Here is a 288,358-nt window from a genome sequence, read left to right on the forward strand (position 1 = left end):
TCTTCCCTCTGTGAAACAAGGTCACTTTGCACCTAAATTCGACCTCACGACTTGGTATGGAGTCTGGTAGATGTGACAGAGGGAATTGTATAATTGCATATCTAGGAGTTCATATCTCATCACTTTGTTAAAATTATTTCTCAACACCAGCAACATGTTTCACTTTAAAGGGGCGATATGAATATATTTTCTTAGTTGTGTGACTAATTTTCATATCTCTATTGTCTTACAGGAGACATTGGAATCTTTGTAACATGGCCCAAGAGCCCAGGCCTGCACTGTCCCTTTGAGAGAAGGATTATCGCCATGTAGTTGGTTTATAAGGTGAGTGCCCAGTGCCATGGATTACAGCGATAAGAGTCTTTGGGAGAAAAGACAGAAGTTGAAAGATTAGAAAAGACGTAGGAGGACTAAATATTCATTCCACTTTCTCTTTGCTAAGCATGGCCTGCTTGCTAGACTATGTAATTCCTTTAAGCTTGGCATGTAGCCAGGCAAGAGTGTACCTGAAAGGGAATGTTGCTTATGTGCAGCCTGAGCAGTATGATCCAGGTTCCTGCACAGCCATGCATCTATACAGTTTGGAGAGAACATGGATATGGTCCCTTTAAGTGCTTGCCTGTGGTATGCAGTATACATTTAGCAAGACCTTCTGGTATTTGTTGACAATCTTTTTTTTGCTTTTCTAAGCACATCAGAAGTTGAATAAACAGCAGCACAATATAATGGGCTATAATTTGCTGTAGCTGGACATCTAACAATGTCTGCTGTTCGTTGGACTTGTCCTTGCATGTTTAGATTTTTGCTTTTTTTCCATGACAAGTTGCTGATGTACAAGCTGATAAAATTGCAGTGAGGAAAATAGGGGCATTTAAGTCCTGAGTAGATAGGGATCATCTAAGTATCTCCTTTATTAATCAGATTGAAGGAATGTGAATTGAAGTGTGCAATGTCTGAACAAGGAAGTTGAAATTAAAGTGAGGTATAGGAAGATAAATGAGAGGAAATTAGGAACGAGATTACAGAGACAGGAAAATTGAAAGCAATTTAATACTATATTCCACACTTCTAAAATCCCAACAGTTAAACATAATGGTTTGACGCTCCATAATCTTAACAGTTCCATTTTAATGCTAGAGAGCTTGACCGGCAATATGAAGCACATGTCATGGCGTTAATGTAAATCAGCTAATGATGCTACTGAAGCTGTAATCATACATGAGCAGAACATTCAAAGAGGAAAGTGTAAGGTAGAACTTTTAGGGAGTTTCTTTTGGGAGAAACAACCTTCTCTACTGGACTTCAGTCATTTATATAGTATGAATAAAGAGTGGAATTATTTCATCATGGTTACACTGAGATAATTGGGAGTGTAGGGCAGACAAGGACAAGTAACCAGTCCAACACTAACAGGACTGGGACAAGGCAAGCCTTAGGATAAGGGCAGACTGGACCATGGTAGACTTTCATTCCATGGTCACCCCCATCCCAAATCACTTATCACATTATTGAAAGAGCCATTCACCTTGTTCATAAGAATTAATTTTCTGTGTTTTATATTTACCACGCAAATGAAACAAATTTACTCCATTCAATGCATTTCAGTTTTGAGGCAGAAAGTTTCAGGATGGTAAAGGAGAAACAGTACAACTTGGACATCAAATTTTGGATTTCTGCATTTACTATGCATTTGCTGTCACATTTCACCATTATTTTGACAGCAAATTAAGAGGTCAATGAATTCTTTTTTTAAGTGAATAGGAAAAAACACAGGAGAAATGTAAATCAATGTTGGAACAAACAGATTTTTACAAACTTTGCTTGATAAAACTAACTGATCTTTGACTAGTACTTTGTAGAAACTGTTTTACACATGGTTTAAACTTGTAAATGCTAGAGGATTGAATGTTCTCTGAATGAAAGATGGGAAAATAATGTGATTAGTAATTAATTACTAAATATCTGGTTATAGTTAACAAAACTTAGTTAAGAATGTGACATCTAAGAAAGTGAGATTTGCAGATTCCATGGCCTCATGATTTGTTAGTAGAGTATTAATTTTGTAAAACAGTGGAAGGATTCGCAGACCGATAGGCAGAAATATGAACACTCCTTCAATGATCATAGGCAGCTCTTTTAAACCAGCAGATGGGGTGGTTATCAGCTACAATAAACTTTGTTGAGGCTTCCACAATCCTGATGTAACTACACTGCTGGATGTTAGCCCAGAATGTGACCAGATGTTGGTTGAGGTACAAATGTTAGCCTATTCCTCTTTGAAATAGTGCCATGGGATTTTTAAAATATATTTTACCTTTGAGGGTAGAAAGATCCTCAGTTTAACTTATCTTCTGCGAAATAAAACCTCAAACAGTGCAGGGCTCCCTCGGTACTGTACTGAAATGTCACCAGAGATTTAGTGCTGGATTCTTACTTGAACCATTTTTGACCCAGAGCCAGGAGAATGATCAAATAGAATGTTGTGTGGCTTGGAGGGGAACGTGCATGTAATGGTATTCCATGTGTATGCAACTCTTGTTCTTTGAGAATATTTTGCAAAAATATGCATTATTCATAAAAAAAACTTTATGTACATACACAGCATACTAAAACAGTTCTGTACAGTCTTTGCATGCAAAAAAAAACATTTGAAGGTTTCTGAAGGTTTGTAGCTCAGGTTGAGGTTTAGGGTGTAGGTTTGCTCGCTGAGCTGTAGGTTTGATATCCAGACGTTTCATTATCTGGCTAGGTAACATCATCAGTGGCGACCTCCAAGTGAAGCGAAGCTGTTGTCTCCTGCTTTCTCTTTATATCTTTCTCCTGGATGGGGTTCCTGGGGTTTGTGGTGATGTCATTTCCTGTTCATTTACTGAGGGGTTGATAGATGGCATCTAGATCTATGTGTTTGTTTATGGCCATGATTTGGCGATGCCGGTGTTGGACTGGGGTGTACAAAGTTAAAAATCACACAACACCAGGTTATAGTCCAACAGGTTTAATTGGAAGCACTAGCTTTCGGAGGGACGCTCCTTCATCAGGTGATCGTGGAGGGCTCAATCGTAACACAGAATTTATAGCAAAAATTTGCAGTGTGATGTAACTGAAATTATACATTGAAGAATTGATTGTCTGTTAAGCCTTTCATCTGTTAGAATACGGTGATAGTTTCACTTCTTTCATGTGTAAATCACAAAACCCTTTTTTTTTAAAGTTGCATTCTCAGGTTAGCTGTTAACAATGGTGATAGCTAGACAATATGTTGAAGGTGTTAGCCCCCTGTGTTCTCTGTCTATGACCTGATGTTTAGATTGATTCTAATCTAAAAAGTAAGATAACAGAGTTTTACATAAATTCATGCAGTCTTTGAGCTCAGTGTTCTACATGAATGTATGCAATTTTTGAGCAAAGTGCAATGTAACTCTGCAAGTACAAATTCACCCCACAAAATATATGTGTGCATGTGAGTCTTTGTCTGTGTGTGTGTGTGTGTCTGTCTGTCTGTCTGGTGTGGGGGTTGTAAGTGTGAGAATGTGTGTGTGTGTGTAGTGAGTGCAGAGTGTCTTAAGTTTGTGAGGGGGTGCATGTGAGTGTGGGAGTGTGTGTGTCTATAAGGGGGTGTGTGGGTGTCTGTGTGCGCGTCTGTGTGTACCTGTGTCCGTGTGTATGTGAGAGTGTGTGTGTGTAGGAATATCTGTCTGTGTGTTTTTGTTCTGTACATCCTTGCTTACTGTGACCTGCCGGTACTGCTCGTAAACAAAGCTTTTCACTGGACTTCGGTACAAGTGACAATCAATCAATCAATCAATTGTTGTGGGCTCAAGAGGGATCAACATAGTAACAATCATTTGATTGGCTCCTGGACATGTGGCTACAGCTGGGTGTGGACAATGGAGCGGAAACATCCAGCTTGGAGAATGAAAGCATCTCTTTCTCTATCTATCTCTTCTATGTGAAGAAATAAAAGAAAATCAGAAACAGCTTCCATGCCTTTTCTTGTGAGTGGCTCTCTCTGCAAACCGCCCTTGAAAAGAAAAAGGAAAAAAACCACCATCCGAAGCACTGAAAGGGAGAATCAACCACGAGCGAGTGAAAGACTGAGAAATGGTATAATCTCATGTCGTTAACGGAGAATTAGAAGAAATTGAAAGGAAAACAATTCATCCCAAATCTGTCATCAGGACTGGTGCCAGAACTGTTCTTCTCTGACTTTTTTTCTCCCTTCTCCATCCATAACATTTGTATCTTGTGTGACTGTTCATCTGTCCATTTGTGTGTGTAAAGGAATGTTTTAAAAAAAGGTAAAGTTTAAGACACAGAGTTATAAGTTAGCAATTCATGTTTCCTTTTAAGTGTAGTATTTATTGTTTTAAAAAAAAATCTTTTCTTGTAAATGGTAAAAGCCTAGTGTGCATTTTTGTGTGACAAGAAATGGGCAATTTGGTGGTTTAATCAACCCAGTGAACTTCCTCTACACCCTCTCCAGTGCCTGTACATTCGTTCTCAAGTAAGGAGACCAAGACTGTGTGCAGTACTCCAGATGTGGCCTCACCAGCACCCTGTACAGCTGCAACATAACCTCCCTGCTTTTAAACTCAATCCCATTTGCCTTCCTAATCATTTGTTGTACCTGCAGACCAACCCTCAGTGATTCATGCACAAGGACACCCAGGTCCTTCTGCATAGCAGCATGCTGCAACTTTTTACCATTCAAGTAATAATCCTTTTTGCTGTTACACCTACCAAAATGGATGACTTCACATTTATTAATATTGTATTCCATCTGGGTAAAAACGAGGACTGCAGATACTGGACACCCGAGTCTGGATTAGAGTGGTGCTGGAAAAAAAACAGCAGGTCAGGCAGCATCCAAGGAGCAGGAAAATCAATGTTTCGGGCAAACGTCCTTCATCAGGAATAGAGCTCCATTCCTGATGAAGGGCTTTTGCCCGAAATGTCGATTCTCCTGCTCCTTGGACACATTGTATTCCATCTGCCAGACCTTTGCTTACTCTCTTAAAGTATCTGTGTTCCTCTGCAAACTTTCACAGTTCTCTGCATACTCTGCTTTGCCACTCATCTTAGTGCCATCTGCAAACTTTGACACTACATATGGTCCCCAACTCCAAACTATCGATATAAATTGTGAACAATTGTGGTCCCAACATTTATCCCTGAGGCATGCCACTACTTACTGATTGCCAACCAGAATAGCACACATGTATCCCTACACTTTGCTTCATGTTAGTCTAGGAGGAGAAAGTGAGGACTGCAGATGCTGGAGATCAGAGCTGAAAATGTGTTGCTGGAAAAGCGCAGCAGGTCAGGCAGCATCCAAGGAGCAGGAGAATCGATGTTTCGGGCATGAGCCCTTCTTCAGGAATGTTAGTCTATCCGTGCTAATACTTTGCCCATAACACCATGCATCCTTATCTTATGCAGCAGCTTCTTTGCAGTACCTTGCTGAAGGCCTTTTGGAAATCTAGGTACACCACATCCACTAGATCCCCAGTGTCCACCTTGCTTATAATATCTTCATAGAATTCCAAAAGATTTGTTAAGCATGACCTGCCCTTCGTGAACCCATGCTGCTTCTGCCCAACGGGACAATTTCTATCTAGATACCTTGCTATTTCTTCCTTGATAATAGACTCACATATCTTCCCCACTACAGAGGTTAAGCTAACCCATCTGTAATTCCACACCTTTTGTCTACCTCCCTTTTTAAACAGTTGCATCACGTTTACTGTTTTCCAATTTGCTGGAAGTGCCTCAGAGACCAGCGAATTTTGGAAAATTACCACAAATGCACTTGCTATTTCTCCTGCCATCTCTTTTCATACCCTGGGGTAGGACATTGTCTATCCTTAGCTCCATTAGCTTGCCCATCACTACCTTTTCCATAATAATGCTTGTTTCTAGGTCCTCACCTACCTTTGTCTCTTTGTCAATTACTGGCATATTATTAGTGTCCTCCACTGTGAAGACCGATACAAAATGTCTGTTCAATGCCTCGACCATTTCATCATTTTCCATTCCTAAATGCCCCTTCTCATCCTTTAAAGGACCAAGGTTTACTTTAGCCATTCTTTGTTTTTTTACATATTTATAGAAACTTTTGCTATCTGTCTTTATATTCTATGCTAAATTTTTCTCATGTTTTATCTTACTTTTCTTTATAGTGCGTTTTGTGGCTTTCTGTTGACCTTTAAAGTTTTCCCAATCTTCTTGTTTCATGCCGTTTTTGACCATATTGTATGCCTTCTCTTTCAATTTGATAGTCTCCTTTATTTCCTTAGACACCCATGGAAGATTACGCCTTTTCTCACAATCCTTCTTTTTCACTGGGATATACTTTTGCTGAGAACTTTGAAAAATTGCTTTGAAAGTCCTTCAGTGCTAATCCACTGTCCCACCATAAAATCTTTGTTTCCAGTCTACTTTAGTCAAGTTCTCCCTCATTCTATTGTAGTCTCCCTTGCTTAAGCACAGAACACTGGTATTGGATTTTATCTTGTCACTCTCCATCTGTATTCTAAATTCAACCATACTGTGATTGCTCCTTCCAAGAGGACCCCTAACTATGAGGTCATTAATTATCCATGTCACAATTCATAGAACCATATCTAGGATAGCTTGCTCCCTCACTGGTTCCATTACGTATTGCTCAAGAAAACTATCGTGGGTACATTCAACAAACTCCTCCTCAAGGCTGCTGTGCTCTTCCAGCACCACTAATCCAGAATCTGGTCTCCAGCATCTGCAGTCATTGTTCTTACCTCGTTGATTTTAACCCTACTGCGAATCCTCTTGCAAGGATGCCTGCCTTGAAGAGGTTTTCCTCCTCTCTCTACAAGAATCTCAGGGAGATCCTCTCCCACTGCAACTCCCAGGTCATTTCCTCTGCCCTGAAGCTCCTCAACCATGTTGTGTCCTCATTTCCCCTTCCCTCACCTCACCCTAGTTCTAAACTTCTAGCTCAGTAACTGTCCCCATGACTTGTCCGGACTTGTCCTACCTGTCTATCTCCTTTTCCACCTATCCACTCCACCTTCTCCTCCCTGACCTATCACCTTCATCCCCTCCCCCACTCACCCATTGTACTCTATGCTACTCTCTCCCCACCCCCACCCTCCTCTAGCTTATCTCTCCATGCTTCAGGCTCACTGCCTTTATTCCTGATGAAGGGCTTTTGCCCAAAACGTCGATTTCGAAGCTACTTGGATGCTGCCTGAACTGCTGTGCTCTTCCAGCACCGCTAATCCAGAATCAAGGCTACCCTGACCAAGCTGGTTCAACCAATCGACATTTAGATTAAAATCACCCAGGGTAATTGCCATATCATTTTTACAGGCATTAGGTATTTCTTTGTTAATTGCCCACCACAATGTGATATTATTATTTGGTGGCCTATACACTACGCCTACCAGTGACTTTTTCTTCTTAGAATTTCTAATTTCCGCCCAAATGGATTCAAACTTATTCTCCATAGAATCGAGATCATCTCTCAGCACCACCCTGATGTCATCCTTGAATATCAGAGCTATACCACCTCCCTTACCATCCTGTCCTCCCGAATAGTCTGATGCCCCTGGATATTTAACTCCCAGTTGTGACCATCCTGTAACCATGTTTCTGTCATGGCTGCTAAATCAGTCATTTGTGATGATTTGTACTGTTAACTCATTGACCTTGTTATGAATACTACGAGCATTCAGGTAAAGTGCGTTTATGCTAGTTTTCTTCTCCTCATGATTTCCAACATCCCTAATAATATCGCCTGAGTTATGCTTCCTTTTTATTTCTTTCATAGTCTGCCTTGTTGAACTTAAAATCCTGCACGCATGCTAACCTGCTGCTTACCTTTTTATTAACCATCATACGTCTTATCGTTTTCCCTTTCCCTTCCCTCTGACTTACTAGTTTAAGTCCAAGTGATGTCAGATGTGCAAAGAGAAGGAAGGGAAAATTTGGATTGATTTTAATATTTCAAAATAACTCAATGAAGTGACAACATCTTAAGGAATTTGATTTGACAGTTATTCCATTAAAACTTGACACAATTCTGAATGTCTTCTGCAATAATATGTCTCACCCTGATGCATTATTTACATGAACATCAGTTGTTTTTCAGTCTTTATCTTTCTTTTGCTGGGTTATGGTTCCACAGACACCAATGGCTACCTCCTATTTGCCCTACCAGTATATTTCTTTGCAAATCTGACTCTAAGTAAGACTGTCAATAGGTTGCACAGCCATCAAGGGAAACATGGCTGAATCTTTCTTCTTACATTCTGATCGTGCTCTTTTAACAGTGATGAGGAGCAGAGGCAATGTCCCAAATCCTGTCTTGGCTGGAATTAGCTAAATCAATTTGTGGTCTGTTTTCCTCAGCACCATTCTGGAATATAGATTCTACAGTGAATCCTAGCAGAGGAGCTCAGAACGTATCTGACTAAAAGGTCATTGCTGCGAAGTTTTTAAAACTTCTCTATTCAAAAGTCGCAATCTTGAGTTACCTCCTGCCAGGTTAATTTTTTCAAGGTTACGCTTGAAATACCACATGGAAAGTATTACTTAACAATGATTGAACAGAGAAGAGCTGGCTAAGGACTGGGCTGAAACTTGTGAAGATTTGGTGATGACTTTGCGTCTCTTTGGTTGTAAATATAGGAATATCACCTTTGGAATGCAGTTAGTCATGGATGAATAATGGTAGATCATAACCTGAACTGATTACACTGGGTTATTACTCAATTTTGATGCAAGAAACTTGTTGACTTGTGGTTATACATCTCCCTCAGGTGATTAGTGCTGTCTCACCAGAATCTTCACTCCAAAATAACTTCACAGCAGCAGATTCAGGTGAAACAACTATTCCTGTATTAATTGTCCAACACATTCAATTTCAACTGTGCTGACTGTACCGAGACGTATTCGAAGGGAGGGGACTGAGTATGAGAAAGGTATTTGGCGTGAAGGATATCATGATTCTGACTGAACTATTTCCCTGTTTTAAGCAATGTGCTTTTTATTTTGTTCTGATATTGATAGCAAAGAGATTCCTCCAATGGTTTAAGATACACTGCTAAGAATCTGAGTGATAGCAACCAGAAACCTAAGCCTGTGTCATCCTGAGTTAACTGATCTTGTGCTAGAAGAAAGTCAGTCAGTCAAGATTCTACTCCTAGATGCTATTAAATGATTCATTCAAATGTTTTATTTGGTATCCGGTGTACACTGTGTGAGGAACTAAATTTAGAGGTTGATGGCAAGATGTGGTTAATACAGAGGACAGCCAGAAAATACAGCGAAATTACTATAAACTTGCAGGTGAATATGCAATTGGAGAATTGACTTCTCTGTGCAGAGTTTTATAGGACAGTTAAAGAGGACTTATATTCCTTTTGAAAAATAAATATTTAAATCAAGTAGGAGACCAGAAGGATCTGAGGTGGTATTACATAAATCACTAAAGAAGCAACACATTTTGATAACATACTTTTAAGTTACAGAAACAAATAGGGTGAGTTAATTTCTTGAGGGTTAGAATTGAAAAGCAGGGAAGTTATCATAAATTTGCATGGACCCTTGGTTGGACAATAATTGGAGGATCATGAACTGTTCTGACCTCAGTGACATAAAGAGGATATCACAGTTCTGGAAAATAAGCACAAAAATAATAAACTTAGCAGAACTAAGAGGTTATCAAGAAACATTAAACAGTTTGGGGTTTTTCTCTGTGGAAAAGAGATTAAGGGATGACCCGATCAATATCTTTATGATTATAAAATGGTTTCATAGTTAGAGAAAGATGTTTTCATTTCTGTATAAAGCCAGAGCTAGGGGACATCAATATAATATAGTCACAATAAACTCAATAGGAATGCAGGAGAATCTTTTTGACCCATGGAGTGGTTAGAATAGAGCATTTGTCACCACAGGGAAAAGATCTGGTGAATCATTTCAATGCATTCAAGGGGAAGTTAGATAATTAGATAAGAGAGAAAGGGATTTGATGCAGGGAGTGGGGAGAAAGCTTTCATGGAGAGTAAATGCCAATATAGACTGAATAACCTGTTTCTGTGCTGTTAAATAATTTGTACATTTGTGATTCCTACAAGGGACTGTAAATGTGGATGGTGAATGAGGGATGGCTTGGTCTCAGCTGTGGCAATCCCCAATAGTAAATTTTCACTGTCAGCACTCAGATGTGAAGACTGTTGTGTCATAGCAAAGTTGGCACCTTGAAAAGACAAGATGATAGTCTGAAGAGGTAGAAAATCAGAGTTGTAAAAGCATCCTTACAACACAAACACCTAACTGCAGATAGTTGTTCTGATGTTGATGTGAATAACTGTTTCATAAGAGAGGAGTCTCACATTCAAAGTTATTCTGGATAGGTAAATATTTTGGCTGGCTTTGTGAACACTAGGCCCATAGCAAAGCTCAACTCATCATAATTCACTTGGCAAATTTCAAAAGATAGGCAAATGGATTACTTATATTGTCGCTGGACAACTCAATGAAAACTGTGTCTGTGTCTGGCTATATTCTCATTTCCAAAGAGCAAACAATTAACACAACTTCAACAAGTTGAAATGGAGCCACACCTGGTTTTCTGTGGTGTAGCCATGTAGACAGTATGATGCAGACATTGAGGTAATTCTCATTTTCTTGATCATAGCCCTTTGGATTCTGATTGTAGTTGTGCAATCTGTTTTATCCAGCCTTATGTTTTCCTTTTCATTTATTACAAAATTGGAGGTATGCAGAATACTTGAACAATAGAAGGAAGAGATGAGGCTGCAGAATAAGGGCAAGAAGAGCTTTGAAATCAACATTGAAAATATTAATATTTATAAATGTGCTCTATATACTCATTATTCCATGTATCCACACTGACTGGAATGTCTCACATGCAAACCGTAGTATAAAAGCAACTTGGATAGTACCTTTCAAAAGGAATTGCCTCAGACAGTTCTTTGCCTGGTTTTCAATAGCAAACAGGCACTTGAAAAGTGGATGTTATTGGATATAGTCAATGAAGTAATCTAAAACCTCGTTTGAACTAGAAGTAGGCCAGCAAAAGTTCATTACAACAAGGGACAATTGTTCAGTGTAATGAATGTCCCACAGAAAGAACAATATTCTAGATGATACTTCCATTTGTTCATTGTACTTTCCTTCTTTTTATGTTTATGCTAAAGTGGAGGAGTTAATAACATAATAGTTTTAGGTTCACTGAATATACTCAGAAGGGAAACAGATATGCAGTGATAGTGACTTGACAGCAATTTTCACTTCTCATATTGCCTCAATTCCTGGGATCGCTCTCATGCCTGGTTCTACTTCACCTCTATTTATTTCCTTTTAGTTCTGTCACATTTTAGCTTGATAATTTTCCATTTAGGTCTCCCTTTTTCTCTTGCTTCCTTGTGATTGCAAAAGATACGAAATAAATGTCGTCTTCTTGGACTATATATGTGGTACACCTCAGAGAAATAACAAATAAATCAAATGCTTTGAGGATGGGAGGATCCAAAAAAGATGCTATTTTTGAATGTATTATGGGAAATGAATGTTTCAGATGTTGTACAAATGTTATCTAGCTGTAATAGCTTGTAATTTGTAATGCAAAAAATTCAGGAGCATCAACACAACATTTTTACATGTGCTCAGACATGAACAGCAGTTTACACTTGTTCAAGTTTATTTAGAGTCATAGAGTCATAGAGATGTACAGCATGGAAACAGACCCTTTGGTCCAACCCGTCCATGGCGACCAGATATCCCAACCCAATCTAGTCCCACCTGCCAGCACCCGGTCCATATCCCTCCAAACTCATCCTATTCATATATCCATCCAAATGCCTCTTAAATGTTGCAATTGTACCAGCCTCCACCACATCCTCTGGCAGCTCATTCCATACACATACCACCATCTGCGTGAAAATGTTGCCCCTTTGGTCTCTTTTAGATCTTTCCTCACTCACCCTAAACCTATGCCCTCTAGTTCTGGACTCCCCAACCCAGAGAAAAAACTTTGTCTATTTATCCTATTCATGCCCCTCATAATTTTGTAAACCTCTATAAGGTCACCCCCCCAGCCTCCAATGCTCCAGGGAAAACAGCCCCAGCCTGTTCAGCCTCTCCCTATAGCTCAGATCCTCCAACCCTGGCAACATCCTTGCAAATCTTTTCTGAACCCTTTCAAGTTTTACAACATCTTTCCGATAGGAAAGAGACCAGAATTGCACGCAATATTCCAACAGTGGCCTAACCAATGTCCTGTATAGCCGCAACATGACCTCCCAACTCCTGTACTCAATACTCTGACCAAGAAAGGAAGGCACACCAAATGCCTTCTTCACTATCCTATCGACCTGCGACTCCACTTTCAAGGAGCTATGAACCTGCACTCCAAGGTCTCTTTGTTCAGCAACACTCCCTAGGATCTTACCATTAAGTGTATAAGTCCTGCTAAGGTTTGCTTTCCCAAAATGCAGCACCTCGCATTTATCTGAATTAAACTCCATCTGCCACTTCTCAGCCCATTGGCCCATCTGGTCCAGATCCTGTTGTAAACTGAGGTACTCCTCTTCGCTGTCCACTACACCTACAATTTTGGTGTCATCTGCAAACTTACTAACTGTACCTCTTATGCTCGCATCCAAATCATTTATGTAAATGACAAAAAGTAGAGGGCCCAGCACCGATCCTTGTGGCACTCCACTGGTCACAGGCCTCCAGTCTGAAAACCAACGCTCCACCACCACCCTCTGTCTTCTACCTTTGAGCCAATTCTGTATCCACATGGCTAGTTCTCCCTGTATTCCATGAGATCTAACCTTGCTAATCAGTCTCCCATGGGGAACCATGTCGAACACCTTACTGAAGTCCATATAGATCACATCTACTGCTCTGCCCTCATCAATCTTCTTTGTTACTTCTTCAAAAAACCCAATCAAGTTTGTGAGACATGATTTCCTATGCACAAAGCCATGTTGACTATCCCTAATAAGTTCTTGACTTTCCAAATACATGTCAGCCTGTCCCTCAGGATTCCCTCCAACAACTTGCCCACCACTGAGGTCAGGCTCACCAGTCTATAGTTCCCTGGCTTGTTTTTACTGCCCTTCTTAAACATTGGCACCACGTTCACCAACCTTCAGTCTTCCGGCACCTCACCTGTGACTATCGATGATGCAAACATCTCAGCAAGAGCCCAGCAATCACTTCTCTAGCTTCCCACAGAGTTCTCAGGTACACCTGATCAGGTCCTGGGGATTTATCCACTTTTAACCGTTTCAAGACATCCAGCACTTCATCCTCTGCAATCTGGACATTTTGCAAGATGTCACCATCTATTTCCCTACAGTCTATATCTTCCTTTTCCTTTTCCACAGTAAATACCGATGCAAAATATTCGTTTAGTATCTTCCCCATTTTCTGTGGCTCCACACAAAGGCCGCCTTGAGGGGCCCTATTCTCTCCCTAGTTACCCTTTTGTCCTTAATATATTTGTAAAACCCCTTTGGATTCTCCTTAATTGTATTTGCCAAAGCTATCTCATGTCCCCGTTTTGCCCTCCTGATTTCCCTCTTTAGTATACTCCTACTTTCTTTATTCTCTTCTAAGGATTCACTCGACCAATCCTGTCTGTACTTAACATGTGCTTCCTTCTTTTACTTAACCAAACCCTCAATTTCTTTAGTCATCCAGCATTCCCTATACCTACCAGCTTTCCCATTCACCTTGACAGGAATATGCTTTCTCTGGATTCTTGTTATCTCATTTCTGAAGGCTTCCCATTTTCCAGCCATCCCTTTACCTGCGAACATCTGCCTCCAATCAGCTTTTGAAAGTTCTTGCCTAATACCATCAAAATTGGCCTTTCTCCAATTTAGAACTTCAACTTTTAGATCTAGTCTATCCTTTTCCATCACTTTTTTAAAACCAATAGAATTATGGTCGCTGGCCCCAAAGTACTCCCCCACTGACACCTCAGTCACTTGCCCTGCCTTATTTTGCACCTTCTCTAGTAGGTACATCCACATACTGAATCAGAAAATTGTCTTGTACACACTTAAGAAATTCCTCTCCATCTAAACCTTTAACACTTCGGCAGTCCCAGTCGATGTTTGGAAAGTTAAAATCCCCTACCATAACTACACTATTATTCTTACAGATAGCTGAGATCTCTTTACAAGTTTGTTTCTCAATTTCCCTCTGACTATTGGGGGATGTATAATACAATCCCAATAAGGTGATCATCCCTTTCTTATTTCTCAGTTCCACCCAAATAACTTCCCTAGATGTATTTCCGGGAATATCCTCCCTCAGCACAGCTATAATGTTATCCCTTATCAAAAATGTCACTCCCCCTCCTCTTTTGCCTCCTTTTCTATCCTTCCTGTAGCATTTGTATCCTGGAACATTCAGCTGTCAGTCCTGCACATCCCTGAGCCATGTTTCTGTAATTGCTATGATCTCCCAGTCCCATGTTCCTAACCATACCCTGAGTTCATCTGCCTTCCCTGTTAGGCCCCTTGCATTGAAATAAATACAGTTTAATTTACTAGTCATACCTTGTCCCTGCCTGCCCTGACTGTTTGACTCACGTCTGTTCTCAGCTGTACCCGTCTCAGATCGATCTCTTTCCTCACTATCTCCCTGGGTGCCCCCCCCCCCACCTTACTAGTTTAAATCCTCCCAAGCAGTTCTCGCAAATTTCCCTGCCAGTATATTAGTCCCCTTCCAATTTAGGTGCAATCTGTCCTTCTTGTACAGCTCACTTCTACCCCAAAAGTGATTCCAATGATCCAGAAATGTGAATCCTTCTCCCATACACCAGCTCCTGAGCCATGCTCTATCCTCCTATTCCTGCCCTCACTAGCTCGTAGCACTGGGAGTAATCCAGATATTACCACCCTTGAGGACCTCCTTTTTAAATTTCTACCTAACTCTCTGTATTCTCCCTTCAGAGTCTCAACCTTTTCCCTTCCAATGTCGTTGGTTCCAATGTGGACAATAACCTCCTGCTGGCCCCTCTTCCCCCGTGAGAACATTCTGCACCCTCTCTGAGACATCCTTGATCCTGGCACCAGGGAAACAACACACCATTCTGCTTTTTCTCTGGTGGCCACAGAAACGTCTGTCTGTACCTCTGACTACAGAATCCCCTAATACAATTGATCTTTTGGAAGCCGACGTACCCCTCGTTGCATTAGAGCCAGTCTCAATACCAGAAACTTGGCTGTTTGTGCTACGTTCCCCTGAGAATCCATCACCTCCTACAAATTTAGACCAATTATACATTGTTAACATTGTAAATGGAAGGTCAGGTTACTGGTGAAGAAAGAAAATACCTGGTAACTTATGAGAGAGAAATTTTACTTCATCATTTGGGAGGGAATAGGTCATCTAATGGAATATATCCCTCCCAAAACTTTATATCAGTCTTTCTCCTTAAGACACTGTCTTGTGCAAAAGTTGAAAATAGTATACCGAGGGACTAGAACCCACATAATACCCCTTAAACTTTATGTTTCTGACAGTTTTTGACACAAAATGCAAAGTACACTAAGTATAATCAATAATGGTGATTGTGGGGGTTGGTTAACTCAGTAGACTGGATGGCTAGTTTGTAATACGGTGTGATCCTGATAGTGAGCATTCAATTCCTGCACTGACTAAGGTTATCATAAAGGACTCTCTTCTTCAACCTCTTCCCTTGCCTCAGGCTTGGTGACCCTCAGGTTAAACCACCACTAGTTGTCTCTCACAAATGAGAGAGCAGCCCTATCGTCTGCTCATTCTATTGCGACTTCAATTCATTTGGTGACTATCTCTGGCTAGTCCAGCATTTATTGCCCATCCCTAATTACCCAGAGGGCAGTTAAGATTCAAACACATTGCTGTGGTTCTGGAGTCACGTGTAGGCCAAACCAGGAAAGGATGATGGATTTCCTTCCCTAAAGGACATTAGTGAACCAAATAGTTTTTTTTTCATTAGATTAGATTAGATTACTTACAGTGTGGAAACAGGCCCTTCGGCCCAACAAGTCCACACCGCCCCGCCGAAGCGTAACCCACCCATACCCCTACATCCACATCTACCCCTTACCTAACACTACGGGCAATTTAGCATGGCCAATTCACCTGGCCTGCACATCTTTGGACTTTATTAATTGACAAGGGTTTTATGGTCATCATTGGACTTTTAATTGCAGATTCTTTATTGAATTCAAATTTCACTATTAGTATTAACAGAAACATACACAGTGTCTTTGAAGAAATATATATTTGTATTTTGGCTTTTTGACCATTCAAATCAACTCCACAGGGGTTTTTAGTGGGGAGGAAGTGGATAGATGCAGAGATAGTGTCACAAAGCTGGTCCCTTTTTTCGAAAAGCTGTTCCTTTTCTCAAGGATACTGTGTCCTTGATTTTTTTTCAGAGAGGTCGTAAACGGGCCGAGCTCTGATTAGACCGGTTTGGTACAGAGATGAAAAGAATTTTGAGAGGTCATTTGTTGATATGTAAACAGATGAGACTTGAGGCCAAAGTGATCATGTTTTAGAAGTGACCTGTATAATGAAAGGGGAGTGGTCAGCTCTCTAGCTGAGCAGTTCAGTCCAGAACTAGTTAGGAGTTCAGCAGTGGTTAGTGTGAACAGGCTCTCTCTCTCTCTCTTTCGGTGCCCTTCTAACTTCAACCTGTAAGCATCTGTTCCATTCATTTTGACTATTCTTTAAGGGAGCTTGCTTATTGGGACTCTTGTGCATATTCAGAACTGCATAATTAAAGTTCAGTTTGAATAGACTGAGTTCTGTAGCAATTCTTTACTCTGTTCTTCGTGTTTCATTGTGTAATTTTGTGAATACATTTCTGTCTGTTTTAAACCTGGTAGTCAACCTCGCTAACTTATTCCGGGTAATTTTCACTGTACACTTACCAACACAAATTGCAAAGTTATGGTGTGGGTTACCTGCTCAAGAATGTTTTGAATTGTCTGGCCTAGACTTTGCCCCAACAGAGGGTGGCAGTGTGGCTCAGTGGTTAGCACTGCTGCCTCACAGTGCCAGGGACCCGCGTTCAATTCCAGTTTCGGTGACTCTGTGGAGTTTGCACATTCAACATGTGTCTGCGTGGGTTTCCTCCAGGTGCTCTGGTTTCCTCCCACAGTCCAAAGATGTGCAGGTCAGGTGAATTGGTCATACTATGTTGCCCATAGTGTTCAGGGATGTATAGGTTAGATGCATTAGTCAGGTGGAAATGCAGTGTAATCGGGGAATAGGTCTGGGTGGGTTACTTTTCAGAGGGTCAGTGTGGACTTGCTGGGCTGAAGGGCCTGTTTCCATACTGTAGGAATTCTAATTCTAAAAGAGGTCTGCAGATTTTCTTCTGCCAGCATCACAAATATAGATTATTTATATCTGGCATGAGATCTGTATTTTATTACATTTTATTCAAATTTCCGGTCAATATAATAATCAGCCTTTGTATTTTGATTCTAAAACAGCTGACTGCCCATTTATTTTTAACGTTCCAATTTGGCTCTCATTTACTTCATGCCAAACATGATACCCTTTGAACTTGCAGCACTCCGTTAGACCATAAGACATAGGAGCAGAAGCAGGCTGTTCAGCCCATTGAGTCTGTTCTGCCATTCGATGAGATCATAACTGATCTAATAATTCTCAACTCTGTTTTCCTGCCTATTCTGTATTGTGGTGATTGTAATGAGGCCGGCCAAATGGACCTCATGGAATATTAGTTCCCTAATTGGGCTTATTCATCTGGTCCAATCAGGGAGCTCTAATTGACAGATATGAACAGGAGTGTCAGAAGTTCTCTTCGCTTGGAGATCTTGCTCTGAGGAAGCTGGAGCAGTGTCAAGCACTATGCACGTATAAATAAAGGGTGATTGGATACCAGCCTCGATGAAGTTATTTCAGAGGCGACAAGAGAAAAAAAAAACACCTGAAGAAATTCGCTCGCAACAGTCGTCTTTGAGTTGGGGTAAGCATTTCTGGCATCGTGCCTTTATTTGGGGAGCTTGACTCATTCAATTCTGGGCCCAGTATGTGGAAAGAATGTGTTATGTCGTCCAGGTAAATGACATTGGGGCAGATGAAAATTTCTCCTGATAGTTTGTGGACCCGCAGCTTTTTGGGTTTTTATGAACTTAATGTTTCCTGAGGTACCAGATACTAAAGCTTTCAAGAGTTGATGGATTTGGTTAATTACAATCCCAAGCATCCTGTAATTCTGTGACGCTATTGGTTTTACTTGATAGTTCAAGAACCAGGGGAATCCATGTTGGGATTGATGACAAAGTTTAGATGACTGGCAGAGGCGTGTGACTTTGGTTTAACCCTCAATGAGATGCTGAGTGACATTTTGGTTTGTGGAATGAATGATGTGACCATGCAAAAGCACCTACCAGCTGAAGCCCAACTGGACTTCAAAGAGGCACTACAACTGGCGTTGTCATTAGAAAATGTAGCAAGTGGAACAGATGAGTTAGAGAATATGTTGATGGAAGTAGACATTCTCACTAGTTTGATTGAGCTTGGGGGATACCACTTTAGTGAAGGCAATTGTATAGCCTCACACAGGACATATCCTGCTCAGAAGGGAAAGATGTGTGTTCCAGGCACCCCAAGTGACTTATTTGGCTACAAAGTTGGGCTACACCCACTGCAAGATAAAATGAGGTCGATCAAAGGTGTCCAGCTCCCACATATGTACTGTAGCTTAAGTCTTTCCTTGGATTGGTGAATTATTAATTAAAGTTCATGTGTAACATGGTTTCCATCCTGACACCCTTACATCTGCTGTTGAAAAAGGGTCAGCCTTGGAAAAGGTTTCATATCCAAGATGTAGCCTCTAGGGAAGTGAAGAAGCAGCTATCATCTCTAAAGTGATGGTATACTATGATCCCCTGTGAGATCTGGTGCTGACATACTCTACTGGAGTAGTGTTGGCTCACAGATGGCCCAAATGGACACGAAGGCCCAATAGCATTTGCTACCCGGACTTTAGATGATACAGGGCGTGAATGTACGCAGATAGGGAAGGAAGATTTGGCAATCATCTTTGGTGTGAGGAAATTCTACCAATATTTTTACAGACGTAAATTTGTAGTAATAACAAATAACAAACCACAAACCCCTGCTATGGCTACTCAAAGAGGATAAGGGCATGCTACCCATGCCTTCAGGTCAAATTCAGCAGTGGGCTCTCATTCTAAGTGCATAGAATTACAAGTTGGAGCTCTGTCCAGGAGGCCAAGTAGCAGATGCGTTGATCCTCCTCCTGCTGGCAGATATACCATCAGTGATGCCATCACTGGATGAATCCTTTCTGGTTTTAAACCTTCTGGACACCCTTCCAGTCACCACTGACAATATCAGATTGTGGATGCAAAAAACAATCCAGTCCTGGCAAAACTAAAACAGCTGATGATGATGGGGGAAACAAAAGGGCTATCACATCCAGAATTGAAACCTTTCTGGACCCAGCAAGACCAGATTATTATTATTTTATTACCATTAGTATTACCATTTTATTTCAGGGAGCAAGAGTGATTGACCAAGCAGAAGTCGCCGCCAAATACTGGCTGAACTGCGCAAGAATCAACCGGAGTGTCCAAAATGATGCTGGTGAGAAGTTACATCTGTTGGCCAGGATTGCATGCAGACATGGCTGCATTGGTGGAGCAGTGCCCAGAGTGCCAACAAGGCCAAAGATTACGAGCAGCAGTTCCCTCACATTTGTGGGAATGGCTGGGTAAACCCTGGACTCAGTTACATGTCGACTGTGCAGGACTTTATTGGTCAGATTATTGAGTACAGGAGTTGGGAGGTCATGTTGCGGCTGTACAGGACATTAGTTAGGCCACTGTTGGAATATTGCGTGCAATTCTGGTCTCCTTCCTAACAGAAAGATGTTGTGAAACTTGAAAGGGTTCAGAAAAGATTTACAAGGATGTTGCCAGGGTTGGAGGATTTGAGCTACAGGGAGAGGCTGAACAGGCTGGGACTGTTTTCCCTGGAGCGTTGGAGGCTGAGGGGTGACCTTATAGAGGTTTACAAAATTATGAGGGGCATGGATAGGATAAATAGACAAAGTCTTTTCTCTGGGTTGGGGAGTCCAGAACTAGAGGGCATAGGTTTAGGGTGAGTGGGGAAAAATATAAGAGACCTACGGGGCAACTTTTTCACGCAGATGGTGGTACGTGTATGAAATGTGTTGTGAGAGGAAGTGGTGGAGGCTGGTACAATTGCAACATTTAAAAGGCATTTGGATAGGTATATGAATAGGAAGAGTTTGGAGGGATGTGGGCCGGGTGCTGGCAGGTGGGACTAGATTGGTGTGTGATATCTGATCGGCATGGACAGGTTGGACCGAAGGGTCTGTTCCATGCTGTACATCTCTATGACCTTTCATGGTCTAGATGTTCTCGGTCATTGTTGACACCCACTCAAAGTGGTTGGACGTGCATGGAGTTCATTTGTCAAATATGGGGACAACAATAGAAAGCTGCAAGCATTCTTTGCAATCCACAGACTCCCAGACGTGTTGGTCACTGACAACAGACCATCATTTACCAGTAGGGAGTTGGCATATTTCTTAAAGTTGAATTACTTTCAGCTATAAGGACTATCGGATCACCCCTTGTGCAACTATGGGTATAGCTCCAGGAAAGTTGCTAATGGGGAGAAGACTCCGCACCAGATTAAACCTAATCTTCCTAAACTTGTGGGGAGAGGGTAAAATGGCTTCAGGAATCCAAATGCTGGACAAAAGACTCCTCCAAGCAAGAGACCCAGTTTACTTGAGGGGACAAAGTTTGGTGCCGAAACCACAGAAGTGGCCCTGCATGGGTAAGAGGCATGGTTAATACAAGGTTAGGCCCCACGATGTACAAAGTTTGGGTAGGTAAGGTGCTGGAGCAAGCACGTAGATCACATGAAAGGTGCAAACTCACAAATGGGGCAGGGATAAAACATACCTGACACCTCACAACACCCAGAAAGGCTGTCAGAACACATAGGTTCTCCCCTTCTGTCTTGCATCACAGAAACCTCGGAGTGTGAAATGGACATGTCGGACGTCATAGCCTCGATGCCTTTACTGCCTGAAGAAGAGAATGAATTTCTTATGAGACGCTCCAGGCGCAAGAGGCAAATGATGGTCTGGTACACGATGCCCGTATCTGAAGCTGAGTTGGAAGATCAAGGCCTCGTGTGAAAACACCCCAGCAGAGGCTATACAAGAAAGAGCAGGTCTAGGTCCCCAGACATAGAGGAGGAAGGATGTAACAAGGTGTCCCTCATAGAAAATGAGTTCGCTGATCGGGACTGTTAACCCGGTCCTATCAGGGAGCCCTGGCTGACAGATATAAACAAGAGTGTCAGACATCCTGTTCACTATGAAACAGCCAGACCAGTGTCAAGTATTATGCATGTGTAAATACAGGGTGACTTTGTGACAAGGTACTAGCCTCTGTGGAGCTATTCCACCTATATCCTTTGGTTTCCTTACTAATTAAAATTTTATGTATCTCCGTCTCGAATATACTTAATGTCACAATCTTGCCAAACATCTGTGAGATTCGTTATCCTTTGAAGAAGAAATTTTTCTTCATCTTTGTAGCCCCTTATCTTGAGATTTTGTCATCTGGTACTAGGGTTTCCCATAACAGGGAGCAACCACTCTGCATCTACCTTGTCAAGTCTGAAGAATCTTGTATGTTTCAATAAAGTTGTCTCTCAGTCTTCAAAACACCAATGAATACAGGCCCATCCTACTCAATGTCTCCTCATAAGACAGTCCTTATATTCCTGAAACAAAAACAAATCACTGGAGAAACTCAGCAGATATGGCAGCATCTGTGGAGAAAAAGCAAAAGTTAACATTTTGGAACCTGTGACCTTCTTCAGAACTGGAGTAATTATTAGTGTGAGTAACTATTAGTGTCTTCTACCGTGAAGACTGATGCAAAGTATTTATTCAACTCCTCTGCCAATTCCTTGTTCCCCATTATTATTTTGCAGCCTCTTTTTCTAATGGGCCTTTGTTCACTTTGGCTTCTCTCTTCCTTTTTATATCTTTAAAGAAACTCTTGCTGTCCATTTTGACATTACTTGCACGTTTACTCTCAAAGTTAATTTTCTCCCCCTTTATTAATTTTGTAATCATCTTTTGTTGTTTTTAAATTGACCAATACTCTGGCTTACCACTAAACTTTGCCACTCTCAGGTCCAACTTGAGCCTTATAATTAAACCTGCTGGCAAGGCTGCCACTGTTGTTGTTTGGTGAATTATTCTCTACGTTGTAGAGACACAACACCAACATTATACAATCATTTCCCAAGTTGCCACTGACCTCACCTCCCTTGCGTATCACCCCAAAGGCCCATTCTACCCCTATCTACCTTCTTCCCATGATATATAAACAGAACTGACCTGGTGGATACACCATTTCAACTTGTTCTTGTCTGATGGAACTTATTTTCTTCTGTCTCAACTCAATTATTTTCACTTCATCCAATCGCTTCCTCCTTTTGTCTCTGCCTCTTCCAAGACTGAATGCCACTTTAATGGTTTCCAGTTTCTTGGCCATATTCAACTGCTTTACATCATCAACACCCATCCCTTCTATACCTGGCATGCCTAACCAAGAGGCTGTGAGTTCTCTGTTTCTTCCTTGAACAGAAGTCCAGCCAATCCCTATCCTCTACCATCCTCCTGTACCTGACTGAACCTTTCCTTTGACCCCAATTACCTCCTCTAAACATATGGTCCAGCTACAGCAGGCTGCCTGGATGGCTGTGGTTACCTTTTTGTTAGGTATATGAATTTTTCTTTGCTTTTCCAAATCAGACCCTCTCCCTCAGTCCCTCAGATTGATAGCAGCATTTGTGCTATTCTGTTCTTGTATTCTTCTCTTAGCCCAAACCTGAAAGTTTCATCTATTTTGTTTGTAAATTCCATACCTCTGCCATTCATATCATCAATCTCTGATTCTTCCCAAAACTTCCTCAACTTCTCCCTTTCCATTTATAGTGACAGTGTCTCAGCAGTATAGGTACTCACTGTAAGTTTATTTAGTGCAACAGCTCTCTGCAATGTACTTCCCTTCACCCTCAATTCCATTTTCCCAGTTTCTGTTCTCTGATATATCTGTTCTGATATTACAATCTCCCATATTAGAGCTTCCAGTAGGTCTTTGGCTTCCTTCAACCAAACATTCCCTTCCATTGTGACTGGCCATCTTCTCAACCATGTCCATCCTATTTCTTGCACTCCTGTTCTCACTGATTCTACTTCACCCCAACCCAATAATAGCATTCTCATCATCCTCACTTTCCACTCACAGCCTTCACAAGCAATAGACCATCCTCCACCATTTCTGCCATCTCCAATGTGATGCCATTACCAAAGTCATTTATCCCTCCCCTTTCAACATTCCAAAGGAATCATTCCCTCCATGTTATCCTGCTCCATTCCTCAATCAGACCCAGCCACCCCTTCCCAGTTGCCTTTCCATGCAATTGCAGGAGAAGCAGCACCTACCCTTTCCACTGTGTCTCACTTGAAACACTCTGTCCAAAGGAAGCTTCATTTTACTTTTACTTCTCTCAATTTGTACTTGCTGCTCACAGTACGGTCTCCACTGCACTGGGGATTAAATACAGATTGCGACTTTTTTTTCCCAAGCATACCTCTATGTTTATGGTCACTTTTCATTTTAAATCTCGAGTTTACTTCTGCTCTATCTTCATTTCTCAATGAGACACTTTCACACTTTGCGGTCTCAACATTGAGTTCAGATCATAATCTCTGCCTGTACATTTTCTTTCCCCAGAAATCCACTTTTAAAGATGATGATCCTGCTATTTCCCATTTACACCTTCTCTTAACCTGATTTTTGTTTCTATGTATTTGATTACCATCTCCTTTTGCCTTGCACCATCATCGATTTTAGTCATTCCAGAGGATCACAGACTTTTGTTCTTGCCTCAGAAGTCTCACAACTTGTCAAGGGCAATCAGGGATCAATAAGAAACAACTTTCTTGCCAATGATGAAAATTATTGACTAAACTAAATGACATTTAAAATAGGATCTTCATCTGTTTTAACCATTCAATTCATTGATTGATTTATTGTTGTTACAAGGACCAAGATATAGTGATAAGTGTTGTCTTGCGTGCTATACAGGCAGATCCTCTACAGATGTTAATAAATCCTTCAATGAGGTGCCCAAGAATAATGCATTATGTCAGAGCCTGTGGAATCAGAAGACAATAGCACAACAGCTTGATAGTGGCTTCAAGACAGAAAGCAGGGAGGAAAAGTGAAAGGTTGTTTTTCACAGGAACAGAAGGTGGTGTGTGATGTCATACAATGGTCAGTCCTGGAACCATCGCTGCTGTTCACAATATACATTAGCAATTTGGACTCTGGAATCAAAACCACGTTCTAATTTATGAATAACACCAATTTGGGAGGGTAGCAATACTAAGGAGGACCACAACAAATTACGAGAGGACAATAATAAACTTAGTGTTTCCACATAAAAAATGGCAAATAAAGTTCATTGTGCAGTTCACTTCAGTAGAAAGAATAGGGAGGTCATCTGATAAGTGACCAGATGTCAAAAATTATGTAAGGTTTTATGAGTGGCTACAGGGAGGGGTTTCCGTTGTGGAGAGGATCATAAGATTGAGAAGACATCAATATATATTGGTCACAAAGTAACTAGTAGGGAATTTGAACGAAACTTTTTTTTAATCCAAAAAGGGCTTAATGTGAAATGAACAAAAGGTGGAACTCAATATCAGAGTGAATAGTGAATAGTGTAGATATAATTATAGAGAAGCTAAAGAAACTTGACAGCGAAATGAATACCTGGTTACAATGATTGATTTAGAGATGAAGAAGGGTGTGAGCAGCATAAACCCCCGTTTGGACTGCTTGGGCTCAAATGGTTTGTTTCTATGCCATGTATTCAATGTGAACCTGTGTGATTGCCACTCTAATGATACAGCACATGACAGGGATCTAATGTTGGATCTTCCTGAACTGCAATTACTCAGTAAAGCCCTTCCCCCACCCCATTAATCTCGCTTTTAAAAAGTAATTACCAATGCAAGGGAACCGTGAAGTTTGGTGCACTCGTGTATTTGATGATCTGTGATTTCCAGCTCCACAGTGATGCAATCTGAGTAACTGACTAACATTGACACGAAGGATAGTAGGTGTACAAGAGGGGTGAGGTGATTTGTAGCAGTAAGCTTCAGTTCCCGGAGGTGAATTTGTTATTTTGTTTTAAAAAAACACACATCATACTATGCAAATTAAATTATGACATACTTTGGGGCGGGGTGCTGTAGTGTTTCAGAACACTAGCCGCAACACAAACTTCATTAGTCTCAGAGGGAATTTCTGCTCCCCTCCTTTCACTCACTCGCTGACTGGATTCGCTTCGCTAAATCTTCGTTCAATCTAAACGCATTTGACAAGTTTAAAGAGTTGCAAAAAATCGGCGCCTCAAAACTGACCGGCACTTGAAGGCAGTGAATAAACAAAGTCACCTAGGTGTTAGATTTGTTGTGATAAAAGCAAAATATTGCTCAGTCGTTCTGCTCCTGTGATTCCCCCTTTAATTGTGAGTGAGTTTTGCAGGTATTTAAATACAGGCAACAGATTAGTGCCGTGTTGGTCTACCGGTGGCAGGTTTGACTATTGGATGTTTTTAGAGTGTATGCAGATCACAGGGTGATAAAAGTCAGAGGAGAGAGAGAGAGAGGGGGGAGGAAGCCAGCGGTAGCTCAGTGCTAGTCAAGACAGGATAGGGAAGCCTCGCTTTAAGAGCACCTACTACAACATGGCTGCGTGCACACATCTCCCCATGTCTCTCCTCTGTCTGCTGGTCTTAGCGGGCGCGATCGCAGGCGATGGGGCTCATTTTCCAGAGGAGATCGAGCGGGAGGAGTCGGCCTTGCAGAGGCCGAAGGTCTTGCTGGCCATCATTGCCCGGAACGCGGCGCACACACTGCCCCACTACTTGGGTTGCATCGAGAGACTGGACTACCCAAAGGACAGAATCGCTCTCTGGTGAGTTTGACTTGCTCGAAACAGATCCGTTTTTATTTTGCTTTTTTTTGGGGGGGGGTGGGAAACAAACACCTTGAATGGCCCCAGTGCTCCCAAGTTGCGTTGATGGAGTTGTGTCTGGTCTGGGGAAGACCGAAGTGTGAGCAGAGGATGTGAAAGACGGTGTGGCTGAATTCTGGATTCATATTTTCCCTCAGCTCCCGGCTCAGTGGGAGCTCCGCTGATATGTGCACCACTTTCAAACAAATGATTTAAAGTGCGTTAGCAGGTACGAGGAGGGAAAACGTGTGAGAAACTGTCTGGTTAGTTTTATTCAGCTTTGGCTCAGAGGCACCTGTATGAAATATTCTCAGGTTTTTTTTGGGGGGGGTGGATTGTCCGCTTTGTTTACATGGTGTTAAAATGTGAATTGGTGTGGGCAGTTTGTGCTCCCGGGTCTCGTTTTCTTTCTGCGTTCGCACAAGAGCCTTATTCATTCCCGAATACTGTATTCCCGGAATGGGACGGATACAAACCACGGCGTGAGACTGCCCTTAAAACCGGCTTAACGGAAAGCAGCGGAGCTCCACAACATCTCCCTGGTGTGAACGAAATATATAATGGGGGGAGTGGAGGAGAGAGGGAGAGGCGTCGCTACACTGGATTTAGCCACAGGGGACTGTACTTTGTTGCATTGCGTTAGCGCCGCCCCTCCGTTGTTACGGCCAAATCAGGGGCGGATTTAATTCATTCTAATCACCTCTGGCATCAACCCCCCCCCCCACCCCCAAAACCCTTGCTTGTACACAAGTGCTTCCGCACCAGCGCGCAGCTCCCAATACTGTCAGCTCTTACCGGTGTCTGTAATGCACACTTGGACATGGGGGAAACCAGTCCTTTGTGTTTCAGTGAAGTTGTTGGGGGAGCAAGACAGTGTAATCTTGAATTCTGCTGAACAACTGAGCTCAGGGCACGTGGAATGCCTTAGATTTGTTTGTTGGATAGAGTTAAACTCCAATGTTTGTTTTTTCACATGCTACTGTACAGAACCGAACTGCTTTAAAGACATATATTTTAATAAAGCATATTTTTAATTTGAAAAGATTACAGTACTGGGGGGGGGGGGGGGATGGGGGCGCAGTGCGCTCAGCCCCTCCAAGATCTCAAACAAATATACTTCCTATTTTCCACCACATCCCGCACTGTTGTCTGTACATCTTTTCCCTGCACTTTCTGCAAGGGTACATTTTGTCCCGAGGGTTGTCACTCTTGTAGGAGGATAGTAGAAATTTTCCCCATGGACACTGACGAGGAATCCAAGCGTGCTATGACACCGTAGCATTTAAATAAACTGATTTTATAGTAAACTTCACATTTTGTGAGATTTCCTTGGAGCAGCTTGTTTTTTTTTCACCCTTTTATGGAACGTTTGGAGAAGGCGATTGGGGTTATTTATAACGTGGTAAAACCTCCCTAGCAGCAAACCAGCTTTGATGTATTCCCCTCTCAGGACATATGAGCGACATCTGATTGAAACTGCGCGATGGTCTCGTTTGGAGTTTGGAAGCCAGCACTGATGTGTTACTGTGTAGCGTGTGTGAGAGCTAGTGAACTCCTAATGATGTTGACAGAGCTCATCAGTTGAGAGTTGGAAGATGTTTAGTATCCAGGGGTATTATGTGTGTGCGCCTGCCTGTACTTGCATTTGAATATGCGACGTGATGCCTGGCGTTTCCTAGAAATCTTATTGTTGAAGTAATAAAACGGAGGGTCTTACAGGCGTTAAGTAACAACGCCGGCTGGTCATTTATTCCAATCCAGCCGACAGTGGATTAGCTTGGTTCATTCATCCATTCACTGTCGCCCGCAGTTAAGACAGTATTTTGTCAATGAACATGTTTGGTAGGGGAGGGAAGAGTTACGATTAAAGTCGCTCTTGTTTTTGGTTTAACATTGAAAAATGCCAACATCTCTACTTCAGTTATAATAATCTGGCGGTGCTGCGCGATAAGGTGTTTTTGACTGAAAGAAAGTGAAGAACAGAGTTAACGTTTTGAGTCCAGTTCTGAAACGTTAGCTCCACGTTTCCCCCCCCCCCCTCTTCACAGACCTGCCGAGTTTCTCCAGCACTTTATGTTTTTGTTTTAAGGTTTCTGACTGAACCTTGCTCCGTGTCTTTTCTTTTTGGGACCTGCCGTACTCGTTGAACCTGTTCGAGATTTATTTACATTCGTCCCCGATTTGTAAACATTGGCTTTCCCGGAATCTCCAGGACTGGGGAGAAATCGTGCAGCCTGTATTCACAATAGGACGGCAACTTGTTCCCAGGGTAATAATCCAAGATTGGGAGCAGTTATCCCCATATATGTTTGGTTCGCGTCCTGCTTCTATCTTTTTGTTGTTGTTTCATTCAGTGCAGGGAAGCGGGAAACACAAGCAGCGCCTGATGCTGGTCAGTCCCTTGGCAATGGGGCAGGCAGTCTGTCAATGCGACTCTTTGAAACGCACCAAGAGCTTTCCACTCGGCTATGTGTGTGTGTGTGTGTGCGCAGTACAGAGCTCGTAGTATTGGGCAGATCAGACTTCACCCGCCCCCACCAGCCCATCCCCATATAGGGCAGCGGCAGAGTATTCGCCATCCAGTCAAACAGTGCCTGGGTGTCCTGGCGGACTCTGAAGGTGAGTGACTTCCTAACCTGCGAGCGGACGGCGTGCAGTCTCAGTACACAGGGCAGCGAGTAGCCAGGAGACTGACCGATCACACAGCACCAGAGCCCCCCTGGTGGGGGAACTGCCTCCGCTCTCAGGTTATCAGGAAGCTCTCCGCTTTAAGTGATGTCCCAGTTTTATCTGTAGTCATACAGTGCTTTCTTGCCTGGATCTAGCAGTGAGGCTGTGCTGTCCTGCTTTATCACCTACCCTCCCCCCAAATCCGGTGTTACACACGAATGTAGGGGCGGATTTAGTCCATTCAGGCGCCGCCCCCGCCTTCATGTTACTGTATACAAATATCCCAGCTCCCGCTGTCAATACTCAGTGCAGCTGTCTCTGCATGGGTGTTGTACAATAACCTAGATTTCTTCAGAAAATAAAGTGTGGGAAGGGAAACCAGTCAGTGGCTATCCTGTGGTCTAATTGTGGTTGTGTGTGTGTGTTTGACAGATAAAAGGTTCCCAATGAACTACGAAATAAAGCTGGACAACAGTTGCTGAACACGCAGTGCAGTGGGATCCCAAAGTATCAGGCATTCGCCAGGGAGGGCTTTCCACATCTAACTAATCAGCAACACTTTCACATCTTTTGCTTTTCACTGGAGTGAAGAGCCTGCTTCCCTCCCACCCCCCCAGGATTTGATTTCCAGCACTGCCCTGCCCGATCTTGGTTTGTGTGGGGACATCGCTGATTCAGTTAGACTGCTGTGTAGCCGGACTTTTATCCTGGAGAACCCCAGGATGCGATGGGGGAGAGAGGCAGCAGTGTGGGGGGTCAGCCCAGCTCATTTAAGTTTGGAAGCATTCCTGGTAGTTTGATCAGATAATGTTTTGTCTACTTGAAGTTTATAAACATTATGGTATCCCTTTCCCTGTCTTATTCGAGTTTGATTCAAACCTGAAATCTACATAGAACAACAGGTATTAGAGAACAGAAGGAATTCACTTCCCCACCTTGTCTGTGTTGTACAGATTCTCTTGTAACTTTGTTTTGGTCAATTTTCTCAAATTAGACCTTTTCATGTATTTGTGCCATTCTCGTTAAAAAGTGGGACTCCAACAGTAACTTGTAATAAATCATTCCTTAGCATAATAGTACTCAGTAAAACTGCTTTCCTTCTCCCTTGGTTCTTCAGGTATGAATCTTGTCTGGGTCCTCTTGTTGCCCATTCATCTCATAGCAGAAACAATCTTCTGCAACTTACTCTGTGAAGTTTCACAGATCACTGTCTGCTATGCTGACTGCTGCTCTCCCTCTGTCTCTGTCTCTATGCATGGGTCCCACATATGTTTACATATCCGAGTGATATGTAAAACAAAAACTTTAGCAGTGATCATGATAAATCATCTTCTCAATAATTATTAACTGTTTGGAGTCCCTATAACATGCATTTCATATCTGTATACATTGCTTCTGAATTGGATGTCAGCACATTCAGTGTTTTTAACACTCTGTGAATGTATTATCATTCTGCATGTTTCCTGTGAACATCTCCTTGGTAAATTCTCCTGTTCACCACAGCATTGGTTTTGCAATCAGTGGCAAAATGATGGCACTCCCTGATGATCTGAATCAAAGCTGCCTGATAAAAATCAAGCAATCTCTATGCCATTGACTTTCTTTCCCAACACTAGTTTGAATCTGACACCAACTTAAGGGAATCTCCAGGCATCCAGTTACCATTATGTCATCAAACAGACAATCATGTCAAAGCAGTCTCTCAAATTGCAAACCCGAAACTGAAATACAATGATCATCTTTAATTTCTTACTAAACTAACAGAGACGTCAAAACATTTGCTGAGAATTTAGTATCTTTTTTGAAATGTGACTTTTTACTGCAGGGTTTCCAGTTATTGTTTCATTAGAATCTTTAACAAAATTTCTCATTATAGATAAAGCTGTCAATGTGTAAAGATTGACCTTGGAACATACAGTAATACAAATTCTCGACAATTTCTTCAGTAATAATACTACCCTAGGACTTAGTATCCTATTATAATTACTATTCTTTAACAAAGTGTAACATTTTTCAGGGAGGTGTTAAGACTGATAATCCAGAGTAAAGGGTCAAGTTCTCATCAGTTTAGTGATTTCTAATTAATTAGTGCAAAGGAACTTAAGTATTACACTCTGCCATATCTTCAGCTGTGTCTGTGAGACTCTCACCTGACAGAAATAATCATACCTAAGGTTGACAGTTTTGCGTCATCACTACTGCAGTTTTGAGGGCATTAATAGTGAAAATTCTCCATGTAATTCTGTCATGCTGTAGTTACTCTCTCCCATCAGTGGAAGCACTGCAACACAGGAAGATGTAATTACAATGTGACAAGTTTACATCAGCTGTTTGCATTATGAATGCTTATGTAGGAGTTTAACATGGAGATCTATAAAAGTAAGCACCGAATGTATGAATTTAAGCAGGATCTGAATGCTGTTTATATGTCTTGATCTAATTATTGCAAATCATGCTTCATCAAAAGGTAGCACGTGACATTAATTATCAATTGCACTGAAAGGAGGTTTGTGATTCAGAAACATGAAGATGATTATCAAATTTAAATGTTATACACATTTGTCTAAAATGTACATCAAAAGACCAGTATCTAGTCTGTATGAAACTGAAAGCATCTCTCTTCATCTAACTCAATCAGTGCATCCTTCTGTCCCATTCTCCTTCATGTACATCTAATTTCCCTTTAAATATATCAATGTTACTCACTTCATTGCCCAAAGGAATAGAAAGGGATTAGTACTGCAGGAATGGTCTTAATAAAAAGCTAGCAGAAAGTTCACACTTTCCTACAATATACTCCAGTTGTGGCCTTCTTGCCCAGTCACTTAACTAGTACATATCCCTTTGTTTCTTTTCATCCTTCTCACAGTTTACTTTTCCACCAAATTTTCTATTGTCAGCAAACCTGGGTGTATTATACTCAGCCTTCTCATCTAAGTCATTTACATAGCCTGTAAATAACTCTGGTTAAACTATTGCTCCTTGCAGCCTGCCAACTCAAGAGTGACATGTTTATTAGTGTTCTCTGTTTACTGCCCTTTAAGCAATCTTAAATCATGCTAATAAATTACCCCCAATTCATGAGAGGTTATCCCTAAATTCTCCAGGTGTCATTTATGAGTGAATATGTTGTATCTATGGTCCCTATTTTTGGCTACCCTGATTAATGAAGAAATCTAAACTTATGGTATCAAACCCTTTTTATAATATCTATCTCTATAAGGTTATACATCAGTCTCGTTCTCCTTTCTGGATAAAAGAGGCCCAGCCTATTCAATTGTTGCCGATACATCTAATTTCTGGTATATTCTTTTGAACCAATACCTCTATATCCTTTTTGTAATAGGAAAACCAAAACTGTTAGGGTCTCACCAAGGTTTCTTACAGATTAACATAATTCCTTTGCTCTTCAATTCCATCCCCCTGTCTTTTTCTTCAATTACCTTATTAAGCCATATCTCTGCCTTTTTAGTTTAGTTTATGCTAAAGATACTGAAAATATTGGCTACAAGAGCAGGCAAGAGGTTAGGACTCCTGTGGTGAGTACTCTCTTTTTTAGCTCTCCAAAGCCTGCCCACTGTCTACAAGGCAGAATTCGGACTATGATGGAATTCTGCCCACTTGCCTGGAAGGGTGCAGCACTCTAGAAGCTTTTCACCATCCAGGACAAACTAGTCTGCTTGATTAGCGTCATATTCTCAAACATTCTGTCCCTCCACCTCCAATGCTCAGTCTGAGCATTGCGTACAATCTACAAGATATGCTGCAAAATTCATCTAGGCTCCTTGGACAACACCATGCAAACCCTTGAGCACTTCCACCTAGAAGGACAAGGGCAGCAGATACATGTTAATTCTGTGAGGTTTCCTCCAAGCACCTCTAACCACCTGCAAGCTTTCCTCTTAGCCATTCACTATCCTCACGTGGAAATATATCACTGCTCCTTCGCTATCTGGCTCCCCCCAAATTGATTCCTGAAGAAGGGCTCATGCCTGAAACGTCGATTCTCCTGCTCCTTGGATGCTGCCTGACCTTCTGCGCTTTTCCAGCAACACATTTTCAGCTCCCCCCCCCTCCAAATTGATGTCACCACAGTACCCTGACTAACCTATCTATAATTCTTGGACTGGTTGCACTTGGATCCCCAGCGTCTAGAGCGACCAAGTGCCTAAGTGACGCTGGCCAATCCCCTGGAGTGGAATTGGACAAGACATTTTACTGACCCTTGTTCCGCTTTGCCCTCCTAAAAACTGCTATCCTTTGACTTTTTGACTGGGGCATTTCATGAAACACATGCAATGAGCTTGCCGTGTAAGCTACTGATGAACCCTGCAGGTGTAATGTTAATGTACCACAGTGCTATGCAGCAACACATATAGTAACCGATCAGTGCTCCCACTGTGACGAGTTGTCTGCCCCATCCTCTGTGATAAAAATGCAATGTAACCCACACAGAGGCTGTCGAAGCACAGAACACACAAGTTAGTGCTGAAGTCAGTGAATGTGCGCTAAGAGAGCAATGTAACTAGAAGTTGGAGCTTCCTGTTAAGTGCAGGTTAATTGAACACAAATTGAACCTGTGCACATGATTTAGGTGAATATGTGTCCCTTTGCACAAAGTGACTCAGAAGAAGCATGCAAGTCATAAGTGCCCCTGAACTCCAAAGGAGTACGTTGAAGGGCTTAAGTAATGTGAGTTGGTCCAACAGCAGGGATGTTGATGTAGTGAGGTTGGTGGATTGTTGATGCCAACTTGAATGGATAATGGCTCATAAAGGATGGTGGCTGTGGAGGGGTACAGGAATGTTGTTGTGTAAGAACAGTTGGATGATGGCTGGGACAAGATTTGGTGAACTGCAGCTGAAGATACCCTTTCTGACTGACTTGTCAGGGATTTACATTGTCCAACTTCTCAGGGAATGAGAGAACACTCTGAAGTCTTGTTTCAGTCAGTGAAGTTATGGCAACTGCATGGGAATGAGGTAGTTTCTGCTGAACGGCAAGATTCTGATTTCACCATTGAAGGCTTGAGGGAGAATATGATAAAATATTTTGTCAATATCGTGATTCTAATTTCTCATTCTTTCCTTATTTTTCCCACATTCTTGCTATCATCCACTCCACATCTATAAGGGAAGTACTTCACGCAATGTTTCTCCTTCCACAGATGCTACCAGACCGCTGAATATTTCTAGCATTTTCTGTTTTTATTTTGCTGCTTTTAATGACGTGTGTATTGCCACTACAAAAGCTATTTGACCTGTACTATTTTGGTTCTGTGTGTACAACTTAGACATTGAGAAGAATATTACCTTTTTACATTTTGCAAAGGCTTTATAATTTATTGTGCACCTTGTGTACTGTTCCAATGTATATCTCAGTAGTACATCTTGCATGATTAAAAGTATGATATCAGTGAGATAGTCCATATTATGTGGCAAAAGTGACGTGCTGAAACCTATAACTAAAACCAGGTGAAGGTTGGGTTAACTGCAAAGGCCAGTTCTGGCAATCAATTGAAGCATTAAAAGAGATGAGAGACTCAAAAAGATTTCTTCTCTTTAAATTTATGGAGATCATTCACATTCTTGAGCTCTGAAAATATCAAGAATTTGAAAGTTACTTGTGGTATACAGAAATCAAAATGTAAAAGGCAGGAGATTTAGAGTGGATTTGAGGAAATTTGTTTTCACCCAGAGGATGATGGGGGTCTGGAATGCCTTACCTGGAAGGATATTTGAGGTAGGAAGACTCTCAATCTTTAAAAAATTTTTGGATGAGCACTTGAAGTGTCATAATATTCAAGACTATGGGCTTAGTGCAGGAAAGTAGGACTAGTGTGGATAGTAGTATATTTTTGCTCGTATGGACTTGATGGCCAAAGGTCCTCTTCTGTACTGTATGATTCTGTGATCCTAAGATTAGTAGGTGAATAAAATCTGCTAAATGTGTAATTTAATTCCTCCCATAAAAAAAACTTTAAAACCATTGAGCATATTGAATGATAACCACTGTTCAGAAGCAGACTGAGTAAAACTGGAACTTGCACTGAATACTGAGCCTCAACTGTGCAATTTGTTAATTTAACACTACGCACAAGGAATCTTGTGACTGAAGGCCCCTTTTATTCAATTGCAGTTCTGGTCAAATGCTTGCTTGTGCTCAAAATGTCCACATGCAGCCTCAGGTTTGACAGATGTCAAATAATTACTGGAGTTAGATGTTTAAGAGCCTCAGTGCTGATAGGCTTTTTCTATGGAGTAGAGCAATGTAGTTTCTTGTGGGTTTTATGTGTAGAAAAATGTTAGGATAATGTGACGTGCAAAAAAAAAATGGGCCAGCTATTGTAGTGAGTACAAATCCAAAATACTTGGAATTAGCAGACCGAGGAAGATAAGGTTTAGGAATTGAAAATACCTGTAGATGACCGGTTCAAGGATCATGGTAGTGGTCATGTAGTGGTGATGTCACATGGCTAGTAATCCAGAACCCAGGCTCATGTACTGGGTACATGGATCTGAATCCCATTGTGGCAAATGGCAAAACTTGAATTCAATTTCTTAAAGTCTGGAATAAAGAGCTGGCATAATAGCAGCCATGGAACCAGTGTCAATTATCATCAAAATTCCTCTGATTCACTGATGTCCTTTTTAGGGAGGGAAATTTGCCATCCCTACCTGGTCCGGCCGACATCTGACTCCAGAACACCAGCAATGTGTTGACCTTTGATTGCCCTCTTGGCAGTTGGGGATATTCCACAAACACTGGCCGAGCCAGCAACACCAACATCCCATGAATAACTTTTAAAAATGATAATAGATGTATGATTTTAGTAGTGTACAAATTGGAAGTCATTAAGTGAGTTTATGATTGATATGGAAATCTTATGAATAAAGTACTGAACAGAGAAGCAGTGATTGGAAATATATGCACTGGAAGTATGAATGAAACTCAAAAAAAAAGTCCAGAGCCAGAGCATATGATAAAATTCAAGTCAGGCATTTTAGGGTTGATTCAGTTCTTCACACAAAGAAAGCAAGATCTCTCTCCCACAAAAAGCTGTTCAGGTTAGGATTAGTTATAATTCAAAACCTAAAAATAAATGTCTTATTGGATTATGAGACTCCACTTGGGTAAATTGAGCTAAGATATAGTTTGGTGAAAGTGTGGACTGGAGATCAGAGCTGAAAATGTGTTGCTGGAAAAGCTCAGCAGGTCAGGCAGCATCCAAGGAGCAGGAGAATTGATGTTTTGGGAATGAGCCCTTCTTCAGGAATGAGGAAAGTGTGTCCAGCAGGCGAAGATAAAAGGTAGGGAGGAGGGACTTAGGGGAGGGGCGTTGGGAATGCGATAGGTGGAAGGAGGTTAAAGTGAGGGTGATAGGCCGGAGAGGGGGTGGGGGCGGAGAGGTCAGGAAGAAGATTTCAGGTCAAAAAGGCAGTGCTGAGTCCGAGGGTTGGGACTGAGTTGGGTTGGGTGGGGGAAGGGGAAATGAGGAAGCTGGAGAAATCTGCAGTCATCCCTTGAGGTTGGAGGGTTCCGAGGTGGAAGATGAGGCGCTCTTCCTCCCCAATGTAGAGGATGACCTCCCTTCTTCAAAGACCACAATTTCCCCTCAGACGTGGTTGTCGATGCTGTCCACCGCATCTCCTCCACTTCCCGCTCCTCTGCCTTTGAGCCCCGCCCCTCCAATCGCCACCAGGATAGAACCCCACTGGTCCTCACCTACCACCCCCACCAACCTTGAGATACATCGTATCATCCTTCGTCATTTCCACCACCACCAAGGATATATTTCCCTCCCCTCCCCTATCAGCGTTCTGGAAAGACCACTCCCTGCGCGACTCCCTCATCAAGTCTACACCTCCCACCAACCCAACCTCCACTCCCGGCACCTTCCCCTGCAACCGCAAGAAATGCAAAACTTGCGCCACCCTCACTTCCCTCCAAGGCCCCAAGGGATCCTTCCGTATCCGTCACAAGATCACACATCATTTACTGCATCCGCTGCACCCAATGTGGCCACCTCTACATTAGGGAGACAGGCCGCCTACTTGCGGAACGTTTCAGAGAACACCTCTGGGACACCTGCACCAACCAACCCATCCGCCTCGTGGCTGAACACTTCAACTCCCCCTCCCACTCCGCCAATGACATGCAGGTCCTTGGCCTCCTCCATTGCCAGACCATGGTAACACGACGCCTGGAGGAAGAGCGCCTCATCTTCCACCTAGGAACCCTCCAACCACAAGGGATGAATGCAGATTTCTCCAGTTTCCTCATTTCCACTCCCACCCCCCCCCATCTCAGTCCCAACCCTTGGACTCAGCACCCCATTCTTGACCTGCAATCTTCTTCCTGATCTCTCTGGCCCCACCCCCTCTCCGGCCTATCACCCTCACTTTAACCTCCTTCCACCTATCGCATTCCCAACGCCCCTCCCCCAAGTCCCTCCTCCCTACCTTTTATCTTAGCCTGCTTGGCACACCCTCCTCATTCCTGAAGAAGGGCTTATACCCGAAACGTCGATTCTCCTGCTCCTTGCATGCTGCCTGACCCACTGTGCTAAGATACAGTTTATCAATGACTTTTGAATAGCAAAACAGGCTCTAGTGCGTGAACAGCCTGTTCTGTTCTTATAAACCAATGATTCTTCTTTGGTGTACTTTTAGTTGCCTGGCTGATGTATCTTTCACTCAGGACACCGCAGATCAGGTCATCTAGAATTCTATCCAGTACATTGACCATTTTATTAAGCCACTGGTGATAATTGGGTCTTTTTTTTTGTATTATCAGTTTTAATCTCGTAAGATATGGCCAAAGATGTATTTTATGTTTCTTAATAAAGTAATGGGTTTGCTGAAATTATTCTCCTGGGCCTACTAATTGAAATTATAGCCTCTCTGGCTAATTGTATGACACTTCTTCATTTAGTTTGTCTGTTGTCAGTCAACTTTTACATGTTTGAATCAATCAAATTCTAACAACCGTCTAGGTTCATGTCCACATCTCCCATTTACCCCATTTATTTTGTCTTAATTGAGATTTGTACAATGACTTGGAATTGGTGAGGGACGTAATTGATGATGACTGCTCAATCAATCTATCAAAATTGTTTCATGATTGACTTGTCCTCGTTAAGGAAGAAAATCTGGATTGATCTAACAGTTTATTACATTTCTCAAACATTTTAAAGTGCTTCACAAGCAATAAATTATTGACCGGATGATCTATTTATGGTACTTGTTGGTTGAATTACAGCTCCTAGCCAAGTATAGAAAGGATATGTCAGTCTGTTAACTCGTGACTTGCTTCTATTCTGATTTCTTGCCTTCCAGTCTCAAAGCACTGATTTACACTGTAGATGAATACATGACCACAAGGAGCACTTTACCATCTTAAACAATATCCTCTACCACTGGAGACTTGGAAAGCTAGATTTAAAAAAATGAGAGCAGGAGACTGGGCAGAGTGGCGTTTGAGGAGGAGGGGAAGAGCTGAAAAGTTTATTTCTAATGTCCTTCTCCAATCAAATGACCCATTTCAAATGTCTGTTTCTCATCTCCTATTTTAGTAAATGGAAACATTGCTTGCCACCGGAAAATTCAGGAGCATGGACATTTCAAGCCCGATTCTATCCTCATGAGATCTATGCTTGGTGATGCTCCCAATGGGGATCGCAACATGGAGATTAGTTATGAATAAACTGTCAGATTTCTCTCTTTATACAAGGGACAATGTGGCCAGTTGTATACCCTATTCTTCTGGCTGAGAACAGCTTAATTCCACATGACCCTGGAACAATTCTGGATCATATTGCATAATATTTCAACATGTGCACTTATTAACAAGCTGTAGGGTATTCCTTTTCTCTTACTGGTCTATTAGTTCTTCAGTGAGTAAAAGCCATAACCAATACTTGTCTCTGTTTTTGCACAGGAACCCTAAAAATGCATTTTATATTAACTGTGCCTGAAGAAAATTCATTTTTCTCCTGATGTAGTAAAAGATTAACTCCTCTAACTCTCCACTGACAACATTTGCAAGCTGATCCAACCTGCAGCCACCTTGCCCAAACCACAAACACGCCCCTGCCCACCCAACTCCCTTCCATCACCCATCTATCTCTCCTCCCTAATAAACATACCTCCCCTCCGACAGACGTATGTACATTCACTGTCTCCCAACACACACACACACACCCCACACACACACACACCCCACACACACACACACCCCACACACACACACCCACACACACACACACACACACACACACACACACACACACACACACTCTCTCACTCTCTCTCTCTCTCACTCACTCACTCACTCACTCACTCACTCACTCACTCACTCACTCACTCACTCACTCTCTCTCTCTCTCTCTCTCTCTCTCTCTCTCTCTCTCTCTCTCTCTCTCTCTCTCTCTCTCTCTCTCTCTCTCTCTCTCTCTCTCTCTCTCTCTCTCTCTCTCTCTCTCTCTATTTTTGACACTTATAAATATTACTTGGTGACGCAAGGGGCAATTTACACCTAGTCATGAGACTTATTTAGCTTATTAATTTCAATAATCAGTATACAGTAGAAAATTGCATGTCAGCCAGTGTTATCTAAAATTGCACTAGTACATTTCTTCTGTTAAAATCTTTACTTCAGATTGCTCCAAATAGCATCTACATCAATCATCTTTTTCTTCTTTTATTTATGTAATTAAAAATAATTCCATCAGACTAAAATATTTAATTACATTTATGAAGTATTTTCAAGATAATATACTTTGAATATATTCACATACTGCCTCTGGTAAACTATACTCAATAAGTGTAATGTAGGGGGAATGTATCCATCAACCAACTGCTTAAAATAATAGATTATCTAGCTATTATCTCATTACTGCTTGTGAAACATTGTTGTGTGCAAATTGACTGTGGTGTTTCCTGCATTACTAGTGACCACACTTCAAAAGTGCTTCATTGGCTGTTAAACACATTAGGACCTCCTGAGATCATGAAAGGGAATATATAAATTCAAGCTGCGAAGTAGAACCAAGATCTTTCTCTGTTAGGTGATGTGGTTACTGCATGTTTTTGTAAAATTGTAAGCAGCTGTACATAAATAATCTCTGTTCAGACTCAGGACTGCCATTATGATACAGTGCTGAAAAAAGACATGCTTTGTTTCTCACCCCTGACTATAACAAACATATCCTTTAGGACCAATTATACAGATCTGAATCTGTTCATTAATTCACTCCAATTGTGTACCACTTAAGCACAAGTTCCAAATTATTTCATATATATTATACGTTCCATTGTAGGATGACCATACTCATATTGTGTGCACACTTTATTTCTCATGACATTGTATGTCCTGCTCGTCCAGTTTCTAAACTAGTTTAAGTTTGTAGGAATTAAGGATTCAGTGTGAGTATTTGAAAGTTGTGTTCACCAGAGACTTTTGAACACTAATCTAAGATGACAGTCCAGTCTATACTGAGTGCTGTACTGTTGGAGTCTTTTAAATTGATAGATTCTGTACTTGAAGAGGAATAAAGGACTTAGAGAATCATAGAGTCCTACAGCAAGGAAACAGACTTTTTGGTCCAAATCGTCCATGCCAACCAAGTTTCCCAAACCAAACTAGTCCCATTTGCATGCATTTGGTCCTTATCCCTGTAAACCTTTCCTATTCATGTACCTGTCCAAATGTCTTTTAAATGTTGTAATTGTACCTGCAGCTACCATTCCTCTGGCAGATTCAACAACAGAATCTGAAACAAAGATTATTAAATTCTCTTTTAAATTTTTCTTCTCTGGGCAATAACCTACTTTCCCTGCCTGCCTACATGTGTGTGTGTTCTCATGGTGTCCTGCCAAATCTTTACCCCCACAAGCTATATGACTAAAGCAGTAACCCATTTCTGTGTGGTTATAGATTGTTCTGATGTCTGTAATCAGAATTGTGGCTACACTTCAAATGTTTGAGAGCTTTAAAGCTCATTGGGCATGCTGATGTTGTGAAAGGCTTGTATAACTCCAAGCAGTCTTCTCCTTGTGTCAAAACTATGTGGAACCAGTTTTACTGTACACTGTACAGTATAAGATTGTTGCTAATTATCCAGTTACTACTAATGTAGGAATGAGGAGAAATACATAGCCATTGACAGTAGATCAGTAGCCTTCCTACTTTAGAGTGGTGCAGGAAAAGCACAGCAGTTCAGGCAGCATCTGAGGAGTTTACCTAGCCTTCCTACTTGGTCTAAAATGCCAATCTATATGGTGACTTTTAATTCAGAGAAGATATTCTTTAAGTATCTCTTGGAATCTTGCACAGTAAATGTTAACAGCTGCAACTGACACAGTTAGATTCCTGTTCACAATTTACAATATTGCACTATTTATTCTTAACTGCTTCTTTGGCAAAGATTTTGGATAGATACTCTATGATTCTTATATTCAGTAACAGAACTGCTTTGGCAGATGTCATATAGATGCATCGGCTTTTTTGGGAAGCCTGTACATGGAATAACTATACTTCCAAAAAGTGCTTGACTCATTGGCCTAGGGCTATGATTCTTGTGATTCTACGATTCTTTCTTTGTTACATTCCCAATTGCTTATGGTCAAATATCTTTCAGATTGTTTGGACTTGTATATATCATTTCATAGTGATCCCAGCATAATGATCAGAAAACCTGTCTTTTGCTTTACATTAAGCACAGATTGAATTCTGTACCTCTTCAGGACCATCTTCATGTTATCAGAAAGTGGATCAAATGCCACAACCAAAGGTTTCAACTTAAGAATAAACTTGCAATATGAGTAGTTCAGATAGCTTCAATTTTAATTTTATGTCTCTTGTCTTTTAAATCTTAATTTACCAACTTAACTTGTTCAACATTAACTGAAGAAGCAAAAGTAATATGCGCCAGTGACCCGGGTTCAATTCCTGCCTCAGGCAACTGTCTGTGTGGAGTTTGCACGTTCTCCCCGTGTCTGCGTGGATTTCCTCCGGGTGCTCCGGTTTCCTCCCACAGTCCAAAAATGTGCAGGTTAGGTGAATTGGCCATGCTAAATTGCCTGTAGTGTTAGGTGAAGGGGTAAATGTAGCGTAATGGGTCTGGGTGGGTTGCTCTTCGGAGGGTCGGTGTGGACTTGTTGGGTCGAAGGGCCTGTTTCCACACTGTAAATAATCTAATCTAATCAACTACAATTAATATTAGATCAGACAAATTCCTCATTCGACAAATATTAATGTACAAACTCTCTGTTAGACTGTATTTATTGTATACAAATAACTAGTGTAACTGGTGCTTTATTTTCTCACGTGCTGTGTAAGTATCTTTGGTTAAGTCTTCTCAGCAGCGATATGCCTTGCTTCCCTTCATGGGCTTTAGATCAAATACTCATTGGCTAAAAAGAATTCCCAGAGAGCAATGTACTTCTTGAAATGGACTCAAAAACAGTTGCAAAGTAGAAACATCTGCAACAATCACATGCTATTTTAATGTTTGAACTGCAGGGCTTGGCTCCTACCTTGATCAAGATTGCCTTGAATTAACCAGACAATTGTAGGAACATGTATCCATCGCTGTATCCTGAATTAGGTCTCCATGAGTGAACATGAATTCATTTTGATCTGTTTCTAATTGAATTAATTGAAACTAAGCCAAACTGTTTATTATTGTGACTACCATATTACCTTTTACCATTTGGGGGCTTCCTTTTGTAGCAGCCATGCAATCGTTAGGTTTTACCAGGCTATCTTTGAGTACTGTACACTGTGATTCTCCATGCAGATCTAGCAGGATATTTACAGTTCTTGGATCGTATTAAAACATCTTAGTTTCCACAAGGAGTATTTTGTACATTTTTTAATAAATGTATGATGGAGCAATGTATGATTTAACAACAAGGTACATAATTGCTAAGTCCAATATCAGCCGATACTGGACTTCTTATTCCAGTTTCATCATAAATAAAATAAAGCAACAATTGAATTAATAAAGGACAGTTTATGAACCCAGGATGTCCTATTTTTAAATAAACAATTAAACATATAATACGATATATCATGTCTATATGGATAAATTAGATTAGATTACTTACAGTGTGGAAACAGGCCCTTCGGCCCAACAAGTCCACACCGCCCTGCCGAAGCGTAACCCACCCATACCCCTACATCTACATCTACCCCTTACCTAACACTACGGGCAATTTAGCATGGCCAATTCACCTGACCTGCACATCTTTGGAGTGTGGGAGGAAACCGGAGCACCCGGAGGAAACCCACGCAGACACGGGGAGAACGTGCAAACTCCACACAGTCAGTCGCCTGAGGCGGGAATTGAACCTGGGTCTCTGGCGCTGTGAGGCAGCAGTGCTAACCACTGTGCCACCTAGGTGAGCTTTAAGCTCAAGTTCACCAATCTGTATGAGCTACTGTGAAAGTACTTAACCCACTGATATCATAGGCTTGAAAGGATTACAGAGAGTGACAGATCTGTATGACCTGCTCTCTTTAGTTTATTCTCCTTTGTGACATTAGTAAATGTGTATACATTAGCTCCTTTCAGGACCTTGCACTTCAGAATGTGTGTCTCTCTTTCTCGGCAGATCTTTCTAATGGAATTGGAGGTATCTCCAAGACTGTCTTGGACGAGAGATTTAAAGCCTTATTGGTTTGGTTTCCGGTTTGCGTTTTTACTTGTAAGAGATACAAAATAGCTTGGAGTTTCTCCTGTGATCTCCTTTGATTTTATTAGATCACTCTCTTGCCTGATCCTTTTTAATAACTGGAACAGTCAAGCACACAAATTACACGCCAAGTATTGAATTTGCCAGCAAAATTGAAGCCCATGGAAGAAAAGAAAAGTAGTCACACAGTTATAACGTTATGATTTGGATTGGCTGAGAAAGAGGAGACCAAGAATAGTGGTGAAGGTAGTACAGAGTGGGGTTCCCCATGGGTCAGTACTAGGACATTTCTTTTCTTGATATATATTGATGACCCAGATTTGGGTGTGCTGGCGCAATAGAAACTTTTGAAGGTGGCACCAGACTTGTAAATTGTAAGGGGGATAGTAATAACCTTCAATATAGACAGTTTGACAGAGTGGGCAGACAAATAAAAGCAAAATACTTTGGCTGCTGGAAATCTGAAACAAACACCGAGAAACTCCAGATGTTGCTGGAAAAACTCAGTAGGTCCAGCAACATCCGGAGAAAAACCGAGTTAACATTTCGAGTCTGGTGTGACTCTACTTCAGAACTGATAGGTATTGGAATTTTTTTTAAAAGTTCTGACAGAGGCAGAGGAGCAGCAATGATGGAAGAGCCCAACACGTTCAAAAGATAAAGCTGAAGTATTTACAGCAATCTTTATCCAGAAGTGCTAAGTGGATGATCCATCTTGGCCTTTTCCAGTGGTTCCCAGCATCACAAATACCAGTCTTCAGCCAATTCCATATGATATCAAGAAACAGTTGGAGGCACTAGATACTGCAAAGGCCCTGACAACCGTCTAGCAATAGTACTGAAGACATGTGCTCCAGAAGTTGCTGCAACCCAAGCCAGTACAATGCAATTACAACACTGGCATTGACCCTACAATATGGAAAATAGCCCGGGTATATCTTGTACATGAAAAGCAGGACATATCCAACCCAGCCAATTGCTGCCCCATCAGTCTACTTTCTGTCATCAATAAATTGATGAAAGGTGTAGTCAGCAGTGATATCGAGCAATACCTGCTCGGTAATAACCTGCTCAGTGACGCCCAGTTTGGGGTCCACCAGGGCTACTCAGCTTCTGACCTCATCACAGCCTTGATTCAAACATGGACACAAGCGCTGAATTCCAGAAGTGAGTTAAGAGTGGCCGCTTTTGAACATCAAGGCCACATTCGACCAAGTGTAGCAAAAGGAACCCAGCAAAAGTGGAATCAGTTGAAATCAGAGAGCAAACTCTACACTGTTTGGCGTCATATATGACATATAGGAAGATGGTTGTGGCTGATGGAGGTCAGTCACCTCAGCTCTAGGACATCTCTGCAGGAGTTCCCCAGGAGAGTGTCCTTGGCCCAGTCACCTTCAGCTGCTTCATCAATGACTTTCCATCCATCATAAGGTCAGCAGTGGAGATGTTTGCTGATTAGTGCACAATTTTCAGCACCATTCGAGAGTCCTCGATACTGAAGCAGTCCATGTTCAATTGCAACAAGATCGGGACAATATCTTGGGCTAAGAAGTGGCAAGTGACATTCAGACCACACAAATGCCAGGGAATGGTCCTGTCCAACAAGAGACTATTTAACCACCATCTCATGATATTTTCTAAAATTACCATCATCGAATCCCTGACTATCAACGTCCTGGGGGATACCATTGACCAGAAACACAACTGAACTCACCATATAAATACTGGTCGACATGAGCAGGTCAGAGGTTAGGAATACTGTGACAAGTAACTCACTTCCTGATTTCCCACTGCCAGGCCATCATTTACAAGGCACAAGTCAGGAGTGTGATGGAATACTGTGCACTTACCTGGCTGGTTGGCACGTCACAGCACACAAGAAGCTTGACCCCAATCAGGACAAAGCAGCCAACTTGATTGGTACCACATTCACAAGCATCCGATCCCTCCACCATAGATGCTCAGTTGAAGCAGTGTGTACTACCTACAAGATGCATTGCAGAAATTTGCCAAAGTTCCTCAGACAGAACCTTCAGAAACCACTCACATCTCAAAGGACAAAGACACAGTTACTAGGGAACACCTGCAAGCTTCCTTCCAAGATATCCTGACTTGGAAATATGTCACAGTTTCTTCACTGTCACTCGGTCAAAATACTGGAATACCCTTCCTATTGGCGTTGTGGGTCAACCTCAGTCCTGGACTGAAGTTTTTCAAGAAGGCAGCTCACCACCACCACCTTCATAAGGGCAACTAGGGAATGGGCAATAAATGTTGTCCAACTAGCGCTGCCCACATCCCATGAGTGGGAAGATCAAAGGGTTCTGAGGCTATAGAATTCACTGTTGGACCTAGAGGCTATAAGGTATCCAAGTAGAAAATGAAACGTTCCTTGAGCCTGCGATGTGCTTCATTGGAACATTGCTACAGGGCCAGGACAGAAATGTTAGCACGAGAGTAAGGGGGTTTGTTGAATGGCAAGCTACTTGAAGGTCAGGGTCATTTCTACAGACAGAGTGAAGTTGTTATGCAAAGCCATCACCCTGTCTGCATTTGGCCTTGCCAATGTAAAGACAATTACATTGTGAGCAGCGAATACAATAGACTAAATTGAATTTTATCTGCCACTTCATTTGTACTTCTTTCAATGTAGAGAAGGTGAGGTCATACCTATTTGGTGGGTAGAATGAGGAAAAACAAGAACAGGAATAATTCTGAAGTTGAGTGCAGATTTCAGGGTATATATACATGATTAGATTAGATTCCCTGCAGTGTGGAAACAGGCCCTTCTGCCCAACAAGTCCACACCGACCCTCCGAAGAGCAACCCACCCAGACCCATTTCCCTCTGACTAATGCACCTAACACTATGGGCAATTTAGCGTGGCCAATTCACCTAACCTGCACATCTTTGGACTGTGGGAGGAAACCCACACAGGCACTGGGAGAATGTGCAAACTCCACACAGTCACCAGAGGGTGGAATCAAACCTGGGACCCTGGTGCTGTGAGGCAGCAGTGCTAACCACTGAGCCACTGTGCAATACAGTTTGAGAAAGTTATTAAAGAGGGTTGTTTCAATGGATATGTGAAGTATAATAGCAAGGAAGCTGGCATGAAATCTATTATAAAACTCTGGTTTGACCTCAACTAGAGTCTGGGTCCAGTTGTAGATCCGCATTTTGGGAAAGTTGTGACGAGTTTCGGGAGGGTGGCAAATGATTTTACGTGGACGGTTCTGGGAATGGGAACGATCGGTTTCCTGGATAGATTCGACAACATTTTTAGTGAGGAGAAAGTTGAGAGGAGATTAGATATAAATGTTCAAACTTGTGAGAGGTCCAGATAAAGTGGGTAGAGAAATTGTTTGCGTTGCCAGAAGGATCAGGAGCTCGAGGGTACTGATTTATTTTGACTGGCAAAAGAAGCATCAATGACATGAGGAAAAATAATTTCATGGAACAAGTGGTTTGGATCTGGAATGCACTGTGGTGGTTGGGAGGCTACAGCCGGGAATTTCAAAATGGGATTGGTTAACTATCTGAAGAGAAAATGTTTGCAAGTCTTGGGGAAAGGACAGAAGCCGTGGATGATGAGTTTGTCGTGCAAAGAACCAGACATGAGATCAATTGAATGAGTGGCCGCCTTCTATAACCACTCAATGAGCACCTTTTTTATAATTTAAGGATGTGCTCTTCACTAGAAGTTGTGCTAATTTGTGTGTGTGTGACTTTAACCCTAGTTGGATCATGAAATACATTAACACTTTCAGTTGTCCACCAGCAATATCTGGGACATGAATTTTCCTCTCGTTTCCTCGCCTATTTATAAACAAAAAGCAGCAAATACAATACCATTGCGCAAGCCTCAAACCACAAAGTCACTCAGCATAACTAAGTCTCACTAAGGGGTCACTAGCTATATTGTTATAAAGTCTCGCACTATTTTCATTTTTTTTAACCCTTTCGAGTGTGTCACACCCTACTGTGATAATAATATTTCAAATGTGTAACGTTTTAAAAATAAATTCCAAATTTTACTGTAAGTGTTGAGTATTTTATTTGTTTGTGAGTTGTAAACATCACAGGCAGAGGCAGCATTTGTTACCTACCCCTAATTGCCCCTGAGTTGCCACCTTGAATTGCTACAGTCCACATGGTGTAGCTACACCCACAATGTTGATGGGATTGATGTTCCAGCATTTTGACTAAGCAAACGTGCACGAGGAGTTCCAAGTCAGGATTGTATTTGACTTGAATGGAAACTAGCAGTGTTACCATGTGATTGCTGCCCTTGTCCTTCTTGGGGTAGGGGTGACAGGTTTGGAAGGTGCTCTCAAAGAAAAAATGGTTCTGTTTCTACATTGATTTTTGATGCTCATTTAGTTGAGTTTGTCATGTGACTCAGCCCTCTTGTACCTTTTGATGTCCAATAATGATTTGATTTGATTTATTATCACATCTACTAAGATACAGTGAAAAGTGTTGTTTTGCTTGTGAGCCAGCCAAATCATATTTATAGAACAGAATGCAATATATAGTGTTTCAGCTACAGAGAAGGTGCAGAGAAAGATCAAATTGAATATATGAGGGGGCTGTTCCTAAGTCTGATAATAGTGGGTAAGAAGCTGTTTTTAAGTCAGTTGGTACGTGTTTTCAAACCTTTATATTTTCTCCCGAATGGACAAGGCTGGAAGTCAGTATAACCAGGGTGGGAGGGGTCTTTGATTATGTTGGCTGCTTTCCCGAGGCAGCAGGAAGTGTAGGCAAAGTCAATGGATGGAAGGCTGGTTTTCATGATTCACTTGGCTGCATTCACAACTCTCTGTAATTTCTCGTAGTCTTGGGCAGAGCAGTTGCCATTTCAAGCTGTGATGCATCTGGAGAGGATGCTTTCTATGGTGCATCTACAACAATTGATAACAGGCATTGTGGACATGCTGAATTTCCTAACCTCTCTGAGGAAGTAGACATGTTGGCGTGACTTCTTGTACCGTGGATGGATCGGGATAGATTGGTGATATTTTCTCCGAGGAACTTGAAGCTGTTGACCACCTGCACCTCCCTTCCATTAATACGCACAGAGGCATGTCCTCCATTCCACTTCCTGAAGTTGATGACCAGCTCCTTTGTTTTTGCTGACATTGAGAGAGAGATTGTTCTCTTTGCACCATGCTACTAAGCTGTTCATTTATTTCCTGTATTGTGAAAATCTTTCATTTGAAAATTTGTTTATTTTACAGGATTTGGACTCTTCCACTTCCACTGGTTACAGATGACCTCCTGACTCATGATAACCCAACTACACAGATGTTTGCTTTTGCTTCTGAGGTTATATTTGGTCATGATTAAACAGCAACAAAACTGTTTTTTTTATAAATACCTTTACATAGTAAAATTGTCCAAATGTGCTTCACAAGAGCATTATCAGGTAAAATTTCAAACTGAGCCACTAAAGGAGATAGTAAGATAGCCATAAGCTTGGTTAAAGAAGTGGTTTTTATAAGCAGATTGCAAGGCCTCTTTTAATTGAGTTTACAGGAACAGATACCGGGAATGCTGGAGAAACACAGCTGGTCTGTCAGTAGCTGTTGAAAGAGAAACAGAGTTAATGTTTTGAGTCTGCTATGACTCTTCTTTAGGATAGGCCTGGTTTCTTGAAAGAATGATACATTGGCATTGGAGGATGTCCAGAGAAGGTGCACTACATCAATCCTGGGTATGGAGAGATTTCTTATGAGGAGAGGTTGTGAAAGTTGTACTTGTACTTATTGGAATTTAGGAGAATAAGGGGGGACATTATTGAAACATAAAATCCTTAAGAAGTTGCTTCCCCTTGTGGGAGGCTCCAGGACCAGAGGGCAAAATCTCAGAACAAGGAGTTGCCATTTAAGGCAAAGATGAGGAGGATTGTTTTTCTCTCAGAGGGCAGTGAATCTGCAGAATTCTTCACCACAATAAGTTTATCCAAAGCAAAGATAGCCAGACTTTGAACAAATAAGGGAATTAAGAGTTATAAGGAAGTCCAGATTATTTGATTAGCCATTATTGAATGTTGGAGTTGACTTGCTGGACTGAATGGTTTCTTTATGTTCCTAATTTATATGGTCTTGTGGTCAAGATGCATATGCAGGCTAGAAGGATCACTGGAGATGGATGATTGTAGAGAATACAAGAAAGAGCTATCTTTGCTCTCCGTGCTGACCTTGCGATAGTGGGTGGTTTTGGGAGAGGAGAATGAGATGTGGTCCAGCCAGATTTGGTAATGAATGGCTAGTTACGTGCCAGATGTGCTCAAGTCCAGATGAAGCCTCCGCCCTATCACTGATAATAAGTCAGTGTACAAGATAACAAACTGAGGAGTGTCACACAAACCCGTGAACCATTCATGTACCAGTATCATCAAGAGCATTTTCTCAGCTTACATCTGGACTTCTTCCTCATCATAGATATATATGTGACCATGTACACCTTAAAATGAAAGTACACATTATTGGTTTTCTTCATAAAGGTAACTGTTATGAAAGAAGATATCTGCCATTATCCTCCCAGTAGCTCTTGGTGCTGTTTTAACCTTTAGAATTTCTGGTTTGAGGCTCCTGAGAGGAGCCATTTTCTGGGGATTTTTTTCATATGTCCTAACAATATAGTGATTCAAATTGAGCTTGGATAGAATTTCTATTTATGTCCTTGGGAAGAGAAATATAACTGGGCTGCTTTCTGGCTCCAACTCCCATTTGTATTGACAAAAAGTAACTTGTTATGAAAAATAACTTGCTTGTGATGAGGTGAATAGAGTGTCAGTGATGGACAGCAAGTTCCTATCCCAGACCTTATGGCACAGAAACAGGAAATTGACTCAACCAGCTTGTGTCAGGGTACAGACTCCACATAAACCTCACCCCATCCTGTTGTAACTAATTCTTTCATCATAATCTTCTGTTCCCTCAACTATTTATCAATTTTCCCTTTTATATGCATCCATGCTATTCACCTTAAACATGCATAAGGCAGCAAGGCATGGTAATCGGGCGTAGTCCATGAGGGACTACAGGCTGCACAATTCTGCTGCACAATTTTCAGAGATTGAAAGAAGACTTGAGTTATTTGATTGAGAAAAAGGCACAAGATGTTTATGCTTCCAGCACTCTGTGTGTACCAAGAGTAGACCCTGAGCCTGCCAAAACCCAGAAAGCTGTTTTGGGCATTTGTTTGTAAGCAGTCATGCGATAAGCTATTCAGTTACTTCAAATATGAAAGGGAGTTAGGATTAATGATAGTTAATTAGCATTTCTAATTAACTCCAAAGATAATGTGATTCATAATGATTTTGGGAAGGGATAGAGGGAGCAGTGTTTTGAGATCAGGTTGCAGGCTTCCCTACAAATCCAATGACAATCACAGAAGCTCAGCTCTTTTTTTGGTGTGGTCTGCAAGCATCTGAGAGGCATGAAGCAAGAAACCAACAAAGCTAGTCCTACACCTTACTATTGTTCACCATGTACAAGGCATTTGGAAACTCTTGCTTAGATTAAGGTGACTAAGTTTGTAAGAATTTAAAGAAAGCTTAGAGACTCACATTGCTTGTGCTAGTGAGGAGGAATTTTCATTGTAACTTTCACAGTGAAAGTCACTTCAGGGAGTAGAAGTTATCCAACTGGGAAAGTGAAGGGGAAGGAATCTAAGGAACAATGGACTATTTGCTATACGCTATAAAATAAGAATGCACTTGCTGCAATGTGCAGTTTACATTGCTGACAAAAATCAATGTCATTTTTATTCCTTTATTATAGTAATGGTTCTAAAACTTGAAATCACGCCAAGGCATACTTTCAACTAAGAGTTGGTTTATTTTACTTTAAAGAAAAAGGCTGCTGTTCTCTGTGGAGATTGTTTCGTTATAAAACTGTGAGTTATAAAACTCTGCATCCCACATGAGGCAAGGCAAGGCCATGAAATGCTACTGCTGGAAGGTACTACACTTGATACGATTGAACCAACTGAGGTAATTGACCCCTTCATGTTGCAACAATACTACAATCTGAATTAAAAGTTTCTCTTGAATTTCTTAGTAGATTTATTAGTGACTTTCTGAAACTTACTACCTAGTTTTGTATTCCTCCATAAATTGACAAATTTCCTATATATCTACATTGTGCTGTCTTGGCCAATCTCAAGAGAAACGTTTCGTTGTAGCACTAGAAGTTGACCCTGGAACAAGATAGGGAAGTGAAAAAACAAAACTGTATCTCCTGCTTGTTGCTGACCAGATCTGATTAGCTGATAGAATGTGCACAGATTCTTTAGTATAATAAAAGTTCTTTTAACTGTTGAGCTTCCATAAATATAGCACCTTTCCTCTATCGCCTAGCCTATGTTCAAGTGCTTAATTCTTACCTCTTCAAAGATAAATTTGAAGTATTGTCCTATTGTATTATAGAGATTAAGTTAATACTTTTCAGTTTCAGAGACGCACTATTAAGATAGCTGCAAATCATGTAACCTTTGCATTTTGTGTCACAGTCAGTACCATGTCTCGAACAGATCAGTTTTCACAGATATGCAGGGAATTCATGTGTCACTTTGTTTAAGGATGGACCAGCACAAGAAGACTATGGAAGTTCCAACCTGTCTGTCTCTCTGTTTGCCTGGGGGGAAAAAAACCCAGAACATTGCAACTCAATCTTGTAGCCAGAAGTGAATGGACGCTACAACCCTTCCATTACATTCTGAAGGTTTTCCCCATCCAAAGTAAACTGGGCAAACTTCAAGGTGTTAAACCACAACACAAGTTGTTGGAATCAACATAAACATCATTGCTTTTTTAGGAAAAGGACTTAGAACTTGCAAAATAAACATACAATAAAGAAACCATGTTATTATCTACTTTTAAAGTGAACTTGAAGTTGTTTAAAAACAAAGCCATTGACTTAGCTGCAAGTCAGCAAGCAGCCAAGGTAATTAATAGCTATACCTTGAAAGCAGAAGATCCCAACTGGGAAAAGGACACTCCCAACTAGTTTCAAGTTCAAGTTCATCCAAGAACCAACCTCCTGCAAATTTATTCAAATAAAAGCAAAATAAAAATTGGAAAACAAACAGACTGATGGTAGCATCTGTGGAGATAGAAACAAAATTAACATTTCATGTCCGATATGACCTTGTTCTTTTTTTTATTTCAAAAATATACTTTATTCATAAATGATTTGATGGTCTGTACATTGGATCATGCCATACATATGTCCATATTTACAAACACAGATTCGACTTTATCCTTGTCATTCGCATTTACAATCCTGTGCATTTTTCAATCTTGTACATATACATTTATTTGGCTGAGGCATCAGCAGAGCCCAAAAAAACGTCCGCATGGGCCCCCTGTTCTTCTTTAGGCAGGCCGATCTTACACAGTGGTCTTTCCCCACCGCGCCTTGGCGGCAGCTGCCCCAAGCTTCAGCGCATCCCTCAACACGTAGTCTTGGACCTTGGAATGTGCCAGTCTGCAACACTCAGTCGGGGTCAACTCCTTCAGCTGGAAGATCAACAGGTTTCAGACCGCCCAGAGAGCGTCCTTCACCGAGTTGATGATCCTCCAGGCGCAGTTAATGTTCGTCTCGGTGTGAGTCCCGGGGAACAGGCCGTAGAGCACGGAGTCCCGCGTCACGGCGCTGCTCGGGATGAACTTCGACAAGCACCACTGCATTCCTCTCCAGACTTCCTCTGCATAGGCACATTCCAGAAGGAGGTGTGTGACAGTCTCGTCCCCCCCGCAGCCACTTCGAGGGCAGCGTGCGGTGCGGCAGAGAGTCTGGGCGTGCATAAAGGATCTCACAGGCAGAGCCCTTCTCACCACCAGCCAAGCCACGTCTTGGTGCTTGTTGGAAGGATATGACCTTGTTCATAAATAGCTGTGCAACACATGGATTTTGTCAAGTTGCAAAGCAGTACATGATAGAAATCTCATGGGCTATGTTCACTCCGCCTTTTTAGGTCTGCTGCTCAAGTCTCCGGTTTAGCTGATCTTCAGGTCCTGACTAACATCTCACAATGGAAGTTAAGGAAAGCGAAATATAATGCTGCCAGCTGCTGTGAATGTTTGCTGATACTGGCTAAATATATAGGAGAAGTAACTTGCAAGGGATATTTAGTTAACTGTCACTGATTCCCCTCCTATCACCATCCTGGTGGGCTACCATTGATTGGAGGTTGAACTGGAATTACCATATAAATACAGAGGCTACACGATCAAGTCTGAGGCTAGGACTCCTGCAACAACTAACTCCCCTCCTGACTCCTCAAACCCTGCCCCCCCATCTACAAGGTACAAGTCAGGAGTCTGATGGGATACTCCTCACTTGCCTGGATAAGTGAAGCTCCAACAACACCCAAGTACCAAGGCTTCTTCGAGTACACCTTCCAAACCAATGTCCACTTCCTTCTAGGACAAGGGCATTAGATACATAGGAACGCTACTACCTCCAAGATCCCACCTGAGCCACTCACCTTGAAAATATATCACTGTTCCTTTCAGAATTCCCTCCCTCGAGGCATTGTGGGTCTACCTACAGCAAGTGGACTGCAGTAGTTCAAGAAGCAGCTCATCACCACATTCTTAAGGGTGACTAGCAATGGCCAATAAATGCTGGCCAAGCCAGTATGACCCATATCCCAAAAGTGAATTTCTAAATAAAGTTAAAAATAGAAATTTGACAGCTGTTTAAACTTAAACTGGACTGTTTTAGCAATCCTCTGCAAGCTCCTTCTTTGGTTGAATTACAGTTAAGGTGTTTCACAGCTTGCTTAATTTCTCTTTAAAAAAGGGGGAAAGTCCCAGTTGGAAAGAATTGGGGCTTTTATGTATTTCAGTAATGCACAATTTTTAGGTCAGCATTATCCGTCACGGTTATCGTGGTAATGTAGCTGGAGTGTAAAGCTGTGATCTTAATGTCGTTACACACGTTGTGGTGTTCCAACACAAACCTTTCATGTTGCCATCCATATGAACTGTCAGAGAGATTAGAAGATTTCTTTCTGCTTTTCAGCTTGGAAGCAGTCACTTGGTATAACTTGCAAAGTAAATCCATCATCAACTAGCTAGTTGTCATTTCTATAGTGATATAGTGAATGTTTAGTCATTGAGAATAAGTCAAGGTTGAACCTAACTTTACCTGAAATCCAAATGTGTTACCAGAGCACTGGATTGAAGTATGATCTCTTGGATGATATCTCTCCTCTCTCTTCCAGGGGAATTCAAACATTTGTAGGATCCCTACTCTAATCAGCTAATTCAAAACAGAATGGGGACTGAACTTGAGGATATTACGATCCAGGTAATTCCTTAACACTGTCAGCATTGCCTTTTTTTTTTAGCCATTGGAGGAACCTCAAACAAGATAGTGGTTTTATACTTAGCAATAGTTTGGTTGGTGAAATTGTAGCTCAGTAGAGAGGGTTAGTGCACCATAGTCATTCACTGAGGATATCATTTTTGACTGTTTCAACACATTGCAGAAGTGTGGCAACAAGCAGGGATCTGTATGAAGAGAGATTTGTGAGAAAACTGGCACAAATTTGGGAGATGACAACACATTCAGGGTGATTGGAGATGAGTAGATGTTTGTTGAGTCAAGGTCAATTTTATTTCGAGGAAGGAGCAGATACCTTTGAAACCCTGTGTTCCTTTGAAACACAGGGGTCACTGCTTGTGGAGAGGAAGCCATTTGCAGTCCACTAACATGGAAAGTTATGTAGTTAGTAGTTTCCTGGGAATGAGGAGGTTTTCATGGACATGATGAGTTCTAAAGGGACATGAGGGGAAAGGCAGAAAAATGAGAAATAAGTGAATTTAAAATTAGGGCGGGAGAGCTTAGGGACAGGATTGGTAGCCAGAAGAAGAGAGGAACAGATTCAGCTAAACTAATGATAGAATCCCAATCGTGTGGAAACAGGCCATTCAGCACATATGACCCTCCTACTTCGATTCACCCCATCCCCATTCTGTAACTCTGTATTTCCAAAGGCTAATCCACCTCGCCCACATATCCCTGGGCGGGCACCATGCACAAATTAGCTTGGCCAATCCACCCAACTTGCACATTTTTGGACTATGGGAGGAAACCAGAGCATCTGGAAGAAAGCCACACAGACACAAGCTCTACACAGTCACCCAAGGGTGGATTCGAACCTGGGTCCCCTGGTGCTGTGAGGTAGCAGTGCTAATCACTGAGCTACCATGCCACCCTAAATAGTTTTGGTCTCAGCTCAACAAGTTAATCACGAATGTATTGCATTTGCTAGAGGTGAATGTGGATTGTATGGGGAGAAGTCTAAGGACAAGATTGGAAGGGAATTCAAATATCATCATGTAATGATCAGCTAAAAGTGGAGCATCAGTGGTCCCTATCATCCACAGATGCCAGTCTTAAACCAATTTAATTCATTCGACATGATGTCTCCAACCATTTGTTGATACTGGATATCACAAAGTCTATGGTCCCTGACAACTTTACAGCAATAGTATTGAAGATTTGTGCTCCAGAACTTGAATGACAGTCAGTGATGCCTAGTTAAGGTTCTGCCAGGGCCGCTCAGCTCCTGACTTCATTACTTGGTTTAAACATGAACAGAAGAGCTGAATTCCAGAGATGAGATTAGATTTGATGCCTTTGACTTCAAGGCTGAATTTGGATTTAAAAAACCCAGACAAAACTGAAGTTAATGGAAATCAGGTGGAATATGTTCCATTGGTTAAAGCCATATCTAGCACAAAGGAAAATGGCTGTGGTTGTTGGAGGTCGGACATCTCAGCTCCAGGACATCTCTGCTGGTGTTTCTCAGGGTAGTGTCTCCAAATCAACCATCTTCAGCTGCATCATCAGTTTTCTTATTTCCATCATAAGGTCAGATATGGAGATGTTTACTTTGATCAAATAATGTTCATTATCATTCGTGACTCCTCAGGTACTCAAGAGGTCCATGTCCAAATGCAGCAAAACTTGGACAATATCCAGGATTAGGTTGAGAAGTAACATTTGTATCACATGTGCCAGGCAATGACCATCTCCAACAAGGCGAGATCTAACCATTTTGCCTTCTCATTCAATGAGATTACAATCAATGAAACCATTACTATCATCATCCGTGTGTTACCTATTGACCAGAAATTCAACTGGACTAACTATAAAGACAATGGCTACGAAAGCAAGTCAGAAGCTGAGAGTATTGTCACGAATATCTAGCCACTTGTCTCCCAAAGCCATAAGATACAAATCAGGCGTGTGATGGAAATCTCCCCACTTGCCTGGATGAATGCAGCTATAATATAGCTCCCACTATAAATACACATCATGAAGTTGTCCCTCATTTGTCTTCCACTTCCAGTGCATCCCTAATGTTTCTCCATTCACTTCATTGAGACTGATCATGAACATGTTGACCATGAAGGGTTAAGAGACAGACCTATTTAAGAAGCTGCTGGATACTATCACGAGATGATGACGAATATTTGGGATGGATGGGATCAAATGGATACAAAGGCCTTTTACATCTGGCCTTAACTTGTGATCTCTAAATATGTTTTATGTGTAACAGATGCAATGCAGTACAGCCAGTATTAGATCTGTGAAGTGCACTCAATTTGCTGTTTTCGTTTTCTCCCAACCCATTAATCTTTGGGTATTAGCTTTTGACTGAGACAGGAGGTTAAATCCTTCACTGGGCAGTGACTGGTTGGAAGATGGCAAAACACATTCATCAAAGAGGCTGCTGTGAGTCCTGTCTGTTCTTGATCTGTATGGTTACAATGATCTACAGATCTTGAACATCTCCTTGTATGCATTATGTTCCACTAAGACGAGTATAATGTCTGGACTAAAACTCACAACATTCCTGGGATAATTAACTAAATGCAAATATAGCAAAAAAGAACCTGCTGTTCACTGCCTGTAATTTTTCAATCATAGCTTTTTATTGTAATGAAAAAGATGCATTCACAATATTTTACACTCCATTTTTCAGCAAGTTTAGCAACTATAGGTCATAGAAAATTTACATAAATACACAACAATCACAAAAGAAACAGCTCCTGATAAAGGGCTTATCCCCGAAATGTCGATTCTCCTGCTCCTCAGATGCTGCCTACCCTGCTGTGCTTTTCCAGCACCACACTCTTGACTCTGCGGTCCTCACTTTTTTCCTAGCTGGTTTCAATAGTCAAGTGCAAAAAAAAAATATTTCCTTGCCAGTTGTAAACACCAGGGAAAGCTGATTGTACATGTTGGCAGGTCATTTAAGGTTCATTGAAGGTCACACCATCAAAGAATAAATCTGATTCCATTATGTTCTACTTGACAAGTTTGAACCTGTGCCATCCCCTACCACCTCTAGTCTCCATTTCAATGTACAAATGTGAGTCAAGAGCCAATTGATTGTTTGTAGAAGTTAATCCAGCTGCAATATTATTTGATGATCTAATGTCATCTTGTACTTATTGTCCTGTACTTGCAACTTGAATCCATCACTTTATGAGCTGCATAGCCTTTAAATTAGAGCAAAATTGAAGTTTAGAAGCAATATTGCTGCTAGGTAGATTTATCGATTCATTTTAAGCGTTAACTTTACTCGTGCCAGTTACCTCCCTTTTAAAAGTAACTCACATCAAAAGCGTGCTTATTAAAACAATGGGAAGTTGTGGAAGAGGTGGAAAAATGTTTTATGAAGCACTAAAAGCATGAGAATTTTGCCAGTTTGCACTGCAGACCTTTTGCATAAATGTTTATTACAACAAGCATTCAGATTACACACCTGACTACTGTATTTGTTGCTAATTTTTTTATGTAGCACTCAGAAATAGAATTTTCCACGGCTAGATTCCAAATTCACTAGTTATGTCTGTAATGTTTGACAACGCCATTCTACTGTGAAGAGCCCTCAGTTTCTCCAAGTTTCCCCTCAGCATGAAAGCTTCCCATCTCTAGTATCACCCAGGTTCACAAGGTTAATTCCAGAGGACATGAAAGGTTTGACCTTAAGAGGAGAGATTGAGCAGTTTAGGCTTGTACTCATTAGAGTTTAGAAGGATGAGAGGGGATCTAATGAGGTATATAAGATGCTAAAGTTATTGAAAAAGCAGACATAGAATGTCTGTTTTGCCTTGTGGGATAACCTAGAACTATGTTTTAAATTTGCCACTCCTTCGTCTAAAAGAGATGAAGAAGAATTACTTTTTGTCAAAGGATAGTGAATCTGTGAAATTTTAATCGCTCAGAGTGTGGTAGATGCTTGGATACTGTATAAATTTAAGGAGGAAAAGACAGATTTTTAACTAGAAATGGGTTGTAGGATTATGAGAAATGGGCAAGAAAGTGGAATTGAGACCGAGATGAGATCAGCCATGATCGTATGAAATGGCAGAGCTCAAGGGGCTGAATTGTCTATTCCTGCTCTTACTCCTTATATTCTCATGTTCTTAGTGAACCTCATTTACAGTCTGTGTCTTTGAAATCTTCCTTCAGGCTAGGTGCTTGTTAAAATTGTTGCAATGTTGCACCATTTTCTATTAGGCTCCTGACCAGTGTGTTGTACAGGATTAATATCTCCTTGACTTTATACTCTCCGCTCTACTTAGAAAACCTAGAAACCCAAAGCTATTTTTGAAGTTTTTTTTTAAAAATTAACGCTTTCATTCCTTTAAAGTTTTGAGTCTATGAAAGTTAGCGAACACTTTGTCCAGTCAAAGCAGTTCGGGAGCCCACTGGGTCAGCAGTAGGCTTTGCTTATATTTTCATTTGTTCATGGGATTTGTGTATTACTGGTCATTCTTAATTATCCTTAAAAGTGATGATGGGGGCCACCTTGAGTTACTGCAGTCCTTCAGGTGTAAAGATACTCCCAAATACTGCTCAGAAGACAGTTCCAGGATTTTGACTCAGTGACAATGAAGGCACAACGATATGGTTCCAAGTTAGGATGGTGCGTGGCTTGGAGGGGAACTTACAGGTGGAGGTGTCCCCAGGCAGCTGCTGCCTTTGCCCTTCGAGGTGGTAGAAGTCCCAGGTTTTGGAAAATGTTGAAGGGGCCTAGGTGAGTTGCGACAGCATTAGCACCCTGATTCCATCCTGACCAATCAGAGAGGGCAGGATCTTTCACAAAATCTGTCAAAGGAATGATTCTTACTTCTAACATTCCCTGGTTTAGTGCAGATAAGGTTTAACTGGACACGGATTCCTGAGGCTGCTGCACCCACAGGAGTGGAGAAGAGAGCTGGGAAGGATCTCTCCGGATTTTTTCCGCTTGTCTGGAGATCCTGCTTGGGGAGCTGGGAGACTGCAGTGATGTGGGATATGCCAAGGATGTGGGATATTCCGGAGGAAGAGAATAACTAAGCAAAAGTGGACAGAAACAAAGGAGTTGACAGCAGTAGTGTGCTCTTACCAACCTAATGACAGTGCACAGAGAGGATAAAGGACCTCAGGAGGGTGAGAGTGGCACTTTCTGGTTTCAAGCCTGACCCTCTCAATGTTTCTCCTGTGTAGCACTCCCCAGGTCCATACATCTACATCGTAGACATCTCACACCCTTCTGAACAGTCACCACTCACAATCATTCTCATCCGATTTCCCTTTCCAATCCATAGCCCACAGTCACCCTTCACTGCATAATCCAATTCTACTGCTCCAACCTCTTTCTGCTTTCCCACCTTGCAGGAAAAGAGAGCAGACATTCCTTGGGGAGAGGCAGAGACTTGGAGGAAGTGGCCACCAGCCATATATGCCCACCTGTTCCACCGGGGATGTGTTGTGCTTCCAGGAGGCTGCAGCTGTCAGTATTGACCTGACTTCAATGACAGCCGGAGTCCCCTCAGTTACTGGCGCTCTGACCTGTCTAAAGGAACTGATCTTTTCCCTGGAGTGGCTGTGTTAGGTATAGCACCAAGTTATAGCTGGATCTTAGTGTCTATTCCCTCTCTGCATTCTGGAGGGGCACAGGTTCAAGGTGAAGATGACTGGTACTGTTTCTGCTGGCTGTAAAATCGAGACCAGAATGAAAATCCTCCATACCAAAATAACTTTTAACACAGGCATACATATCTGAATATCTGCCGATATGCTTTGCTTCTGATTAGTGTTGGTACTGAACAGTGACAGGATTCCATGTGATACCATTGTGACATTGAAACCATCCATATGCTGAAAACTAAATGAAAAGCATTTATTTTCTGCTCCTGTTGAGTGCAATTAGAATGTTTGTGGGCAGTTTTACATAACGCTGCTAAGTGAGACAAGACCAGATGGCAAATCTTCTGATGGTTTCAGTAATTAAGAGCAGTCGCAGGAATAATAGTCTGCTGTGTTGTGAAAATTGTTCAGCTAGTATAATTTTTGTTCTTATTGACGTAATGTCAATTTGCATTTATGTAGCACAAGTAAGTCTTCCAAGATGCTTCACAGGAGCATTATCAAATGGAATTTAACACTGGGACTATGTTAAAACTTAATAGGAAGAGGAAGGTCTTTAAGAAAAGCAGAAGAGAATAGACGGAGAAGTTTAGGGAGGGAGTTCTGGCACCTAGTCCTGGGTAGCTGAAGGCATTGTTTCTGGGGACAAAGTGAAATCAGGGCTACTCAAAAGACCAGGGTGTTCAGATTGGAGAAGGTGACATAAATAGGCAGAGGTGAGGCCAGGCCACTAATATTGTTCAGAACTGGGGACCAGAAGTATTTTCTTTTTTTCTTTTAGTAATATCTGTATTTTCTTTTTATATAACCACCTTGATGAATCTGCAGCACATTCTGCACGCCTTCTGATTTTTGACTTCAGTTTTCCAAGCTATATATTTCCCTTTTACAATGCTTGAAATTCTATCAACTGTGGAAAAGGAAAACCGTCAGTGACAGGGACAGGGTTAATTTCATGGTTGTTAACCAGGGAGAAAGAAGTTCAGGAATGTGGCTCTTGGCGAAAGTATTCCCTCAAATTATTTAACTCTAATTGGACTCCACTGCATTGACTGCATTAATATGGAGCACGATGTTTGCCTTATGCATAGTTTTTGATAAACTGTATTAACACAGTTTCACTCCCAAGCACACCTCAAGGCCACTGCTTTAATGCTTCCTTTGAAATCTGAAAACACCAGAGTCAATGAACCTCAGCAGCAAATTCCCAGCCTCTTCCTAATGTGTGGAATGTATTTAGCAAATAGATTCTGCGGCTTGAAATGGGTCAGCAGCTTCGGCCACAGTAAATACAATTTTAATTCTTCTCTGCAATATCAACTGTGATTTCTAACTGAGTTACATGAAAATGCCAATGGTCTCTACCCCATTCAGCTGAACATTATGCCTTGGTGTTCACCCTCCTTATGAATATTGTATAAATCCTGCATTCTTGCTCAGCTCCTTGTTCTCTTTAATCCCTTTTCCTCATCACGTACCTGTTCTTAAATGTTGACACCAGTCGCTAACTCTGGTAGTGCATTACACAACTTTGCGACCTTTTCTGTAAAATGTCTCTGCTGTGTTCTGCCCCTAAATCTCTGTTTTATACTCCTCAACAACCAGAAAAAAACGTGTTCCTTTCTTACCTTAACCCACCCTATTCTTATGGGAAAAAAGATCAAATTTCCTCTGACCTAATGAAAGCAGCCCTATGACTCTGTGTTCCAAATCGCTTTTTCTGTATCGTCCCAGAGCAATGATGTGGTGAATAGAGTGAAAGCAAATTTGCTGGACAACTCCAATATTGATTGAAAGTCTGCAAAGTGTGGTTAATTTAACTGAATTTGGTCACCAGCTTATCTTTTTTTTTTAAATTTATGTATATTATGTCCTGGCAAACAGTAGCATAATTTTATTTGAAGAACAACACAGAATTTTCCTGGTATTCTAGCCTGTATTCATTTCTTCAGGCAGCATCATTAGGAGTCAATCTGTGGCCATTCTACTGGTTAGCTGCTTGTGGGGTTTTGCTGTGCTCGAACCATTGGCCGTGATTGGTGAAAATTTAAGTGTCTCCATATCAAATAAAATGTAATTGAATGTTTGTAGAGAGTTTTGTGTACTCTGAGAGTGTGAAAGAATGCAGATCCGTTTTCGGTTCATTTTACTTATAACATCTTTTATATAAGACACTGACAAAATTAATCACAGAAATTCATAATGTGTCTTTTTTTTTGGAAATGCTGTAACTCCTTCTCACTGTCTCAGGCTTTCCATTTTCCTTACTGATACCTTAGTGGGCACAACGTTTCGTCACAACAATCCTTCAGTGTAAAATTAACCTTTTGTGTTAGAAAGGGAGGTGTCTATGATACGATGCATTAATGGGTTGCAACCATAAAAGTCCATCCAGTACCTGGGACCCCTTGAACAACATCTGCCAAATAATTAGGTCCAAGCCCTGACTTTAACCCATCTGTCACCATACCTGTTTGAGAATTGGGTTTCCAGGGAGGATAAAGTTGCAACAGTAGCTACTCAGTTTCTCCGTAACCATTTGAGCCACGTATCATTTTAAGTGACTTATTTTGGACAGTGTCAGGTGGTGTCCCTTGAGGTGGGCAGGAGCTTCGCTGAGAAACGGGTTGACAATTTCCTTATAATTTTTAACCCCTGGCCAAGCAACTCAACCACAGTGCTAATGGTACCCAGAGAAACCACCTTCTGTAGCTGGAAGGGCCTGGTTAGGCTAAATATGTTTCTTTCTGTTGAAGGATTCCTTGTGCAATTTAATCAGATAGTCTTTTGGTAGTACAGAATTTGAGTGTTACTGAAACAATGACATTGCAGGTTTCATCTTGAACTCATCTGGCCAATTTTTAAGAATACCAATTTAATGGGAAAACCGATATTTACACAATATGGGAGGTGTGTGCCGATTGGTTGATAAGTGAACTTTGTTTGGTGGAGGTGTTGCCATGGCGAATGTACCCACTAATGCCAATTAATAGTTAATTACTAGACCATATCCACAAACACAACCCTCCACCACTTCAGTTTAGTTGTTCGTGTGTACCATTTGTAAGATACGCTGCAGAAACTCACCAATTTCTCCTTAGAAATTACCTTTCAAACCCATGACTGCTACCATCCAGAAGGACAAGGCAGCAGAAGCATGGGAACACCATCCCCTCCAGGCTACTTACCATCCTGAATTAGTGTCACTTTGTCTAAATCCTAGAACTCCCTCTCAGCAGCAATTGTGGGTCAGCCTACAGCATGTGGACTGCAGCGGTTCAAGAAGGCAACTCAACTACACCTTCTCAAGGGCAACTAGGGACAGGCAATAGAATGCTGGCCAGCCAGCAATGCCCATGAATAAAGATTTTTTTTAATATAAAATGCTGGAACCAAGCCCTCATTTCTTTGCCTGCTACTCCAGTTCAGTCTCTATTCGGGAGCTGGCAAATGGGGTAAATTTGAGACTTGGTCACAGCATTCTGAGCGAACTTACGGGACAGAACTCAAAATATTTGGTGAACAGCTGGAGCAATTCGAAGCAATCAGCAAGGCCCGGGGCAAAGTTCCTGCACCCATTAATAAACTGCTGCAGATAGTAACTTGAAAGGATCGCTGTAAAAATGGTATGCACAACTGTAAATAAATGATCATAAACACATGTGAACTTGGTGAGTGCAGACAGATTGTCTGGGAGTGCGGACACTACTACCAAACCGAATCCTGCTTCCGACCAATGTCCACGTTCTTACACTCTCTACAGAAATGTCCAGACCCATTTTCTTCCTATCCTCAGTGATGCTGAGAAATGTCTAATCAGCTAAAGCACCCAAACCACTGTTACATCATCGTGCCTTTCAATCTTGTCTTTAATCCTGGCTCCTTGCCCCTGCATTTTCCAGACTTGACTGGAGAATGAACAGCTCCAGCCGATTTCTATCCCTACCTCTGTAGCTCAGGGTCATTGCTGCTGTTTGTAGTATGTACCCTATAAAGTACTCTTAGTTAATAGACCAGTGGTTGTTGAACTGGGACACAATTCGGTAATTGCTGTAAATGTCAGTCGTAATGGACAGGAAATTCCTTAACCTGCTTCGTTACTTCATGGGACGTGTGATAGGAAACCTAATTAAACCCCACACTGTAATAAAGCAGAGCTGAATCATCCAATGTGACAAAACTGGTGTGTTTTGGTGGATTATGAAATACATTAATAAAAATGCTACAAGAATTCAGTTTCTGAAACGGGAAGATTCTTAAAAAGCCTATCAACCTGAATGAATTTCTCTAACTGCATATGCTGTCAAATCTGAGCATTTCCAGAACCTTTTGCTCTTATTTTGATTTCCAACATCTGCATTATTTTTGTTGTCTAATGGAGCAGTTGTGCTCAGAATTTGAATCTCCAAATGATGAGCTCAAAGTAGAAAAGGTTCTGGTGCCTCTGCTCAGAGCGATTTTGAGGTTTTTCAACCTCCTTCCTTCCTCCCAGCTCCTGCTGGCTTGTCATTCGCACTGTCTCATGTGTCCATCAGCTAATCAGAACCAATAAAACACACATTTTATCCACCAAACATCAATTACTGTACCACAAAGTGGAGCACAGGCAACCACAGAAAATAGTGACTTTGCAAAATATGTATTTTGAAAACCTCTGTGTGGAGTAGGGAATCCATACCTCAGGAGAGAAGTTCCAAAAAACTTGCCCTTTAATGTAAACTTGCACTTTAAGGTAAGCATGCCTTATAAGGTTGTACTATTGATGCATTTGAGTGGTTTCATCTATAGTGAGATAGAGAAACAGCCAATAACATCTCATCTTAAAGTCTTTAAAGTGGCTAGACTGCTTTATTTTCCCCTCTAACTCCACTTTGATTTAGTTCCCTTCCCTCTCTCCCTATTCCCCCTTCACTTTTTTTTCCTTTTTTTGACGTCATCCTTGCCCTCAGCAGGCCTTGCTTATTAGTACACAATTGGCCACATGGGTGTTTTCCTGAAGGTGGAAAAACATATCATATAGTCTATTCACAAAGGTGTCTTCTTTCAGTCTCACAATACGTAAAAGTACATCTAATCACGGGTGATTCAGGGAAGAAAAAGGAAAATAAAGCGCACTATTTGACCCTAATAAAAATAAAAACTGTTTGTTCCCTCTTAAGTAAAGTGGCTCAGTTGGTTGCACGTTTCTTGTGAATCACAAGGAGCTTGAGCATAACATTCCAAGATTAATATTCCAATGAAATAATGAGGGAGTATTGCAACATTGGAGCTGATGGCTGGGTTCTTGTGGTATTATACTGGATTAGTGGTGCTGGAAGAGCACAGCAGTTCAGGCAGCATCCAACGAGCAGCGAAATCAATGTTTCGGTTTTACCTATCTTGTGGTATTATCCCTACCTCTGACCTAGAGGGTATGAGTTCAAGTCCCACCTGTTAGAGAGGTGGGTCATAGAGGTTGGTTAAAAAGCCTCAAGTCTTAAGAGAATATCTCCAAAGTTGATTGCTGGTTTAAATTTGCATCCTAATAGACTTGTTATCTCTTGATTTTTTTTCTGAAGGTATATAGGGTTCTTGAATATCGGTGCTTATCAAATTACAAAACAATTTCAATTTTTTTTAAAGAAAATGCTCTAAACAATTTGTTCTTATTTCCCATTCAAATGCTGACATAGACATTGAATTAGTATGACAGAGGTCTGAACAAGCAATTCAGAGAATAAGTTTCAATCACATCACCGCAGCTTGGCTAATATGAACTCAGTTAAAAATTAATCGTGCAATAAAGAGCTGGAGTCATTGCGAAGCCTCCCTGATTCTAGCAGATTGTTGAAGAACCGCACTGTTTCAGGAGGGTAAATCTACCCACCAGCCATTATATACAAGTCAGATGGGGTCCTCGCAATCTATTCATTTGTATCAATACCAATACCAGTTGTTTAAGGGGAAGAGTTACCACCCCACTTTCTCAGGGCAGTCTTGCCAGTCTTGCTACCGAGACCCACATTCTTTTTCAGGACATTCAACATCCTGGGGATCACCATTGACCAGAGACTTAACTGGAGAAGTGATATAAATATTGTGACTGTAACAAGGTGGCACAGTAGCCTCATAATTCCAGGGATCTTGGTTCAGTTCTAACTTTGGGTGGCCCTCCGTGTGGAGTTTGCACATTTTTCCTGAGTTTCCACTGGGTGCTCCAGTTTCTTCCCACAGCCCAAAGATATGCAGTTTAGGTGGGCTGGCCATGCTAAATTGTCCCATGGTGCCCAGGGATGTGAAGGCTGGTTGGATTAGCGATGGTAAGTGCAGGGTTATGGGGTAGGGTGCTAAGCTGGGTCAGGGGGAGATGCTGTTCAGAGGGTTGCTGAAGACTTGATGGGTTAAATGGCCTGCTTCGACACTTCGACCTGGCCCATATCCCTCCAAATCCTTCCTATTCATATATCCATCCAAATGCCTGTTAAATGTTGCAATTGTACTAGCCTCCACCACATCCTCTGGCAGCTCATTCCATACACGTACCACCCTCTGCATGAAAAGGTTTCCCCTTAGATTTCTTTTATATCTTTCCCCTCACACCCTAAACCTATGCCCTCTAGTTCTGGACTCCATGATCCCAGGGAAAAGACTTTGTCTATTTATCCTATCCATGCCCAAAATGATTTTGTAAACCTCTATAAGGTCACCCCTCAACCTCCGACACTTCAGGGAAAACATCCCCAGCCTATTCAGCCTCTCCCAATAGCTCAAATCCTCCAACCCTGGCAACATCTTTTGTAAATCTTTTCTGAACCCTTTTCAAGTTTCACAACATCCTTCCAATAGGAAGGAGACCAGAATTGCACCCAAATTTCAACAGTGGTCTAACCAATGTCCTGTACAGCCGCAACGTGACCTCCCAACTCCTGTACTCAATATTCTGACCAATAAAGGAAAGCATACCAAACGTCTTCTTCACTATCCTGTCTACCTGTGACTCCACTTTCAAGGAGCTATGAAACTACACTCCAAGGTCTCTTTGTTCAGCAACACTCCCTAGGACCTTACCATTAAGTGTATAAGTCCTGCTAAGATATGCTTTCCCAAAATGCAGCACCTCGCATTTATCTGAATTAAACTCCAACTGCCACTTCTCAGCCCATTGGCCCATCTGGTCAAGATCCTGTTGTAATCTGAGGTAACCCTCTTCACTGCCCACTACACCTCCAATTTTGGTGTCATCTGCAAACTTACTAACTGTACCTCTTATGCTCACATCCAAATCATTTATGTAAATGACACAAAGTAGCGGACCCACCACTGATCCTTGTGGCACTCCACTGGTCACAGGCCTCCAGTCTGAAAAACAATCCTCCACCACCACCCTCTGTCTTCTACCTTTGAGCCAGTTCTATACCCAAATGGCTAGTTCTCCCAGTATTCCATGAGATCTAACCTTGCTAACCAGTCTCCCATGGGGAACCTCATTGAATGCCTTACTGAGTTGAATTTCTACTTAAAATGTCTGGCCTTCTTCTCACTGGCACTTCTTTTATATTTGATTATTTAATACTTTTTTTGAAATAACTCAAAGAATACAAATTGAGCTGAATTAAATGAAAATCGAAGTGTCCCTGAAGTAAAGTCACCATGAACTTATCAGACACTGCAGCTGCTTTCCCATTAGATTAAAATCCCCACAGTGTGGAAACAGACCATTTGGCCCAATAAGTCCACACCAACCCTCTGAAGAGCATCCGACCCAGACCCATTTTCCAACATTTACCCTTGACTAATGCACCTAACACTATGGGGCAATTTAGCATGATCAATTCACCCAATCTGCACATCTTTGGATTGCGGGAGGAATGCAGACACAGGGAGAATGTGCAAACTCCACACACACACACACACACACACACACACAGTCACCTGAGACAGGAATCAAACCTGGGTCCCTGGCACTGTGAGATGGCAGTGCTAACCACTAAGCCACCCTGGAGAGATGGGGTGGTGGCGGTTTAACCCTGAGGGTCACCACAACAAGAGGAGAGGTTGAGAAGGAAAGTCTTTCAATCTCACTTCAGTCAGTGTGAGAATTGAACCCATGCAGTTGGTATCAGAAACTAGCCACCTAGCCAACTGTCCCCCTTCCCAGCCCCTAAGGGCACTGTAACAGAATCAAAAACTAGATCTGTAAATTAAAGCATGAGTGAAACAATGCATCCCAGACCCCTGGTATCCCATGGCCTCTAACATATTTGAGCAAGGCTTGGAACACTACTTGCTCTCCAAGGAAACACAGTTGTATATGTAACCGCAAAAAGGGGACAGGTAATCAGGAATTCTGACCTCCTTCATGGTTTGCTCCCTGAACCTGCTGAGATTAGGACCCTACCCTTCAGCAGTTCCTTTAAATTGTCTGCCCTCCCTATACCTCACCTCTACACTGGGTGCCCGAAGATTAGAACATGGGGCTGAGGTACAACCAAATATTCAGCAAAAAAAAAACCCTTTTGACCGTTTCAATACAATTGACTAGTTGATTCCTAATACCTGTTTGCCTTATCAGCTTTAATTTAACATCCAGTCAAAATTTGACCCCAATACTCAAAGTTTATAAACCACCTACAAGACACAAGTGAGAAGTGTGATGGGATATTCACCACTGGCCCAGATGAGTGCTGCTCTAACAGCATTGAAGAAACTTGATACCATTCAGAATGAAACAGCCCGCTTAATTGGAAAATGTAATTGTTCACTCCCTCCACTGCCAAAACACTGTGGCGGCAGTGTCTACTATCCCAAGATGAATGGCATCACTCACCTTCAATAATGCCTTTCAGGCTTCCAATCTCGACCACCTAGATTAAGTTCAAGGTCAGTAGACACATGCAACTTCCCCTCCAAGCCACTCCCCCAAACTGACTTGGAATTATATCGCCATTCCTTCACTGTTGCTGGGTCAATGTCCTGAAAATTCTTTCCGAACAGAGCTATTTGGTGTACTTAACTCTAAATGGAATGCAGGGGTTCAAGAAGGCAGCTCACCATAACCTTCTCAAAGGCAATTAGGGATGGCCTTGATGCCAACATTCAGATGTCAAGATCTTGAATGTTTTAAACTTTAAAGTCAAGAAAATTGCATTCAAGTAAAGTCAGAGTATGATAAATGAAGGTAGATGAGATTAAGGTGTTGAAATATTACTGTGGTATGCTGGTACTCTAATCCTTCCTACATTGTTAAAAGTTCCTCTCCCTGCTTATACACTTAAATAAATAACATTTATTTTAAACCAAATGCAAGCTGAGCTAAAATAACGAACGAGTTCAGATTTACCTGTTACATGTAGATACAATTTGATACAACATCAGGGCCGAAATGAAGGAAGAAACACAAATTTTGCTAAGATTTCCTCCAGAACATGACATTGATTTCGGTCTCCTATTGTTAATGAAATATGGATAATGTGAGCGTTCATGGTAAATTAGAAAACTAAAAATGAAATGCCTATTAGTCAAACACCCTCCAAGGGGCAAATATTTCTTTTGTTTCTTGTCCCTTCAGTTTCTCGTCACTGTTTTCCCTTTCCCTACATTTGAAAGGAAGTAAAGTCCCTAAGTCAACAGCAACTGTTGCAGCTTTGAAGGGAACAAGCTGTACCTCTACTCCCACACCCCTTCTTAGGTTGTATCTTTCTTCACTTGCACCAAATCTCTTGAATTGCAGCTGTCCTGTGTGTCTATGCACATATGGTTACTGCTCCACTCTTGGGAGTATGTACCATTGGATAGACTCTCATGATGCCCCCCTGGTGTTGGGAAGCAATGCAAGTGGTGGATCATAAGTGCACGTGTGGTCGAAAATCAGGTTCTTGACAGCAGGATGAGATCTTGCAGTTAAGTTCTCAGAGATGTAATAGTGGGTTGGGCTTTCTGACTGCAAGGGTTGGTAGGCCTCTCTTGCATGGAGAAAGTGAGGACTGCAGATGCTGGAGATCAGAGCTGAAAATGTGTTGCTGGAAAAGCACAGCAGGTCAGGCAGCATCCAAGGAGCAGGAGAATCGACGTTTCGGGCATGAGCCCTGAAGAAGGGCTCATGCCCGAAACGTCGATTCTCCTGCTCCTTGCATGCTGCCTGATCTGCTGTGCTTTTCCAGCAACACATTTTCAGGCCTTTCTTGCATGTCATGCATGCTCATTGAAAGGCCAAAATAAAGCTCCTCCTTCCCAATTATGGTTTTCGAAATCAATCTTCCAGTTCCCAACAACGTGTGTGGTGTGCAGTTGATGAGGTGCTGTGTTTGCTATGTTATGGTGGGAGTAGACACTGCTTTTGTTTGTGTAACACTTGTTTGAGATGGGTTGCCAAATGCCTAAGTTGGTCGCACGAAACATGGAGGCTGCCTGCGAGAGGGAGGCTGGAGTATAATGTGTCAAGGAGGCCAGCCAAGGCTGGACATCTGACTGGCCAAGGGTGCTGGGGGAAGGGTTAAAGGACCAACATGTTTAGCTCTAGGCGCCATCACCAAGAACTTGCGTGATGCTCCTGGCCTGACACAGGAATGAATACATGTCTAGACACCCTTTAATGTGATGCCAGGACCTTGTCATCATAAGGTAATTGTGGGAGAATTGACTGGCTGCTTACCTCAGTGCATGATTTACTGTACTCTGCATGCACCTAGATGTAATAAGCTGATAGCTGTGTAATCGCACTATAAAAGCAGACTCATGTGGGTGCAACTGCCACCAAATCTGTTTTCCAGAACCAACGATTCCACCCATTCTCTTTCTCGAGGTCTGAGTGCCCAGAAAATTAGTGATGTTGCCTCCTCGTGACTCAAAGTAATTTTTTCAGTGTACGGAATTATTATCTAATTGATCCACTTGGTTGACAACAACTTCAAATTGACTTAAGGTGTTCATACCTAGTTTACAGTAAGATGATTCTGGGACAGAGGATGCAGGAATAACTCACCTGCTCCAGCAGCATCTGTGGAGAGGGAAACAGTCAACAATTTGAGTCCAGTATAACTCTTCTTCAGATTGCTTCGGAACCATCTTCTCTGTCATACCCCTCTCGCTCATTCTACTTCTGCTCCTGTACCCCAATTTCAATATGAAGAAGTGTCACATCGGACTCAAATGCTGTTTCTATCTCTGCAGATGCTGCCAAACCTGCTGAGTTTCTCCAGCATTCTCTGTGTATGTTTCAGATTTCTGGCATCTGCAATGTTTTGTTTGTAAGATGATTCACAGGGTCAATGTGAAATAATAGAATCGTGCAGAAGAGAAAGAGGTCACTCAGTATGACTGTGCTGGATCTTCAACTAATCCTGTTTGCCATCTCTATCACCCCTGTCGTTTTCTGTTTTTATGCACTTTCAAGTATATCTTCCTGAAAGCTGCCACTGAATTTTCTTCGACCAGCCTTTCTGGCAGAGAATCTCAATTTATAGCAATTTGCTGTGCTGTAAAAGACGTCTCCCCTTGCCTCCCAGCAAATGGTAATCTTGTATGATTTTGCTTCCTTTCCAATTTTGCTTCCAAGCTTTCTGTACATTGCTCAAATTATCCAAGCTCGAGATGAGAGGGAATGATCTAATCTAGTTTTAATGAGCAGCTTTCCTATATAAAAATAATGAAACCTCTCAGCACTTTAAAGGATGTCTAACCTCAGGTGTTCTGTGCTGCCCTGTAGCCCCACCTTCCAAAGGAACATGTGTAGGCCAGCTGTACATCGCATTGCCATAATTACACTACGCTCAGAAAGTTAGCATCCTTGCAGGAACCATAAAATTCTATTCCCCCCCAAAAAATTGCTTATTGGTGGCTTCCAAGGAAATTATTTAGTACTTGAGGAACACAGTGGGGGCCGAGAGCTCATTGAATTTGGAGTTAACTGTTTCTGAGCTATAATGTTATTTCCAGCAGCCAGGACTCCCCCCAGATGTGAAGGGGTAGGGGTGTTTCTGCCAGCCAATTGTTGCAACTTTAGCAAAAAATTGCCAAGAATTGCTGTTTGTCAGGGCTTTCTGCCAGTACGTCATGAGGGATTTGATAAACTTGAGGATACTTACAACCCGGAGGCTTAACATTTCCCTTCATAAAAGCATTCAACATTTTGTATACTGACTTTGCAAGTACATCTCCAGCAGAAATAATCAAATTTTACTGTTTGTTGTCATCCTTCACTGCTTAACTATTCCATGTGATGGAAAAACATCACATCATGTAGAATTTACTGCAAAGAAGCAGACCATTTACAACTGATGCTTATCCTCTACACAAAGCCCTTCCCAGCAAATCCTATCTCATCTTGCTAGCATATCCTCCTTTTCCTTTCTGCCTGATATGTTTGTCTGGTTGGCTTTTAAAAGCCATCTATGCTAATTGCCTCAGCCAATTCAAGTAGTATTGCATTTCACAGTCACCCAGCTCCGAGAAAGTATTGCAAGGTTTATGGCAGAAATTTTATCTCCCCATCTCTCTGGTGTTGAATGGCAATGGGAGTCAGTAGTTGGATGAAAATCACTGGAGACCCATTTGACATGACTGCAAATTGGCCTTGATTTATGTGGTCAACTGTAGTGCCAGAAACTTTACTCAGTTATTTACATTAAGAATCAATTGGCCGATTTAGAACACAATTTTTGGCTATGATACAACACTGGCACTCACTGCATCCAAGAACCATGTGAATGCACAGGGTCATTGCAGGAATTTCTGGGGTACTTGAGTATGCTAGTTATATCGCTAAAGCTTGTTAATCCAACATCCAAAGAATAGAGCAAATGGCAAGTCAGTTTGACTAACCAGCCAATACATTATTGTAAATATCTAATTCATAGTTAATGTAAATATTTGGAAATATTTTTTAGTTTTTTAATGATTAAATTGTAAAGGAAATTAAAATGCTTTAAAAGTTATGGGAAGAATGTCCAATAGACTGAGCTATCTGACCCTCATAAACTTTAACTTAAAATAATTGTGCCTTACAGAAGAATTCTTGAGGGATGTTGGCAGCAGACCTGAATGCATAACTATAAACCATTTGATTCACTTAATAGTGTTTGTTTCATTTAATTCTTTTGTGTACAATAATGTTTAGTTTTAAAAAGTGAAATCTTGTGGCATACGTTATTCCAATTGGTGAATGTGAAGGTGGTAGTGTCACTGGACTAGTAAGCCAGAGGCCCATGTTAATATTCTTGGTTCAAATCCCATCATGACAGCTGTTGGGATTTGGATTCAATGAATAAATTGATCTGGAATTGAAAACCACTCTTAGTAATGGCATCATCTGTTACAACATCCCCTCTGATTGGTTAATGCGATATAGGGAAAGAAATTTGTAATTTGCATGCAGTCTGGCCTATACATAACTCTGGACCCTTAACCATCCTCCAAAATAATCTGGTAAGTTATTCCACTTAAGAGCATTTATGAATGAGCAGTAAACACCTGCCTTTGTATGGTCATAGTTCTGGGGTAAGGGGTGGCCTTTGATTTAAAACAGAGATGAGGAGCAATTACTTCTCTTAAACAGTCATGAGCCTGTGGAATTCATTACATAGGAACACAGGAATAGGAGTAGGCCGTTCAGCCCCTCGATCCTGTATTGCCATTTAATGAGATCGTGGCTGATTTGTGGCTTAATGGTTGCAGCTCCAACAACACTCATGAACAAAGCAGCCCATTTGATTGGCACCACATCCACGAACACTCACTCCCTCCACCACTGCTGCTCAGTATCAGCAGTGTACAAGATGCAATGCAGAAATTCACCAAAGATCCTAAGACAGCCCCTTCCAAATCCATGACCACTTCCAACAAGAAGGCCTAGGGCAGCAGATACATGTGAACGCCACCACCTACAGGTACCCCTCCAAGCCACTCATCATACTGACTTGGAAATATATCACCCTTCCTTCCCTGTCCTGGAATTTCCTCCCGAAGGGTGTTGTGGGTCAACCTATGGAATATGGACTGCAGTGGTTCAAAAAGGCAGCTCGCCACCACCTTCCCAAAGGCAACTAGGGATGGGCAAAAACACTGGACAGTCAGTGATGCCCATGTCCTACAAATGAATTAAAAAAAACTCTGCCTTTGGCCATTATTCCTTAAAACCTTTCCTTAGCAACAACTTGTCCATCTCCGATTTAATATTATCAACTGATCCAGCATTCGCTGCCATGGAAGAGAGTTCCAAACATCTACCACCCTTTGCATGTGGAAGTGCTTCCTGACATCTCTCCTGACATTTCGGGCCCTAATTGTCACACTACTTTAAGAAGCCCCCCACCAGTGGAAATATTTTGTCTTTTTCTACCCTCTCTTTTGCTGTTAATATCCTGAAGACTTTGATCAGGTCACGCCCTAACTTTCCAAATTCTAGAGAAAACAGACCTAATGTGTAGAATCTCCACTTAGAACACAATCCCTAAAGTCCTCGTAACACCCTAGAGAGGGGTGGATGCCGGGACATTGAATAAATTTAAGGAGGAGATAGACAGATTTTTACACAATGAACAGGCTGAAACATTACGGGGAGTTGAGGTTTGGATGAGATCAGCCAGGATCATATTAAATTTATAACAGACTCAAGGAGCTGAATTGCTTTCTCCTACTGCTGGGTTTTTTTCCCTTTAGTTCTGATGGTTCTCATGTTTGTCAGTAACACCCACATCCCATGAAAGAATCAATATTTTTAAAATGAGGTACTTGGATTTCACTTAAATGTTAACAGTCCCTAGCTGGATTGTAACAACGTGTTGATGGCTTTACACACATTTCAATATGGTACCAGTTACTTACTGGCGTTTAAATCATTTTCCATTAAGCTTTTAACTAAGAGAACATTCCTTTTCCAAAAGTATGAATGTAACTGGAGAGGGTTCAGAAGAGATTTACTGGGATGTTGCCGGGAATGGAGGGTTTGAGTTATAAAAAGAGGCTGGAGCTGCTAGGATTTTTTTGCACTGGAGGATAGGAGGTTGGGAGGTGACCTTACGGAGGATTATAAAATCATCAGTGCCATAGATAAGCTGAATGACGTGTGTCTTTTCCCTAGGTTGGTGAATTTCAGGACTGGGAGGCATATTTTTAAGGTGAGAGGAGAAAGATTTTAAAAAAGACACAAGGGACAATTTTTTAACGTAGAGAGTGGTTCGTGTGTAGAATGAAATTCCAGAGGAAATGGTGGATGTGGGAACAGTTACAACATTTAGAAGACATTTAAGTAAGTATATGAATAAGAAATGTTTGAAGGGATATGGGCTGAGCACAGGCAGGTGGAACAATGATGTTTAGTTCGGGATTATGATCGGCATGGACTGTTTCCAGGCTGCATGACTCTGACTCCATGACTCTATATCTGGGCTACATGTTTTTAAATAACATAAATTAAAACTTTCCAGTGTACCTCCATTTCAGTGGCCACCATCCCCTGTCCCCATTTTTGGTCTCGTCCTTTGGCAGTTCACAGATTAATACAGGTCAAGGGACCTCCACAGCTCCCTGACACTTTCTTGTGTGACCCAGAGCTGAAATAATTGCAGACCAGGTAGCAATGAGGCCCTCGCGTTCATTAATTGAACATTTTAGACCTCAGTGGGAACGTGATGGGAACATGGAGCTTGAGCCTCCTTCTCCAGAATTTTACCAGGGCAACGGTCTGGAAAGTGACAAGATTCTAATTGGTCCTCCATCATCCTGCCAAATTAAGTTTACTTTCTGCTCTCGGCTTGTAACCCTCATGGGGACTGGAAGCCTGAATTCAGCATTTCTGTTCTAAAAACAAATGGCAGTACATATTATTGCCCCAGTTCAGTTCTGGGAGAAAAATGAAAAAGTCAAGCTGCAAATTATGGTGAAGTTGTACATGAGAGCACTGTAAATTATGGCAGCTCAGACTCCCAGTGACATGGAGAGCTGCTTGATGACATGGCTTTGTCGGGTTAAACCAGTGGTACAGAGCAGCTGCCGGCACATGTAAACAACTGTCACTTGTGATGTCGCTTTCTAATCCCGCGTTAGTGTCCTGCACAAATTTGCCCCAGGCATTGATCAAGGGCTGAAGCCAGAAAATGAAAGCCCTTACTGGTGACTGACAGACAGCAGATCTTGCGGAAGCAGAGCTGGTTTTGTGGGGGCATGAGAGCTGCTGAAGCTCTGAACTGGTCTGGCACTGTGTAGGGCGGAGAGAGGTTTCAGAGCGACAGTCGTAGTCGCCAGAAGCCGTTTGACTTGAAGTAAGTCTGTAAATGTGTTGCAGGCCAGCTCAGAATTCAGGTACAGATGTTCATCTCAGCCCCTTTAATGTCCAAAATCAGGTATTAGCTTCATCAGACGCAGCATTTCTTCCATCACGCAATGAATGCACTAAGCTTCAGTCAATGCATAATATAACAACTGGGTCCAAATAATCACCTATGATAATTGGTATTTAGTATGACGTTTATAATTAGCATTAAAAACAACCTCTTAGACATGTTATGAAGTCAGTTGTGTTCTTTGGACTCTAATTTTCTCACATATTATTGAATGTCAGACTCCCAGGTCCTTAAGTATAGTATTGCCATTGTACTAACAGCTGTGAATGTGTCTTGTCATGTAAGTTGTTTCCAGTTTATGTTTGTCTATGAACACAAGTCATTTAGCTTCTGTGCAGCATGGTGAAGCAGTTTGACTTTTCCCTTTCAATCGGCCACAGAGCTGAGAAAAAGGAACTCATCGGATGCTCCCCACAGTCTCCTAACGTTGTTCTGGAACAGCTAGGTCAAGCTAAGCTTCGGCTGTGTGGGTAGCACTTCTGCCTCTTGACCACAACATAATCAGTGGGGTTAAGTTTAATGGTCAGAAATGCAAGATCTGGCCTGAGACTGCAATGTGCAGTACTGAGGGAGTACTCCACTGTGACAGGTGCCAACACTTTACATAGAATCTTGTTTTAATGTCCTATCTTGAGGTGTGGTCCTGCACGGATTCAAGGGACTCCCAGCCTCGAGGCAAATCCCAGCGAGGCCTCCCTGTCTCGGGGTGAATCCCAGTGCAGACTCTGGGCCTCGAGGTGAGACCCAGTGCAGACTCTGGGCGTTGAGGTGAGACCCAGTGCAGACTCTGGGCGTCGAGGTGAGTCCCAGTGCGGACTCTGGGCCTCGAGGTGAGTCCCAGTGCGGACTCCCTGCCTCGAGGTGAGTCCCTGTGTGGACTCTGGGCCTTGTGGTGAGTCCCAGTGCAGACCCCCCAGCCTCGAGGTGAGTCCCAGTGCGGGCTCTGGGCCTCGAGGTGAATCCCAGTGTGGACTCTGGGCCTCGAGGTGAGTCCCAGTGCGGACTCCCTGCCTCGAGGTGAGTCCCATTGCTGACCAGACTACTCCATTTGCTTTATTTCTTTTCTCTTTTTCTCTGCTTTAGAAGAACTGTAATACTGAAATTTTAACTTTATTCATTTATTTTTCTGATTTATACCTAAGATTTTGTTCCTAGCTGGGAATGCCCACCCACTCTGTACACTTCTCACTGTATTCATGTATCCCTGTACTTGTGTACACGTGACAATAAAACCTAAAGTTAACTCTACCTCGCTATTCAGATGGACATAAATGATGCCATGGCACTATTTCAAAGACAAACAGGGAGGTGTCCTGAGTAATGTTTATCCCTTATTCATTGTCAGTGAAGCAGATTATTTTACACCTTCTGCATGCCAATTGCCTCAGTTATATCAAGGACTACAATTAAAACTACTTCATAAGCTGTGATGTGTTTTGGAATATTCTATGGTTATGAAAGTGCTCTGTAAATGCAAGTCATTTTCATCTCTCTCCTCTTAGACAGTTGTTTCCTGTTCCAAACAGTACCAGCAATCTCTAGCATTCGACCGTGACCATTAGGTAGCTTTACCACTAGTAATCTCTCCTGTAACTCTGAACCTGCACACTATTGGTGTGTTAGTGCTGTCCGTTAAGATATTTAATTACACTCTTAGTAATAAGCTCTTAGGAATCATTGCAATTACAACAAAATGTCCTTCCAGCGGATGTACATGTTCTCTGCAGTTACCTCAGCCTCTGTTTGGTGTGAGTCTTTGCCAAGCAAGTGTATTACAGCTGGAACTGTTTCCAGTGGCTTTGCCTGCTCCAACACCAGTGCAGATGTGAGAAGACTAGACAAACACATGGCCAGTCTAATTTATATATATAACCCTTGATCACTGTTTTGTTAAGCCATGCACATACTCCTTTGAATGTTTTGATGTATTTTCAAAAGTTTTTTTCAAACAAATATATGTATTTCAGTTTGACTTTATAGTTTATATGACCACTTTGATATTAAAAACATTTGGAAATTTCCAATTCCTTTTCCTGCCCATGATCTCATATTGGCTTACAATCAGCAAGTGAAGCAATGCATCAAGATGAGATTTAAATTGAACAACAAACTTTTTAAAAAATGATTCACTTGCAATGATTCCGTTTCTATGTTTATAACCAGACAGACAGGAAAATAAATGCAAAATACTGCAGATACTGGAAATCTGAAGTAAGATAGAAAGTGTTGGAGAAAATCGACAGCTCTGTCGGCAATTATGGAGACTCCAGTTGACTGTTATTTGGAATGCAGTGTAAAATAAATTCAACTTTATTGCACATGGTCCATTACAAAGGAGCTAATAGACTCTGATAATCAATGTGACAGTAATCTGGAAGGTCAGTTGGTTATGGTCACTATTATTCCAGATTTTCCTCAGTTACCTCACTAATAGATTGCAACGCTAACAAATATGGTCAGGATTTGGAGGTGCTGGTGTTGGATTGGGGTGTGCAAAGTTTAAAAAATCACACAACACCTGGTTACAGTCCAACCGGTTTATTTGGAAGCACTAGCTAAAGGAGCAACACTCCAAAAGCTATTGCTTCCACATAAACCTGTTGGACTATAAACTGGTGTTTTGCGATTTTAAACCAATATGGTGACGGGCACAAAGTTTAGGAAAGCTTGGCTTCAGTGTCTGTGGTGTGGTCACACCTGAAGAACGTCCGAACTCCGGATTTGTTCCTTGCAAGCCACAGATTTTAAGTAATAGGAGCAACAACTGTTGTAAATTCTTGGCAGCTCAGGCAACATCAGTGGAGATCAGTTCCCCACACCCACACAGACACACAGGCTGGCGGTGGTCACCTAATGTGTGGGTGACATCGACACATGGTCCCTTAGATAAATGCGAGCTGCTGCATTTTGGGAAAGCAAATCTTAGCAGGACTTATACACTTCATGGTAAGGTCCTAGGGAGTGTTGCTGAACAAAGAGACCTTGGAGTGCAGGTTCATAGCTCCTTGAAAGTGGAGTCGCAGGTAGACAGGATAGTGAAGAAGACGTTTGGTATGCTTTCCTTTACTGGTCACAGTATTGAGTACAGGAGTTGGGAGGTCATGTTGCAGCTGTACAGGACATTGGTTAGGCCACTGTTGGAATATTGCATGCAATTCTGGTCTCCTTCCAACGGAAAGATGTTATGAAACTTGAAAGGGTTCAGAAAAGATTTACAAGGATGTTGCCAGGATTGGAGGATCTGAGCTACAGGGAGAGGCTGAACAGGCTGGGGCTGTTTTCCCTGGAGTGTTGGAGGCTGAGGGATGACCGTATAGAGGTTTACAAAATTATGAGGGGCATGGATAGGATAAATAGACAAAGTCTTTTCCCTGGCGTCGGGGAGTCCAGAACCAGAGGACATAGGTTTAGGATGAGAGGAGAAAGATATAAAAGAGACCTAAGGGGCAACTTTTTCACACAGAGGGTGGTACATGTATGGAATGAACTGCCAGAGGAAGTGGTAGAGGCTGGTACAATTGCAACATTTAAAAGGCATTTGGATAGGTATATGAGTAGGATGGGTTTGGAGTGATATGAGCCAGGCGCTGGCAGGTGGGACTAGATTGGGTTGGGATATCTGATTGGCATGGACGGGTTGGACCGAAGGTTCTGTTTCCACGCTGTATACCTCTATGACTCTATAGCTCTAATTCCAGTCCAGTGAGAGCAATCCAGGCAGGGAGGGTGATCCTTTGCGAGGGGGATGGCAAAAGCTGGCCTGTAGCTGCCATTCTTATCACCATCATGACTACTGGAAGTACACAGGCCTGTCGAAGGTAAAAAGAGGGCTCCTCACTGGAACCATTTCCAGATATGCTGCTATCCAGGCTAGTGCTTGCAGAATCATATTGCAGCAAGGCAAGAAAGGAAGAGCAGAGGAAAGAATTGCAGGGAAATAATTGAAAACAAAAACTAATGAAGAGGACGCATTGCAGTGTGCTGTGGCCCGGCAGGTAACACATATTACCCCAAGATCGGATCTCTTTTATCTGTGTGTCCCTGAAATGAAAGTTCCCACACAAGCTGTACACGTTGCAAAGGTGCAATAACATTTAAATGACCCATTCACTTAAACAAATCAAGTATGCACTGCGAAATTGTATGAGGGTGTATGTCAATCAGGACTCACTTCAAGAGTATGTGTACAAAATATCTTTTGGATGAAATGTTAAACAGAGGCCCCTTTTGCTGTCTTGGGTAGATGTAAAATATCCCAGTGCATTATCCGAGTATGAGCAAGTGAAATATCCCTGATATCCTGACCAATCTTTATCCCACAGCAACATTACAAAAACAGATTACCTGGTCATAGTTAGATTGCTGTTTGTGTGATCTTGCTGTGTGCAAATTAACTGTTGGCTTTCCAAGAATTGCAATAGCGAAAAGGTCTGCAAAGCATTTTGGATGTCCTGGGGTTGTGAACGGTGTTATACAAATGCAAGTTGTTATTTTTTAAATGATTAATCCCTTAACTAGGAGAAGGAAACTAGTTGGTGCTGTTTATTTACTTATTAGCAGATTAGACTTGCCCGCTGTGGCCATTAGTAATGTTTTTTCGCAGAGTGTGGTTATGTTTGGGTACTGATGCAGTGTGAAGGATCCTCAGAAAGAGCCCTGCTGTAGGGAACTTCTGGTTGCATGCCAGAGAGTCTGATTCACACACATTAGTACCACTGCCTTGAGACAAATTAGAAGCAGCCAAATTCACTGAATGAATCAAGAATGGTAACATAAGCTGTAAATGTTTTATGATGGTTTAAAACAAGCTTGTTAAATCACTATTATCCATTTTGTATTTTCCTACATATAAAAAAGACAGCTTTTAAGGTCCAGTTAAGTGATATACCATGCCATTAGTTACAGGATGTGTTTCTGCCTCTAAAATCAGCCAGGAGCATCGATATTATTAATAAATTCAAAGTTTGGTAGAAGATTTGTAGCTCGGGTGCTCGTTGTTGTGGTTCTGTTCGCCGAGCTGGGAATTTGTCTTGCAAATATTTCGTCCCCTGTCTAGGTGACATCCTCAGTGCTTGGGTGCCTCCTGTGAAGCGCTTCTGTGTCGGAGGAAACAGCACAGAAGCGCTTCACAGGAGGCTCCCAAGCACTGAGGATGTCACCTAGACAGGGGACGAAACGTTTGCAAGACAAATTCCCAGCTCGGCGAACAGAACCACAACAATTATTAATAAATTATCACATTATCACATTATTGGATTATCTTTCAAATGTACTGCTTACTCATCCCATCCACATTCAATACTTATGTAGATGTAACCCATTTAACCCATTCTCACTGAGTGTTTGGAGCAATAACATATTCCTCAAGTACAGGGTGATTTAACTCTTTACCCCACTCATCCCAGCAACATGGGGTTTGACCCTTTCCCTCTGAGCAGAAGGATATCTAACCCAAGTACACAGTATTTTAACCCATTCCCTGGGTAGCAGCACATTTAACCCATTCTCGCTTTATAGAAATTTAATCCATTCACCAAGCTTAAAATCTGTACTTTGAATGGATTACCTCTCTATATACTGAGGATATTTCTGTGTACTTAGTGAATCGATTCAACTTGTAAGTTCTCATTTTGAATAACATGAATTTTAGGTTCTAAGGGTTAATATACTCAGGTGAAATGTGTTAAAGATCCACATTATGTGTTAATGTGTTAAATTGATGTATTCAGGTAGAGCGATTAATGCTCGATGATTCCCTATCTTTAACCTTTAACATTGGACTTCACATTGAATAATAAGCACAGCATGTGTAAATATGATTCTTCTGATTTAATAGACTAGTTTGGACTAGTTTTAATTAGTCTACCTATTTTAAAATGGATATTTTTATATTTTTGCTTCTTGATGCCAAAGTGAGTTCAATTTACACCAAACAAATGAAATGCTGCTGTTCATTCAATGGATGTTATAGTTCCCATTACTTCTTCAAAGATAAATTATATCTTACTGAATTGCCTCAATTAGGGGGCAAAGCTAGGGTGGTAGGTAAGTGCTACCTGAATACATAGAAGTGAATTCATTGCCATGATTAAACAGAGATGTAACCTATTTCTCTGGGTATTTCCAAACATATCCACTCTCTTTGAAATACATGGAAATTCCAGCTAAGTTATAATTAGTCAAATGCTAAGGAGTGAAAGATGGACAAATGCTTGTCCCAGGAATTGTATTGAAATAACTATTGGGTGAAGTTCTTAGAATTGTAGATTGATGCAGGACAAATTGAGACTATTCAACCCATCAACCTGTCCCAGCTGTAGGAAGAGCATTTCAGTTTATCCTACACCCTTGCTTTTGCCCCATTGACTTGGAAACCTTTCTGTTTCAACTATTCATTCAATTCCCTTTCAAAAGTTATTATTGAATCAGTTTCCAGCACCCCTTTCACGAATTGCATGCTAGATCATTATTACTCTCTGCATGTAATAAGATTTCCCCTTATCTCAAGTCTCATTCTTCTAACAATTACTTAAACTCTATGCCTTCTAGTTAATGACCTATCTGCCACTGAAGCAGCTACTCCTTATTTTAATTTGTCAAAACGTTTCACAACTTTAAACCAACAGCAGCATTTCATTTGTTTGGAGTAAAGGGAGCTCATTTTTGCTTCTTGATGCCAAAGTATAAAATTTCCATTTTAAAACAGATAAACTCAGAAATTGCTGTTTATTTTCTGTGCTCAAGGCAAATGACCCATTTTCTCCAGCCTCTGCATGTAACTGATGATTTTCATCCCTGGTACCATTCCAACAAATCTCCTCTGTACCCTTTCTAATGCCTTGATATCCTTCCTGAAGTTTGTTACCCAGAATTGGACAAAGCTCTCTACCTAATGAAAGATTTATAATGGTTTACCATAATATATTTAACTTTACTCTATGCATGTTAATAAAGCCATTGATCCCACATGAATGTTTCTGCTACCTTCAAAGTTTAGGTACTTACACTCCTAAGACTCTGTGTCATTTTTCTAATTATTGTCTTTCCTCATGCATCCTAACGAACTGCGTCACTTCACACTTCTGCCTGTTAAATTTCATCCACCACATATCAATTCATTGTATCCCGGTCCCTGCCTTCCTCAAGCTTGATTTGGAGGAACCGATGTTGGACTGGGATGTACAAAGTTAAAATTCACACAACACCAGGTTATTGTCTAACAGGTTTATTTGGAAGCACTAGCTTTCGGAGCACTGCCTCTTACAACCACCTTGATGAAGGAGCAGCGCTCCGAAAGCTAGTGTTTCCAAATAAACCTGTAAGACAATAACCTGGTGTTGTGTGATTTTCAACTTCCTAAAGCTTGTAATATTATCATCCTCAATGTTGACTACATTTTCAAGTTCAATGTCTATTTAATATTTTTCAAGCTCTGTCCTTTATACTCCAGTCCAGGTCATTAATACCTATCAACAGATCAGTGGTTCTCCTGTATCTTGTTGAAAGGACATAGGAACCTCAACAGACATGATGCTCAATATTTCTAATGCAAAGCAACAATTATTAAAGCAGATTTTCAGCAATTTTTGCCCATCCTTAATTAACACAGAGAGGTTAGTGGTGACTTGACTTCTTGAATTGCTATAGATCTTGAGGTGTTGGGACACCCCCAGTACTATTAGGAAGGGAGTTCAAGCATTTTGGTCAAGCAACATTGAAGAAACAGAGCACATTCTATGTCCTTGTCACCCTTCGTGCTTCCTCCAAATAGTGTTCAACATGGAGGAGCAATGATTCATTAGCAGAAAGGAGAAGTAGGTGGCGACCAGCAGGAGGTTTCCTTGCCCATGTTTGACCTGATGCCATGAGATCTCAAAAGGTCCAGAGTCAATGTTGAGGACTCCCAGGGCAACTCCTTCCTGATTGTGCAGTCATCACTGGTGGCTCTGTCCTAATGGTGCAGCAGAACATACCCAGGTGTGTGGACGACGGTGTCTAGGACATTATCTCCAAGATATGATTCCATGGTATGTAGGCTTTGCTTAAGAAGATTATGGGATGGATAGCAATTTTGGCTAAAGACCCCAGATGTTGGAATGGAGTACTTTTGCAGAATGAAAAGGACAATAGCTGCTGTTGTTGTTTCTGGTGCCTAAATCAATGCTAAGCGGTCGGCTGGCTTTACTCCTTTGTTTTGACTTTGCAGTGGTTTGAAATAACTGAGTAGCTTGCTAGCTCATTTCAGAGGGCAGTTACTGTGGAACTGGAGGCATGTTCAGGCCAGACCAGGTGTGGTCAGCAGATCTCTGACTTTGATCTAAATATTGATGATTTTAAAAGACATCAACAAACTAGCTGGGCTTTTACAACCATGGACAGTGGTCACAATGTTGTTATTAGACTAGCTTTTAGTTCCAGATTTTATTGAATAATATTGCATCATTTTCCATAGTGGGACTTGAACCCATGTCCCTGAAATTAACCTGGTGTTCAGGATCAAAAGCCTCATGACATTGCTACGGTGTGCAATGTATAGCTCCATAATAACATGTTAGTTAGGTAAAGTCCTGGACATAGTTTTAAAATGCTCAATCCAAATCTGACCCTGAGCCTTGGCAACTTAAAACAAACATCCAAGTACTGGCGGTGGTGCAGAGAAGAGCCGTAGAGTGATCTCTGAACTGAGATATGAGGAGGGAGTGAGAAACAGGAACATTTCCCTTATGAAAAGAGGTGTAGTTATAAGTGGAAAAATATATTATCTTACCACTAAATTTCATAGAAAGGTAACATTGGTCTACACTGCTGCAGTGTAAATTTCGTATCAATATTAAGAAGTTACTTTGAACACAAGGTGGTTAACATCTGGGCATGCAGAGGATAGCAGTAGAAACTGGAATCATTTTAAGAAAAACAGTGGGATTTCAAGCTCTTTCTGAGGACCTGAGGTGTGTTGGATGTGCTTCCTCACTTAAAATCATAGAATTGTACAGTATGGAAAAATTGGTCCATCTCGTCCATTCTGAACAGATATCATAAACTGATCTAGTCCCATATGCCAGCATTTGGTCCAAATCCCTCTGAAACCTTCCTATTTATCTACCCATCCAGATGTTTAAATGTTGTAATTGTACCAGCCTCCACCCCTTCATCTAGCAGCTCATTCCATACACGTACCACCCTCTGCATGAAAACATTGCCTCTTAGGTCTCTCTTTAATGTTTCCCCTGTCACCTTAAACCTATGCGTTCTAGTTTTGCACTCTCCTGTCCTGGGAAAGAAAAACTTTGTTGATTTACCCCATTCATGCCCCTCATGATTTTATAAATCTCTATAAGGTCTCCCCTCTGCCTCTGATATTCCAGGGAAAAATGCCCCAGCCTATTCAGTCTCTCCCTATAGCTCAAACCCTCCAGACCCAGCAACATCCTTGTAAATCTTTTCTGAACCCTTTCAAGTTTCACCACATCTTTCCTATGGAAGGGAGACCAGAACTGAACATAGTATTCTAAAAGTGGCTGAACCCATGTCCTATATAGCCGCATCATGGCGTTCCAACTCGTACACTCAGTGCATTGACAAATGAAGACAAGTGTGCCAAACACCTCCTTCAACATTCTGTCTACGTGCAACCCTACTTTCAAGGAATTGTGCACCTGCACCCCGAGGTCTCTTTGTTCCGCAACACTTCCTAGGGTCCTACCATTAACTGTATAAGTCCTGTCTTGGTTTGCCTTACTGAAATGCAGCCCCTCGCATTTTTCGAAATGAAACTCCATCTGCCACTCCTCGGCCCATCGGCCGACCTGATCACGGCCCCTTCTTCACTGTTGTGAGGATTTTGTAACGTCCTACAGCCTCTGTAGCACTCTCCTTGACTCTTTTCACATTGATATTTCATTCATGTTGCTTCAAATAAATTGTATGTTCTTATTTAAGTACATATGCTTGGGTATGCCCACTTGGAGCGAGAAAGCAGGCAATTTGAATGAAACATGGCTGATTTATTCTCCGTCATGAACATGTCACTATTGGCTGAGTTACAAAAGTCCCTTTTGATCTTGAGCTGCCAGATGTCTGGATTGGTCAAAGGAACATTTGAGATCCAAGTGGGAAGAGTGAGTTAGGAGGTAAGCTGAGAGTGCAGTAATGATCTGTTGGACTCTGTAGGCAGTGTGGAAGAAATTGTTCATAAATGCCAGTAGTCTTTGTTAGCCACATCCAGATATTACTGAATATTCAATCATGTAGCAATGGGCATGCACCATTCTACCAAGCTCCCAAAAATATCACTTTTTTAGTTTTCATTGAAGGGGCACAGTTGACCCACAAAATTATTCAAAGAAACTTTTCTTCATCCATGTGTAACTGAGTAATACGGTTGTGTTTCTGTCAGACGTCACTATGTAGATTCCAATGTATTGTTCCATATTTTTGATAATTTTCATTGTGAGTGAAGTATATTAAGCTGGATTCCTCAAAGTCCTTCTCTTTGCTAAAATGGAAAGTGCAAGAAGATACTTTTGCTTCAGCCCATTTTTATTATGCTGCATTTTTTTCTGTCCTTACTCTTGGGCTGAAGGTATTGACCAACCTTCCCAGTAAGCTGCACATCAATCTGTCAGCCCCCACAAAGACCATCCACAACTCGGCCCATTTACAATACTGTGTGTGTATAGTTGTGCAAAAAAAAAGGGCTACTCATTTAAAAAAATCACCCACATATTCAACTAAAAAAGGGAAGAAATAATTGTGGAATTGTATATTAATAGTTTATTTTCAGTTGGAGTGAGTGTTGTACAATGTAAAATCTGAACCTTTGCTATGTTTTCCACTCCTGCTGCCTTCTCCATTGAGGCGATACAAAAAAAAAGTTTAATATTTACTACCTGCTGTGATTCCACCTGCTAATGCAATTTACAACAATGCAATCCCTGCAGAGCCAAGTGTCCATTGCTCAGGCATGAGCTATGATCAATGAGTGCAAGCAAGTTAGTTGATTTTGAGGGATTACAGCATAACCCAATTCCTTGTGCTTGGGCAGCATCACATGAGGTTTCATTCATGGGCGACACTGGCCATGCCAGCATTTATTGCCCAGAGGGCAGTTAAGAATCAACCACATTGCTGTGGGTCTGGAGTCACATGTAGGCCAAAACGGGTAAGAATGGCAGATTTTCTTCCCTAAAGGGCATTAGTGAACCAGATGGGTTTTTCCTGACAATAAACCATTGTTTCATGGTCATCATTAGAGTCCTATTTCCGGATTTTGAGTTTAATCAAATTTTATTACATTGAAATCCCATCATTTGTCATGACAGTATTTGAACCCAGATCCCCAGGACATTGCCCAGACAATACCATTAGGCCATGATCAACACTCTACCCAGTCAGAAACATGAATTCTGTTTGTATCTTTCTGTATTTGAGACGAACTCTATCTCCAGTAGCACCACGGACAATTTCGATGGTCAATTGCTGGATCTGACAGTGTTACACCAGGGAAGAGCTAACTGGAAGTCCTTTTCAGAATCAGAATCCTGAAGCAAACATTTCAACAACTTGCATTTATATAACACCTTAATATGCGGTAAGATGTTTTAAAGAAGTAATACCAAAAAGATTTAACTGAGCAAAATAGGTATGAGGACATATTGCACATAAAATAAGCTATAAATGAACAATGCAAATGAAAATTAAATGCAACAGTTGCAGTTGGTAGAGCTCCACTGTCGTGTCTTTCCCTCAAAGTTATGCCTTTTAAGGTTTGTGTCCATTTCTTAGTTATAAGACACAACTGGTTAACACAAAGAAGTGTAAGATCCACGTGAAATTTCAACCCTGAGTTTATCATTTGCAAGTGAATGCTAGAGAATTTTGAAGTATACAGTGAGACCTTTTCATCCAAATTACATTGCTGTCTTCCACAGACAATAATGAAAAATTTCAAACCATTTCCTAATTATTTAGTTTCCCTTTTATATTTATATTTTCCTTGAGCCAGGTAGGGTATTTACTGCAGGGTAAAAGTGAGACTGAGAGATAAATAGGAGGGGGCGTGGAGCTGGGGGCAAGATAGCTGGGAAGGTGAGAGGTGGATGCAGGTGGAGGTTGATTGTAATAGGTCAAAGGGGAGGGTAGAGTGTATAGGTGGGAAGGAAAAGAGAATTCCTGATGAAGAGCATATGCTCGAAACGTCGACTTTCCTGCTTCTCGAATGCTGCCTGACCAGCTGTGCCCTTCCAGCACCACACTCTTCGAGGGTCCACACTGCAGACAACAAAGCACACTTGCTGCATTTTAATGTCTAAATATTAACTGGCCTGCAGGGTAGTCAATCCAAATGGGAAATTCTGTAAGAATTTGCTGTGATTATTGCTGAATTATCTGTCCCAAAAACTGTAGCATGACACCACAAGAATCAAATTGACATTGTCTGATGCCACAATCTTGCCTTTCTTTGTCTAAGTCCAGTGCACAGCCTTAATACCACATCGAAACACCTGATCTACTGTGTCCGTTGCTCTCGATGTGGTCTCCTCTACATTGAGGAGACATGACACCAACTCGTGGAGTGTTTCAGGGAACATCTCTGGGACACATGCACCAAACACCCCAATGCACTGTGGCCGACCACTTCAACTCCCCCTCCCACTCTGCCAAGGACCTGCAAGTCCTCGGCCTCCTCCATCACCAAATCGAAGCCACCAGACAACTGGAGGAAGAATGCTTCATCTTCCACCTTGTGACCCTCCAAACACATGGGATGAATGTTGATTTCACCAGTTTCTTCATCTTCCCCCCCCCATCTCATCCCAGCTCCAAGCCTCCAACTCTGCACCACTCTCTTTAACTGTCCTACCTGTCCATCTTCCTTCCCAACTGTCAGCCTAGATTACATACTTTAATTTATGGAGTGGGACTTGAACATAGCCTGCTTACTGCAAGGTCAGAGAGAACTGCGAACTGAAACAGTATTCATAATATTTATATGAATTAGTTTTTTTTTGCCAATTATACTGATTTTACTGCAGAGGCCTCTTACTATTGCATATGTCTGCTTCATAAGCATGATTGAAACTGTTTAAATTGATTTCATTAGGTATAGAGACATTTCTTTGATTTGCTATTGTACGTTAACCATTCAAAGCTCCTTTCACTTCAACTGATGTTAATCCATTGAGTTTAATAACGGCAATGTATTTGTTAAAACATCATTTCAAGTGATTTTATGGGAGTACTACAACATGTTTGCTGTTGATAATGCGTCACGTGTGTTGTGTCTGACAAGGAGTAATGTGAGGCCATAAAATATTTAAACAATGCTTGTAGATCACTGTACCCTGTATTGGATTAAAAGCAAGGTAATGCTGGCGCCACTGCCCATTGTTATTTTCACTTAATGATTTGATTTATAAGATGGAGCTCATACAATTAATGGTATGGCCTTTGGTAGTGTTACAGAACAGAATGACCTAGGGATTCGGGTACATAACTCTCTTTGAAGTTTGCGTCATATATACACAGGGTGGTTAAGAAAGTGTTTGGCAAGCTTGCCTTCTTTGCTTTGAGTATAGGAGTTGAGAAGTCATGTTGAGATTGTACAGGACATTGATGAGGGCTGTTCTGGACTATGTGTCAAGTTCTGGTTGCTCAGTTATAGAAATGATATTATAAAGCTGGAGAAGATGCAGAAGAGATCTACCAGGATGTTGCCAGGAATCTTTGAGTTATAAAGAAAGGCTGGAAAGGCTTGGACCTTTTTCACTAAAGCATAGAAGTTTATAAAATAATTAGAGGTATAGATAGAGTTAATGGTAGTTGTCTTTTCCATTGGTTGGGGGATTTTGAGACGAGTGAACACATTTTTATGATGAGAGGAGAGAGATATAAAAAAGACAGGAGGAGCAAATTATTTGCACAGAGGATGGTTCACATGTGAAATGAGGAAAGTGGTGGATGTGGGCACAATTACAATGTTTAAAAGACATTTGGATAAGTATATGAATAGGAAAGATTTGAAGGGATATGGGCCAGGATCAGGCAGGTAGAACCAGTTTAGTTTGGGATTATATTCAACATAGACTGGTTCAACAGAAGGGTCTGTATCTGTGCTGTATGATTCTATGTAAGATCACCAGAAAGCGTACTGACCATTCGGTTGTGCAGTAGCCAATGTGGTGCTCATGTGAACATTGGTCATTATGAAGTCTAATAAAACAGAGCAATACTTGCATTACCTCCATGACCATAGAGATGCTCATTTCAAAATTAATAAAAAAGGTTTTCAAACTGATTCAAGCCTCTCCAAGCTGATTCTAAAGACGAGGTTTGAAACATATTGATTGTCAATACATAGCATGAAAAAAAGTCTATTCTGACCGAAATACAGGGTGTTAGATAGGAACAATTCATGTGTGTAATGTATTGTGATGACTAAATCACTAACATACAGCTCAACCAGTCACTCCTGTGAGGGCAATGAAGCTCCTCAATTATATATTAAATGGAGTGGACAAATGTGCAAAGTTAACAAATTCTTCATTTCTCCAAGAAAATTAATTTTAAAACAATGCCACAGGTTTCAGCTACGTGGGGTCTACATTTCTGATGCTGCGTATGCTGTGCTGTATCTGTATCACTGACCACACAGGGTGCGTACACCTCTGATGTGAATCACGCCGGATGTCACTTTGGGTAAGTTGGTAACATTGGTGTTAGGGGTGTGCACTGGAATTAGGCAAAGAGGGCAGATTTGGGCATCAGCCACCCTGAATTTGATGCTTGCAGTGCCATTTCCAACCTCAACACTCTTTTAAGCTCACACAGCCAAATATGCATTGAGCAGTATGAAGGTCTCCCTATGAAAGCTATTTGAAAGGTTCATCGACTATTTGCAGGTTAGTTATTGAATGATTAGGCTTATCTGTTGCTAAATTAGTTTAATACATTGCGCTGTCACTTAAAATTGGTGAAGTCACAGAACATGATGTGACATGAGGTAAAGCCCTGCATTTTACTTCAAGGCTTTAACTCAGGCCACTTTCGCTCGGTCATGGGTGCTGCAGTTTCCATCCACTTCACCCTAAACTGGAGAGAGAACAGAGGCAGCACAGAGGAGAACAAGCTGCTCAAAGAGGGAGGAGGAGCTAGGGAGGGTGTGGCTCAAAGCATAACAATTCTTACACCTCAACCTCGACATCTGTTGCTGGCAGCCAAGCTACCTCAGTTTGGTCAGTGACAGGAGAAAGGTTAGTAGAAACTGTTATTGATTAGGGAAGTAGACTTGCAATTCCCTGGCATTGTAGATGGATGAGAGTGAGGACTGCAGTTGCTGGAGATCAGAGTCGAGAGTGTGGTGCTGGAAAAGCACACCAGGTCAGGCAGTATCTAAGGACCAGCAGAGTTGACATTTCAGCAGAGTGCTCTCAGCTACCTTCCCCACAGCCCCACTCCTCTCCCATTTATCTCTCCACCATCTTGGCTCACAAGCCTCCTTCCTGATAAAGGGCTCATGCTTGAAACTTCGATTCTCCTGCTCTTTGGATGCTGCCTGACCTGCTGTGCTTTTCCAGCACTGCACTTTTGACTGTAGATGGATGAGTCAATCACGGACAACCCGATCAGAAAGGGGATGGGTTTGCTGGCTGTTGATTTCCCCCTTGTTACTTAGCTATTCACAATATACTGGGTGGTGAGAACTGTAATTACAGGGTAGGGCAGACCTTTGCTAAATTATCATACCTGCTCTGAAGAGTACAGTCAAGTCCTCCAGGGTGATCCAGGATATGGAAGCATCACCCCCAGTTGCCTGATCAATGATGTTTCGAGTGTAAAGCTGAGCTGGAAGTGAGGTTTGTGAGGGTTGAGTTAGGAAGGTGTGGTAAATGGAACAGTGTGTGAGGAGAATGGATGTGACATATGTCTTGAAACGGTTAAAGGTGGATAAATCCCCAGGACCTGATCAGGTGTACCCAAGAACTCTGTGGGAAGCTAGAGAAGTGACTGCTGGGCTTCTTGCTGAGATATTTGAATCATCGAAAGTCACAGGTAAGGTGCCGGAAGACGGGAGGTTGGCAAATGTGATGCCACTGTTTAAGAAAGGCGGTAAAGACAAGCCAGGGAACTATAGACCGGTGAGCCTGACCTCAGTGGTGGGCAAGTTGTTGGAGGGAATCCTGAGGGACAGGATGTACATGTATTTGGAAAGACAAGGACTGATTCGGGATAGTTAACATGGCTTTGTGCATGGGAAATCATGTCTCACAAACTTGATTGAGTTTTTTGAAGAAGTAACAAAGACGATTGATGAGGGCAGAGCAGTAGTTGTGATCTATATGGACTTCAGTAAGGCGTTCGACAAGGTTCCCCATGGGAGACTGATTAGCAAGGTTAGATCTCATAGAACACAGGGAGCACTAGCCATTTGGATACAGAACTGGCTCAAAGGTAGAAGACAGAAGGTGGTGGTGGAGGGTTGTTTTTCAGACTGGAGGCCTGTGACCAGTGGAGTGCCACAAGGATCGGTGCTGGGCCCTCTACGTTTTGTCATTTACATAAATGATTTGGATGCGAGCATAAGAGGTACAGTTAGTAAGTTTGCAGATGACACCAAAATTGGAGGTGTAGTGGACAGCGAAGAGGGTTACCTCAGATTACAACAGGATCTGGACCAGATGGGCCAATGGGCTGAGATGTGGCAGATGGAGTTTAATTCAGATAAATGCGAGGTGCTGCATTTTGGGAAAGCAAATCTTAGCAGGACTTATCCACTTAATGGAAAGGTCCTAGGAAGTGTTGCTGAACAAAGAAACCTTGGAGTGCAGGTTCATAGCTTCTTGAAAGTGGAGTCGCAGGTAGATAGGATAGTGAAGAAGGCATTTGGTATGCTTTCCTTTATTGGTCAGAGTATTGAGTACAGGAGTTGGGAGGTCATGTTGCGGCTGTACAGGACATTGGTTAGGCCACTGTTGGAATATTGCGTGCAATTCTGGTCTCCTTCCTATCGGAAAGATGCTATGAAACTTGAAAGGGTTCAGAAAAGATTTACAAGGATGTTGCCAGGGTTGGAGGATTTGAGCTACAGGGAGAGGTTGAACAGGCTGGGGCTGTTTTCCCTGGAGCATTGGAGGCTGAGGGGTGACCTTCTAGAGGTTTACAAAATTATGAGGGGCATGGATAGGATAAATAGACAAAGTCTTTTCCCTGGGGTGGGGGAGTCCAGAACTAGAGGGCATAGGTTTAAGGTGAGAGGAGAAAGATATAAAAGAGACCTATGGGGCAACCTTTTCACGCAGATGGTGGTACATGTATGGAATGAACTGCCAGAGGATGTGGTGGGGGCTGATACAATTGCAACATTTAAGAGGCATTTGGATGGGTCTATGAATAGGAAGGGTTTGTAGGGATATGGGGTGGATGCTGGCAGGTGGGACTAGGTTGGGTTGGGATATCTGGTCGGCATGGACGGGTTGGACCGAAGGGTCTGTTTCCATGCTGTACATCTCTATGACTCTATAAGTGTATGATCATTTGACAATGAATTCACTGATCTTTGCCACTCATTTGAGGTCATTAAACCTCCTACACAATATGCAGGTCCTTCAAGCTGTACTGTTCACTATCAGTATCCTCCAACTATCTTCACAGAGCTGGTGTGGAAACCTTCCCTGTGAAAAGAGCAGCTCCTTCCTCTTGTACATCGCATGTCTCAAGGTCTTCAGTGCTACCTCAGTGCAGTAAACTCCCTACCCTCTTGCGTGATATTCTACTCTACTTGCTGATCAGGCATTTCCCAGTCACTTGCAGCACCTTCTGCAACTGAATTGCATTCCCCTTTAAGGGATGCAGACTGGCTTTATGTTGGTTTGTCTGGCTTGAAATGATTATGACATTTTACAAGCATGAGCCCACAGCTAAGGTATATAGCCACTCAAAAGCTTGTTTAGTGCTGCGTATGCAGTCCCTCTCTCTCTCTTTCTGCTGTCAGGGTATTGGTGATTGAGGACTTCAGTGTGGTCAGTTGCTGTTTTTGGCAAGGTACTGCAGCGTTTGGCACTGGCTTCTGAATCATTGGCCATGAATCTCTCCAGTTCTTCCCTGCCTGTCCTTGGTGTATGTTGGTAGGACTTGCAGAACAAAATGAAACTTCTGACTCTGCGACTAGGGCTCTGCATCACAAGGCTTCAATCTGCACACTGCTATCACTTAGATTAGCAGGCAGTATGCAGGAATTGGTTAATCCTGTGATTCCCATATTTGCTTTCTGGGATATTGAACCATGTCCCCTGAATGTTTCAGGGATCACTTCAGTTCACACATGATTGTGATTCTAGGTTTGGTAGAGAGGGATAAGATTCAAATCATTTGCAGATGAAACTGGTATCTCTATTCAAATATGGTTGAATTGCAGCAGAAGCTGACATGCAAATTCATATCCTGTAAAGAGATCTGTATCGGCATGGGAGATGTTTCCTGAGTCTGCACATCAAGGATTTGAGAGCTGTTTGTTTTGTGTCATGCTCATTTTATTTGGTGTGTTTACGAGTTTTTGAAAATTCTATATATCATTCACAAAAAGGGTAACCATAGCTCACATTAAAGTGAGACATTTAGTGCTGTGAAGTTTTAATTAACATCCCTATGGCTACTGCCATGACATTTGGAAAGGAATTTGACATGATAACTTGGGCACTAAGGGGTTAAATCACTGAAATTTCTGTGAAATTCTGAGCTGATACTGCATTACTGAGGGTGTAATCTTTTGCATTAGGCATTAAAGTGAGAGCAGGGTGTTTTCCCTAGTGTCCTTTCCAATATCCCTTCCTCAACTAATACCACAAATACAAAACAAAAGATTTTTCTGGTCATTCATCTCATTTTGCTGTATCTGGGAAGTTACTATGTTAAAATTGGATTTGCCAGAATTACAATGAATAACTGCACTTCACAAAGTAATTGATTCGTTGTGCAATATTCCAAGGGACATGATATTAATGTAAGCTTCTTCTCTCCTCTACATCAGCTGCCAAAAGCAGATTTGCCCAATTCTTTTCTGTTCATTTGTTCTTGGCACCTTATCAGAATATCCTTGAGTAGGTAGAGGTGAGCTGCCTTCTTGAACCACTTTGTTTTGTGTAGACACACCCACAGTTAAAGTATTTTGACTAAGCAACATTGAAGAAATGAGCAATAGAGTTCCAAATCAGGAAGGTTCTGTCTTTTGGAGGGAAATTGTAGTCTTGGCATTCCCATATGTCTGCTGCTCTTGTTTTTCCAGGTGGTAGTGGTTGGGGTTTGGAAGTTGCCATCAAAAGAGAGATTTCAACTACTCTCCCAGGCACTGCATTCCAGACCCCCACCTCACTCTGGGTAAAAAGAATTTTCCTCAGATCCCTTCTAAACCTCCGGCCCATCACCTTACAATTATGCCCCAATGTCATTGACCCTTCACCTCAGGGGAGCAGCTGCTTTCTATCCACTCTGTCCATGCCCTTTATAATCTTATACCTCTGTATTCTTCAATCGAGTCCCTCCTCAACCTTTTTTGCTCCAAAAAAAAACAACCCAAGTCTATCCAGTGTCTTTTTGTAGCGAAAGTACTCCATCCTCGATAAGACCTTGATGAAACTCCTCTGTATCGCCTTCAGTGCAATCACCTCCTTCCTGTAATAGGGTGATTAGAACTGAGCACATTGCTGCAGCTGTGGCTTCACTGAAGCTTTGTGCAGTTCCAACGAACCTCCCCCGCTCTTAAAATCAATACCACGACTGAGGCAAGTGTCCTGTATGCCTTCTTAACCACCCTATTAACATGTCCTGCTGCCTTCATGGATCTTTGGACAAGCACAAGATCTCTCTGTTCTCTGAGCTTCCCAGTGTCCTACCATTCATTTAGTACTCCCATGTCTTATTACTTCTTCCAAAGTACATCACCTCATATTTATCAGGGTTAACTTCCATCTGCCACTGATGTGCCTATCTGATTAACTTATCTGTACCCTCCTGTAACTTAATACCTTCTTCGTCACCACCCAGCCAATCCTCATGCCTTCTGAAAACTTGCTTATCATCTTCTTCTGCATTCTTTTATATCATTTATATATTATGAGCAATAGGGACCCAGAACCGCAAGCATCTTGTAGATGTACACACTGCATCAAGATTGCTCTAGTGGCCGAGGGAGTAGACAGTTAAGGTGGAGGATAGTATTGATTGAGTGGGCTGCTTTGCCTTGTGTTGTCTCGAGCTTTTTTGAGCGTTGTTGAAATTATACTAATCCAGGCAAGCAAACAATATTCTATCACCCTTCTGACCAGTGTATTGTAAAGCTGGACAGATTTTGGGGAGATAGAAGATGAGTTACCTTCCATAGAATTCACAGCCTCTTATTGGTTCTTGTACACATAGTATTCACAGAACTGGTCCAGTTCAGCGTCTTGTCTGTGGTAATCACAGGATGCTAATTCCAGATGCTTGATGTTAATGAAGCTAATGCCATCAAATGTGAATGGGTAGTGGTTAGATTGTTTCTTGCTGGTAATGGTAGCTGACTGCTAGGTTCGTCATGTAAATGTTACTTGTCATTTATTAACCCAATTCAGTTCTGATCTATGAAATACACCTTTTACCTGGAGGCTTTGTGAATGACTCAAACAAAAATGAATAACAGTCTGCTCAGATGTATCTCTGACAGATTAAACAGTGCAAGGAATCCTGCAGGCATAGTGATTTGAAACTAATTGACTCATGCCTGACAGTACAATTGGCCATGGGCCATTCCAATAAATAAATGTCTACAAAAGACACAAACGAATAGACACATTTAAGCCCAACATTCATATGAAATCAATGTCTCAATATATTGAATGAAATTGACCAACTGATGTCTGTTGTCTTTCTGCAAAATGCTGATTTTATAACAAGGGATTGCAGACTGTCTAAACTGGTCTTCCTTTTGAAATCGGTGCTTATTCTCCAAATTCTTTGGTCATCCACAGATTTTTGGAAATGTTTTAATTACCACAAGGAATCAAGAATTAAGACATATCACCATTTGGGAGTGGCCATTACTCATTTTCATTTGAAAATCCACTGAGAAAATGAAAGGAATAATCTGTAAGAATGATGTGTCATACAAAGGCAGCAAAATGTATGTGGGTGAGACATTGAATTTAGTTAAACATATTTCACAAATGAAATAAGGAAGGAAGGAGAAATCAGTGCTGTAACTATAGACCTGGCAACTTGACATCAATTGTGCAGATGTTAAATAGAATCTATCACCAAGAGGCGGTGACTGAGCACTTGGATAAAAATACCAGCTAATCAGAGAGTCAGCATGGATTTCTGAAGGTTAGGTCATGTCTGGCTAGCTACTTTTCAGATTTAGAGGTAATTTTGTGACATGGTTTAGTAATTGGCTCGGAATTTGGAAGCAGAGAATATGGATAAAGGGAACTGTCTCTAGTTGACAAAGAGTGACAGGTGATGTCTCCAGGGATCTGCACTGCAGCCTCAACTTTACTCCATGTGCAGTTATAACCACGAATAGGAAGTAGAGAGTTGTACATTCAAGTTTCCAATTATGTTAAAAGACTGAATAAGTAGTCTAGATGGGAACAGGAGGTTATAAGGGCATGTGGTTTCCCCTGAAATTGTAATCCTTGTGGATCATCCTGATAAGCACAAGGGGAAAAGCTTCAACAAAATGTGTACTTTTTTCTACAATGCTCAAATATTTTCTAATGATGCTGATGGGCTGAGGTTTACAGAGACATAAGGGTGTTCAGGGCTGATGGACAAGGCAGTTAGAGAATCTGAAATAAAGGCAGGTAAATTCACTTCAGATAAGGATCAGCCAATCGAAGATGATTGCAGGCTCGAAGGGCTGACTGATGTGTCCCTCTTTCTCTGTAAAATCTTTGTCCAGAAAACTGTTTTAGTTTTAAGATTGAGACACATGAAAACAGTTCACATTTTAGAAGTGAAATGCGTGGTTGTCACTTAATGATTGAGCTGGCACAGTTGGGAATAGCATGAAAGACCTTAATTTCTTTTTCTGATCAACACCATTGTTCGAGTGCCCCGGTGGCTGTGGGGTGGGTGGAAGTTGCATGTTCGAGCACCCTGCATTCTACTGCTTCACAATGACAAATCAATTTCTTTCAATCTTGGAATTTTATTCGAATGTGGTACTTCCTAAATTTCACACATGGTTCTGAATGAAAGCTGCCTGCATTTCAATTCCAATAAGTTTATCTTTCAGTGCAGGTGGCTTGTTTCGCTGCTGGGACTCAGTTTGGTCCTATCTGTGGATATCACATTGTAGATAGAGTTTGAGCAAGTCCATTGATCCGTGAAGACTGTCATCTGAGGGGTAGTCAGTAATTATTCATCAGACCGTGATGTATTTCAGGAATGATGGGTCAAATAGGTCACTAGCCAGAGGCCAGAATGATTCAGTCATGTGTGTTGCCAAAATTCTGCACGCCAGTTGTATGTAAGCCCAGGTGAATTATTGCAAATGTTCTGAAACTGTTAATATTATCTATGTGAAAAAACTTATGTCATTCCTCTAATATACTTGCCATGGGCAACATAAACTATTGACTGGACCCGAGGCTGTATGAATATTGCTGGTCCTCTGTTAGAACGGTCCCATGTCAGAATCATTTGCTGTTACCAGTAATGGGAAATGAGGCAGGTAGGGAGCGACACACTTCTTTGTCCCAGGGATGAAATGTCACCTTCCTTATGCTGGGGATCAAAGTATGGAATTACGATTGCTGTGGATTGAAGGTAGGTCAAGCTTTCCGATAGCAGAAACCTGTTTGTCATGCATTAGCAAGTCATGCGTACTCACTAAAACACTATTTCATTCGATTAAATGGCAGCCATCCTCAAGTGGTCTGTGGCCTAGAGAACTCTGGCTTGTTGAAGGTCTTCTATGCAGGGGCAAGTCCACCCACTGGTCTTACCTGCTATAGACAGCGGGATTCTGGAAAGAGGGCAGGAGGAGCTCTCCTCCTCCCTGTTGGTGTGTGATGGTATCTCCATAACTTATAGAAGAGAAGGGCACTGGAGATCAAGGCGCCTCAGCCCCATTCAGAGTCCAAGCCAGAATAACAGAATGCAGATCTAACAGCCATTAAGTGCTCTGCTGCACTCTTTGGCTGTTGTCAACCTCTCCGTGCAGGAAGATATGTGCTCACATGCTGGATCCATAGGGCTCAGTATCGCCAATAATTCTCTGATTGTCAGGGACCTTGGCTGTTACATCCTCCATACGCTGCAGGGATGTTCCTGTGATGTATTCACTGAATTAGGATGCATAATTTAAGCGCAAAGTTGTAACCACTGAGGTGAAGGGTGTGTGGGGCAGATGGTCTAATGGTTCTTTCTCTGACTGATTTGTCCCATGATCCTGTGAGGTAGAGGTTGGGCTTGTGGCAGGCTGCTTCCAAGTCTCTTGTGACTGTATCCCAGTAATGGAGAAAGAATTTCCCCATCAATCTCTCAGCTCTGTATTCTGTCTGTCGGTTCTGAACACCCTCACTCTGATTCCTTGAAAGCTCAACCGCTATGTTAACATCTGCCATCCTGCTCCCTGGCCAGATCTTCTGTTGCAGACTGGACTTCTGATTCCTGCCATACCTGCCTCTCTACCTGTGCATTACCAAAACAATTCTAGGTTGCCCCACAAAGGGAAATATCCACACTACATCTACTTTGTTTATCCCATTTATTGTCTTGCATTCACCAGTGGAGGTGGCGTGGTAGCTCAGTGGTTGGCACTTTTGCCTCACAGCGCCAGGAACCTGGGTTTGATTCCAGACTGGTGTCTGCAAGGGTTTATTCCAGGTACTCTGGTTTCCTTCCATAGTCCAAAGATAATGTCCAGGAATGTGCAGGCTAGGTGAGTTAGACATGGGAAATTCATTATAGGGATAGGGTAAAGGGGGGTGGATCTAGGTGAGATGCTCTTTGAGTGTCGCTTTGGACTTGATGGGCCGGATGGCCTGTTTCCACAATGTAGGGATTCTATGTTTCTATACCTCAATTAGATGTCCTGTCATCCTTTTAAACTCAATTAAGTTTAGACCTAAATTGCTCAATCTCTCTTCATACGACCAATCTGCTCAAACTCAAATCCTTTATCTTCACTGGACCCCATTTCACTTGTGGATAGTACGGGTGCTAATCTCCACTGCCCCTCAATCTAAACCATTCACATCAGGCTGAATGGCCTCCTACTGCCTCGTTAATGAGCGTGAATAGGCAATTTAATTGCCAATGAAAGTCTTTAAAACAGCAAGATTTCTGTTAGCCGAAGTTGGGGTGAACTGACATTTCATCTTAAATTTTGAGGTGTTGAGTAACTGAGTAAATGCTGAATTCTCCGCATGTTATCTTTGGCTGATACTTTCTGTGCACACTGTTGGTTTTCTGTGATTTTCATGTGGTATGTTATGCTAGGTTCTGTTGTTTCGATGTGTTTCTGTATCACAGACCACTTCAACATGTGCTGGATTAAAGAGCATTCAGTCAACTTCTGGGGGCATTTGAAATGAGTCTCCCATCAGTCAGCAGTGCTCATTCCCTTGTATGTTGTGCAGCATTCATGCTCAAGCCCTTTTGAGGCCTGGTCTTTCTCTGCAGCTTTTGAAAGCTGCCTTGCCCTTATCCATTCCATCCCCACGAGGTCATTTGGCATTTTGTATTGCCAGTTAAGTGCCTTTTCCAACATGCCACTTGTTGTTATTTCTCAAAAGCAGTTGGCAGATCTGGCAGCTGTGAGCCTATCTTAATACAACACAAAGTGAATGAAGCTTCGTGAAAACAGAGGAGTTGCAGGGGACTTAAAGGAATTTGTGGGTGAATCCTGAGTCATTGAAGGTTCTGAAAGGGCAAATAAAGGGAGTGGATATCCATCTGATAATAATGGGTCAGAAGTTGGGCGTTATACATTGAAGAATAAATATGTATCCCAGTCAGTGTGCAAACCAGTTCAAAATTACATTCAAATTTGGGCAAGTTCCAGTTTTGCCTCATCCGATTGTAATCATATGAAGGTTTTTGTGCAAATTGGTATAGGCCTCATCAGTGATCAGATTTTTTGATTCACAGACCATGTTATAGAGTGCTATACGGAGATTTTACACATACTGTAGAACAATCTGCAAAGGGAATGCTTTTTGAGTACAACATCAAAAGTGAAAACAGAAGGTTTTCTCAGACCAATGATTTCAAATTACCAATGATTTCAAATGCTTATTGGGAAGGTGCACTGAATGATTTTATACTCCAACATACAAGCAGTCCCAACAAGAGTAAGCTATATGGCTATAATCCTGGCAGCTTCCACCCAACTTTCCTTCCCACCCCCAAATGCCTTGATGACCAGATAGTCAAAAATCTGTTTGTCTCAGTCCAGAATTAAAGAGAATTAAAACCCTTTGAGTGAAGTAATTTCTCCTCATCTCCATCGGCCGCTTCTACTGAGACTGTGTTTCTGTCTTTTACCTACTGCCGATTAGAGGAAACAATCTCAGCATCTACCCTGCCAAGTTTTTTCATAATCTAATATGTTTCAATGTCGTCGTCTCTCATCCTCCTAAACCCCGAAGAACATAAACCCAGTTTACTCAGCCATTCATCACAAGACAATGCCCTCATCCCAGGAGCAAAGTCAGTGAACCTTCACTCCAGTGTGAGTATATTCTTCCTGAAAACATGGTAAAGATTAGGAAGTTTCCAACATGCAGCTCCTAGTCTGCAGAATTTAATTGTTGAGTGTGGTGCTGGAAAAGCACAGCCCATCAGGCAACATCTGAGGAGCAGGAGAGTCGACATTTCAAGCATAAGACATTCCTCGTGAAAAGCTTATGCTCAAAATATTGATTCTCCTGCTCCTCAAATGCTGCTTGACCAACTGTGCTTTTCCAGCACCACACATTTTGACTCTGATCTCCAGCATCTGCAGTCCTCACTTTCTCCTAGAATTTAACTGCTGGCTGGCAGGCCAATGACTAAAATGGTGAGAAAAATGAGTCACAACTGTTATTTCTGATCACCATCCAGTTATCTCGGAGGCTAAGTCCAAGAGTGTGGATGTCAGCACAGCCTGTGTTAGGGTTCAGTGGTGAAGAAAGCTCTGCTTCCAGCCTCTGCAAAATCTGCTGCTTCTACGTTGACCTTTCTCTTGCTACTTTATTGGGACATGGTCTCGCTGCCTGGGAGTCAGTTCATTGCAGTAAAACAACATTTATTTGGCGCAATAATGGTTTCATCAAGAAATCCTTTTTTAGTACAGCCAAGATCAAATAAAATTCAAGTTAACAAAATGATTATTTCATGTTTCCTAATATCTCTCCAACCATAGTTACTAATTAGGCTCTGCTATGTATCATATTATGGTGGATGTAAAGGTTCCCATGTTGATTGTCTTGAAGAGCACTGGAGTTATCCCTGGAATTTGTCATTCAAACCACATCATTAACTAAAGCAAGTTATCTGTTCATTATCACTTTGCTGTTTGTAGGACCTTACTGTGTAGAAATTGGCTGTTGCATCTCCTACATTGCAACATTGACTACAGTCAAACATACATCATTCTGAACCCTTCCTGTGGTTGTGAAAATGGGAAGAGCCTAAGCTAACCAACAAGTAATTGTTCATAACCAACAGACAGGAGTTTTAAATAAAACTCTCACCTGTTGGAGAACCAGCCACGGTGAAGATTTCAACAATCTTCAGGTAGTTTGCGTTTGCATTCCTCATGTTTGCCCTTTGACATTACTTTCTGTCCATGTGATTCTAGAATTATTTGGTTAATTGTGCATCCCTTTGATGTTGAACTGGGTTCAGCTGCCAGGCCTGTATCAGTCACAGGGTGATTTACAGAGTAGGCCCAGATCCAAAGTCACACTAATGGGCTTCCAACTTCTCTCCTGGAATTGTCAATGTTTCTTATATTCATGACTCCTAGTTTTGAGTTTCCCACAAGTGAAAACATCTTTATAATTTTAACAGACTTCTTAAATCATTCTGATTCTAAGGAGAAGAGCCTGCTCTAAACAATTTTCTGTCCCTTTTGCTTACATACCTGATTACAAAGTTGCTGAAAGTTTTATATTACCGGATGAACATTTGACTACTGCTTTGACAGGTCATAATAAAAATATTTTTTAATATGACTGCAGAAAATATCAGCAACAAATGTGGCCTTTTCATAAAGGTCGCTTCATGCTTTTAAGTCACAGCAACATTGAGGATAAGCTTGAACTCAACTCTGCTCTTCTTATGCAAATGTAACCTTCCCAAGGTTTGTACTACATTTTTGTCCCAGTGGAACAAAGGAAGCCTCACAGGATTCATGCCAGTGTGGCTGGTGATAAGCCAAAAAAAACGCTTACAGAACCCTGAATACAGCAATTTGGTGCTTTCAAACCAGTTTCTGGAAGAAGGTGTTTGCATTTTATCTCAAAATGTTCAATGTAATCCACATGTGAATTAGGACCTGATATGATGGGAAATTCATGAACTTCATAGGTAGAGTTTAACCCAGGAAATAGGAGGCTCGCCAGATGATTGGAGAGCCAGCTCCAGTGGGGAAGACCTGCTGTATTGTGTGCTCACTTGGTGCTTAAATGACTACTTAAATCGAAGACTCCAGAGATGGAAATCCTGCTTCTCAAGAGCTGCTGAGCAAGAAGGCCAGCAGCTCTCCATTGCCTGGCAGCAGCCCTTGGAGTGATGGCAGCTGCTGATAAAGCACTAACCAGAAACCTAGGCTACAGTTGGTTGAGGGCAATATAGAAATTTATGAAGGGAGGGGCATGTAACTTACTGACTGGTGGGGTTGCAAATGACTAGGTATGGAGGAAAGTTCAGGGGAGTGGTGCTCAGTGGGGACCCCCCCTCCCCATCCCCAACTCTTTGCCAATGGCAGGTCGCTCACTCAGATACTGAGTGCATTTGAACAAGGGGGACATTCCCATTTCCCCATCCCAGACAAACTGATGTCAGGTATACCTTGTGGTCTTCCCTTGTGGCTACTGCCTCACTCTCTCCTGCTTGAATACTAGTAGTAGCTGGTTGAGGTCCTTAAGTGGTTATACTCTTAAATGTTCTCCTCCATGTAAAAGCTCACCATGAACATGTGGTCTTTTCATTTTAATAGTTGGATTGCTGTATTTCACATGTGTTTTTGCTGCACTGAGTATGGGCCTCTGTCCTGAAGTAGTCAATTAACCACTATGTTGGTTAATTGACTACTTCAATTGACTACCATTGTATAAACATTGGCAAGAGTCATAGAAATGTACAGTATGGAAACAGGCCCTTTGGCCCGACAAGTCCACACCAACCTTCCAAAGAGTAACCCACCCAGCCTCATTCCCCTACCTATATTTATCCTTGACTAATGCACCTAACACTACAAGGCAATTTAGCACTGCCAATTTACCTAACCTGCACATCTTTGGATTGTGGGAGGAAACCCACACAGACACGGGAAGAATGTGCAAACTCCACACAGACAGTCTCCCGTGGCAGGCATTGAACCCAGGACCCTGGTGCTGTGAGGCAGCAGTGCTAACTAATGAGCCACCGTGCCACCCTCCCTCTTATTTTCAGCATAAATAGACTCATAGAGTCATAGAGATGTACAGCATGGAAACAGACCCTTCGGTCCAACCTGTCCATACCGACCAGCTACCCCAACCCAATCTAGACCCACCTATCAGCACCCAGCCCTCCAAACCCTTCCTATTCAGATACCCATCCAAATGCCTTTTAAATGTTTGCAATTGTACCAGCCTCCACCACTTCCTCTGGCAGCTCATTCCATACACGTACCACCCTCTGTGTGAAAGCGTTGCCCCTTATGTCTCTTTTATATCTTTCCCCTCTCACCCTAAACCTATGCCTTCTAGTTCTGGACTCATTGCCGAAGAGAATACCATCTACGAAGTCTAGAATAAGAAAACTGAAATGATTTAAGTGCAGTGAGACCTTTTATATTGAGGGATAGGATGGGGCATGTGGAGTTTGAAGGCATTGAGGAGGGATTTGAAGGACAAGAGGGTCACACAGGAATGATGCGTGATATGAATAGGCATGGAGGGCATGTAAGAACGGGGGCGTGGTGGAGGTGAAAGGCAGCATTTGAGGGCCTCACTACAATTAGACCAATGTCCTGGTCACTGGCCCACATCAATGTCACCAGAGGTGGTCGACCCACCTCCATCCTGCCCCATCTGTCCGGAAAGAAAATACAGCAGGTGGAGGCACTTTGAAAGGAGACGATTTGCCAAGTCCAACTTTGATATTCTGACCTTTTGCTCAAAAACACACATCTGCCTGAGTCAATCAGAATGGTTAAAGGGCCTGATTGGCTCATGTCCAGGAGCGGATACCACATTAGGGATTTGAGGAAACTTCCGCTGACAAGTCTGTAAATGTTCAATGGATAGCTGCTGCTGAGATGACCAGTGAGCACCATTTGTGTCATTACAACTTGCAATGTTTGTAACACTGTTGGTCAGATTGAAAAGGACAGGTGCAATTTGTTGCAGCTGTAGTTGACAGGTTGGGGTGAGGGGTGAAGTTTAGTCTGTAATGTGTACAGGGCCAGTGCAGATCCTCCACTGGTTGAATCCCAGTCAGGCTGCCATTTGGATCATGGTCACTGCCATTTAAGATGGAGAAGAAATGCTGGCCTTGCCCACATCCCATGAATGAATGTAAAAGATAATCAGTGCTATTATTTCAGCAACAACATGTACCTTTGTGTGCACTGCATGATATTTATCCTGAATGAGGGAAACTTCATCCAAACTCCAACTCCCAGTTGCCGCTCCCCAATAAAAACACAGTTGAAGAAATGCTGTGCTTCCCTGTCTTCTATGGGATTCACAAATCTTGGCATTGGATGCTCCTTCTCTAATCCCAATCTAAACGCATCCTCCCTTTGGAAGTCATATTGTCATCGAACTGATTTTCCAGAATGCATGTCATTCCTTTGCATTGGGAGAGATTATGCTGAACCCATTTATTTCTTCTTCCGAGGTTACCCTGTAGTTCCAAGGGGTTGCTGATTTCTCGGTCATCCCAAAGACAAAGGTCGACCTGTGCAGCAACTTCACCCTCTCACTCTTCTGTCACAAATTCTAAACAATTCCTCTGCTTGCAGCTGCCATGAAAAAAGTTTCCTCATGGTCTACCTTGTGTCCACTGGTCACTTACAATGTACAAATGGGAAATGGTATTCTGATAATTGGGAGATGGGGAACGATATATCCTGTTTTAGTGACTGAATGGGATAGAGTATGCTAATATCGCTTGTATGAAAGATATAGCTGGTGTTTTGGCAAGCTTCTTACCTGACCAGTATCTCCATTTCATTTAAAAGAACTGCAAGTTTACAAAACACTTTCAACTGGTAGATCCCTGCGTGTGTTTTGACTTCTAATTTTCTATTGATAAATAGCCAACACATTCTGTGTGGAGATGCTTTGCTTTAAACAGGACAAATAGAATTTACTTTGGATCTTTCAGATCTGATGTTTAAACCATGTCCCCATCTGTCCTCTCTGGTCCAACTCAAAGACTGCTTTATATCACTTTGAAGAAGAGTATGGGAATTTTCTTTGATGTTCTGCATCTCAACTGACTTTTTAAAAATGAATCATCCACTTGAGCCTGTTTTGTAGGGCCTGTGTGCAAATTATCTGTCCTGTTTCCCACGTCAAAGCTGCAACTCTTGTCAAAAGCTACAAAGTGCTTTTTAAAAATGTCTTCCTTGTAAACCTTTGCCAGTGCCAAGAAGAAACAAAAAAACCTTTCGATACAGGTTTTAAAATACTGAAAATAACACTCCCATTGTCGCATGTGCATTAGTCAGTCAACCAAGCTTCATTGGAAAGGAGCTTAAAAATGTGTTGCTGGAAAAACGCAGCAGGTCAGGCAGCATCAATGGAACAGGAGAATCGACATTTTGGGCATAAGCCCTTCTTCAGGAAGCCCTTCATTGGAAAGGAGCAAATGTTGTCTTCCTCTCACTGGTCTGGAAGAGAGGTGGAGGAGAGCTGGTGATGAGATGTTCTGGGCAACAGGAATCTCCTCAGCAGCCAGCAGTGTGGCTTCATATGCCACAGCAGGAGAGATGACTCAAGTGAGGTCATCTGTCAAGAACAGAGTTGGACTCTACTGCTTTTAAGTCAGAAAATCTCTTCTGCACACAGGCCAATTTCAAAAAATGCCCAGGGCTGATCAACCATTTGTCAGGAGACAAAAAAAAACTGCAGATGCTGGAATCCAAAGTAGACAGGCAGGAGGCTGTAAAAACACAGCAAGCCAGGCAGCATCAGGAGGTGGAGAAGTCGACATTTCAGATGTAACCCTTCTTCAGGACTGGAGGTGTGTGTAGGGGGAGATGAGGGCAGGGTGGTGAAGTGGGGATAGGTGAAGACAGGTAGAGGTTATGGCCTGGTTGGTCAATGGGAGGAATGAATCTGGTTGGTGGCAGGGAGCAGTGGAAGGGATGGGAAGGGGCTGGGAAAGGAGTCGGGAGTTGGGGAGGGAGATTATTTGAAATTGGAGAACTCAGTGCTGAGTCTTCTAGGCTGTAGGCTGCCCAGTTGGAAGATGAGGTGTTCCTCCAATTTGCGCTGTGGTTTGTTTTGGCAATGGAGGAGGCCAAGGATGGTCAGTGTCGGAAAGGGAGAGTTTGCGGGAATTAAAATGGGTGATGACTGGGAGGGCTGGTCCAGCCCCTGCGGGTCCTGTTCTGATGCTCAGTGAGTTTAGTTTACTGCATCAGGTACTGCCTGTGTGGTCTTCTCTACATCAGGAAGACCGAGCACAAACTTAGGGAATGGTTCACTGAGCATCACATCCGGGCTCACAGCGGCCAACCATTACACCTGAAACATCGACTTCTCCACCTCCAGATGCTGTCTGGCTTGCTGTGTTTGTCCAGCCTCCTGCCAATCATTTGTCAAAGCCTGTATGGTCCAGGTAAAACTGAGAAAAAGTGCTTAACATTATGACATTCATAGATGATGAATGCTTTGAACATTCATGAGGCTTAGAGGATTGTGACTTTGCTGTAGGTATATCCGACATCCAGCATGAGCCTTTGAGCCCAGATGGGGACATGTTTAGAAATCCTGGGCTTTTATGACACCAGCCAGTTTTCCAGTTGCCCTGCTCAACTAGCCCCAGGACCATTTCCAGTTTAATGGAATGGACTGGAGCAATGCTAACCATTTCCTGGTAGCTAACTAATCCGTTAGGACCAATTAGGGCCTACTTTCTGCTGGAGATGGCCTCCCAGTGTCCATCTTTGGGCTCTCTCTCTCTCTCTCTCTCGTTTACATTTTTTAGCCAGATTCTGCTTCTTCAACATGATAGTCCGAAAGCTTCAGGAGCAGACTTGCCAAATTTCATTCGATGCCAGCCTGCTGTCTTGCCACAAATTGACCAATTCAAGGGGTCTCACTGGTCCCTCTATCTTGCTGGTCTCTGACCCACATTTGATGGTGATGACTGTGTCCTAAAGCATGCAGGGAACACTGTGTCTAAGGTCTCCTTTGTGATCAGTGGGAGCACCCATAATAGAACAAAAACTAAACACAGTAGATGATAGAAATCTGAAAAAAAGAATGAATATACTCATCAAGCCACACAGAGAGAGAAAACAGCATTTTAGTTTCCAGTTGATGATCTTTCTCAGAACCAGAAGAGGTTAGAAGTTAAGCTTTTTAATAATGATCCTAAGTAGTATTACAGCAGCTACATTTGCAGATATGATGCAATAAATGTGTTACTCCCTCCCTGTTATAATAATAGATAGGAAGCAGAAGTGATCAAATAAGATATATTGGTATGTGCCTGGTTTTGCCATCCAGTTTGTGTGACTGTTTCGGACTTGGCAAAATGACTTGTTTATTCCTGTTGGATGGTAAAATAATTATACATGTCCAATCCTATTTTAAAGTACTGTAGTAGATTCATGACCTGAGTATTTGTGCTCTCTGATACCACTAACTGCCTCCAGTTTAGGCAGGACAAACACTTCTCATTAATATTACTCCTCATGTAATCCCCCTCCCTATAGTCTGGTCTAGTGTTGATGATGTGGACTCACTGCAGTTACTCCCTGGGAACCCAAGGAGCTTTGATTATAAACGTGTATATACACAACAAACTAAAACCCATTAAATTGAGATAAAGTTGTCAACCTTCCAAGAATATCCTGCAACCTCCAAAATATTGTGATGGACAACCTGAAATTTTGACTTTAATGGTTTTCAAAATAATGGATGTGGGATGAAAGGACTGACTGTCAAACATTGGATTTGGGGTAATTAAGAGTCTGTTTGCTTTCTGTTTGGTACAGGAAGATAATGCAAAGATGGGCATGATAGTTCATTAATATGTGAGTCTGGGCTTGAAACAGTTAGAGGCAAACTTCTGGAAATGCTGTCCCTCAGAGTCGATGGCCCTTAGGTCATGAATTTACTACTACAGTACTTTAAAATAGGATTGGACATGTATCATTATTTTACCATCCAACAGAGCAGAACAGGGCACTCACCGGACACACAACTGCTGCAATACAGTGTGGGATATTTACATATTTTCAGAAACTTTGTGCACTTGGATTCTGGAAAACTTGGATTGATTTGGGAGAAGTCAATCTGGTGGGCACTTGGGATCACTTGTTTTCTGGGAAAAGAAAGTACAGTTTGACCCGTAAACACATTCCGTTGTGATTTTCCACAGAATGCATCAGGTTTGCAGATTTTGTTCTCTAAACATTGAGTTTCCAGGTAAATAGTCAAATGGTGGAAAACATCCTTTGCTCTCCTGTTGGCTCCTTGTACACATTTTAACAGCAGCTGCTAGTGTAGGGCTGGAGGTCTGATGGAAAGTTTTCCTGTTCCTTTTGACTCCGAGAGACAAGTAACTCCTGTGCAGCTATGAGACACTCAGTCAACTTAAAAGGAAATGTTGTTTAGCTCCAGATACAGTACTGTTTGTCCACAGTGCAGATCCTTGAAAGGATTGCCTGTGTCATAATAATGGCAGAGTGCAAATTTACCAACATTTACTCCAGAGACCAGCTCTTGCCCAGATTATCCTTGCATTCCTGGAGCCAACTCTCATGTGATCTTGAGTCATACCAATCTTTACAGGGGGCCAACAATCTCAAAGTGAGGTCAGTGGATTTACAATACTGTTAAAGGTGAGGTGCCCATCAGTACTGCTTTTAAAGGTATCTTTTTCTTGGGAGACCACTGTATCAGCTTATTTCAGGAGTTAGGATTGGAGTGGCGCCGGAAAAGCACAGCAGTTCAGGCAGCATCCGAGGAGCAGGAAAATTTGACATTTCGGGCAAAAACCCTTCATCAGGAATAGAGGCAGGGTGCCTGCAGAGTGGAGAGATAAATCAGAGGGGGGTGGGGTGGGGAGAAAGTAGCATAGAGTACAATAGGTGAATGGGGGTGGGGATGGAGGTGATAGGTCAGAGAGGAGTGTGGGGGAAGGTAGCAAAGAGTACAGTGGGTGAATGGGGGTGGGGATGAAGGTGATAGGTCAGAGAGGAGGGTGGAGTGGATAGGTGGAAAGGAAGATAGGCAGGTAGGACAAGTCATGGGGATGGTGCTGAGCTGGAACTGGGGTGAGGTGGGGGAAGGGGAAATGAGGAAACTGGTGAAGTCCACATTGACGGCCTGGGGTTTGTGGTTTACATAAATGATTTAGACTTGAATGGTGCAAGGTTGATTGGTAAATTTGCAGCTAATACAAAAAATTAATGGGGTGTTAAATAGTGAGGAGGATAGCCTTAGACTGAGGAGGAAAGAATCTAAGAGAGGGATAAACCAAGGAAGTCAAGGAGAATATTAAGTTTAAAGTCAAAGCATATAAGGAGATCATTGTCAATGATAGCCCAGAAGACTGGGTATAAGTTAGAATCCAGCAAAGGAGGATATAAAGATAGTATTTTTAGAAGAAAAACTACAAGGACAAACTAGCAAGATGCATAAAATCTGACATAAGAGATTTTTTTACAAATATAAAAAGGTAGACAGAGATCAAAGTGAATGTAGGCCCCTTAGAAAATGAATCTGGGCAGACGGATTTGGGGAAGAAGGAAGCACAAGAATAGTTAAACAAATATTTTGAATCTGTCTTTATGGTGGAAGGTACTTTGGAAGGGTTGGAGCATTAGAGTAGGGAAGTCTTACAGAAACTGTACAAAGATGCTGGTGAGACCACATCTGGAATACTGTGAGCAGTTTTGATCCCCTTACTGAAAGAAAGATCATTTCATTGGAGGTAGTTCAAAGAAGGTTCACAGGGATGATTCTTGGTGTGCAGCGATTGTCTTATGAGGTTGGGATTCTACTCACTGGAATGAAGATGAATGAGAGGCGACCTTATACATTGAAATGTATAAGATTCGTAAGGAGCTTGATAGATAAATGCTGAGGGGATGTTTCCCCGCATAAGAGAGGCTAGGACCAGAGAGCACAGTCTCTAAATAAAGAGGGGCCAATTGAAGACTGGGATGAGGAGGAATTTCTTCGCTCAGGGGCTTGTGAATCTTTGCCACAAGGAGCTGTTAGGGCAGAGTCTTTGTGTATGTTCACAATGCTGGGGTAGCTTGATTTTTTTTTGTATATTCGTAGGGGAATCAAGTGTTGGGGAGGGGAGAAGGGAAGAAAAGTGGATGTGAGAAACGTCAGAACAGACAAATGGAAGAGCAGGCTGGAGATGTTGAACAGCCTACCCCATTCCAATTTCTTCAGCTCTTACGAGCTACTACAAAAGGATATAGATGGGCTGATCAGCAGCAAATGAAATTCAGTTCGGATAAGTGTGAGGTGATGCACTTGAACAGACGGTGTTCCTCAGGAATCGGTTCTGGGTCAACCTTTGTTTGTCATTTAGAGAAATGATTTGAATGAGAATATAGGAAGCGTGGCTAGTAACTGTGCAAATGGTACCACAATTGATGCCATAGTGGACAGTGAAGAAGGTTAAGAGTGTGGTGCTGGAAAAGCATAGCAGGTCAGGCAGCATCCGAGGAGCAGGAAAATCGACGTTGCGGGCAAAATCCCTTCATCAGGAAGGATGAAGGGCTTTTGCCTGAAACATCGATTCTCCTGCTCCTCGGATGCTGCGTGACCTGCTGTGCTTTTCCAGCAACGCACTCTCAAGCCTCCAGCAAATGCAGTCCTCACTTTTGCCTAGTGAAGAAGGTAATCTAAGGTTACAAAGAGATCTTGATCATTTGGGTCAACGGGCTGAGGAATGGCAGATGAAGTTTATTTTGGATAAATGTAAGGTATTGCACTCTGGTAAAACAAACAAGGACACAACTTATACAATTAATGGTAGGGCTCGAGGCAGTGTTGTCGAACAGAGAGACCACGGGGTTTGGGTACATAATTCTTTGAAATTTGTGTCAGAGGTAGTCAGGGTGATTAGGAAGCAACATGCTTGCCTTTATTGCTCAAACCTTTGAGTATCGAAGTTGGGATGTCAAGATAATGTTGTATAAGATATTGGTGAGGCCTCTTCTGGAATACTTGTGCAGTTCTGGTCACCCTATTATAGGAAGAATGTTATTAAGCTGAAGAGGGGTCAGAAATGATTTACTAGGATGTTGCCAGGAATGGAGAGTTTGAGATATAAAAATGGACCGGAAAGACTGGGATTGTTTTCACTGGAGCTAAGGAAGTTGGGGGATTACCTTATTAAGGTTTATAAAATCATGAGGGGTATGGAGAAGATGAATGACAATGGTCTTTTCCCTAGGGTGGGGAAATTTAAGGCTAAGGGAGCATATTTTTAAGGTAAGACAAGAAAGATTTAAAATGGACATGAAGGGCAACTTTTTTTAGACAAAGAGTGGTTCATGTGGGGAATTAATGTGTCAGAAGAAGCGGTGGATGCAGGTACAGTTACAACATTAAAAATGTGTTTGGATAAGTTCATAAATAGGAAAGAGTTGGACAGATATGGGCCAAGAGCAGGCGGGTGGGACTAGTTTTGTTTGGTATTATGGTCAGCGTGGACTGGTTGGACCGAAGGGTCTGTTTCCATGCTGTTTGTCTCTCTGACTATGACCGACAAGGCAAGGGAATACATGATAAATGGTAGGACCCTAGGAAGCACAGAGGATCAGACTTTGATGCCCTTAAAGTATGATGTGGCTGAAGTGGTTAAGGAGACATGGTATATTTGCTGTTATTAGCTGAGGTATAGAGTTTAAGAGTGGGAGGTTATGCTAGAACTGTATAAAAATGTTGGTTGGGCCACAGCTAGAGTATTGTGTACAGTTTTGGAATCCACATTACTGGAGGGATGTGATCGTAGAGGAGATTTACCTGGATGTTGCCTGGGCAGGAGGGTTTCAGCTATGAAGTAAGATTGGACAGTTTGGGTTGATTTCCTTACATCAGAGGAGACTGAGACAGGGCGAGATTGAGATGTATGAAATGATGAGGGACACAGATAGGGTAGACAGGAAGAAACCTTTCCATTTGATGGAGGGATCAATGTCTGGGGGCATTATTTAAGGTAAGGGGCAGAAACTTTAGAGAGGATGTAGAGAAAAGCCTTTTCACCCTGGGGTGATAGGAATCTGGAACTCACTGCCTGTAGGGGTAGTAGAAGCAGAAACCCTCATAATATTTCAGAAGTATTTAGATGTGCACTTACGATGCCAAGGCATACAAGGCTATGGGCCAAGTTCTGGAAATGAATAGCTCGATGGTTGCTTTTGACTGGCATAGATGTGATGGTTGCTTTTGACTGGCATAGATGTGATGGACTGAAGAGTCTTTTTCAGTGCTGGCGATATCTGTGACTCTGATGACTCATAAGGGGGCCTCCGTTGACTGCAGGATAAAACAGCCTGGTAAAGTCACTCGGCTATAATTTTGCCCATCTCCAGCTTCACAAAAGGTCACTAACTGACACAGACTCCATCACAAAAATTGTCCATCTGGTGTCACTGCGGCCATTCACATTACCTTATTGCCAAATGTAATGATTGTAACGATTTGGCCAGGTGGACCTATAGGAAAATGAGTTCCCTGATTGGAGTTATTAATCTAGTCCAAACAGGGAGCCCTGGCTGACAGATATAAACAGGAGTGTCAGACATCCTGTTCATTCTGACAGGATAAAAAAAATTACATTTCTTTTATTTTGATCAAATGAAAGAAAGCCTCACATTTGTTTGTCGAGAGTGCGGTGCTAGAAGAGCACAGCAGGTCAGGCAGCATCCGAGAAGCAAGAGAATCGACATTTCAGGCATAAGCCCTTCATCAGGAATCCTCTACTCTGATCTCCAGCATCTTCATTCCCAACTTTTTCTTATTTACCTTTGTACCTAAGATGCCGCTGTGAGTGGCGACTTGTAAACTTTTTACCATCCTCATATGCGTACATCTGAAAATAAATTTAATTCAATCCAATATATCCATATCGTCTTTTGGGTGAAGTAAAAAAGCCATGTATAAACTCAGCTAGAGTCAGAGGTTCACCTGCCTCTCCTCCAACCTAGTTTACAGTATCCAGTGCTCCCAATGTGGCCTTCTCCACACGTGGGAGACCGACCGTAAACTGAGGGCACGTTTCACCGAGCAGCTCAGCCAAGCCAGCAGGGGCCAACCTGACCTCCCGGTCACCACCCATTTTAATTCCCCTTCCCACTCCCTTTCCGCCATGACGATCCTTGGTCTCCTCCATTGCCACAGTGAACCAGACTGCAAATTGGAGGAACAAGACCACATCTTCCCGCTGGGCTGCCCACAGCCCAGAGAACTCAACACTGAGTTCTCCAATTTGAAATAAAAATCCCTTCCCAGCCCCTACCCCACCCTTGCATTCTTCTGACTGACCCTTTCTTCCAGCTACCAACTGGATTCATTCCTCTCATTGACCAGTCCAGACTGTACCCTCTACCTGTCTTCACCAATCCCTATCTCACCACCTTGCCCTCCTCCACCCTGTTTATCTGCAGCTCCCTCCACACCCACCCCCAATCCTGAAAAAGGGTTACACCCGAATTGTTGACTTCTCCACCTCCTGAACCTGCCTGACTTGCTGTGTTTTTCCAGCCTCCTGCATGTATAAACTGATGCCCATTTGGGTGAAATTTGTGGGAAATTCCAGTCTGACCCCTTTAAGCAAGGTGAGCACTTCCAGGCCCTGAATGATGTTACCAGGATGTCTCCACTCCAAGGAATTCTGCAGATTGTCACTGACTGGGAAACAAAGAACATTGATATCCAACGTGGTTGTGTGTCTTTGCACAATTGAAGGCTGTGATCATTCAGCTCCAGCTGACTGATTTAATCTTGTTGAAGGCAATCAATCTTCCAGAATGTGCTGGCGAACGACCTCAACCAGTCCCAAATAAGCAAATTTAACTGGTCCTTCATCCCAATGCTGTTTGTGGAATCTTGCTATGCACAAAACAACAGCTGCACTTGCCCATTTAACAACAGTTGCTGTGCTTCAGAGTAACATGCAAAGAATTTTGAGGCATTTCTGGGAGATAGGAAGTCACGTAGCATGAGTCCTTTATTTGTTCATCAATCTAAATATATAATTCAGGCTGTTGTCTGTGATTTCCATTTATAAAAAAAAAATGGCTGTTGAAGAGAGATGCAGTTATTTAATAAGATCCAAACATAGCCAGTGGCTTAATGTCAAACCTACTGCGCTAGCCCTGCTTTAAGTCTTGCGGAGAAGAAGGGGATGTTTGATTTTTTTGACAAACATCCCTCTTGGCCGTCATTTCGATAAACAGATTCTCAAGTGTGTTCTACAAACCTCTTGAGATTAAGGATGGAGATTTCCCCTTTGTGAAGATGGTGAGATGGGAAAATAATTAGCTGAAAATGTGTTGCTGGAAAAGCGCAGCAGGTCAGGCAGCATCCAAGGAACAGGAGAATCGACGTTTCGGGCATAAGCCCTTCTTCAGGAAACGTCGATTCTCCTGTTCCTTGGATGCTGCCTGACCTGCTGCGCTTTTCCAGCAACACATTTTCAGCTCTGATCTCCAGCATCTGCAGTCCTCACTTTCTCCCTGGGGAAATAATTAGGCTAGTTGGCGATGGTGAGATCCTCAACTCCACCGCACCACCTTAGAAATGAAGTTCTGGGATCTACTGGGACAGAAAAAGAAATTGCTGAAGAGACTCAATAGGCCTGGGGAGAAAGCAGTGTCAATGTTTCATGTCCAGTGACTCTTCATCTGAACATGGCAGCTGTCTTTGCCTGCAGATGAAAATGCCTGATAAGTGAGTCCATTTTTTAGAAGTTTCTGACTGTGACATGAGGAAATCGCCCCCGACTAGTGATTCCTGAACTGAAGTTAAAATTCTGCCCCGATATTTCAGTTCAATTCTGCCCAGAAGAATCATCTGCCAAACTTGTGAGTTTCTCCAACACTAACTGTTTTTGTTTCAGTTCAGTGACCGTTGTTTAAAATCTAATGCCAAGTTATAAAATGATTTGATATTTCCTTTCTTAAAAAAAAACTTGTGTGTATAGTGCTGCACAGTGCTGTGTTCTAAGTCTTTGAACTGAAGTGAGTATTGACACCAAGATATCAAACAGTGATTTCCTCAATGTTAGTTAATGCGCTGGAGGTAAGGTTGGGCTTAAAGCAAACTGATTGGACTGGGAGAGTTTGTATGAACTGCAGGAAATGTGTATGTGGCTAGAACTATAGCAAAATCTCACAGTAAAAATAAAACTATTTCTCCAGCAAAATGCCGTGAGTGAATAGTAACATCATACAAATTGTGTGTATAAAATCAGTTCCAGCCCCCTACATCAGCACAGTCTCTACGTATGATTGATGGTGATATTGCTGGTGGGTAATTTGAGCATTTCCTTTCATTCTGACTGGAAATAGTGTTTTTTTTGTCAAATAGTGGTATTGCTATTTGGTGCATTAATGGGGCCTGCATGTTGAGACACAGCGATAGTGTCCCCTTTGGGCCAGACAGTCCAGGTTTAAGTCCCAACTGCTATTGAGGTGTGTCATAACAAGTCTGATCAGGTTGCTTAAAAAATACTTTTTTTTATGTAAGTATCTACAACCCCTGTTTCATCCTGGGTCCAGGAGCTGAGTTCACGTACTTCTGAATTGTAAAAATGTCATTGATTCTTGGAGAGCTGGGATTCTGTTGATGCTTCTGTCTCCTATTTCTACAAAGGGATGTCATTCTTCGTTATCCACACAATGCCAGCAATGCAGGAGATGGATGCTATTCCTGCTCCACATCCCCTCAACTTAGAACGCACAAAGTAAGCTTCATTGCAGACCTTGTGATGTTACGTTCCTCATTTGTCCAAACACATGTGTAAAATGGGATTCCCTTGGGCCCTCCTTTGCTGATCAGCCTCAAAGTTGGACATTAGCAAATAAATCAGGGAAAGGTCAGCACTTAGTCTGGTCCAGAAAACACTTTTTTGTCTTGTGAAGAAAATTACGTACCCTCATTGCTCTTCTCTTTGATTGCAATGGTCATGATCATACTTTGATTCTTTTTTAAGAAAACTTATGCAGTCAACTGTAACCAATGCCAGTGGCACAATCAATAGGCAGCTTCCAATATTTCAAAAGCTACTCTAGTGAGTTATGAGCCAAGTGGAACCTTTGTTAGTTTTCATGAAGGATGTAATGGAAATTGATAATTAATTAAGAGGCCCAAGCATCACTTTTAACAGTGTATTATAATGTACAACATCCCAGGAATGGTAAGTACAACATGAATGTCAAATGGAAAACTATAAATAAATGCTGGAAATACAGAGCTGCTGAGGTAAAATCAATGCAGAGAGAGTGATTTAACATTTCAGGTCAATGATCTTCATCTTTTGTAACCTACAAACAATATTCCCTCTAAGTCACATCATCACTCGAACGCTCTGTGCTTGCCGATCAATATGTTGACAAATTGTCTTCCTCTTCTGGAAGTCTTTGGTCCACATGGACCTCAAAGGTCCGCCCAGTTGCAGGAAGAATGACAAGGAACATAAGCTACAAGGTCTGGTTGCTGTATGGACACGTCCCAGGGTCAATTATTAGTTAATTGCTCAGATTCAGTTTCAAAATCATGTTTGCGTATATCCTGCATCACAGCTGAAACTTGGTCAGCATAAATTTATTTTTATTTTAAGACTGACACCAATATTTGTACAGAGACAAAAAAATTGCAGATGCTCATTTGGTACGGATTGGACAGCCAAACTCCAAAATGTCGAACTTACTCCCAGAATACACTCTGTGCCTTTGTTTTCCTCAGTGTTACTTAAGAGTAATACTCAACATGGAGGAATACTACTTCATCGGTTGAATACTGTTCAGCAGCAGACTTATTTGATCTGGTGACTTAAAAACTTATAGAGTTGAGAGTCAGTATTGAGACCTGCAAAATTCTCTCACACCCAATTAGATACCATTCTGACAGGTCTGCCTTGACAATAAGTGAGCACATACTCGAATGTGGTAAAACAGTGTGGTCATTTGGCAGATACCATTCCATGAGGCTAGCCAGTTAGGCTATTGCTTAATAAAGGCAAAACAGTGCTGATGCTGGAAATTTGAAACAAACACGGAGAACGCTGCAGAAACTCAGCAGGTCTGGCAGCATCTGTGGAGAGGGAAACAGAGTTAACATTTCAAGTTCAGTATGACTCTTCAAAATGACAGTCCCAGATGTTAGTGAGGATGGTTCTGCAGACTCAGCAGGATTCATAAATATGTGCTTTTCATTGTCCATACCCTTCAATCTCCCACATGAACATTGCAATGGTTTGCTTACAACTGAGTGACGTGCAAAGCTAATTCACAGGGCATTGAGATTCAACCAACTAGAGTGGGACTGGAGTCACACATTACGCAGAGGTGGTCAGGGTGGATGACTGATTCCCTTTCAAAGAAGTGACCTACATAGAATTTTATGACAGTCCCTCAGAGTTCAAGGCCATTTCCATGGATATTCTAACTATAGACAGGGAAAGGCAACTTCAGGTGATGTGGGGAGGAGAGAGAGATGCAAAATCCATTGCCCCCTTCACAAACTCAGCTGTGTTTTGGTAATGATCAGTCAAGGCAAATCCCTTATCTGAAGATCAAAGGATGTCAAACGAGATGCAGCCTGACTGAAGTGTATAGATGCTAAACAATATAATGACCCACGGCAACAGCTTTGCTAATTGAAAGCATCTGTAATGTAACAGCTGAAAAAAAAATTAAAGCAAGATAACCGAATTGCTTTTTACTATGACTGTAACAGTAAAAATGCAGAGGCATGCACAATACTTCTCATTGTGGCTTTGTCTTTATCAAGATTTGGTTTTCTTTGTTGATTACTCTACATATACTGCTGGAGCCTAGTTTTCATGATGACTGTTCTAATACAATATGCGAATGCTTTATGATTGTTAGCAAAGTAATCAAGCAATTTATCATTAATGTGGTAAAACTTATTGACCATTGAAACCTTAACCATGGCTTGACTGACTACAACTTCCACAGATCACGGTGTACATGTCGAGCTGTCATATAAGAACACCACTGTTTTTTGGGGGGTGAAAGTACATGATTAGACCTGTAATCAACATTTAATTTGACCTCCCAGCAAATAAATGCACGATTAGGGCTATGCTCACAATAGGGATTTGCCTCAACTTTCAGCTCAGAAATATCCATCAGGATTAGTGCTTAGGTTCAAGACACAGGCTGTCTTGTTAAGAAAGTGAGTGGGTTTAAGACAAGCCTATACGGAGTAGCCTGTGCATGGTGACTAACAAACAGAAACTTCTTTCACATTTTAAAATGGCCATCCCTTCCACCAGTACAGGAGGGTTAACATTTTATAAACTGCGTGTAAGTCAACCTCTATTTTTGGAAGCAACTTTTCAAGCTTCACTGGTGGATTTATATGTCATGATCTAGAATATGCATTACTGCAATACAGTTCTCAAATTAGTTAAAACTCATTAGTGTCCTCAGCAGAAGAGCACTTCTGGATCAAAACCCTTATAAATGTTAAGCTCCATAGAGATTTGTCATATCAAGTCCGTCAGCTGGAAACTTATTAACTGCTCTTTCCTATAAATCTGTTCTTTTGACCAACTGTCCTTGAGCTGAATAAAGAATACAAAATTCTTGATGCCTATGCCATCCACCACTTTTTCACAGTCACTTCCCTCACACCCTGCACTCAGTTGCAAGGAGTGCCGACCCGCTACAAGGTGCATTTCGGTAACTTTCCACATCTCTCTTCCAAACCTGAAATCTCTCCCATCTGAAAGGACAAGGCTGGCAGATATGTAGGAACACCACCACTGGCAAGTTCCTCTTCGAGTCACAAAACAGCAGGACTTGGAGGTCTATTACTGCCACTTTTTCACTGTCACTGGGTCAAATTCATCTCAGTGGCTGTACTGCATGGACTGTAGCAGTTTAACAAGGCACCTTACCATCACCTTCCCAAGGACAATTAGGGATGATAGCCTTGCCAGTGATGACAACATCCCATGAACGGATAAAAATAAATATACCTTTGTAAGGGCTAATTAAGAGGAAAAGGAATTCTGTGAATTGGAATCCAACTTGAGAGATTGCAGCCCATTCCAGAGGTCTTCAATTCTCTGGAAAAAGTACCATCTTCTTTCATCGAACCTTGACTTACACCACACAACTTAACATTATTATCGCTAGTTACCCTTCCTAATCTATTTGCTTGGAACAAGTTGGTAGTACTTGACCTATTCTCTAGGTAAAATGCAGATGCTGGAAACCAGATTCTAGATTAGAGTGGTGCTGGAAAAGCACAGCAGTTCAGGCAGCTGCCCGAAACATCGATTTCCCTGCTTCTCGGATGCTGCCTGAACTGCTGTGCTTTTCCAGCACCACTCTTGACCTATTCTCTGCCTTATCTTTTATACCTTTATTAGATCACCACTGGTCAGAGTTCCAACTCTCTAAGCTTATTCTTGAATGGATAGTTTGTATGAGGAATTAGTTTAGTGGCTCTCCTTTGTACTCTGCCCAAAGGCTCAATATCTTTTACTATGTGAGCGGAGCAAAAATAGGCACAGTATTCTAAAAGAGGCCTGCCCAAGGTCAGACTAAAATATCATCTTATAGTCAATATGTCTCTGAATGGCCAACATTGGAATAACTCTAGCTCTCCTTTCTTTGTCTTGCTACCTTTCGAGATGCATGTGCTACAACAATCAGACTCTTAACTTTCTCCACCTTCATCAGTGTTTTTATCTGAAGGATGCACAAGCATTTAGCCAGGCCACATGTCTTTATCTAAATAAAACACAATTCCTCATCCTGAGGCTCTGATTTCCATATCTACTGAGACCCACTTGAAGCAGTTCATAGTCCTAACAATCACATGGAGTTTTATTGTCATTTGCAAACTGTTTACAATGCCTATATTTAAAGTTTTGATTTAAAAAAAATTAAAATCTATCAACACTAGTATCTGCACAGTACTACTGTAACTAATTTCCAATAGGTCTAAATCCATCTGTGGTTACCCTCTGCTTAGTCCTTTCCCAGTCAGTCTAATTCAGAATATTACCATTAAAACCAGTGAAGTCATTCTTGTATGGTCTTCTGACAAATGTTATTTGGATCTCTAAGTTGACGAATGGCAGATGAGCTGAGACAGTGATGAAGGCAAGCAACATCAGAGGCAAAAGTTTGTGGTTTTTACAATGGACAGTGTTCGGATGCAAAAGCCCATGAATAGGGCAGTGACTCAGTGACCAGCCTCTCTCAGCTTGAGATAGTGGGCTAGATTTTAACGACCAAGACAAGTAGCTTGAGTCAGAAACATTTTCCCAAGTGGCGGAGACCCACCTCCATATAAAGGTTCCCATCACATGTGGTGTTCCCTCCAAGGCAGCAGGGGGCAAGACTGAGCCAGAAGCAGCTCAGAGGCAGCCACCGGGTGGTTAACATAAGGTGCCCAGGTTAACATAAAGGAGACAGGAAGAGAGGCTGTTAATGGAAATTAATAGAGTTAAGAATAGAACTGAGTTCCACTGAGCTGGACTACAGAGGAGAGGCATTCCTGCATTCTAAACTGCAACTTCTGAGATGCCTTGGGATCAGAGGGCCATATGCTGTCCATCATTTGGTGTGAGAATATGAAGGCAGATTGAACCTAATATTGTCAATGTATTGTAAACCTAATTGTATTCAAACTATGCTCTCTAGCTATCAAGTACATAATGAATATTATGTATTTAGTAGTTGACTCTTGACTGACTCTTGTCTGCCCTCTGGGATGGGCAATAAATACTGGCCTAGCCAGCGATGTCCTCACGAATGAATTTTTAAAAATTGCTTGAAATCATAATTAACGTGCCTTCGATCTCACTGAAACTGTGGTGTGAAAATATAAATAGCATTCAGCATGATTTAGCCTTGGCTGTGTTGAGATGGGCAAACAAGTCAAGCTTTCACTTGTAGTGAAATCTGTAATTATTTTCAGTGTTGAGGGCTCACCTAGCTCCAGATATGATCAGAAACATCAACGCTATTTGTTTTCATTCTGGGTCATCAGGTTCTGACAGTAAAGGCTTTAGCACAGATTCACAATGAGCTGTCACTGAATAATAGTGTTAAGTGGCCGGTTGCTTACATCAGGAATTTCTACCCTGCGAGTTAGGAATTCTCCACTCCATGTCCAATTAACAGCAACTCTGAGAAATCTCTGCAGAACATGTTGCTGCAGGATTCTAAACATTCCCCCTAAAAGACTGCTTTTACCCGTTCACAGGGAAGTGTTGCAGTTTTAGATATGTAAGCAATTGTATATCATTTCAAGGTTTATTCGCATTGAAGTTCATTGAGCTGAAGGGATAAAGATGTGTAACCTTACAGGGAGGGTATGTTCAGGGAAGTGTCTGGAATTCCTGGACTTTGACATTCCACTCCTACAATATCAAAATGGGATTGCAAATTGCTTTGCAGAGAGAATAAAAATCTGTAGTTGCAAATTTGGTCCTTGGGGTCCGGTTGGTGTTTGCAACAGTTTTTAACTATTTGACCTTCTAAACATGTACATCAAACTGTTTCTCCAACTGAATGAGTAAGTACACTGATATGTCAGGTCTGGTACTGAACTAGAACATGGCAGATGAAGGTTCAGTCTCCAGGCTTTTGTTAGCTTCGATAACAATAGATGAACGCGCCTTAATAAGAACCAGCACAGTCCTGAGAAGTGGCAAGAAAAGAATTGAAAATTTTATTTTTAGCATTTCTTTAAATTGTTGCCTTTACTTCTGCCATTTGTAGTTTTATTTCTATTTGTACAATGCATGACAAATATTCAGAAAGCTCGAAGATAAGGCAAGTTATTGTTTCAGGTTTAGCAGTCTCATTACCAGGCACAATAACTACTGGCCTGGGTTTTGCAGACAATATGGAAGGAACAGATTTATAGTCATTTGGCATGTGAGTCATCAGGGCATATACGTAGTGTGTATAAACAGGGTCAAGTGAAAAGGAGACTCATCAATCAAACAGATTAAAGAATTTTGAGATGCACAGACTCCAAACCAGGAAGTGTAATCCAGGAATTAAAGTATAGATATAAATTATCTACTTCAGTCAAACTAAAATTGTAGTGATTAGAACCAGGTGGATCTTATTGACTACGGGATCCTTGATTGGAGTTGTTCACCTGAGCCAATCAGGAATCCTGGCTGACCAGTATGACCAGGAGACAAATATAAGCACTACCGCAGTTGGCCGGTAGTGTGGGGTTAAATAAAAAGAAAAAAACTTTTTAAAAGTATAACCAGGAGATTTAGAAAAAAAAGAATATCACCAGGAGATAAACATAAGCACTACCGCAGTGAGGCGGTAGTGTGGGGGTTAAAAAAAATGACCAGGAGATTTAGAATCTCCTGAATTCAGGAGACTGAGTCCGAATTGACTGGCTACAGCGAGAGTACTGTGCACATGTAAATAAAGGGTGACTTGATGGGATACCGGCCTCTGTGCAGTTATTTCAAAAATAAAATGGGGGAAACAGAATAGGGGCCAGTATGCTGAATATTTTCCTTTTTAGTTTCATCATTTAATTTTGTGACCATTACTATTGCAGAGCTGAGCAAGTATTAAAGAGGCTGAGACATTAACAGGTTTAATAAAATATGAAGGAACAGTGGCATAGTAATGTTCATTCACAATACTACATTTACAATGGGGCTTTTATTTATTTTAGAAATGTATTTCTGGATGATGGTTTAACAATAGCAAAAAGTTAGCAAACTCTACCATTTCTGTTCCAAGATTTCTCTGACTTCTCTCACTCCAGCTAGCTAAGGTTGCTTGGAGTGCCAGGTCCATCATGTCTGACAATGGGGTCCTCATTCCCATTGACACCAGCAACCCATCTGGTTGCATTTTGGAAGGGGTTTATGTCTGAGTAATCACAGCCCTGCCTCACATGAAAGACCTCCTTTCATTTGGAAATCAGGGTACTATGAGGTCAACATGACCCTGATCACAAACTCAGTAAGAACAGATCAGACTCTGTAACTGTACCATGGCTTGTAAAAAGATCAAGAACACCAGAGTATAGACTTAAACTGATCTGTAAAAGCAGCAAGGGTAAAGTGAGGTCAAACCTTTTTACTCTGTGAGTTGTGAGCAGGAACTGGAAGTGTGGTGGAGGCAAATTCAACTGAGGCATTCAAGAGGACTTTGGATGATTATTTGGATAAAAATAGTTGGCATGGGAGAAACAGGACATTGACATCAGGTAATAATGCTTATTTAACGAGCTGGTGCAGGCATGATGGGCCAAATGGCCTCCTTCTGCCTTAACACTTATGTGATGGAAAAGAGATGTCCCATTTTAAAAAAAACTCCAAACTATTTATGTGAATCTTGGGGAAGCCGAAGTGTTCCTGTGGGGTCTATGGAGATATGATGGCTCTCACCATCCTTTGATCAGCCCACTTTGTATCTGTAACCTTCTCCAAGCCAGGACAGCTGCTCCTGATGGTAAGTGGCAGCTGCAGTCCCATCTTCGGGTATCAATTTGGCACAGTATTTGGATGATTATTTGGCATCTCATTGCTTGCTTCTTCAATGAGGATGAGGGCTTGATATCAAGAGAATCCCATAAATGTGATCTGTTCGTCCATTTCCCAATGTATAGTCAATCTGCCTGTGCGTTGCTCTCCTGCTACCACTTGTGAACCAAAGCTGTGTGCATTAGTGGGCATCTTGACCCCTGAGGCATCACTGCAGAGGCATCCTGACCTGAACCGTGATTCACTGATGCAGTTTGAGATGGTGTTTACCCAACAGTGATCAGAATTGGAAAAGTAGGCTGCTTTCTTTTCCTTAGTCTGGTATTTGTTGGTGCCCATTCCAGTTCCTGTACTGCCACCCTGTGGGAGGTCAGCGACCTGAATAGTCAGAAAAATGACTATGAAGCTGGCAGATTCTCACAAGATGCCAACCGATCCATTTGTGTGATTCTAGGAAAAGAGTTTGCTTCCCCGAACACATTCTGGCCTGTCTGTGACCCCTGTCCACACTGATCTTAACCACATAGCCACAAGCCAGGGCAATTAATGATGGGTAATAAATGCCACCCTTGTCAGTAATGTTCACATCATGAGAATGAAAATAACATTTGGATAAGGCACAGGAGGAAAGCCATTATCATCATACTATTTCTTTAAAACAGCAATCTAAATAATCCCACTGCTTCCCATAGTCCCAAACTGAATTTGGGAATGTCTTTGTTCGTTTTAACTCATGTGGGAGTAATTTGAGGCCATGTCAAAATTCCTGTCCTATCTGAATGAATTCCTTTGGCATCAGAATACCATTTCCATAGCTTTCAGTAGGTTGCATTACAGAGAGAGAATGAGGCGGGGTGGGGGCGGGGGCGGGGGGGGGGGGGGGGGAAGGGGGAGAAGGGAGAAGGGGGAAGGGAGGAAGGGAGGTGTGGGGCGTTCTCATAGAAACCTATAAAATATATAGTAAATGCAGGAAGGATGTTCCTGATGACCAGAGAGTCCCGAATGGGACATGCCACAGAATGAGATGAGAAGACATTTCTTCACCCAGAGAGTGGAGTTCTCTACCACAGAAAGAAATTGAGGCCAAAACATTGGGTATTTTCAAGAAGAAGTTAGATATAGTTCTCACGACTAAAAGGATCAAAGAATATTGAGAGAAAACTGAAACTGAAAGACTTGTTTGTTCCGCCATGATCATAGTGCTCTGCTCTGATTTTCTATGTTTCTATGTGAGAACCTTGTGAAAATTAACTGTTTTTAAAATGGAAATGATGACAGTGTCCCTTTAAATTTACATATTTTAAATTACACTCTTCGATAAACAACAGTTCAGTCGCAAGCTCATTTACAAAACTACTTGTTCAGTGTTGACAGAAAAATTATTTCATTTTTGCCTTTAGCATGAGATCAATTTGTTTGCTAACCCATTGATTTTAAATGCTAATTCAGTCTAACTGCAGTTACCAATAATTTTCTCTGCATCTTCCTAAAGGGTTGCCACAGATCATAACATTGACAACACGACAGCAATCCTGCGGGAGTGGCTGAAGAATGTTCAGAGGGCCTATCACTACGTGGAGTGGAGACCACTGGATAGTCCCAAGTGAGTACTTTCAATTGTGACCCCCCCCCATTTAAATTTTAACAATACATGTTTGATGGCTTTCATATATTTTCGCAGCAACTTCTGTGAACAAATCATCAGTGTAATTGATGTCAGAAAATTCACTTTTAATATAAAGGAAGAGCAACTAAAGAGGAAACTGCCTTCATCCAATAACATATCAGGGGGAAAAATCCTTATTTAATCATCAAAAATGTTCTATAAAGTGAAACAAAAATGGTTTATTTCAGTTTACAGCCTCTTTTACTCTTCAGTATTGTTTGGGAATGCCACCCAGCTCCCTTTTTTAAAAATCAAGCTAGGGTACCTTTTAAAGTTTGTTATATTAGATGTCAGCATTACTTTTAGGTTCTCTTTTCAAGTACACAAGCAATTTGCTTAAGTGCATAACCCCCTTAACTTCACTTCTGTGGTCATGCTGACAAGGTAACTTAAACGAGGCTCACTTTTGAGGGGTGATTCTTAAGTCACTGTACGTCCACACGGTTTTGAAGCAGCAGTCTATGACATGGTAATGGGGACCCGCGAAAGGTCACTTGCTGAGATACAAGTAACATAAAACCTAAATAACCTGCATTTGAATGCCAAAGGTAACTGGTACAGTCTTTATTCAGCACAGGACAAGTACAGGGACAAATCCAACAGAATTAGAGAAGTGGTTAGCAAAAAATTCAAAGGTAAGTAGGTTTATTCAAATTTGCTGCACAATTTGTGGGCCAAGTGGAGCTGAGACTCTGCCAAATTCTAACTGATCGATAATGTCATCGGACCTAGCATGCAGGAGAATCCTCGTCATTCTTCACGTGAAAGTCAGAGCTTAAGAGCTTGGGAAAGGACACATGAAGTGTCGGAAATTTAAGTCTCTGTAAGAAGAGTGCCACTAGAATTTGCTTATGGGTGTTGTGACTTTACAGTATCAGTTGGCTAAATGTTTTGAAGCTCATCACTTAAACCTCTATTTTGTGTTCGCCCACTACAGTGAAATGTCCTGACAAGCACTGTTCCCCCAAATCCTTTTACAGAAAGAAGCCCTCCACTTGCCTGAATTTTTTTGTACTTTCCCATCAACCTTTCTACATACACAGCCCATCCAAGTCTTCAGCTGAATTCCCTGAAGAGGGACACATATGTGACCTTGCTCCTGACAAGCTGATACCTGTGCTGTTGTTTCCATCTGGCTGCTGGGTCCACTTAACACCCAGTATCTCTGCAAATGCTGATCCTGCTTTGTAAAGTTCTAAAGATTTTCTAAAGGCTGCCCTCTAAAATTACACACTGTGTTAGAACCTGAGTTGGTGGTTGCAAATAGGACATTAAAATACTGTTATACCTGTTATGATTTGGAGATGCCGGTGTTGGACTGGGGTGTACAAAGTTAAAAATCGCACAACACCAGGTTATAGTCCAACAGGTTTAATTGGAAGCACACTAGCTTTCGGATCGACGCTCCTTCATCAGATGAAGGAGCGTCACTCTGAAAGCTAGTGTGCTTCCAATTAAACCTGTTGGACTATAACCTGGTGTTGTGTGATTTTAACTTTGTTACACATGTTGGCACTCATATTTCCTTGACACTGCTCTGCCAGGGGATAATGTTGGAGAACATGAAAGAAAAATGGTATAAGGTTAGATTGTGGTGAGGGGCAAGCAGTGCTACACATTCACACCATTCATAAATCATTTCTTAAATCGGGCGACATTGTGGGAAGAGCAGGGTGTGGGATACAAAGAGGTGGATTAAGGAGAAGCAACTCCTATGATTTGAGCCCCACCACTCACCATGGCCTCAATCCTATTTACTGCAACGATTCTCCATATTGTCTCCTGACATGGGCTGTGAAGAACAGCCGTGCGTACACACCAGTCAGATTGGGCAAGCTGCACAAGTGCCAAGCGTGTGAAGTAATGCAAGAAAGAAATCATGGTTAGTTACTGATAGATTGTTGGTTCATTTCAGGATGAATTCAATGAGTACATTCTCAGAACTTATATTAGCTTAAACTTCTTCCTGCACTGCATCCAAACCCTCAAGACCAGACTACTAGCGTTGACAGAGATAGATATCTACTCCCATAGTCATCCTCTTGGCAGTCTGGAGGATCTGAGGCAGAGGAGTTCTCTCTTCCTGTCCCTACTCATGCATCAAAACCTTCAGTGCTACAATGAGAACCTCGGAGCATGTATCTGCCCTGCTTTGTTATTCCTACTTAATGAAGGTGATCATTTGCTGCAGCAGAATGCACTTCCCCTTTCTGAGGCACGAGCTAGCTTGAAGTGGTGCTAGCCTAGCACACGCTTCGGTCCACTTTGTGAATATCTCTCTGCTCCCTAGCCAGACTGATGGGCAGTGACCACAGTGTGAATGCAAAACCAGTGTGGAAGGGAGGGAAGTAAAAAAAAATCAATTAGTTTCAAACATTTGAACTATCTTGCCCCAAGAATAGGAAAAGATAAAGAACAGCACTTCTATATAAATGTTCTAGTAAGAATAAGCTATCTGCTTGTTTAGTTAATGTTTTACTCCTCTTTAATCACTTTGCACTTCATTAAACTTTGTTAAAAATCCTCACTGTTAACTAAAACTGCACAGAGATGTGCTTGCATTTTTTATGCACAGTCTATTTGTGTAATAAACAGGCAAATTCCCATCATACATTTAAAAAAAAGAAGCAAACTATAATTATCATTTTGGAAGGACAGGCAGCCCCAGCAACAAGACTGACGAATGACTATAACCCAATTTAAAGCAGGTTTGTTATTTGGAGGGAAGATGAGAGCAGTAAGTTGTAGATCCCACATCTGCACAGCATGCTGCCACCAATTTCACTTCCATCAGAGGACCCTCAGTGGCAGTCCCCCTTTGATTCATTTGGCAAGTTGCTGAAAGTTACTGTGTGTAAGCACAATTGAGATACCCAAAGAGAACAAAAACTTGTTTTTAATCAGCCTGTTTGGGCATATTATAACACATCATAGGTGGGAGCAGGTTGGACTTGAAGCTGAATCTTCTGGCTCAGAGGTAGGGACACTGCCACCATGTCACAAGACCAGCCTGGAAACCCCAGGCAGATTCATTTCAATAGGATAAAAGCAAATTACTGTGGATGCTGAAATCTGAAACCAAAAAAGAAAATGCTGGAAAATCTCAGCAGGTCTGGCAGCACCTGTAAGGAGAGAAAGGAGCTGACGTTTCGAATCTAACTGACCCTTAGTCAAAGCTTAGTCAAAGGGCCAGTTAGACTCAAAACATCATCTCTTTTCTCTCCTTACAGATGCTGCCAGACCTGCTGAGATTTTCCAGCATTTTCTGTTTTGGTTTCATTTCAATAGGCCTAGTTTATCCCCTTCAAATGAATTGCTGCCTGCACAATCCTCACAGAGAACCTTTCTCTTACCTGAATATTCTTTCAGACCTCTTCGGTTACTTTAATGGCAGGTTGACTTGGTTTGGAACCGTACCTTGTCATTTGTGAGGGAAGGGGGTTACTTTGGCATTGGCAGTGGCGAGTCATCCTGCACTATGCAGCCAGCTGATATTTCGATATCTTCAAGGCAGCTCTGCCAAAGTTGAATTCACACAACACCAGGTTATAGTGCAACAGGTTTATTTGGAAGCACTAGCTTTCGGAGCGCTGCTCCTTACAACCACCTGATGAAGGAGCAGTGCTCCGAGAGCTAGTGCTTCCAATTAAACCTGTTGGACTGTAACCTGGTGTTGTGTGATCTTTTACAAAGCTGAATTCCACCTTCCTGTGGTGAAATGTCAGCTCGTGGTCTGTCACTGTGTCCTACTAGGATGGCTTCTGATGCTCCCACTCATCCGATAGCATTTGGTTGGTTTCCCAGGTACTATTCTGATGAAATAGGGCCAAAACACTGGAGCAATTCCAGGTTCTCACATGTGATGAAACTCAGGCAAACGGCACTGAAAACTGCGAGGGAGAAGTGGGCTGACTACATCTTGGTGAGTGAAGCTTCAGGTTACACTGTCTTTTGAAGAATCAACAGTACAATTAGCAAGTTATTAATTAGGTATGGCAAATTTCGATTAATTGGGCACATTGGGTGAGATTAGTATGAAGGAAGACAGCAATTTGGAAAGATCAAGATGAATAAGTATTGCGATCAAAGTATATACTACAGTATTTACTTCCCTACAGTCACCACAGGCAGACATTGCTACCTGTCAAGCCAATATCTGCTGATAAGGAAGGACAAAAAGGCAGACCTGTTAAGCTGAATGGCTTATTTGCATGTTGTGAATTCAAAGCAATTTTCTTCAGCTTGTCTGAAGTTATCTCAATAAGTTTCCCTTTAGGAGCCACATGTAAGAATGATATGGTGAAAAGCTGGGCCGGTACAGTGTGGTTTTTGGAACTAACCACAGCATGACATGTATCCTTGCTGATGGACGTTTGGAGGCAATTGTAGCAAGATGCGTGCCCCTTTAACATCCATCTCTATTATTCAAATTATCTGGGACAGTCACTCTCATTGATAGGAACATGCCTGAGAAAAGCAGCTTGCTTTCCCCCCCCCCCCCCCACCACCTTCTCCCTGACTGGCCACATCTTCTCCAGTGTAAATCGATCGGCATTGCACACATGCTGGGGGTGGGCCGTGGTGGTGCAAGAAGTTTGGACTCCTCCATAGGGAATAGGGACTCTCAAAATGTTCAAATTGCTCAGCAGACTGCTTCAGCTGCCCTGGGCCATTCAATGACTTTATCTTTGGCCTACCAACTCCAGAAACATTTTAGCCAATTGCAACACTCCCTGGTTCCCTTTCCCTCCTTGTCTCGTTAGCTGGAATCTACTTTAGCCTGGATCATTAGAATTACTAACCTTCTCAGAAATCTCCAGGAATTCAAGATTAATCCCCTTGGCTGCCCAGGTGAAAAAAAGTCTTCCGGGCTTTAAAAAGTATTGTTTTTTTTGCCGTCTCTTTGAATGCCTACAGTTGCTGGCTGTAAAAGTTATTGAAGCTTGGGGTGGAGTGAGAAAGGTTGTTTGACTGGCAATCAGAGAGTCAGACAGCACAGACCTGATCCGACCTCGTCCCATTTGCCAGTATTTGGCCCATATCCCTCTAAACACTTCCTAATCATGTACCCATCCAGATGCCTTTTAAATGTTGTAATTGTGCCAGCCTCCACCACTTCCACTGACAGCTCATTCCATATACATACCACCCTCTGAGGGAACCATGGATTATCTAACCAATCACCAAAGAATCTGGCCACCTTCTTATTTCTGTGATGCTGGTATGCAATGTGAATGATCTCTAAATGAAGTTTGGGAGTTTGGAGAAGGGGGATTGGAAGCTGGGTGTCAGAGGGTCTTGTGGTTATACTCAGTTTAGCAAACTTTGGCTGAAGGTATGTTTGGCTGATATATCCACTTCTGTACCAAGCTGAAAATGTAACGCCTCCATCATCAGCAGGTCTCAATCATCTCACTAACTTTAACAAATTCATTTCCTCGCATAGAACTAGAAGTTCTACAGTCAGTGTTTAAAAAGAAGGCAACCTGGCAAGTTGGAATGGTTACTTAAAAATAAAAAAAAGTGCAATGCTTAATACTGCATAAAGGTTGAAGAATGTGTGTTCAGGAGATTGACTGAAGATCTGTGATAGGTAGGAAGCTAACTTGGACAACTTTACTTGTCCAAATCCTGTTGTGTGCAATCTGATAGATCAGACATAGGAGTTCCGTATCGCTGGGTGAGAGGTAACTAGTCATGATTATGTTAGGAGAACTAACATTGTTAAGCGCTGTGTGACAGTCTTAACTTGAATCCTAAGTGGCTGGATGTTGTTCCTCAACTTGTTTTTCTTCCAGTTTGTAGATACAGACAACTTGCTAACCAATGAGCAGACACTGAATCTGATGATAGCTGAAAACTTGACCGTGGTTGCTCCCATGCTGGACTCTAACACATTGTACTCAAACTTTTGGTGCGGGATGACACCCCAGGTGAGTCGTTTGAAAACAAGCAATCCTAAACCATTTTAGCAGTCAAAATTGTTGATTTAACGATTTGCGAACAAAGGTCATTAAAACACAATGTATATAGATAGTTTGTCATCCTTCCTGCTGGTCCTTCCAAATCAGTTCTGCTTCATCAGTTTCATCGTGACAATTGGCTAGATATTATGGCCACACTTGGTATGTTTCCTTTGGGTGGGCACACAATATATATGAAGTGGCCAGCCCCACATCCTCCCACCTCCCTCTGAGCTGACTCCCATGATACATACGGAAGGTGGGCGGGCTCCAAATTTGGCAGCCAGTCTACCATGTGTCAATAAATAATTTAGCACCAATAGAGCCTTTTAGAAACTAAATTGACCCTGATTATACATTACCTACCCCATAATATAGCTGGGTGAAAGTGGGCAGGCCACTTTTTAAAATAAGTTTATAAAATAGTGAGAAGGAAAGGGGGTATGATCATCAGAATTTGTTAACGTCAGTGAGAAGATGCACCCCCTTGATGCACCCATTTGAAGAAAGGGAGAAAGTGGGGACTTCAGATGCTGGAGATCAGAGTCAAAGAGTGTGGTGCTGGAAAAGCACAGCCAGTCAGGCAGCATCCAAGGAGCAGGAGAGTTGATGATTCGAACATAAGCTCTTCATCAGGAATGTGAGAAGAGTTTACGCTCGAAACGTTGACTCTCCTGCTCCTCAGATACTGCCTGATTGGCTGTCCTTTTCCAACATCACACTCTTTGACCCCTTTGAAGATATTAGACCCCTCCTTGCTTTTTACCCACTTCGCCTGCAAAACCCACTTCCCTGTCTACCCCCATTATTCTAAAATTTTGAAATCACTTTCCATGCAATACCTGACTCAACTTGGGCCAGATTCCACATTCCTAGCCTGTAGTACCAGCAAGGGCCATTACTGAGTTGGTGGCGCTGCTGGGACAGCCAGCCCATTGGAGGGATGGGACTTTCTTCCCAGTGGACAGTGGCAGGTCTGACTCTGCAATGATTCACACAAGCACAACGCATTTTGGCTGCAGGTTTGGAGGGTGGGGAGGAGTGTGCCTGCACTGTTCCTTCCGATTGGTCAGCGCACAGCTTACTTTCCTTCTGGGGGAGTGAGTTGAGAGTGTGGTGCTGGAAAAGCACAGCAGGTCAGGCAGCATCCAAGGAGCAGGAGAATCAATGTTTCAGGCACAAGCCCCTTATCAGGAATGAGTCCGAGAACCCCGTACCACCCGATTCTACCTCCTATCCAAGATTCACAAGCCTGACTGCCCCAGTTGATCCATTGTCTCAGCCTGCTCCTGCCCCACTGAACTGGTCTCTACATACCTTGACACCGTCCTGTCCCCCTTAGTCCAGGAACTCCCCACCTATGATTGGGACACCACCCATGCCCTTCACCTCCTCCAAGATGTTAGTTTCCCAGGCCCCCAATGCCTTATCTTCACCATAGACATCCCGTCCCTGTACACATGTATCCACAATGACAAAGGCCTCCATGTCCTCCATTTTTTTTCTCTCATGCTGACCCAGTGACACTCTCATTCATCTGGCTGAACTGGTCCTCATCCTCAACAACTTCTTCTTTCAATCCTCTCACTTCTGCCAAACCAGAAGGGTAGCCATTGGCACCTGAATGGGCCCCAGCTATGCCTCCCTCTTTGTTGGGTACGTGGAACAGTCCATCTTCCACAGCTACACCGGCACTATTCCCCACCTTTTCTCCACTACATCGATGGCTGCATTGGTGCTATCTCATGCTCCCACAAGGAGGTTGAACAGTTCATCAACTTCACTCACACCTTCCACCCCAACATTATGTTCACCTGGACCACCTCGGCCAGCTTCCTCCTCTTCCTGGACCTTCCACCTCCATCTCCAGTGACCGACTAACCACGGACATCTACTGCAAACCCACCGACTCTCACAGCTACCTGAACTATACCTCCTCCCACCCTGCCTCCTGTAAAAATGCAATCCTGTATTCCCAATTCCTCTGCCTCCGGCACATCTGCTCCCAGGAGGACCAATTCCACCTTAGAAAATCCCAATGTCCTCCTTCTTTAAAGACCACAATTTCTCCTCCCACTTGGTTGATGATGCCCTCCAGCGCATCTCCTCCACTTCCCACACCTCCGGCCTTGAACCCCGCACCTCCAACCACAACAAGGATGGAACGCTCCCCACCCTCCCAGTCCTCACCTTCCACCCTACCGAGCTCCGGATACATCACACCATCCTCCACCACTTCCGCCACCTGCAAACAGACCCCACCACTAGGGATATATTTCCCTCGCATCCCATGCTCTTCATGACTCTTTTGTCAGATCCATGCCCGCCGCCCCTCCCCACCCCCAACAGCCCAACCTCCACTCTCAGCACCTTCCCCTGCCACTACAAGAAGTGCAAAACCTGCACTCGCACCTCCCCCCTCACCTCCGTCCAAGACCCCAAAAGATCATTCCACATCAACACACACTGCCCTGTACTTCCCCACACCTCATCTACTGTATCAGTTGTACTCAATGTGGTCTCCTCTACATCGGGGAGACAGGATGCCAATATGCAGATCGTTTCAGAAAACATCTCTTGGACACCCGCACTAATCAACCCAACCGCCCTTCCAAACACTTCAACTCCACCTCCAACTCCACCAAGGACATGCACGTCTTGGGTTTCCTCCATCGCCAAACCCTAACTACCTGATGCCTGGAGGAAGAATGCTTCATCTTCCACCTTGGGACCCTGCATGCACATGGGATCAATATGGATTTCACCAGTTTCCTTATTTCCCCACCCCACACCTTACCCCAGATCCAACCTTCCAACCTAGCATCGCCCTCTTGGCGTGTTCTTATTCCTTCCCATCTATCCACTCCACCCTCCTCTCCGACCTGTTGCTTTCAACCCCACCTTCATCTACCTATCACATTCCCAGCTACCTTGCCGCTAGCCCCACCTCCCCTCCCATTCATCTCTCAGCCCCACGGGCCCACAAGCCTCATTCCTGATGCCCGAAGTGTCCGTTCTCCTGCTCCTCAGATGCTGCCTGATCGGCTGTGATTTTCCAGCACTACGCTCTCCACTCTGATCTCCAACATCTGCAGTCCTTACATTTTTCTGGGGAATGGGTAGTTTGCCACTATTCCCCCAATAATGTCCAGATAACACCCAGTCTAATTCAAAGCTATTTTTCACTATTTCAGAAAGTCCATTTAATGGCAATCCTACACTTTGTATGAACTGAAACTCAATTCTGTGTATTGTAACTATGGATGAGCAGTATATTCTGATATTTCAGTAAGAATTAAAAATATCATGGTCTGTGAACCAATGTTTTCTGAACATACACAGAGACCATGACTGATTTTTTTTTTAACAAGTGTCATTCCACCAAAACAAGAATAGATTAGATTACCAGCAAATGGAGCTCCATTCTTACTGCTGATTTAGAACAGTATTTCTTGAATCAAATTAACATGTTGAAAAGAAAGTGCTGAGAATTCTCAGGTCAGGCAGAATTTGTGGAGATAGGAGCCGTGTTACTAGCAGAAGTTTTTGGAAGTCCTAAGTCCTGCCTCTGATCCCGGAATTCGACACTTTTGTGGAGCAGGAATGGAGTTGGCTCAGGATTCGATCACGTGTGGTTTATGGAGACAGCTGACCATTTCAGTCATCAGCTGTCTCCATTGCAGCATGATTATATTGAGCTAAATTTCTGAAACCACAAATGTGCAGATTGGACCAAGTAATATTGTGGATTCTTTAAGATATCCACGATACCGTTGTGACATAACATACCTCTTTAGATCTGGTCCCGGGACACCTTTAGTCGAGGTAAAGCACCCACAGTATCACAGAACTTTCAGATTTTGTTGCCAATTTAGTTGTTCATAGAATTTTGCAACTGTTCAGGTCAGCGGTGTTTATGTTCACAATGACCGTCCTCCTTCCTTATTTCATCTCACTCTATCAACATATCTGTCTTTTCCTTTCTCTTTCATCGACCTATCGAACCTCTCCTTCAAGCCATCTGTATTAATTACAAAGTTAAAACTCTCACAACACCAGGCCACATGATGAAGGAGCAGCGCTCCAAAAGATAGTGCTTCCAAATAAACCTGTTGGACTATAACCTGGTGTTGTGAGATTTTTAACTTTGTACATCCCAGTCCAACACCGGTATCTCCAAATCACTGGTGTCCTCAACTATTCCATGTGACAGCAAGTGCTACATTCTTGCCATTGACTAAAACAACATAATCCCATTAGGGCAACTATTGATGCTATGAATAGGTCATTATCACATCATGTTTCTTGGAGCTGGCCTTGATTAAATTGTGACCTATATTTCTATATGGTACAACTGTGACTTTACATCACAAAAAATATTTAATTTGTTACAAATCACTTTGGGGGTGATCTGAGGTTATGAATGGCACTGTGTAAGTGCAACATATTCCTTAACTAAAGACTAGAATAAATCGTAAATCGAATCAGAATGTGGGAAAGGGAACCACTTGGTGGGATCAGCAAATGAGTATCAATTACTCTTTGATCTTTCCTTTTTTTTCTCTCCTGGAATGACAGTCATTGCATGGAGTGGTTGCTCGATAACCGCATGGCACTATTCTTAGCTCAGCATCGCAACATGCCAACGAAGTGCCAGCGCTAGGTTTCAGACGATAGCTGGCCATTGACATCACTCTGTGTGACACTTCTACGTTGCATAGTTGCACTGATTGTCCATGCAGCCAATCTGTATTTGCTGTCTCAGACCCTAAGAAGATAAGTTCCCATGTTCATTGGTTCTGATACATCAACTTGGCAATCAGCTCATAGTCTCTCATACTTTGCCATTAAAAGCATAAGTTACTATGATTGGAAGATTCCTCAGAAAAATCCCAAACTTCATATTCCTGAGACATTCAGAGAAGTTTAATGATAAGTGTTGTTTGACGGTATTCATAAAGCAGTAATATACAGTCCATGTAATTTGTCTTCCTCAATGGATAGTTTGCTCTAAAAAAAGTTACCTTAAATGAGCTCCTTAAATGAGAACTGGTGGGTCCCAACATTTCAATCAGTCTATTTACCATGACTGGAACAGGGGAAGGAGGTAGTTTTATATAGTGAGGGATGGCCATATGAGCAGGACATTACTGTTCATCTGTCAGGCTATTATGCTTGTAATAGGCTGGTACATATTCGCATTCTCGCTGTGCACTGATTGACTGTGCAGAATTGATGTTAACATGTTTCTTGAGTAACGGTAATCAGTTGTCACCGACAGGAAGGTCACACTCAGTCTTGGGAGGGCAGTTGTGGTATTGGTAGATCACCATGGCATCCCTGATGGTCCTTGTATGGCAGTCTGTATTGGGTAAGTCTGGAGCATTAGCTGTAACGATTATTAAGTTCAGAATGTTTGGGGATAGCTGACTTGTTTGATGCACTGTATTTGAAATGGACATGACATTTGTTGAAGCCAGTGTGTAGTCTGCAACTTTACCCAATGTAGATAAGACTACAATCACATGGTATACTGTAAAAAGTACAGGAATTTACATCTGCATATCCTGCTCAAGTACAATAGAGGATAGATGTAAAGGGAACATATATTTGATCCTGGGGACAGAAGAAGGCTATCACTATTGTGAACTTTTACTCCTCGCAAGAACATAGCAGATAAAACAATCTAATTGGTATCTCATCCACATCTACCTGCTTTGATCCTATAAAGGACCTGGTCCTTTTAATTCCCAGACCAATTACTCTTGATCCCTCTTCAATCGTAACAATAGCTAATAATAGTCTCTCACTCAATAGGATATTTCTTGAGTTTGCACAAACTAATTTCACTTCAGTCCATATAGTAAGCAAAGCAAGGCACTCAGACAATCAGCCAGAGTTGGATTTGAATCCAGGTTCTCGAAGTGAACTGCAATCACATTAACCCAGACCATCACAGCTCATTCCTATTGAGTTCCGAGAGATATTCCTCAGTATGTTTTTCACTTCATGATTGGCGCATACCCATCCAAAGGTTTGTAACCTTTTCATTTCATTTAAGTTGCTAAGGAACTAGAACACTGGATTAGTGGTGCTGGAAGAGCACAGCAGTTCAGGCAGCATCCAACGAGCAGCGAAATCGACGTTTCGGGCAAAAGCCTGCCCGAAACGTCGATTTCGCTGCTCGTTGGATGCTGCCTGAACTGCTGTGCTCTTCCAGCACCACTAATCCAGTATTTGGTTTTCAGCATCTGCAGTCATTGTTTTTACCAAGGAACTAGAACAGTTGGCTTGACACAACCAGTGCAGCTTGTCCTTAATTACGTTTACTAACAATACCTTTCTCCTTGAGATCAGATGTGTTAAAAACATGAGATGTATTACTGATAATGTACTTGCCAATTTCCAACATTTCATGGGTGATCAGCATTTTTTGGGCAGTATTAACCAGTCTACATTAATGAATAAAAGTTAGCAGCTATCCATATCCAGCTTCTGCCTCTCCTTACTACCACTCCTGGTTAATCCTTCCTGATGCTGCTGAAATGAATTGAAACATACTGTATGCTGTGGATAGCAATTGTTGCAGTATCCTCTACCATGTAAATGATAAAGGGTTGATTATATCTGAGGCTTAATTAATGACAATCTCAATTGAGAGCAGTAATTTGCTTTAGCAAACAAATCAGAAATCTCTTTCATTCACTGAACTGAAAGAATGAAGACCACAAGTTTCCACTATTAAAGAATTTTTACTATACAACCATTAGACAAACACCTTTGACAAGCATCCATATTCTTAAACCCAGAAAACAACATAAATAAACAGAAGTCAGCAGGCGAATTGTGGTCAAATGAGAACTAAAAATCACACTTTAAATGACAGATTCAATTAAGGCAAGTGTTATAAACTGGCTCAACATATCTTTCAGCAATCTCAGTCACAAAGTCCTTCAAATCACTATTGTTCATGAAAAATTTCAGCTTCTTGTCTTCTCGGATTCAATCTAATCCCCAGTCAAAAGCAGTGCGCAATCAATTTGAGTTCCATTGGCAAAATCTTAACCAAAATGGCATATGTCTGCAGACACTCCTTGACTCTGGTTATGATATTCTGTATAGCCAAGGCCCATCAATATTATGTTCACGTATCTGACACAACTGCAACATGTGTATGTTTGATTATTCCCAGCTTTTGGATCAAGCTACCACCACCTTCAGCCTGCCTATATTACACCTCTAAGATCATTATCTGAGCTTTGTTACTTTTTAATACATGCTTTCAGCCAGTTTCACTTTCCAATGTAGTTTTGGCTTCCAGTCTTGGTTTCAGTCTTAGTTGGATTGAAGACTGATAGTCAGTTTCTGTTCTCTTACCTTTTCATAATTAGTGCCTTTCTTAGGAAAATACAAGCTTTGAAACCACGAATTCTATCACATAAAATATGTTAAGGCCCTTCCTGTTCGATATGATAGGCTTAAATTCGGAACTGTTTTAATGGCAAGTGGACTCGATGGGGCCGAATGGCCTTGCATACATTCCTATGTCTTATAGTCATATGGTTATCAAGTTTTATATAACATACACGTGGCATATGACATTCTAAGTATGATGTGCATATAAGCCTGAAGGATTTCCCACATTACCTTTACCATGCATGCGATCCTAGATTTTCCCCTTACAAAACTACATGAAGCCAAATGAACCTCCAACACCAAGGGCAATTAACTTACATACCGGACTCACTTCATCCTCATGCAGCATGAGATCACCTCTGATGGAGTTACAAGGACACTCTTGCACCTCAGTCGCAATCATTTTGCTTCTTTCAGTCAGAGTTGTTTTTTTTGTCTCTGTTTCCATTCAGGGATACTACAGGCGGACTCCTGATTATGTTCCAATCCGAGAATGGAAGCATAAGGGTTGTTATCCTGTTCCTATGGTGCATTCCACCTTCCTCATTGATCTGCGTAGGGAGGCTACGAAAAAGCTGGCATTCTACCCTCCACACCCAGACTATACCTGGGCATTCGATGACATCATTGTCTTTGCATTTTCCTGCAAAGTAGCTGGTAATTCTTAACTCTTTAAAATAGAGAGCTCCTCACAAATGATAGATGTCATAAGTGAACAGGTGAATGGCTGTAAATGTTTTCTGTGAAACATAATTTCTAATGCAATTGTCATTTTCATTAGTAAATTGCTTCAAGAGTGGACAGTGAACATGTAGAAATCCTACAACTGCTAATTTCAGTTCCCCGGTGACTAGTAAGATGTATTAATTTTACTCTGTGGCTTGTTTGACTGAGCAATCTCTTTTGCCTGTATCCGTGCTACATATTGTATAATTTATACATGTATAATTTGCCTAACAAGCAACTTAGAGTTTACTATTGCCAGTAATTTAGGAAGCTGGCCAGATGCTTGCTGGGTGTTGTCAATTTTTAACTATCTTCAGAAAACTCTTATTTGGAAAAATGTGACAATTAAAACTTGGAAGTATTATTTTACCAAGTAGCAACTGATTAAAACGGATTATAGTGCATAATTTATATAAAGACAAATCATAAACAGTGTATTCATGATTACATTGTGAAAGTGTTTATTCAGATCACATTGAGTGGAGATGAAGCTCTGCCAGAGATTTATTATCATCTTACCCTAATGAATCCTTCCAAGGTTTTTGAAATACGTTATCCATGGTCTGAAGTTTCTCAAACTTTAAAGAGTGCAATGCATCCCAAGTATTGGACAAGAGGTGTCTAAGGACACTTGGAGAGTCCTAGGTGTGCAGCCTGAAACAGTGATTGTGATTCTTCTTTCCATCATATGGCTGAACAGGGATCTTGCCCTCTCTCGCCATCGATGGATGTGGGAAAGATTTGCAGATTGGTAGTCAACCTGTTTAGCCACTTTGTGAGTGTAACTCCAGGGTAGAATGCCACAAGATTTTCACAGGTAAATGCATCGTGTTTGAAGTCATTCTTCATTTATTGAAACTGATGCCAATCAATCCGTTGCAGTCAAAACTACTGTTGTTATGGACCAGACCAGACCCCCACAAAATATTTTAAGTTGGTAGCCTAGACACTAACTTTTTCTTATTTTAAAGGTAGATGCAAAGTGTTGTATTCCAGATATAACGTGACTGGTCAAGCTACTTGACATTATGCAAAACACAATTCAGTTAAACACTATATTTAAATTCAAACAAAAGAAAGAGGAATTTAAAATAACAACTGTTAGAAAACGAAGCAAATAATAGATACAATACCTATTACTAATTAACTGTTCCAATATAGTAACAGGTTAGCACTGCTGCCTCACATATCCAGAGACCTGGTTTCAATTCCCACCTTGGGCAACTGTGTGTGTGGAGTTTGCACATTCTGCCCGTATCTGCGTTGGTTTCCTCCGGGTGCTCCTGTTTCCTCCCACAGTCCAAAGATGTGCAGGTCAGAATGGATTGCCCATGCTAAATTGCTTGTAGTGTTAGGTGAAGGGGTAAATGTAGGGGAATGGGTCTGGGTGGGTTGCTCTCCGGAGGGTCGGTGTGAACTTATTAGACCAAAGGACCTGTTTCCACACTGTAAATAATCTAATCTAATCTAATTTAATCTAATCATCCCATAAATGCACCCCATAGCAAAAAGGCAAACTGGGACACGATTCTCACATGCAGTTCTCCAATCCAGGAAGAAACAAAACAGCAAGAGAAGGTTCAGAGAGAAATGCAGCTAGGAAGCATTCACTGAAGCTTCCAATTCTTTTGAGACCCCAAGAGCTTCTGCTTAAAGCTCAATCTAAAAACTAGAACAAAAACTAGAAAGCCTGGTCTGAGGGAGCTGGCCACACCGAGGCTGCTTCCATTGTTCCAACTTTTAAAAAAAAATCAAGGCCTCATAAATTGTTTATTTTCTTGGAGTCAGTTCTGCATGGCTGCCTTACAATAAGTGATAGCATCATCACATGTTTTAGTTCCAAAAGACCGGGGTTGATATCTGCAGTTGTCATTCCACTTGTGGCTTTCCTAATCTCCCCTCTGTAGACTCCATGAAAGATGCATTGGTACCCAGGAAAATTGAAGTAGACAGCAGTGATGCTGAGACACCATGGACCCAGTCTGAGGTGGTTCTCTCTCGATGTTACTGCTGTTAATTGACCAGCAATTAATTTGTCAGAAACTAAACATTGGGACACTGCTTCAAACAAACCAGGAGAAAACTGAGAGTTTTCAATTGTTTTCTTTGATCACTTCTGTTTTTATTGTTAAGAATTTAGGAATGCAATAATTCCCTGGTGCATTCCCCATGGCATTTTACTTACTAGTCCACTTGCCAACTAAGCAGCACTGTTGTCTTCTGCAGGCTAAATTATTGCTCCCTTTCAAATTTGGTCTTCTTGAAATTCTGTCCTGATGAATACAAAAAAAGCTTCAAATAGCGTGTCTCTTTCTTTAGCGACGCTCAATGTTGTGTACTACCAAGTAACTATTTATTGTAAAAATGTGTGAGATGGTAAGGCAGTTGCAGGTAGGATAACCCATGAAAAGGCTTCCAGGTGTGCGTTTGTGGGAATGAATGACCCAATAATTAATGTAAACACTGTAATAAAATTATTGCATCTTTTTTAATATAACAAAACGATGAATGTGACTAGAGCGTTACATTTTCATGTCATGACTTCGTTCAGCTATTTGAAAACATTCCTTAGAGGAACATGCTGATCAAAGTTCAAGTTAAAATGTAGATGATTAATTGCTTCAAAAGCAAGGGTTAGCGATTGCTTTTCTTCTAATTAAGTCCTGCAACCAACAGAATGTAACCTGACACCATCTACCAGCAACATGTTTCCCAAGGTTAAAATGACTCATAACCTTGGGAAACATGTTGCTGGTAGATGGTGTCAGGTTACATGCTTTTTTCCAGCATTTTCCTTGGATTTTCAATCGTTGGGAGATTACTGAAGACATTCAGCAGTTTGATTGCTGGGCACATCCTGCCCAATCCTGTTCTCTACAGTGTCATCGAGCGTACTGATCATTTAGAAAATCTGGCATTTTTTTACACATTTCATGCATTAGAGATCCATGGTGATGTTGCTATGGAAACCTTCTGCATTTAGGTTCCTACTTGGCTGAAATAAATGGCATTAGAAACAAATGGCACCATAAAAGTCAGCTTTTAGTTAGTACTTACCAATGTTAATGCTGTATCATCTGACCTCGGGTGTGTTAGCTCTGTGTGTTGTTTGAACTCAGGAATGCTAACATTGCAGATTGTCAGAGTTTGGAGGGTTTCTGCCTTTGATGCCACTGTACACTGCTACCTCTGCATAAGGTTGAACTGTCTGACTCTTGCACTCCAAGACAAGAACTGAAAAGTGAGTTTAGTCTCGAAAAGTACTTTTCGTCTGGCACAGGTAAAATGAGTGAAATAGCCTCCTCTGTGCTGTAAGTATCTGTGTTCTGTGATTTAAAGAATGCATTATGAGTTTCTCACATTAAATAAGGTTAATTCCTAAAGTATTTACAAATATATTCTCTTGTTATTTTATGAAAACTGCCTGCTGGTCATTTATTTTCTTTGAAGGATCATGGAAAATTAGACTTCAATTTCAACTACCTGACATCTTCTGTGTGAGAGCATTTGTATATATTTATTGAAAATGCTTCAAAGGTTACACTAATTATAGATGTTACTCAGGGATTAAAACTTGACTATTAAGTATAAAGCAATTTTTATTTTTATAAAGTGCTAGCTTTTTTAAAAATCACTTTTAAAAACTTTTTTAAGAGTTTGTGGGGTGAATTTGTACTTGCAGAATTATATTTTAGTTTGTTCAAAAACTGCCTGAACCCATGTAAGATTCTGTAAATCCCTTTTTTAGAAATAGAATCAGTCCAAACATTGGGACACCTTGAATGCATTATCTGAGCTGACATGGCATCTATTGTTAAAGTTCACTTGAGAATGTAACTTTTAAAAAAAAAAGTTCTGGGATTTACATATGAAAAATACTGAAACCAACATGGTCATTCTAAAAGATGAGAGACTTAACAAATAATCCAGGTCTTTTTCAATATATCATTTCAGTTGCATCCCATTTTAAACTTTTGCTATAAATTCTGTGTCCCACGATCTTATACTCTATGACCACCTGATGAAGAAGCAGCACTCCGAAAGCTAGTGCTTCCAGTTAAACCTGTTGGACTATAACCTGGTGTTGTGTGACTTTTAACTTTGTACACCCCAGTCCAACACCGGCTTCTCCAAATCTTAAAAAAGTGATTATTGTGAACATCTCTTTACCATAAGTTCCTCTCTTCTTCTCCCTTAAGCTTTACACATGTGCATAGAACTGTTGAATGACTAATACTTTAATCCGTATTATATTTCAAAGTATAGAATGGTACACTATGGATGGGGATGATTGTGTTTATGCAGGTCTTTTTTGTAAATTTAGCCAGTTACTGTCCTATGCTTTCCTCACTTTCTGTTAATATTTTGCCTCCCAAGTATTGAATCAATTCCCCTTTGTAGGTAATTGTTGAAGATTCTGGTATCACTCTTTTAAGCAGCACATTTCAGATCATAGCAACTCACTGTAAAAAAAAAATCTAAATGTTGCCTCAGTTCTTTTTTTTGCCAGTTGATGTAAATCTCTGCGTTCTGGTCACCAACTCTTCTGTTATGGAAAATATTTTTCTTTATTTACTCTCCCAAAACCCTTCATAATATTGCTACTGAATCTTCCCTTTAACCTTTCAACTTTAGAGGAACTACACTTGTTCTCCTTAATTTCTCCACATTATGCGGTCTTTCAGCTGTACATCTTTTATAAGGCCTCACCATCATCCTAATGGGTGGCATTGATTATCAGCCACTAGACCCCAGCTGTGCCCAATACGTGATGAAGATTTAGTTTAACCCCTTTGGATTTAGTTAAAAATCACACACAACACCATATTACAGTCCAACAGGTTTATTTGGAAGCACTAGCTTTTGGAGCACTGCTCCTTCATTAGGTGGTTGTGAAGCAGGACCATGAGACACAGAATGTATAGCAAAAGATTTCAGTGTCATGCAGCTGCAATGATATATTGAATAAACATAGACTTAAGTCTTTCATCTTCTACAGTGGATTTGCTAGTTTTGGTTCTTTAATATGTAAATCCCAGAACTTCTTTTAAGTCACATTCTCAAGACAATCCAAGATTTGTACTGTATGCTTCTTTGTTTAAAACCAGTGATCATGGAAAGCTCTTTTTTTTTTGGAGGCTGAGCACGATGCTGATATGTTTGTACAAGCTTAAGAGTTACATCACAATTGAATGAAGCTGCGTGTTTGAGGATCAGGTGGTGTTATTGACATAAAATTGGGTGGGCAGGCGTGCTGTGAGAAGGATGCAAAGTTACTTCAGTTGATTTGGACGAGTTGAATGAGTAGGAAAATGCATGACAAATGAAGTATAATGTGAATAAGTGTGAGATCATCCACTTTGGTAACTAAAATGGGAAGGCGGGTTATTATCTTAACGGTAATAGATTGGGAAAGGAGGTGATGCAGTGAGACCTGGATGCTCTTGTAATCGCTGAAACTATGTGTGTAGATGCAGCAGGCAGTGAAGAAGGCGAACTGTACGTTGGCCTTCGAAGCGAGAGGATTCAAATCCAACAGCAGGGATGTCTTGCTGTAATTGTATAGGGCCTTGGTGAGAACACACCTGAAGGATAGTGTGTAATTTTGGTCTCCTTATCTGAAGAAGAATGTTCTATCTGTGGGGGAGTGCAATTAAGGCTTACCAGACTGATTCTTGGGATGCAAAGACTGATATATGAAGAGAGACTGAATCTGTTAGGACTATGTTCACCAGAGCTTAGAAGATGGTGGTTGTTTGGGGGACTTTGAATCTCATAGAAATCTATATAATTCTAACAGGCCCATTCCAGGTAAATGCAGAAAGTGTGCTCCTGATAGTGGAGGAATTCACCACTAGGGCCACTGATGAAGGATACAGGATTGGCCATTTAGGACTGAGTTGAGGAGAAATTTATTTACTCAGAGAATGGCGAGCCTGTGGTATTCTCTGCCATAGAAAACAGTTGAAGTAAAATCAGTTACTGTTTTCAAGAAGGTGTTAGATATAATTCTTAGGTCTAAAAGTGTCAAAGAGTAATGTGGGAAAGGTACTGAGTTGGATGATCAGCCGTGATCATATTGAGCTATAAAGTTGGCTCAAGTGGCTAAGTGGCCTATGTTTGCTCCTATTTTCTGTGTTTTCATGTTAACTGAGCTAGAACATTGAAAACGTTACTGTGAGTTGTATCACCCCTTGGATTTTTGTGTCATTTGCTTTTTATGTTTAGGGTTGCAGATCATTCGCTGTGGTCCCACATTGAGAAACTTGCATTTTTGTATGTTTTGTTAATTCATGGAAGGGAACTTTATCTCCCCCCCCCTGCTACTTAATACCAGAACAGTGCAGGCCTGCTGATGGAAACTCTCCTGTAGTGAGCAACATTAAAAATATGCAAGCTGATTCCTACTCAGCATCAATATGCCCAGTACTCAAGGACTAAAGTCATTATTCCATTGCTGACAGCAACTATTCTTTCAATCATAACATGGTTGCAAAGAAAATGACTACACTCCCTCGAGATACAACTGTACTATAGTTACAGTGGAGATCGTTAGGAATTTACTCACTACAATTATGCTAGCTACCCTTAAACACTGACAGAAAATTTATCACATAATGGCAGTGTACCTGAGTAACTACAAACAGATGATCATCTGTTATTTTTCTGAAATGCACTTTTTTGCGCTAATCCATTATGGATCAGTTGTAGTACTTCTTTACAACACAGAAGGAAAGAAGACAAAAGCTTTGTTTAAGATGAAACTGTCATAGTGCTACAAGGCCATGTAATGAACAAGGATAGGTCATTTGGTCTATTTCACTAGGTGATGCCAAATTTTCAACTACCTAGCCTTTGGCTCCTCATTCATCACAACATTTGTGCAGTTACTGATCTACTCAATCATTCCCCTACCCAAATCCCCCAACTCCATCTCAATTCTCTGCTTCATTATCTATGTAATTGTAGCCTGAGAATTGCCTGCAATGACTTTTCTTCAAACTGTTCTGCAGTTGCCTCTGGAATCCCCCAAGCATCTACCCTCAGCCCATTCCTGGTTCTAGCCTGTAGGTTTTAATCACAGCAATATTTTCCAAAAATGCAAGCTGTAACCTGACACTTAGTCTACTTCAGAGCCACTTGCTTTGACCCTTCCACTGTATGTAAAATTGTCAGACAGCTTGCCCAACGTCCAGTACTAGATGAGTAAAAGTTTTCTCCAACTAAATATGGAGAACACTGCTTCACAAACTCCACTTTCGAGTGAACAGCTCCCTGGAAATTGTTTCAAAGTTAAAGTAGACCATGTCTGCTCGCTGTTAAAATCTTTACCCTGTCACTCTTTTATGGGATTTAGGTGTCACTGCCAAGTCTAACATTTGTTGCTCACCCATAGATCCTCTGATTAGTTTTACGCACCTTCAGAGGGCAAGTTGTTGGAGGGAATCCTGAAGGACATGATTTATATGTATTCAGAAAGCCAAGGACTGATTAGGGATAGTCAATATGGCTTCAGAGTCAGAGAGTTATAGAGATATACAACATAGAAGCAGATGCTTCAGTCCATGCCAACCATATATCTTAAATCAATTTCATCCCATTTGCCAGCATTTGGTCCATATCCCTCGAAATGCTTCCTATTCATATACCTGTCCAGATGACTTTTAAATGTGGTGAAGGTGCCAGTGTTGGACTGAGGTGGACAAAGGTCAAAATCACACAACACCAGGTTGTAGTCCAACAGGTTTATTTGGAAGTACAAACTTTTGGAGCTCTGCTCCTTCATCAGTTAGCTGGTGGGACAGGATCATAGGTCACAGAATTTACTATAAATCTACTGGCTTTGTGTAGTATTTAACTTTTAAATGTTGTAATTGTACCAGCCTCCACCACTTCTCTGGCAGCTCATTCCATACACGTACCACCGTCTACATGAGAAGGTTGCCCCTTTGATACCTTTTAAATAGTTCTCCTCTCACCCTAAAACTATGCCCTCTAGTTTTGCTCTCCCCCTCCCCAGGAACAAGACTTTGTCTATTTACTCTATCCTTGTCCATCATGACCTTATAAACCTCAGCCTCTGATGTTCCAGGGAAAATAGCCCGAGCCTATTCAGCCTCTTCTGAAAGCTCAAACCCTCCAACCCTGGCAACATCCTTGTGTTACGACACAGGGTAAACCCTCCTGCTCAATTTACCCCAGCAATGCAGAAAAGATTTATCCTGTGCAGTAATCTGTAAAAATTCGATAGGCCAAGAACTAGTTAAAGTAAAAATTAACAACTTTGTTTCTTAAAGTATAACAGAGAATAATTATCTAAGAACTATTACAACTCCTTCCTCTAACCTAACTTTTACCTTCCCCTTCTGTGATACTAGTCCAATAAAACTCCCGATTAAGATTTACAAAATAAACCTTCTTATCTCAAAACTAGGCAGCTGTAGGTTCTTCTCTGTATTCCTGTCTTCTTTTCTTCTTCTTGGGGATTCTGCTTCACAGATTACTGATCGATAAAGGTATCTTTAAGAGAGCTATTTTTTGGGCAGTCTCTACACGCTGGCTTGGCGGTTCTCCTCCCAACTGTTCAATTTTCCATGGTCTTATATCCCCAGAGCATCGGATTGTTTCATTGGCTTTTAAGATTGTCAATATACTAAGTTCAATTGGCTTGGAGTTTGGTATTTTTTGGGTTGAATTTAAGCTGATTGACCTAATTCAAATCTGTTTTTGACTCCAGACAACCAGCTACCCTAGCTACCCCAGTAGCTGGACCACATGTTACATTGTATTTTATTGAGAATGCTTGGTGCTGTCCCTGCTATCTTTTAACTCTCTTAAAGGTACAGTACACTTACAACTTCATAACATTTGTATATCTTTTCTGAACCCTTTCAAGTTTTACAACATCTTTCCTGTAGGAAGGAGACCAGAATTGCACTCCGTATTCCAAAAATGGCCTAACTCATGTCCTATGCAACTGCAATATGACCTCCCAACTCCTATACTCACTGGTCTGACCAATAAAGGCAAACATACCAAATATTTTCTTCACTATTCCAAGTCCCTTAACACTCTCAAGGAACTGTGTCCTGTATTCCAAGGTCTCTTTGTTCAGCAACACTCCCAGGACCTTGCCATTCAATGTATAAGTCCTGCCCTAACTTGCCTTTCCAAAATGCAGCACCTCCCATTTATCTAAATTAAACTCCATCTTCCATTCCTCGGCCCAATTGTCCTCTGTACATGGTCCCATTGTACACTAAAGTAACCCTCTTCACTGTCCACTACATCTCCAAATTTGATGTTGGCTGCAAACTTACTAAATATGTCTCCTATGTTCACATCCAAATCATTTATATAAATGATGAAAAGCAGTGGACCCAGCACTGGTCCTTGTGGTACACCACAGGCCTCCAGTCTGAAAACCGTCCACACTTTCTGTCTTCTACCTTCCAGCCAGTTCTGTATCAGAATGGCTAGTTCTCCCAATATTCCATCTGATCTAACCTTGCTAACCAGTCTCCCATGAGGAATTCTGTCAAACATGCTGAGGTCCATATGGATCACATCCACCGCTCTGCCCTCATCAATCCTCTTTGTTACGTATTCAAAAAAACTCTGGATAAGATGTTCAATAGCTGGGATACTGCAAACTAGCTGGAAGGAAAACCTCTTCTTTTAACTGGGTAGGGCAACTCCAATCATAAACCATTATGGCAAAAAAATGAAGGCTGTCTCTAAAACATCACAACATGAAAATGCAGGTTATTTAATGTTTCAATCTGAGATTCAAGTCAATAGACAATAGATGCAGGAGTAGGCCATTCAGCCCTTCGAGCCTGCACCGCCATTCAATATGATCATGGCTGATCTTTCCCAATCAGTATCCTGTTCCAGCCTTATCTCCATAACCCTTGACTCCACTATCTTTAAGAGCTCTATCCAATTCTTTCTTAAATGAATCCAGAGACTGGGCCTCCACTGCCTTCTGGGGCAGAGCATTCCACACAGCCACCACTCTCTGGGTGAAGTAGTTTCTCCTCATCTCTGTCCTAAATGGTCTACCCCGTATTTTTAAGCTGTGTCCTCTGGTTCGGCACTCCCCCATCAGCGGAAATATGTTTCCTCCTGCCAGAGTGTCCAATCCTTTCATAATCCTATACGTTTCAATCAGATCCCCTCTCAGCCTTCTAAACTCAAGGGTATACAAGCCCAGTCGCTTTAGTCTTTCCATGCAAGGCAATCCTGCCATTCCAGGAATTGACCTCGTGAACCTACGCTGCACTCCCTCATATAAGATTGGAATATTTCATTGCCACAGTGTCGAGCAGGAATGTTTGAGGGGAAAAAAAAAATTCCCACCAGTATTCAGTTACTGTGGCTCTGTTATGTGATCACACATCTCTTGTTACATTGTCTCCTCTTTTCATCCCTTCTATTCCCCCAAATGGGAGTGGTGGGCCTGTGGAATTCATTGCCACAGAGTGCAGTGGAGGCCGGGACACTGGGTGTCTTCAAGGCAGAGATTGATAAATTCTTGATCTCACAAGGAATTAAGGGCTACGGGGGGAGTGCGGGTAAATGGAATTGAAGCACCCATCAGCCATGATTAAATGCCAGAGTGGACCCGATGGGCCGAATGGCCTGGCTTCTACTCCTATGTCTTATGGTCTTAAATGTTTGCCTACCTTTTGGTTTAAAGATCCAAAGAAGGTTCTCCTTCAAAATTAAACCTTAGCTGGTCTTCTTGCTCTATACATGCCATCGGAGTTGTATATTTTTGACATTTTCTGGTCTCCTGTTGTACAAGTTAGTAATCATATTGCTTCTCTGTCCATTGGATTGTCCTGATAAGCAGTGTGCTTTTCATCTTTGCGACTTTTAGTTTAAATGGCAGCGTAAGTGGAAAGCAGTTTGTCTTTCTTAGTGCGTTGGAGATTTGAAAAGCTTTCAGTTGGGTCAATGTGGAGAGAGAAGAAAGTTAAAAATCACACAACACCACGTTATAGTCTAACAGGTTTATTTGGAAGCACTAGCTTTTGGTGCGCTGCTCCTTCATCAGATTTTTGTGGAGCACAAGATTGTAGGACACAGAATTTATAGCAAACATTTACAGTGTGATGTAACTGAAATTATATATTGAAAAAGACCTGGATTGTGAGTTAAGTCTCTCATCTTTTAAAATGTTAAAAATCACACAACACCAGGTTTTAGTCCAACAGGTTTATTTGGAACCACTAGCTTTCAGAGCACTGACTTCAGCGATCTAGGACATTCGACCTCAGACCTTCAGGTGACCATCCTCCAAGGCGGACTTCGGGACAGACAGCAGCGAAAAGTGGCCGAGCAGAGGCTGATAACTAAGTTGCGTACCCATAGGGAGGGCCTCAACCCCGACCTTGGATTCATGTCACACTACAGGTGACCACCATTACACTATATACACACACACACAGACACTCCTACACGTGTGCGCACACACACACATGTATACAGGCATGCACACAGACACTTACACACATCCCTACAGACACACACACTCACACATGCATCCTCTCAACTTAGACCACTCTACACTCATACACTCTTTCTCACAGACACTCACAACCCTCTGCCCTAGACACACACTCCCACACTCTCACATGCACCCCCTCACAGACTTAGATACTCTACACTCACATACACACACATACACACTCTCTCTCACATTCACAACTCCCCCACCCCAGACATACACACACAGACACAGACGCACACATATACATATATGTTTGTGGGATGAATTTGTACTTGCAGAGTTACGTTGTCCTTTGCTCAAAAACTGCATGAATTCATGTAAGACTTTGTTAACTCACTTTTTAGATTAAAATCAGTCTAAACATTATGGCACCGTCAGAGAACACAGGGGGCTAACACTTTCAACATATTATCTGGCTAACACCAATTGTTACAGTTAATCTGAGAATGTAACTTGTTAAAAAAAATGTTGTGATTTACACATGAAAGAAGTGAAACTATCATGGTATTCGAACTGATGAAAGACTCAACAAACAATCAAGGTATTTTTCAATGTATAATTTCAGCGACATCACACTGTAAACTTTTGCTATAAATTCTGTGTCTTACAATGTGTCCTCCACAACCACCTGATGAAGGAGCAGTTCTCCAAAAGCTAGTGCTTCCAATTAAACCTGATGGACTATAATCTGGTGTTGTGTGATTTTTAACTTTGTCCACCCTCGTCCAACACCGACATCTCCAAATCATGATCTTTTAGAATGACCATGTTGCCTTCAGTTCTTTTATATGTAAATTCCAGAACTTTCTTCAAGTTACATTTTCAAGTGAACTTTAACAATAGGCGCCTTCTTGGCCCAGATAATGCATTGAAGGTGTGAGGTGTCCTGTGTGAGACTGTCTGTGCCCCAATATTCTAATCTAAAATAGGGATTTACAGAATCTTACATGAATTCACGCAGTTTTTGAGTAAAATAAAGTGTAATTCTGCAAGTACAAATTCACCCCACAAACATAAATGTGTGTGCATGCATGTGGGTGGGTGTGCGCGGGGAGGTATGAGTGGCTGTGAGAGAGTGTGTGTATGTGTGAGTGTAAAGGGATATACGTCTGTGAAAGGATGCATGTGGGAGTGTGTGTGTGTAGGAGTGTCTGTGTGTGTCTATCTCGTGGGTTCATGTCACACTACAGGTGACCCCTACTGCACTACACGCGTGTGCGCGCACGCACACACACACACACACACACACACACACACACACACACACACACACACACACACTCAGACACACACACACACACTCAGACACTCTCTCATAGACACTTATATTCCCCTGCACATACCCACCCACGTGCGCGCGCACACACAAGTTTGTGGGGTGAATTTGTACTTGCCGAATTAAATTTTATTTTGCTCAAAAACTGCATGAATCCATGTAAGATTCTGTAAATCAGTTTTTTAGATTAGAATCAGTCAAAACATTGGGGCACAGACAGCCTCACACAGGACACCTCACACCTTCAACGCATTATCTCAAAGAACAAAGAGAACAAAGAAAATTTACAGCCCAGGAACAGGCCCTTCGGCCCTCCAAGCCTGAGCCAATCCAAATCTACTGTCTAAACCTGCCGCCTAATTGCTAAGCATCTGTATCCCTCTGCTCTCCACCTACTCATGCACCTGTCCAGATGCACCTTAAATGAATCTACCGTGCCTATCTCTACTACCTCTGCTGGCAATGCATTCCAGACACCCACCAACCTCTGTGTGAAGTACTTGCCATGTGTATCCCCCTTAAACATTTCACCTCTCACCTTGAAAGCGTGATCTCTCGTTATTGCATCCTTCACCCTGGGAAAAAGTTTATCTCTATCCACCCTGTCTAAATCCTTCATGATTTTGTAAACCTCAATCTCCTTTTTTCTAATGAAAACAAACCTAACCTACTCAACCTCTCTTCATAGCCATCACCTTCCATACCAGGCAACATCCTCATAAACCTTCTCTGCACCCTCTCCAAAGTGTCCATATCCTTTTGGTAATGTGGCGACCAGAACTGTACACAGTATTCTAAACGCGGTCGAACCAATGTCTTGTATAATTTTAACATGACTTGCCAGCTCTTATACTCAATACCCCATCCAATGAAGGCAAGCACACTATATGTCTTCTTGACTACTCTATCCACTTGTGCAGCAACCTTCAGGGTACAATGGACCTGCACTCCCAGATCTCCCTACCCATCAACTTTTCCCAAGGCTCTTCTGTTCATTGTATAATTCGCTCTAGAATTAGAGTTGCCTAAATGCATCACCTCACATTTGTCTGGATTGAATTCCATCTGCCACTTTTCCGCCCAACTCTCCAATCTATCTGTATCCTTTTGTATTCTTTGACAGTCCCTTATGTTTTCTGCTACTCCACCAATCTTCGTGTCATCTGCAAACTTGCTGATCATACCAACAGTGCTCTCTTCCTGGTCATATATGTATATCACAAATAACAGTGGCCCCAACACTGACCCCTGCAGAACACCTCTGGTCACCTTTCTCCATTTCGAGAAACTCCCTTCAACTACTAGCCCTTCCTTCATCGATCAACTTGGTCACTTCCTCAAAGAACTCTATTAGATTGGTAAGGCACGGTCTCCCCGACACAAAATCATGTTGCTTATCACTGATAAGCCCATTCTTTTCTAAATATAGGTAGATCCTATCCCTCAGTACCCTCTCCAGCGACTTTCCCACCACTGATGTCAGGCTCACTGGTCTGTAGTTATCCCGAATAGTCCTACTACCCTTCTTGTACAGGGGGACAACATGAGCAACCTTCCAGGCCTCCAGCACCTCACCTGTATTTAAGGATGCCACAAAGATATCTGTCAGGGCCCCAGCTATTACCTCTCTCGCCTCCCTCAGCAACCATCCGGTCCTGGGGATTTGTCCACTTTAATAACCTCTAGCCTACCCAACTCAGCTTCCCTACTTATGCCAACGTGATCACACTAATCAAACTTCTATTTCTAATCTCAACATTCATCATGTCCCTCTCCTCAGTGAACACTGATGGCAAAGTAATCATTCAGAATCTCACCCATTCCCTCAGGTTCAACACACAGCCTTCCTTCATTATCCTTTAGTGGACCAATCCTTTCTCTAGTTACCCGCGTATAAGAATAAATTGTTTTGGGATTCTCCTTAATTCTGCTCACTAAAGTTATTTCATGACCCCTTTTAGCCCGCTTGATTCATCATTTAAGACAGGTCCTACTCTTCCAATATTCCTCCAGGGCCCGTTCTGTTCTTAGCTGCCTAGACCTATGTATCCTTCCCATTCCTCTTCGCTAGTCGTACAATTTCTCCTGTCATCCGCGGTTCACGAATCTTGCCCTTCCTATCCTTGGCCTTCAATGGGACATGCCTATCCTGCACCATCTTTAACCTATCTCATCCAACATGGTTCCTATTGTTAAAGTTCACTTGAGAATGTAAATTTAAGAAAGTTCTGGAATTTACGTATGAAAGAACTGAAACCAACATGCCCATTCTAAAACATGAGAGACTTAACAAACAATCCAGGTCTTTTTCAATATATAATTTCAGTTACGTCACACTGTAAACTTTTGCTATAAATTCTGTGTCCTACAATCTTATACTGCACAAAAATCTGATGAAGGAGCGCTCCAAAAGCTAGTGCTTCCAATTAAACCTGTTGGACTTTAACCTAGTGCTGTGTAATTTTTAACTTTGTACACCCCAGTCCAACACCAGCACCGCCAAATCATGACTACCATCGAGAGAGAAGAAGCTCTGGTCAGTGAGGAGAGGACCGTCAATTTAATGCTGTGGGATATGAATTTATGAAACATGTCTTTGCAGATAGTTGTTGAAGCATGAAATGCTTCGCCACAGGCTGTGGTTGAGGCAGAAACCATTGAATCTTTAAAAGGATTGATGGATTAGAAAATTGAAACAGAAAAAAAAGTAATTTGGTTTCAATTACTTCTATTAAAGATCCAACTGTACTTGTTCTGCACTGTGAATTTAAATATTCCATATAGCAGCAGGAAAATTGGAGCCCTTAGAAGTACACACCTAAACTTTGGTTAGAGTTCTCAGCAATTAGTTTGGCCCTCCAGTATTACTCTAGGAAATAAACTTAATTTCCATAATTTCCTTTGCAAAATGACCCCACAATGCCTGAAATCATCTTTGTCACTTATTAACGAAGTGTCAGTAATGTCCTCCAACATTAAGTGTCCAAATTTACAAATTAACCCAAGCAAATTCATTTGTCACAACAATTTAACCTCGATAAATTAATACTTTGGCAAATTTTTCTTGCTTATTAAGTTATCTGAGTGCTGCTAATCATTATCGAAGTATTTTCAGAGATTTATTCAGTAAAACCCTCAAATCCTTTGTCCATTCAGCATGCTGTACCATGGAACTGATGACAAGTTTGTTAATGTCTCCCGATTATGTCTGGGTATTACCAGGAATATATGAACAGTATTCACAATCTGTTTATTTACAAATAGCAGATCAGTCTAACTCTCTCATTCATTTCCAGGCAGGGTTAAGCAGTTAAATTCACAGCTGTAAATAGTATTCTCTTTATTAGATCTTTTTCCAATGTGTCAAATTGGTTTTTAATATAAAAGGTATATTTATACATGTCCTGAGACTTCTGTTAAATATTTGTGTTCAGGGCACGCAACATTTGGCTTATACCTATGTGGGAACCTGGAACAAACAGCTGGTGATGAATAAAGCTCTTATTTGATCCTGGACAAAGGTATCTAAGTGAGCAAGACATTTTGCAAGCTATCTTTATATATCCCTCCAGAAAATTGAAGACATCTTCACATATCTTCACATAAGATATCTTCATATAAATGGGGAGGAAGCACTAAGACTTGGGGACAGCCCTCCATGCTGGAAGGCATTCCCATAAAACCAAGCATGAGAATATCGCCAGTGTGTTGATACATATCGTGGCAGTGTAGCAGAAAGACAAGCTACCAGATTGTTCCATATCCAACTGGTCAAGCCATAATTTGATTGAATATAATGTATAGTAATGCCATGACCCCCCCCCATCTTACTTGTGATGGACTTCTAATACTTGCTGTCCAGTCCAGGCACGCACTTGCATGTTTTTCAATAAATAATCAATTGGACTGCTTCCTAGGGGAGGAGGAGATTAATAGGGACAAAATTTGTCCAAGGTGATACTCCAGGTTAATGATTTGCACTCGGCTCTGTAATTGAATGTCAGACAGGTGAGGCAGCACATCAAAGCTGTGTTACCTGAGCAGTTATCTTAGCTCCTGAGTCGTGTTTGGAATGGAACCAATGTCATCGGCAGCTAGCATTAACTGATCAAAAGTAAAGAAGTAGTTTGCACTTGTGCAGTATCTTTTACACCCTCAAGGCAACTGAAAGTTACTATCAGTCAATTGGTTACATTTTTCAGTGCACCTGTACAATTAGGAGTTCTTAGTATTTGTCAGTCAAAAATTTTTCAGAAAGCAGATCAGAGAAAACTCTGTCTTAGAGAAGTGCAAACTGATGTCAGGCTGACAATGCATGGAGATGTCTGTACGTAAATAAGAAATGTAATTGGTCTGCACTCCCACTCTTATGTCAGAAGACTGTGGTTCAATGGAAAAACACAGCAGGTCAGGCAGCATCAAAGGAACAGGAGAATTAACGTTTTGGGCATAAGCCCTTCTTCGGGCTTAGGCCCGAAGTGTCGATTCTCCTGTTCCTTTGATGCTGCCTGACCTGCGCTTTTCCAGCAGCACCTTTTTAAGCTCTGATCTCCAGCATCTGCAGTCCTCACTTTCTCCCACTGTGGTTCAATTCCCACTTTACAGAGACTTGAGCTGAAAATCCAAGATGTCACTTCAGGTGAGATGTGAAAAAAACGGTCTCATCTGCTCCTGCAAGTAGTGTTCAATACTCCAATGGCAATATTTTGAAGAAGAACATTGGAGATCACAATGGTGTCATGGTCAAATGTTATTCCTCACGCCGCACTTCAAATCAAATTATCTGGAAATATTTCTCTTTGTGTAGGTTTTCTGTGCTCAAATGTGCTAACACTTTCCTTCCTTTCAAAATTAACTATACAACATTGCTAAACTGCATAACATTGCTTGTAAAGCACTCTGGGGCATTCTGAAGGTGGAAAAGAAAGGATATCCATGAAAATCTTTGAATGTTTGTGTCAGAATTTCTGCATTGTAAGGATAGGCTTTTGTAATTTTACAACATCGGGTCACGACCATCTATTCTGTTTCAGTTACTTTAACAGATTAATGGAAATTCCAATCAGTTCAGTTCTACAATAGGGCCAAGAATGTCGGTCAGTCCTGTCATGAAAAAGTTTTCTTTCTCGGATTGGACGATATTTGCAGCCTTGCTTTTGTGACCCACAGTCTGGGAGCGGTTTTGTTTGAAGACTGATCGTTCTCCAAACAGAACAAATGCTTAACAATATTTTTGTTTTTTTATTTTATTTAGAGATCCAGATGTACATTTGCAACAGAAAACGTTATGGCTACCTCCCAGTGCCCCTAAAGGCCCAGCAGTCCTTACAAGAGGATATTGAAACCTTTGTTCATGTTCTCATTGAAAGAATGAGTAAGTTTACTGACAAGGACAAAAACAAATTCTGCAATGGCCATGATATATTTTCAAACAAAATGCTGTTTAAATTGTCCAAATATTGAGCGATGTTTCAGAGAAATAAATCACAAAAACACACACACGGTGTCAAATGCTGACATTATTAGAGAAATAGAACGACGTACTGTTTCATCATCTACTTTTCTTACTGAACAGGAAATCATGAAGAATTTATTTTACTTCATGATTGCAAACTGGTTGAGTAGGAATCAATGGTTCATTAAATTAAAAATGCAGACTTGTTTCTGTCTAGGTTCACTTAGAGCCGTAGGTTCACTTACAGCACAGAAACAGACCCTTTGGTCCAACTCGTCCAAGCCGACCAGATATCCTAAATTAATCTAGTCCCATTTTCCAGCACTTGGTCCATATCCTTCTAAATCCTTCCTATTCATATACCCATCGAGATGCTTTTTAAGTGCTGTAATTGTACCAGCCTCCACTACTTCCTCGGCCAGCTCGTTCCATACATGCACCACCCTCTGCGTGAAAATGTTGTCCTTTATGTCCCTTTTAAATCTTTTTCTCCTCTCACCCTAAACCTCTGCCCTCTAGTTTTGGACTCCCCATCCTAGGGAAAAGTCCTGATGAAGGGCTTCTGCCCGAAACGTCGATTTTCCTGTTCCTTGGATGCTGCCTGAACTGCTGGGCTTTTCCAGCACCACTTTAATCTAGAATCTGGTTTCCAGCATCTGCAGTCATTGTTTTTATCCACGGAAAAGACCTTGTCTATTCATCCTATCCATGCCTCTCATGATTTTATAAACTTCTATAAGGTCACCCCTCAGCCTCCAACGCTCCAAGGAAAATAGACCCAGCCTCTTCAGCCTCTCCATTCGGCTCAAACCCTCCAACCCTGGCAACATCCTTGTAAATCTTTACTGGACGTTTCAAGTTTCATAACGTCCTTCCTAAACCAGGGAGACCAGAATTGCACGCAGTATTCCAAAAATGGTTTAACCAATATCCTGTACGGCCACAACATGACCTCCCAACTCCTGTAGTCAATGCACTGACCAATGAAGGCAAAAATACCAAACTTGTGTTTGAAATTTCATTCAAAATTCCTATCTTTACAATGACATCACATCTGTGATTCCTTTGAACCTAAAATCTGATTGTTCATTTTTGAAAATAACAACACTTTAAAAGTGAGTAATCTTACATCGTGCAGTTTCATCCAGTTATCATCATACAATTATGAGTTAACAGGACAAATAAAGACAGCCTGGATGCTCCATTCAAAATCACAGTGTGCTGAGGGAGTCCTGCACCACAGCAGGAGCTTCTGAACTAGAACCCTGCGATTGTGCAGTGCAGCCACAGTTATGAAATGAGAATTACTCACCCAACATGTAATGTAGTGGAAGGGAATGCCTATGTTGTTTCTTCAAATTAGGTTAATGGAATTCAGGAGCTATGGGGCTGTGTTAAACTTATGGGAGCTCATAGCAGACTACCTGAAGAGAACTATGCAACGGTTTTCATCTACACATTACAAAAGGCATGTGGCAGCTATGTAGAAAGTGCCAAAAAGATTTACACAGGGTTTACCACAACTGGCAAGACTGAACAAGCTGGGGCTTTGTTCACTCAGTAAGGCAACACGAAGCAGTGATCTGACAAATGTCTCTAAAGTTATGTAAGCATTTGAAAGGTTTGATGCAGAGAACGTGTTTTAACTTGTGAGGGAATCCAAAATTAATGTGACAAATATTAGGCAGTTACTATTTTATTAGAAAGCGAGGATCAACTCTTTTTGCTTAATGAGTAGTTAAAATGTAGAAATAGCACTAGAAAGAGCATTGGAGGCAACTGCCATGGAGGCAGATATGACAGGTAGCGACAGGACATAGGTAAAACGACAGGACATTCTGATCAGGTAAGATGAAGTAGAGTGGGAGCAGATTAATGTGGAGTAGAGGGTCCACCAAAGATCCATTGGACTAAATATCCCTTTACAGATATTTAATGTTATGTATTTATTCAAACCCTAACATAAATTTGATTTGATTTGATTGTCATTCAAACCCATTGCCCCATTCAGTCTGATCATGGGCTGATTTATATCTCAACATCTTGTAGTTATATTGTCTTTGTATCCTTTGATACTCTTAACTCACAATGTTTTATTAATCTCCCTCCAGAAGGCTTCAACTTTCCTGTTAATGTAGAGCTTGAATCATTGGAATGTAAAACAGTGCATAATTTTAGAAGTTTTTTACATCATAAAGCCATCAATTGTGTCCAGAATCAGTTGTTAAATTTTGTTGCCCAGAATCTTTCCAAATGAAGAATGTATTGCATTTTCTGAAGTTATTTTAACCCTATAATATCAGTGCAAAGTGGGTTGTCTTCACATCAATGATGTGCTTATGTTATTAATATGGTCTGGCTGTGCAATACATGATGATGAAAGCACCATAGTCTACGACAAGTGAACCAGGACAATGAAGAGAGACTGGGGAGAGGCAGCTCAGGATTTGTGAAAACAACACCTTTTTATTTTCGATGTTTGTTTCAGAGATCATACAGTATTATCCACTCTCACAGGTACAATTTACAGGTGTGGAAGAAGTATGAGTACTTTTGGACACTTTCTCAGAAAAACGGAAAAGCACTTTGCCCCTGTACAATAGCATGTAGTCTAACTGACCTGGTTGAACGTCATTTAGTTATAAGGAACGTGGCCAGGAAAATTAATGATTGTATTGTGAGAATTAAAATTCCACGTCTATCCTTTTGTCATATAAGTCATGCTGTGGTCATTCAATGGTAGTGTCAAAAAGTAGTTGACATGCATTTTATTTTGAAGTTAACGTGAGAAACCTCTCTGGATGGAAAGGTCTGAAAAATGTGGAAACTCCATTTGACCTCAAGTTCATTAACCCTGTCAGGTGGAGGGTTACGAATAGGCAAGAAAGTGCAGTAATGATGACAAACGGGCCTCTTCACCTGCTGGTAAGGCATTGAGGAGAAACATGTCCATAAAATTCGGTGAACCGATGGGAATAGAGCTGTGAGCAAAACACCTGGAAGCTCATGAAATCTCAATGCTGACAGTCCCTCAGGCATCTTGCCCTTTATGAATGATGAGAGAAACAGAAAGCAAGCACTGAGTGTGATTTGCATGGGGCTGGCATCTCAAAATAAATGCTCAGTACAGTTCACCAGAGTTAGTTCAGCATTAGCTTCCTGATGAAGATAATCCTGCTGGCATCCACTTTCCCATTGCAAGGACACACAAATCACTCATTGTGCCTCATACTGTTGAAGAGTGACATTGAGTGATTTTTAACATATGAAATACATATTAAAAGGCAGTAACAAGCCTGAAAACAGGAGTCTTGGACAATTGAAACATAAACAGAAACTGCTGGAAAACCTCTACAGATGCTGCCATACCTGCTGAGGTTTTCCTATAATTTCTGATTTTGTTCTTGATTTCCCCCAACTTCGGTTCTTAAGTTTTTTTTTCTTGGATAATAGACTAATGTGATTGGTGTCAGAGCTAATTTCATTTTGACTGTCAACCTTTCTACCAGTGGTTACATTGTGCAGCAAGCATGGACATTGTCATTGTTCCACTCTATAATTTGGCTAATAATTTGCTGAGGTTAATTGAAGTGCTTGCGTCCACTACAGCTAAGATCAGTTAACTCAGTAAAAAACACTGGAATCTAACCCAGGCATTTTTCCATCTGTATGGAGTAGCACCTTTTCAAGAGCAGTGAGGGACCAGCAATAAACTTTAGCTAAGCAGCAACGTCCACATCCTATGACTGAACCTGATAAAAATAAAACGTTTTGCCGACTAAGCTCCAGGGAACAGGCTTATCAGTGATCAACTTTCCAGTTTATTGAGCACATGTTGACTTTCTGTTGTTAGCTTAATCATTAGGAATCCTTGAAGGAATTTCCTGAAGGCTTAAACCCATTACAGAGATTTAACAACTTCACCAAGTGATTGCTGGGCCTCTTGCTGAGATATTTGTATCATCGATAGTCACAGGTGAGGTGCCGGAAGACTGGAGGTTGGAGAACGTGATGCCAATGTTTAAGAAGGGTGGTAAGGACAAGCCAGGGATCTGCAGACCAGTGAGCCTGACCTCTGTGGTGGGCAAGTTGTTGGAGGGAATCCTGAGGAAGAGGATGTACATGTATTTGGAAAGGCAAGGACTGATTAGGGATACTCAACATGGCTTTGTGCGTGGGAAATCATGTCTCACAAACTTGATTGAGTTTTTGAGGAAGTAACAAAGAGGATTGATGAGGGTAGAGTGGTAGATGTGATCTATATGGACTTCAGTAAGGTGTTCGACAAGATTCCCCATGGGAGACTGATTAGCAAGGTTAGATCTCACGGAGTACAGGGAGAACTAGCCATTTGGATACAGAACTGGCTCAAAGGTAGAAGATAGATGGTGGTGGTAGAGGGTTGTTTTTCAGACTGGAGGCCTGTGACCAGTGGAGTGCCACAAGGATCGGTGCTGGGCCCTCTACTTTTTGTCATTTACATAAATGATTTGGATGCGAGCATAAGAGGTACAGTTAGTATGTTTAACGATGACACCAAAATTGGAGGTGTAGTGGACAGCGAAGAGGGTTACCTCAGATTACAACAGGATCTGGACCAGATGGGCCAATGAGCTGAGAAGTGGAAGATGGAGTTTAATTCAGATAAATGCAAGGTGCTGCATTTTGGGAAAGCAAATCTTAGCAGGACTTATACACTTAATGGTAAGGTCCTAGGGTGTGTTGCTGAACAAAGAGACCTTGGAGTACAGGTTCATAGCTCCTTGAAAGTGGAGTCACAGGTAGATAGGATAGTGAAGAATGAGTTTGGTATGCTTTCCTTTATTGGTCAGAGTATTGAGTACAGGAGTTGGGAGCTCATGTTGCAGCTGTACAGTACATTGGTTAGGCCACTGTTGGAATATTGCGTGCAATTCTGGTCTCCTTCCTATCGGAAAGATGTTGTGAAACTTGAAAGGGTTCAGAAAAGATTTACAAGGATGTTGCCAGGGTTGAAGGATCTGAGCTACAGGGAGAGGCTGAACAGGCTGGGGCTGTTTTCCCTGGAGCATCGGAGGCTGAGGGGTGACCTTATAGAGGTTTACAAAATTATGGAGCATGGATAGTGTAAATAGACAATGTCTTTTCCATGGAGTCGGGGAGTCCAGAACTAGAGGGCTTAGGTTTAGGGTGAGAGTGGAAAGGTATAAAAGAGACCTAAGAGGTTTGATTCCCGCCTCGGGTGACTCTCTGTGTGGAGTTTGCACCTTCTCCCCGTGTCTGTGTGAGTTTCCTCTGGGTGCTTTGGTTTCCTCCCACAATCCAAAGATGTGCAAGTCAGGTGAATTGGCCGTGCTAAATTGCCCTGTCGTGTTAGGCGCATTAGTCAAGGGTAAATATAGGGTAGGGGAATGGGGCTGGGTGGGTTACTCTTTGGAGGGTCGGTGTGGACTTGTTGGGCTGAAGGGCCTGTTTCCATACTGTGGGGAATCTAATATAATCATGTAGCAAACTCATAACACCAGAGAAGCTCGAGTTTCACATTTATTACAGCTTTTAGCACATCTTGATGATTAGTACAAACTAATGACGTGGCAGTGTTTACAGTGCTAACAGTAAATTTGCATACATTCACATGATTCTTCAAGTTTAGATTTAATCATTTTCATATTAACTTTCTCTGCATCCCTCTAAACTTGAGGACACTGGTGCTGAGCTACAAAGGTAGCTAAGGGGCATAGCTACTCGGATTTCCTCTGGTGCCTTGTTGAAGTTGTCTGTATTTTTGTGTTGGACTCGACAGTGGGTTTTACTAAGTTAGTGGACCTTGACAATAGTGAAACATATTGGAGCCATGATGGTTAAGGCCACACAATGATTGGTAAATAAAATTCACTGACATACATTTGATTCTTTCTATTTGTTATGTATCCATCGAGGCTAGAAGGAGAAATGGGAATATTTCTGTGGAGCAAGAGCCATTCTGACATTGTAAGGTTCATCACCTTTTCCCTCAAGAAAATTTGTCTATAAACTAACGCTATCAAGCTCCCTGGTTAACTTGAAGCTTTCCCTGACCAGCCAATATTACACATCATTAATTGCTTCATTCTGCCAAATTTTCATTTCAAGATTTACCTATGTAAAGTTTTAATAGGCAGAAGTCATTTTCTTACAAGGAGGTGCCCTTCTCAACAAGATTGCAATGGGCTGCAGGTTGTTGAAGTGGAAAGGTGGAGACTTGTAGTTGTCCTGGTGGCTATAAGTGCAATTCCATTTGTATTGGCATGAAATAGATAGAACACTGATCTCCTTAGGACTGGCTCTGGGATGTGGCATTGAAAGCTTGTATAAAACCAATACAGATTTACCTATATCTAGGAAGGGTTTGGAGGGATATGGTCCGGGTGCTGGCAGGTGGGACTAGATTGGGTTGGGATATCTGGTCGGGTTGGACCGAACGGTCTGTTTCCATGCTGTACATCTCTATGACTATATATCTGTCACAAAGAGCCACAGTGTAGTATATACATACAGCCATTTGAAATTGGATGACTTTTATGTTAAGTAATTATTTGAATTAAGCAAAGTAGGAACAGCATGGAATTTACAGCACAGTAAAAAAGCCATTCTATCCAACTGATATGCCAATCTGGACTTGGACCAACTTAACTTCTTCGTCGAACTCTATCTGTGTACCCTCCTATTGTTTTCTCCTTCATGTACATCTCTAGCTTCCCCTTCAATCTCTCTAAACCCATTACCACTGTGACACCTTGTGGTCGAAAGTTCCACGTTCCACCAAATCCAGAATTTTTTCTCAAATTCCCTACTGGATATATTTGTGACCATGATATAATTATGGCTTTTTGTTTCAGACTCTTTTCAATGTTAGAAAGAAGTGCAATTTTCAGACAATAGCGTAAACAACTTAGGGGTGTAAATGGGAAACAGGCAATTAAATGGAAGTGAAGTTGCTGATTACTTTTGTTTCCAGGATTTCTACCTCTTTATTCCCACATTTGTTACATTTCCCACTCCCATTCTCAGTGGAACACTGCAAAATTCCCAGCTAAAGAGTAAAGACCATTTCAACAAATTGCTCCAGTTTAAAAGGAAGTTTGTTTTTTTTCACCATGTATTTTTCTGCTCTGTAACACAGAAGCCTTTTGCCCACAAAGATGCAAAGCGCACATGCTGGCTTCATATATATAAATATTCCAATGAATTATTTTTTTTAAATTGGCAATGGCAGTAAAAAAATACAATTTGAAAGCAGCTCTGAATCAGACCTCTGAAGAAGGTTATTATTTCAATGCAACTGTATGAATGAAATTCCTTTTTAAATTGGAATGCAATGTACATGACAGATCAAAAGTAGTAGTTACATTGGGAGTACAGTCAGGTATGGGCTTGTTATTTGTATTTTTTAAGAGGGAACTGATCAATTGACATGTATCTCTGGATTTTTTTTGACAATTTGTTTACATCAGATTTGTAACATGCTTCTACACGTTTTCAGGACAATGAGCCTCATTTACTTTCCCCTCGCAGACTATATAGTTGGCGACCTAACACAAAGGCTAGGTAAAGACCACAACAAAGGACCCAAAGTCAGAAATTGAACGAATGACCAGTTGCCTTGTCTTTGGTGGCTGGGATTGAAGGAGGATTTTCCCTGAGATTTTGCTTTCAAATCATTGCCATACCTGGTCAAGTCTGATTCCATTCCATAATGTCAACCTGTCCATCATTATTGCCTCAGGCCTCCTCATGCACAAAAACAAAAGAGGCAATCTATCAATCAAGATATGTAGGTGTATGAAGCATTGACAGAGCTGCACCCAGGGTTGAGGCAGTTTTAATAAATATTGTCATTTGAATTCATATGCAGTTACTCTTATATTCTGCTCATTCCCTGATTTGTATTTTCTATGAATTACCACAGTTATATTCAGCTTCAATCAAATCACAATGAATCCCCAATCGTTTATAAAAAGGGGGGCACTAAATTTGCTTGGTAAACACAGGCATTCTACAATGTGAGTTTTTTTTTGTTTTTCAGTTAACCATCCTCCCATAGAGCCTTCCAGTAATGTTTCCACACCTGTAAAACACCTGGACAAGATGGGATTTGACGAGGTGAGAGAAAGAGGCAATACATTTATTGGCGAACTAGTCAGGAACTACTATCAAAGTGCAAAACCTAAATACCATGAATAGTTAGAGTGAAGACTGCCAGTTTATTTAAGATTGATCTTTGCTGCAACAAGTAAAAATTCAATTAGTAGGATGCATCCAAATCCGATTCAACATAATAGGCTTTTATTAAGAATTAAATTATGGGTTAACTTATCTGTTCCACAATTATAAAGATCTCCTAGGGTGTAATGGGATTGGAATTTTTACATTCCGTTGTGTTGGTTTAACTTGATCATCCGAATTGATTTAGCGATAGTAATACAGTGACGATAATACCAAAGACACTGTTGACATAAGTGGAATGTTAATTTTGCATTTCATTGAAAATTGTGGTTATAGGAGGGGAAGGCTATCTGTAAAAGAATTGATTTTATAAATTAGCAAACATGCTGCTCTCCATTACCAGGTAATAAAGTTATGCTGGAACTGATTTAACTTTGAAATGTCCTAGAACCAATAGCAAAAAAAGTAGTGGTAATTTATTGTACTAGCAAGGCAGAAGTTTTCTATTTCATTATAAATATTTACGGTTACAAACCTTTTTGAAGGCTTGAGAATCACTATTAATGGATCTCTCTCTCAAAGTGGATCAGCTACTTGCTGGGATGAAACTTTAAGATTGCTTCCAGTTATTCTGCTCTTCAGTTCAGCTGATTCTTCAATCTTGTCAATTGTTTCCATATGACATCCCTTCTGAAACACCTAAGATCACTACAGTGCATGCAATTAAAGGATAGCATTTTTATAAATCCTATTTTTACTTAGTCTGTCTCTTGGTGGTTGTACCAAATGGGTCCTGTTGATAGATGTTCAATCCCTGTTAGTTGAAGGTAACTAGGTAAATAGATGTTGGGTGTTGATTAGCTGATTATATTTAGATGTGCAAAGAAAGTACTAGTCGGCAGTTAGGGTAGTTGGATGTAAGTTCTTTGGCAAGAAATAAAAATCCTCCTGAAAGGCATTCTAGCTTTTGCACATTGGCTCCATCATGATTGAGGAAGACTTGCTCCCGCTCCAGTTCAATGGATTCTAAAGATGGCTACTGAGTCAATTGCACAATCTGCAGATTTTGATGCATGCCGGACAGGGGTCACTCGAAGGGTTTAGTAGCTGGGATGTTTGCAGGTTTGTGTTCTCTCTCCATTGCCTTGACTTCAGCTCTTGACAGTCTCTACATGTGTTCAGTAGTTTCCTGAATGAGATTTCTCTAAGCCTATGAATTGGACCACTTCAGAAATACTTTGAAGACCCCTGAAGCATTTCTGCTGTCCTCCTAGGAGTAAATGAGTTCCACACAGTGCGGTTACTTTGGGAATCTGGTGGAGGGCTTATGAATGACATTTTTCCCCCAGCTGATTTAGTTTTGAGTAATTATTATTTAATTAATTATTATTAATTATTGCTGGGTTTGTTTGCTAGGGAGAGGATACTGCTTTTAGATTGTGTTTCCTATTGCTCAATGTGGTACTATAAATAGAAAAGTGTGCAAAGAATTTAATTGTCTCCTGATAATTGTGCAGTTTGTAAATGAGTTTGATTGATTTTATAATCAGAATCAGTTCATTAATTTTAAGGGCCTAATTAATTAACTGGTTCATTTCTGAATGCAATCCAAGTTGTTTGCTTAACAGCAGTTCATTCAGATTGCATCCGGATCTGACCCTGAGCTCTTTTTAACTGTATTAACTGATGAAGCATTTTCTTTACATTGCCATCCAATCTCCCTCTAGTGAAACTGCCTTTATAAAATCGGAATGGGTGAAAGTCTATCACGTTAGTCACAACTGAAAGTGTCACAAATGCAAATCATGCAAAGTTCTCAAACTTAATTGCCTTGAACCTCAATGGCAACAAGTAATTGCTCAATGAGGAATGTGGGAAATAGCATCTTTAAAGTGTTTTAAAATAAGTGCTACTTAGTCAGGCATTTTCTGCAGGATTCTCCTGATCTGGCTTCTCCCATTTTGGATTTTCTAAATATGTTGTTAACCTGCAATGATTTCGAAGTATAAACTGCTCTTGCCCCCAGGACACACCTTTTCACAACAGATAGCCTCTATGCCTTAAAATTACAATCTGGTTAAATCCTCTTTTTCCAACTATTGCCAAGTGGCATGAGTGTGACTCAGGGCAACTTGCTTTCTGACCTGCTCTTGTACCCTGGCAATAGCTCAGCACCTCCTACAACAACTATGATAGTTGGAAAACTACAAATAAAATCCCATATCAGACTACACTGTGGTACAGGGCCTAGGGTTTTCAACATACTGTACTGCCTTCCACTACCCTTCCTGTGGACTCTCATTCACTTGTCTGAACTAATTGAAACCTAATTGAAGTACTGTACATTCTAATCTTCACTGCATACTGTATGATGTACTGTACATTCTTTCCACTTGAATGGCCTTCCCCTGGTCACGATGTAGATGGTATTGGGATCAGAATTTAAACAGTCAGTTGCTGATCCATCGTTGCCACCCCCTTCTACCCCAGAACCACACCATGCCAACATCAGTGCAGGGATAAAGCTTATCATAACTGATGACTCCTGGATGAGAATAAAATATTGGATGCCACCAGCAAATAGATGAATAACATCAAATTGGTTTCTCAAGTTTTTGCATGATAAATTAATTTATGTTTGTCTGCATTCCATTGGAGATGGTGTGTGTGTCACTGGACTAGTAATTCAGAGACATAGATTCAAATCCCACATGGCAACTGTTGGAATTTTAAGTCCAATTAACAAAACTGGAACTGAAAGGTTGTCTTCGTAATGGTGACCGTAAGGTTATCATTGGTTGCTGTAAAAATCCGTCTGGTTTATTAATATTCTTTAGAAAAGGAAATCTGTCATCCCTACCTGGTCTGGCCTACGTGTGACCCCAGATCACAGTAATGTCCTTGACTCCCAACGACCCTCTGAAAAGGCTGAGCAAGCCACTCATTTTAAGGGAAAACATCAAATGATGAATTTGACAGGAGCACAAGGATAATGAAAAGAAAGTGTACCCCATCCCATATTAGACAACTAAAAATTGCAGGGCTTAATTGGCAAGAATTGCGTGATACATGCCTTAATTCATTAATTCATGCAGTATTGCATTAATCCCATTTAGACAACCATTAATGGAGTATTGCAATACTTCCACTGACTCACCAATTGACAGACTATTGTGTTAATGCATTGGCCCATTGATCGATGAGAATATGGATGTTGGGAAGAACCGCCCACCCTTTGAGCAGTACCTGTACCATGGAATATTTTATGTTCACCTAAAAGATGAAAATTCTATGATTCGGAATCATGATTACTTAAACATTTGCCAGCAAGAGCTTAGTGCAAATGTGTTATGAGAACTGAAGGCATTAAATGTTGACCCCCCCCCCCAAATCTATTTCTGTAGGTTCGTTCTCAAATGAAAAAGCAAAGCAGATATTGAATGTAGGTGGTTTACTTGTCTGTTTAGAAAAAACTGCAAATGTGCTTCACTGAAGAGACCAATAACCATTAATATATAAAAGCCTTTAGATGAGCTAACACACAATGCCTGGTCATTGATAATAATCAAGCTAATGTGAACCTATACTTAGATATTCATGATAAATCTCAAGCGCAGAACAGACAGAAGACAACGAATGCTACGCACACTTTATGAACAGGACATTGAAGTCAAAGTGGTGGATGCTGTGGATGGGAAGTAAGTACTGATCCTGAAGAAAATAATACATAATAACCCTGTATAGATTTTGTTTACCTATTAAAGTGTGAAATCCTATTGCTTTTCTTCAGGATGCAGTTTTTTTTTTGGGTAACATTTTATTTTGTGGCGAACATTGGGGTAGAAGATTCTGATGTCTGCTTCACTTGACTGGGAACCTACATTCATTTGGATGGATGTTAATGTGTCAAAGCTGTGAGCCAGCCTCCCAGTGAAACCCGGGGCCTGCATGCTGTGAGTTAAAGTTTCCAATACAGTCATCTAAACATGCAGAATCAACCCCGCCTTGTCGATATGCCATCCTAATTTTAAGGGCTGAACTCTCCAGCACAGCACTGTCAGAGTATTCTGAGCAGGTTTACATGAGAGGGCCCCCGAATTGGACATCTGTGTGCTCATATAGGAAGCCAGTGCGCACATCCATAGAATCCTTACAGTGTGGAAACAAGTCCACACCGACCCTCCGAACAGCATCACACCCAGATCCATCCCTCTACCCTTTTCCCTGTAACCTGCATTTCCTATGGCTAACACACCTGACTGATACACATCCCTGCATACTATGGGCAACTTAGCATCACCAAGCCACCTAACGTGAACTGTGGGAGGAAACCAGGTAAACTGGCAGAAACCCACGGTGACACAGGGAGAAAGTGCAAACTTCACACAGATGGCCGCCCAAGGCTGGAATCGAACCCAGGCCCTGGCATGTTGAGGAAATCAGTGCTCACCAATGAGCCACCATAGTGGGTGGCTGAGTTGAGTGCAACCCCACAACCACCCCCACCCCGGCAGTGGGGAACTCTAGCTGATTTCTATCCAGTGCAAAGGGAATGGACAGAGGCAAGTGCTGCTGAAGAAGAGGGGAGATCTGAGGGCAGCCCAAAATGGCGAGTGCTGAAAATGGCCTCCTTTTTCAGTGGTAAGGGGGATGACAAAGTGGGGACCCTGGGGTGGGAGGGTTGGAAGGTTGGCCCTCTGGGCTGGCCCTGAACCGGCCCCCTACCACCACCCCAGCAACACCACCTTGTGGACGCCATGGTGGATGCACTCCCCCCCCCCCCCCTCCCCCCCACCACACTACCCCCATGCAGCCAGGTACCACATTCTGGGCCCTGCTCCAGTCAGACGTTGACCCCATAGAACCCGTGGTTCCCAATACAGCAGGGGGTCACCCACCCCCCACATGCCATTTTGCAGAGTGGGGAAGAGTGGGGTTGCTTGACTCCTCACTGGGCTTCCCTTGCCTCCCATTGTGGAGCAGTTCGCATGTTGTTGTGGCACCCGGCTGCAGGCAAAGTAGTTTTTGCACTGGGGCCTCCCTTGACACGCAGTCCACGTGTTCCTGTGGCATCCGACTCAAGCGGAAAGTCATTTCAAGGAAGAAGGACAACAATCGGGGAGCAACCATTGGAGGTTTCCAACTGCCTTTCCTGTCCCCCACCTACAAACTCTGTACCTGTCACCATGGAGCCTGGAAAATTCTGCACCAAATCTCTGCAATGGCACGCAAAACAAAAAAAAAAATTTAATGTGTAGCTTATATTCTGGTAATTCTTTGTCATGTTTATTTCCTGTGTTTATCAGGTTTCCTATGTTTATTTCCCCATTAATTTTGAAGGGTCCCAGTGATAAACAGAGAGGGGAAAAACAAGAAGTTCTGATTGGGAGGTAAAAAAGCAGGCTTTAACCAGTGAAGAACGCTGATGAAATAGTCATACAATGGTGACAACGGAGAAGGAGGCCATCAGGTCCATGCTATCTCTCTGCAGGAGCAACCTGTCTCATCCCACTCCCTACCAATATATCGTAGAACGCACTCTGTCTGTATACATTTTCTTTCCTCAGACACTTATTCATTTTTTGTTTGAGAACCAAGATTAAATCCACTTTGTCAGGCAATGTATTGCTGAGTCGAGAGTGGGGTGCTGGAAAAGCACAGCAGGTCAGGCTTCTCGACTCTGATATCCAGCATCTGCAGGCCTCACTTTCTCCTAATGTAATGCTGACCCTAAACACCTTCTTAAAACACTTCCCTTTTCTGCCATCTTTTCTTCTGTCAGTCATTGTATATCAGAGTCCTATGGTCTTGACCCTTCAGCCAATGGGAACAGTGTCTCCCTTTCTGTTTCTCCCTATCTTGTTGACCCAGCCTTCCCCATGATTTTGAGCGAATCTTCTCTGAGAAGGACAGTCTCAGTTTCTCCACTCTATCCACCCACTGACATTCTTCATCCCTGGGACCATTTCATTGATCTTATTTTTCTCCTCTGCGCTCTTTCTAATGCCTTCATATCACTTTAAAGTGCAGTGCCCAGAACTAGACACAGTACTTCCCTTGAAGCTGAAGCGGTATTTAATACAGGTTCATCATAATTTCTTGCTCTGGATTTTCAGATGGCAGGACAATTGTTGTTCCCTGTGTAGTTGGGAATTGCACTTGGAGATCCTAATAAATCCCTAGAAATTGTTAAAGAAGTTGAAGATTTTGCTGAGCAATTCCCCTACCCCCAGAATCCTCTGAAACCATGCATTTAAATCAGAGAATTAAGGGCTGTTCGGAATAGTTACTCAGAAAAAGTTAGTCTATTAAATACATTAGACTAACTCCTGAGTACCTGTTCACCAAATCCCATACTTACTCAGACAACCACAAGCCTACCTTCCCCAGACCACATATAACCTTCACACCTGACCTACTGACACCAAGGACCCAAACCCAACCCCCCCAACTAACCAACCCATTACACTCCTCCCCCCTACTCCTCGTTCATGGTCTGACCCCTCTCAATGCCAGTGCCACCACTGCCATACTTGAAACCCATTGGACCTGAGTCTACACAAGAATCCTGACCTATCCTAAACCCTTCATCACTTATAATGCTTGACATCTTGTACCCTTGTATCTTGCCCAGCTAGCATACCCCACACCATCAACCCATCTACTTGCCTTACCCCCACCCCCAGCACCCTAACATTACATTAACCTTATGTACTCCCCACAGCAGCTGTCAAAATGGTCTTTAAGTTTTAAAATACATCAGCTGACTGCTTTGAAAAGGGGTTTGGTTTGTCTTTCTTTCAATATTTCCGTGCAGCGAGATGAAATAACTCCAGAGGTCAGTATCCCATCACCAAGTCACTCTTTATTCACGCATGAACAGTCCTTGACTCTAGCCCTGCCTCTTCAGAGTGTCAGAATCTCTGTCCCTCCTGTTTATGTCTGTCAGTCAGTGCTCCCTAATTGGGGCTGTTATCTTGGTCCAATCAGGAAACTCATATTCTGCGATGTCCAACTGGCTGACCTCGTTGCAATCACAACACAAGAGAACTGTTGGAATAGAAGTATGATTATTTATTTCTAAAGGAGCCCAGAGCAGAATACCCTGTCAGAAAAGTGGAGCTCCCTTCTTAGCTAAACAAAAGAAGGGCTGGAATATCAATCCATGTAACATGCTAATTTCTTGGAAAATCCACTACTTCAGTTTTGTGCTCTATGCTTGTACTTAGCCCAGGATCTGTATACTTCAACTGATTTTGAAATATATCCTATCTTCAGTGACTCATGCACATGTGCCCTACTGCATGCATTATCAAGCTATGGTTTTGTCTTATTTTGCTTCTCCTCTGTTTTCCTTCCAAGATGAATCTGTGCATCAAATTTCACCTTATATGTCCACTGCCCTGTCTGTGTTCTCTTGGCACTTAACACTACCCTCCTGTCGGTTCACAGATCTTGCAAGTTTTGCAGCATAGATAGATAGGTTGTGCTCTGTACACAAGTCTAAATCATTAACATATGTTAATTTCTAGGGATTTATTATTATGTGCCCTACTGCATGCATTATCAAGCTATGGTTTTGTCCTGACACTGAGGCCCAGGGGCTCTACTGTGTACCATCGTCTGGTCTGAGATGGCAGAGATGATGCTAACCCGAGCATAATAGCTTTGGTTCTGATGACTCCATATTGAACAAGCAGGATTTATGCTGCAATGAATTGACAATGCTATCAGCTCAGGACAAGGATTTTAAACAGTGGTCCACATGCCTTCAAACCCTATATTGCAATAAGATTAATGCCATACCTTCTGTGGAACATTATACAATGGAACTGGGACTTAATAATGACAGGAAAACCTGCAGGCTCAGTAGTCATTCCAGGTTATTTCACACCATAAAGGGCTCATTCCACAACAGTTTTTAACCTCCCTCCAACTCAGAAATAGGACATAATAATGTGACAGATGTTTTGTATTGACAGAGCCCTCAACACAAGCCATCTGAAAGCTCTTAACATTGAAATGTTACCAGGGTATCATGACCCTTACTCAGGAAGAATACTGACACGGGGAGAGATAGGCTGCTTCCTGAGCCATTATTATATCTGGAAAGAGGTAAGAAAATTGATCCTAATGCACTTGTTCACCTATTTACAAGCGTTTGTAGGTGCCTTGCTACTTGGAGTATGTTTGACTTGCTACAACGATTTCATTACAGTTCTGAGAATGTTTCAACACTTGAGGGAAATGCAAACGGATGTCTTAGATGTAAAACACTACAGATGCTGGAAATTTAAAATTACAATTGAAACAAGGCCTGAAACTTTCAGCAGATTGGGCAGCATCTGAGGGGATAGAAACAGAGTTAGCATTCCGATTAATGGCCCTTCAACAGATCAGAAGAGAAAGTGATTTTGTGTGTAAAATTTCTTAAATTTCTGTTTCTTTTTCATGTTGCCTGAAAGATTAACGCTGTTTCTCTCCAGTTGCCACCAGACCAGCTGATTTTTTTTCTCGCTGGTTTTTGGTCTAGCTATTGGCATATTTTACACAGAACCATAATTTCAGAAATTAAATCCTTGCTTAGTATTTATTTAGTAGAGAGTGAGCCTTTGAATGTTATCCCTAAAGAGTGTTGCCCCTCTCCTTCGTTGTGCCTCTTGTGCCATCTCTGATGGAGATGGGGAGTTGTCCTGCTCCAGTTATTCTGGTGTATTCAGTCACACAACAACCTGCTTTATATCCACAATAACCCAGAATCAGTTGATAGATATGAGGCATGGTGCTTCCCTTTCATATTTGTAGTAAGTTATATAGAAGAGGAATAGACCCTTTTATTGAAACTTCCTTCTGACCCACACATGGGTAAAAGAGACAGTCTAATCTGTGTCCTTAGCTATTGATTATTGATACCTTGATTCACATGTGTGATCCTACATACAGGATGATCCTATGAGGATGCTCCCTTGCAGAGGTCCGCTATTCCTCCTAGAAGTAATTGGAATGATCAAAGATTAGCTATTCCCCATGGCAATCTTGTAGATTTTCTAAGGGAGTAATATCCGAGAGATACTGGCAGAGGATTAGGCCTGGATGCTCAACCAGGCCCAGTCTGCCTCACATGGCAGTTGATATTACACATCAGATTGTCTCTTTTACTCATGCTTGCATTAGAAGGAAATTTTCATGAAAGGGAGCATTGCTATTGTGAATAACTTTATGCAAATAGTGATAGGGATACACCATGCCTCAAACCTACCAATTGATTCTTTTTATGCTGGATTATCCTGGAATATAGTGCAGATCATTGTGTAACTAAATCCACGAGAATAAGGGGAGCAGTACAGCTCCCCATCTCTATTGGAGGTGGCATGGGGGTATCAATCGATTAATGTGTTTCCTCTTCAGTAAAATTCTACCATCATTTTTTCCAGTCTTTTGAATAATAATTTTGCTCCCCATTGTGACAGATTGTAACTTTAAAGCTGTCGTGTGCATTGCAAGTGTTAAGTCTTTAAATCCCATCAATCAATTAACTATTAAACAGTCTTATCAGCAACCTGTCACTCCATTTAAGAATGCATCCTGGACCTCTCTTTATAATTTTTCATAACTTCTTGGATTAATAGAAAATGAACATCAGTTGTTCACTATTTTATAAAGCGGCTACATGCATACCGATGTTTTCAATTTCGATCTGAATCGCTGAGCTAGCATCTAATGTGTATTCATTTTAAATACTAGCACAATATAGTGACTAAATAAAAGCCAAAATGGAATAAGGATCATCTCTCCATATTAGAATAAAACCATTTCTTGTTTGCGATAATACGTGTGTATTAATCAGGAAATGTACAGATTTACCAATCTCCCTAGCAATGACACTTGTGAGACCAGATAGTAACTCCTCGGTCATAATAACTTGCCTGATTTACAATAGTCAGATGACAAAACACGACATGAGTTATACATCACCAGATGTGAGTAATCAGCAATTATTTTCCCGTGTCTGGTGTACAGTGTTGGACAAAGTATCCACCTTCACACATGTTCAAGATTGATGTACTATGAATATCACGCTTTGCATTTTAAAGAGCAGGTTTTGGCACCTAGACAAATCACCCCTGGTCTCGGGCATAAACATCACAGGGAATCTGTGGTGGAAAACTATTTAACAAAGAAGATAGCGCCACCTATGCAGAGATCAACGAACTGCTTTTAACTCACAAATGTTTAGGTAGAATTTTAAATTTGATCTGTGCAAAGGTGAATTGCTCCTATAGAAAACTTAGATATATATCTGTGCTGTAACCACATTCCAGTTGACAGACGCTACTTCAGTTATTTAATTGGGAAATTAAGCATACAGTACTTTGCACATTGAAATGTTCTGGCTTTAGTAAAAATGCTTAGTTTACAACTGATTTGCATCTCAATTTACACGTATCTTAATTCTAACGTCTTCTGCCCTTGCTATCACATGCTCAACAGCAGAATACTGCATGTTAATAATGTGCCCATCACTAAACCAATCAATGTGTAAACCCTGTATATACACACACACACACACACACACACATTTATAAACATACTCAGATTTCTAGCACCTGAACCTGACCATTTCTGCCCCTCTCCTCTAAAAGGTGGGTGATTTTGATTGTCTAGCTACTGAGGTAGTTCTATTCCAAACCACGTCTGCCCTTATTCAATGCCCTCCTTCACTCTCACTCTCCCCATCATGGACTCAGCTGCTTTTTCAACTGCAGGACAACATTGAACCCTTTTAGATCCCCCTGGAGTGGCCAAGACCTCTGAGCAAGCTGCTCAATATTAATGGAGTCAGCAGCACCAGCTAGAGTGCGGTTGTGGTCTAATCCAAACATTCGTTGTTGAGGAGTCTCCACTGACTAAACTAGAATTCTGTCTAGCCACTGACAAAGGCTATTGCTTGACTCTGTAACTGGCTAACTAACTAAATAAATCAGATTTCGTTCATCCACCTTGCTTCTGTAATCCTTGTCAAGCATAAATCAGTCAATCATAATCTTGAGTTTTGTTAAATGTCTCTCAGCATCAGTGGCTTTCTGTGAGAAAGTTCTAGATTTCAACAAGCTGTTGTATAAAGTAGCAATTCCTGATTTCATCACCGAGTAGCCTAGCATTGATTTTAAGGCTATGCTCCATGTTTTAGACTCCTCCACTAGCGAAAATAATTTATCTCGATCTACCCTAGAGATAAATATCTTAAACACTTCAACTCAGTGCAACAGAACAGTTTTAAATGTTCTGTCCCTGTCATGCAGGTCATTGACCGAGGGTTGCAGAATGTTCTTGTCCTGGAGGATGACAATAGATTTCAGCCACATTTTCGAAGAAGGATGACCAAGCTAATGGAAGATATTGAGGAGAACCAGCTGGACTGGGACCTGATGTGAGTCTGAATGTGCAACAAGTGATTAGAAGCTCACGGTAGAATCCTATCCATCTGAGATATGGTGGGGAAGGTGGCAGAAAGGGGAGATAAACCTGGTGTGATAGCATCGGAGAAATACCTGCCACCTTCCACAGCAATTACAGAGTTGGTGGGAAGGCCCAAATTTCACCACTGGCCACTGTCAATTGAGGATCTTAAGTGGTTCAGTTCTGACCACTGCACTGCATTGCTATGGGTAATTCCATTCCCACTGAATGAGAACAGTATCAGCCTGTCCAAATGGCAAACAGTTTGGAGGGGTGTGGGAGCAATCCCTTGATCTGGCGCTATCTAGGGATAATCAGGGGTCATGGATGGGGAGCAAGGGTGTCATCGCTGTGAAACATCACATTGCCCTTGCGCCTTTGACTCCTACATTCTTTGACCCTCCTTTCAGCCCCCATTCCATGATGCCCTGCTCTCATCTCCATCCCATTATTTCTTGTTTGCAGTGTGGCGGGGGATGGTGAGGTGAGGCACTTGGTGTGTCACATGTATTATGGCACCTGTCATCACACAAAAAAAAATCATATATTTCCAATCTTAAAATTGAATATTGCAGAATCCTTCTGTTTCACCTCTGTTTCCTGAATTAGATTTCCACAAGAACCTGCAATGTGAGAACTCGGACTCAATTTGCTGATTTAAACGGGGAATAGAACAATTTTGAACCTGCAGCTTCTGGGGTCGCTGTGAGGCAGCAAGCTGGACATTAGTCTCTCAGTCCTTAAAGCGCTGATCCCAATAGAGCCTTGACTGATGAGATTTTCTGGTGTCTATAATGGTCTGGAAGGAAGTCAGTGCAAACTTTCCGTTTAGCTCAGAGGGAATAGCCTTCCAATGGAAAATCTCTTTCTTAAATCACTGCTGGTTTCAGGATGACACGGCAGGTTAGACCAAAGGATGGTGCAGCATATGTTCTCTTTCTAATTTGGGTCTGACGCACTTTAGGTCATTATTCTGCATCCAGCCATGTTCCCGGGAATAGTTGATGATAATACTGGCTTTGAGGACTAAGGCTAAATTAAGCCATCTCTGCAAAGTATTTGTATCTTTCTCACAATCTGCCTTTCCATCTATTTTAGTGTACAGTTGGTTCTGTAATACATTAGTCCCATTCTCGTGCAATCTCACATTATAAGAAAATTGTGCAATAGCAGTGCTATTTAAATAATGAAGCTGGAATCACATTATATTGGCTATAAAGAAAGTTCACATTCCACAAATAACGGTCTAAACTCTTCAATCGTGTTAAAGCCCATTCGTGTTGAACTTTCAAAGAACTATGAACCTGCACTCCAAGGTCTCGTTGTTCAGCAACACTCCTTAGGACCTTACCATTAAGTGTGTAAGTCCTGCTAAGATTTGCTTTCCCAAAATACAGCACCTCGCATTTATCTGAATTAAACTCCATCTGCCACGCCTCAGCTGATTGGCCTATCTGATTAAGAACCCATTGTCATCTGAGGTAACCTTCTTGGCTGTCCACTACACCTCCAATTTTGGTGTCATCAGCAAACTTACTAACTATACCTCTTATGTTCACATCCAAATCATTTATATAAATGATGAAAAGTAGTGGACCTAGCACTGATCCCTGTGGCACTCCACTGGTCACAGGCCTCCAGTCTGAAAAACAACCCGCCGCCACCACCACCCTCTGTCAGTTCCGTTATAACACATTTCTTCAACGCGAATTGGCTTTAATGTGATTGAAAAATTTTGACCTGTATTTGTAGAACATGAACTTTCATTATAGCCAATAGAACGTGATTCCAGCCCCATTAGTGTAAATGGCGTTGCTCTTGCACAATTTTCTTATAATGCGAGGTTGCATGAGAATGGGACTATCGTGTTACATCAGAACCAACCTGTACACTAAAATAGATGGAAAGTCAGATTGTGAGAGGGATACAAATAGTTTGCAGAGATGTATTGATAAGTTAAGTAGGTGGACAAAAAAAAATTCGCCGTTGAGGTATAATGTGTGACAATGTGAAATTCTTCATTTTGGAAGAAAGAACAAATGAACAAAATGTTATTTAGCTGCAGAGAAATAACAGAAAGCTACAACACAGGGACTTGGAGACACTTGTGTACGTAACACAAAAAGCTAGCACCCAGGTCAGCAAAAAAATCAGGAAGACTAATAGAATGTTGATCCTTGAAGAGCTTTGGAATTTAAGAGTGGGGAAGTCTTGCTACAACTGCATAAGGTGCTGGTGAGACCCCATCTGGAGTATGAGAACAAAGAAAAGAATAAAGAACAATACGGTACAGGAACAGGACCTTCAGCCCTCCAAGACAGTGCTGACACTTTTTGCCCTTCTGTACTAAAAATGTCTTCACTTACAGTTTCGTTATCCCTCTATTCCCATCCTATCTATTCCTTCATCCAGGTGCTTCTTGAATAGTTTTATTACGTCTGCTTCCACCACCACCTCTGGCAGCACGTTTCAGGCACTTACCACCCTTTGCATGGAAACACTTGCCTTGCACATCTCTTTTAAACCTCCCTAAGCTATGCGCCTTGAACCTGTGTACCTTAGTAATTGACCCCTTCACTCTGGGTAAACATCCTGATAAACTTCTTATGTACCCTCTCCAATGCATCCACATCCTTCTGGTAGTATGGTCACCAGAACTGTATGCAAAATTCCAAATGTAGCCTAACTAAACTTCTGTAAAGCTGCAGCATAACTTGCCTAACCTTATGATCAATGCCCCTTCCAGTGAAGGTAAGCGTACCATAGGCCTTTTTACTACGTTATCTATCTGTGCTGCCACCTTTCATGATCCATCTTCCTATCAATACTCCTAACGGTTCTGCCATTCACTGTAAAGTTTCCACCCATACTTGACCTGCAAAATGCATCAACTCCATCTGCTATTTTTTCTGCCTGTGCCTCCAACTGATTTGTATCCTCTGACAATCCTCCTCGCTATCTGCAACTCTACCAATCTTTGTATCATCCACAAACTTACTAATTAGACCAGCCATGTTTTCCTTCAAATCATTTATGTGGACCACGAACAGCAAAGGTCCCCGCGTTGATACCTGTGGAACACCAGTTGTCACAACCCTCCATTCCGAAAGGCATCCTTCCACCGCTTCCTTCTGTCTTCTACGACTAAGTCAATTCTGTATCCACCTTGCCAGTTCACCCCAGATACCACCCCTGGTACCTTTTGTATCAGTCTGTCATGAGGGACTTTGTCAAAGACTTTAGTGAAGTCCATGTAGACAACATCAACTGCTTTTCCCTCATCAGTCATCTTTATCACTTTCTCAAAAAAACTTGACCGAGTTAGTGAGGCATGACCTCCCCACACAAAACCATGCTGTCCATCGCTAATTGGTCCATTTGCTTCTAAATGCTTATCAATGTTATCATTTTCTAATAATTCCCTACCATCAATATGAAGCTCACAAGCCTGTATTTTCCTGGATTATCCCTGCTACCCTTCTTAAACATTGGCTGTTCTCCAGTCCTCTGGCGCATTCACCTGTGTCCAAAGAGAAGACAAAGATGTCTGTAAGTGCTCCAGCAATTTGTTCTTTTGCCTCCCTCAGTATTCTGGGATAGATCCCATCATGACTCAGGAACTTATCTAACTTAATACTTTTTAAGATGCACAACACCACTTTATTGATAGCAACTTGGCTTAGAAATTTGACACTCCCTTCTCTGAGATCATCCTCCACCAATTCATTTTCTTTGGTGAATACTGATGCAAAGTATTCATTGAGGACCTACCTTACCTCCCCTGGCTCCACACATAGATTCCATCCTTTGAGTGGGCCATGCCTTTTCATAGCTACCCTCTTGCTTTTTATATGTGTATAAAAAGTCTTAAGATTCTCCTTAATCCTGTTTGCTAATGACTTTTCATACCTCCTTCTAATTCCTTGTTTAAATTCTTTCCTCCTTATGTACTTTCAGGGCTTCATCAGTTCCCATCATCCTAGTCCTTGCACATGCTTCCTTTTTCCTTTTGATGAAGGTCATAACATCCCTGGTCATCCAAGGTTCATGTCACTTTCCATACCTATGCTTCATTCTCGCAGAAACATGCCACTCCTGAACTCTTATCAACTGGCATTTGAAATCTGATGTGGATTTACCCTCAAACAGCAGCCTCTATTCAAAATTCTCCATTTCCTGCCTAATTTCATTGTAGTTCACCTAACCCCAATTTAACACCTCCACCCGAGGACTGCGTTCTGTCCATCCATGAGTATCTTAAAACCCACGGTTTTATGGTCACTACTCCTGAAATGCTCTCCACTAAAACTTCACTAACCTGGATGAGTTCATTTCTCAAAGCCAGGTCCAGTATAACCCCTTCCCTGATTGGGCTATTTAAATACTGCGTCAAGAACCCCCCCCGAATGGTCCTTACAAATTCTGCCCCATCCAAGGCCCTTGCACAAAGTGAGTTCCAGTCAATGTAGGGGAAGTTAAAATCACCCACCACAACAACTCTGCTGTTTTTATGTCTTTCCAAAATCTATCTACTTATTCTCTCCTCTGTCCCTCTCTGGCTGTTGAGAGGCCTGTAGTATGTATCCCCAGCATTGTGAATTCACCTTTCCTATTCCTGAGTTCTACTCATATTGTGTCTCTGCATCAGTCTGCTGACATATCCTCCCTCAGTACAGCTGTGAGCTACTCCTTTAACAGGAATGCAACTCCCCCACCCCATTTACATCTCTATCACACCTGAAACATCTAAGAGCTAAGAAACATCCTGTACCTCTTTGAGCCAAGTCTCTGCGATTGCAATAAAGTTATGGTGCTCTGTTCATCTATCTTGCCTATTAGACTTCTCGCATTGAAACACGTGCATTTCCGATCACATCTCCTGCTCTTTTCAGTGGATTTCCCTGCCTGTTCTTGTTCTTAGTCCTGTTTTCCTTGGTTTCTACCTCTTCCTCAATTTCTACAGCTACTGCCCTCCTCCTCTGCTTCCTCGCCTTGCCACACTAGTTCAAACCAAATCAGCCGCCACCTCCAAACAGACCCCACCACCAGGGATATATTTCCCTCCCCACCCCTTTCCGCCTTCCGCAAAGACCGTACCCTCCGTGACTACCTGGTCAGGTCCATGCCCCCCAACAACCCACCCTCCCATCCTGGCACCTTCCCCTGCCACCACAGGAATTGCAAAACCTGCGCCCATACCTCTTCCCTCACCTCCATCCAAGGCCCTAAAGGAGCCTTCCATATCCATCAAAGTTTTACCTGCACATCTACCAATATCATTTATTGTATCCGGTGCTCCCGATGCAGTCTCCTCTACATTGGGGAGTCTGGACGCCTCCTAGCAGAGCGCTTTAGGGAACATCTCCGGGACACCCTCATCAATCAACCACACCGCCCCGTGGCCCAACATTTCAACTCCCCCTCCCACTCTGCCGAGGACATGGAGGTCCTGGGCCTCCTTCACCGCCGCTCCCTCACCACCAGACGCCTGGAGGAAGAATGCCTCATCTTCCGCCTCGGAACACTTCAACCCCAGGGCATCAATGTGGACTTCAACAGTTTCTTCATTTCCCCTTCCCCCACCTCACCCCAGTTCCAACCTTCCAGCTCAGCACTGTCCCCATGATCTATCCTACCTGCCTATCTTCCTTTCCACTTATCCACTCCACCCTCCTCTCTGACCTATCACCTTCATCCCACCCCCATCCTCCCATTGTACTCTTTGCTACCTTCCCCCACCCCCACTTTCCTATTGTACTCTATGCTATTTTCTCCCCACCCCATCCCTCTCTTATTTATCTCTCCACCCTTCAGGCACTCTGCCTGTATTCCTGATGAAGGGCATTTGCCCGAAACGTCGATTTTCCTGCTCCTCGGATGCTGCCTGAGCAGCTGTGCTTTTCCAGCACCACTAATCCACACTAGTTTAAACCCTCCCTAACCACTCTACCAAGTTAACCCCTCCTCTCGCAAGGACATGAGTCCCAGTTCTGCCCAGGTGTAATCCGTCCAGTTTGTACAGGTCCCACCTCCCCTGGAAGTGGTCCCAAAGCCCCACACATCTGAAACCCTCCCCCTCATACCATCTTTTCAGCCACGATTTTATCCTATATATCCTGCTGTCTCCACCTGACTAACGCATGGCACTGTTAATAATCCTGAGATAACTCCCATTGAGGTCCTACATTTTAACCTCCTTCCTCGTTCTCTATATTCTGCTTTTAGGACCTGATCCCCTTTTTTTAAACCTATGACGTTAGTACCAATGTGTACCATGACCACTGGCTGTATGACCTCCTCCTCCAGAATGACCTACAACCACTCCAAGACAGCCAAAACACTACACCAGGGAGGCAACACACCATCCTGGACACTCAATTGTGGCCACAGAAACACTTATCTACTCCCCTTACAATTGAACCCCCTATGACTGTGACATTTTGATGAAGCAAGTGAGATTGCAGATGCTGGAGATCAGAGTCGAGAGTGTGGTACTGGAAAAGCACAGCAGGTCAGGCTTGACTGTGATATTTCTTTGCCTAGTTCTCCCTCCCTCTGCAGCAGAGCCAATGATGGTGCCATGAATTTGGCTGCTCTTGTTATCCCCTGAAAGGCCACTCCTCTCAACAGTATCTAAAATATTAAAGCAAGGGAATAGCTAAAGGAGATTCCTGCCCTCCCTGCGTACCCTCCTGCTCTGCCTGGTGGTCACCCTTCCCTTCCTGCCTGTAGAGTCTGAATCTGCAGTGTGACCACCTCTCTATCTGTGCTATCACGATATTCTCTGGTTTGCGAGTGCTCCAGTGTCCCCAGCCACCGCTCAATCCCTGAATCCCAGGCTTCCAGGAGCTGCAACTGGAGACACTTGTTACACGCATGCAGGTCCCAGGCACTGGACATGTGCCCAGCTTCCCATATCGAGCAAGAGAAGCAGAGTATCATTTGGAGCTCTCCTGCCGTGACTTACCCCATTAACTTAATTAACCTTACAATGTCAAATGCTTTTAATACTGAATTGAAGCTGCTGATGATCTCTGCTCTGATAACAATTTCTCAAAGCTGCTCACCAACAACCGTTTTGCATTCCTTTACCCGGTGGAAGGTTGACTGCCCCAACCTTCCTCTCACAATGTTCTGTCTCTTTTTGTCTGAACCTTGCCTCCTTTTTGTTTTGGTTAGAGAAGGAAGGGTGCTGACCGTTCCTTAACTCCAAGTTCTTTCACGATGTCCTTCACACCCACACTGACTGCAAAATCCACTCCCAGACTCTTTTATTAATTTCAAAAATATACTTTATTCGTAATAAATCTCTTTGTGTATATAGACATTGTCACAAATGCAGTTCGGTTCAGAACAGTTACATATCAAATAAGCAAACAAAACATTGGACTTTACATCCAAACGAGCTAAAGACCTCTCTTGTGCATAACAATACTATTATTTACAGATACTTGAGACAGTAGTAGAGTTTGATAGCTGAAAGGACCCCCATTTACCTTCACTAGGATGACATCAGACAGTGGTCTTTCTCCACTGCGCCTTGGCAGTAGCTGCCCCAGCCTTTAGTGCATCCCTCAGCACATAGTCCTGGACCTTGGACTGTGCCAGTCTGCAACTTTTTTATTTATTTCAAAATTATCCTTTATTCATAAAAAAGCTCTTCGTCACAAATTAAGATTGGTTCTCTAAAGTTGCATATCAGGTAAACAATCAGAGCATTGGACTTTGGGGAAGGTCATTGGTTTGATTTTGGATAAAATTAAAGTCCAAAATTTTGTTTGTTTATTTATTTATTTATTTGACACACAACTGTACAGTCCACTCCCAGACTGCAAGCCAGTGTTGTCTCAGCACCCTCTGGTTGGATGCTCTTCCTCCTGCTGGTGACCAGAGATGGTCTTCCACAGTGCCTTTCACATCCATGTTGACTGCAAAATCCACTCCCAGACAAGCAATGTCCCTGCACCCTTGGATGTGAGTACTTTTGGTTCCATTATTTAAGGAAAGGTATAATTTCATTGGAGGTAGTTCCAGAACATTAATTAGTCTGATCCATGATCTGGAGGAAAGGCTAACCAAGCTGGGACTCTATTCATTGGAGTTTAGAAGAAGGTGATATGATCTCATTGAAACATATAGGGTTCTTATCCCTCAGGGGAGAGTCTAGAATCAGAGGGCATACTCTCACAATAAAGGGGTGCCAATTTAAGACTGAGATGAGGAGGAATGTGTTCCTAGGTTTGAGTTACTTTGGAACGCCTTGTCACAGATAGCTGTGGGAGCAGTGTCCTTGTGTATATTTAAGGCTGAGGTAGATTCTTGATCAGTGGGGGGAATTGAGGTAACAGGGAAAATGCAAGAAAGCAAATGGTAGAAATGTCGGTACAGCAGTGATCGTATTGAACAGTGGAGCAGGCTCACGGGGCTGAATGGCCTGCTCCTGTTCCTATTTCTTATGGTTTAACACCTGGAGCTGTAGATAAGATTAGATTCCCTACAGTGTGGAAACAGGCCCTTTGGCCCAACCAGTCCACACCGACCTTCTGAAGCGTAACCCACCCAGACCCATTTTCCTCTGAAGAATGCACCTCACACTATGGGCAATTTACCATGGCCAATTCACCTGACCTGCACATCTTTGGACTGTGGGAGGAATTAACCTGTGTCAGTTTTCTTCTTTCCCCTGAAGTCACTCATATTTTCATTTGCTGTTTTTACCTCAGCTACGTTGGTCGAAAGCGGATGCAAGTGGACCATCCAGAAAAGTCGGTGCCTGGCATTAGGAACCTTGTAGAAGCAGATTATTCCTACTGGACGCTGGCCTACGTTTTATCTCAGCAGGGGGCCAAGAAGCTGGTGGCAGCTGAACCTTTTGGGAAGATGTTGCCGGTGGATGAATTTCTACCCATCATGTACAATAAACATCCGGTGTAAGTCACTCGCACGTTCTGGGTGCTGGGGGTTGGATAGTGAGGGAGGGCCCTGGTCCAAGAATGGCAAAAAGCATCCTAGCCTCTTTCCCCATAAGTAGCATCTGTCAAGAAAAAATGCTAGAGATGGATCTGTCTGACAGTTCACACAGTAGAGATGTTTCCTGATGGGTAGTTGTCTTGGTACAATCTCCAAAAGTAGCAGGTAACTAGATTTTCATAGATGAGGTGTAAATGAACAACATTGGACCTATTAGTTACCCTTTATTGACTGACTGATTTTCTGTCAATCTCACTAGATTTCCCTTCCCATCATGGACTTAAGTCAGGTCCCAGCAATCACTGTCTCTTTGAGGGGAATGTGGAACATTCTTTCTTCTACTCCTACTCGGATCCCCATCTAGAATTCTTTCTCAGGTACCTCGACTATACCAGCTTACACACCAATTCACACAGGGATTCCACTTCATTCCCCCAGTTTTTCTGTCTCCATCATATGTGTTCTGAAGATGCTAACTTCCACTGGACTGCCTCCAACATCACCTCCTTTTTGCCTCTAACATGGATCCATCGCTACACTTTTCAGTTGTGTTCGATCCATCTCCTACACTTCTGCCCTCTTCCTTTTCCTTCCCTCCTAAAACAGCAATAGGATTCCCATTTCCTTGCTTTCCATCCTGCCAGTTTCCACATGCAAAGGATCATTGTCTGACGTTTCCATCAATTGCAGCGGGATGCCACACTAAACACATCATCCCTTCGCTCCATTGTCAAGTGTTCTGGAGGAAGCACTCCTTTATTGGAACCATGATCTACTCCTCCATCACTCCTGACATTTCGTCCTTCCCCCATGATACCTTCCTGTATAATCAGAGTGGTACACTTTCTATCCCCACCTTCTTCCTCACTGTACAAAAAACTAAGTCCATTTTACAGGTAAAGCAGATTTTCACTTGTGCTTCTTTCTAAGTAGGAGAAAGTGAGGATTGCAGATGCTGGAGATCAGTATCGAAATGTGTGCTACTGGAAAAACACAGCAGGTCAGGCAGCATCCGAGGAGCAGGAGAGTTGGCATTTCAGGCATGAGCCCTTCGACAGGAACGCTTATGCCCTAAATGTCGATTCTCCTGCTCCTCGGATGCTGCCTGACCTGCTGTGCTTTTCCAGCACCACACTTGACTGATCTCCAGCATCTGCAGTCTTCACTTTCACTCCTGCTGGGTGTCTCTACCATTCTCTTTGTTTTAGATTTCTGGCTTCATGGCACGGTGGCACAGTGGTTAGCACTGCTGCCTCACAGCGCCAGAGACCCAGGTTCAATTCCCGCCTCAGGCAACTCTCTGGGTGGAGTTTGCACATTCTCCACGTGTCTGCATGGGTTTCCTCTGGGTGCTCCGGTTTCCTCCCACAATCCAAACATGTGCAGGTTAGGTGAACTGGCCATGCTAAATTGCCCGTAGTGTTAGGTGAAGGGGTAAATGTAGGGGAATAGGTCTGGGTGGGTTGCGCTTCGGCGGGTCGGTGTGGACTTGTTGGGCCGAAGGGCCTCTTTCCACACTGTAAGTAATCTAAACTACTCCAGTGACTCAAAACTCTAGTTCCGACGAAAGGTCATCAATTTCCCACAAATGCTGCCGACCAGCTGAGTTTCTCCAGTAACTTCTGATTTTGTTTCCAGCTCCATTATTTTGATCTATTTGAGAACATAAGTTAAAGGAGATCATTCACAAGATCTTGTACCCTCCTGTTACGATATCAATTTGGCCTGGATTAAGCCTCTGGTAGATGCTATCCCACCACCAGTAGATCTCGAGCAGTTCAAACATATAACCGAATATCGAACTTAACCCATGAACAGTAAGAGAGGATGTGCATTCAGGCCAAGAGGAAATTTGGTGGTATCTCCTTCCAAAAGTTAATGAAATTGAAGGAGAATTGAAATGCAGTTCTGTTCTCCATTCAAGTGGGCCAACCTCAATGACTGATTGAATAAATACCTCAATGTGACTGAAATAACCCCATAGAGGCTGGTATACCATCACCAGCACCTTAATTTACACGTGCAAACACTGATCCAGCTCCCTCAGAACCAGCTCTCAGAGTGAACAGGATGTCTGACACTCCTGAGCTCAGGGCGCCTTGATTGGACCAGATTAACAGCCCCACTCAGGGAACTTGTATTCTATGATGTACACCTGACTGACCCTGTTACCGTCACTAAAGGTTTAGCCACTGGGTGAAGTTCCTCCAACTCTGCTTCTGGTACCAGTTGCATGTAATGGATAGTAGCTTGCCTTTTATGCTGAGCATCTCAGAAGAAATTCTCCTTTTCAGGCAGCAGCAGCATCGAAGTCTGCTGTGTCCATCTCAGATTCTTAAACGGGGAAGGAAAGCCCACAGTTTCCGGAACAGTTGAAAAAACAGTCAAGGAGCTGGGCACATTTTGCTACCGTTGCAAGTTTGCAGCTTTCATATGTTGCTTGTTCAGGACTGTCACACTATATAACGTTGGATATTTATACATCATTTGGACTTGACCTTGCGTCAACCATGACTTTTTACCATGCACGGCCGTTCCCATGTTTCCTGCGTCAAACTTGGTCCCTGGAAGTAAATTATCTCTCTCATTCAGCAGAGTCTTGTGTCAGGTATTGGCGTTCTCCATGTCGTTTCACCTTCCACCCACCTAGCCCCAGGTCCCAGATGATCAGGTTTAACTTGGTGTGGAGTCTTCCCCCCCATTAGCGACTTTGCTGGAGCAATCCTTGTAGTTACACGAAGAGTGGTTCTAGCATCAAATAGGAATGGAACAGTTCCTGCTGCGAAGCTGTTGGCTGTTTCTTTAAGCTTGCCTTCAAAATTTGGACTACACTTTCTGCTTGCCCATTGGAAGTTGAGTAGTATGGAACTATCATTATATATGTATTTTTATTTGTTTGTTTTGTGGGATGTGGGTGTTGCTGGCAGGCCAGCATTTATTGCCTGGCCCTAGTTACCTTTGTGAAGATGTTGGTGAGCTGCCTTCTTAAACTGCTGCAGTCCACCTGCTCTGGGTTGACCCACAATGCCATTAAGGAGGGAATTCCAGGATTTAACCCAGCAACAGTGAAGGAATAGCGATATATTTCCAGGTCAGGATGGGGATTGGCTTGGTGTGGAACTTGAAGGTGGTGGTATTCCCATACTTCTGCTGCCCTTGGACTTCTAGGTGGAAGTGGTCATCAGTTTGGAAGGTGCTGTCTCAGGATCTTTGGTAAATTTCTGCAGTGAGTGTAGATGGTACACACTACTGCTACTGAGCATCGGTAGTGGAGGCAGTGGATGCTTATGGACGCAATGTCCATCAAGCGGGCTGCTTTGTCCTGGATGGTGTCAAGTTTCTTGCGAGTTGTTGGAGCTGCACTCATCCAGTTAGGTGAGGAGTATTCGAGGTGGTGAAGAGTTTTGGGGAGTCAGGAGAGGAGTTACTCGCTGGAGTATTCCTAACCTCTGACTTGATCTTGTAGCCACTGTGTTTATATGATGAGTCCAGTTGAGTTTCTGATCAATTATGACGCTCAGGATGTTGATAGTGGGGAATTTAATGACGGTAACATTGTTGAACGTAAAGGGGCGGTTTTGGATTGTCTCTTATTGGTGTTGGTCATAGCTTTGCATTTGCATGCCGCGAATGTAACTTGCCACTTGTCAGCCCAAGCATGGATATTGTCCAGTTCTTGTTACATTTGGACACAGACTGCTTCAGTATCTGAGGAGTCGCAAATGGTGCTGAAAATTGTGCAATCATTGGCAAAAATCCCCATTTCTGACTTAGTGATGGAGGCAAGGTCATTGATGAAGTGGCTGAAGATGTTTGGGCCTAGGACACTGCCCTGAGGAACTTCTGCAGAGTGTCCTAGAGCTGAGATGACTGACCTCCAACAACCACAGCCACCTTCCTGTATGTCAGGTATGACTCTAACTACCAGAGAGTTTGCCCCCGATACCCATTGATTCCAGTTTTGCTCGGAATTCTTGATGTCACACTTGGTCAAATGCAGACTTGATGCTGAGAGCTGTCACTCTCACCTCACCTCTGGAATTCAGCTTTTCTGTCCATGTTTGAACCAAGGCTGTAATGAAATCAGGAGCTAAGCAGCCCTGGCAGGACCTGAACTGGGCATAAGATTATTACTGAGCAGGTGCTGCTGGTAACACTGTTAACACCTTCCAAGCCTTTGTTGATGATGATTACCATTTGACTTTTGGAAATGCTCAAATTCCCTGTTGGTAACTGATGGTGCATTATCTGTGACAAACACTTCCAGGAGTCTGGGCATTGCCGAAGATATGCACAGTTTTTCTATCATTACCCCCATGTTTGACAAATGAACTCTATACACACCTGGCCATTTTGGGTGTCTGCAGTGACTAAGAACATTGAACCCTTGAAAGGAAATGCATAGTTGACGAGTAACTGAGTCCAAGGTTTACCCGGCCATTCCCCTGAAACTGGGAGAGCTGCTGGTGATAGTTTTCGACGTCGGCACTCTGTGAATTGCCCCATCAATGCAGCTATGTCTGCATCCAATCCTGCCATCAGACACAATATCCCACCAACTTCATCATTTTGGAAATTCCTGGATGACCCTGATAGAATTCACCCAGTACCTAGCGATGACCTTTACTCAGGAAACTCACTCTTGCTCCCTATAATATTGTGCTGTCTCCTACTGTCATCCAGTCTCTGAATCCAAAAGGGTTTCAATTCCGGTTGTGATGGTCCTTTGGTTTTCCCCATCGCCACCAGCTGGTTTAGTTTTTCCTGGACCAAATGTTTCTGTGCCCAAAATCTGATATTGTTAGCTCTGACTGGAAGTCTGTCCAGAAAATTTACAACCAATATGAATTCTTCCAGCAACTGTACCACCGGCAGTGTATCTGACAGTGGGAGGGATCTCAACACATTTGTTACATGGCCTCCCAGACAGTGTTCCAACTTGTAATTATGTGCACTTCATATTCGAACCCACTGCTGAATTTAGCCTGAAGCTGTGGGTGGCACTGCCTTGTGCTCTTTAAGTAGATCTAGCAGGGGCTTGTGGTCTGTTTATTATTATAAATTATTACGTAAACGTATTGGCAGAACTTCCTGACTCCAAATATGACCACTAAACCTTCCTTCTCAAAGTGTGTGTATTTACACTTTGCATTGGACAAAGTCTGAGGTGCATACGCAATTATTTGTTATACTCCATTAGTCTAACAATGAGCTGATACTAAACTGATATTGTACAGGGAGGTATTGCATGTCAATACCTGATCATGCTTGGAATCATAGTATACCAACATCTTCAAGGATGATAACTGTTTATTCATTTCCCTGAAACTTATGGGTTGGCTACACAAATAGTTCTAAGGCTGACCCTTTTTTTAAGAGTTGCTGCAAAGGCGCCAGGATGGAGGCCAAGTTATGCATGATCTTTCCGTAATAGTTCACTAACTCAAGGAAAGACCTCAGCTCAGGTACAGAGGTAGGTTATGGACCAGGCCAGACCCCCCCTCAATATATTTTAAGAAGGTAGCTTAGACCCTAAATTTTTCTAATTTTAATAGTGGATGTACCAGGTGTGATGCAACTGGTCAAAGCACTCAGTAATTTCTTTAAACACTCTAGGAAAAAACACAAACAAAAGAAAGCAGAATTTAGAATAACTTAACTGTTGGAAAACCTATCTGAATATTTGATACAGTAACTTAACTGTTCCAATAACAGTAATATCCCCAAACACACCTCCTGGGCAAAGGTAAATTAAAACACAGGCAGAAAGGAACATCCAGAGAAGGTCAGTTAAGAATCATTTACTGAGGCTTGCAACCCTTCTGGACTCCCAACATCTTGTGACTGCTACATCTAAAACCTAGAAAGCCTGAACTGGGAGAACTGGCCACTCCCTTCCATTGTACAACTGTTTTAAAAATAACCTAAAGGCCTCCTCTGATTGTTGACTTACAGTCTTTTGTAACCATTTCAGCACCTCCGCCTTTACAACCTCTCTTCAAAAGAAAAAAATCCCAGGAGAAACTGACCTCTTTAAAGTGACAGCATTATCACAAATGTAAACAGGGGCACCTTTGATCGCCCTCACTTTATCTTCCAACATCACTCATATCGATAGCCACCTTGAATGGCTCAGTTAGCGTGGCTAACTCTGGGGCAGTGGTTAAAACAGCTTTCAGGCCGCCAAGTGCCTTCTGACAATCCTCTGCTGAAATTTTCCGTATTTCAATATGTCAGTGGAGCACCACATTGAAAATTTGGTCTAAACTTCCAATAAAACATACTCAATCCCAGGAATTGTAGTACTGCCCTGTTCATAGAGGGAATGGAAACTTACCAATAATTTTTGTTTTCACATTTCATGGGCCCGTCTATCCATGTCAAATGATGTGGCCCAGGAATGTGATTTGGGCTTTCTCGTACTCTTAGTCAGGTTCATAATCAAGCCTGCCTCCAAATTCAATTGAACAATGCCAAAAGATACTTCGAATGTACCTTCCATGTGTGACTAAAAATCACCAGGTCGTCGATGTACACCATTCAACTGCATAATCCAGAAATGATTTTATTGATTAGTCTTTGGAATGTGACTGGCATATTTTTAATACCAAATTAAACTAGTACAGTGACTGAGAGAAAGTGAGGACTGCAGATGGTGGAGAGTGAGAGTCGATAAGTGTGGTGCTGGTCAGGCAGCATCCGAGGAGCAGGAGAGTCGATGAAGAATGAAGAGAAGAGTCCAGCATGCACCAGTGATTAACATCAGGAAAATTGTTCTTCAGATTTAGTGTAGATGTGTAGTGGAATTCACTAAAATGATGGAACTAGGGAAGCTGCTGTAGGATATTATCATCTGAATGTTTTATAAGCTTATTAAAATCAGATAAGCTATGATTGTATTGAACGGCAGAGCAGACTCGAAGGGCCAAGTGGCCTACTCTCATTCTTTGTTCATACCTCTAAACAATTTTATTATTTACTTGTACAGCGATATTCAACATAGATTTTAAACTATTACATGCAGACACACTAACATTTCTGTCTGTGATTCCCAGGCTTTGGTAGTATGTGGTTAACAGTGGCCCCAGGAGTTCTGCAGTTTTTCAGAGATCTTGAAATGGATGTTTAGAATACTGTAAGATTACATACAGATGTTATATACATGCCCAAACTTTCTACTTGTCTTTCTGATAGGGGAGAGAGAGCTTTGCTCTCTATCAAACTTGTGCACCATTTGACTTCAATCTGCATTCCTTTGTTGCATTATTGTATGGAGTTTATTCTGTTAAGTCAATAGCCCAGCCAAGAGCTTTATCCACGATTTAAGAGGGTTTTACTGACATTGGAAAGTTTGTATGTGTCAGGAGGTAGATTCATTGCACTCAGTAATGGAAAATATAGCAGATCAAATATAACTTTGTTAATTGTTTATTACATCTTTTAACAGGGAAGATTATATGAAGTTCTATGAACCTCGGGATTTAAAAGCCTTTTCAGTGGAGCCATTGCTGATTTACCCGACGCATTACACTGGGGAACCAGGCTATGTTAGTGATACCGAAACCTCCATAATCTGGGACAATGATGAAATACAAACAGACTGGAACCGCAACTTATCCAGAAAAACTAGGGAACAGGGAGAGATTGGGGCCGAAGCTCAGAATACAGAGGCACTGCAACCCCAAACGCCCATTGACACAGCTTCTCGAGACGAATTATGATGTGGTTCTGCACTATTCGGCTCTGATCTGTGATCAGAGCCAATGTTTCTCTGTCAAACCTATGTGGTTTGGGGAAAAAAATATCATGTCTGCTGGAAGGCAATTACAAAATCTCTTGGAATAATGTGACATAGAATCAAGTGAAAGCTGTAGTATCTCTTCATTGGGCTGCTTGCATCTTTTCAAAAGGTGACCACTGATTTTAGCAATCAGGTATCAGTTACTATTGGATTAGTTGAAATCTTCAATGTGGTTCCTTTCTTTCTATTTCCTTATCTCTTGTATTGGCTTTCACCTGTTATATATCGCTCCACTATTTTAATAAAGAGCCAATGGGTGTGGGATCTCCTTAGTGCTGTCCAGAGGATAGCCCTTTTTCTGCTACTGTGCAACTTCATGCTGATATCTGCCTCTCAAAAGAATCTATAGTCACATACTGGTATAGGAACTGAGCAGGGCTCAAAATAGTATGACTAACGTTTCAACTGCTGCAAACCAATGAGGGCTAGATTTTCAAAACTGCTGTTATCACAAGGGTGCTTTTGGTGCCACATTCAATATTCAGAATAACACTTAGTATTTCTGCTAGTCCAGAATTTCTCTAAGTGGTACTAGTTTTACCAGCTTTGTTACTTTAAATAATTGTGTGTTGTATGTATGTGCATGTGGTTTGTTTCTATTTATTTCTGTTCCTCAGTGGCTTGCAATTCTTGCTGTATTGGATCAGAGGCAAAATAATGCCATTCTTCTCTCTCCAGAAGGACATTATTGTTGGTTTTCCTCCAAGATCAGTGCAAAACTCTACAAGTTAATTTTAGACCCGCTGGTACACCATGGAAATTTGAGTATCGATGAGAAAAAAACATTTATTTGAAGTCTTTACTCATCAGGACACTCTCAAACGTACCAACATAAAGGGAGAAAACATTCAGACTGTATGGGCAATGAGTGCTGATTGGTACAGGATTAGAGATTGGACCCGAACTGCCTAGCCTTGTGTCTTGTTTTGATTCAACAACATCGGAGATTGCCATTCTCTGATTCATTTAGCAGGGCAATGCCTTGACTAATCAGTCAACCTGCCAATTTAGAATTTAGCAAAGTTTCGCTGTCTACTGTCCATCATCATCTAACCAGTCCATTTTCCATTAGTAACATCTCTATCAAGCATAGTGCACTTTCCAACCCATCAAAACTCTTTTCTTGTGCAGTGTAAAGTGTTGTTTCCCTTTATGTCGATATTCTTGCAGCTATCCTGATAAATGTAAAACTTGAAAAATACATGTCCTATTTTACAGCAATACCCAAGTTCTGTATTTGAATATGGGAACTCTTTGCTAATGGAGGTATCCAACCTTCAGCTGATATGATTAAAATGGAATCTAGTTTTCGGACTTGAAATGATTTAACCCCCTGATGAGCCCATTCTGTTCTTGCAAATCATCTTTGAATGTTGTATCAGTCTGGCTGTTGGAAGATAATTTTGGAAAAATGATCATTTCTGTTAACTGCTATTTAATAAATTGTTGAAAGTGTGGAAAATGCATTCTGTTCCATGCATAAAAATATATTTTGTGAAATCAGGAGATATGCACAGTACAAATAGAAATCTCATTTAATGCTGCCTGTACAAGAGTAAAGTTAAAAATCACACCACACCAGGTTATAGTCCAACAGGTTTAATTGAAAGCACAGTAGCTTTCTTCATCAGGTGAGTGTGGAGGACTCAATCCTAACACACAGAATTTATAGCAAAAATTTACAGTGTGATGTAACTGAAATTATACATTGAAACATTGATTGTCTGTTAAGCCTTTCATCTGTTAGAATACCATGATAGTTTCACTTCTTGCATGTGTAAATCACAAAACCTTTTAAAAAGTTGCATTCTCAGGTTAGCTGTTAACAATGGTGATAGCTAGACAATATGTTGAAGGTGATAGCCCCCTGTATTCTCTGTCTGTGCCATGATGTTTAGATTGATTCTAATCTAAAAAGTGATATAATGGAGTTCTACATGAATTCATGTAGCTTTTGAGCAAAGTACAATGTAACCCTGCAAATACAAATTCACCCCACAAAATATATGTGTGCATGATGCCCAACTCATCGACCACCAGTTCCAAAGTGCCACAGCAAGGAACCGTAATGACCTCCTCAGGAGACAGACACGTGCTGCAACCGACAGGGTACCCTTCGTTGTTCAGTATTTCCCAAGAGCTGAAAAACTACGCCATGTTCTTTGTGACCTGCAACACATTATCAATGAGGATGAGCACCTCACCAAGACCTTCCCCACACCTCTACTACTTGCCTTTAAACAACCACCAAACTTCAAACAGATCATTGTTCGTAGCAAGCAGCCCGGCTCTCAGGACAACTCCATACAACCCTGTCACGGTAGGCACTGCAAGGCGTGTTGGAGTGTGGACATAGATACCACCATTATGCGTGGGGACACCTCCCACCTTGTACATGGCAGGTACTTGTGTGACTCAGCCAACGTTGTCTATCTTATACGTTGCAGGCAAGGATGCCCGGAGGCATGGTACATTGGGGAAACCGAGCAAAGGCTACGACATCGGATGAATGGGCACCGTACAACAATCAACAGACAGGAGGGTTCCCTCCCAGTTGGGGAACACTTCAGTGGTCCAGGACATTCAACCTCGGACCTTCGGGTGACCATCCTCCAAGGTGGACTTCGGGACAGGCAGCAGCAAAAAGTGGCCGAGCAGAGGCTGATAGCTATAGGGAGGGCTTCAACCGGGACCTTGGGTTCATGTCACATTACAGGTGACCACCATTGCACTATACACACACACAGACACACAGATACCCACACACACCCTTACAGACACACACTCCCACACTCACACATGCACCCCCTCACAGACTTTAGACACCCTGCATTCACTACACAAACACACATACGTTTTCTCACACTCACAACCCCCAACCCAGACACACACAGAGAGGCAGACAGACAAAGACCCACATGCACACATATATTTTGTAGGGTGAATTTGTACTTGCAGGGTTACATTGTACTTTGCTCAAAAACTGCATGAATTCATGTAAAACTCCGTTATATCACTTCTTAGATAAGAATCAATCTAAACATCAGGTCATAGACAGAGAACACAGGGGGCTAACACCTTCAAGATATTGTCTAGCTATCACCATTGTTAACAGCTAACCTGAGAATGCAACTTTTTAAAAGAAGGTTTTGTGATTTACACATGAAAGAAGTGAAACTATCACTGTATTCTAACAGATGAAAGACTCAACAGACAATCAAGGTATTTTTCAATGTATAATTTCAGTTACATCACACTAAAGTTTTGCTATAAATTCTGTGTGTTAGGATTGAGCCCTCCACTATCACCTGATGAAGGAGTGTCGCTCCGAAAGCTAATGTGCTTCCAATGAACCTGTTGGACTATAACCTGGTGTTGTGTGATTTTTAACATTGTACACCCCAGTCCAACGCCGGCATCTCCAAATCATGGACAAGACTAGTAAACGCAAATTTGTGTTTATAGGGAAAGAACTGAGATCTTAACTGGCTCACTGTCATCTAATATATTGAATTTAAACTTGCGTCTTTCTTCAGATTCTTTGTGGCCTTGTTCCATGCTTTCTTTTGTACCATGTTGATAAGCATTCTGTTCTTTGGTTCTCTGATTGCCGTTTGTCTTCCTTTTGTCCATGTCTTTGATCGAGCCACCTTAATTGGCTGTACTCTATTGATAAACGTGCTAAGATGCCCTCTGGCACTCATTCTCTCTTTGAAAGCTTGCTTAAAGTCCCATTTCATGATTCTGGTCATCGTTCTGAACTCTTCTGATACATGCCAATAACTTTCTCCTGTTTGGCATTCGCTACATCCTTTCCAGTCAGAGAGCCTCATAACTATGAGTATCTAATGTCCACTTTGGCAGATTTATTTGACGCTAATTGGAATGTATCTGCCAAACCTCAAGCAAAACTGAAGTAGGAAACAGCTTCAAACTGTGCGCACGTCTGACACAAAACATTGCTGCTTCTCATTAACTTTTCAAATGCACTGATGCATTCCAAATAGTGGACAATATGTTGCCGTTCAGGGAAAATTGTTTCTGATGGATGAAAGTAGTTGGTTCTGTACTTCTAGGAGAAAGTGAGGACTGCAGATTCTGGAGATCAGAGCTGAAAATGTGTTGCTGGAAAAGCGCAGCTGGTCAGGCAGCATCCAAGGAACAGGAGAATCGACGTTTCGAGCATAAGCCCTTCTTCAGGATTCCTGAAGAAGGGCTTATGCCCGAAACGTCGATTCTCCTGTTCCTTGGATGCTGCCTGACCTCCTGCGCTTTTCCAGCAACACATTTTCGGTTCTGTACTTCTGCCATTTTTATTGAACTCAGCCCAAGTCACAGTTCTGAATTTTAGTCAGGTCAATACTGTTTTTGTTGAACTTTATCAGTTTTGACCAGTTTTCCATCCCTTCATGTCTTGAATATTGGAACCAGATTTACACTAATGGGACTGGGTTCAGTCAGCTCTCGGGACAGGCTGTAAGGTTATTAGGTGGATAATAGGATGTGAGATGACAGGGAAAAGTGCCTCTCATATTTCCATCTCCATAGTATTTTATTGATCTCAAAATAGGGAAAGAGCGGCCCCACTCAGGTGGCCAATGTAGAGTCTGATCCCACCATAGCTGGAATTTTATTAGCAGTAGGTAGGTCCTCCATTGTGTGGGAGACCACCTCCTGGATCCTAGAGGCACACCTGCAGACTCAGAATGTCCCTCCTAAGCAAGTATCATATGGCTCACTGCAGGGTATCCCATCTCCATACTGGAACAGTCTGCTGACCACGGTGGCAATCATTACTGGAACTGGAAATCAAAGTAAGTGAGTGGAAGAGATTGTGGAAAGTGGAGTGTACTCAATGTTGCCAGGGCCAGGTTGGCAGGTCCTACTGAGGCCATTCATGAGTCACTTAAGATTCCCCCAATTGGTGCATGACAATGGATTACTCCAACTCCCAGGAGGAGTATTATGAATACTGCTGTTTCAGTGCTATCAAACAAATATTGAAGAGTTTCCATTTGCTAAATAATTTAAATTCGTTGCTATACACTTGAATTTTTTTGTTAAAAACTTTACAGTTCCACTTGGTGTTGTTAATATTCCATTTGTTTCATATAATGGTGATTTTCTGCATAGGATGACAGAGGACATACAGAACAGAAACAGACCATTTGGCACAATCAGTTCTTGCCAGTGCTTATGTTTCACTTAAGCTGTTGCACATCTTCCCTCATCTAAATTGACCATTGTAATTCTCTATTCCCATCCCTTCCATATGCTTGCCTAGTTTCCTTGAAATATATCTAAATTATTCACTTCAACCATTCTGTGTGGTCACATGTTCCCTGTTCTCATCACTCATTCTTTAGATTAGATTCCCTACAGTGTGGAAACAGGCCCTTCAGCCCAACAAATCCACACCAACCTTCTGAAGAGTAACCCACCCAAATCCATTCCCCTACCCTATATTTACCCCAGACTAATGCGCCTAACACTAACACATATTCACCTGACCCACACATCTTTGGATTGTGGGAGGAAACTGGAGCAGCCAGGAGAAGCTCACACAGACACAGGGAGAATGAGCAAACTCCACATAGACAGTCGCCCGAGGCTGGAATCAAACCTGGGTCCTTGGCACTGTGAGGCAGCAGTGCTAACCACTGAGCCACCACGCTGCCCATCAGTGAAGAGGTTTCTTCTGAATTCCCTTTTAGATTTCTTGGAGGCTGTCTTACATTGACAGTCCCTAATTACGTTCTACCCCATAGAGGAAATGTTTCTTTGTACCTGCTCTTATCAAAACCTTTCATAATTTTAGACCCCTCAGCCTTCTTTTCTTTTCAAGACAGAAGTGAATAGCACGACGATTCTTCTCTGTTATGCATATCCATGTATTTGTGAATCATCCTTGTAAATCTTCTCTTCATCCTCTCTTGTGCATTTATATCCTTTCTATAACATGGCAACAGGAACTGCTGGAAATACTCTTGATTATAGTCCAACTAAATTTTTATAGGGAGTTAACAAGATATCTCTACTTTGAAATTTATCCCTTTCGAGATAAAGTTTAGAGGTTTGTTTGCAATTTTATGGCTTACATACCCTGTGGCGAAATACTTAGTGACTGATGTAATTGTCTGAGATCCTTTTCATTTCTCCCACTTAGATGTGCATCTTCAAATAAGCAACCTGCATATTATTCCTATCAAGATGTATCACCTTACATTTATCTGTGTTGAACTTCATTTGCCAATTATTTGACAATACTATAAATTTAATAATGACCTCATGCAACTTCTTGCAGTCCTCAAAGTTGACTATCTTAGCGCATTCCCCTTCCAATTTGATGTCATTGAATTACTGAATATTCTCCATTTTGTAATAATTAGAAATATTTGACTTTCAGTTTTATTTCATTTTGTTTTGAATTTTTGGTTAAGTACTTAAGTGCAGTAATCCACATGGTAACTCTAACAACTGAATGTAGAATGATAGATTGATGAAAATGATACAAACACAGGACTAATTAATAGGCTTTATTAATTGCAAGGTCAAAGCAGGAAGTTAATTTTTACATGAATCATATGGTGAGATTATTCTTAATGCAATTACTCTTGGCCATTTCTTCTTTGTTGCTGTTTATTTCTCCAGGTCTTTCCATGCTACTGGTATCAAATTGAGAAGCGCCCCCCTCCCATCCTTGATTTTAAATCAACTGATATTTTAAAATGGCAACATTTAATATAAAACATGGCGTGACTTATGAAGGCCTCCCTTTAGGGTTACAGCCATGTGCAGTATACTATTGTGTATATACTATTTATAAATTTAATAATTTATTCATCGTGCCAGCAATTATTTCACAGTTCAATACTTGAATAGTTTGACATTAAATGCGGAAGTGTAGCCCATGATTGGTCTCCAGTTAGGTGGTTTAACTAGGCACAACAAATAACCAAACAAAAAGGTAATTTTTTAAAGTAATAAGCAATTTAAATAATAAAGCGAAATATCATGACAAAGCCACACTTTAGGGAAGTTACTCACTTGCATCATTTCAACAGAACATTAAAGACAGCAACATTAGCCTGTCTTAGTTAAATCATTCCTGATCTGTAACTCCATTTAACTACCTTCAATCCACATCCCGTGATATCTTTACGGACCCAAAATCAATTTAAGCTTGAAGCTTTGAAAGTTCTCCTTGTCTCAGCATCCACAGTTTTTTTTGGGGGGATGGGGGGTGGGGGGGGGGGGGGGTGTTGGGGTGAGTAGAGCATTCTGATTTCCATTACCTTGTATGGGAAATGTTCTTCCTGATATTGTTCATGCCTTTCTTTGCATTTAAGATTGTGTCCCACTGTTCTGGATGTTGCTGCCCCAGGAGATAGATGAAATAAAGATATCGAATTCCTCTCTCTGATCAGTTGCATCTGAACAATAATTACAGCAACATCTGACTTATTGCGCACTCGACCAACTTGATTTCTCCAGTTCCCAGAATTTTTAACTTTTTATTTTAAAAGCCACTAGTTTATTTTTTTGGCCTTCAAATCAATTCAAACACAAATAGTAATTCTAACCCTAAGCAAAACACTAACGTCATTCCTGCTCAGATCCTATTATTCATTAGTTTTCCCATGATGGGAAACTCCCATGACTCCCACCTGTACCCAGTCTGTGCCCAATAATACAAATTTCCTAAAACATTTGCACTGCCAAATTACATACCATTTTAAAAGTGTAGCACACACTTTCTACTCTAAACCTTAATTCTATAGGAGATAACTTTTATTCTCTTTGAGGCAGTACTAAATATGCCAAAATGTGATAATTATACTACCTTGCACCATGCAATCAAAATCCACCATTCCTTCCTCAGTAATTTGTAAATGCACTCAGAAGGAGAAATTGAATTTTGTTTTGAATGTTCTGGAGCTGGATTTTCAAAGGTTTATGAGGTTAGGACTGGTATATTCTGGAATTAAAAATTGTGGTCCTGGACCCCGATATCTCCAGGGTGGTTTTAAGTTTTCAAAGGGTAAATGCAGGGGTCTGTCGCTAGGCAGGCAGCTTCCACTTCATCGTGAAACTCAGCGATGCCATGCTTTGGGCACCAAGGCTAACCTGCCCTATTAGTCCATTTACATTTAAATGATGCATGTCTGGTGTGGGGATGAGATGTGAAGTGTATCTGGGTGTTGGACTGCATACAAACACAGCCCTGAATGTCTCAGTCAGTTACATAGCCCCTCAATTTCTACCCTTTCAAATCCCTGTGTGTCATTCTGTAATGATTACATTGTCCATTTGGGATGTACACAATTTCTGCAATGATATGGGCGGCACGGTGGTTCAGTGCCTCACAGCGCCAGGGACCTGGGTTTGATTCTAGCCTCGGGTCACTGTCGATGTGGAGTTTGCACATTCTCCCCGTGTCTACGTGGGTTTCCTCCAGGTGCTCCGGTTTCCTCCTACAATCCAAAGATGTTCAGGTTAGATGTATTGGCAATGTTAAGTTGCCCATAGTGTTTAGGGATGTGTAGGTTAGGAGTAAATGTAGAGTAATAGGGGAATGGATGGGGTGGGTTACTCTCTGGAGGGTCGGTGTGGACTTGTTGAGCCAAATGCCCTGTTTCCACACTGTAGGGATTCTATACAATGAAAGCAGGCAAGCCTCCATTTCTGATACAAGAAATCATATTCATCGGGTCATTGTCGTTGCATATAGGCATTAGTCATTATGATCACCAGGTCCATCTTTGCAGGTGATCCATTATCCTAAAAACTAATCATATTTACTGAGCGAAAAAACAACTTTCAGTTCCATTCAGGAGAGGTAACTGTGTTCCTGTTGATTTGATGGGGTAACTGGGATGGTTATATTCTATGTATGCTCCGACTGAGGCAGGTTCTTGGCTCATTGTTTGCTAACACTTTCTCCTGCACACTTTCCTTGGCAAATTTTGCTATTTGTTTTTCATTATCTCCCATTCTCAGGGGTAGAGCAAGGAGGCAAGTCTGCTCCAGCTGGAGGCAGGAATTTGACCTGCTCTGCGAGCACTGTGTTCTAAACCACATGCTAACTGACGGAGCCATCCAGTTCCTCACCATGTTAATATTAGTCTATCTAAAATATTAACTGACATTTATAAAGTACCATTGACATGATATGCAACAAAATTTGGCACTACATCACATAAAAAATGTTCAATAAAGTAGACCTTGTGGTAAATTTGGCGCTCAAACTTATCAAATGTACGGAAGATAAAAGAAACTGAAAGTATTGGCAGCTGTTTTACATCTCTCCAATTTCTATTTCAGGTGAAAACAAAAATAAGAGATGAGATATAAGATAGGCTGCCCATTTTACTCTATCACACAAAGTCAAAGTTATCCCCACACAGACTTCAAGGGGTTTGTTAAGTGAAAGTGAGGAAGAGGTGGACTTTCAATAGTGTCTGATCCAGTCATTTGTGTTTGGTGCTTTGAAGACGTAACTGTTGGGAGAATAATAGGCTCTGCAGTAGCTCTGCGAGTTGTAGTATCATCTTTTCTGGAATGAAATAACTGCACAAACAATACTTGGTGGTACTGGCTTACCAAACCCTGAACACTTTGCAATTTTGTATGAGCACAAAATGCTGAATTGTACTGAACTAGTTTCCAGGATTTCATCATGTTTCACAGAAAGCTGAGTTGATCATGCTACCCATTAGATGTGAAGTAAGAAAATGTTATTGTAAAATACTGTTCAGGGGTATCAAATACAAGGTATTAAGAAAATGATGTCAAGCAATTTAAAGCAGCTTGATGTCAAACATTGAAATCTTTAGACTTTTTTTCAATTGTGAAAGTAAGAGCATTCCAAAGGAACATGCATCAGAGTTGGTGAAATCAAACAGCTTTGGTCATTGTTTAGCATAATTGAAATAATTTTACCATTTCTGTCTGCAATTGGTAATGTGTCAACCTGGGAAGATAACAGAATATGGGAGAAAACATTCAAATACTGATATTTCAGGCAGCCCTGAGTTAATTGCTGTTTTAGTTTTCTGTATCTCAGTCTTTTAGCTGAGTTTTATCTTTAAAATTTCAAATGTAATAAAGTGAGTTTTCTCAGAATCTTTGTGTCACAGGAAAATATCATCTACCTCTTCCATTCCCAACCTGCAATCTTCTCAATCTTGCTTAGATTGTACACTGTTTAGCAGTGAAATGAATGCATTTTTAGTATTAAACTATTAATATATTATGCTACTTTTTCATTGATTAATTTATAAAAGCACATTTACCTGTATGAAAAAGCAATTTTAAGTTATTTTAGGTGAAGATGTAAATACGAAAAATTGTCCATGTAATGTCAAAGAGTTGTTCGTTCCTTTGTTCTGAACACTGGGATGCTCTTACTTCTGTGTGCCATCTTTTAACTGTTTCTGAAAGATAAACAGGCTTTCACTTTCTGTCTGATATGATTAAGACATTTATTAAGGATAAAATTAAAAAAAACTATTGTTCTCATGCTCAGCTAAAATGCTATCTCAAGTTTTTGAAATCTTGTCGAGTTTCTTTTAAATCCTGCTTAACACGTTCTGTGGAAATGAAATATTCATTGTTTTTACAGTGCATTTTCTGTGTAGTTTTATTTTTCTGTATTAACTTTCTTTGAATCCTGTGTTTCTTAAAATACAAAAATACACACACACACAAACTGCAATCTATATCAAGACTGTCAGCAAAGTAAACAAAAGAGCAAGCCATTTCACTTCTCTTTAAATATGTACGGAAATTCTCAAAGCTCAAACCTCAGGTCTCGACTATGACATTGTTTCCAGTGAGTGACAGGGTCACTCAGACTGGTTCTGCTTCAAATCTGCAATTCTTTCTGTCTGTGATTGTTCCTAAAAGAAAAATAAAATTTATTCAGAATTAAGGCCTCGCTGTGTTATTGGAAATGAGAGATTACTCTGAATAACTTGATGCATGTTGAAAGCATGCTTTTCAATCCATTGTCCATAACTCTCGTACGGTATTTGCTGTACAATCCCTTAGTCCTTTAAAAGTGTCTGAAAAGTACCCATTTGATCGTGCCTTCTGTTCCATTTCTTCCCATTCATTTTCATCTTTTCTTCAGGGCTATTGTCTTCCCTTGTAAATTGTTTGTGGGATGACTTTTGAATGCAAGTTATTGTTTAGCTGTGATGGGTTCTTCAATAAATAGTTATGGCCATCTTTTTAGTCATATCATAAAATTGTTTGTGGCATTCTTCCATCCTATATTCAATTTTTGATCCCTGAAGTAGTTCATCTTACCTATTCATATTAGCAATGCAAAACCAATGCTTATAGGTGAACCATACTGTGTAAGGAAAAAATAGAGGATGCTTGAAGTACAGAGGAAGTCAATCAGCACCTGAAAGAAGGCTATAAGTTATTGCAATAGCTTTGTAACTCATTTTAGAATAGAGTGAAGTTGCATTCAAAAATCTCAAAAATTATTTCCGTTGCAATTTGATTTCATATTTCCATTAAATTTTCTGCTTTTGCTTCCAATTTCTGAGACTTACTCTTCCCCAAAATAAAACAAACTATTGTGGATGCTGGAGATCTGAAACAAAAATAACGTGCTGGAGAAACTCAACAGGTTTGATATCTTCGAGAGAGAAACCGAGTTTACATTTTGAGTCCAGTGACCCTACATCAGAACTTTGTCAATTCTTCTCTAGTCAGGTAGGATTTGCTCCGAGTGAACCAGCAGTACCATACTCTATTTGCTTTCTCAATGTAGTCAGTGTAAAATGGGTTGCCATGATGTGTAGTTGCCAGTGTTGGACTGGGGTGGGACCAAGTTAAAAAATCACACAACACAAGGTTATAGTCCAACAGGTTTATTTGAAAGTACTAACTTTTGGAGCACTGTTCCTTCATCAGGTAGCTGTGGAGCAGGATCATAAGACACAGAATTTACAGCAAAAGATCACAGTGTCATGCATGCAACTGATAAGATATCTTGAACAAACCTAGATTGTTAAGTCTTTCTCTGGAGTGAATTTGCATTTGCAGAAGTGTAACTGCAGATACATTCTATTTTGTTCAAAAAGCACACAATCTGCAGGCAGTTAATGCAGGCAGTCAATCCATGTAACATTTTATAAATTCCTACTTTGGAAACAGAACCAGTCTGACTGAAGATTGTGATACAGACAGACTCTAACCTCTGAGCTGAGATGTCACTTCTTTCTATAAATCCTCAAGTTATCTCGAGAATGTGATTTGAAAGAGGTTCTGGGCTTTACATTTTAATGAACTGAAACCCACAACCCATTCTAAAAGATGAAAGACTTAACAGCAATCTAGATTTGTACAATATATTGTTTTAATTGCATGACAATGTAATCTTTGCTACAAATTCTGTGTCTTATGATCTTGCTTCACAGTTACCTGATGAAGGAGGTAGCTCCGAAAGCTAGTACTTCCAAATTAAAATAAACCTGTTGGACTATAACTTGGTGTGGTGTGATTTTTAAAATGGGTAGGACCATGGTTTCACATAAATGGTGAAGACCAATTTAGTCCCTTACCAGTACATGTGACATGTCCTCCCTCCCTCTCACCCCACTGTTATGACCACCCTGTAGGCAAGGTTCTCCAAGTCATTATGGGTTCCAAACATGAAGGTCAAAATGTTTAAGTTCCTCGGTGATGAGGAATGAAGTGGCTCCACTTGAGTCTCAAAGCTCCTTGAGTGGTTGCAGCAAGATTAATTTTAAAAGAATCACTGCCCTTATGAATACTTTTCTCCCAGATCCAAATGTACCAATATTTTATAAGGAGTCAATTTAACTAATCTTTCTTTAATTAACAAAATGAGCACATTAATTGCTACATATAAGTAGAAATGGCAATGCAACACATATACACAGATGATAAAAATAAATGGTGAGTCCACAAAGATGCAAGTTGAAAAAGTAGGTAAGCAGACCAATCTCTGAATCGTGACTGCATAAGTTTTTGAAATTTTTGGTTTGGTAGGCTGATTGATGTTCCTTTGTCTTGATTGTTTTTTAAATGGTTTGCCTAATTTGTATTGAGAAAGACCCCTCCTTTACCTGCAACACAGTGATTTGTAGGAGGTAGTTCTTTGGCTGTGATCTTCACAGCATGCCAGTGCTCAAGCCCAGGATGAAAGAAATGGGAGCATTCAGTCCCACTAGACCACTCCAGTAGAGTTGAAACTCTGTCCTTAGGTATTATTAAAAGAGAAAAATACGAAATATATCTGCAGGTTGGAACATGATCCAAAGAGGATGGCTTGCTGTTGAGCAGGGGATCATTGGCTCTTCATTATCTTTGTAGTCACAAGAGATCATAGTCCAGTCTGAAGTGTTTTGATACCTTTAGGTATTACATCACTCCCACACATTTTTGTTTTCACACCTACAGTTACATTTTCTCTACAGCAGAACTCCTTTCAGCCCTTAATTCCAAAATGTATTTTTTATAAGCACACATGATATTTTGGGGTTCAGACTCATCATCATAATGCTGTCCCACTGCCAGGCAGTCTGCACCTTATTTCTTTCATGTCACCAGTATATCTCATTGGAGCAATAGGAGTGAAGAAGGAAAGAGCTATCTCAGTCAGACTTGATGGGTTGACTCGCAAGGGACCTTATGATGCCCCCTGATGATTTTTTTTTACATCTTTTCTACAGTTGACTACAGTATATTCAATTTGAAGCAACTGTTGTTTTCGTTTCAATTAATGAAGAAAAGCAGTCTTCATGAATTTCCTTTCATTACCTCAACAGAATAATTGCCAGTAATTTCATTCATACAAACGGGAAAAGGTTGTCCAGCAGTGGTCATCGGGTAGGTACGTGAGGTAGGTTTCACCCCCAGTTGGTATCCTGGTTCCAGTCAATCCTATCAGGACCGGCATACGGCACTTGGGATCACGAGGGCGCTGAATATAATTTGTTTTATCTGTAACTCGCGTCATGGTTCAGTCCGGTTCTGGCCATCCCAACAGAAAACCATCACTCACCTCATTTGTGACTGGAAATTCCTGAACTGGTTTGTACTGTTGGTCTGGATCATGTCAGTGACTCCAACCAGAAAACATTGCAAAAGCATAGGGTTAAACAAAGGTAATTGAGCTTCTTGATTACTGTTCAATTTTTTGTCACTTCCATCAGACAGATAGGCGCATCTTTCAGTCTTGTAACACAAGCCATTCGTATTCAGGCTACTCCTAGAATTTTACTGCATTTGCATCCATATCACACTTGGATATACTGAGCAAATTTGGCTGGTTTGGTTTTGCAGTCAGGGGCATGCTTCATTAACATTACTCTAGTACCCGGGATGCGACCTGGTTTAGGATGGCACAAGTCACTCAACCCCATGATATTGACTATGAAGAGTGAATGTTTCATTTTCAAAAGAAGGAAAAGTTTCAACAAGTGGATGCTTTAAATTAAGGCTGGGGACAATCAGGAGATGATTCAATCCCCTGCAGTATGGAAACAGCCCCAACAAGTCCACACCGATCCTACGAAGAATAAACCACCTAGTCCCATTTCCCTTTGACTTATGTACCTAACACTATGGGCAGGTTAGCATGGCCAATTCACCTGACATGCACATCTTTGGACTGTGGGAAGAAACCGGAGCACCCGGAGGAAACCCACACAGACACGGGGGAGAATGTGCAAACTCCACATAGACAGCCATCCAAGGCTGGCATTAAACCTGGGACCCTGGCACCACGAGGCAGCAGTGCCAACCACATAGCCACAGGGCTCAGCATGTATCCAGGAACAAAATCATAATTCTCAAAAAGGGTCGGTATGCCAGACATAGGCTTGGGATTCCAAGTACAATCTAAGTTTTTTTTATTTTACAGTATCGTTGCTTTAACCTTGTTTACATATTCCTCAACCTTAGTGGCCTTACATTGTTTTCTCATGTTATTTCTATTTTTTTATATACATATATATATATATATATATAAAACCATTCACAGTCACCTCCCCAACTTTTGGGAGTTTCATCTGCCATATATATATCTACCCCTATCCCCCAATCATATGCAACATTTCTTCAACTGGCCAGTAATGTAACTTTCCATTGTTTAATTAACAATGAATTAATGTAGTCATGTTTTAAATTAGCCATGAATCAATATGACAGGTCACTGAGAATGTGTGAAGGAATCCTGCCAATTAATATTGATTCAGGCTAATGCAATTGATTTATTATAAATATTAATAATATAAATAATAATATATAATTAATAATAAATAAAATAATAATTATCTGTAATTCAGGGTGGAAACTCAACAAGTGAATAAAACATTTATAAAACTGTACTCTGCTGCTTTATCCTTCTTATTACATCTTTCTCTTCCCTTCTGTAGTTGATCTCCTTTCCTCTGTTTTCATTTTAACCTCATTTTAGGATTTGAATTTTCAGCTAATCAAAAATTGCAAAAGGAGAATAACTAAATAGGTGATTTGTCTTATTCACTTGTCCTAGTCATTGTATCACATGACTTATTCAGAAAGTCCCCTCCCTCAATGGAATATGGAGCTTGCCAACTCCATGAAATGGGGGCAGTGATGCTGCAAAAGAAATAATGATTGATATACCACCCCATTCCTCGATATGTTTGGCTGTCCCTATTTTCCAAAGGTTGGAATGCTGGGTGACAGCAGTGCCTGCTTAAGTCAGGCAATAGTTCTTTTTCATTGTTAGGGACACCTAATGATATGGATAGAATTCAGCTTGAATTTTGGAGAGAGCACTGAGTGGAGTAGTACCAAGCGTACTTTATGCATTACTGAGTGTGGATACATATGAAGAAGATTATGGAAAATAAGTAAGTTTTCAATTATTCTTGTGGACATTCGAGGAGCAACAGAGCTTAGTTCTCATTGTCTTGTTTTGAGAGCAGATCTCCTCTGTGGTAATATATCAATGGACTTTTGTTTTACAAAACATCTGAGTAACATACAACATTTTATTTTCATATATAATTTGTAAATATATATTTATATATTATATATAAATTGGAAATTCATTTATTCAGTATTTAATATTTAAAATGTAAAATGCATACAGTTCCCAACTTTGAAATCCACTATAATTACCCGGTTTTACTCCCTTAATTTAAATCCAAAATTAATTTTCTTATGTAGTCCTGACCAGTCATTGCTCAATTACAATGCTATAGGTTGTGAAATAACTGGAGCTACCGTCAAAGGATTTGTCTATTCAAGTTAAAAAAAACCTACTAATGTATGAATAATGGCTGAATTCAAGGTCACAGATATTAACCATAGGATTTTTTTTTTGACTTAACTGAAACATCAACTGTCATTGAGGGAGGGGACTTTCTGAATAAAGCTATGGCTGGCACATCATAATCACCAATGAAACACATCAATCTTAAAACTAAGTGAAAACAAATGAGTCTAAAACACAAAAAAAAGTTATGATGTTGTTTTCCTCCGTATTAAGCTGATTTGAAATTGAATAAGGTTGGCTTTTATGTAAGGATAAAAAAGATTAGTTAGAAACTGATAGGAAGGCAGCCATGACCTGTAAAAAGAACAGGAGTTAATATTTTATTTCATAATCACTGTAAAATCCTTAACCTTAAAAGAAATCATGTTAAATTTCCATAATAGAAATCAGATTCAAAACAGTCCTGGATCTCAAGCTCCACAGAACAAAGCACAAACATTCAATCACCAACAAACAAATGTGCATTCAAACCAAATCACAAAGGGTTAAACTTTCTCTTAGCTGTACAGCTCTTTTTTCTTTCTCTCTCTCTCTCTCTCACTCACACACACACACACACACTCACCATATCTCAGTTTTTAGCTTAGGAGTTTAGACTGATAAATCCTGGCTATGGCATCATTGCTTAACCAAGTGTGGAAGAATTGTTACCACTGGCCAGCTTTATCTTTTAACACCTCAAGAAAGAATAACGGCTAACTTCCATATTCCATAAACAAAGAACAATCACCAAAATGAACAAAAAAGTAACAAAGCAAGACAAGACAAGCTGAACAGATACAACAGGTACAACAATAATAATAGTGGGAGGCACGGTGGCACAGTGGTTAGCACTGCTGCCTCATAGTGCCAGAGACTTGGGTTCAATTCCCACCTCAGGTGACTGACTGTGTGGAGTTTGCACATTCTGCCCGTGTCTGCGTGGGTTTCCTCTGGGTGCTTCGGTTTCCTCCCACAGTCCAAAGATGTGCAGGTCAGGAGAATTAGCCGTGCTAAATTGCCCGTAGCGTCAGGTAAGGGGTAAATGTAGGGGTATGGGTGGGTTGCGCTTCGGCTGGGCGGTGTGGACTTGTTGGGCCGAAGGGCCTGTTTCCACACTGTAAGTAATCTAATAAAGAGTCTGGGTGGGTTGTGCTTTGGTGGCCCAAAGGGCCTGTTTCCACCCGGTAAGTAAGTAATCTGATACATCAGTGAGATTGTTATCTTGTCAATGTTGTTCCTGGACTACAGCGGTAAAGTTATTGAGAGTTAAGTGAAACAGCTGTACATTCCAAAGACTGATCAGCCTGTAAGGAAGAGTCTGAAATGGGAGCTGCAAAAAAAAATTATATAATAATATAAAAAACAGAGCACCACTCATCTAAATCTGAATTATCATTGTCCTACTCATTAAAACTAAGGCCAACCATTGAATTGCGCAGTTCTGTTTGTTTACCAGTCACTTGTGACTTCTCCTTTTGTTTCTGTAATTGTTTTTCTTGAGCACATTCACTTTCAAGAACCTCAACAGACTTCATAGCACCATTTGCAGTTAATTCAATCCCCAATTTGGTGGCAGTATCCTGCCATGAACGCAAAACTGAATCTTTGTGCCTCTCCTCACAAAACTGTTGCCATAGTCCAATTAACTCTTTCATTTCTGCTCCCATGTTACGTTGCCAAATCAATTGCTGAGCTGATTTAACCTATTGAACAGATTTAGGGATGCCGAATGATATTCTTAATTACCCAATGTTTTGTTTAGACCCCCTTACAATTTTCGAAAGGCCTCAGACCTTTCGGAAAAATTTTCACAAAATTTCACTAACGTTGATGAAGAATCAAAAGTTCTCTCTATGTAATTACCCATTTTAAAATTACTTTAGTTTTATAGTAGCTACTTTACAAAAAAAATTACTCACTGATCAAACTTCCACAAACGCTAATCAATTTCACAAACATTTTTTATGAAAAAAAGGTTTTATTATAAAATATCATGACATTCCTTTTCTTTTTTGAAAAAAATAAACCTAAGTGTTGATTTTTAGTATTAATTTATTATTATTAGTTATTAACTTATTAAATATACTTCATTATATTAATAATAACCTATAATTAAATGCCAGAGGCCTCTTGCTCCTTATAACTTTTAATGCCAAGAGCCTTTTGCTCCCTGTAACTTCATATACCAGGGGCCTCTTGCTCCCTATAACTGAAAATACTGGGGGCCTCTTGCTTCCTATAAACTTCAAATACCAGGGGCCTCTTGCTCCCTATAAACTTCAAATATCAGGAGCCTCTTGCACCCAATAACTTCAAATACCAGGAGCCTCTTGCTCCCAATAACTTCAAATTCAAGGGGTCTCTTGCTCCCTATAACTTCAAATAACAGGAGCCTCGTGCTCCCTATAAACTTCAAATACCAGGAGCCTCGTGTTCCAAATAAATTTCAAATAGCAGGAGCCTCTTGCTCCCTATAAACTTCAAATACCAGGGGCCACATGCTCCCTATAAACTTCAAATACCGGGAGCATCTCGCTTCCTAAATGCTTCAAATCCCAGGAGCATCTAGCTCCCTATAAACTTCAAATCCCAGGGGCAACTTGCTCCCCATAAACTTCAAATCCCAGGAGCATCTGGCACCCTATAAACTTCAAATAACAGGAGCATCTGGTACCCTATAAACTTCAAATACCAGGAGCAACTGACTCCCTATAAACTTCAAATACCAGGGGCCACTTGCTTCCTACAAACTTCAAATACCGGGAGCATCTCGCTTCCTAAATGCTTCAAATACCAGGGGCCTCTTGCTCCATATAAAATACAAATACGAGATACCTCTTGCTCCCTATAACTTCAAATGCCAGGAGCGTCTTGTTCCCTATAACTTCAAACACCAGAAGCCTCTTGTTCCCAAGAAATTTCAAATACCAGGACCCTCTTGTTCCCTATAAACTTCAAATACAAGGGGCCTCTTGCTCCCTATAAATTTCAAATACCAGGAGCATCTGGCACCCTATAAACTTCAAATACCAGGAGCCTTGTGCTCCCAATGACTTCAAATACCAGGACCCTCTTGTTCTCTATAACCTCAAATACCAAGAGCCTCTTGCTCCCTATAGTTTAAATACCAGGAGCCTCATGCTCCCTATAACTTGAAATACTAGGAGACTTGTGCTCCCTATAACGTCAAATACCAAGAGCATCTTACTCACTATAACTTCAAATACCAGGAGACTCTTGTTCCCAATAATATTCAAATACTAGGAGCCTCTTGCTCCCTATAATTTCAAATACCAGGAGTCTCTTGCTCCCTATAACTTCAAATACCCAGAGCCAACTTGCTCCCTATAAACTTCAAATACCAGGAGCCTCTTGTTCTCTATAACCTCAAATACCAGGAGCCTCTTGCTCCCTATAAACTTCAAATACCAGGAGCCTCTTGCTCCCTCTCATTTCAAATACCAGGAGCCTCATGCTCCCCATAACTTGAAATACCAGGAGACTCGTGCTCCCTATAAACTTCAAATACCAGGGGCCTCTTGCTCCCTATAAATTTCAAATACCAGGAGCCTCGTGCTCCCTATAAACTTCAAATCCCAGGAGCCTCTTGCACCCTATAAACTTCAAATACCAGGGGCCTCTTGCTCCCAATAAATTTCAAATATTAGGAACCTCTTACTCCCTATAATTTCAAATACCCAGAGCTGCTTGCTCCCTATAACTTCAAATACCGGGAGCCTCTTGCTCCCTATAAACTTCAAATACCAGGACCCTCTTGTTCCCTATAACTTCAAACACCAGAAGCCTCTTGTTCCCAAGAAATTTCAAATACCAGGACCCTCTTGTTCCCTATAAACTTCAAATACAAGGGGCCTCTTGCTCCCTATAAATTTCAAATACCAGGAGCATCTGGCACCCTATAAACTTCAAATACCAGGAGCCTCGTGCTCCCAATGACTTCAAATACCAGGACCCTCTTGTTCTCTATAACCTCAAATACCAAGAGCCTCTTGCTCCCTATAGTTTAAATACCAGGAGCCTCATGCTCCCTATAACTTGAAATACTAGGAGGCTTGTGCTCCCTATAACGTCAAATACCAAGAGCCTCTTACTCACTATAACTTCAAATACCAGGAGACTCTTGTTCCCAATAATATTCAAATACTAGGAGCCTCTTGCTCCCTATAATTTCAAATACCAGGAGTCTCTTGCTCCCTATAACTTCAAATACCCGGAGCCAACTTGCCCCCTATAAACTTCAAATACCAGGAGCCTCTTGTTCTCTATAACCTCAAATACCAGGAGCCTCTTGCTCCCTATAATTTCAAATACCAGGAGTCTCTTGCTCCCTATAACTTCAAATACCCAGAGCCAACTTGCTCCCTATAAACTTCAAATACCAGGAGCCCCTTATTCCCTATAAACTTCAAATACCAGGAGCCTCTTGCTCACTATAACTTGAAATACCAGGAGCATCTGGCACCCTATAAACTTCAAATACCTGGAGCCTCTTGCTCCCTATAAACTTTAAATACCAGGAGCGTCTTGCTCCCTATAACTTCAAATACCAGGAGCGTCTTGCTCCCTATAACTTCAAATACCAGGGGCCTCGTGCTCCCTATAAACTTCAAATACCAGGAGCCTCTTGCTCCCTATGACTTCAAACACCAGGAGCCTCTTGCTCCCTATAAACTTCAAATACCGGGAGCCTCTTGCTCCCTATAAACTTCAGATACCAGGAGCCTCTTGTTCCCTATAACGTCAAACACCAGTGGCCTCTTGCACCCTATAATTTCAAATACCAGGAGTCTCTTGCTCCCTATAACTTCAAATACCCAGAGCCAACTTGCCCCCTATAAACTTCAAATACCAGGAGCCTCTTGTTCCCTATATCTTGAAATACCAGGAGCCTCTTGCTCCCTATAACTCCAAATAACAGGAGTCTCTTCTTCCCTATAAACTTCAAATACCAGGAGCCTCTTGCTCCCTATAAACTTCAAATACCAGGGGCCTCTTGCTCCCTCTCATTTCAAATACCAGGAGCCTCATGATCCTTATAACTTGAAATACCAGGAGACTCGTGCTCCCAATAAACTTCAAATACCAGGAGCCTCTTGCTCCCTATAACTTGAAATACCAGGAACATCTGGCACCCTATAAGCTTCAAATACCAGGAGCCTCTTGATCCCTATAACTCCAAATACCAGGAGCCTCTTGCTCCCGATAATTTCAAATACCAGGAGCCACTTATTCCCTATAAATTCAAATACCAGGAGCCCCTTCTTCCCTATAAACGTCAAATACCAGGAGCCTCTTGCTCCCTATAACTTCAAATACCAGGAGCCTCTTGTTCCCTATACCTTCAAATACTGGGAGCCTCATCTTACCTATAACTTCAAATACCAGGAGTCTCTTGCTCCCTATATCTTGAAATACCAGGAGCCTCTTGCTCCCTATAACTCCAAATAACAGGAGTCTCTCCTTCCCTATAACTTCAAATACCAGGAGCCTCTTGCTCCCTATAATTTCAAATATCAGGAGCCTCTTGCTCCCTATGACTTCAAACACCAGGAGCCTCTTGCTCTCTATAACTTGAAATAACAAGAGCATCATGCTCCCTCTAACATCAAATACCAGATGCCTCTTGCTGCCTATAAGTTTGAAATACCAAAGCCTCATGCTCCCTATGACTTCAAACACCAGGAGCCTCTTGCTCCCTATAACTTCGAATACCGGGAGCCTCTTGCTCCCTATAAACTTCAAATACCAGGACCCTCTTGTTCCCTATAACTTCAAATACCAGGAGCGTCTTGCTCCCTATAACTTCAAATACCAGGAGCGTCTTGCTCCCTATAACTTCAAATACCAGGGGCCTCGTGCTCCCTATAAACTTCAAATACCAGGAGCCTCTTGCTCCCTATGACTTCAAACACCAGGAGCCTCTTGCTCCCTATAAACTTCAAGTACCGGGAGCCTCTTGCTCCCTATAAACTTCAGATACCAGGAGCCTCTTGTTCCCTATAACTTCAAACACCAGTGGCCTCTTGCACCCTATAAATTTCAAATACCAGGGGCCTCATGCTCCTTATAACTTCAAATACCAGGAGCCCCTTGCTCCCTATAAATTTCAAATACCAGGAGCCTCTTCTTCCCTATAACTTCAAATGCCAGGAGCCTCTTGCTCCCTATAAATTTCAAATCCCAGGAGCCTCTTGCTCCCTATAATTTCAAATACCAGGAGCCCCTTGTTCCGTATAACTTCAAATACCAAGAGCTTCATGCTCCCTATAACTTCAAATACCAGGACCTTCTTGTTCTCTATAACCTCAAATACCTGGAGCCTCTTGCTCCCTATAACCTTCAAATACAAGGAGCCTCATGCTCCCTATAAGTTGAAATACTAGGAGACTCGTGCTCCCGATAACGTCAAATACCAGGAGCCTCTTGCTCCCTATAAACTTCAAAAACCAGGAGCATCTGGCTCCCTATAAACTTCAAATACCAGGAGCCTCTTGCTCCCTATAACTTCAAATACCAGGGGCCTCTTGTTCCCTATAAATTATAAATACCAGGAGCCTCCTGCTCCCTATAAAATTCAAATACCAGGAGTCTCTTTCTCCATATAAACTTCTAATACCAGGAACCTCATGCTCCTTATAACTTCAAACACCAGGAGCCCCCTGCTCCCTATAAACTTCAAATACCAGGACCCTCTTCTTTCCTATAACCTCAAATGCCAGGAGCCTCTTGCTCCCTATAAACTTCATATCTCAGGAGTCTCTTGCTCCCTATAACTTCCAATACCAAGAGCCTCATGCTCTCTATAACTTCAAATACCAGGAACCTCTTGTTCTCTATAACCTCAAGTACTAGGAGCCTCTTGCTCCCTATAGCTTCAAATACCAGGAGCCTCATGCGCACCTATAACTTCAAATACCAGGAGACTCTTGTTCCCAATAAACTTCAAATACCAGGAGCCTCTTGCTCCCTATGAAATTCAAATCCCAGGAGTCTCTTGCTCCCTATAACTTCAAATATCTAGAGTCTCTTGCACCCTATAACCTCAAATACCGGGAGCCTCATGCTCCCTATAAACTTCAAATACCAGGACCCTCTTGTTCTCTATAACTTCAAACACCAGAAGCCTCTTGTTCCCAAGAAATTTCAAATACCAGGACCCTCTTGTTCCCTATAAACTTCAAATACAAGGGGCCTCGTGCTCCCTATAAATTTCAAATACCAGGAGCATCTGGCACCCTATAAACTTCAAATACCAGGAGCCTCGTGCTCCCAATGACTTCAAATACCAGGACCCTCTTGTTCTCTATAACCTCAAATACCAAGAGCCTCTTGCTCCCTATAGTTTAAATACCAGGAGCCTCATGCTCCCTATAACTTGAAATACTAGGAGGCTTGTGCTCCCTATAACGTCAAATACCAAGAGCCTCTTACTCACTATAACTTCAAATACCAAGAGCCTGTTGCTCCCTATAATTTCAAATACCAGGAGTCTCTTGCTCCCTATAACTTCAAATACCCGGAGCCAACTTGCCCCCTATAAACTTCAAATACCAGGAGCCTCTTGTTCTCTATAACCTCAAATACCAGGAGCCTCTTGCTCCCTATAATTTCAAATACCAGGAGTCTCTTGCTCCCTATAACTTCAAATACCCAGAGCCAACTTGCTCCCTATAAACTTCAAATACCAGGAGCCCCTTATTCCCTATAAACTTCAAATACCAGGAGCCTCTTGCTCACTATAACTTGAAATACCAGGAGCATCTGGCACCCTATAAACTTCAAATACCAGGAGCCTCTTGCTCCCTATAAACTTTAAATACCAGGAGCCTCTTGCTCCCTATAACTTCAAATACCAGGAGCCTCTTGTTCCCTATATCTTGAAATACCAGGAGCCTCTTGCTCCCTATAACTCCAAATAACAGGAGTCTCTTCTTCCCTATAAACTTCAAATACCAGGCGCCTCTTGCTCCCTATAAACTTCAAATACCAGGGGCCTCTTGCTCCCTCTCATTTCAAATACCAGGAGCCTCATGATCCTTATAACTTGAAATACCAGGAGACTCGTGCTCCCAATAAACTTCAAATACCAGGAGCCTCTTGCTCCCTATAACTTGTAATACCAGGAACATCTGGCACCCTATAAACTTCAAATACCAGGAGCCTCTTGATCCCTATAACTCCAAATACCAGGAGCCTCTTGCTCCCGATAATTTCAAATACCAGGAGCCACTTATTCCCTATAAATTCAAATACCAGGAGCCCCTTCTTTCCTATAAACGTCAAATACCAGGAGCCTCTTGCTCCCTATAACTTCAAATACCAGGAGCCTCTTGTTCCCTATACCTTCAAATACTGGGAGCCTCATCTTACCTATAACTTCAAATACCAGGAGTCTCTTGCTCCCTATATCTTGAAATACCAGGAGCCTCTTGCTCCCTATAACTCCAAATAACAGGAGTCTCTTCTTCCCTATAACTTCAAATACCAGGAGCCTCTTGCTCCCTATAATTTCAAATATCAGGAGCCTCTTGCTCCCTATGACTTCAAACACCAGGAGCCTCTTGCTCTCTATAACTTGAAATAACAAGAGCATCATGCTCCCTCTAACATCAAATACCAGATGCCTCTTGCTGCCTATAAGTTTGAAATACCAAAGCCTCATGCTCCCTATGACTTCAAACACCAGGAGCCTCTTGCTCCCTATAACTTCGAATACCGGGAGCCTCTTGCTCCCTATAAACTTCAAATACCAGGACCCTCTTGTTCCCTATAACTTCGAATACCGGGAGCCTCTTGCTCCCTATAACTTCAAATACCAGGGGCCTCTTGTTCCCTATAAACTTCAAATACCAGGAGCCTCTTGCTCCCTATGACTTCAAACACCAGGAGCCTCTTGCTCCCTATAGCTTCAAATACCAGGAGCCTCATGCGCACCTATAACTTCAAATACCAGGAGACTCTTGTTCCCAATAAACTTCGTATACCAGGAGCCTCTTGTTCCCTATAACTTCATGTACCAGGAGCCTCTTGCTCCATATGAAATTCAAATCCCAGGAGTCTCTTGCTCCCTATAAACTTCAAATACCTAGAGCCTCTTGCACCCTATAAATTTCAAATACCAGGAGCCTCGTGCTCCCTATAAACTTCAAATACCAGGAGCCTCGTGCTCCCTATAAACCTTAAATACCAGGAGCATCTGGCTCCCTGTAAACTTCAAATACCAGGAGCCTCATGCTCCCTATAACCTCAAATACCAGGAACCCCCTGCTCCCTATAAACTTCAAAGACCAGGAGCCTCATGTTCCCTATAACTTCAAATGCCAGGAACCTCTTGTTCTCTATGACTTCAAATACCTAGGAGCGTCTTGCTCCCTATAAACTTCAAATACCAGGAGCCTCTTGCTCCCTATAAACTTCAAATACCAGGAGCCTCATGCTCCCTATAACTTCAAATACCAGGTGCCCCCTGCTCCCTATAAACTTCAAAGACCAGGAGCATCATGCTCCCTATAACTTCAAGTACCAGGAGCCTCTTGCTCCCTATAAACTTCAAATACCAGGAGCCTCTTGCTCCCAATAATATTCAAATACCAGGAGCATCTTACTCCCTATAATTTCAAATACCAGGAGCCTCATGCTCTCTATAACTTCAAATACCAGGAGCCTCTTGCTCCCTATAAACTTCAAATACCAGGAGCCTCTTGCTCCCAATAATATTCAAATACCAGGAGCCTCTTAGAACATAGAACATAGAAAAATACAGCACAGTACAGGCCCTTCAGCCCTTGATGTTGCACCGACCGAAGCCTACCTAACCTACACTAGCCCAATAACCTCCATATGCTTATCCAATGCCCGCTTAAATGACCCTAAAGAGGGAGAGTCCACCACTGCTATTGGCAGGGCATTCCATGAACTCACAACCCACTGAGTAAAAAATCTACCCCTAACATCTGTCCTATACCTACCACCCCTTAATTTAAAGCTGTGTCCCCTAGTAACAGCTGACTCCATACGCGGAAAAAGGTTCTCACTGTCAACCCTATCTAAACCCCTAATCATCTTGTACACCTCTATCAAATCTCCCCTAAACCTTCTTTTCTCCAATGAGAAAAGTCCCAATTGCCTCAGCCTTTCCTCATACGATCTTCCTACCATACCAGACAACATCCTGGTAAACCTCTTCTGCACCCGTTCCAATGCCTCCACATCCTTCCTGTAGTATGGCGACCAAAACTGCACACAATACTCCAGCTGAGGCCGCACCAGAGTCTTATACAACTGCAACATGACCTCAGGACTCCGGAACTCAATTCCTCTACTAATAAAGCCCAGTACGCCATATGCCTTCTTCACAGCACTATTTACCTGGGTGGCAACTTTCAAAGATCTGTGTACATGGACACCAAGATCCCTCTGCTCATCCACACTACCAAGTAGTCTACCATTAGCCCAGTAATCCATCTTCTTGTTACTCCTAAATAGTCTACCATTAGCCCAGTAATCCATTTCCTTGTTACTCTTGCTCCCTATAATTTCAAATACCCAGAGCCAATTGCTCCCTATAAACATCAAATACCAGGAACCTCATGCTCCCTATAACTACAAATACCAGGAGCTCTTTGCTCCCTAAAACTTCAAACACCAGTATCCTCATGCTCCCCATAACTTGAAATACCAGGAGACTCGTGCTCCCTATAAACTTCAAATATCAGGAGCCTCTTGCTCACTATAACTTGAAATACCAGGAGCATCTGGCACCCTATAAACTTCAAATACCAGGAGCCTCTTGCTCCCTATAAACTTCAAATACCAGGGGCCTCTTGCTCCCTATAAATTTCAAATACCAGGAGCCTCGTGCTCCCTATAAACTTCAAATCCCAGGAGCCTCTTGCACCCTATAAACTTCAAATACCAGGAGCCTCTTGCTCCCTATAAACTTCAAATACCAGGGGCCTCTTGCTCCCTATAAATTTCAAATACCAGGAGCATCTGGCACCCTATAAACTTCAAATACCAGGAGCCTCTTGCTCCCAATAATATTCAAATATTAGGAACCTCTTACTCCCTATAATTTCAAATACCCAGTGCTGCTTGCTCCCTATAACTTCAAATACCAGGACCCTCTTGTTCCCTATAACTTCAAACACCAGAAGCCTCTTGTTCCCAAGAAATTTCAAATACCAGGGGCCTCTTGCTCCCTCTCATTTCAAATACCAGGAGCCTCATGATCCTTATAACTTGAAATACCAGGAGACTCGTGCTCCCAATAAACTTCAAATACCAGGAGCCTCTTGCTCCCTATAACTTGTAATACCAGGAACATCTGGCACCCTATAAACTTCAAATACCAGGAGCCTCTTGATCCCTATAACTCCAAATACCAGGAGCCTCTTGCTCCCGATAATTTCAAATACCAGGAGCCACTTATTCCCTATAAATTCAAATACCAGGAGCCCCTTCTTTCCTATAAACGTCAAATACCAGGAGCCTCTTGCTCCCTATAACTTCAAATACCAGGAGCCTCTTGTTCCCTATACCTTCAAATACTGGGAGCCTCATCTTACCTATAACTTCAAATACCAGGAGTCTCTTGCTCCCTATATCTTGAAATACCAGGAGCCTCTTGCTCCCTATAACTCCAAATAACAGGAGTCTCTTCTTCCCTATAACTTCAAATACCAGGAGCCTCTTGCTCCCTATAATTTCAAATATCAGGAGCCTCTTGCTCCCTATGACTTCAAACACCAGGAGCCTCTTGCTCTCTATAACTTGAAATAACAAGAGCATCATGCTCCCTCTAACATCAAATACCAGATGCCTCTTGCTGCCTATAAGTTTGAAATACCAAAGCCTCATGCTCCCTATGACTTCAAACACCAGGAGCCTCTTGCTCCCTATAACTTCGAATACCGGGAGCCTCTTGCTCCCTATAAACTTCAAATACCAGGACCCTCTTGTTCCCTATAACTTCAAATACCAGGAGCGTCTTGCTCCCTATAACTTCAAATACCAGGAGCGTCTTGCTCCCTATAACTTCAAATACCAGGGGCCTCGTGCTCCCTATAAACTTCAAATACCAGGAGCCTCTTGCTCCCTATGACTTCAAACACCAGGAGCCTCTTGCTCCCTATAGCTTCAAATACCAGGAGCCTCATGCGCACCTATAACTTCAAATACCAGGAGACTCTTGTTCCCAATAAACTTCGTATACCAGGAGCCTCTTGTTCCCTATAACTTCATGTACCAGGAGCCTCTTGCTCCATATGAAATTCAAATCCCAGGAGTCTCTTGCTCCCTATAAACTTCAAATACCTAGAGCCTCTTGCACCCTATAAATTTCAAATACCAGGAGCCTCGTGCTCCCGATAAACTTCAAATACCAGGAGCCTCGTGCTCCCTATAAACCTTAAATACCAGGAGCATCTGGCTCCCTGTAAACTTCAAATACCAGGAGCCTCATGCTCCCTATAACCTCAAATACCAGGAACCCCCTGCTCCCTATAAACTTCAAAGACCAGGAGCCTCATGTTCCCTATAACTTCAAATGCCAGGAACCTCTTGTTCTCTATGACTTCAAATACCTAGGAGCGTCTTGCTCCCTATAAACTTCAAATACCAGGAGCCTCTTGCTCCCTATAAACTTCAAATACCAGGAGCCTCATGCTCCCTATAACTTCAAATACCAGGTGCCCCCTGCTCCCTATAAACTTCAAAGACCAGGAGCATCATGCTCCCTATAACTTCAAGTACCAGGAGCCTCTTGCTCCCTATAAACTTCAAATACCAGGAGCCTCTTGCTCCCAATAATATTCAAATACCAGGAGCATCTTACTCCCTATAATTTCAAATACCAGGAGCCTCATGCTCTCTATAACTTCAAATACCAGGAGCCTCTTGCTCCCTATAAACTTCAAATACCAGGAGCCTCTTGCTCCCAATAATATTCAAATACCAGGAGCCTCTTAGAACATAGAACATAGAAAAATACAGCACAGTACAGGCCCTTCAGCCCTTGATGTTGCACCGACCGAAGCCTACCTAACCTACACTAGCCCAATAACCTCCATATGCTTATCCAATGCCCGCTTAAATGACCCTAGAGAGGGAGAGTCCACCACTGCTATTGGCAGGGCATTCCATGAACTCACAACCCACTGAGTAAAAAATCTACCCCTAACATCTGTCCTATACCTACCACCCCTTAATTTAAAGCTGTGTCCCCTAGTAACAGCTGACTCCATACGCGGAAAAAGGTTCTCACTGTCAACCCTATCTAAACCCCTAATCATCTTGTACACCTCTATCAAATCTCCCCTAAACCTTCTTTTCTCCAATGAGAAAAGTCCCAATTGCCTCAGCCTTTCCTCATACGATCTTCCTACCATACCAGACAACATCCTGGTAAACCTCTTCTGCACCCGTTCCAATGCCTCCACATCCTTCCTGTAGTATGGCGACCAAAACTGCACACAATACTCCAGATGAGGCCGCACCAGAGTCTTATACAACTGCAACATGACCTCAGGACTCCGGAACTCAATTCCTCTACTAATAAAGCCCAGTACGCCATATGCCTTCTTCACAGCACTATTTACCTGGGTGGCAACTTTCAAAGATCTGTGTACATGGACACCAAGATCCCTCTGCTCATCCACACTACCAAGTAGTCTACCATTAGCCCAGTAATCCATCTTCTTGTTACTCCTAAATAGTCTACCATTAGCCCAGTAATCCATTTCCTTGTTACTCTTGCTCCCTATAATTTCAAATACCCAGAGCCACTTGCTCCCTATAAACATCAAATACCAGGAACCTCATGCTCCCTATAACTACAAATACCAGGAGCTATTTGCTCCCTATAACTTCAAACACCAGTATCCTCATGCTCCCCATAACTTGAAATACCAGGAGACTCGTGCTCCCTATAAACTTCAAATATCAGGAGCCTCTTGCTCACTATAACTTGAAATACCAGGAGCATCTGGCACCCTATAAACTTCAAATACCAGGAGCCTCTTGCTCCCTATAAACTTCAAATACCAGGGGCCTCTTGCTCCCTATAAATTTCAAATACCAGGAGCCTCGTGCTCCCTATAAACTTCAAATCCCAGGAGCCTCTTGCACCCTATAAACTTCAAATACCAGGAGCCTCTTGCTCCCTATAAACTTCAAATACCAGGGGCCTCTTGCTCCCTATAAATTTCAAATACCAGGAGCATCTGGCACCCTATAAACTTCAAATACCAGGAGCCTCTTGCTCCCAATAATATTCAAATATTAGGAACCTCTTACTCCCTATAATTTCAAATACCCAGTGCTGCTTGCTCCCTATAACTTCAAATACCGGGAGCCTCTTGCTCCCTATAAACTTCATATACCAGGACCCTCTTGTTCCCTATAACTTCAAACACCAGAAGCCTCTTGTTCCCAAGAAATTTCAAATACCAGGACCCTCTTGTTCCCTATAAACTTCAAATACAAGGGGCCTCTTGCTCCCAATGACTTCAAATACCAGGACCCTCTTATTCTCTATAACTTCAAATACCAAGAGCCTCTTGCTCCCTATAGTTTAAATACCAGGAGCCTCATGCTCCCTATAACTTGAAATACTAGGAGACTTGTGCTCCCTATAACGTCAAATACCAAGAGCATCTTACTCACTATAACTTCAAATACCAGGAGACTCTTGTTCCCAATAATATTCAAATACTAGGAGCCTCTTGCTCCCTATAATTTCAAATACCAGGAGTCTCTTGCTCCCTATAACTTCAAATACCCAGAGCCAACTTGCTCCCTATAAACTTCAAATACCAGGAGCCTCTTTTTCTCTATAACCTCAAATACCAGGAGCCTCTTGCTCCCTATAATTTCAAATACCAGGAGTCTCTTGCTCCCTATAACTTCAAATACCCAGAGCCAACTTGCTCCCTATAAACTTCAAATACCAGGAGCACCTTATTCCCTATAAACTTCAAATGCCAGGAGCCTCTTGCTCACTATAACTTGAAATACCCGGAGCATCTGGCACCCTATATACTTCAAATACCAGGAACCTCTTGCTCCCTATAAACTTTAAATACCAGGAGCCTCTTGTTCCCTATACCTTCAAATACTGGGAGCCTCATGTTCCCTATAACTTCAAATACCAGGAGTCTCTTCTTCCCTATAAACTTCAAATACCAGGCGCCTCTTGCTCCCTCTCATTTCAAATACCAGGAGCCTCATGATCCTTATAATTGAAATACCAGGAGACTCGTGCTCCCAATAAACTTCAAATACCAGGAGCCTCTTGTTCCCTATAACTTGAAATACCAGGAACATCTGGCACCCTATAAACTTCAAATACCAGGAGCCTCTTGCTCCCTATAATATTCAAATACTAGGAACCTCTTGCTCCCTATAATTTCAAATACCCAGAGCTGCTTGCTCCCTATAACTTCAAATACCAGAAGACTCTTGTTCCCAATACATTTCAAATACCAGGAGCCTCTTGCTCCATCTAAACTTCAAATACCAGGAGCCTCTTGCTCCCTATAATTTCAAATACCAGGAGCCTCTTGATCCCTCTAAAATTCAAATACCAGGAGCCTCTTACTCCCTATAACTCCAAATACCAGGAGCCTCTTCTTCCCTATACCTTCAAATACCAGGAGCCTCTTCTTCCCTATAACTTCAAGTACCAGGAGGATCGAGCTCCCTATAAACTTCAAATACCAGGAGCCTCGTGCTCCCTATAAACTTCAAATACCAGGAGCATCTGGCTCCCTGTAAACTTCAAATACCAGGAGCCTCATGCTCCCTATAACCTCAAATACCAGGAGCCCCCTGCTCCCTATAAACTTCAAAGACCAGGAGCCTCATGTTCCCTATAAATTCAAATGCCAGGAACCTCTTGTTCTCTATGACTTCAAATACCTAGGAGCGTCTTGCTCCGTATAAACTTCAAATACCAGGAGCCTCTTGCTCCCTATAAACTTCAAATACCAGGAGCCTCATGCTCCCTATAACTTCAAATACCAGGTGCCCCCTGCTCCCTATAAACTTCAAAGACCAGGATCCTATTGCTCCCTATATCTTCAAATACCAGGAGCATCATGCTCCCTATAACTTCAAGTACCAGGAGCCTCTTGCTCCCTATAAACTTCAAATACCAGGAGCCTCTTGCTCCCAATAATATTCAAATACCAGGAGCATCTTACTCCCTATAATTTCAAATACCAGGAGCCTCATGCTCTCTATAACTTCAAATACCAGGAGCCTCTTGCTCCCTATAAACTTCAAATACCAGGAGCCTCTTGCTCCCAATAATATTCAAATACCAGGAGCCTCTTAGAACATAGAACATAGAAAAATACAGCACAGTACAGGCCCTTCAGCCCTTGATGTTGCGCCGACCGAAGCCTACCTAACCTACACTAGCCCAATAACCTCCATATGCTTATCCAATGCCCGCTTAAATGACCCTAGAGAGGGAGAGTCCACCACTGCTATTGGCAGGGCATTCCATGAACTCACAACCCACTGAGTAAAAAATCTACCCCTAACATCTGTCCTATACCTACCACCCCTTAATTTAAAGCTGTGTCCCCTAGTAACAGCTGACTCCATACGCGGAAAAAGGTTCTCACTGTCAACCCTATCTAAACCCCTAATCATCTTGTACATCTCTATCAAATCACTCCAAGCCTTCTTTTCTCCAATGAGAAAAGTCCCAAGTGCCTCAGCCTTTCCTCATACGATCTTCCTACCATACCAGACAACATCCTGGTAAACCTCCTCTGCACCCGTTCCAATGCCTCCACATCCTTCCTGTAGTATGGCGACCAAAACTGCACACAATACTCCAGATGAGGCCGCACCAGAGTCTTATACAACTGCAACATGACCTCAGGACTCCGGAACTCAATTCCTCTACTAATAAAGCCCAGTACGCCATATGCCTTCTTCACAGCACTATTTACCTAGGTGGCAACTTTCAAAGATCTGTGTACATGGACACCAAGATCCCTCTGCTCATCCACACTACCAAGTAGTCTACCATTAGCCCAGTAATCCATCTTCTTGTTACTCCTAAATAGTCTACCATTAGCCCAGTAATCCATTTCCTTGTTACTCTTGCTCCCTATAATTTCAAATACCAGGAGTCTCTTGCTCCCTATAACTTCAAATACCCAAAGCCACTTGCTCCCTATAAACATCAAATACCAGGAACCTCATGCTCCCTATAACTACAAATACCAGGAGCTCTTTGCTCCCTATAACTTCATACACCAGTATCCTCATGCTCCCCATAACTTGAAATACCAGGAGACTCGTGCTCCCTATAAACTTCAAATACCAGGAGCCTCTTGCTCACTATAACTTGAAATACCAGGAGCATCTGGCACCCTATAAACTTCAAATCCCAGGAGCCTCTTGCACCCTATAAACTTCAAATACCAGGAGCCTCTTGCTCCCTATAAACTTCAAATACCAGGGGCCTCTTGCTCCCTATAAATTTCAAATACCAGGAGCATCTGGCACCCTATAAACTTCAAATACCAGGAGCCTCTTGCTCCCAATAATATTCAAATATTAGGAAATTCTTACTCCCTATAAGTTCAAATACCCAGACCTGCTTGCTCCCTATAACTTCAAATACCGGGAGCCTCTTGCTCCCTATAAACTTCAAATACCAGGACCCTCTTGTTCCCTATAACTTCAAACACCTGAAGCCTCTTGTTCCCAAGAAATTTCAAATACCAGGACCCTCTTGTTCCCTATAAACTTCAAATACAAGGGGCCTCTTGCTCCCTATAAATTTCAAATACCAGGAGCATCTGGCACCCTATAAACTTCAAATACCAGGAGCCTCGTGCTCCCAATGACTTCAAATACCAGGACCCTCTTGTTCTCTATAACCTCAAATACCAAGAGCCTCTTGCTCCCTATAGTTTAAATACCAGGAGCCTCATGTTCCCTATAACTTGAAATACTAGGAGACTTGTGCTCCCTATAACGTCAAATACCAAGAGCATCTTACTCACTATAACTTCAAATACCAGGAGACTCTTGTTCCCAATAATATTCAAATACTAGGAGCCTCTTGCTCCCTATAATTTCAAATACCAGGAGTCTCTTGCTCCCTATAACTTCAAATACCCAGAGCCAACATGCTCCCTATAAACTTCAAATACCAGGAGCCTCTTGTTCTCTATAACCTCAAATACCAGGAGCCTCTTGCTCCCTATAATTTCAAATACCAGGAGTCTCTTGCTCCCTATAACTTCAAATACCCAGACCCAACTTGCTCCCTATAAACTTCAAATACCATGAGCCCCTTATTCCCTATAAACTTCAAATACCAGGAGCCTCTTGCTCACTATAACTTGAAATACCCGGAGCATCTGGCACCCTATAAACTTCAAATACCAGGAGCCTCTTGCTCCCTATAAACTTTAAATACCAGGAGCCTCTTGCTCCCTATAACTTCAAATACCAGGAGCCTCTTGTTCCCTATACCTTCAAATACTGGGAGCCTCATCTTCCCTATAACTTCAAATACCAGGAGTCTCTTGCTCCCTATATCTTGAAATACCAGGAGCCTCTTGCTCCCTATAACTCCAAATAACAGGAGTCTCTTCTTCCCTATAAACTTCAAATACCAGGAGCCTCTTGCTCCTTATAAACTTCAAATACCAGGGGCCTCTTGCTCCCTCTCATTTCAAATACCCGGAGCCTCATGATCCTTTTAACTTGAAATACCAGGAGACTCGTGCTCCCAATAAACTTCAAATACCAGGAGCCTCTTGCTCCCTATAACTTGAAATACCAGGAACATCTGGCACCCTATAAACTTCAAATACCAGGAGCCTCTTGCTCCCTATAATATTCAAATACTAGGAACCTCTTGCTCCCTATAATTTCAAATACCCAGAGCTGCTTGCTCCCTATAACTTCAAATACCGGAAGACTCTTGTTCCCAATACATTTCAAATTCCAGGAGCCTCTTGCTCCCTCTAAACTTCAAATACCAGGAGCCTCTTGCTCCCTATAATTTCAAATACCAGGAGCCTCTTGATCCCTCTAAAATTCAAATACCAGGAGCCTCTTACTCCCTATAACTCCAAATACCAGGAGCCTCTTCTTCCCTATACCTTCAAATACCAGGAGCCTCTTCTTCCCTATAACTTCAAATACCAGGAGTCTCTTGCTGCCTATAAACTTCAAATACCAAGAACCTCTTGCTCCCCATAACTTCAATTTCCAGGAGCCTCTTGCTCCCTATAACTTCAAATACCAGTGGCCTCTTCTTCCCTATAACTTCAAATACCAGGAACCTCTTGTTCTCTATAACCTCAAGTACCAGGAGCCTCTTGCTACCTATAGCTTCAAATACCAGGAGCCTCATACTCCCTATAACTTCAAATACCAGGAGACTCTTGTTCCCAATAAACTTCAAATACCAGGAGCCTCGTGCTCCCTATAAACTTTAAATACCAGGAGCCTCTTGCTCCCTATCAACTTCAAATACCAGGAGCCTCATGCTCCCTATAACGTCAAATACCAGGAGCCCCCTGCTCCCTATAAACTTCAAATACCAGGAGCCTCATGTTCCCTATAACTTCAAATACCCAGGAGCGTCTTGCTCCCTATAAACTTCAAATACCAGGAGCCTCTTGCTCCCAATAATATTCAAATACTAGGAGCCTCTTGCTCCCTATAATTTCAAATACCAGGAGCCTCTTGCTCCCTATAAACTTCAAATACCAGGAGCCTCTTGCTCCCAATAATATTCAAATACTAGGAGCCTCTTGTTCCCTATAATTTCAAATACCAGGAGTCTCTTGCTCCCTATAACTACAAATACCAGGAGCCCCTTGCTCCCTATAAACTTCAGATACCAGGAGCCTCTTGCTCCCTATAATTTCAAATACCAGGAGCCTCTTGTTCTGTATAACTTCAAATACCAGGAGCCTCATGCTCCCTATAACTTCAAATACCAGGACCCTCTTGTTCTCTATAACCTCAAATACCAGGAGCCTCTTGCTCCCTATAAACTTCAAATACCAGGAGCCTCTTGCTCCCTATAAACTTCAAATACCGGGAGCCTCTTGCTCCCTCTCATTTCAAATACCAGGAGCCACCTGCTCCCTATAGCTTCAAATACCTGGAGCCTCTTGCTTCCTATAACCTTCAAATACCAGGAGCCTCATGCTCCCTATAAGTTGAAATACCAGGAGACTCGTGCTCCTTATAATGTCAAATTCCAAGAGCCTCTTGCTCCCTATAAAATCAAATACCAGGAGACTCTTGTTCCCAATAAACTTCAAATACCAGGAGCCTCTTGTTCCCTATAAACCTCAAATAGCAGGAGACTCTTGTTCCCTATAAACCTCAAATACCAGGAGACTCTTGCGCCCTATAACTTCAAACACCAGTATCCTCTTGATCCCTAAAAATTTCAAATACCAGGAGCCTCGTGCTCCCTATAAACTTCAAATACCAGGGACCTCTTGCTCCCTATAACTTCAAATACCTAGAGCCTCTTGCTCCCTATAGATTACAAATACCAGGAGACTCTTGCTCCCTATACGTTCAAATGCCAGAAGTATCTTGTTCCCGATAAACTTCAAATACCAGGAGCCTCTTGCTCCCTATAACTTCAAACACCAGGATCCTCTTCTTCCGTATAAACTTCAAATACCAGTAGCCGTGTCTGCATTGGTTTCCTCTGGGTGCTCCGGTTTCCTCCCACAGTCCAAAGATGTGCGGGTCAGGTGAATTGGCCATGCTAAATTGCCCATAGTGTTAGGTAAGGGGTAAATGTAGGGGTATGGGTAAGTTGCGATTCGGTGGGGAGGTGTGGACTTGTTGGGCTGAAGGGCCTGTTTCGACACTGTAAGTAATCTAATCTCTTACTCCCTATAACTTCAAATACCAGAAGACTCTTGTTCCCAATAAATTTGAAATACCAGGAGCCTCTTGCTCCCTATAACTTCAAATACCGGGAACCTCTTGCTCCTTATAACTTCAAATACCAGGAGCCTTATGCTCCCTATAAGTTCAATTACCAGGAGCCTCTTGCTCCTTATTACTTCAAATACCGGGAGCCTGTTTCTCCCTACAAGCCTCAGATACCAGGAGCCCCTTGCTCCCTTTTACTTCAAATACCAGTTGCCTCTTGCACCCTATAAATTTCAAATACCAGAGGCCTCGTGCTCCCTATAAACTTCAAACACCAGGAGCCTCCTCCACCCTATAACTTCAAATACCAGGAGCCTCTTGCTTCCTATAAACTTCAGATACCAGGACCCTCTTGCTCCCTATAACTTCAAATAACAGGAGCCTCTTGCTCCCTCTAACTTCAAATACCAGAAGCCTCTAGTTCGCTATAACTTAAAATACCAGGAGCCTCTTGCTGCCTATAACTTCAAATACCGGGAGCCTCTTGCTCCCAATAATATTCATATACTAGGAGCCTCTTGCTCCCAATAATTTCAAATACCAGGAGCCTCTTGCTCCCTATAGCTTCAAATACCACGAGCATCTTGCTCCCTATAAACTTCAAATACCAGGAGCCTCTTGCTGCCAATAATATTCAAATACTAGGAGCCTCTTGCTCCCTATAATTTCAAACACCAGGAGCCCCTTGCTCCCTATAAACTTCAAATACCAGGAGCCTCTTGCTCCCTATAATTTCAAATACCAGGTGCCTCTTGTTCTGTATAACTTCAAATACCAGGAGCCTCATGCTCCCTATAACTTCAAATACCAGGACCCTCTTGTTCTCTATAACCTCAAATACCAGGAACATCTGGCACCCTATAAACTTCAAATACCAGGAGCCTCTTGCTCCCTATAATATTCAAATACTAGGAACCACTTGCTCCCTATAATTTCAAATACCCAGAGCTGCTTGCTCCCTATAACTTCAAATACCGGAAGACTCTTGTTCCCAATACATTTCAAAAACCAGGAGCCTCTTGCTCCCTCTAAACTTCAAATACCAGGAGACTCTTGCTCCCTATAACTTCAAATACCGGGAGCCTCTTGCTCCCTGTAAACTTCAAATACCAGGACCCTCTTGTTCCCGATAACTTCTAATACCAGGAGCCTCTTGGTCCCTATAACTTCAAATACCAGGAGCCTCTTGTTACCTATAATATTCAAATACTAGGAACCTCTTGCTCCCTATAATTTCAAATACCCAGAGCTGCTTGCTCCCTATAACTTCAAATACCAGAAGACTCTTATTCCCAATACATTTCAAATACCAGGAGCCTCTTGCTCCCTCTAAACTTCCAATACCAGGAGCCTCTTGCTCACTATGACTTCAAACACCAGGAGCCTCTTGTTCCCTATAACTTCAAATACCGGGAGCCTCTTGCTCCCTGTAAACTTCAAATACCAGGACCCTCTTGTTCCCGATAACTTCAAATACCAGGAGCCTCTTGGTCCCTATAACTTCAAATACCAGGAGCCTCTTGTTCCCTATAAATTCAATGCCAGGAGCCTCTTGCTCCCTATAACATCAAATACCAGGAGCCTCTTGCTTCCTATAAACTTCAGATACCAGGAGCCTCTTGCTCCCTATAACTTCAAATAACAGGAGCCTCTTGCTCCCTATAATTTCAAATACCAGGAGCCCCTTGCTCCCTATAAACTTCAAATACCAGGAGCCTCTTGCTCCCTATAATTTCAAATACCAGGTGCCTCTTGTTCTGTATAACTTCAAATACCAGGAGCCTCATGCTCCCTATAACTTCAAATACCAGGACCCTCTTGTTCTCTATAACCTCAAATACCAGGAACATCTGGCACCCTATAAACTTCAAATACCAGGAGCCTCTTGCTCCCTATAATATTCAAATACTAGGAACCTCTTGCTCCCTATAATTTCAAATACCCAGAGCTGCTTGCTCCCTATAACTTCAAATACCGGAAGACTCTTGTTCCCAATACATTTCAAATACCAGGAGCCTCTTGCTCCCTCTAAACTTCAAATACCAGGAGCCTCTTGCTCCCTATAATTTCAAATACCAGGAGCCTCTTGATCCCTCTAAAATTCAAATACCAGGAGCCTCTTACTCCCTATAACTCCAAATACCAGGAGCCTCTTCTTCCCTATACCTTCAAATACCAGGAGCCTCTTCTTCCCTATAACTTCAAATACCAGGAGTCTCTTGCTGCCTATAAACTTCAAATACCAGGAACCTCTTGCTCCCCATAACTTCAATTTCCGGGAGCCTCTTGCTCCCTATAACTTCAAATACCAGTGGCCTCTTCTTCCCTATAACTTCAAATACCAGGAACCTCTTGTTCTCTGTAACCTCAAGTACCAGGAGCCTCTTGCTACCTATAGCTTCAAATACCAGGAGCCTCATGCTCCCTATAACTTCAAATACCAGGACCCTCTTGTTCTCTATAACCTCAAATACCAGGAACATCTGGCACCCTATAAACTTCAAATACCAGGAGCCTCTTGCTCCCAATACTATTCAAATACTAGGAACCTCTTGCTCCCTATAATTTCAAATACCCAGAGCTGCTTGCTCCCTATAACTTCAAATACCAGAAGACTCTTGTTCCCAATACATTTCAAATACCAGGAGCCTCTTGCTCCCTCTAAACTTCCAATACCACGAGCCTCTTGCTCCCTATGACTTCAAACACCAGGAGCCTCTTGTTCCCTATAACTTCAAATACCGGGAGCCTCTTGTTCCCGATAACTTCAAATACCAGGAACCTCTTGGTCCCTATAACTTCAAATACCAGGAGCCTCTTGTTCCCTATAAATTCAATGCCAGGAGCCTCTTGCTCCCTATAACATCAAATACCAGGAGCCTCTTGCTTCCTATAAACTTCAGATACCAGGAGCCTCTTGCTCCCTATAACTTCAAATAACAGGAGCCTCTTGCTCCCTATAATTTCAAATACCAGGAGCCCCTTGCTCCCTATAAACTTCAAATACCAGGAGCCTCTTGCTCCCTATAATTTCAAATACCAGGTGCCTCTTGTTCTGTATAACTTCAAATACCAGGAGCCTCATGCTCCCTATAACTTCAAATACCAGGACCCTCTTGTTCTCTATAACCTCAAATACCAGGAACATCTGGCACCCTATAAACTTCAAATACCAGGAGCCTCTTGCTCCCTATACTATTCAAATACTAGGAACCTCTTGCTCCCTATAATTTCAAATACCCAGAGCTGCTTGCTCCCTATAACTTCAAATACCAGAAGACTCTTGTTCCCAATACATTTCAAATACCAGGAGCCTCTTGCTCCCTCTAAACTTCAAATACCAGGAGACTCTTGCTCCCTATAACTTCAAATACCGGGAGCCTCTTGCTCCCTGTAAACTTCAAATACCAGGACCCTCTTGTTCCCGATAACTTCTAATACCAGGAGCCTCTTGGTCCCTATAACTTCAAATACCAGGAGCCTCTTGTTACCTATAATATTCAAATACTAGGAACCTCTTGCTCCCTATAATTTCAAATACCCAGAGCTGCTTGCTCCCTATAACTTCAAATACCAGAAGACTCTTATTCCCAATACATTTCAAATACCAGGAGCCTCTTGCTCCCTCTAAACTTCCAATACCAGGAGCCTCTTGCTCACTATAATTTCAAATACCAGGAGCCTCTTGATCCCTATAACTTCAAATACCAGGACCCTCTTGTTCTCTATAACCTCAAATACCAGGAACATCTGGCACCCTATAAACTTCAAATACCAGGAGCCTCTTGCTCCCTATAATATTCAAATACTAGGAACCTCTTGCTCCCTATAATTTCAAATACCCAGAGCTGCTTGCTCCCTATAACTTCAAATACCGGAAGACTCTTGTTCCCAATACATTTCAAATACCAGGAGCCTCTTGCTCCCTCTAAACTTCAAATACCAGGAGCCTCTTGCTCCCTATAATTTCAAATACCAGGAGCCTCTTGATCCCTCTAAAATTCAAATACCAGGAGCCTCTTACTCCCTATAACTCCAAATACCAGGAGCCTCTTCTTCCCTATACCTTCAAATACCAGGAACCTCTTGCTCCCCATAACTTCAATTTCCGGGAGCCTCTTGCTCCCTATAACTTCAAATACCAGTGGCCTCTTCTTCCCTATAACTTCAAATACCAGGAACCTCTTGTTCTCTGTAACCTCAAGTACCAGGAGCCTCTTGCTACCTATAGCTTCAAATACCAGGAGCCTCATGCTCCCTATAACTTCAAATACCAGGACCCTCTTGTTCTCTATAACCTCAAATACCAGGAACATCTGGCACCCTATAAACTTCAAATACCAGGAGCCTCTTGCTCCCTATACTATTCAAATACTAGGAACCTCTTGCTCCCTATAATTTCAAATACCCATAGCTGCTTGCTCCCTATAAATTCAAATACCAGAAGACTCTTGTTCCCAATACATTTCAAATACCAGGAGCCTCTTGCTCCCTCTAAACTTCAAATACCAGGAGCCTCTTGCTCCCTGTGACTTCAAACACCAGGAGCCTCTTGCTCCCTATAACTTCAAATACCGGGAGCCTCTTGCTCCCTGTAAACTTCAAATACCAGGACCCTCTTGTTCCCGATAACTTCTAATACCAGGAGCCTCTTGGTCCCTATAACTTCAAATACCAGGAGCCTCTTGTTCCCTATAAATTCAATGCCAGGAGCCTCTTGCTCCCTATAACATCAAATACCAGGAGCCTCTTGCTTCCTATAAACTTCAGATACCAGGACCCTCTTGCTCCCTATAACTTCAAATAACAGGAGCCTCTTGCTCCCTCTAACTTCAAATACCAGAAGCCTCTAGTTCGCTATAACTTAAAATACCAGGAGCCTCTTGCTGCCTGTAAGTTCAATTACCAGGAGCCTCTTGTTCCATATAACTTCAAATACCAGGTGCCTCTTGCTTCCTATAAGTTTCAGACACCAGGACCCTCTTGCTCCCCATAACTTCAAATAACAGGAGCATCATGCTCCCTCTAACTTCAAAAAGCAGAAGCCTCTTGCTGCCTATAAATTTGAAATACCAGGAGCCTCATGCTCACTCTAATTTCAAACACCAGGAGCCTCTTGCTCCCTATAACTTCAAATACCGGGAGCCTCTTGCTCCCTATAAACTTCAGATATCAGGACCCTCTTGTTCCCTCTAACTTCAAAAACCAGGAGCCTCTTGCTCCCTATAACTTCAAATACCGGGAGCCTCTTGCTCCCTATAAACTTCAGATACCAGGACCCTCTTGTTCCCTATAAACTTCAAATACCAGGAGCGTCTTGCTCCCTATAACTTCAAATACCAGGACCCTCTTGTTCCCTATAACTTCAAACACCAGTGGCCACTTGCACCCTATAAATTTCAAATACCAGGGGCCTCATGCTCCTTATAACTTCAAATACCAGGAGCCCCTTGCTCCCTATAAATTTCAAATACCAGGAGCCTCTTCTTCCCTATAACTTCAAATGCCAGGAGCCTCTTGCTCCCTATAAATTTCAAATCCCAGGAGCCTCTTGCTCCCTATAATTTCAAATACCAGGAGCCCCTTGTTCCGTATAACTTCAAATACCAAGAGCTTCATGCTCCCTATAATTTCAAATACCAGGACCCTCTTGTTCTCTATAACCTCAAATACCAGGAGCCTCTTGCTCCCTATAACCTTCAAATACAAGGAGCCTCTTGCTCCCTATAACCTTCAAATACAAGGAGCCTCATGCTCCCTATAAGTTGAAATACTAGGAGACTCGTGCTCCCGATAACGTCAAATACCAGGAGCCTCTTGCTCCCTATAAACTTCAAATGCCAGGAGCCTCATGCTCCCTATAAACTTCAAATACCAGGAGCCTCTTGCTCCCTATAACTTCAAATACCGGTATCCTCTCGATCCTTATAAACTTCAAATACCAGGAGCCTCTTGCTCCCTATAAACTTCAAAAACCAGGAGCATCTGGCTCCCTGTAAACTTCAAATACCAGGACCCTCTTGTTCCCAATAACTTCAAATACCAGGAGCCTCTTGGTCCCTATAACTTCAAATACCAGGAGCCTCTTGTTCCCTGTAAATTCAATACCAGGAGCCTCTTGCTCCCTATAACATCAAATACCAGGAGCCTCTAGCTTCCTATAAACTTCAGATACCAGGAGCCTCTTGCTCCCTATAACTTCAAATAACAGGAGCCTCTTGCTCCCTCTAACTTCAAATACCAGAAGCCTCTAGTTCGCTATAACTTAAAATACCAGGAGCCTCTTGCTGCCTATAACTTCAAATACCGGGAGCCTCTTGCTCCCTATAAACTTCAAATACCAGGAGCCTCTTGCTCCCTATGACTTCAAACACCAGGAGCCTCTTGCTCCCTATAACTTCAAATACCGGGAGCCTCTTGCTCCCTATAAACTTCAAATACCAGGACCCTCTTGTTCCTGATAACTTCAAATACCAGGAGCCTCTTGCTCCCTATAACTTCAAATACCAGGAGCCTCTTGTTCCCTATAAATTCAAATGCCAGGAGCCTCTTGCTCCATATAACTTCAAATACCAGGAGCCTCTTGTTCCCTGTAATTTCAAATACCAGGAGCCTCTTGTTCTGCATAACTTCAAATACCAGGTACCTCTTTCTCCTTACAAGCTTCAGATACCAGGAGCCTCTTGCTCCGTATAACCTCAAGTGCCAGGACCATCTTGTTCTCTATAACTTCAAATACCCAGGAGCCTCTTGCTCCCGATAAACTTCAAATACAATGAGCCTCATGCTCCCTATAACTTCAAATGCCAGGACCATCTTGTTCTGTATAACTTGAAATACCAGGTGCCTCTTGCTCCCTGTAACATCAAATACCAGGAGCCTGTTTCTCCCTACAAGCTGCAGATACTAGGAGCCTCTTGCTCCCTATAACTTCAAATACCAGTGGCCTCTTGCACCCTATAAATTTCAAATACCAGAGACCTCGTGCTCCCTATAAACTTCAAACACCAGATGCCTCTTGCTCCCTATAACTTCAAATACCAGGAGCCTCCTGTCCCATATAACATCAAATACCAGGGGCCTCTTGCTCCACATAAATTACAAATACCAGGAGACTCTTGCTCCCTATACTTTCAAATGCCAGAGGCATCTTGTTCCCTATAAACATCAAATGCCAGGAGCCTCTTGCTCCCTATAACATCAAATACCAGGAGCCTCTTGCTTCCTATAAACTTCAGATACCAGGAGCCTCTTGCTCCCTATAACTTCAAATAACAGGAGCCTCTTGCTCCCTATAATTTCAAATACCAGGAGCCCCTTGCTCCCTATAAACTTCAAATACCAGGAGCCTCTTGCTCCCTATAATTTCAAATACCAGGTGCCTCTTGTTCTGTATAACTTCAAATACCAGGAGCCTCATGCTCCCTATAACTTCAAATACCAGGACCCTCTTGTTCTCTGTAACCTCAAGTACCAGGAGCCTCTTGCTACCTATAGCTTCAAATACCAGGAGCCTCATGCTCCCTATAACTTCAAATACCAGCACCCTCTTGTTCTCTATAACCTCAAATACCAGGAACATCTGGCACCCTATAAACTTCAAATACCAGGAGCCTCTTGCTCCCTATACTATTCAAATACTAGGAACCTCTTGCTCCCTATAATTTCAAATACCCAGAGCTGCTTGCTCCCTATACCTTCAAATACCAGAAGACTCTTGTTCCCAATACATTTCAAATACCAGGAGCCTCTTGCTCCCTCTAAACTTCCAATACCACGAGCCTCTTGCTCCCTATGACTTCAAACACCAGGAGCCTCTTGTTCCCTATAACTTCAAATACCGGGAGCCTCTTGTTCCCGATAACTTCAAATACCAGGAGCCTCTTGGTCCCTATAACTTCAAATACCAGGAGCCTCTTGTTCCCTATAAATTCAATGCCAGGAGCCTCTTGCTCCCTATAACATCAAATACCAGGAGCCTCTTGCTTCCTATAAACTTCAGATACCAGGAGCCTCTTGCTCCCTATAACTTCAAATAACAGGAGCCTCTTGCTCCCTATAATTTCAAATACCAGGAGCCCCTTGCTCCCTATAAACTTCAAATACCAGGAGCCTCTTGCTCCCTATAATTTCAAATACCAGGTGCCTCTTGTTCTGTATAACTTCAAATACCAGGAGCCTCATGCTCCCTATAACTTCAAATACCAGGACTCTCTTGTTCTCTATAACCTCAAATACCAGGAACATCTGGCACCCTATAAACTTCAAATACCAGGAGCCTCTTGCTCCCTATAATATTCAAATACTAGGAACCTCCTGCTCCCTATAATTTCAAATACCCAGAGCTGCTTGCTCCCTATAACTTCAAATACCGGAAGACTCTTGTTCCCAATACATTTCAAATACCAGGAGCCTCTTGCTCCCTCTAAACTTCAAATACCAGGAGCCTCTTGCTCCCTATAATTTCAAATACCAGGAGCCTCTTGATCCCTCTAAAATTCAAATACCAGGAGCCTCTTACTCCCTATAACTCCAAATACCAGGAGCCTCTTCTTCCCTATACCTTCAAATACCAGGAGCCTCTTCTTCCCTATAACTTCAAATACCAGGAGTCTCTTGCTGCCTATAAACTTCAAATACCAGGAACCTCTTGCTCCCCATAACTTCAATTTCCGGGAGCCTCTTGCTCCCTATAACTTCAAATACCAGTGGCCTCTTCTTCCCTATAACTTCAAATACCAGGAACCTCTTGTTCTCTGTAACCTCAAGTACCAGGAGCCTCTTGCTACCTATAGCTTCAAATACCAGGAGCCTCATGCTCCCTATAACTTCAAATACCAGGACCCTCTTGTTCTCTATAACCTCAAATACCAGGAACATCTGGCACCCTATAAACTTCAAATACCAGGAGCCTCTTGCTCCCTATACTATTCAAATACTAGGAACCTCTTGCTCCCTATAATTTCAAATACCCAGAGCTGCTTGCTCCCTATAACTTCAAATACCAGAAGACTCTTGTTCCCAATACATTTCAAATACCAGGAGCCTCTTGCTCCCTCTAAACTTCAAATACCAGGAGCCTCTTGCTCCCTGTGACTTCAAACACCAGGAGACTCTTGCTCCCTATAACTTCAAATACCGGGAGCCTCTTGCTCCCTGTAAACTTCAAATACCAGGACCCTCTTGTTCCCGATAACTTCTAATACCAGGAGCCTCTTGGTCCCTATAACTTCAAATACCAGGAGCCTCTTGTTCCCTATAAATTCAATGCCAGGAGCCTCTTGCTCCCTATAACATCAAATACCAGGAGCCTCTTGCTTCCTATAAACTTCAGATAACAGCACCCTCTTGCTCCCTATAACTTCAAATAACAGGAGCCTCTTGCTCCCTCTAACTTCAAATACCAGAAGCCTCTAGTTCGCTATAACTTAAAATACCAGGAGCCTCTTGCTGCCTGTAACTTCAATTACCAGGAGCCTCTTGTTCCATATAACTTCAAATACCAGGTGCCTCTTGCTTCCTATAAGTTTCAGACACCAGGACCCTCTTGCTCCCCATAACTTCAAATAACAGGAGCATCATGCTCCCTCTAACTTCAAAAAGCAGAAGCCTCTTGCTGCCTATAAATTTGAAATACCAGGAGCCTCATGCTCACTATAATTTCAAACACCAGGAGCCTCTTGCTCCCTATAACTTCAAATACCGGGAGCCTCTTGCTCCCTATAAACTTCAGATACCAGGACCCTCTTGTTCCCTCTAACTTCAAATACCAGGAGCGTCTTGCTCCCTATAACTTCAAATACCAGGACCCTCTTGTTCCCTCTAACTTCAAATACCAGGAGCCTCATGCTCCCTATAACTTCAAATACCAGGAGCCTCTTGCTCCCTATAACTTCAAATACCGGGAGCCTCTTGCTTCCTATAAACTTCAGATACCAGGACCCTCTTGTTCCCTCTAACTTCAAATACCAGGAGCGTCTTGCTCCCTATAACTTCAAATACCAGGACCCTCTTGTTCCCTATAACTTCAAACACCAGTGGCCACTTGCACCCTATAAATTTCAAATACCAGGGGCCTCATGCTCCTTATAACTTCAAATACCAGGAGCCCCTTGCTCCCTATAAATTTCAAATACCAGGAGCCTCTTCTTCCCTATAACTTCAAATGCCAGGAGCCTCTTGCTCCCTATAAATTTCAAATCCCAGGAGCCTCTTGCTCCCTATAATTTCAAATACCAGGAGCCCCTTGTTCTGTATAACTTCAAATACCAAGAGCTTCATGCTCCCTATAATTTCAAATACCAGGACCCTCTTGTTCTCTATAACCTCAAATACCAGGAGCCTCTTGCTCCCTATAACCTTCAAATACAAGGAGCCTCTTGCTCCCTATAACCTTCAAATACAAGGAGCCTCATGCTCCCTATAAGTTGAAATACTAGGAGACTCGTGCTCCCGATAACGTCAAATACCAGGAGCCTCTTGCTCCCTATAAACTTCAAATGCCAGGAGCCTCATGCTCCCTATAAACTTCAAATACCAGGAGCCTCTTGCTCCCTATAACTTCAAATACCGGTATCCTCTCGATCCTTATAAACTTCAAATACCAGGAGCCTCTTGCTCCCTATAAACTTCAAATACCAGGACCCTCTTGTTCCCGATAACTTCAAATACCAGGAGCCTCTTGGTCCCTATAACTTCAAATACCAGGAGCCTCTTGTTCCCTGTAAATTCAATACCAGGAGCCTCTTGCTCCCTATAACATCAAATACCAGGAGCCTCTAGCTTCCTATAAACTTCAGATACCAGGAGCCTCTTGCTCCCTATAACTTCAAATAACAGGAGCCTCTTGCTCCCTCTAACTTCAAATACCAGAAGCCTCTAGTTCGCTATAACTTAAAATACCAGGAGCCTCTTGCTGCCTATAACTTCAAATACCGGGAGCCTCTTGCTCCCTATAAACTTCAAATACCAGGAGCCTCTTGCTCCCTATGACTTCAAATACCGGGAGCCTCTTGCTCCCTGTAAACTTCAAATACCAGGACCCTCTTGTTCCCGATAACTTCTAATACCAGGAGCCTCTTGGTCCCTATAACTTCAAATACCAGGAGCCTCTTGTTCCCTATAAATTCAATGACAGGAGCCTCTTGCTCCCTATAACATCAAATACCAGGAGCCTCTTGCTTCCTATAAACTTCAGATAACAGCACCCTCTTGCTCCCTATAACTTCAAATAACAGGAGCCTCTTGCTCCCTCTAACTTCAAATACCAGAAGCCTCTAGTTCGCTATAACTTAAAATACCAGGAGCCTCTTGCTGCCTGTAACTTCAATTACCAGGAGCCTCTTCTTCCATATAACTTCAAATACCAGGTGCCTCTTGCTTCCTATAAGTTTCAGACACCAGGACCCTCTTGCTCCCCATAACTTCAAATAACAGGAGCATCATGCTCCCTCTAACTTCAAAAAGCAGAAGCCTCTTGCTGCCTATAAATTTGAAATACCAGGAGCCTCATGCTCACTATAATTTCAAACACCAGGAGCCTCTTGCTCCCTATAACTTCAAATACCAGGAGCCTCTTGCTCCCTATAAACTTCAGATACCAGGACCCTCTTGTTCCCTCTAACTTCAAATACCAGGAGCGTCTTGCTCCCTATAACTTCAAATACCAGGACCCTCTTGTTCCCTCTAACTTCAAATACCAGGAGCCTCATGCTCCCTATAACTTCAAATACCAGGAGCCTCTTGCTCCCTATAACTTCAAATACCGGGAGCCTCTTGCTTCCTATAAACTTCAGATACCAGGACCCTCTTGTTCCCTCTAACTTCAAATACCAGGAGCGTCTTGCTCCCTATAACTTCAAATACCAGGACCCTCTTGTTCCCTATAACTTCAAACACCAGTGGCCACTTGCACCCTATAAATTTCAAATACCAGGGGCCTCATGCTCCTTATAACTTCAAATACCAGGAGCCCCTTGCTCCCTATAAATTTCAAATACCAGGAGCCTCTTCTTCCCTATAACTTCAAATGCCAGGAGCCTCTTGCTCCCTATAAATTTCAAATCCCAGGAGCCTCTTGCTCCCTATAATTTCAAATACCAGGAGCCCCTTGTTCTGTATAACTTCAAATACCAAGAGCTTCATGCTCCCTATAATTTCAAATACCAGGACCCTCTTGTTCTCTATAACCTCAAATACCAGGAGCCTCTTGCTCCCTATAACCTTCAAATACAAGGAGCCTCTTGCTCCCTATAACCTTCAAATACAAGGAGCCTCATGCTCCCTATAAGTTGAAATACTAGGAGACTCGTGCTCCCGATAACGTCAAATACCAGGAGCCTCTTGCTCCCTATAAACTTCAAATGCCAGGAGCCTCATGCTCCCTATAAACTTCAAATACCAGGAGCCTCTTGCTCCCTATAACTTCAAATACCGGTATCCTCTCGATCCTTATAAACTTCAAATACCAGGAGCCTCTTGCTCCCTATAAACTTCAAATACCAGGACCCTCTTGTTCCCGATAACTTCAAATACCAGGAGCCTCTTGGTCCCTATAACTTCAAATACCAGGAGCCTCTTGTTCCCTGTAAATTCAATACCAGGAGCCTCTTGCTCCCTATAACATCAAATACCAGGAGCCTCTAGCTTCCTATAAACTTCAGATACCAGGAGCCTCTTGCTCCCTATAACTTCAAATAACAGGAGCCTCTTGCTCCCTCTAACTTCAAATACCAGAAGCCTCTAGTTCGCTATAACTTAAAATACCAGGAGCCTCTTGCTGCCTATAACTTCAAATACCGGGAGCCTCTTGCTCCCTATAAACTTCAAATACCAGGAGCCTCTTGCTCCCTATGACTTCAAACACCAGGAGCCTCTTGCTCCCTATAACTTCAAATACCGGGAGCCTCTTGCTCCCTATAAACTTCAAATACCAGGACCCTCTTGTTCCTGATAACTTCAAATACCAGGAGCCTCTTGCTCCCTATAACTTCAAATACCAGGAGCCTCTTGTTCCCTATAAATTCAAATGCCAGGAGCCTCTTGCTCCCTATAACTTCAAATACCAGGAGCCTCTTGTTCCCTGTAATTTCAAATACCAGGAGCCTCTTGTTCTGCATAACTTCAAATACCAGGTACCTCTTTCTCCTTACAAGCTTCAGATACCAGGAGCCTCTTGCTCCGTATAACCTCAAGTGCCAGGACCATCTTGTTCTCTATAACTTCAAATACCCAGGAGCCTCTTGCTCCCGATAAACTTCAAATACAATGAGCCTCATGCTCCCTATAACTTCAAATGCCAGGACCATCTTGTTCTGTATAACTTGAAATACCAGGTGCCTCTTGCTCCCTGTAACATCAAATACCAGGAGCCTGTTTCTCCCTACAAGCTTCAGATACTAGGAGCCTCTTGTTCCATATAACTTCAAATACCAGGTGCCTCTTGCTTCCTATAAGTTTCAGACACCAGGACCCTCTTGCTCCCCATAACTTCAAATAACAGGAGCATCATGCTCCCTCTAACTTCAAAAAGCAGAAGCCTCTTGCTGCCTATAAATTTGAAATACCAGGAGCCTCATGCTCACTATAATTTCAAACACCAGGAGCCTCTTGCTCCCTATAACTTCAAATACCGGGAGCCTCTTGCTCCCTATAAACTTCAGATACCTCGTCCCTCTTGTTCCCTCTAACTTCAAATACCAGGAGCGTCTTGCTCCCTATAACTTCAAATACCAGGACCCTCTTGTTCCCTATAACTTCAAACACCAGTGGCCACTTGCACCCTATAAATTTCAAATACCAGGGGCCTCATGCTCCTTATAACTTCAAATACCAGGAGCCCCTTGCTCCCTATAAATTTCAAATACCAGGAGCCTCTTCTTCCCTATAACTTCAAATGCCAGGAGCCTCTTGCTCCCTATAAATTTCAAATCCCAGGAGCCTCTTGCTCCCTATAATTTCAAATACCAGGAGCCCCTTGTTCCGTATAACTTCAAATACCAAGAGCTTCATGCTCCCTATAATTTCAAATACCAGGACCCTCTTGTTCTCTATAACCTCAAATACCAGGAGCCTCTTGCTCCCTATAACCTTCAAATACAAGGAGCCTCTTGCTCCCTATAACCTTCAAATACAAGGAGCCTCATGCTCCCTATAAGTTGAAATACTAGGAGACTCGTGCTCCCGATAACGTCAAATACCAGGAGCCTCTTGCTCCCTATAAACTTCAAATACCAGGAGCCTCTTGCTCCCTATAAACTTCAAAAACCAGGAGCGTCTGGCTCCCTATAATCTTCAAATACCAGGAGCCTCTTGATCCCTATAACTTCAAAGACCAGGGGCCTCTTGTTCCCTATAAATTATAAACACCGGGAGCCTCTTGCTCCCTATAAAATTCAAATACCAGGAGTCTCTTTCTCCCTATAAACTTCTAATACCAGGAGCCTCATGCTCCTTATAACTTCAAACACCAGGACTCCCCTGCTCCCTATAGACTTCAAATACCAGGACCCTCTTCTTTCCTATAACCTCAAATGCCAGGAGCCTCTTGCTCCCTATAAACTTCATATCTCAGGAGTCTCTTGCTCCCTATAACTTCCAATACCAAGAGCCTCATGCTCTCTATAACTTCAAATACCAGGAACCTCTTGTTCTCTATAACCTCAAGTACTAGGAGCCTCTTGCTCCCTATAGCTTCAAATACCAGGAGCCTCATGCGCACCTATAACTTCAAATACCAGGAGACTCTTGTTCCCAATAAACTTCAAATACCAGGAGCCTCTTGCTCCCTATGAAATTCAAATCCCAGGAGTCTCTTGCTCCCTATAACTTCAAATATCTAGAGTCTCTTGCACCCTATAAACTTCAAATACCAGGAGCCTCGTGCTCCCTATAAACTTCAAATACCGGGAGCATCTGGCTCCCTGTAATCTTCGAATACCAGGAGCCTCATGCTCCCATAACTTCAAATACCAGGAGCCCCCTGCTCCCTATAAACTTCAAAGACCAGTAGCCTCATGTTCCCTATAACTTAAAATGCCAGGAACCTCTTGTTCTCTATGACTTCAAATACCCAGGAGCGTCTTGCTCCCTATAAACTTCAAATACCAGGAGCCTCTTGCTCCCTATAAACTTCAAATACCAGGAGACTCATGCTCCCTAAACTTCAAATACCAGGTGCCCCCTGCTCCCTATAAACTTCAAAAACCAGGAGCCTCTTGCTCCCAATAATATTCAAATACCAGGAGCCTCTTAGAACATAAAACATAGAAAAATACAGCACAGTACAGGCCCTTCAGCCCTTGATGTTGCGCCGACCGAAGCCTACCTAACCTACACTAGCCCAATAACCTCCATATGCTTGTCCAATGCCCGCTTAATTGACCCTAAAGAGGGAGAGTCCTCCACTGCTATTGGCAGGGCATTCCATGAACTCACAACCCACTGAGTAAAAAATCTACCCCTAACATCTGTCCTATACCTACCACCCCTTAATTTAAAGCTGTGTCCCCTAGTAACAGCTGACTCCATACGCGGAAAAAGGTTCTCACTGTCAACCCTATCTAAACCCCTGATCATCTTGTACACCTCTATCAAATCTCCCCTAAACCTTCTTTTCTCCAATGAGAAAAGTCCCAATTGCCTCAGCCTTTCCTCATACAATCTTCCTACCATACCAGACAACATCCTGGTAAACCTCTTATGCACCCGTTCCAATGCCTCCACATCCTTCCTGTAGTATGGCGACCAAAACTGCACACAATACTCCAGATGAGGCCGCACCAGAGTCTTATACAACTGCAACATGACCTCAGGACTCCGGAACTCAATTCCTCTACCAATAAAGCCCAGTACGCCATATGCCTTCTTCACAGCACTATTTACCTGGGTGGCAACTTTCAAAGATCTGTGTACATGGACATCAAGATGCCTCTGCTCCTCCACACTACCAAGTAGTCTACCATTAGCCCAGTAATCCATTTCCTTGTTACTCTTGCTCCCTATAATTTCAAATACCAGGAGTCTCTTGCTCCCTATAACTTCAAATACCCAGAGCCACTTGCTCCCTATAAACATCAAATACCAGCAGCCTCAAGCTCCCTATAACATCAAATACCAGGAGCTCTTTGCTCCCTATAACTTCAAACACCAGTATCCTCTTGATCCCTATAAATTTCAAATAGCAGGACCCTCTTGCTCTCTATAACCTCAAATACCAGGAGCCTCTTGCTCCCTATAAACTTCAAATACCAGGAGCCTCTTGCTCCCTGTGACTTCAAACACCAGGAGCCTCTTGCTCCCTATAACTTCAAATACCGGGAGCCTCTTGCTCCCTGTAAACTTCAAATACCAGGACCCTCTTGTTCCCGATAACTTCTAATACCAGGAGCCTCTTGGTCCCTATAACTTCAAATACCAGGAGCCTCTTGTTCCCTATAAATTCAATGCCAGGAGCCTCTTGCTCCCTATAACATCAAATACCAGGAGCCTCTTGCTTCCTATAAACTTCAGATACCAGCACCCTCTTGCTCCCTATAACTTCAAATAACAGGAGCCTCTTGCTCCCTCTAACTTCAAATACCAGAAGCCTCTAGTTCGCTATAACTTAAAATACCAGGAGCCTCTTGCTGCCTGTAACTTCAATTACCAGGAGCCTCTTGTTCCATATAACTTCAAATACCAGGTGCCTCTTGCTTCCTATAAGTTTCAGACACCAGGACCCTCTTGCTCCCCATAACTTCAAATAACAGGAGCATCATGCTCCCTCTAACTTCAAAAAGCAGAAGCCTCTTGCTGCCTATAAATTTGAAATACCAGGAGTCTCATGCTCACTATAATTTCAAACACCAGGAGCCTCTTGCTCCCTATAACTTCAAATACCGGGAGCCTCTTGCTCCCTATAAACTTCAGATACCAGGACCCTCTTGTTCCCTCTAACTTCAAATACCAGGAGCGTCTTGCTCCCTATAACTTCAAATACCAGGACCCTCTTGTTTCCTCTAACTTCAAATACCAGGAGCCTCATGCTCCCTATAACTTCAAATACCAGGAGCCTCTTGCTCCCTATAACTTCAAATACCGGGAGCCTCTTGCTCCCTATAAACTTCAGATACCAGGACCCTCTTGTTCCCTCTAACTTCAAATACCAGGAGCGTCTTGCTCCCTATAACTTCAAATACCAGGACCCTCTTGTTCCCTATAACTTCAAACACCAGTGGCCACTTGCACCCTATAAATTTCAAATACCAGGGGCCTCATGCTCCTTATAACTTCAAATACCAGGAGCCCCTTGCTCCCTATAAATTTCAAATACCAGGAGCCTCTTCTTCCCTATAACTTCAAATGCCAGGAGCCTCTTGCTCCCTATAAATTTCAAATCCCAGGAGCCTCTTGCTCCCTATAATTTCAAATACCAGGAGCCCCTTGTTCCGTATAACTTCAAATACCAAGAGCTTCATGCTCCCTATAATTTCAAATACCAGGACCCTCTTGTTCTCTATAACCTCAAATACCAGGAGCCTCTTGATCCCTATAACCTTCAAATACAAGGAGCCTCTTGCTCCCTATAACCTTCAAATACAAGGAGCCTCATGCTCCCTATAAGTTGAAATACTAGGAGACTCGTGCTCCCGATAACGTCAAATACCAGGAGCCTCTTGCTCCCTATAAACTTCAAATGCCAGGAGCCTCATGCTCCCTATAATCTTCAAATACCAGGAGCCTCTTGCTCCCTATAACTTCAAATACCGGTATCCTCTCGATCCTTATAAACTTCAAATACCAGGAGCCTCTTGCTCCCTATAAACTTCAAAAACCAAGAGCATCTGGCTCCCTGTAAACTTCAAATACTAGGACCCTCTTGTTCCCGATAACTTCAAATACCAGGAGCCTCTTGGTCCCTATAACTTCAAATACCAGGAGCCTCTTGTTCCCTGTAAATTCAATACCAGGAGCCTCTTGCTCCCTATAACATCAAATACCAGGAGCCTCTAGCTTCCTATAAACTTCAGATACCAGGAGCCTCTTGCTCCCTATAACTTCAAATAACAGGAGCCTCTTGCTCCCTCTAACTTCAAATACCAGAAGCCTCTAGTTCGCTATAACTTAAAATACCAGGAGCCTCTTGCTGCCTATAACTTCAAATACCGGGAGCCTCTTGCTCCCTATAAACTTCAAATACCAGGAGCCTCTTGCTCCCTATGACTTCAAACACCAGGAGCCTCTTGCTCCCTATAACTTCAAATACCGGGAGCCTCTTGCTCCCTATAAACTTCAAATACCAGGACCCTCTTGTTCCTGATAACTTCAAATACCAGGAGCCTCTTTCTCCCTATAACTTCAAATACCAGGAGCCTCTTGTTCCCTATAAATTCAAATGCCAGGAGCCTCTTGCTCCCTATAACTTCAAATACCAGGAGCCTCTTGTTCCCTGTAATTTCAAATACCAGGAGCCTCTTGTTCTGCATAACTTCAAATACCAGGTACCTCTTTCTCCTTACAAGCTTCAGATACCAGGAGCCTCTTGCTCCGTATAACCTCAAGTGCCAGGACCATCTTGTTCTCTATAACTTCAAATACCCAGGAGCCTCTTGCTCCCGATAAACTTCAAATACAATGAGCCTCATGCTCCCTATAACTTCAAATGCCAGGACCATCTTGTTCTGTATAACTTGAAATACCAGGTGCCTCTTGCTCCCTGTAACATCAAATACCAGGAGCCTGTTTCTCCCTACAAGCTTCAGATACTAGGAGCCTCTTGTTCCATATAACTTCAAATACCAGGTGCCTCTTTCTTCCTATAAGTTTCAGACACCAGGACCCTCTTGCTCCCCATAACTTCAAATAACAGGAGCATCATGCTCCCTCTAACTTCAAAAAGCAGAAGCCTCTTGCTGCCTATAAATTTGAAATACCAGGAGCCTCATGCTCACTATAATTTCAAACACCAGGAGCCTCTTGCTCCCTATAACTTCAAATACCGGGAGCCTCTTGCTCCCTATAAACTTCAGATACCTCGTCCCTCTTGTTCCCTCTAACTTCAAATACCAGGAGCGTCTTGCTCCCTATAACTTCAAATACCAGGACCCTCTTGTTCCCTATAACTTCAAACACCAGTGGCCACTTGCACCCTATAAATTTCAAATACCAGGGGCCTCATGCTCCTTATAACTTCAAATACCAGGAGCCCCTTGCTCCCTATAAATTTCAAATACCAGGAGCCTCTTCTTCCCTATAACTTCAAATGCCAGGAGCCTCTTGCTCCCTATAAATTTCAAATCCCAGGAGCCTCTTGCTCCCTATAATTTCAAATACCAGGAGCCCCTTGTTCCGTATAACTTCAAATACCAAGAGCTTCATGCTCCCTATAATTTCAAATACCAGGACCCTCTTGTTCTCTATAACCTCAAATACCAGGAGCCTCTTGCTCCCTATAACCTTCAAATACAAGGAGCCTCTTGCTCCCTATAACCTTCAAATATAAGGAGCCTCATGCTCCCTATAAGTTGAAATACTAGGAGACTCGTGCTCCCGATAACGTCAAATACCAGGAGCCTCTTGCTCCCTATAAACTTCAAATGCCAGGAGCCTCATGCTCCCTATAATCTTCAAATACCAGGAGCCTCTTGCTCCCTATAACTTCAAATACCGGTATCCTCTCGATCCTTATAAACTTCAAATACCAGGAGCCTCTTGCTCCCTATAAACTTCAAAAACCAAGAGCATCTGGCTCCCTGTAAACTTCAAATACCAGGACCCTCTTGTTCCCGATAACTTCTAATACCAGGAGCCTCTTGGTCCCTATAACTTCAAATACCAGGAGCCTCTTGTTCCCTATAAATTCAATGCCAGGAGCCTCTTGCTCCCTATAACATCAAATACCAGGAGCCTCTTGCTTCCTATAAACTTCAGATAACAGCACCCTCTTGCTCCCTATAACTTCAAATAACAGGAGCCTCTTGCTCCCTCTAACTTCAAATACCAGAAGCCTCTAGTTCGCTATAACTTAAAATACCAGGAGCCTCTTGCTGCCTGTAACTTCAATTACCAGGAGCCTCTTGTTCCATATAACTTCAAATACCAGGTGCCTCTTGCTTCCTATAAGTTTCAGACACCAGGACCCTCTTGCTCCCCATAACTTCAAATAACAGGAGCATCATGCTCCCTCTAACTTCAAAAAGCAGAAGCCTCTTGCTGCCTATAAATTTGAAATACCAGGAGTCTCATGCTCACTATAATTTCAAACACCAGGAGCCTTTTGCTCCCTATAACTTCAAATACCGGGAGCCTCTTGCTCCCTATAAACTTCAGATACCAGGACCCTCTTGTTCCCTCTAACTTCAAATACCAGGAGCGTCTTGCTCCCTATAACTTCAAATACCAGGACCCTCTTGTTTCCTCTAACTTCAAATACCAGGAGCCTCATGCTCCCTATAACTTCAAATACCAGGAGCCTCTTGCTCCCTATAACTTCAAATACCGGGAGCCTCTTGCTCCCTATAAACTTCAGATACCAGGACCCTCTTGTTCCCTCTAACTTCAAATACCAGGAGCGTCTTGCTCCCTATAACTTCAAATACCAGGACCCTCTTGTTCCCTATAACTTCAAACACCAGTGGCCACTTGCACCCTATAAATTTCAAATACCAGGGGCCTCATGCTCCTTATAACTTCAAATACCAGGAGCCCCTTGCTCCCTATAAATTTCAAATACCAGGAGCCTCTTCTTCCCTATAACTTCAAATGCCAGGAGCCTCTTGCTCCCTATAAATTTCAAATCCCAGGAGCCTCTTGCTCCCTATAATTTCAAATACCAGGAGCCCCTTGTTCCGTATAACTTCAAATACCAAGAGCTTCATGCTCCCTATAATTTCAAATACCAGGACCCTCTTGTTCTCTATAACCTCAAATACCAGGAGCCTCTTGCTCCCTATAACCTTCAAATACAAGGAGCCTCTTGCTCCCTATAACCTTCAAATACAAGGAGCCTCATGCTCCCTATAAGTTGAAATACTAGGAGACTCGTGCTCCCGATAACGTCAAATACCAGGAGCCTCTTGCTCCCTATAAACTTCAAATGCCAGGAGCCTCATGCTCCCTATAATCTTAAAATACCAGGAGCCTCTTGCTCCCTATAACTTCAAATACCGGTATCCTCTCGATCCTTATAAACTTCAAATACCAGGAGCCTCTTGCTCCCTATAAACTTCAAAAACCAAGAGCATCTGGCTCCCTGTAAACTTCAAATACCAGAACCCTCTTGTTCCCGATAACTTCAAATACCAGGAGCCTCTTGGTCCCTATAACTTCAAATACCAGGAGCCTCTTGTTCCCTGTAAATTCAATACCAGGAGCCTCTTGCTCCCTATAACATCAAATACCAGGAGCCTCTAGCTTCCTATAAACTTCAGATACCAGGAGCCTCTTGCTCCCTATAACTTCAAATAACAGGAGCCTCTTGCTCCCTCTAACTTCAAATACCAGAAGCCTCTAGTTCGCTATAACTTAAAATACCAGGAGCCTCTTGCTGCCTATAACTTCAAATACCGGGAGCCTCTTGCTCCCTATAAACTTCAAATACCAGGAGCCTCTTGCTCCCTATGACTTCAAACACCAGGAGCCTCTTGCTCCCTATAACTTCAAATACCGGGAGCCTCTTGCTCCCTATAAACTTCAAATACCAGGACCCTCTTGTTCCTGATAACTTCAAATACCAGGAGCCTCTTGCTCCCTATAACTTCAAATACCAGGAGCCTCTTGTTCCCTATAAATTCAAATGCCAGGAGCCTCTTGCTCCCTATAACTTCAAATACCAGGAGCCTCTTGTTCCCTGTAATTTCAAATACCAGGAGCCTCTTGTTCTGCATAACTTCAAATACCAGGTACCTCTTTCTCCTTACAAGCTTCAGATACCAGGAGCCTCTTGCTCCGTATAACCTCAAGTGCCAGGACCATCTTGTTCTCTATAACTTCAAATACCCAGGAGCCTCTTGCTCCCGATAAACTTCAAATACAATGAGCCTCATGCTCCCTATAACTTCAAATGCCAGGACCATCTTGTTCTGTATAACTTGAAATACCAGGTGCCTCTTGCTCCCTGTAACATCAAATACCAGGAGCCTGTTTCTCCCTACAAGCTTCAGATACTAGGAGCCTCTTGTTCCATATAACTTCAAATACCAGGTGCCTCTTGCTTCCTATAAGTTTCAGACACCAGGACCCTCTTGCTCCCCATAACTTCAAATAACAGGAGCATCATGCTCCCTCTAACTTCAAAAAGCAGAAGCCTCTTGCTGCCTATAAATTTGAAATACCAGGAGCCTCATGCTCACTATAATTTCAAACACCAGGAGCCTCTTGCTCCCTATAACTTCAAATACCGGGAGCCTCTTGCTCCCTATAAACTTCAGATACCTCGTCCCTCTTGTTCCCTCTAACTTCAAATACCAGGAGCGTCTTGCTCCCTATAACTTCAAATACCAGGACCCTCTTGTTCCCTATAACTTCAAACACCAGTGGCCACTTGCACCCTATAAATTTCAAATACCAGGGGCCTCATGCTCCTTATAACTTCAAATACCAGGAGCCCCTTGCTCCCTATAAATTTCAAATACCAGGAGCCTCTTCTTCCCTATAACTTCAAATGCCAGGAGCCTCTTGCTCCCTATAAATTTCAAATCCCAGGAGCCTCTTGCTCCCTATAATTTCAAATACCAGGAGCCCCTTGTTCCGTATAACTTCAAATACCAAGAGCTTCATGCTCCCTATAATTTCAAATACCAGGACCCTCTTGTTCTCTATAACCTCAAATACCAGGAGCCTCTTGCTCCCTATAACCTTCAAATACAAGGAGCCTCTTGCTCCCTATAACCTTCAAATACAAGGAGCCTCATGCTCCCTATAAGTTGAAATACTAGGAGACTCGTGCTCCCGATAACGTCAAATACCAGGAGCCTCTTGCTCCCTATAAACTTCAAATACCAGGAGCCTCTTGCTCCCTATAAACTTCAAAAACCAGGAGCGTCTGGCTCCCTATAATCTTCAAATACCAGGAGCCTCTTGATCCCTATAACTTCAAAGACCAGGGGCCTCTTGTTCCCTATAAATTATAAACACCAGGAGCCTCTTGCTCCCTATAAAATTCAAATACCAGGAGTCTCTTTCTCCCTATAAACTTCTAATACCAGGAGCCTCATGCTCCTTATAACTTCAAACACCAGGACTCCCCTGCTCCCTATAGACTTCAAATACCAGGACCCTCTTCTTTCCTATAACCTCAAATGCCAGGAGCCTCTTGCTCCCTATAAACTTCATATCTCAGGAGTCTCTTGCTCCCTATAACTTCCAATACCAAGAGCCTCATGCTCTCTATAACTTCAAATACCAGGAACCTCTTGTTCTCTATAACCTCAAGTACTAGGAGCCTCTTGCTCCCTATAGCTTCAAATACCAGGAGCCTCATGCGCACCTATAACTTCAAATACCAGGAGACTCTTGTTCCCAATAAACTTCAAATACCAGGAGCCTCTTGCTCCCTATGAAATTCAAATCCCAGGAGTCTCTTGCTCCCTATAACTTCAAATATCTAGAGTCTCTTGCACCCTATAAACTTCAAATACCAGGAGCCTCGTGCTCCCTATAAACTTCAAATACCGGGAGCATCTGGCTCCCTGTAATCTTCGAATACCAGGAGCCTCATGCTCCCATAACTTCAAATACCAGGAGCCCCCTGCTCCCTATAAACTTCAAAGACCAGTAGCCTCATGTTCCCTATAACTTAAAATGCCAGGAACCTCTTGTTCTCTATGACTTCAAATACCCAGGAGCGTCTTGCTCCCTATAAACTTCAAATACCAGGAGCGTCTTGCTCCCTATAAACTTCAAATACCAGGAGCCTCTTGCTCCCTATAAACTTCAAATACCAGGAGACTCATGCTCCCTAAACTTCAAATACCAGGTGCCCCCTGCTCCCTATAAACTTCAAAAACCAGGAGCCTCTTGCTCCCAATAATATTCAAATACCAGGAGCCTCTTAGAACATAAAACATAGAAAAATACAGCACAGTACAGGCCCTTCAGCCCTTGATGTTGCGCCGACCGAAGCCTACCTAACCTACACTAGCCCAATAACCTCCATATGCTTGTCCAATGCCCGCTTAATTGACCCTAAAGAGGGAGAGTCCTCCACTGCTATTGGCAGGGCATTCCATGAACTCACAACCCACTGAGTAAAAAATCTACCCCTAACATCTGTCCTATACCTACCACCCCTTAATTTAAAGCTGTGTCCCCTAGTAACAGCTGACTCCATACGCGGAAAAAGGTTCTCACTGTCAACCCTATCTAAACCCCTGATCATCTTGTACACCTCTATCAAATCTCCCCTAAACCTTCTTTTCTCCAATGAGAAAAGTCCCAATTGCCTCAGCCTTTCCTCATACAATCTTCCTACCATACCAGACAACATCCTGGTAAACCTCTTATGCACCCGTTCCAATGCCTCCACATCCTTCCTGTAGTATGGCGACCAAAACTGCACACAATACTCCAGATGAGGCCGCACCAGAGTCTTATACAACTGCAACATGACCTCAGGACTCCGGAACTCAATTCCTCTACCAATAAAGCCCAGTACGCCATATGCCTTCTTCACAGCACTATTTACCTGGGTGGCAACTTTCAAAGATCTGTGTACATGGACATCAAGATGCCTCTGCTCCTCCACACTACCAAGTAGTCTACCATTAGCCCAGTAATCCATTTCCTTGTTACTCTTGCTCCCTATAATTTCAAATACCAGGAGTCTCTTGCTCCCTATAACTTCAAATACCCAGAGCCACTTGCTCCCTATAAACATCAAATACCAGGAGCCTCAAGCTCCCTATAACATCAAATACCAGGAGCTCTTTGCTCCCTATAACTTCAAACACCAGTATCCTCTTGATCCCTATAAATTTCAAATAGCAGGACCCTCTTGCTCTCTATAACCTCAAATACCAGGAGCCTCTTGCTCCCTATAAACTTCAAATACCAGGAGCCTCTTGCTCCTTATAACTTCAAATATCAGGACCCTCTTGTTCTCTATAATCTCAAATACCAGGAGCCTCTTGCTCCCTATAACTTCAAACACCAGGATCCTCTTCTTCCGTATAAACTTCAAATACCAGTAGCCGTGTCTGCATTGGTTTCCTCCGGGTGCTCCAGTTTCCTCTCACAGTCCAAAGATGTGCGGGTCAGGTGAATTGGCCATGCTAAATTGCCCGTAGTGTTAGGTAAGGTGTAAATGTAGGGGTATGAGTGAGTTGCGCTTCGGCGGGGAGGTGTGGACTTGTTGGGCTGAAGGGCCTGTTTCCACACTGTAAGTAATCTAATCTCTTACTCCCTATAACTTCAAATACCAGAAGACTCTTGTTCCCAATAAATTTGAAATACCAGGAGCCTCTTGCTCCCTATAACTTCAAATACCGGGAACCTCTTGCTCCCTATAACTTCAAATACCAGGAGCATCTGGCTCCCTATAATCTTCAAATACCAGGAGCCTCTTGATCCCTATAACTTCAAAGACCAGGGGCCTCTTGTTCCCTATAAATTATAAACACCAGGAGCCTCTTGCTCCCTATAAAATTCAAATACCAGGAGCCTCTTGCTCCCTATAAACTTCAAAAACCAAGAGCATCTGGCTCCCTGTAAACTTCAAATACCAGAACCCTCTTGTTCCCGATAACTTCAAATACCAGGAGCCTCTTGGTCCCTATAACTTCAAATACCAGGAGCCTCTTGTTCCCTGTAAATTCAATACCAGGAGCCTCTTGCTCCCTATAACATCAAATACCAGGAGCCTCTAGCTTCCTATAAACTTCAGATACCAGGAGCCTCTTGCTCCCTATAACTTCAAATAACAGGAGCCTCTTGCTCCCTCTAACTTCAAATACCAGAAGCCTCTAGTTCGCTATAACTTAAAATACCAGGAGCCTCTTGCTGCCTATAACTTCAAATACCGGGAGCCTCTTGCTCCCTATAAACTTCAAATACCAGGAGCCTCTTGCTCCCTATGACTTCAAACACCAGGAGCCTCTTGCTCCCTATAACTTCAAATACCGGGAGCCTCTTGCTCCCTATAAACTTCAAATACCAGGACCCTCTTGTTCCTGATAACTTCAAATACCAGGAGCCTCTTGCTCCCTATAACTTCAAATACCAGGAGCCTCTTGTTCCCTATAAATTCAAATGCCAGGAGCCTCTTGCTCCCTATAACTTCAAATACCAGGAGCCTCTTGTTCCCTGTAATTTCAAATACCAGGAGCCTCTTGTTCTGCATAACTTCAAATACCAGGTACCTCTTTCTCCTTACAAGCTTCAGATACCAGGAGCCTCTTGCTCCGTATAACCTCAAGTGCCAGGACCATCTTGTTCTCTATAACTTCAAATACCCAGGAGCCTCTTGCTCCCGATAAACTTCAAATACAATGAGCCTCATGCTCCCTATAACTTCAAATGCCAGGACCATCTTGTTCTGTATAACTTGAAATACCAGGTGCCTCTTGCTCCCTGTAACATCAAATACCAGGAGCCTGTTTCTCCCTACAAGCTTCAGATACTAGGAGCCTCTTGTTCCATATAACTTCAAATACCAGGTGCCTCTTTCTTCCTATAAGTTTCAGACACCAGGACCCTCTTGCTCCCCATAACTTCAAATAACAGGAGCATCATGCTCCCTCTAACTTCAAAAAGCAGAAGCCTCTTGCTGCCTATAAATTTGAAATACCAGGAGCCTCATGCTCACTATAATTTCAAACACCAGGAGCCTCTTGCTCCCTATAACTTCAAATACCGGGAGCCTCTTGCTCCCTATAAACTTCAGATACCTCGTCCCTCTTGTTCCCTCTAACTTCAAATACCAGGAGCGTCTTGCTCCCTATAACTTCAAATACCAGGACCCTCTTGTTCCCTATAACTTCAAACACCAGTGGCCACTTGCACCCTATAAATTTCAAATACCAGGGGCCTCATGCTCCTTATAACTTCAAATACCAGGAGCCCCTTGCTCCCTATAAATTTCAAATACCAGGAGCCTCTTCTTCCCTATAACTTCAAATGCCAGGAGCCTCTTGCTCCCTATAAATTTCAAATCCCAGGAGCCTCTTGCTCCCTATAATTTCAAATACCAGGAGCCCCTTGTTCCGTATAACTTCAAATACCAAGAGCTTCATGCTCCCTATAATTTCAAATACCAGGACCCTCTTGTTCTCTATAACCTCAAATACCAGGAGCCTCTTGCTCCCTATAACCTTCAAATACAAGGAGCCTCTTGCTCCCTATAACCTTCAAATACAAGGAGCCTCATGCTCCCTATAAGTTGAAATACTAGGAGACTCGTGCTCCCGATAACGTCAAATACCAGGAGCCTCTTGCTCCCTATAAACTTCAAATACCAGGAGCCTCTTGCTCCCTATAAACTTCAAAAACCAGGAGCGTCTGGCTCCCTATAATCTTCAAATACCAGGAGCCTCTTGATCCCTATAACTTCAAAGACCAGGGGCCTCTTGTTCCCTATAAATTATAAACACCAGGAGCCTCTTGCTCCCTATAAAATTCAAATACCAGGAGTCTCTTTCTCCCTATAAACTTCTAATACCAGGAGCCTCATGCTCCTTATAACTTCAAACACCAGGACTCCCCTGCTCCCTATAGACTTCAAATACCAGGACCCTCTTCTTTCCTATAACCTCAAATGCCAGGAGCCTCTTGCTCCCTATAAACTTCATATCTCAGGAGTCTCTTGCTCCCTATAACTTCCAATACCAAGAGCCTCATGCTCTCTATAACTTCAAATACCAGGAACCTCTTGTTCTCTATAACCTCAAGTACTAGGAGCCTCTTGCTCCCTATAGCTTCAAATACCAGGAGCCTCATGCGCACCTATAACTTCAAATACCAGGAGACTCTTGTTCCCAATAAACTTCAAATACCAGGAGCCTCTTGCTCCCTATGAAATTCAAATCCCAGGAGTCTCTTGCTCCCTATAACTTCAAATATCTAGAGTCTCTTGCACCCTATAAACTTCAAATACCAGGAGCCTCGTGCTCCCTATAAACTTCAAATACCGGGAGCATCTGGCTCCCTGTAATCTTCGAATACCAGGAGCCTCATGCTCCCATAACTTCAAATACCAGGAGCCCCCTGCTCCCTATAAACTTCAAAGACCAGTAGCCTCATGTTCCCTATAACTTAAAATGCCAGGAACCTCTTGTTCTCTATGACTTCAAATACCCAGGAGCGTCTTGCTCCCTATAAACTTCAAATACCAGGAGCGTCTTGCTCCCTATAAACTTCAAATACCAGGAGCCTCTTGCTCCCTATAAACTTCAAATACCAGGAGACTCATGCTCCCTAAACTTCAAATACCAGGTGCCCCCTGCTCCCTATAAACTTCAAAAACCAGGAGCCTCTTGCTCCCAATAATATTCAAATACCAGGAGCCTCTTAGAACATAAAACATAGAAAAATACAGCACAGTACAGGCCCTTCAGCCCTTGATGTTGCGCCGACCGAAGCCTACCTAACCTACACTAGCCCAATAACCTCCATATGCTTGTCCAATGCCCGCTTAATTGACCCTAAAGAGGGAGAGTCCTCCACTGCTATTGGCAGGGCATTCCATGAACTCACAACCCACTGAGTAAAAAATCTACCCCTAACATCTGTCCTATACCTACCACCCCTTAATTTAAAGCTGTGTCCCCTAGTAACAGCTGACTCCATACGCGGAAAAAGGTTCTCACTGTCAACCCTATCTAAACCCCTGATCATCTTGTACACCTCTATCAAATCTCCCCTAAACCTTCTTTTCTCCAATGAGAAAAGTCCCAATTGCCTCAGCCTTTCCTCATACAATCTTCCTACCATACCAGACAACATCCTGGTAAACCTCTTATGCACCCGTTCCAATGCCTCCACATCCTTCCTGTAGTATGGCGACCAAAACTGCACACAATACTCCAGATGAGGCCGCACCAGAGTCTTATACAACTGCAACATGACCTCAGGACTCCGGAACTCAATTCCTCTACCAATAAAGCCCAGTACGCCATATGCCTTCTTCACAGCACTATTTACCTGGGTGGCAACTTTCAAAGATCTGTGTACATGGACATCAAGATGCCTCTGCTCCTCCACACTACCAAGTAGTCTACCATTAGCCCAGTAATCCATTTCCTTGTTACTCTTGCTCCCTATAATTTCAAATACCAGGAGTCTCTTGCTCCCTATAACTTCAAATACCCAGAGCCACTTGCTCCCTATAAACATCAAATACCAGGAGCCTCAAGCTCCCTATAACATCAAATACCAGGAGCTCTTTGCTCCCTATAACTTCAAACACCAGTATCCTCTTGATCCCTATAAATTTCAAATAGCAGGACCCTCTTGCTCTCTATAACCTCAAATACCAGGAGCCTCTTGCTCCCTATAAACTTCAAATACCAGGAGCCTCTTGCTCCTTATAACTTCAAATATCAGGACCCTCTTGTTCTCTATAATCTCAAATACCAGGAGCCTCTTGCTCCCTATAACTTCAAACACCAGGATCCTCTTCTTCCGTATAAACTTCAAATACCAGTAGCCGTGTCTGCATTGGTTTCCTCCGGGTGCTCCAGTTTCCTCTCACAGTCCAAAGATGTGCGGGTCAGGTGAATTGGCCATGCTAAATTGCCCGTAGTGTTAGGTAAGGTGTAAATGTAGGGGTATGAGTGAGTTGCGCTTCGGCGGGGAGGTGTGGACTTGTTGGGCTGAAGGGCCTGTTTCCACACTGTAAGTAATCTAATCTCTTACTCCCTATAACTTCAAATACCAGAAGACTCTTGTTCCCAATAAATTTGAAATACCAGGAGCCTCTTGCTCCCTATAACTTCAAATACCGGGAACCTCTTGCTCCCTATAACTTCAAATACCAGGAGCATCTGGCTCCCTATAATCTTCAAATACCAGGAGCCTCTTGATCCCTATAACTTCAAAGACCAGGGGCCTCTTGTTCCCTATAAATTATAAACACCAGGAGCCTCTTGCTCCCTATAAAATTCAAATACCAGGAGTCTCTTTCTCCCTATAAACTTCTAATACCAGGAGCCTCATGCTCCTTATAACTTCAAACACCAGGACTCCCCTGCTCCCTATAGACTTCAAATACCAGGACCCTCTTCTTTCCTATAACCTCAAATGCCAGGAGCCTCTTGCTCCCTATAAACTTCATATCTCAGGAGTCTCTTGCTCCCTATAACTTCCAATACCAAGAGCCTCATGCTCTCTATAACTTCAAATACCAGGAACCTCTTGTTCTCTATAACCTCAAGTACTAGGAGCCTCTTGCTCCCTATAGCTTCAAATACCAGGAGCCACTTGCTTCCTATAAGTTTCAGACACCAGTACCCTCTTGCTCCCCATAACTTCAAATAACAGGAGCATCATGATCCCTCTAACTTCAAAAAGCAGAAGCCTCTTGCTGCCTATAAATTTGAAATACCAGGAGCCTCATGCTCACTATAATTTCAAACACCAGGAGCCTCTTGCTCCCTATAACTTCAAATACCGGGAGCCTCTTGCTCCCTATAAACTTCAAATACCAGGACCCTCTTGTTCCCTCTAACTTCAAATACCAGGAGCGTCTTGCTCCCTATAACTTCAAATACCAGGAGCGTCTTGCTCCCTATAACTTCAAATACCAGGACCCTCTTGTTCCCTCTAACTTCAAATACCAGGAGCGTCTTGCTCCCTATAACTTCAAATACCAGGAGCGTCTTGCTCCCTATAACTTCAAATACCAGGACCCTCTTGTTCCCTCTAACTTCAAATACCAGGAGCCTCATGCTCCCTATAACTTCAAATACCAGGAGCCTCTTGCTCCCTATAACTTCAAATACCGGGAGCCTCTTGCTCCCTATAAACTTCAGATACCAGGACCCTCTTGTTCCCTCTAACTTCAAATACCAGGAGCGTCTTGCTCCCTATAACTTCAAATACCAGGACCCTCTTGTTCCCTATAATTTCAAACACCAGTGGCCACTTGCACCCTATAAATTTCAAATACCAGGGGCCTCATGCTCCTTATAACTTCAAATACCAGGAGCCCCTTGCTCCCTATAAATTTCAAATACCAGGAGCCTCTTCTTCCCTATAACTTCAAATGCCAGGAGCCTCTTGCTCCCTATAAATTTCAAATCCCAGGAGCCTCTTGCTCCCTATAATTTCAAATACCAGGAGCCCCTTGTTCCGTATAACTTCAAATACCAAGAGCTTCATGCTCCCTATAATTTCAAATACCAGGACCCTCTTGTTCTCTATAACCTCAAATACCAGGAGCCTCTTGCTCCCTATAACCTTCAAATACAAGGAGCCTCTTGCTCCCTATAACCTTCAAATACAAGGAGCCTCATGCTCCCTATAAGTTGAAATACTAGGAGACTAGTGCTCCCGATAACGTCAAATACCAGGAGCCTCTTGCTCCCTATAAACTTCAAATGCCAGGAGCCTCTTGCTCCCTATAAACTTCAAATACCAGGAGCCTCTTGCTCCCTATAACTTCAAATACCGGTATCCTCTCGATCCTTACAAACTTCAAATACCAGGAGCCTCTTGCTCCCTATAAACTTCAAAAACCAGGAGCATCTGGCTCCCTATAATCTTCAAATACCAGGAGCCTCTTGATCCCTATAACTTCAAAGACCAGGGGCCTCTTGTTCCCTATAAATTATAAACACCAGGAGCCTCTTGCTCCCTATAAAATTCAAATACCAGGAGTCTCTTTCTCCCTATAAACTTCTAATACCAGGAGCCTCATGCTCCTTATAACTTCAAACACCAGGAGCCCCCTGCTCCCTATAGACTTCAAATACCAGGACCCTCTTCTTTCCTATAACTTCAAATGCCAGGAGCCTCTTGCTCCCTATAAACTTCATATCTCAGGAGTCTCTTGCTCCCTATAACTTCCAATACCAAGAGCCTCATGCTCTCTATAACTTCAAATACCAGGAACCTCTTGTTCTCTATAACCTCAAGTACTAGGAGCCTCTTGCTCCCTATAGCTTCAAATACCAGGAGCCTCATGCACACCTATAACTTCAAATACCAGGAGACTCTTGTTCCCAATAAACTTCAAATACCAGGATCCTCTTGCTCCCTATGAAATTCAAATCCCAGGAGTCTCTTGCTCCCTATAACTTCAAATATCTAGAGTCTCTTGCACCCTATAAACTTCAAATACCAGGAGCCTCGTGCTCCCTATAAACTTCAAATACCAGGTGCATCTGGCTCCCTGTAATCTTCAAATACCAGGAGCCTCATGCTCCCATAACTTCAAATACCAGGAGCCCCCTGCTCCCTATAAACTTCAAAGACCAGTAGCCTCATGTTCCCTATAACTTAAAATGCCAGGAACCTCTTGTTCTCTATGACTTCAAATACCCAGGAGCGTCTTGCTCCCTATAAACTTCAAATACCAGGAGCCTCTTGCACCCAATAATATTCAAATACCAGGAACCTCTTAGAACATAGAACATAGAAAAATACAGCACAGTACAGGCCCTTCAGCCCTTGATGTTGCGCCGACCGAAGCCTACCTAACCTACACTAGCCCAATAACCTCCATATGCTTGTCCAATGCCTGCTTAAATGACCCTAAAGAGGGAGAGTCCTCCACTGCTATTGGCAGGGCATTCCATGAACTCACAACCCACTGAGTAAAAAATCTACCCCTAACATCTGTCCTATACCTACCACCCCTTAATTTAAAGCTGTGTCCCCTAGTAACAGCTGACTCCATACGCGGAAAAAGGTTCTCACTGTCAACCCTATCTAAACCCCTGATCATCTTGTACATCTCTATCAAATCGCCCCTAAACCTTCTTTTCTCCAATGAGAAAAGTCCCAAGTGCCTCAGCCTTTCCTCATACAATCTTCCTACCATACCAGACAACATCCTGGTAAACCTCTTATGCACCCGTTCCAATGCCTCCACATCCTTCCTGTAGTATGGCGACCAAAACTGCACACAATACTCCAGATGAGGCCGCACCAGAGTCTTATACAACTGCAACATGACCTCAGGACTCCGGAACTCAATTCCTCTACCAATAAAGCCCAGTACGCCATATGCCTTCTTCACAGCACTATTTACCTGGGTGGCAACTTTCAAAGATCTGTGTACATGGACATCAAGATGCCTCTGCTCCTCCACACTACCAAGTAGTCTACCATTAGCCCAGTAATCCATTTCCTTGTTACTCTTGCTCCCTATAATTTCAAATACCAGGAGTCTCTTGCTCCCTATAACTTCAAATACCCAGAGCCACTTGCTCCCTATAAACATCAAATACCAGGAGCCTCAAGCTCCCTATAATATCAAATACCAGGAGCTCTTTGCTCCCTATAACTTCAAACACCAGTATCCTCTTGATCCCTATAAATTTCAAATAGCAGGACCCTCTTGCTCCCTATAACATCAAATACCAGGAGCTCTTTGCTCCCTATAACTTCAAACACCAGTATCCTCTTGATCCCTATAAATTTCAAATAGCAGGACCCTCTTGCTCTCTATAACCTCAAATACCAGGAGCCTCTTGCTGCCTATAATTTCAAACACCAGGAGCCTCTTGCTCCTTATAACTTCAAATACCAGGAGCCTCTTGCTCCCTATAACCTTCAAATACCAGGACCCTCTTGCTCCCTACAACTTCAAATACCAGTTCCCTCTTGTTCTCTATAATCTCAAATACCAGGAGCCTCTTGCTCCCTATAAACTTCAAATACCAGGACCCTCTTGTTCTCTATAATCTCAAATACCTGGAGCCTCTTGCTCCCTATAAGTTGAAATACCAGGAGACTCGTGCTCCCTATAACGTCAAATCCCAGGAACCTCTTGCTCCCTATAATTTCAAATACCAGGAGCCTCTTGTTCCGTATAACTTCAAATACCAGGAGCCTCTTGCTTCCTGTAACATCAAAAACCAGGAGTCTCTTGTTCCCTATAACTTCATATACCAGGAGCCTCTTGCTCCCTATAACCTTCAAATACCAGGAGCCTCATGCTCCCTATAAGTTGAAATACCAGGAGACTCGTGCTCCCTATAACGTCAAATTCCAAGAGCCTCTTGCTCCCTATAACTTCAAATAACAGGAGCATCATGCTCCCTATAATTTCAAATACCAATGTGTTCCCTATAAATTCAAATGCCAGGAGCCCCTTGCTCCCTATAAACTTCAAATCCCAGGAGCCTCTTGCTCCCTATAACTTCAAATCCCAGGAACCTCTTGCTCCCTATAATTTCAAATACCAGGAGCCTCTTGTTCCGTATAACTTCAAATACCAGGAGCCTCTTGCTCCCTGTAACATCAAAAACCAGGAGCCTCTTGTTCCCTATAACTTCAAATCCCAGGAGCCTCTTGCTCCCTATAATTTCATACACCAGGAGCCTCTTGTCCCGTATAACTTCAAATACCAGGAGCCTCTTGCTTCCTGTAACATCAAAAACCAGGAGTCTCTTGTTCCCTATAACTTCAAATACCAGGAGCCTCTTGCTTCCTGTAACATCAAAAACCAGGAGTCTCTTGTTCCCTATAACTTCATATACCAGGAGCCTCTTGTTCTATAACTTCAAATACCAGGAGCCTCCTGCTTCCTAACACTTCAAATACCAGTGGCGTCTTGCTCCCTATAACTTCAAATACCCTGCAAATTTGATCATACAATGATTGTTGCTACCTAAGGGCACATTTACTATTAATCCCATCTCGTTGCACAATACCAAGAATAGAGTTGTCTGCACTCTGATTAGCTCCAGCGTGTGCTGTCCTAAGAAATCATCCTAAAAACATTCCATATACTCCACCCAGGCTACCCCAACCCGTCTGATTTTCCAGTCTATATTTGCATCAAAATCCCCTACGGTTATCACTTTAGCTTTTTGATGAGCTCTGATTATTTTCTAAAATAAAACAACAAACTGCAGTGTTGAAAATCTTAAACAAAAACAGAAACTCAACAGGTCTGGCAGCATCTATAGAGAGATTAGACCCAAAATGTTAACTGCTTTCTTTCCACTGATGATGACAGGCCTGCTGAGCTTCTCCAGCAATTTCTGTTTTTGTTTCTAATTATTTCTTCCTTTATACTTCATTCTACAGCTTTCAGGCCAGTACAATACTCTAACAAGTGGTTTCCTATCTTTATAATTTCCCAGCTGTATCAAATTGTTTCTTCACCTTTTTTCCTGAACTTGTACCATCCCTCCCTGCTGTGCTAATAGCATCACTAGCAGAGCCACTGCTCCACCTTTTCCCAGCTTCCCGTCGTTACTAAACTTCCGTTACTTTTCAATGTTCATACACAGTTATCTCTGGAGTCTCGGCAGACACAGCTTGCTCAGGACCAACTTTGAGAAATTTCTGCGATTACTTTTTCAGAACAAATAAGTTTCACTCTGAACTCACCTATGCAGCTATTTTCAAAAATGGGAGAGATTAGCTGGACAGATTTACTACATAACTTCTTGTCCCCAACTCCTTCCAAAATACCAAAGTACTCGCCACTCACTGTCTAAACAGCAGAATTTACCGCAGAACAAGTAGTTATCACTGATAGTGTGGCTTTTAGGAAATCTTATTAAAATACTTCAATAAAATCCCTACAATGTGGAAACAGGCCATTTGACCCAACAAGTCCACACTGACCTCCTGAAGAATAACCCACCCAGACCCATTCTCCTACCTTATTACTCAACATTTACCCCTGACTAAGGCAGCTAACTTACACATCCATGAACACTGTGGGCAATTTAGCATGGCCAGTTCACCTAACCTGCACCACCAATGTCCATAGCCACCTTTCAATGGCCTCTTTAAAAAAAACGCGATGTATATTTCCAAAAAAATTGAAATAAAGCAATTTTTCCACAGTTCTTCAAAATCCAATTCCTCCAAGGAATATTAAATGTAAAGCCTCCTTGTAATGCTACACATCAGGGAGCTCAGGTTTGCTGCTACAATAAATAGTATTCATTACTCCCACAATCAGGCATCATTGAATTTTAATGAAACACCCAATCATTAAAAGTCAGTGTCAGACTTTAGAGGTACCAACAACATAATCATTCAACAGACATGAATAAAATGCTGAAATCTATAAATTTGTATAAAAACCTACCACCTCACAGAATGTTTAAATAACTAAGCCACCAGATGGTTTTCAGTTTACTTTTCTTAACACTACATCTTCGTGTAATCCCAACATCTGCAGCCGAAGTGCAGGGACACTGCTAATTGCAACGACTTAGCCTGAGGACTTAGTTTGACATAATGTACAACTCTATTTCAGAGTACAGTGTCACATGTCTCTGTTAGACCATTCTTGTCATCTGATTGGAGTCACTCACTGTCCTCCTTACATACCAGCCTTACTGTTTACAACTCTATTTTTGTCCTGCTGTCTGATCAGTTCAACCATATCCTCCTCTTCAAAGGTAAATATTAAGACAGCACCAATTACTTAATTCACTCAAAATTCATTGACTTCCACATAATAAAACCTGGTCCCTTAAAATCTGATTAGGCTTCAGGTCGAGGATTAATTATAATTTTTAATTAATAGGAGGTTAATAATCCACTACACCACCAACCACATCCAAACCCATTACATTTAAAATTGGAAATTGACCTCCTCGTGGGTCTGCTCCTGGGCCTGGCCAAACTGGCCATAAACTGGTCCAGGCAGCGGGCCGTGGAGGGGGTCATTAGGGCCGACTGCCTGCCTCTCTTCCACGGTTATGTTAGAGTCCGGGTGTCTCTGGAGAAGGAGCACGCGGTGTCCACCAACACCCTTGAGCTGTTCAGGGAGAGGTGGGCACCGCAGGAAGTGGAGTGTGTTAATTCACCCTCCAACTCCAGTTTGATCTAATCCCTGCCCTCCCCTTCACTGTTTGATCACACAGTGCTGCCCTTTGATGTGAAGGGCACTGGCCACTTGGATGTTTCTTTTCTTCCTGGTGGTGGAAATTGAATAAAGATTTGTACACCTTGTGTCTTTCACTATGTCTCGCAATACAAAAAGAAAAAAAAGAAAAAAAAAGACATTAACAGGAGTGTCAGAGGTTCTGTTTACTCTAACAAAGAAAATAAAATATGAACAGGGGAATCACGCAGCATTGCCCTTTGATTTTAAAAAATGTTGGAAGTTGAAGCATTCAGGGTGAATTGGGTCAGGATTGGATTTTTCTTTGCACATCCTATCACCCCTCTTCTATCATTATGGGTGGGGGATAAGGAGGTGTCATGACTTCCTTCCCACTGATATTAACTTTGATCCATTGCAATGAGCTCAGGTTAAGTACAAGTCATTCTGCTATAATACACATTTTGTTATCGCAAATACACTGTAAGGCAATTGACAAATTGGGGCCACTGTTTCTAAAGTGCAAGCTTTAAAGCATCTGTTGATTGTAATGCAATTACATCGCCAACACTTTAAGCACTGTTTCTAAAGTGTGATTTTTCTATAATGCAGATTGTGCTCGCACGCAACCACTGCATTATAGAAGAACTAGCAAAGGTGCAGTGTCTGGTCAGACAGAACTGTTGTTACTTTTGATTCAGTCAGTGTATGATTCAATTTTTTAAAAAAATCATTTCTGACATGATCACTCATGGCAAAAAGCAGCACTTAGTAGCCTTATCTAATTGCTCTGAAGAAGATGGTGGCAATTTGCCTTCCTGAATTGCTGAAGTCCATGTTGTGATAGTACCCTCAAAATGCTCTTAACTAGGGAGTCCCAGGACTTGGGTGATGAACTTCGTACTATATGATATTTAATTTATCTCTATCCCTCATCTTTCTTTTCCTCTGGGAATGTATTCTTTTAAAAAATGTTTCACACTTCACAAATCTTCCCTTACCTATATCTGACCTCTTCCCTCAGGGGTGAAATATTTTCTGCAGATGTATTCCCTTATGCTTGCACAGGAACTTTTTTGTGTTTTCTTACTCAGTAGGCCCGAAGAGTGAGTGAAGAGTTAAATTGATTGATAAGTTCCCTCCTTATCCCACTGCGAGTGAAAGAATTTTGAGTGAACTCTCTATTCATTTGTCATGTATGAAAACTAAAATCCTTAGAATTCTGGATAAACAATATAACAGCATTCAGAGTCAGATTTACAATAAATTGGCATTTGAGGTCTTTCTGCATAATGATTGACAGATTTTTGGACTAATTTGATGTGTGGTTGATTGCAAGAAATCCCATATAATTTCTAATTGTACATTGTAAAAGAAAATTAAGCAAAGCTGCACAAAGATTTTGAAGTGTAGATCATTACCCATATATCTTCAGAATTCCTCATACAACTGTTTCTATATCAATGTGTTCAGTAATGGATATAGGTTAATCATTTGGTTACATTACAAATGGGCATTTAATTATTCTGCTAAGTTTCAGTGAACAGTATGTGTATTCTTGTGATGATTAACAAAGGATTCCCTTAGGATATCTCCAACCACCTCACGGTGGATTGAAGTACTTTTGAAAAGAAGTCAGCCGAGAGACATTTGGAAGTCCATGAGTAACATCTGGCCATCTAGCCCCTTGGTGTTGTCAATCATTTATTCTATTCTGACTAGTCTTTTGAAACTAGGAGTTCATTTTAGGCAAGTGGTTGGAGATCCACTCCAAATGGGGTTTGGGTAGCCAAAACACCAAGGACAGAAGTTGGACCTCCCTGTGATATTGCCAGGAGGGCTTTGGTGGCCAATTGAGGACAGTGAGTTCGCATTCCACAGCGCTAACCCTGTCAGAGGGCCAGCAGCTACAGAGTCTCAATGGTGCCACTGCTGAGGCAGCAAGGAGTACATGAGGCCCGAGCAGACAAGATCTCAAGAACAGAGCTGGGAGTGGTGGGAGAGGGAGTATTTCCCCCTTGAGTGGCAATGTTGAGCTGCCGAGTATGTAATTTTCTGTTCACAACCCTCCTCTCTGCACCATGGAGCCGTTAGAGTAGCTAGAGGCCTCCCCACATGGCATTAGGGTTGCGTGTTTTTTTTTCCACTGCTTGCTAAATGACATGGGAAAATTGCCCTTAAGTTATTCACTATTCATTCAAATACCAAGCTGCCACCATTTCCATTGATGGGGACTTCCCCATTGGCAGGGGTCCACCACAATATGGCTCCAGGCATTTTACCTGGCAGTTCCTCTTCTTCCCACTCAACCTCAGTTCCTCGACATTTAACCAGATTGAAGGTACCACTGCCCTAGGATGGGGAAGATGGAACATTGCTGCTCCAATTTCCTCTCCTAAGCCATTGAAGAAGCAGACAGTGACAGTGCAAGAACAAAAGAACTGTGGAAAACCTCAGTTGACCATGCATGATCTGTGAAGAGGGAGCCATTTCTGATCAGGTTAAGGTCATCACCCTGAGACATTAACTCAGCTTCTCTTCAGAAGGTTGAGGTTTTCCAGCTACGTTTTTGTTCTTCTTTCAGACTTGCTGTATCCACAGTATTTTGTGACAAAATGCTCTAGTTGCTTCCCCATGTCTCCACAGTGGTCAGGAGTGTGAAGTTATCAAAACAGGAAATTTACTATCTACAAAAGTACCTACTGAATGGGTGAGTTGCTTGGAGTGTGAAATTTAGATTGTAATCAAGGGTAACAAAGCAAAAAATATACATCCTTTCTGATTATTTGAAGTCACTTACAACAACCCAGATAAATCAATGATTCTAAGGTATTTCACCATTGTTATTGCATGATCATTTTTGTTGGTATGAGTCGCACTTATTTCACAGCAATCTTAAATCTATTGGATGTTTTATGTCATTTTCTAACACAGTGCTAGATGAGGGAAAGGTGTTTTGCGATATATCTGTCTATAGATTATGAATAACTAAAACAGTAATTGATGACTGTACTGCTATTCAGTTGTTAATTTTAATAACCTTGTACTTTTACATTTGCTAATAACTGATTAGTTTAAAAGTGTTCTTTGTTTCTACAAAGAGAAACGCGATAATTTCAGAATGACTAATTGTGTGTGTGTTTGTGAGTAAGTGAGTGAGAAAAGAAGGTTAAGGTTGAAACTCATACTCACTCTACCAGCTGAGGGTCTTTTTAATTGTTTGAAAGATTTTATCTGATTTACAAACATGAGCAGACAAAGAACAAAGGGGAAGATATGGCAGGGATGCTGTGAGTATCCAGGTAATCTCAGACTGACCGAGTACGCTGACAGTGAGTGAACATCCCAGAGATTCCTGAAGAAGGGCTCATGCCCGAAACGTCGATTCTCCTGCTCCTTGGATGCTGCCTGACCTGCTGCGCTTTTCCAGCAACACATTTTCATCCCAGAGATTCAGCCTGCTCCAGTCCATGAGCTGGGTGTGTCACCATGAGTGCACAGTGTCGTCACTGCAGTGTTACAGTGATACTTACTGGTATAACCAGAGGTGCAGCAATGTATTATGGACCAGGCCAGAACCCTCAAACATTTCAAAAAGGTAGCCCAGAACCTAACTTTACTAGTTGTTTTAAGCAAGTGTAAGGCGAATGTTCCCGAAGTGGTGCAATTGGTCAGCCCATCTAGTTTTAAACAAAACAGAATTTATTTACAAGATTACCAAATGAAACACAAACAAAAGAGAACAGAATACTGAATAATTTAACCTATCCGAAAACCCAACGGACGATCCCAACTTAATGATGCTGTTCCAAATACTTGTTACAATCCCCATAAACACCCCTTGGCACAAAAGGGAAAATCAAGTACAGGTTCTTACAAGATAGAAGGCAGAGAGAGTGTACCAGCTTGGACCTGCTTCTTTGCGTCCAGCAGCTTTTTTCCACACTACTGCCAAACCAGTGAAAAGCTGAGCTGGGAGAACTGGCCACTCCCCTTTCATTGTCCAGGTGGTTTTGAAAACTTGAAAGCCTTCTTCTTGAGGCAGTATCTATTAGCTATTATTAAATTGGCCCTAAAACCCTTTAACCCCAGGCTTTTTGGAGTCTGTGTTGTTTACAACTTCTGAAAAAAAAAAGCCAAGGACAGCATAACCTTGATAAAAGAGAAGCTTCATCACACCTCTCCCCCTTAAAAAAATAAACCATCAATGTCCAAAGGTGGCTTCATTTTAAAACTCCTTAAACCTAAATTGTTAGTGCTCGAAACACACATACACATTACATTGACTAGAAATGTGCAAACACTCCGTTTCAATCTGTTGTACTCCTGCCACCGAACGCCTCCATTTCTCATTAAAGTCTTGACAATGCATCAGTAATCACATTTTGTCATCCTGCCTCATGCACAATTTTCATATTGAATGGCTGTAACAACAAGCTCCATTTAAAAAGTGTAGCATTTTTGTCCTTAAATTTTTCCACAAACCTCAATGGCGTATGATCAGTATATACAATTGTTTCGATACGTTACTGTTAATATAAACTTTGAAATGTTGTACTGCAAACACCAAGCTCAAAGCATCCTTCTCAGCCATCGAATATTTCTGCTGATGAATGTTCAACTCCCTGGAGAAATAGCCAATAGATCTTTCTATCTTCTTGTCTTCTTGCAAAAGCACAGCATCGACACCCACATCACTTGTATCGATAGCCACTTTGAATGGCTTTGCATAATTAGGTGTGGCTGATAATGGGCTAGTGGTTAACACTGCTTTCAGGCTGTCAAATGCTTCTGACAGTCTGCTGTTGCTGTAAGTTCTTGCCTTTCTTTAGCAATTTGTTGAGTGGTGCAGCCACACTCTAAAACTCACCAGGTCATTGATAATACACGACACAGTTGGATAGTGTGGCAATGACCTTATTGGTTAGTCTTTGAAATGTGGCTGGTGCATTTTTCATACCAAATGGCATGACTTTAAACTGATACTGTCTATTTGGCGTTACGAAAGCCAAAATTGCCTTTGCTCTTTCTGACAAAGGTACCTGCCAGTATCCCCTGAGCAAGTCCAACTTAGAAATATAAGTTGCTTGTTCCACCTTCTCAACACATCTTCCAAACACAGACTCAGATGTGCATCAGTCTTTGTAACTGCATTGACTTTGCAATAGTCCACACATAACCATTAGGTACCATCTGGTTTTGGCACCATTACTGTGGGTGAGCATCCGCCACTGTAACTCACTTCGATTATATTGTTTTGGAGCATGTGTTCACTCTCCTTTTGAACTTGTGCCAACTTTGGAGGGTTATGCCTACAAAGATATTGCTTAACCAGAACAGCATCTTCTATATCTCCATCATGCATAATTAGGTTAGTACTTCCCAGCCTATTTCCACTTATCTCCCCATATGAAAGTAATAACTCTTTCAGGTCATTTCAATCTTCCTCTGGAAGGTAACTCAATAATTTATCCCAATTTTTCACAACTCCCTCATTGTCCAATTTAATTTGAGGAATATCCAATTCAGAATCCTCTGACTTTGATTCTTCCCTCTGTGTTGTGATCAATAACACCTTCTCTACTTTCCTTCCCTGTCACAATACCTTTTGAGCATATTCACATGATACACTCTGTGAAATTTCTTCTGTCTGGAGTCCCTATCGAGTAGTTCACCTCACTCAATTTAATCTCAACTTGATAAGGTCCACTAAACCTTGCTTTTAAAGGTTCATGTATCTCTGGAAGTAACAGTAACACCTTATCTCTGATAGAAAAATTGCGAGTCTTTGATTTCTTGTCTGCTTCCTGTTTCATTATATGCTCTGATACTTTTAAATACTGTATAGCCCACTCCCCAGCTCTATTTAAGTCATTCCCTAAAATTTGACACATAGTCCAAATATGGGATCTCTGAATTCTGACTTAGCAGTTTCTCCTTTATCAATTTTAATGGTCCTCTCACCTCTTGCTCAAAAATTAATTCAAATGGACTGAACTTGGTCAGTTCATTTGGTGCATCTCTGATTGCAAAAAGTACAAACAGAACTCCCTTATCCCAATCATCCGACAGTCTTGACTATAAGCCCTCAACATGGTCTTTAATGTCAGATGCCACCGTTCTAGCGGTCCTTGTGGGTTTCTGGATTGTACGCAGTAGATTTGAATTGTTTGATTCCTAAGCTGTCCATAACTTCCTTGAATAACTTTGATGTGAAATTTGACCCTTGATCTGATTGTATCTCTGTCAGGAGTCCGTATCTCGTGAAAAATTTCAATAATTCCTCTCCAATCCCTTTGGCTCTGATATTGCATAAGGGAACAGCCTCTGGAAATCTCGTGGACACATCCATTATTGTTAACACATATTGATGCCCACTTTTTGTTTGAGGTAGGGGACTGACGCAATCAATTAAGACTCTTGTAAAAGGTTCCTCAAATGCAGGAATGGGTATTAAAGGTGCGGGTTTTATTACTGCCTGTAGTTTTCTAATTACCTGCCATGTATGACACATCTGACAAAATTCAACTACATCCTTGTGCAGTCCAGGACAGTAAAAATGTTTTTGTATTTCAGCTTGGGTTTTTCTCACTCCTAAATGACCCTCTAGAGGTAGCTCATGCGTCACATGCAGCACTGCCCTCCTACAACATACTAGCAATATGAACATCTACCTGTTTCTCATCTGCCTGAATATATGATGGTCTCCATTTCCTCATCAAGACATCATTTTTAAGATAATAATGTTAAGGGATACATTCAGATTCCTTAACTGTATACACCTTTTGATACAATTGCTTTAAGTTTTCATCTTTTTGCTGTAACTCAGTTAATTTATCTGAGCTAAAGATGTCTGCATTGTCATCTGTTTTCCTGGCTTGTCTCAACCATTTGATTAAACGGAGTCTGATTCCACTTCAATTTTCTTATCTGTACTCTTTGATCTCTCCTGTTTCAGCTGGTGACTTTGTGACCTCGTTACCACACAGTTAGGAAACATCCCATGATGTATGTCCTGTAATAGTTCAGTTGCCTGAGTTTCCACTGGCTCATCAACCACAGTAGGCAGCACTGCTACCTGTGAACTAGCAATATCATCAGCAAGGACAAATTGTATTCCTGGAGCTGAGGGTTTGTCCAGTACTCCTCCCACGACTTCCCCACTCTTCCCTGGACACGTTAACCTCACTCTACATAATTGAGTGCTTCTTGTCTTACCATGAATTCCTGTTACTAGTACCTTTTAGGCAGTAGTCCTGCAGAAGTCCACACCTGTAATTCAAACTGCATCATTTCTGTTGCCCTTTCCTTGTCTTTTGCTTGTAACTCAACCTGTTTCATTTTGAATCAGATTTTAGCCACCTCTAAAGTTTCTGATGGCATTTCCAGCAAATTCAAATGCTGAGCTATGGCTGTAATTATCTGCCCTTTCCTCATGGAAGGAGTTAGCTCCAACCCCAGCTTGTCTGTTAATTCCAGCAGCTTGTCATTAATCAACTTCCATAAAACCCCCAAGGTCACTTCTTCCACCCCCAGAAAGCTCTTGGTGACTGAAAGAGCCATTGCTATCCCAAGCAATGTTTAAACCAACCGAATTCAACATCTGGAACAGAAAACACGAACACATACCACTCGCTGCCTTTAAGTGCAACAAGCAGAATCCCAGTTTGGAACTACAGAACAAATCCCGGACAAGCCCCCAATCTATTATGGACCAAGCCTGAACCCTTAAAACATTTCAAGAAGGTAGCCCAGACCCTAACTTTGCTAGATGTTTTTGAAGCAGGTGTAACACCATTACTTCAGGAATGATGCAGCTGGTCAACCCACTTAGATTTAAACAAAACAGAATTCGTTAACAAGATTACTGAATGAAACAGACACAAGAGAGAACAGAACACCAAATAACTTATCCTATCTGAAAACCCAACAGACTGTCCCAACTTAACGATGCTGTTCCAAATACTTGCAACAATCCCCATAAACACCCCATGGCACAAAAGGTAAAATCAAACACAGGTTCTTACAAGATAGAAGGCAGAGAGAGTGTACCAGCCTGGACCTGCATCGTTGAGTCCAACAGTTTTTTTCCACACTACTGCCAAACCAGTGAAAAGCTGAGCTGGGAGAACTGGCCACTCCCCTTTCATTGTACAAGTGCTTTTCTTTTAAAACTTGAAAGCCCTCAGCCTGAGGCAGTGTCTATTAGCTATTATTAAATTGGCCCTAAAACCCCTTAACCCCAGACTTTCAGAGTCTGTGTTGTTTACGATCTCTGAAGAAAAAGCCAAGAACAGCAAAACCTTGTTAAAGGAGCAGCTTCATCACAAATGAAATGCAAATATGTCCTGTAATTGGATGGAAGATAGGTCATGAGGATTCTTCAAGGCTGGCACATATTGGATGTGCATGGGTGAGGGGTGCATGTGGCTGATGCCCATGGAGTTTGTCTTGAGATGTTAGTGCCCAGTGACCAACATGGGCAATGATTTGAGCAAGCAATGAGCTGAATTTGTCAGATTCATATCGTTTTTGCTCAACATTTGCATTGTTTGGCGAATTTGGTAAGATAGGAAGCTAAATATTAATGAGGCAAGTTGAGGTATTAATAAGAAATTTCATAAGTGATCAAATATTTAAATGGCAACTGAGTGCTGTTTAGTCAGAAACTAGCCGGGCCACTTGTCAAAAGCATAGCCCACATCACTCAGATTCCAATGAGATCTGCCCCTTGTATTGATATAGATATTTCTGTGAAAATAACTCTGAAGCCTACATAAATTATTTTCAGGCGGAATGACTGTTATATCGCTAGACTCAAAAGTTATTTTACAGTAGCCTCAACTCACAAATATCAGTGTGATGATGACCATCTGTTGCATGTTCACCCGGCTACAGAAAAAGCCGAATGGTGCCATTTTAACATTCAGTTGAGGCTTAATGTCATATGTAAATGAAAGTGCCTCTATCAAAGCAGTGTTCATTCAGTACTATCAGACACTTCTGATGAAGAATCACTGGATACTGAGTGCTAATATTTGAGCCCTATCACCATGGCAATGCTGTAGAATTAAACTACCCCCTCTGTAACTTTTCAATGTTAAACATATTGCCATATCTCTGACAATATAATGAGCGTCCAGCCTATTTATAGTGTCCATCGATCTCCCCACTCTCCTGTGATTTGTACAGCCAGAGTCAGGCAGTCAAAAGGTGGAGGTGAACAATATGAGTGACTCCATCTCCACAAGAAATAGGTCAATGAGTGGAAAGTGTATGGGAAAAGAAAATAATTAACTTTAAAAAGTTGCATCACCAGCAGGGGAGGCAGCATCTGTACAAAGTTGAAAATGCTGCACACCAAAAAGAGAGGGTAACTTAGGCATCAAAAGGAATAAAGAATATCAGTGGAGAAAAGAACAGAAATAACTTAAAGGGTTAGAATCTGACAAATCGCAAAGGGCTCATGGTCTCTGCACGATGGTTGTAAAAGAGATGGCAGGTGGAATTTTGTGAGAAATCAGTTCAGTCATTTTCCCCCCTCTGTGGAATGAGAACTGATTTGCTTTGTCCCATCTCTATGCAGATTGAAGTCACCTGATCCTTGAAGTCAGTGACTCTTGATCATCATTAGAGCTGTCTCGAATTGCCTGTTTAGTGCCTTCCCCTAAAATTCCCACTACAGTTTAGTCGGGTCTGTATACATGGACTGTCAATTTCCGTCCCTTGGTTTTCCTAAACTCTACCCAAATAGACTCCATTTCACCAGAACTAATATCTGTTTTCATTATCATATTAACTTTACTCTATGACCATCAATGCTAATCCACCTCCTTCTTCTTATTTTCTACCCTTCCAGGAAACTGAATATCCCTGGAGCCCAGCTTCAAACAGAATGGATGTGTTGGTTTCCAATTTACCAAAATACCCTGGATTCTGGAAAGGTCTGAGTGGAGTGGAAGTTAGCAATGTAACACTACTGGTCAGGGAAGAAGGGAGAGTGAAAATAAGGAACTGAGGCCAGTTATCATGATATCAATTAATTGGGAAAGAGATCAATAAAGTTCCTTAATTAAGTATGTTTCAACAATGTGCTTTAAAAAAAACCCCATGGTTTCATCCAATATAATGAATGTGGTTTTAGAAAAGGGAAATCATGTTTGACAAATTTACTCCTTTATGAGGGTCAGGCTAGTGAGGTAAGTTAAGAGGGAACTAATAGCTGCATTACATCTGGATTCCCAAAAGGCATTCTGTATGGTGCTACACTGATGACTAGTAGGTAAGGTAAGGGCTGTGCAATTCAAGATAATGTATGAGCATGAATAAAGGATTGGTTAGCATACAGGAGATAATAACTAAGTACTGTTGTGACTGTGACTAGAGGAGTGCACTGATAATCAAGGCCCACTATTCTACCAGTTACACTGCTAATATAACATCAATTTGCTGATTCAATTACCATGATGACCAATTGCTTTTCTATGATCATATTATCCAGCATAAAATAAATATTCATCAGGCTTCCTTAATGAAGTCAAAGGAATTCATTTATTGGGAACAGACATGTTTAAAGCTCTGAAGAAGGGTCACTGGACTTGAAACGTTAACTCTCCTTTTGCTCCAGCGATGCTGCCAGATCTGTTAAGTATCTCCAGTAATTTCTGTGTATTATCAGATTTCTTTTTGTCATAGTCCTTTTTGATTCTTGTTTTAAGGCAAGTAGCAAACATTGATTAACAGTAAAGATATGATATAGAATTAAAACTATATTCATCTGATAGACACATGCACACACTACAAAAAGATACATCTCAGCAGAGTTTCTTTTCCAAATGACAAATTAGTAAATACAATTGTTTGGAAACAAAGGATAACATGAGCTCACAAACTCATTCAATATTCTAATTTAAATGTACTATGTTAATAGGTTTTGGTTCCACTCACCCACTTAATCTGGCATTTGGAATTGTGTCAAAAATATTTGGAGTATGGTATATCATATCTAGTAAAACATGGGACTAGATTTTTAGGATGGGGTTAGTTGTACCTATCTTTGGGTAGCTTGCCCCTCCACAGCTGAATATCTACAAGGACATAAGGTGCTCTTTTGCACCATTAGGGAGAAAAACTAGTCTTCTACATGTGCCAGTCAGTCTAATAGCTGGCCAATACCTGGTCCCGGCAGTGCTACCAGGAAAGGTAGCCATGCCTGGTGCTGCAGTCAATCCAGAAGAAGATATTCCATGATGGAAGCAGGACAGCTGTGGGTAAGTCCAAGGTCGCCCTGACCTCAGGCTGGCAGACCCCAGCAAGGGAAGAGTGAGGGGAGATGAGGTTGGACAGGATTCAGAATGGGTGGGGAAATAGAAAATTGGTGGGGCCGAGATGGCAGGGGTTCTAATGGACACAAGGGGTGATAGCTGACCAGCCTGCCCAACCACAAAAACAATTAATGGGCATTTTGATCACGTGTGAACAGACCTCCAAGCACCTTCATTCTCACTAGCAAGATTGAAAGGAATGGTGTTGGGGGAAGTGCAAATCTGCATCCATGTTACCAATAGACCCTCCCCACTTGACGACCATGTAAACAGTGATGAAGTGGAAAGCAACAGGTAACTGCTTGAGCAGACTTTGTGTCCAGTCTCTCAAGGTTTACATTTAACAGCAATAAAGTCCAATAATCTCATAATGGTCTATGACCGTATGAATCAGTAACCATGGAAACTGTTTTGACAATATTGACAACCAGAAAGGATAGCTGCTGTGTGTCCCATTTCAAATTGATACAACGTGAAGTAGACTATTAGTTCTACATTTTCAAGTGTTTCTTTCAAGAGTTTTTTGTTCTCTCCCTTGCTGGTGTAAGTAGAACTAAGACCAATTGAAGCAGAGAGAAAGGAGCTGTACCTTTGTGGTAACACCCTCGGTTATGAGAAGAGTTTTGAGATAATTTCACATCAGTTTGTAGAATTTGTAAAGAAATGGGATTTTAGTCCACATTTCAAGAGGCAGGAGAATTGGAAATTTGGGGATAACCTTATTGAACTGATGTCTGTATACAGCACTTGGCAATGATGCCAACTCTTGCCCCAGCCAAAATGAAGTTGACCAATCTTTATGTGTCTACTCTTTAAACTAAACAGAAGCTGAAAGTTAGTAAGTTTGTAAATAGCACCAAAATTAGAGGTACAGAGAGCGAAGAAGGTTACCTCAGAGTACAAACAGGATTGTGATCAGATGGGCCAATGGGCCGAAGAGTAGCAAATGGATTTTAATTTTGGTAAGGCATATCAGGGGAGGACTTAGACACTTAATGGTAAGGTCCTGGGCAGTGTTACTGAACTAAGACACCTTGGAGTGCAAGTTCATAGTTCCTAGAAACTGGAGTCACAGATAGATAGGATAGTGAAGAAGGCGTTTAGTATGCTTTCCTTCTTTGGTCAGAACATTGAGTATATATGTTGGGGGGTCATGAGGTGGCTGTACAGGATGATGGTTGGGCCACTTTTGGAATATTGTGTGCAATTCTGGTTTCCCTCTTACTGGAAGCATGTTGTGAAATTAGAAAGGGTTCAGAAAAGATTTACAAAGATGTTGCCAGGGTTGGAGGATTTGAGCTATAGGGAGAGGCTGGGGCTGTTTTCCCTGGAGCTTCGGAGGCTGAGGGGTGACCATATAGAGGTTTATAAAATCATGAGGGGCATGGATAGGGTAAATAGATAAAGTCTTTTCCCTGGGGTCGGGGAGTCCAGGTTTAGGGTGAGAGGAGAAAGATATAAAAGAGACCGAAGGGACAACCTTTTCCCACTGTGTGTAGTGTGTGTATGGAATGGGCTGCCAAAGGAAGTTGTGAAGCTGGTACAATTACATTTAAAAGGCATCTGGATGGGTATATGAATAGGAAGGGTTTAGAGGGATATGGGCCAAGTACTGGCAAATGGGGCTAGATTAATTTAGAATATCTGGCTAGCATGGATGAGTTGGACTGAAGGGTCTGTTTCTGTGCTGTACATCTCCTTGACTCTATGATTCCAGAATTCTCTCGACATAGTCCCCAGGAAGTAGTCCAGGGACAGGACTTCATTCATTCCTTAGAGGTTCAGTGCGTTCGCCATCTTGTCACACTACTGTGCTTTTTTTGTGTCAAAATTAAACTTAGCCAAGAGGGAACTGGTCTTCTGGTCTTTGCCAGAGATGTCATTATCAGGAGAAAATGTTAATCTTGGATGGCCGTACGATCCCATTATCCCAGCGATTCAAAGAAAAGCAGTGGAGCTCACCCTCGCATATTGGCCAATATTTATCCCTCAACAAGTGCAATTTTGCTAAAATGGAAGGGTTAGTCATTACCATCTTGTTATGAAAGCTTGCTGTGTGCACATTACCCAATGCCTTTCCTACTTTACAGCAACCTGATGAAGGAGCAGCGCTTTGAAAACTAGTGCTTCCAAACATTAGAATCTCTACAGTATGGAAACAGGCCCTTTGGCCCAACAAGTCCACACCACCCCTCTGAAGAGTAACCCATCCAAACCCATTCCCCTTCCCCTTCCCCTTCCCCACCCCGACTAATTCACCTAACACTATGGGCAATTTAGCATGGCCAATTCACCTGATCTGCACATCTTTGGATTGTGGGAAGATGGGCAGCACGGTGGCTTAGTGGTTAGTACTGCTGCCTCACAGCACCAGAGACCTGGGTTCAATTCCTGCCTCGGGCAACTGTCTGTGTGGAGCTTGCACATTCTCCTCGTGTCTGTGTGGATTTCCTCCAGATGCTCTGGTTTCTTCCCACAATCCAAAGATGTGTAGGTCAGGTGAATTGGCCATACTAAATTGCCTGTGGTGTTCAGTGGATTAGTCAGGGGTAAATATAGGGGGGTGGGTTTCTCTTTTGGGGGTTCGGTGTGGACTTGCTGGGCCGAAGGTCCTGTTTCCACACTGTAGGTAGTCTAATCTAAACCGGAGCACCCGGAGGAAACCCAAGCAGACTCGGGGAGAGCGTGCAACCTCCACACAGACAGTCACCCAAGGCTGGAATCGAACCCAGGTCCCTGGTGCTGTGAGGAAACAGTGCTAACCACTGAGCCACCGTGCTGCCCCTTTTTAATTAGATTATGTTGGACTTTAACCTTGTGTTGCATGATTTTGAACTTTGTCCATTCCAGCCCAACACTGGCTCCTCCACATCAGGATTTACAGTAATAACTGCAATCAAGGAAGTACTGAGGAAGTGTAAAGCTCTTTGGGAAATCATTTCAGGATATGCAAGGTGTTTTATATGCATGGCTAAAAGCTTTGTTCAGTTTTGTTTTGAGTGACATGAAATATCTGATAGCTGACATCTTGGGCTGCTCAGTGGCATTTAAAATTTTACGTTTTCCAAGAAAGGGCAAGGAGATATTGAAGGGGCAAGTAAATAATGGATGGATGTAATTACACTGCAGTCTTTCTTTTTTTGTGTTTAAGTTTGACATGAATGCTATTTTCATGTATCTTTTAGGTTTTTTGGGTATATTGTCATAGCCATCTTGAAGAAACAACTTAATGTCTGTAGTGCAGTTTTGAGGCAGAAAGGTATACGCATCCTCAGTTTCTTTGCACACAGCAAACTCCAATCAGTTGATAACTTGTTCCCCAAATCTCTACATTTACTCTTTAACTCACAGAGAGATTTTGCCAGGACCTTCATTCCATTTGGTCGCATATACATCTGATATAATCTATGAGGTGGTAGCAGCATTGTTACATTCCAGCAGTGAAAAATAGTTGCTGTCAGGTTTGCACCAATGGCAGCAGTCTCACCTGAGAGTCAGACATTTATCAGTTGTAATGATACTGAGAATAAAATCATGGCTGGCAAATATTGTTCAGTACTGAGCAGGTATTGCACCGTCAGAGCTGTCAGCTGTCAGAGAGGATGCCAAACTGAGCTCCTGGTTTGCTTAATCTACTTAGATGTTGTGGCCTTCTGTAAAGAGGAATGGTGGATGTCTGCCTAGTTCCTAGCTAAAACATGCAAGTCCAAAAAAATTCATAATAACAGTGAACAATATCTAGTCATTATCATTCAGCAGTTTGTTGAAGTTTGCTGTGTGCAAATGGTCAGCTATATTTCTTATAATGCAGCTGCTAAAGATTCTTTAGTATGAGGTTTTTTGAGCAGTCTCCTCAGTTGCAAAAGGTGCAATTTAAGTCAACGTTTCCCTGTGTTCCACTTGGTGTGGCCTGCTGAGGTTTCTGAAGGATTAGTTCTGATGCACACTGAGTTGGTATGCTTTCCTTTCTTGTAACATTTTAATTACTATTTCAAATCACAAAGGAATGGCGCAAAGATAGGATTATCACACAGTCTATACTAAATGGTTTAGTGAAAAACTGCAAGGAAAGAGGAAGAAGTTGTCTTATATCATCACCAATAAAAAGAGATTTGTCCCAGATCTCCTTTTCTCAACCAATTACATTACAATTACCTCCACACAGATCAGACACCATAAGATGAATGACAAGGATTGTGAACACCAACCCCAGAGTCAGTTGTCTACTTTTGTTCTCAGCATATAAGCCAGTGTTGGTGGAGTCTTTTGAGACTCCAAAGGTCAGTGTTGTGCTGAGCCAAATGGTAGAGGGTTGTAGATTTATCTGTTTTTAAAGGAGTTTGAGGACTGATGTGGCCATCCATCCACTTGACAGCTGACCAGCCAGCCCAACCTCAAAAATAACTCATCAAGTTTTTACTCAGATGTGGGTGTGCGTCCTGGTACTTTCAAGGTTGCAGGGAGGGTGTTGGTGGAGATGGGGAACTGTACCCAAGACATGGTGCCCAATTTTACCAACAGACCCACACCACATGACAACCATGTAAATAGTGATGAGATGGAAAACAACAGATAACTGCCAAAGCAGTCTTTGTGTTCCCTCATGGAAAGTTTTCTTTTGAAAAGGATGGGTTGGGTGACTTCATGATGGTTTGACTATGATGTCATAAATCAGTAACCATGGAAATGTTTAACAACAAAAAACAATAAACAATAACTGCTATGTGTCCCCATTTCATGTTGAGACAACGTGAAGTGAACACTGCCAGAGTTTTAGTTCTGCATTTTCAGGTGTGTATTTTTTTTTTCCCTCTCCCTCGATAGTCTGATTAGAACTAACACTAGTTGAAACAGAAGGAAATGATACTATTGTGGTATTACTTTTGGTTGTGAGAAATGTTTTGATGTAATTTGAAATCATTTCTATTGTGCAGAATTTGTACCGAAATTGGATTTTAATTCATATTTCACAGAAAGGAAAATTGGAAACATGAATGCAAATATGGGGATAACTCTATTGAATTCATGTGTGAATGTTACAGTGGGCAATATCTCCTATCCTTGCCACAATAAAAATTAAATTGGCCACTTTTTATGTGTCTACTGTTTGAGAGTAAATTTCCATTGACATTGACTCCAGCAAAACATTTCTGTGTTAGGGACAGCTAAATGTTCAATCATTCGAGGCACAGTGTATTCACCATTGCACCACTCTGCTGTGCCATTACTGTGTTTAAACGAAACCAATTTTAAGAGATTAGTGTCAGACATCCTTTTCAGAATCACATGTGAGCAATGGAGCACTGCTACATAGAGGAAATTGGACTGAGTTTGGGTGGAGAGATTGGAGTTATTGATTATGAAAATATGCATGGGTAAGCATTAATGGTTTAGTGGACATTGAGTAGGCAGATGTATAGTGGCAGAAGAAAAAGAAATGTTTGATATTTATTGATCTAGTCTGAAAATTTGACTGCAGTATTCCACCTTTTGTGTTTAACTGGGGTTTGACTCGAATTATCTCCTCACTTATATTACAAATTTGACTTCACCTTATATTAGAAGACAACTTGTGGCAGAAAATTGATTACCTATCCCCATTGTTGGCTCACTATTTTGTCATAGATAAAAAATACCTGTAGATCATGTTGAACTGGAACAAGGTGGCGTCATGTTTTAATCTCGAAATCGTGTTTCTGTTTGTATACTTTATGGATAAGCCAACTGCCCCATGCAGCAAAGGCATTCTGTACTCACATTAGTAGTCAGTCAATATTTCTGATCCCACAAATGGAGTTTTGCTTAATTTTACCTAATGAGTGGGGACAAGAGACCAAGCCAGAAATACAGTATAGGCTATATTGCAATGTTTTGTGGACTTTAAGAAACATCCACACAGATCAGACACCACAGGATGATTGACAAAGATTGTGAGCACTATACCGAGAGCTAGTTGCCCACTTTTATCCTCACGTACAAATCAAACAGTGTTAACGGTGTCTTTTGAGGCATCAAAGGTCAATGTATGAGCTGACTTCAACAGTAAAGACTTATCTGGTTTTTGAGGGACTTTGAGGACTGATGTGACCATCCATCCTCTTGAGAGCTAACCAGCCAGCCCAACCACAATACAATACCAATAACTTGATGTTTTAGTCACATGTGGCAGGGCATCCTGGTGCCTTCACCCAACTGGCAAAGGGGGGCTGGAGGTACTGTATCCATGACATGATGGCAAATTTTACCAACAGACTGTGTAAACGGCGATGAAGTAGAAAACAACAGATAACTGCTCAAGCAGACTTTGTGTTCCATCTTAGAAGGTTTTCTTTTGAAAATAATGAGTCCAGTGACTTCACAATGTCTTTACTATGATGTCATAAATCAGTAACCATGGAAACATTTGAAAACAACATAAACAATGAACAATAACTGCTGTGCCCCTCCCCATTTCAGGTTGAGACAACG

The 288,358-nt window shown here is 42.0% G+C and overlaps 1 protein-coding gene across 1 annotated transcript; it reads left to right on the forward strand.

Annotated features, from left to right (window-relative positions):
• Nucleotides 1–25,457: 25,457 nt before the first annotated feature.
• On the forward strand, nt 25,458–197,989 carry LOC140479635 (procollagen galactosyltransferase 2-like). Its single transcript, XM_072573534.1, has 12 exons — nt 25,458–26,135; nt 127,429–127,539; nt 131,407–131,524; nt 133,401–133,535; nt 141,434–141,638; nt 159,756–159,875; nt 168,001–168,077; nt 171,732–171,838; nt 176,123–176,255; nt 179,444–179,571; nt 188,324–188,530; nt 196,018–197,989. The coding sequence occupies exons 1-12, from the start codon at nt 25,906–25,908 to the stop codon at nt 196,289–196,291; spliced, it is 1,845 nt and encodes a 614-aa protein (XP_072429635.1). The 5' UTR covers nt 25,458–25,905; the 3' UTR covers nt 196,292–197,989.
• Nucleotides 197,990–288,358: the final 90,369 nt, after the last annotated feature.

This window comes from Chiloscyllium punctatum, chromosome 7 (genome assembly GCF_047496795.1).
Source record: "Chiloscyllium punctatum isolate Juve2018m chromosome 7, sChiPun1.3, whole genome shotgun sequence".
Lineage (NCBI taxonomy): Eukaryota > Metazoa > Chordata > Chondrichthyes > Orectolobiformes > Hemiscylliidae > Chiloscyllium > Chiloscyllium punctatum.

What these genes read in the sequence shown, in the direction of transcription:
- LOC140479635 (XM_072573534.1), top strand. Translation starts at nt 25,906, where the DNA reads ATGGCTGCGTGCACACATCTCCCCATGTCTCTCCTCTGTCTGCTGGTC. An exon ending in AGTGGGCTGACTACATCTTG is followed by an intron (nt 131,525 to 133,400) that starts GTGAGTGAAGCT and finishes TTTTTCTTCCAG; the next exon opens with TTTGTAGATACAGACAACTT. An exon ending in ATTATTATATCTGGAAAGAG is followed by an intron (nt 176,256 to 179,443) that starts GTAAGAAAATTG and finishes CCTGTCATGCAG; the next exon opens with GTCATTGACCGAGGGTTGCA.